The sequence below is a fragment of the Abramis brama genome, assembly GCF_963993115.1.
Source record: "Abramis brama genome assembly, chromosome: 5".
Taxonomy (NCBI): Eukaryota; Metazoa; Chordata; class Actinopteri; order Cypriniformes; family Leuciscidae; genus Abramis; species Abramis brama.
In genome coordinates, this window is record NC_139967.1 from 9,512,781 (window position 1) to 9,754,419 (window position 241,639).

Consider the following 241,639-nt stretch of genomic DNA (forward strand, 5'->3'; position numbering starts at 1 on the left):
ACTAAGCAGTAACCATGATGCTACCAGAAGAGAATGTAGGGATGAAGTGATGGCTAGGTAGTTCAATCTGCTACCGGAGGGGTGGAAGGGCTCTATGGGAGACGCTAATTAAGGATATTTATAGATCTAAAGGGGAAGCAACAAATAGCAGTTTGATGAGAACTAACAGTTCCAAGTCCTGCTTAGCCTCTGACAGGCAAAGAGATTTTATTGAACTGATTGTTAATAGTGTTGTAGAAACTATTAAAGTGTTGAGGTGTCTATATAGAGGTTGTGAAGGTGTCTAAGTGCTTGTTAACTTTATTTCCTGGATTCAGAATGAACGAGTGCACAGGGGACCTTGCTTTAATGGGCCCAGTGCAGCCAACTCACCCTTATTAATCTCAGTGCCTACTGTAGAGGTGTACTGCTGACTGCACAATTACATTTGCTCAACACTTTATTGTTTTGTTCAGGTTCTATTTAATATTCTGAATATTGGAGTCTGTCCCTGGTGTGCAATATAATTTAAAAAAATAAATAATAGAATATTATTTCACTATTTCACTGCCATTTCAAACTTCAGTATTAAGATGCTTGTTATTTTAAACCACAGTATGGCCTGAGCAATATCTGTAATACACAGCTACACTAATAATCCATCCAGCATGGCTTCAAATACAGTGGCCCTGACAGGTTCAGGCTGTTTTTTTAAATTGTCTTGTTACCACTGGAGACCAAACGGACAACATTAGGCTGCTGTCGCACTGCAAGACTTTATGTTGAAGACTGCTGTATATATATATATATATATATAAATAAATAAATCTAAACTACTGTTCAAAAGTTTGGGGTTGGTAAGATGTTTTTGTTGGTAAGATGTTTTTTTTAAATCTCTTATGCTGACTAAGGCTGCATTTATTTGATCAAAAACACAGTAAAATAGTAATATTGTGAAATAAAATGACAATTTAAAATAACTTTTTTTCCTTTTAAATATATTTTAAAATGTAATTTATACCTGTGGTGTCAAAGCTGAATTTTCAGCATCATTACTCCGGTCTTAAGTGTCACATGATCCCTCAGAATCCCCCATCATTCTAATATGCTGATTTAGTGCTCAAAAACATTTCTTATTATTATCAATGTTGAAAACAGTTAATCATTTTTTATATATATTAAAGTAATATTTTTGTGGAAATACACACTTTCTTTGATGAATAGAAAGTTTAAAAGGACAGCATTTATTTGAAATAGAAAACGTTTGTAAAATTGTAAATGTCTTTCCTGTCACTTTTGATCAATTTAATGCATCATTGCTATATAAATATTCATTTTATTCTGTGTACCTATATAATTCATTATTATTTTGATGGACTGACGAATCATCTTCTTTCAAACAAAAACAAAGAGATTTCATCGCAGACAGGAACCACTGACCCGTGGAGTCTACAGTTCAGTCAGAGGGAGCTGTGCTGGGGATGTGTTGGAGTCACTTCACCTGAAACCAAAGAAACTCATCATGAATTATCTGGGACATGAAGAGAAGGTAGCACGGTTTATGTAAGACATCACAAGCATAGGCTAATAAGTCTGTGGAATGTGAAAAAGTTAAAGGCACACAAATAGGACCATTAAAAATAAATAAATAATAGGCCTAAGTCAATACTTCATCAATCCTTCTTCCAAAACGTGATTTTGTCTTACCCCGATTCACTAGGGAAGCCTATTATAATAAGTATATTTTAGACTTGACGGGATGGTTTTCGCGGGAAATTGGAGAATTGCGCACATATGTCACTCGAGTGTCTCGTTGTATCTGTATAAGGAACAGTTGCTCCGCTCTGCACGCTAAATCTCGAACTTCCGGAGAATCACCGTTTAAAATAAATAAATAAATAAATAACGCCGAACAGAGGAGAGTCAGTATTTTTTTGCTGGCAACAGGAACGCGACAGCTCATTTGGCTTGGCTTTTCGGAGATGGTGAGAACTGAGCTGAGGGGTTTGAAACGCGTTAAAAAGTGATGCGGAGATGGCGTTGTTATCACTCAACAACAGGCGAGTAGGCTAATGTATTTTATTGCACAGATAAATTGCCATATGCAGCCTAGCTGTGTAACAGTTCGCTGTAAAGTATCTATTTTGAAAAGTCATTTAATTATGGTTGTTGTGCTGGAATTTATTTTCAAGGAAGTACCATATATATTAATGGGTAAGCAGCTACTGTTACATCTTGAGCTATCAGCTTAGCTTGTGTTACATGTATGATCTGTGTTTCCCCCCTTCATTGTGTTTTTGGTGTTCCATGATTGTTCTAATTAGTCATGTCTATCACCTGTGCATTGTCAATCACCTCATTAGTTATCTTGTTAGTCCCTGCATTTATACCTTGTGTTCTCCTTCAGTCTTTGTCCGTCATTGTAAGTGTGGCAAATCATATCAACATTGTAATATTCATTACCAAGCCAAACACTCCAAGAGTTGTCATGACAGAACTTGGGCTACTTTTTGTTGAGTCAGTTCAACAGGTTTTTATTTTATTTTATTTTTTTAGCTTTTTAAAAAGAAAAACTTTACTACCTTTCTTTTAAACTCTGATGTGATTAGTGTGGACTTTTTCTCCCATGGCACACGGTCCAAGCTCCATAGGAGCATACACATCTGTCTTGATCCTTGGCCTAAAGTACTCCAATTACTCTTAATGGACATGGAAACAGAGCAAATTAATGACACTGACAGCATCACCTGTGATAAGGGCATCACCCTTTCCCACTTCCCTTCTCTTGCGTTGAGACCGACTGTTCCATAGAGTCTCGTGGCTATAAAGAGTGAAGGATGCTCTTTAGTCTTGCTGAGGAGTTCAGCACGGCTCTGTGTTTCTCCCAGTGGCTTTACATAATAGACGCAGATGTAATGAATGAGACACAGAGCCTGTAGTTTGAAACACAATTACTCATGAGAAGTGGGCCAGAGCAGTGCCATCTCTTCCTATAACTACATGCCTTAAATAGTAAAGTAAAACGCGCTGATCTACAGAGAGCCTAATGCATCATGGGAATGTACAATGTCGAATAAGTGCCAGAGCTGTGAGCTTTGCATTTATTATCATTACGTGTTTAAGCATGTCCAGGCAGGTTCCTTTTAAGTGTTCTCCTGTATTCAGTGATGTGAATTGTTATTAGATAGCATGGCAACAGTAATGCAAGGAATGCTGTTATCCGATTATAAGTAGTGCTGCTGCTGTCCTGATATTTGCACCATGCGTTTTTAAACAACTCCAGCAGTGCTCTTAAACCATTCTTCCAGATGGTCTGTTTAACATTCTAGTTGCGTAATCGGTAGTTGTACGCATTCCTTTTTGCGATGAAACAGAGTAGCGTGAGGCTTCTCCAAGGATAGACTAAACAAATGTCCTTTGTGCTCCTGTGGTGTGCTTTTATTTGCCACCTGTGTGCTCATTTTTTAAAAGCAATGAAGCGAACATATGCACGTTTGTATCTGCTAACGGAGTATTTTGATGTATTCTAGAGGGAGTATTATAAGATGCTGTTGTTTTTTTAAAGCATAAAGTTAAAGTATTCCTCCTAAGCTGCAGTGTACAAGCTAATTAAACTACAGTAAAGCTACCCTTTTGAAAAAGAAGCTAAGGAGACAGTGTCGTTATAAATGTTGTTTATGTGGCATAAAACAATAAGGATCTAAATTATTGTAACAGCATTTAACTGATACACTAAATACAGATAATACAACAAAAACTATTTACAAATTATACTAATTTATAAAGCTGAGTCAAAGCATGAAATCAGTATCAACTAAATCTATGCAGTGTATAGGTGGCGTAGAAGCTGCATCTGAAGTGACATTTAGGTATATTTACACAAACTGTTTAAAGGTGAACTAAGTAACTTTTTTACCTTAACTGAACAGCTTCGGAGTCACTGGAATGGTTATATTACTTATTTCGGGTTGAATGGTGGTCGTTTCGCACCCCCCTGGTGCCCGTGAGCGGAAAATCCGCACTTGCAACTTTGAGCCGGCGGGCCGCCGGCCGCCGCGTCAGGAAGTATCGTGTGATATCAGGTCTCGCGATGTAACGAATTGCTTTACGGCCAAAAGAAATCTGCTAAAATGCTGTCATCATTGCGCTCCCTCACGCTGTTCGAACCCGAATGAAGAAGACGTTTTAAAGAATGTCCCATCTGCTTTGATGTCGTTGATCTACTAGCCTCTGGTGTCTGAGAATCGCCAACAAGTTTTTACAACAGTGTTGTCAAATATCTATTCCGAAGCTGTAGGGGGAGCTCTAGAAAGAAACCTGCGAGCAAAAAGCGAGCATACAGCGAAGAAATCCCGAAATTACTGAGCCCTGCTTTAATGCAGCTCTTAAGTGGCATGCTTTTTTTAATATAGAAATATGAAATGATTAATAAAAATCGAAATGATGTTTAAATGTGAAACTAAACCACCAGTAGGTGGCAGCACTATCTTTGTAATTGAGTAATTGATTCAATCGATGTTTTCAAAAATGGCTGATTCATTCAGTAACGAAACAAGTGACCGGCTGCATCCGAAATCACATACTCTCTTGAATAGGTACTTATTTTGAATAAATAATTCTTCGCAACCACAAAAAAACGCATGTTCTATATAGAATGAATGAATAAGTTGGTCATCCAGGTACTTTTTGTTTACTCTTTTATGAATACTGTGAATTTGGACATACTTTTTTTGTCACATTCAGTTTTTAACGTACTAAATAGTAGAGAAGTATGTGATTTCGGATGTAGTCTTGGGTCATTGAATCATTGACTCACTCGATTAATTTCAGTCAAGTAATGAAATACTGCTGTGTTTTGCTCAGAGATGTGCATCAGTTATGCACTGGAACTATTTTCGTCGGCGAAATAGAGCAAAAATGCCAATATTGTGTCTAAAATGTAAATCGCTTATATTAACTTCTTGTGTATTAAACTATTGTATAAAATCTAAATCAAATTTGGAATCGTGCTGATATTTGGTGAAAACGGCTCTATTGCTTATGTGATATTGCATAACTTTATCATATGTTATAAATATAAAAAACAAGACCTCATGAAGTGGCATTTTTTGCCCCCACATTGCTAATCATTTCATTAATTAAAAGTCCCGTTAATTTCCGACCCTTAATTCTGATAATCAAATTTTATCTCACAGACTGCAAAGAAGCAACAGCAACTCATCTTAACCTGTCACCTTGTAAACATAAATACACACAAAACATAATGTCTCTGAAGTGTAGTCTGTCACACACAACTTTTTCTGAACTCCTCTGATGACTAAAGGCAAGCAATGCTAAACTTAAAGGTATAGCGGAGGATTTTCCCGAATTTTAGAAAAGAACTGCCCTCTCCACTTTTTGAAAAAATACACATGCGCAACACTCTACCTGCTCCCGAGAGGGAACACCTATTAAATGTGTGCACGACACGAGAGAGCATGCACGAGCCTAGTTCTCCTCGTGCACGCTCTGTTTACAAGTTGCAAGATCGCTAATCATAGCATTAACTTTTACTAGCAGTGATTTTAAATGGATTTCTCCAAATAGCATGCCAAACTTTACCTGTCGAGTAGAAACTTCGCGACTGAGGCATCAGTGGGAAGCCCAACCTGTGCTTTTAGCGCACGCCAGCGTGTGAAATATTCTCCCAAAAACACTCTGGTCTTGTTTCTTTCTTCAGAGGCCTTTCTCTTCTTGTCATTCAATTCGTAGACACTTTTTCTCTTGCGACCCTCAGACATTTTGAAAAAACCCGGTGAGAACGGCGAGCTTCAATGAATGGCTGAAACCGTAGCTCACTCATAGACAGCTCGTCACCACACATAATACACCTGAAAGTGCGCATGCGCAGAAAGGACGAGCACGTACGACGGCCTTACGTAAACATATCACCAGAATGATTGACAATTAGGAGGACCAATAGTCTTGATGATCCACCCGGAAAAAGAAAATCCTCCGCTATACCTTTAACCATTGCGCAGTGTAGATGCATCTTTGGAGTTCTGATTGAACTATTCATGAACTTCGATTGGGTCACTTGTGGCACGTCCAAATATTTTATAATCAGTCACATGCAAATGCGACTGAAATGGTCGCACTGTAGAGCCATCGTTTATTTGATCAATGAATCGTTCAAAATCGTACAAAATAATTCAACTGAATCAAAATGATCAACAATAGAGAAACATGACCTTGTATGTAATACTTTATAAAAGATATATATATATATATATATATTTATATTTATAGCTATAGCTGGAATAGTGTCTCAGCTGGAGACCTGGGGCCTCATGTACAAAGACTTGCGTTGAATTCATACTAAAACATTGCGTACGGACAAAGCTGTGCGTACGCACAAAAAAACCCAGATGTATGAATCTCTGCGTACGAAGGATCCCACGCATATTCTCTTTGTACATCCCAGTTAACGTAAAATTGAGCGCACATGCACGAGCACAATGCCCCACCCAGTCTCCTCCCTTAATTAAATTAATTTAAATATGGTAATGAGTCCACTTTGGCAAAAGAAAGCAGTAAGAAAATGGCGGCAAGAAACAAAACTTTACAGAAAGTGAATTGGAGGTGCTACTATCGGAGGTAGAAACGAAAAAAAATAAAATTATTTGGAACTTTAACTTTAATTCCTTTAAAAAATTCCTTTTAATTCCGGAATTAATAACAAAAGGAAAAAATATGAGTGGGAGAGTTTGGCTGATGCTGTCAATGCGGTGGGATCTGAAAGTCGCACTGTAGAGACTGAGTACAGTTGAGATTTGATTTTTCACACAAAAATAGACACTGAAAAGAAGTGAATTTCCACATGACACGCCACATGACATTTCATTAGCTTGTAGACTAAGATATTATCAATCGATAATACCCTAGTTTATATTTTCCACAATTAGCTCATAAAAATAAGGTGCTTTTTGTCTCAACTTTGTCTCAACTGTACCAATATGTGGTACAGTTGAGACAGTGCATGGTACAGTTGAGACACCCATTTCTAATGATGTGAAGGTAACTAACCATTCATTGTAAATATAAAAAATAAAGACAAATAAAGAAAATAACAATTGGGCAGCATTTTTGTTTATTCATCCATTTATATTCATTCATTTTATTTAAATTAGCACTGGTTAAAATGTATAAAGCAGGAACAAGATATGTAACAATATTTATTAATAATACACAGTTTAAATATCACAAATATCAAATTTTATTTTCATTTGCGTCCTATGCTGGCTTATTACGACGTTTAACCTGTTATCATAACGCTGAACAACTAAACAGTGTGTTTCCTAATAGAACTCTATCGGGGGTACAGTATGTGTCTCAACTATCCCCCGCTGGCCACCTCGCACATTTCTCTAGATTTTGCAATGACACAATACCATGAAATATGCCAGTTTTTAGGGCACAGAATAACGTTTGTGGTGATACCAGTTACGTTTAACAGTCACATAAGGATAATAAGCTATTCATTGTGGAGAGTGCATGGTGAAGTGAACGTCATATCTTAGAAAAAAAAACTTTTCCCGATATCTTCGGATCGGAGATGCGTCCGTTGTTCAAATTTCCCACGGTCAAAGAGGACACTAATACGCACGTGCACAGCAAAAATCACAACTTGTGCTTGCTGCGAATGCAAGTTATTTAAGGTGTCTCAACTGTACACATGTCTCAACTGTACACAGTCTACCCTAAATGACCTTAAAAAGAAATGGTCTGATATAAAGGTGGACATTAAACCAAAGCTGTCATTGCCATAGACTAAGGGTTGTATCAATTTGCATATGCTTTTATATGTTCTTACTTAATTGCATAATTGATAGAATATTTCCATAAGGCTCGTGTGACAATATATGTCATTTATTTTATAAATTGCAAATTAATAGCAATGCTTCCCACAGGTGGTGGTGCGATAGACTTGTAGAACCATTCGTTGTGTAATGTTTGCAACTTCACTTCATTGCCTGTAAGAGTCGCCAACGGACAAAAACAATGAGAAATGTACGTACGCCAGACATGAAATTGGCGTGGAGGAACGCACATTCTCGCGTTAATTTCACTGTTAGTACATACGACCGTGAGCGTGAAAGCTGGCGTACGCAAAGTTTTTGTGCGTACGCAAGATTGATACATGAGGCCCCTGGTCCTTGTCGTGGTCCATAATCCGTCCTTGATCCGTCGTCTCTTTCAGAAGTTAAGACAGCTCGAGAGGTCTCTCAAGTGGTTAGGTCCATAAAACCTGCGACCCACCTTTGTTGTGTATTAAACATCAAATAGGCCTATTTTCTGATTAGTTATGATTGTGCAGCCCTCTGGCTTTCAGGGTGGACAGGCAAATTATTTGTTGCTGGACTTCTCTCAGAGTCTCATTGGTTTAAAATCCAGCTCCTCAAAGCTATAGATTAAACATCAAATGCATTCTATATGGCATTCATTTTGTCAACATAATCCATCCTTGATTATGGTCCTATTGAACATATTGTGTTGTTTTTAGTAACCAAGCATAGTCAATGTGAAGTCGATTTGCTCTTTAAGGTAACAGTTCCTTAAACTGTGTTTAAATGCAGCTCATATGTTGTGGCTTTAGGCCCAGTAGGGGTAGAGCAGTGTGCCGTCAGTGGAGGCAGAGCTCTCTGGCATGTCTGGCTCAGACACAAGCAGATTTACTGCAAATGAGATCATCTATCAGCAGGGGAGAGGGAGGATGTGGACAAGGGCATGGAGGACATGTGTGAGGGAGCGGCCGGAGCAGAGACCTCTGTCTCCTTTTCTACCTCTATTCCAGAATTAAGAGATAATATAGATAGCATGTGATAGGGTAAAAGAGACTGAGAGCACCATGGCACAGTATTCTCTGGGGTCCAAAATTCTGCGACAACAGTCAAAATCTAGGATTTAAACCCAGCTAACAGGGAATCCGGCTAACATTCTGTCTAGGTTCTCTCAAAATTATGAACAAACATTCTCCCTGTAACATTAATCGTTCATTCAAAGTTATATGGTCTTTTCTCTCAACATGTTAGCACAAAAACGTAACTTTTTTCCCCTGAAATGTTTTGTAAGATGTTAAGTCACCTTTATTTATATAGCGCTTCATACAATACAGATTGTTTCAAAGCGATAAACTGTGATAAACAGAAAAATAACAATTCAATGATGCAAAGCAAACAGTATTCAACTCTGCTGTAAAGCAGCTCTGAAAAGACAATAATAGACATTATTCAGTTGAAATCATTTCAAAAACTCTGTAAAGTTCAATTGAGCTATAAAGCAGGTCTGCAGAACACATTCATTTCATCATCCAGCTAAGTTGAGTTCAGTGCAGTCAAATCAATAATATTGCTGAATATTAAGTGTCCCCAACTAAGCAACCCAGAGGCGACATTTAACATTTAGATGTTCATTTAACGGGTTTTAAATGCTACTACTTCTTCAGAGAACATTAAAAAATGAACGCTCCCATAATGTTTGCAAAATTATAACATGGAATGTTCCCTTAATCTTCACATGTAAGAGAAAACCAAGAGAAAACGCTTTTAAAATATGTAATAATCTGGAAGTTAATAGGAATGTGTGTGTATAATATATATATATATATATATATATATATATATATATTATTTTTTTTTATTTTTTTTTTATTTTTACAATAAAACATTGACATAAATAAAGAAAAAATTATGTAAAATTCAGCACTGTTTCTAGAATACTAAAATTCTGAATTTTTTATGGTTGGAAAATTGCACAACAGCCCCACTGCATGCGTCATGAGCAAACTGTATATCTCTGACAAAGCCTGAGATAATTGTCTTAGAACTTCATTATTACTAAGTGAGGAAAAACTTCAAGCACTTTGCCTGTAATTAACTTTCTTGTGTCGTAATGTCACATCTTTGGATTTTGTGGGCTGTATTTTAATTCTCATTCCTATGCAGCTGTGCTGGCTGTGAAATCCTGAAATGACTTGTGTTTTTCTACTAAGCACCAAAGGAGGAGATCTCTGAAGCTGATGACAATCTCGTTCACGAAACCCCTCCACATTCTTCACAGGAAAACGAGGTGTGAGGCTTTATCAGCAATACTCTCACACATACCCAATGATTATATCTGCACACACTGTCCTCTTTCTGCAGCTGAGTGAAAAATATGAGACTGCACACAGCATAGGTGCAAACAAACGTGTTAATTAAAATCAGCTGATTTGCTGTGCGAATATAGGTGCAAGTTCGATGTGGAATGTCACAATCTGAGAATTGTGCCCATCCAGTCAATTCACTTCAAGGAGTCATATTAGAGCACTTGCCCTCATTTTAGGGTTGCTTGCCTATTTTGCATTCATGAGCTGCTGCTTAAATATTTGTATTTTATAAGGGCTAAACAACAAGGATGGCCAAAGACAGTTTTGGCTGCATCAGTACATCTTACAATGATTATGGGTTTGCATTAAGCATTATATATATACATTATATATATTTTATATTATATATTGAACATAGTCGTGGTCAGAATAATTGGCACCCTTGGTAAATATGAGCCAAGAATTTGCATTGTTTATCCTTTTGATCTTTCATTCATTTCACCTTTCATTTAAGTAAAAGGTCCTAACAATTCATTTATTAAAGTGGGGGAATAAAGTTTAAAATGTTACACAACTCATCATTGAAGAACTTTATGATAAATATGTATTTTCATTAGTGTATTTGTTTGTCTATAACTGAATATGTTATAAAATCAATAGAGAACACACTCTGTAATTGTGATGAAAGCATTTAGTTTTAATAAATTCATTACCAGGGAAGAAAATCAGCTTATCAGAATGATTTCTGAAGGATCGTGTGACACTGAAGACTGGGAATGGCTACTGGAAATTCAGTTTTGACATCACAGGAATAAATTGCATTTTAAAATATATTAAAATAGAAAACAGTTATTTTAAATTGGAATAATTGTTCTCAACATTACTGTTTTACTGTAATATTTTATTAAATAATCACACCCTTTTTGAGCATGAGAAAAAAAAACATTTAAAAAAATCTTACAGACCCCAACTTTTTTTTTTTTTTTTTTTTGTGGTAGACCAGTGATAATATTGGCTAGTCTATAAAAAAAATGACATAACAATCTATAACATAACGATATATCTATAAACAATTGAACAATTTATAAACAATCTCATTGTTTTTTTCCCCCCTAGAAATTAGTACCAAAGTATCCTTGGTTACGGAAAAGAGAGGACACGGTTCTTCGAAAACATTTATGCGGCACAAGGTTAGGATTCCTACTGTGCACTAATTATTGTTTATGTCTGCATCAATATGCTAGTGCAGTTTAGCTCTAAAAAGCAGCATTCACAGATGCTCTAGTGAAGCACTGCCAAATCACTTGATTGCTTACTGTATATAATAAATATGTATGTTTTCATAAAATATGATTATGCCTTTTTAGATCTGTTTAATAACTTTACAAATCCCCAAATAGCATACATACAGCATTTCTTATATAATAATAGTAATTAAAGGCCCACTGAAGTGCCTTGAAATGCGCAGCGTTATTCAGTGTTGGAGTCATTTCCACTGACACAGGAAGACTGGGCGGGACATATCGAACTGCTCCTCCCCTTTTTCAAATAGCCAATAGCATTTCATCTACAGTCAAACCAAAATTTATTCAGACACCTTGCTATCCTAACTTACATACTGTAAATGAGCTATGGTGCCTGCACCCACTAGTAAAAAAAATAAAACCGGAGCAAACTGTGTGCGCGCTGCGGCGGTTTGCGTGACATTTTATTCGTCTCAATGAAAAACATATTTAAACTGTCTAAATTGTTCCCTATCCCCTATATAGTGCACTATGTGTCATTCACCATTTAGAAAATAGTAATTGTGTGAACAAGTGACTGATTGCAGCCGCAGCTTCAGCGTCTATTTATAGCGTAAGGGGCGGGATGCTTCAGATTCTAGAGAGCATTTGATTGGACAGAAATCTGTTTTGGCCATACTAAAAGACAACAAACGTTCAAAATTTCATGTGGACTTTAAGACGCTGTTATTATAGAAAGCCATGGGTTGCAGGGGGGAAACAGTGTAAAAGTAGCCCAATTCTGTGGGAAACCGCAGACTTGGCAACACTGAGCCATTGTGAAAACATGGCACACTAGGCATTTATGTGTATTCAAAGAACAATATAATTTTTTTTTCTATAGGCAATAATGGTGGAAATGTTCAATAGCTTATACAGAAATCCTAATATACAGTGATCAGTTAATCAAACAAAACATTTTGACGGAGGCTTTAAAATTAAGCACAAAAAGAACACAAAAGTCTATAGATAATGAAATTCTGAAGTCATAATGCCATTACTTGCATTTTAGTATAATGTTTGAGTTCATTTATCTGACAACACCAGCACATCTGTGATTAATTTTAAATTCATATGTAACCAGTAATTTCAGTGCTAAACTGTGTGTTCTTGCAGCAAAACCTATTATTATCCGTTCTTCCTCTCCACCCCACTCTCAGCATGTTATGCGTCTTGCCCTGCGGCTACGGTTTCAAACCTGGCAGACATCACCAATGGCATTTTGTTTGTGGGGGAATTTAACACAGTCTCACCACAGGCAAGAGAGCTGTGTGTGTCTCCCTCACTCTCTTCCTCACTTCCTTTTTTCTGTGCGTCACAAAATGGTTGACATTTATGGCAGACACGACCGTAGCCAAGCGTGTTGAAATATTCATGCTCATTCTCATGAAGACTGGCATTTTTGAAAGGAAAAATGCAATTATTGTGGCCGGATTCAGTGAAACAGTCTCAAGACGATGAGGTCACCGCTGTTGTGTATATCAAGGGATTTTGTTCAATATTGCTTTAGTTATTTTGTTATTTTTACTTTTAACCTTGATGATATGTAGCTGATGTACTAATTTTGAAAAAGTTTTAAAGTTCTCATTGTTAATAGAGATCTGCAAAATAATATGTATTTTTTGTAGGCCAAACCAGACCTTAGCATCACCCTGGTTTCCTCAACCCCCCAAAAAATATTTTGATTTTTTTTTTTTTTTTTTTTTTGGCTTATGGATTATTGTAGAAAATAAGCTCTGTGTCCAACAAAAGTTTAGGATTCTTGCACATTTGTTCATCAGGATAATCTGCACAAATTAATGCAAAAACTCAGTCAAAAAACCCATTGACTTTAGGACGATGGAACTGTAAGTGCTAAAAACTATTTCTGGGTATTTGGCCTACAAAAATATGTCATCCTTGCAGCACTCTATATATCTGCTATATAATCTTTTATGAGTTCTCAGCTATGCTTTTGAGCACACTATTGAGATTTTGAGGAAAGATGACATTACTAGGGTCTTTTTTTCTGACAGTCAGAAGACTTAAGAATAATGTGTATTTGCTCTCCATTTAATCACATTATTATCTAGAGAACGAGGCATTAAAGAGATCTCATTTGTGATTTGTTTTTTCATACAGGATATTAAATGAGCCTCACAATATCTTTTAAACTCATTCAAAATTATTATTAAAATAAATTTCTATCATGACAACTCTCAGAAGAGTTTAGCATGGTGATGGATGTTGCAGAACAAGTACAGAGATTTGCTACTTTCATTACATACACAGACACTCTGCTGTGAGCAAGTAAGACATGCTGCTGCTGTACATTAGCATGTGAAATGATCCATAGCAGATCTAAACGGGTGGAGCTGGGGAAGGTGGAGGGTTTCAGAGGAACTTTGAAACTGTTACAGCAAAACACTGACCAACTATGTTGAGCAGCTAGCTCATTGGCTGCAGATGCAACAGGAACCAATTAGCTTGTGCCGTGTAGTTAATTATGTACATTTTAAAGGACCCATCATGTGTAATAATTATATGCAGGGTGAATTCAGTAAAATTGGGCCTACAGGAAAGTGGATTTGTTTTGGGGATAAAATCATTGACTTTTGATTTCTGATATTGTTATCATTTTGTCACAACAAATACTAAAAGGAGTAAATTTTTGCCATTGACTTGAATTTCTAATTTAATTCACTTGAATTCACCCTAATTTTTAACCCACAGCTGTATAACTGCCGTAGATGTCAGATGAAGTTGTATGTTTTTTAAGCATGATAGCATCAGCTAACAAAAATAATGTTCTAAGAATGTTCACAAAACGTTTAAAAAGTTTTTTTGTAATGTTCCTCTGAATGTTTAAAATATTTTAAAACAATTATATATAAAAAAAACATATGTTTTTTGTGGTTTTGCGAACGTTAAGGGACGTTCCATTTAATCATTTTTCAAACATTATGGGAACATTTCAGAATGTTAACATTTAAAATGAACAAATATAACATTTAAAAGAACATTAGATGAACGTCCAACTAAAACCTTTTTCCATAAATGATGTATAAATGTTTTTTTTTTTTTTTTTTTTGAGAACGTTAACTTTAAAAGCACATTCTGTTAACATTACTGGTAGGATGTTTGTTCATAACTTTGAGATAACCATTCCAGAATGTTATCCAAAGTTCTGAGAATGTTTCGGTTAGCTGGGATGCAATTGCACTTTAGTACATCTGTCATTTTTCCTCTCCACACCCCCTAACCCAAACACGGCTGTTTTGTCAGGTGGTGTGATGTTGCGGCAACATCCTCTTCAGAATGGAAATCCAACCGGAGGAAAATGCGGGCTGCTCGTCCGTTTACTCGTCTACATATCATTGATCTCAACACCTCCTGAACTACTACCAGGGTAAAAACACTCGGCACCCCTTTCTTATACTCTCTATTCTGCTGGGGGGTTTCTTCTTTACAAAAGTTTACAGAAATTCTTATTTTGATTTAGCATTTTTTTATATATAATTATTTAAGATATCCTTTTCTCTAAATGGCAAAAACAAACTGTGATTAGTCACTTGTCATGCCAGTCAGGTGGTCTCTTCCTGTTCAGATTAAGCTGCTTGAGTATGACTTCATGCCATAATTCAACAATCTGGCTACATGTGATTAAAGCATTCCTGATAACTTTGTAGTGTCACATTTCCACGCATATGATTGGAATACTAACACATCATGTCAGATAAACTCCCTGACATTAAAATTTTGTTCACACAAACATTTAAATGAATTAAACTAGAAGGAAAACAGGAAAATAATGCCTTTCTCTGCTGGAGAGTTTTCACCGTGAGGGTCTCGGCTTCCAGAAAAACAAAATTCATTCAACCGTAAGTGTCACCCAGCAGGATAGAGCGATTTCCCTCTGACTAGAAGGATCTAATGCAACAAAATGAAAAGAAAAAATAAACATGGCTCATTTACACTGTCTCTTGATGGAATATAATGTCATGCTGGAATCAAAGTACATCTTCGATGCATCATTACTCCTTTGATAAGCTATTTGCATTTTCTGCCTGCACTTGAAAAACATTTTTGCTTTTGATGGGGACATGGTGGTTATACTGTCGTTACCTCAAGCGGCCTGTAAGAGGTTTACGCTACTGGATCTGAAGGCTGTCCATATCATTCATACGCACTGCATGATTTACCAAGCAGGTGCTTTGCTAGTACATGCCATTTGATTTTATACTTTGTTATCAAGTTTGACACTGATATCATCTTTAATGTATCTAAAAGTGTCCAGATACGTTTTTTTTTGGTGCCCTGTACTTCACGCACACACTTCTTGTCCGTATCTGCTGGACGGAAACAGTGATGCTACAGCAATGATATACCATATGGAAGTATTTCTCAAGGTTATTTTGAAAGTAGACCAAGTGTGGTTGTATTATGTAACAGCTATAAAAATGATCGTTGGCAACTTCCCTAAGTGCCTGGTCATTTGCTTGAATATGGCAGATATAGCAATCCCGTTTCATCACCTTTGTGTCTTTTAAGACAGATATTTAACCCACATGTCACATTGTGGCTAGGCTAACTAAACCGTACAGGTTGCGTGATGTCAAGAAGCTTGTTAGTAACAGTGAGTAGGTGGATGTCATTCATCAGAGGCCCGATTAAACATCTTAACCTTGAAGTTTGAACAGAAAGCAGAGAGCAAAGCGATGCCTCTACTTCATGTTGAACAGAAAGTGAGAGGAATTAATTTATACATGGAGATGGCCTTGAGATGTTAGCTTGTAACAAATGAGCCAAAGCACAGTCAGGGTATCTCTCTCTCTCTCTCTCTCTCTCTCTCTCTCTCTCTCTCTCTCTCTCTCTCTCTCTCTCTCTCTCTCTCTCTCTCTCTCTCTCTCTCTCTCTCTCTCTCTCTCTCTCTTTCTTACTCTTGTTTCTTATTTTATATCAGATTTTTTTCTTTCAACAGGAGATTGAACACCCAATCAATTAACATTAGATTTGATTCTCACAGTTTCCACAGACAATGCCACCATAGTGTCTATAGGTGTGTTCACACAGGAGATACAAAAAGTAAAAGAAATGTTTCTCATCAAAAACTCTGTCGATACCATAAAGGAGTCCTCACAAAAGCAACCGACTCACATATATATATAACACACAGACAGACAGACAGACAGATAGATAGATTGCTTTATTGCTGGATGAAAGATTTGCTAGACAGCCTCAGTCTGCTGCTGTTTTTCTGTCAAGAGGGCTTTCAAGATATACAAAGCTTTTGATTCTGTATTGATTATGTGTTTTAAAAAAAATATGAAAACAAAACTGTCAGAAAGGCTCTCTGTGGAATAGCATGTTTTAGGTCTTATGTTGTACATCAACTTGTAAACTAAGCAATTATACAGGATTTCAAAGCTGCTGACACAAGGTTACATGTTGTGCCCTGCAGTTTAATTTGCATACTGGGGGTGGTTTTTATTTATTTATTTTTACTTTATAAAGCGAGTGTTTGTGTCAGTTGTGCTGTTTGAATTGGCTGCTGGAGGCACTGACTCTGGAACGTTCTGGGAGATTTGAACCTGTTACTTCCTGTTGGGATACCCTCTGCTCATTATTAGTTTATCCGTTTCAGCTGTTTCTTGTTTCATTTGATCATCACCCTGTCTATTTAAATGCCTTTTTCCTAGCCTGGGAAAACCCAGACAACTTCCGGCAAATTCAGATTTGCTCGAGAAGTAGTCTGGCAAAGAGCTCATTCAAGCCTATTTCCATGCCGTCGAAATCGCGGCACCAATCAGAAACGTTGAGGCGGGCTTTACACAATGTAGATCGCTCTGATTGGTTTTAGGTCTATCCAATTGCGCCCAGAGGCATTTGAGCGACGTCCGTTCAACTTTTAAATGCATTATATTCAAATTGCAAACACATGAGGACAGTCTCCATAAAAGACCCACTGGCAGATGAACGTGCTACTACATTTCTCTCCGAAACGGTAGGAAATTAAATTAGATTTAATAGAGGATTTTAACTGTGACAAGATGATTGACAGGGCAGTTTAAGTGACAGGATGCGACAGATCCGTCCGAAAAATATGACGAAGTAGTATGTCCTAAAGCTTGCCTACTTTTTTGCTACACATTCAAAAGTAAATACCTTTTCTTCACAAAAAGAGTAGGCTACATACTTTTATGGCGTAGTGTAACTTAGGCAAATTGGGACGCAGCATATCGCTTTACACAATGACGATGACGATCACTCTGATTGGTTTTAGGTCTATCCAACTGCGCCCAGAGGCATTTGAGCGACGTCCGTTGGTGACGCCCCTTTGGAAATGATTTGTCTATGGAGCTTTGCCAGACCATAACTCAGTTACTACTGAGAATGGTCTGGTTTTAACCAGGCTACCTTTTTCCTTCATTCAGTATGAAGTCTGATGATTGTTTGTTTTGGTTCACACTCTCTTGTCAGCATTTTGAGCAAGTTCCTGGTTTCTTTATATTTTCCTGAGTTTTGGATTCCCGTCTGCCTCAGTGGATTGTATTTGTGTTCGGACTGATTACATGTGCTTGACCCTCTGCCTGGTATGGACTATGACCTTGGATTATATTTGTTAAAAACCTGCGTTTGGATTCTCACTCTGTCTGCTGAAAGCTGTCTCATCACCACAACCAAATCATTACAACTTGTTTATCCATATAGCATTAAAAAAAAGATCATGTTAAAATGTGAATATGAAATATTATACATCAGGCTTTTAAGTAATGTTTATTTGTACATCTCTCATTTATCATAGTACTGCATTGTATTACATGTTTTGCCACTTCCAAAAAAAAAAATAATAATAATAATAAAACCATTAAATATCATCTTTGTAAGTCATATTATTGGGAGATATTGAGTGACGCCTAATATTGGTATGCATGTAAGTAGTCTGCTTACATTACAAGCTATCAGAATTTCATCTTACTTTTTGCCCATATAAATATCAACAACTGCACAAAATTACATATTCTTGATTAGTTTTGGCCTTTTCCTTGAGTGTGAGCTCCATATTCTCCTATCATACTGCATGAGCCATAATAGCCTGAGGTATTAAATATGATACTCAACAAAAACACATATGCAAACTTTTTTGGTTTGTTTAAAGGGTCAATAAACTGTTCCATTAAAAAAAAATCTGACTATTATTTCATATATCAGGCTTTACATAGTTCAAATTGAAAGGTGTAAAAAGAAAAGAAAGGTGGTTCTTGGACTGGCAAGACCAGATTTGGGTCTTAGAGTTAGGATTTGGCCCAGATCTGGGCCTTGAAGGGTCTTGTATTGATCTGGGATCTGAAACTATGAAACAGGAGGAGACGACTTCTAACTTTCTCTCATTAACTTAAAGGTATATTGTAAAGCACAACGTTCCTGTAGTTCTGATTCCTGATTGAATCAAAATTGAATAACGGAATTGTTTATTTATAACTGGTTACAAGTTACTAATCCTCAATACATTCACGTAGCAGCAAGTGATTGACCGAAGCCGTCACAAGACAGAAAAACCCAAGACAAAATGAAGCGAATAGAGTTTTAAAAATTAAACAAATTAAAATGTGCTCTTTCATAATTAAACAGGCTAATATTGCTCTCATTGTGTTGGTGAAATTCTTACATCAATGCTGAATGACAGAATTCAGGGTAGAATAACAAACTAGATCTTTCTGAGTGTGTCAAAGAATCATTGAGTAATTTTGAATAGTTTATGAGTAGCACATCACGCACAGTATTGCCAAGTCTGCGGCTTTCCCGCGGAATTTGGCTACTTTTAACTTTTAAGAATTTTTTTTCCAACGGGTTGATTTCCACCCCCGTAAGTACGATTTGGGTGCTCCAACACTGCCAAACCAGATGTACAAATTTAGTGTAGAATTTGGCCGCCCAATGGAGAAAATCACATTGGGCAATTTTTGGGCTACTTTTGATTGAGGTACTTTTCATGCACAGATCAGGCAACCATGACTACACATGACAGTTCTAACAATGAACTCAGAACATCCTTTTTACCTGGTCTGCCTGGAATCTGATGTGCTTGGCATGTTAAAGCAGCCTATGTGGACGTGTGGACAAAAATATTTTGGTCTGTAGGTCATCATAAATAATAATATATATTTCCATTAAAGTTCAAAAAGTAGAATGTTATTTTGGGGATTCAGATGCAGTTGTTCTGTTCAGGCAAACTGATTTAGTTGATTTGTCATTTAACAGCTATGTTTTTATCCTTAGTATCCTCCAGAATGCTTTCTACATTGACATCCCCACTGGAAAATCCTGGAACAAAAGTTATCTGCCTTGCTTAAGGGCACAACTGTGTTCTAGTACTTGAACTGCCTGTTCTAGGTTTGAACCGGCAATCTTAAAATTACTAGCCTAGAGCATTTCATACTAGGCCACCCGTGGCCTTTTGTGAGGATTTTTGTGTGTCGAGACATTCCAATATAAAATATAATCCAATATAATTTGATTAAAAAAGGTTAGAGAGAAAACTAAAGCACCATGGTATAACAATACTACGCATGTTATCAAGAGAGAAACTCGTAATTTAGAGCGTAAATGGAAACAAACTAATTTAGAGGTCTTTAGAATCGCGTGGAAAGACAGTATGTCACGTTATAAAAAGGCCCTAAAAGCGGCCAGGGCTGAGCACCTCCGCAAACTAATAGAAAATAACCAAAATAATCCAAGGTTTTTATTTAACTCCGTGGCTAGACTAACAAATAAACAGACGTCACCTGAGCAAAATATTCCGTTACAGTTTAGCAGTAATGTTTTTATGGATTTCTTCACTGAGAAAATAGAAAGCATCAGAAACACAATTGTAAATGTACAATCTTCAATCGCGCCTTATAATTCAGCCTCAATTATTGCCCCTCAAGAAAAACTACAGCGCTTTACAACTATAGGACAGGAAGAGCTAAATAAACTTATCATTGCATCTAAACCAACAACATGTTTATTAGATCCTATACCAACTAAACTACTGAAATAAGTGTTACCTGTAGTGGAAGAGCCTCTTCTCAATATTATTAACTCGTCTTTATCTTTAGGTCATGTTCCAAGAATATTCAAGTTGGCAGTTATAAAACCTCTTATTAAGAAACCACAATTAGATCATAATAATCTAGCAAATTACAGACCCATTTCAAATCTACCATTTATGTCTAAAATACTAGAAAAAGTTGTGTCCGCTCAATTGTGCTCTTTCTTGCAAGAAAATGATATCTATGAAAAATTTCAGTCAGGATTCAGACCGCATCATAGCACTGAAACTGCGCTCGTTAAAATTACAAATGATTTACTTCTAGCTTCTGACCAAGGCTGTATCTCAATACTAGTTTTACTCGATCTTAGTGCTGCGTTTGACACTATAGATCACACAATACTCTTAGATAGACTACAAAACTACACTGGTGTTCATGGACAGGCATTAAGCTGGTTTAGATCGTACTTATCAGACCGCTACCATTTTGTCTGTTTAAATGGGGAAAAATCGAAGATAACGTCAGTAAACTATGGAGTGCCGTAAGGATCTGTGTTAGGCCCTCTGCTATTCTCAATATATATGCTGCCACTTGGTAATATTATAAGAAAACATGGAATTAATTTCCACTGTTATGCTGATGACACTCAATTATATATTTCATCACGACCAGATGAAAACAATAAATTATCTAAATTAGTGTGTAAAAGATATAAAATACTGCTATTAAATTCAGATAAAACGGAGGTATTACTTATTGGTAAAAAAAACTGCCCACAAAACCTCTTACAATACAACTTTACTTTAGAAGGATGTCCTGTTACTTTATCCACTACAGTAAAAGACCTGGGTGTTATATTAGACCGCAACTTGTCTTTTGAAAATCATATTTCATATGTTACAAGAACAGCCTTTTTCCACCTTAGAAACATTGCTAAGCTACGTAATATGCTATCAGTTTCTGATGCAGAAAAGTTAGTTCATGCATTCATGACCTCAAGACTAGATTACTGTAATGCTTTATTAGCTGGTTGTCCTGCATCCTCAATAAACAAGCTACAGTTAGTCCAAAATGCAGCTGCTAGAGTTCTTACTAGGTCAAGGAAATATGATCATATAACACCAATTCTATCATCTCTACATTGGTTACCTATAAAGTTCCGTATCAATTACAAAGTATTACTAATGACCTATAAACCACTAAATGGTTTAGCTCCTGGGTATTTAACGGAACTTCTATCGCCCTATAATCCATCGCACTCTTTAAGATCACTAAATTTGAGGCTTCTGGTCATTCCTAGGATATCTAAGTCCACTAAAGGAGGGAGGGAATTTTCATATTTAGCTCCTAAACTGTGGAATGGCCTTCCTGATATTGTTCGAGGCTCAGACTCGCTGTCCCAGTTTAAAACTAGATTAAAGACGCATTTCTTTAGCCAAGCATTCACATAATACTTACCTTTTATACTACAGTTGAATCAGATTGAATGCATTATTGTTATGAACAGCAGCTACGCTAATTATTTCCCATCTGCTTTTCTGTTGTTATCTCGGGACGCTAGTCCCGAGGTAAATACAGATTGTCTGCTCCAGTTTATATCCAGCCTCCCATGGAAACTACAGATGCCCCAACACCCGTGCAGAGACGACTCGACGCCTGTGAAGAGACGACTCGACGCTGGCGATATGTTTATGCCCTAAATGAATGCATGATTAATTAACTAACTGTATTTTTCTATGTACATTTCTGAAATGCACTTTCTGTAAAGCTGCTTTGAAACAATATGTATTGTGAAAAGCGCTATACAAATAAATTTGAATTGAATTGAATTGAATAAATGATAGACAGTTTTTGATTCTAGTTTTTGGTCAGTGGTCATTTTTTCAGTTGTGTGTGAGAAAACATACACTAATAAAGTGATATAGCTTCAAGCCCAATAGTCAACAAAACTCAATAAAAGTGTAATTTAACTACTTGTGCACCAAGTTGAAACAGATGTTTTGAAGATGCATTGCAATGCGTCCAATATTATTTATTGTTGATAATTAAAGGATGAATTAAATTGATTGTGACAGCAAAGTGTTACAAAAGATTTCTATTTCAAATAAATGCTGTTCTTTTTAACTTTGTTCTGAAAAAAAAAGTATCAGTTTCCACAAAAAATTTAAGCAGCATGACTGTTTTCAACATTTATAATAATGAGAAATGTTTATTGAGCACCAAATCAGCATATTAGAATGATTTCTGAAGGATCATGTGACTCTGAAAACTGGAGTAATGCTGAAAATTCAGCTTTGCATCACAGGAATACATTACATCTAAAATGTCAAAATAGAACACTGTTATTTTAAATTTTATAAAAAAAAATTCTTATCAAATAAATGCAGCCTTGGTTTGCATTTAAAAAAAAAAAAATTCTTTCAAAAATATTACAATAATTGGTACCACTTTTACAATGAGGTTCCATAGGTTAACATTAGTTAATGCACTGACTGTCATAACTTACTATGATCAATGCATTTGTTACTGAATGTATTAATCTTTGTTAACATTAATTAATAAAAAATACATCTATACAACTATACACTGTTAGTTCATGTTAGTTTAGGTCTATTAAATAATATTAACAGATACAACTTTTGATTTTAATAATGCATCAATGTTGAAATCAACATTAACTGAGATTAATAAATGCTTTTCATTGTTAGTTCATGTTAACTAATGTAGTTAACTATGTTAACAAATGGAAACTTATTGTAAAGTGTTACCAAAAAATCTTACCGACCCCAAACGTTTGGATGGTAGTATGGGATTTCATAAATAGTAGTGCAATTTTGAAAAGGTAGAATTCCACTCTTTAGTGTTCTGCAAATTAGCACTGTGCGCCTGACCTTTTTTTCTGTATTTTAGGAAGGTGTAACCTCTTCTAGAGTGCTTGCTGGTTGGGTTTAATTGGTTTCATGTGCATGTAGTGATTGTGAAACTGTCTGTTCATGCATAAAATTGAGTTTAATAGCTTAGAAATGTATCGCATGTGCGTCTTTTTTAAAGTGACATTGATTCTGGAAAATGGCAGATGGTCTGTGTATAACGTATTGTAGTGTAAGTAGAGTGTGTGTGTGTGTGTGTGTGTGTGTGTGTGTGTGTGTGTGTGTGTGAACTGAACCACACTAATACAGACAACCAGACTGTGTCCCCTGAAGTCATGACCTAATTCAGCGATGGGCAACTTGGGCCCTGGAGGGCCACTGTCCCGCAGAGTTTAGTTCCAACCCTAATCGAACACCTGAACAAGCTAATCAATGTCCTCAGGATTACTAGAAAGATGCAGGCAAGTGAGTTTTTATCAGGGTTGGAGCTAAACTCTGCAGGACCATAGTTACCCATGCCTGACCTAATTAGATTTACACCAATTTTTTACCTTCATAATTTTAAATGATATTTGAAGATGCAAGCATGTTAGAAATAGGGTTCGGATTCATATAGGCACTTCATAGTTTTTGTGGCCACCTGACTCCAGCTATGTTGTCATCTTAAATATTTATCAATTCCAATTTTGTTATCTAATATCACACTTAATATTGTTACTTACATTATATATATGTGGTTTTATGCACTATTGATCAATATATATATATATATATATATATATATATATATATATATATATATAAACTGTTATTCAGCAAGGATGCATTAAAAGTTACAGTCAAGATTTATCTTTACTAATCTTTTACCTAAAATTATCACGTTTACACAAAAATATTAAGCTTCAAGCCCGATAGTCTACAAGACTATTTAAGAGCGTAATTTTCCACCAAGATGAAACAGACATTTTGAAAAGGATGCATTGCAATCCGTGCTATACTATATTTATCAATATTTATTAAAGGATGCATTCAATTAATCAAAAGTGACAGCAAAAACATTTAAAATGTTACAAAAAAATCTATTTCAAATCAGTTCTGTTCTTTTTAACTTTGTCCTGAAAAAAGATATCAGTTTCCACAAAAATATTATGCAACACAACCATTTTCAACACTGATAATAATAAGAAATGTTTCTTGAGCAGCAAATCAGCATATTAGAATGATTTCTGAAGGATCGTGTGAACAATCCTCAATAAAGCAGCCCCTCCTAACTTTACTTTTATGAGTGTCCGCAGAGCTGTTAAGAGAGGTGGGGGTCTAGCTGCTCTTTTTAAAGATATCTATCAATGTAAGCAAATATCATTTGGGAATTACCCTTCTTTCGAATATCTGGGTATTGTATTAAAAGGTGCTCCACGCATTTTACTTATTATTTACAGGCCTCCAAAATACTCTCCAGCCTTTGCTGAGGACTTTACATAACTGTTATCAACAATTACCTCAGAGTTTGACTGTTTTGCCATTGCTGGAGAGTTTAACATCCACATAGACAGTGCAGAAAACAATATGGCAAAAGAAATCAATACTGTTTTAAAAACTTTTGACTTGATCTGACTCAGCATGTACATGGACCCACACACAATCGCGGACACACTCTAGATTTACTTGTCAGTAAGGGTCTAAACATTTCACTGATTGTTATTAAGGATGTAGCACTGTCTGATCATTTCTGTATTTTCTTTGATATATTGATCTCTCCTGCCACTGAAGCTAGATCTGTGTCTGTCAAGAAGAGATGCTTAAACGAGAACACTAGTGTACTATTTATGAAGGCTATATCCTTAACACCAAGCATATCTGCATACTCTGTTGATTTTCTCCTTGATTCTTTTAACTCAAAAGTTAAAAGTGTAATTGATGATATTGCTCCTGTGAAAGTCAGGAAGAAGAGTGGCAGACAAAAAGCACCTTGGAGAAACTCAACAGCAGTGCAAAATATGAAAAGACAATGCAGAAAAGCAGAGCGCATGTGGCGGAAGACAAAACTTGTAGTCCATTATAACATCTACAAAGACAGCCTTCATGCTTTCAATATGGAACTAGGCAAAGCTAGACAGACTTTCTTCTCAAATATTATAAACAGCAATTTAAACAACACACGCACTCTTTTTGCTACTGTAGAGAGACTGACAAACCCTCCAAGCCAGATTCCCAGTGAAATGCTCTCAGACAACAAGTGCAGTGAGTTTGCTTCTTTCTTCTCTGAGAAAATCAATAATATCAGAAAGGTGATCAGCACATCCTTGAGTTGCACTGAGGTCAGACAGATCAGACCACCTGAGAAAGTAGTTACTATGTCTGATTTCAAAGAAATTGATGGCAAAATTTTGGAAGAAACCGTACAGCACCTTTAAACATCAACCTGCGCTCTTGACACACTTCCCACATCTTTTTTCAAAAGTGTGTTAAACAGTTTAGAAGCAGATCTTCTAGAAGTGGTAAATGCCTCACTTCACTTCTCTCTGGGAGTTTTCCAAACTCCCTGAAAACTGCAGTTGTCAAGCCCCTCCTGAAAAAGAGCAATATGGATAAGACCATATTAAGCAACTATAGGCCGATCTCAAATCTTCCTTTCATAGGCAAGATCATTGAAAAAGTTGTCTTCAATCAGCTGAACAAATTCTTATGCTCGAATGGATACTTTGACAATTTTCAATCTGGTTTCCGACCGCACCACAGCACAGAGACAGCGCTCATAAAGATAATACGATATTCGCTTAAATACTGATACAGGCAAATTATCAGTGCTGGTATTACTCAACCTCAGTGCTGCATTTGACACTGTCGATCATAACATACTTCTTGACAGGCTGGAAAACTGGATGGGGCTTTCTGGGATGGTCCTAAAATGGTTCAGGTCATACTTAGATGGGAGAGGTTATTATGTGAGTATAGGAGATCATAAGTCTGAGTGGACATCCATGACATGCGGAGTCCCTCAAGGCTCAATTCTTGCGCCACTCCTGTTCAACCTGTATATGCTCCCAATGAGCCAAATAATGAGAAAGAACCAAATTGCTTACCACAGCTATGCAGACGACACACAGCTCTACTTAGCCCTATCGCCTAATGACTACACCCCCATTGATTCCCTGTGCCAATGCATTGACGAAGTCAACAGTTGGATGTGTCAAAACTTTCTTCAGTTAAACAAAGACAAAACTGAAGTCATTGCGTTTGGAAACAAAGATGAAGTTCTCAAGGTGAACGCATACCTTCACTCTAGGGGTCAAACAACTAAACATCAAGTCAGGAATCTTGGTGTGACACTAGAGTCAGACCTTAGTTTCAGTAGTCATGTCAAAGCAATAGCTAAATCAGCATACTATCATCTGAAAAATATTGCAAGAATTAGATGCTTTGTTTCCAGACAAGACTTAGAGAAACTTGTGCATGCTTTCATCACCAGCAGGGTGGATTATTGTAATGGACTCCTCACTGGCCTTCCCAAAAAGACCATAAGACAGTTGCAGCTCATACAGAACGCTGCCGCCAGGATTCTGAGCAGAACCAGAAAATATGAACATATCACACCAGTCCTCAGGTCTTTACACTGGCTCCCAGTTAAATTTAGGATTGATTTTAAAGTATTATTACTGGTATATAAATCATTCAGTGGCCTAGGACCTCAATATATTGCAGATATGCTCACTGAATATAAACCCAACAGATAACTCAGATCACTAGGATCATATCAGCTAGAAATACCAAGGGTTCACTCTAAGCATGGCGAGTCTGCTTTTAGCTACTATGCCAGCCGCAGCTGGAACCAGCTTCCAGAAGAGATCAGATGTGCTCCTACTGTGGTCACTTTCAAATCCAGACTCAAAACACATCTGTTTAACTATGCATTTACTGAATGAGCACTGTGCCGCTGTTCGTCCGACTGTTTGTACTGTACTGTATTTTATTTTATTTTTCTAAACTGTTTTAATTATTCTTATTTCTTTTTATTAATGTAATTTCTTCTATGTAAAGCACTTTGAATTGCCATTGTGTATGAAATGTGCTATATAAATAAACTTGCCTTGCCTTGCCTTGCCTTGCTGAAGACTGGAGTAATGACCGCTGAAAATTCAGCTTTACAATCACAGGAATAAATACATTTTAACATATATTCAAATAAAAAACAGTTATTTAAAAGTGTAATATTCCACAATATAACCGTATTTTTGATCAAATAAATGCAGCTTTGGTGAGCATTAAAAAAATCTTTCAGACGCAAACTTTTGAACTGTAGTGTACATTAAAATATAGCTGCCTTTTTAGGGTTAGGGGTTTGTTTAAATCACTAAGCTCAACTTTGATCAATAGTACTAGAGATAATAGCCTTAGCCATCACACCTAATGAGAGCTTACAAGAACAACATCAACAAACTGGAACAACAAGGATCAGAGTTAATGGAGAAATGATGAAGCCCTCGAATTTAGGTGGTGTTTAAGAGAGAGATACGGAGGAAAAAAAGAGAGATAGAGAATTTAATCCTTCATCTCCTGGAGCTACAGGTTGGTGCTAGTGAAGGATGAGGAGAGGGAGGCCAAGACAAATGGAAAAAGAAGGAGAGAAATTGTAAGAAGCGTCTCCCAGAAGAGCCTGGAGGGGCTCCTACCATCCCAGAATCCAATTTCCAATAAAGTGAAGCTTTATGGGAAAACGGTACAGCATGGCAGAGAGCAGATATTACAAAAAATAATGAAACTTTATCAGCCGCCGTTAAAACCCAAGCCGAGAGGAGAGGGAGCTTGAGATGTGCGCGCTTGTTTTGCTCCATCCTTCTATTTCTTTCCGTCCTCTCAAGGTGACATACGATTCTGATAATACTCCAGGTTTGGTGAGCGCATTATGAAGAGATCACGCAAATAATTAATATGTCAAGAAATTTTGTGCGTCTCTTTATCTGTCTCTGTCTGTCCTTCTCTCTCTCTCTCCGTATCTCTCAGGGACCCTGGAAGGAGCAGAGCCACGATAAAGAGGCTGAATAAGGAAAAGGCAATAGAAGCCAAGTGGGAGCAGTTTATCGCCCCGCCAAAGGTTTTCTCCTCCAAATAGCTCTTTCTCGCTGGAATTGTTAAGTTCCTCTGGCTCCACTGGAGCTCTATGAAGCGATGTGTTCTCCTCAAGCACACCAGTGGGTTTTAGACAAGTGTGCCACATTAGTTGCTTTCTGGAAGACACAGTAAAAACTGTAGGCAACAATTATTTAGGGTGGCTTAATGGCTGAAGATCTGAGCTGGTAATCAAGTGGTGAGCTATGAGCCATCGCCATTGTGGCCACTGATCAAGAAACTTTGGTTGTGTTTGTGATGGGATACTAGCATGCTGCATGATATACACTCTATACTAATAATGCAAAATAGTGTGTGGAAAAAGTTAATATTGAAACATTTAAAAAAGTAGTATTCTACATTTTATCAAGTCACATTTATTCATATTGCACTTTATACAATAGACACTTCACATAGAAATATTAATAGTCTTAATGTTGTAAATATATACATTCTTTTGGATTTCTTTTTTTTTTCTTTCTTTTACTTTTATCATTACAGTAGAGTAAAAAGGGTTTGTTTGCCCAAAAATGAAAATTCTGTCATTAATGACTCACCCTCATGTTGTCCCAATCCTGTAATACATTCGTTCATCTTCGAAACACAAATGAAGATCTTTCTGATGAAATCTGAGAGCTCTCTGACACTCCGTTGACATCTACGCAACTACTTTTGACACTTAAAAAAGTTCATAAAGATATCATAAAACTAATCCATATTAATTGAGCGGTTTAGTCCAAAGTTTCTGAAGAGACTTTAGAATTTAGGCTTTTATTCACATATAAACATTCATCAACTCGCACAACAGGTAAACAGAAGCCCAATCATGTTTGCTTGATATGCTTGAAGTGCTTGAGGCATTCTTGTGTGTTACGCAGCACGTTTGAGCTTCCGCAAGAGCTTTCTGCTCGCGTGTCAAGCAGGTTATGCTCGGATTAATGTTTATGTGTGAATAAAAGCCTAAATTCAATCTGTTCATTCTATTAAGTGATCGAGTCTCTTCAGAAAATTTGGACTAAACCGCTAAATTCACATGGATTCATTTTACGATCTCTTTATGAACTTTTTGAAGCGTCAAAGTGGTAGTTGCGTAGCTGTCAATGGTGGGACAGAAAGCTCTCAGATTTCATCAAAAATATGTTCATTTGTCATATCTTCACATGAGTGTGGCGCTTCATTTTGACGCTTCAAAATGAGAGATTTTTCACTATTGGGTGAACTAACCCTTTAAAAATAAAAATAAAAAAAAATTACATAATCCTGAAAATGACTTAACTTTCTTTAAGAAAAAAAAATCTCTTGATTTTGGTCTTAAATGTCGACTCGACATGTTTTCATGAGATTAATTTTTTCCCTCCATCCCTTTCCTACAGGCACGGCATCTCACATCCAGGCCATTACATATTTCTTCAGGGAGTCATCTGACCTGGAAGACCTCCACTCTTAGTGTGATTTCCTCCTCAGTACCGGGGTCATCAGTGGCTAGCTTGTCTTTGACAGCGGCTCCAGAGCGCACCTGTGATCAGCCTGTTTACACCAAGGGAATCGAGACTCTGAGCGTACAAGAATCCGATTCTGATTCTTCATCATCAGAATGTAGGTCACAATGGTCAACCTTCATGCATGAATCTTTCTGATTTACGTGAGCTCTTCATAGTTCCGTGATGTTTTAAGCAGCTAAGGCATACAAGAAGATGTCAAAGTTTGACTGTTTTATAGGACTATTTGGGATGTTTTCAAAATCATTACAGTGCCACAATCTATGAAATGCTGTTGACTGACACAGACAATTTTGAGTTTGTAGAAACCTATAATGGAAGTCTAGCTATCAAGTGGACATGCATCACAAGTAAATTGATTAAACTTTTTGAAAAGTATGCCCACAACATTTACATAGCATAACATTTCATACATTTAACTGAGTCTAGTTATAATGACTTTATCTTATAAAATGGATAGTTTGGGCTTAAATTCTGATTCAGCTATTTATACAATACCCATCTTCAAGTCTACCATTCAAAAGTTTAGGGTCAGTAAGATCCTTTTTGTTTTGTCATTGTCAGTTTTATTAATGACAGTTAATTTATGATTGTCAGTTCTGACAGATTGAGAACAGGAAGAAAGATAGGATTTGATTAAGTTGACAAGCTCTATTAAAAAATGAAATTATTTAAATTTTTCATGAGAGACTTTTTATTTTTAAAACATAAAAAAATTCATGTCCGTTTTACAGTGTAATTATAAGTACTGAGTAATAGTAATTGACTACATTTACTTACTATATAAGGTTAGGGTTGGGAATAGGTTGGTTTAGGGCTAGTTGCAAGTAATTATGCATAATTTATAGTTATTACTACAGTAACTACATGTAACAAGGACACTGTAAAATAAAGGGTTACCAAGAAATCGTACTGACCCTTAAAATTTTTAATGGCAGTGTGTAACCAGAGAGAAGTCGTTCCACCTCAAAAGTATTATTCAGACAAATATACAACAAAAGTAGTCGTTTTAAATTTTAAAAACATGTAAGTGCTTTAACCAAAATACAGTTATCACATTTTGCGTTTAACCCTCAGCTTGCTCCATAGGCTGCCATTGTTAGTGCAAAACACCTAGGGACAAATCTAGATACTATTCTGAAGCAATTTACAACACGACACAGCTGCTGTGAAATTGATACAGATAAACACACTCATTGATTCACAGCCTGAGTGACTTTCACTGGTGTCTGGTTCTTGATGGGTGGAGCACAAAACGAGAGCTATCTGTTTTCCATCTCACTGCCAACTGAACTGTCACTTGTCTTGCTCACACAATCACATGTAGCACATTGTCATGGCAACAGTGCATGCCATCATCATCATCACCATGCACTTCAGTGCTGTGCTGTTTGGTTCACAAGACAAAGAAAGACTAAACAAAATCCATCAGATTTGGATTTTAGGTTTGACATGGGCACTTTTAGGAAAGCTCTTTGGTGTGGATGATAGCTTCATTTCTATACCATGTGATTCTTCGATAGTTTGTGAGTGCAAATATTTCTCTCCTCTCTGTGCTCTCCTTCCCTGGGTTTTAAAATGCTTGTGTCTGCTATGCCCCAGATGCTGTTTTTGCTCCCGTAGCGGTTTGGGCCCCACCGTGCGACAGGGGATGAACGCACACTATAGGTGTCCTCTATTTTTGCCTGAAGACTCTGTAGACCCCACAGAGTAGATCAGAGAGAAGTACTGAGCCCCGATGAAAGCTTAAGCTCTGCGAAACTGCCCTTTGTTTTCTCACAGTCTTTACTGTTTATTTCGTTCCCTATAAAAGGACTCAAAAGGCCTAATAAAGCCTCTTTCGGCCGTGCCAATTAATCGAGCCTGAGACTAATCCAAAACGATTTAAGAGTGAAATCCAAGAGCTGGACTCTGAAGATATCCCTCTTTACTGAAGTTTTATTGTTACCGGTTTAATTGGTTTTGGGATAAAACCTGCTGTATGAGAATGTATTTGAGAATAATCAGTGATGGGAAGAATCAGTGTGAGCAGTCATTATTTATTATGCAAGCTTATATAGACATGATTAATCTCCCAATTTAATAAGTCTATATATTATTAATAGATAATAAATCCTGAGTACTGAAAATGACATATTTATGGTTTGTATTTATGAGGCATGAAACCAGCCAATTTATTCAAGAGTTATGTCTTTTTTCATCTGTCTCCAACAGCATCCTAGTTTATTTTATGTAATGAAAATATTCATTTTTACTCAAGATTTATATGTTTTGTCTAAGTTAATGAAGTGTTGTATTTGAGGGAGATTATATTTTCATGGTGATAAATCTATTTGAATGCTTATTAAATGAATATAGAGACTGAATGAAGGTTAATTTCTGCTGTCATCTTCTGTTTACATAGAGGCGGGTCATTATTTTAGTGTGTGAAATATCAATCGCCCAGCAGAGGGCGTGCTTGGATCATTTACACACCGATGCCCCTTCTAGTTAAAAAATGAAATGTGTGTATATATATATAGATGTATATGGCAATGGATGTATATGGCAATGGTACATAACAATTGTCATGACTGGAATATTGTTTTGCCTCTTTGAAAAACTTGTATTTATGATGTAAATTGTGTTTATATGTGTGTGTTTCAGATCTCCAGAAGTTCCTTCAAGAATTGTGGAGTGTTTTTAAACCCAGCTGTGATTCTGATACCCAACTCACCTCCGCTTCAGACTGGTGAACTAGCACAGCAGACAACTATTATTATACTATATTATGGGGCACCAGTCACATGTAATTTGTTTTAAAAAATATATATATATTTATATATATAATTTATAAAATGTTAATTTGGTGACACTTTACATTAGGGTCCAATTCTCACTATTATGACTTTTGCCTCCTAATTACTGCTTATTAATAGTCAGTAAGGTAGTTGATAAGTTTAGGTAGTGGGTTAGAATAAGTGATGTAGAATATGGTCATGCAGAATAAGGCATTAAAATGTGCTTTATAATTACTAATAAACAGCCAATATCCTCCTAGTAATATGCATGCTAATAAGCATATAGTTAATAGTGAGAGCTGGACCCTAAACTAAACCGTTAATTTAATAATAACATAAAATTGATTGCAGTCATCTGTAGTTGCATGTAATGGCTGATGTCTGTAGTTTTATCATATCATCTGATCGGCATGTGAGAATGTGATGAATGTGATGACCCCTGATTGCTGTGATGCGTTTATTGTGGGATTTCATGTGACCGATTGTCTCCATTATGAAACAGCAATACAGTCAAAGTCCACCCTGAGGCCAAGCAAAACACAGATGGAGAGAAGACAGAGTCTCAGAGAGTGATGAGGTTTGTTTGCTGTTCCCAGAACTCCTATGCTATGAATTATGATATTCATATGACCGTTGGCAACACAATAAATTACCAAAAATGATCAGGCCATTTTAATGTCACATAATCCTTCAGAAATCATTATAATACACAACAGATTATATTTTGTCACAAATTAATACCCCACAGTAATCATAAAAGCTGCAGATCTGTTGATGTTTAAAGCTTACATATTAACTTCTTTGTATAATGTAATTTTTTTTTCTGTAATGTTGCTCATTTGTTCCAAACAAGGTCTTGCTCTGTGACTCATCCACATATAGTACAGCTGTGGGCCTTTTGCATTGACCTTTCATACACTCCACCTACTAATATGCTATAGATAACAGACACAGTTTGTGCGATGTAAACCACACATATCAGTGTGCAAGAGTCTTCCTCCTTCATCTCCTGTCTAAACTGTTGTGCAAAAGTGTGCAGATATAAGATTGTAAGATTGTAAAATCCTTAATTGTCTTACAATAAAACTTATTTGACAAAAAAAAAGTGTGCAGACAGTGTGCAAGTGTCGTCGCAGCTGAAACTGCTCCATAGATTTACTGTAACTGTCCAATCCTCATGCTGTCTTGCCCTCCGATGCACCACTGAACATCCCTCACATGTGTACTGCCCATGCAAAGGCACCTTTGTTGTGTACAGAATGATATTACTATTATATTTCATATAATTTCCTTTGTTTTATTAGTTCCCCTGTGAGAGGAAGCTCTGCCACTACTCAACTCATCCACCAGAAGAAAGCCATGATGGATGGGATAAAGGCATCTTTTGTGGACAAAGCAGAAGAGTTAAACCTTAATTTATCTGATGCTCTGGACCACTGTGCCAAGTAAGTTATTTTTTCATGGGGAACCACACCGGTCGGTGAAAGTGCAATCTTTGTTTTATGATTGTTTCTTTAACTGTATAACACACTTTTATATAGTTTTCAAACTGAAACTAAAGTTAAAAAAATGACAGAAAAATGGTAACATCTAAATAAAGTCATGTAAAAATTATTACTCCACATCACTGAATCAAACCTTAATACATTAATTTATACCAACAAAAATAATTATATTAATTAAAAACTTTAATTTACTTTTTACAGTAGTTTATTTAATTCGTCTTCTAAAATGTTCAATAATGGATGTAGATACAATACATATAATTTAATGCCTAAATATACCTGTTACATACAAGTTAAATAAGACTAAAACCATAAAAAAAATTTTTTTACTTAAACAATAAAATAAATGTTTACTGAAATAAAATAAAACATATATTAAAAAAACATACTTATTTCATTTCATCTTGTTGTCAAAACAACATTTCTCATTTAATTTAGCTTTAACTAACATGAACTAACAATGAGCAATACATTTGTTACAGTATTTATTAATCTTTGTTAATGTTAGTTAATAAAAATCCAGCTGTTCATTGATTGTTCATGTTAGTTCACAGTGCATTAACTAATGTTAGCAAGTACAACATTTGATTTTAACAATGTATTAGCAAATGTTGAAATTAACATTAACTAAGATTAATAAATGCTGTAGAAGTATTGTTCATTCTTAGTTTAAAGTAGTTAACTAATGGAAGCTCATTGTAAAGTGTTACCATGATTTTAATAAAAACCAACCCCTAGTAGGCTACTATGTGCCTGTAGTCGAAAAAATTTACAGAAAGTTTAAAGAGCAAGAAAACGAATCCGTCTCGAAGACTGCATATCCAACCACAACAAAACAAGGAAAATTGTTATCTCAGCTATAACAACTTATACCATGGTCTGGGTGAGTACTCGATTCTGATTGGCTGCAGGGTGTCCATTAAAAAGTGATAATGTACACCTAGGAAAGGCGTCCCGTCAATTTGCCTGATGACAGTTCTAAATGATTGCGCTGGCTCAAACTCACTGATCAACTGCTGCGGTCGGGTCGCTGTGGCCACGTTGCTTGGCAACGCCTGTATACGGGAGATATTAAATAGTGCGCTCGACTTAATAAATAAAAACCCTCACGATTTTTACTCAAAAACACATTCAAGTATTATTAATTGATTAAATATTTCTTTCTTTCGTAAGTGACCATGGTATAAGCGGGTTAATGCCCTTCGAGGTGTCCATTGTCAGGTATTAATGGACTTCGGCGGAGGACGGTTCACGCCTCGCCGTCGTCCATTAATACCTGATAATGGACACCTCGTCGGGCATTAACCCTTACATAATATATGTAAACATTTCTCCTTTTTGTCCCATTTTTTTAAGAGATGGGATTTTGGGGTCCAGAGATACCGGCCTCTCTGTAATATGGTGTGCGGTGGATGAATCCCTTCTGCTGTAACCTCCATAACCTCAGTGGCCTCTCCAAGAGCACAAGACTCAAGACAGCACCGAGGATCCATACAGCACTCAGTGGTGCGTGTGTGTTCAGTGAATGTTTAATGGTCTGCATCACTGGCAATCCTTTAGAGAACACGGATGCAAAACCACTTAATGTGCTGGTGTGTGTGTGTGTGTGTGTGTGTGCTCAATGTTAACGTGAATGACCCTACAGGATGCTTGCAGGTGCAAGAGTGTGTGTATGCATTCAACATTGCTGTTTACAATAACATTACACCAACAGTCCATGTGCGTGTGTGTGTGTGTCTACTGAAGGATCTCAGCGTTGCTCAGTAATCTGGCCCCCGTCAAACACTCGGACAGGAGGGTGGCACGTTTGCTGGAGAAGCTGAGTGGATTTACAGAAAGCCACACGCTGAGACTTCACCCACACAACTTCCTGAGGATCTTAAACTCACTCCAGCTGTGGGAGCTCTGCTGCCTGGATCTATGTGTGGCTATAGAGGTACAAGACAGCTGACTTAGTTACTGAGCACTTTTAAAGTCACCATGAAATCAAAATTTATAATTCTTTTATATAGATATATATTGCATTATTTATTATATATGATTTATCCTTGCACATCATTTTTACCTCCCTCTTGCAATGACTTTTCTTCTCTGATGTGTTTACTGCCATGAGGGCGGGACAACCTGTCGCTCACATGACATTCCATTAACCTTTAAATTACACAAATTGAAATTGCGAATTGAAAATACGGCCAATGGAAACACGTCAATTTCGCAAAAACTCCCATTTATCGCAAAAAATTTTTTACGCTCGCATGAGTTGGTTTTTCAGGCAATTTGAAAAATAAATATTTCGCAAAACTGCAATGGAAAGTTTTTGCGCATTTACAGGTCACCTGACGTAGATGACGCGGTACGTTTGGACAGAATACGAGACAGAGTTCTTTATTAAATTCATAAAAGATAAAAGAATTACAGGAATACTGGATTCTAAACCTCAAAGAAATGCCACAATCAAGACTTCGAAGCAGATATGAGGGAGAAACACCCAGAAACACCTCATGCTGTATGTGCCGCTCTCAAGTATAAGGGTCTTGCCTTGCCATTAATGCTTGGAAAACACGCCTATGTCTCCTTTGATTAATAATAATGGCCAGTGCAGTGGCAGGGATATACATAAACCTAATGTCCGTTGCCATGATTTTTTAAATGACTTATCGCGAGAGGAAAAAATTAAGTCATCAGTTAATGGAAATGCCGTCATTTCGCAATAGTTTTTTGTCGACATTTAGAAAAAAATCGCAAAAGTTTTGCGCAAATCTGTAATGGAAACGCACCTACAGTAATAGCAAAACACAACCATCCAATCAATTCCCAATGGACAAAATCAAGTCCTGCCTTGGATATACATCACAATATGAAAGAAAAGACTAATCACAACTTTCAAGCAATCTGTTTCATGCTGACTTTAAATGTGATTATGCTACATTTTACTGTCACTCAATTTTCACTTTAGAGAAACAATTCGGTCAATACAATGGTTACAACATATCTGGGTCGTTTGCAGTCTATAGTGGGCCAAAACATATATACACACTTAAGACACACTTATAAATGTATGAATGTCTACATCAGATAACAAAATATCTTTGTAATAATATCTTTATTAATAAAATTAATACTTTTATTCAGCATTTGTGACAGAAAAGCCATAGAAAATACAACAAAAGATTTCTATTTCAAATGAATGCTGTTCTTTTTAACTCACCTTTTCAATCCTGAATCCTGGGAAAAGAATGCGTCACAAAAATGTTTCCACAAAAATATTAAGCAGCAAAACTGTTTTAAACATCGATGAAATCAGCGTATTAGAAGGATTTCTGAAGGATCGTGTGACACTGAAGACTGGAGTAATGGCTGCACAGAAATACATTTCACTTTAAAATAGAAAACTGTAATAATGTTTAACAATAGTACCGTTTACTGTATCGTTGATTAAATGAACGCAGCCTTGGTGAGCATTAGAGACTTCTTTCAAAAACATTATACATTATACAAACTTTTAAATGGTGGTGTATATTAACAGATATACTGTTCAAAAAATTAATTGTCTTGCATCTAATTAATGCTTTCAGTTATGCTTTAATATATCAACATAGACCGGTATAAGTTTAAGCTCCTATACGTAAATTCTTGCCACAAGAGTTTATTACATAAAGAGTAGAAGGAGCTAATGAACTGTCAGCTGCAGTTATCTAGTCTTTCAGTGCAGTAGTCTCTTACTCTGACAGATTAACTGCATTTTCATCAGCAAGACTTTCTTTCAGATCAGCATGGCACTTCATTAGGCCTTTTAGATTGTGTGCTAATGATCTTGTCAAGGATAAATACATCAAATCATTTTTTATGAGGTCTTATCACCAGCTTGCTTCAAAATATTAAGCCGTCTTTAGCACACAAACCTCTTTTAGTTTCTGCTTCACTGCGATTTTGCCCCCTACCAATAGCAACGACTTACCCGGTTATTATGACCATTTTCTTGAAGTTTTTCTGCATAATTTAAAGAGATACTTCACCCAAAAATCCTGTCAATATTTACTCACCTTCATGTCACTGTTATTTTATTTTTTATTTTTTATTATTTGTATGGGCAACTTTTTTGTTCAGGTTTAAAGCAACATAAATGTGACAGAATTGTCATTTTATTTCTTTATTTACTCATTCTTTTAAAGTTAAACTAACACATTGTGGACAGTTGGCTGATTTTCCTTTAATCTAATGTGTGCATAATCATTTGAGTTTTAGATTTCAGGTTTCTCAGCTTCCCTAGCTATTCCTATACTTTAATTGTGACTGCCAAAATGTTGCTGACCTCAGATCAAGTCCGGACAGGACGCCGGTAACAACCAGCAATTTGGGCCGTATAATGACAGATTATCCAGTGTGTAATAAGCTATTGTCAGGAACTGGGAGGTTCGGGTGCTAGAGGCTGGTAATTATGAGAAGTACTCTTTTATCTTTCTCCCTGTATGTATCTCTTTCTCCTTGTTATTTGCAGATAGTGAGGCAGAATGTGGTAAAGATGCCCATGGCTACACAACCGAGTCAGCCAATCACAGACCACCAAGAGCACTACATGCAACCTGGAATCGACTTGTTTGCATTTTTTAAAAGCAATCAAGTGATCCCAGTAATATGTCACCCCCAAAATAAGATAGAAATATGAAATATTATAATATAATATTATAATATAGAAATACACCATATGTATATATATGTGTGTGTGTGTGAGAGAGAGATATACATAAAATATAAGAATTGATATATAATTAGTATCTAAAATATAATAATTAATAATTATATATATATATATATATATATATATATATATATATATATATATATATATAATAAATAATTAAATGAATTTTGCATTAACTTTATTTTCATCATTCATTTTATTTAACTCATTTGAAAATACTTTTAAAAGTGCTCTTAATAATTACATTTATTAATAATTAATACATTTAAATTATTAAATTGTTTTAATTTAATAAGTAGATTCTTATTACTGTAATGCAGTTATCATACTGCATGGAAAAGATGATACGAAAGATAATACAACAAATTCTGCCATGATGTATGAATATTTAATTACTCAAATAATTACTGTAATTTATAGTTTATGAGATTTTTAGCATTGCAGTGTCAGGAATTTGAAACTGAATTGTCAAGGGAAAAATGTCACAATGCAAATCTTAGTGACACAAAAAAATATATATATATTTTTTTTCGTTTTTTTTTTTGGGGGAGGGGGGGGGCATAATATGACATGTATGAATATGAACATGTCATAATATGGGGGGAATAATATGACATGTTCTTGACAGCCTTTGTGAACTTTGCACCAGTTTTTTCTATTCATTTATATCAGCGTCTTTGTGCTCAGTTTTCATGTTCTATCCCTTTTCTGTTTGTTCCAAAGCACATTTGGTTTATGTCTCATGGGGTAATACATTTTCTGAGTAATTTTAGGAAGAACTGTTTTTACTGCCTCTACTGTCACCCATGTGTTTCTTTCTTTCAGTCGAATCAGTCGGGCAGCACAAATTCCCCTCTTGTCTATACACTCAATACACTGGGTTCAGGTTGTTTAAGAATGTTTAAGAGTGTGTGTGTGTGTGTGTGTGTGTGTGTGTGTGTGCGTGTGCGTGCGCGCATTCTCCCTGGCATAAAGACATAATTTGTCAAATAAACTGTCCCTGATAAAATATTATGACCTGTGCGTGTGCCCTTTAAAATAAGCAGAATTTCAGGTGTAAAGCAGAATTTCTTATCCACCATGATAAGCTGTTCTATTTTTTCCCCTCAGTGGGAGAAACTCTGGGGTCAAAGTTCAGCCAGGAGGCCCATGGGTAAGTGCTGTTTTCCAGACATTTCTAGAATGCCTCAGCGTCTGTGTCCGGGACACATTTCCGCCTCTTTCAGAGTTCTTTCTGGGGATTGCATTATACTTTTCCCTGTAAACAGAAACACTGGCTGTTGCAATATTTTATATGTTCAAAAGGAATGCGGCAATTTAGCCACATTAGTTGCATATGTAGACATGCGTTCCCTTGGTTGTTTGTCTTTGTGAGTGTGCCGAGAAGTGAGGCATGTTCTTGCGCTTCACCACAGTCTCATTTCTTTCAAATGAAAATTCAATATTTACCCTTCAGTTACCAGCAGCAGCTCTAATGTACACTGAACGGAAAGTTGACCATCAGTCATGTGACACAATGAACTTTAAACTTTGTAATTCTATTTAATTTCTTATTCTTGATCTAAAAATAAATATGGTCTAAATAAATTCTACTTCAAATAAATGCTGTTCTTTTAAACGGTCTATTTCTGTATCACGGTTTACACACACACGCACACACACACACACACACAAAAAAAGCAACAACTATTTTCAACATTGTTAACAACAAGAATGTTTCTCGAGCACCAAATCAGCATATTAGAATGATTTTTCAGGACTAAATTACATTTTCAAATATTTTCAAATAGAAAACAGTTGCTTTAAAAATGGAATAATATTTCACAATATTACTGTTTTTACTGTATTTTTGATTAAATAAATGCCGCCTTGATGAGCATAATAAACTTTTTTCAAAAACATAGAGGGCAAATTTTTAGTGTGGCCAATTTTAGGAACCCACTTTTTAAATGATTAAAAACAAAACAAAGATTTTAGGAATTCCAATACGTTATTGGAAAAGCCTGTCAGGCAACATTCCTGCAAAAATCGTTGTGACATCCTGATGGTCTCGACCTTTCTGATGGTGTCGTGTGTCGCAGCCGTGATGTAAATACGACATCAGTGAGATCACTGTGACCCTCGAGGCAGACCTCACGACCTGCTACTGCTATTGAATTGAAATTGCTTTGCTTAACCTGAAGTGACTGTGTATATAGTCATACATTAACACATTCAAATAGACATTTTATGGTCATCAGCTTCTAGAATATGACTTCAAAGTCCATTTAGTCTCAAACAATCCTACGCAGGATATAATTTTCCATGAGTTCAGTGACTGTGTTGTTCTAGTCTGCACAATACCACGCACTAACCGCAGTGAGTAGTCAAGTCAAGAGCACAGGAAGCGAACATTTTCTGTGTAAAAGCATAAAATAGGACATGTTTTGTTTCAGTCTGAATGTTTGTGGTTTTGCGAGGGTCAATGATGATCATTCGGTTTCTGCACACCTTTATTTCAAACTGACAAGTTAGTCTGTTTGTGTGTTCCTGGTAGATTTAAGGAAGTTCATTCATTCATGCCCCAGCTAGAAAACCTGGTTTTTAATCTTTACAGGAAAAGAACATTGTGTAATAATTCTTCCTACTTCCTTTAGTTTTCTAGTGCTGCAATCTAACAAGGCAACTTTGACTTACTTCTTAAAAGGTGAATAAATGTGATTGTGCCCTATAATTCTGTGTGTGAATTAAGATTATAGAGCTTTTGAATAATATTTGATTTAGATCAAGTGTTGTTCCTTACCTTTTATTTGTTTCACTTTCACTACAAACTGCATTGTATGGTATCAAAATACATATAGATGTTAGAACAATAGCAAGATAAATCTTATTTCAGTGTCTTGTCCAGGGTTGCCAGGTCATATACTGTAGGTGACAAAAACAATAGCCAACTAAAAATAGCTCAAACCAGGCCTATGATCAATATAACACTTACAATGCTATAACAATACAACGCATTCATGCATTTTAAAATGTCCTTTCATATGTAGGTCTTCTTTATGTAATGTGAGCAGTATTAAATATTTTCCTTTAAATAAAATGCAAATATTAAGTCAATGCAATTGTTTTAAATATAAATTAGAATTTTTTAGAAGCCATTACAGTCTTTAAAATCATTCTAATGTGCTGATTTGGGGCTCAGGTAATATTTCTTATTATTATTAATGTTGATAACAGTTGTGCTGCTTAATATTTTTGTGGAGACCGTGATACTTTTTTCAGGATTCTTTGATAAATAGAAAGTTCTAAAGATTGGTATTTAAAGTATATTGTACATGTAACATTATAAATACCTTTACTGTATTTTTTGACCAATTTAATGTATCTTTGTGTGTGTGTGTGTGTGTGTGTGTGTGTGTGTGTGTGTGTGTGTGTGTGTGTGTGTGTGTGTGTGTGTGTTGCCTGGTGACTACTACAGCCTGTTGGTGTGTGGACTTTCACCTCCTCTGAAGGGTTATACATGGTGTTCATATAATAATGCTTTTGAACATGTATTCTTGTCTTTATTAGTCATTCTAGCTGTTTAATAACATTAGCAAAGGTCAAAATCATGGAAACTCGATTATTAAAATTGCATAGCTTGCCATTGTTGTCTCAGCATGATGCAATCCCATGTACATAGGGATTAGGGGACGTAGTGGTTGATTGCTGTGCGGCTATAAATGTGTGATTTGATGATACGAGTTGTCATGTTCAGGAAATGAAACCATGGCAACAGCAGAATGTGGTTTAATCAGTCTTTTTACCTTTATCCGACAGCTTGCTGCCTCAACTGTGAAATGGAAGGTATAATAGTTAAAGGTCTTATAGTAGCTAAAGGTTACCGGTTCAATCCCAACAGGGATCAAGATCGACACTCATGCAGTGTGGAATACAGCCCTGGGTTGCTCCTGAGAGACTATTCTGTGTTAATTGTGGAGCAGCATTTGTAGAATCCATTGTGACACTCTAGCAAACAAACATTCATTTTTACAGAAATATTATATCATATTAATTATATTATATTATATATATAATTATAACATACTTATAAATATAACAATTAGAATGTTTTACCAGTGGCCTTATAACTTTACAGTGCTCTTAACATTGTAAAATAGACAAGGACGGTGTGAAAACTACAACGATATACTAAAAAACAGAAACGTTTTTTCTTTATTTTTCTTCGCGTACAGACGACAACGTTGTCAAAACGATCCCCGTTCACACGGATCTGCTATGACGACGACAAAAAACGCTGTATTCTGGCCAGTAGTTGGCGATGTCATTTTGTAATGACGTTACCATTTTCAAAAATCATGGAAACAATAACGGCACTTTGAAACCCGTTTTCAAAAGCCTGCATTTTCAGGCCCCCAAAAAGCCGTTGTTGTGTTAATAAACAGCCAAAATAAATAAAAAGGTTTTAGTGGATAATTGTGTCGTGTAAATGGCCCCTAAAACAGGAGTTCTTAACTCTGGCCCTCGAGGTCCACTTTCCTTCAAAGTTTTGCACAACCACAACCTTCAAACACACCTGCACAAGCTAATCAAGGTCTTCAGGATGTTCTAGAAAGTTATAAACAGGTGAGTCTCATCAAGATTGGAGCTAAACTCTGTAGGAAAGTGACCTCGAGGGCCAGAGTTTAGAACCCCTGCGCTAAATAGTGTAGAAAGATCAGTCACATGACATAGATGGCTCAGGTTGGATCAAAAATATTTCCAGAACTAACTGCACTTGAATTCAAGATGGCAGCATTTAGGTCACGTGCTCTGGAGTTAATTTCATGTGCCAGTTGAGAAACTGCCATTGAGGTGAATGGGAATGCTAAAGATTAGCTTTTACCAGATATTTACCAGGTAATTCCTTGGGCCTAAAGTTGCTTTGGAGGTTTTTTTTAAAGTTTCTCCTAAACAAGTAAGGTTGTAATAGCTGGTAAGGTTTGTTATTTGTTTTCTTGTGGGTTTTATAATGGCAATGTTGCATTACTTTGCTAAGACAGTCTGAACAGACACTTTTAACGGTTATTGTAGTCTTTGTTTCTGAGCACACACAAAGCACAAGTTAAGAAATATAGAAAATTAGTGTAGTTTTCAATGAATGGAGAGTGATACAAAGCTGTCTTGTCTCGGTTATGGTTCCTGTTTTGGTAATCTTGTTGGTCATGCAGACGTGGATGGTGTTGACACCCTCCCCCCTTAACTCGCACTTACTCATATATGCCTCAGCACCACACACACACACATACTAATTTTACACCAGGACTGTTTTAAGAAACAGACACTTGTGGACATAGTAGACGGGCAGTTTTCCCAGTACAGCTAGAGGTATTTAAGTGGAGAAAAATATGAAAATAAAAATGTAAAATATGTTTATCCTGACGAAACACTTGACAATAAAGCTAACACTCTTTAGGGCCTGGTTTCACAGACAAGGCTTAGGCCTTAGTTCAATTAGGACACTTAAGTAGCTTTTATAAATGTCCCTTATAAAAACACATTACTGGTTTGAAACTTGAGACAAAACGATGGCACTGATATCTTAATATATGCCAGTGCAAGTTCTTTTTAGTTAAAGCAGCTCAAACATGCATTTTAGTCTGTGAAACCGGCCATAGGCCTCCTGTATAAGTGGAGATTTTGTGTAAATAATTGAATTTACACATAGAAAAAAACTATGGATTCAGAATATCTTGTGATGCAAGAAGGAAAATCAATACAAAGGAAGGTTTTTTTTTTGGATCATTGTAAGCTTGTATTTCTGGTCTTGGTGACAAATCGAGTCGGCGTGAAACCAGGCGCAACAAGCACACCTGTACAGGAAAGACTGGCAGTTAGTCTCTCGGTATTGCTTCCATTTTTCGCTTTACATGAACTGATATGTCATGTGATTTGGCGGTTATTCTGCCATGAGCTCAAATGAGCTTAATTATATTGGTAAAAGTGTATCATGATATCAAGATAATACGTGTAATGCCACTGATTGATTCTTTTGGTTCAATCTATATGCTTTTATGAAGTTCGGTGTGTGTTGTTTCGGTAAATACAATTCTGTCTTTAAGAGATGAAAACACTCTTTCGCATGAAAACACTCACAAACTCTGAACGTTCTTCAAAGACTTGAGAACTTAATCTCTGTGAAAGCTGTTGCCCTGTTTGACCTTCTGCATCACATGTCTATTCTCATCCCTCTCTGAGCTGAAAAAATATTCAGCATAAATGCTTCTTCACAGCTGACTTTGATCCGTAATACATCCCAGCATGGTTTCTCCTTCTGATTTGATGCATGTTTCTGTGCCGAGACATAAATTTGCATTTGAATTGACGTCAGGTAATATGTAAATTTTGGATACAATACTTTTCTAAGATGTCAGTCTTTCAATTTTCATCTGGCAGACAATAAAATTGTCAATAGAAGGAGGGGCTTGGCGCAGTACGAAACCCCCTGCATATGAACTAAAAAACACCCAGAATTCCCAGTCAACCACCCTCAACACCCTAGCATTGTGGTGGAGGGTTTTTCATGAGCAAGCAAAAAAGAATATTGAAAAATCTAATGTGGTAGTTTGTTATTTTTATGTTTTAATTTCCCATGTTTAAAGTCAGATGTGGATAGTCCCTGAAACTGAGACTGGTGGGGCATTTGTGGGTATTTCCCAGTGTCCCATCAGCTGCTGGCATTCTTATAACTTCTGTAACTGTGGCTGTAAGATGAGAGTTACTGTAGGATTTATCTCAATCACCCGAGGTGATGATAGTGTCATTTTAAGACCTTGAATAACATTCTAATTTGAGCCTGTGCTTTAGTATTGGCTTATAAGTATATTTTGAGAATTAACGATGATGTTACAAGTCTGACCAAAGATTTTGTTAATCCATAGTCAGTAATGTTAGCATATGTAGGCCTATCCATGTGGTATATCTTGCTTCTACGATATCCATTTTAGCTCACATGAAACAAAAAACCACAATCCACGCCTTCCGCTCTTCTGCGCTGTCATGAAAGTAACTTTGCAATATCAAACGACATGAATTTTCTCACCTCAACTTCACCCGATGTGACTTACAGGATGAGACGAGATGCACCACAATGTGGTATTACAAATACGACGGAAGTGTATGAAGGAAGATTTCTTCTTCAAAAAAGATGTTTGGTGAAAATGTTGTGTTTGAAAGAGAACCATCACACACCTGCGTTAAAGTTTTTTCATTGTACACTACCGTTCAACACTTTGGGCTTAGTAAAATAAAAAAAACTTTTATTCAGCATTAAGTTGATCAAAAGTTACTGTAAAGTTATTTATAATTCTACAAGAGATTATTATTTCAAATAAATGCTGTTCTTATGACCTTTTCTGTCATCAAAGAATCCTGAAAAAATGTATCATGGTTTCCACAAGCAGCAGAACTGTTTTCAGCTTTGATAAGAAATGTTTCTTCATCACCAAATCAGCTTATTCAGTTGTTTTCTAAAGGATCATGTGGCATTGAAGACTGGAGTAATGATGTTGAAAATTCAGCTTTGCCATCTCAGGAACTAATGACATTTTAAAATATATTAAAATAAGTTGTTTTAACTTGCAACAATATTTCACAGTATTACTGTTTTCATGTATTTTTAATCAAATGAATGCAGCCTTGGCAAAGTGTCAACTTGCAATATCTTTAAAAGTGTAGTGTCGCCTGGAATTTAAGCTCCTTAGGGGTTTTGGAGATCTGTCCTCCTCCCCACCCTACTCTGAGAAACCAAGCTTATTGAATTAGCCTGGGGATAAAAAGGTGTAAACCATCCTACACCACCCTTTTGTCACAATACATTGCATTACATCCCAGTTGGCCCACTTTTGACTGAAACAGAAACTCCGATAACATTTCAACAGATATATATAAAAACTTTTTGCAAAAAGAATGAAACTTCTATTGCCAGCGTTAACATGCCTCTGTGAGTAATCAGATTAAAAAGCAGTTTTGACATGATTGGTGTTGTGTAATCGTTTAGATTTGAAGCCTATCTTATCACCTCTTGTTTTAGGAAAGTACAGAAAGCAGATGGCAAAGTCCCAAGGGCAACTTGACATGCTACTGGAACCAAAAATACTCACCATTTGCACAAGCACTCTACGTGTACATACGGATACATTCAGGGTAAAGAGAGTTAATGGTGATTTTCCAGTTTAGAGAACATACACATATTTACCACTAAATTTGATGATTGTCACTTGGTTAGGGAAATAATTCACCCCACAATCTTAGTGAAGCAATTGAAAAAAAAAAAAAAAAAAGATCACCTAAACATTTTATTACCGGTAGTCATCATTGTCCTCATGTTGTTCCAAACCTGTATGACTTTGATACTAAAACAAGATGCAATTAAAAATACAAATTACAATAATGGAGATATTTTAAAGAATGTCGGTAATCAAACAGTTGACGGTAGCCATTGACTTCCATAGTAGGATGAATACCAACAGATGAATGGAACTCATACAGGTTTGGAACAACTTGAGGGGGAGTAAATGACAAATTCGATTTTTGGGTGAACTATCCCTTTAAAGTCAATGAGGTCCAGTGTAGTTTAAGACCCCGTTTAATGAAAAAAAAAATATATCATCTGTGTTCTGCAGAAGACAAAATAGGTTTGGAACAACATGAATTTAAAAAAAAAAAAAATATCGGGTGAACTATCCCTTTAAAGGGAGCTAAAAAGGTATGGAACAGGAAGTAGATAAGAGCTCTGGCACGTTCAAATTCCAAAAGTCAGACAACCAAGCATGTTATGCAATGCAAATTTTTTTTAATGCATTATGATTGAGGAGAGCATTTACAATAAAATAAGTTGTACATTAAGCATTTGAGATGGATTGCATTACAGAACTCTAGAAAAGAGAGATACACAAATAAATAGATCACTTTTTAAAACGATTAGTACCCATCCCCTTCCCCGACAAAAATACTGAGTTGCGTTTGAACTGTACATAGTGTCGCGGCAAATCTTGCACACAAATAGACCTGCCGTATTAGTCTTAAAGCAATACCTTTGGTCTAAATCGCAAGAGGGGTTATACGCTACGCTACTGTCGTACTATCGTTATGAAGCACATGGCAATCACTTACAATAAAAGAGCAAAGGCAGGCGTATTGGATATTGTATGCAACTTTCAGACACTAATCAGTTGGGGAAAGAGTTCGGTTGCAAACATGTCATCCCAAGAGCCCTCAGAGCAGAGAGGGGATGAAATGTTGCTGAAGGGGGAGGGAGATCTCTCGTATCCAGAGTCACTGTACGCGTCCGTCAGACACGAAGCCTTCTCGTAGCCGCTGAAGGAAGAGGCGTCGGAGAGGAAATCGTCAACCACGTCTGGATTCTGATCCGTCTCAGGGATGACCACTTCCTCTGGTTCGTCTTTAACAGACACCGTTTGGACTTCCAACTCGATTTCTTCATCGACCTCAGAGAAGACGATGGAATCCTCATTTTTGACTTCACAAATGCTCTCCTCGCTCACCACCTCAGCGGGTTTGGTGTAGATGTGGTCGAAGTGGATCAGTTCATTAAGGGCTTCCAGCTTAACTGGTGCGGGCCCCAAAGTCGTAGGTGGGGAGGCAGGTATTTGCTCTCCTGCACCCCCAACCAGCTCAAGCTCCTGCTGGGCTTGCTGTGCTTCTGTGAGATCTGTCTTGAGGAAGAGCTCTGGGTCAAGGATGTCCAGAATACCAAGCAAGAGATCAGACTGCAGGAGACATTTAAATTCCAAGTTAGCTTTTGTCGGCACAGTAAAGAGTCATTAGTGAGAAGAAATGGTCACGGCCAATGAGATTTGCTTGCAGTGTACACTGAAACTGCAGGATATTTACCTCAGTGTCTGCAGGGCCAGGGCTGAGAGTATCCATGGTGAAGTCTTCAGATTTGGGGACTGCTGGGCCTGCACCTGCTGCGGAGGCACACGTAGCCTGAGTACTGCGGACTCAGAAGACCCGGTCACCAAACCCAAATCGCTCACTGCGGACTCTAGTACCTGAACCTAAAAGAGAATGAGAGGCGTTAAGTGGGAAGTGGAAACAAAAACAATACTTTACAGCTCTGTTAACCATCCGTTTAGCAACTACCAATAGTATGACAAACCCAGTTTGATTGATGGTCTTTTTACCTGCTCTTTTTCTTCCAAGGTATCCAACCCCAGTCTCTGTCTCAACTCCTCATTCTCACAGATCAGATCGCTCGTCTTCTCTAGCAACAGCCTGTTCTCGACATGGAGCTTCTGATTCTGTGGAAAACATGTCAAAATTAAATCTTAATTCTGAGCAACAAAAGAAAAAACTAAAAAAAAAATAGTCTGCTTTGCACATTAGATGGAACTAAAAAAAAAAAAAAAAAATGATAAGGGTCAGCCAAAGTACCTCGAGCTCCAACTCCAAAACTTGCTGCTCCAACTCCCCCATTTTGGCCTTTTTTCTGTCTCTTGCTGTCTGTGCAGCAACTCTGTTCTTCAGTTTCCTAAAAATAAAATTGTACCGGTTTAACACACATTTTTGGCTAAACGATAAATATAAGATTTATCTGAGACATGACATTTTTTTAATGAATTATACACTTCTGTTTATTCAATTTATATTTATACATTCCTATAACTACTTTATATAAAACAAACTAAACATTTCCTTTTTATTGAGCAACCCATTTTGGCAGGTCAGACAGTGGTGAGGAAATGGCGCATGCGCGGTCATGTTCCTGCCACGCAGGCAAGATGTGGATATATTGAATCAGAGGGGGAGGGACTGACCGGCAAAACCCACTAATCTTGGCTGGGACTCAAAATCTTCCATGGAAGTGTCAAATTGGTCCATTTTTAGCAATTCAATAAGTTTACATATTAGAACGTCAATATATGAAGTACATGAACCTAAATATGGGCACTCTGTTGAATTATTTTGGTTTAACCCGCTTTCAAACCAACTAAATTAAAGGCTGATGAAAATAAATCCCAGCTCGACTCACCTTCGAAGTTGTTTTTCCTCTGGACTCAGATGTGTGAGTCTCTGCCTTTTTCGCAGTGGTTGTCCAGAGATGGTGGAGTCGGAGTCTGAAGAGGCTTGGCTCGGTATCATGACAGATATTGAACGGCTGTATCCGCCCTGTGTCGAAGCGCTCTGTTTCCCCGATATCAGAAGGACTTTGTGGGCTCCGCCGGTCCCTGCTGTAACTACGACCATGTTGTATGATTTTCTGGATTAGGATCTGTGTAAAGACCCCTTTCTGTATTGTTTAGGGGTGGGGGGAAAATGTCCAAAAAAAATCGTCTTTATTTCCCGTATTAACTTCTCCCTTCGATCTCGTAACATTGAAGAAATGGAAACGCTCGCGTTCTTTTTCTACCGTCGTGGTGCGCTGCGATTGGCTGCCTGGACCACTGACGTATTTGGACGTCAGTATTTCCTTGGGTTTAAATAGCTGACGCAAGTTTCATGTTTACGGCGTTTAGTTTTCATACTAATGCCATTAAATTGCATATGGATTTTTTTTAACAAAGTATCTTCAGACGTGAACACTCTCCTGTTTTTTTTTACTTTTATTTGCAGAATGTGTATTTCGATCTAATTGCAAATAAATTCAACAAAAATGTGATGAAGCCTAAAAGGACTAAAGCCATGTTCATTATTTTTATAGAAAAAATAAAAAGCATTATGTTGAGTTGCTTCTTGGTTTAAAAAACAGCAAAACGAACTAGATTTTTATGTGAAACTTTCCAGTTATAAAATCTCACACCCTTAATTTTTCATTTTCCTTTTTTTCAACTCAAATTGTTGTATTTTGCTTGTTGACATTTAAAGCTAATTCAGTTGATGAAATTCATGTGTTCATGCAAATTGCAATGCTTCTGAAACTATTGTTATTGTAAGAAAAGTACAACATTGAATAAGTTGAATATATTACATGGTGATTGCATCAGAAAATCTATTTTTTAATCCCCTCAGTTCATTAGGAAACAAGATCAAGTGATTAAGATCCTGTTCAGCTTTGTTATGAATGCCTGTTCATTTTAATGGTTAAATTAGCTGTATTTGGAACAGGCTCATTTGCAAACATTTACTTGAATGAAGACGTAGGTCTAGCGTCAAAGGAACAGCTGAACAAAGGAGACACTTCTGAGGGGGCTTTCATGTCCTAAAAATCCTTTCTGAGAGTGAGAGTGGAGGCAAAGTTTGGACAGCATAAATTTGCATGAAGTCTATGTTTGGGGAAATACTTTTGCATGTTACTCTGATAATTGGATCTCTAGTAAAGATTTTAGAGTTAAGTTATAGAGTCATCCATTAACATGATATATATCTATCTGTTTATGTTGATTGTATGGGAGGTTTCATCACATGGTTTCAGGATTTTTATCATTTGAAATGTAGAAGTAGGCTACATTTGGAATAGTCAAAATTTTGTATGATCTACAGGTGGTCCCCCGTATAAGCATCCTGTAACGGTACAGGAATTGTGTATTAAAGGTGTAGCTGTGAGCTACAGTTGAATGAGAAGTCTGTCACCTCAACTTCTATGTTGGTTTGTGTGGGGAGCAAACAGCGGCTGTTTGCTTTACACACTACTATAGCCGTTCAATCAACATCGTAAATCTAGATGTAGAATATGCTAAATTCATTGGGATGTGGAGGGTAGCAGGCCACTATAAGAGAAGTTAGTTATATAACTTAAAGGAATAGTTCGCTTAAAAATGAAAATGCTGTCATCATTTACTCACCCTCAAGTTGTTTCAAACCTGTATGAAAATGAATTCAGGAAGATATTTTGAAGAATGTCAGTAACCAAACAGTTGATGGACCTCTTTGACTTCCATAGTAGGAAAAAAAAAATACTATGGAAGTCAATGGGGTCCATCAATTCTTCAAAATATCTTCTTTTATGTTCAGCCGAAGAAAGAAATTCATACAGGTTTGAAACAACTTAAGGGTAAATGATGACAACATTTTCATTTTTAAGTGAACTATTCCTTTAAGAAAAGCCACTCAGACTGACATTTTACTTCTAAAGCAATCTGACACAAATATTTTTAAAATATGATATAAACGAATATTTCACCCAAAACTGAAAATTCTGTCTTCATTCACTCACCCCCATGTCGTTCCAAACCTGTATGGCTTTCTTTTTTTCTGTGGAACTTAAAAGACGATAGTGTGAGAAATGTCTCAGTGGGATTTTTGGTCAGTGGTAACCAAAACTTGCATTTAGGTTTAGAATGACATAAGGGTGAGTAAATGCTGAGAGAATTTCCATTTTTGGATGGAATAATCCTGTAAGTGTTCATAAACATCCAAATGCATTTACATATTGAATACACATTCCTTCCCTTTTTCTGAGAACACAGTTTTAATATTTAGTTTATGATGTAACATGCCTGTAATACCTGTTTGTAGAGTACTGGACTGTGAGGGGAACTGAAACCTCAACTTTTGGATTTAGTTACTTTTTAGCAGATGTTTCTCCCACTGAAGCTGTTTATACACCAATCGGAGGGACAGCCCCCCTATAAGTGCCCTGCTCAAGGACACTTACGCTGACAGGGCAGAACGGTGGTCACTGTACATTTTGTACTAAGCTTGTTTGGGATTCATATATGAGAGAAACATTTTTACTGTTCATATATAGCTGTTCTTTTGCTGGATCTTTTCTTGTCCCTTTAAAAAGTACCAAGAGCGACACAATAAGTCATTTCTCCCTGCATTTCACCTGAAAAACGTCAAGGGGAGTCCCCGAAGTGCACTGGTTTTCTCTCTCACTAAGCTAATGCATTAGTAGCTATTAGTTTCTGGGTTACTTCCTGTGAAACAGGAACTATGTTTGAGCAGAGACTGTTTTTGGATGAAGAAGAAAAAATATGTGAGTTGGCAAACTGACTATAGAGGATGATGAAACTTACCAGCAATTCCCGTTATAAGTGACTCTTGACAAAGTTGTTGTGACATTCTTCTACAAACTTTGCCAATACATTGTAGGTTAAACTGACTGTTAAAATATCTGGTGGGTTAAACCGACTGTTAAAAGTGCATTGTAGAGTCATTGGTGCTAACAGAATTAGCTTTTTTAGCATTAGAATTTATTCAGAGAAGCACTTGTGTACTTGACTGCAGATGGAAATCTAAAAATACTACAGCACTCAAACTCCAACCCGATCTTGTGAGAAAACATAACATAACATACAAATTCTTATTAATTAGCCACAAATTTGTCAGAATGTGTCAGTCTCTCACAAATTTCAGCTATAGTTGCCAAATCAACATTTCTCATTTTCGTTTATAGTTCAAGTTGAAGTACTGAAAAATGTAAACTAAATAAATTAAAAACTAAAGTTAATAAAAGTATATAGCCATATATATATTTTTAAAATAATAAAAATGGCAAAAACACACAAAAAGTTACATTTTAACTAAAATCTAAAACAAAATCTAATTCAAAATATTAACAAAACCTGAAATAGCATTTCAATGATACCAAAATAACACTGCTATGTGTCATGCATCTGTTTACCCTAATGAATGAATAGAGCTATTCAACTCTAGTACAATGATCACATTGCTACATGACAGAGCTTTATTTATTTTTAAGCTTAAATAGTAAAGCTATTCAAAACGAAATTGTTTCTGAATGCTGTTAAATTGTGCAAGATTTCATTAGTACATAGCGTGTACTGAATCAAGTCTGGGTAAAGGGTCAGATGGAGCACAGACGATAGTAATGCAACTCATATACTATGCATAATTTAGTGTTTGTTGCTGATGTTGTCTTGCATGATCACTTGTTGATCAGTTAATGCTGCAGAATCAACAGTGACACTTCAGTTAGGGTGGGAACGTCTGTGACAATTTACCTATTGTTGTGTGCGTTGTGTAGGGATAATGGGGCGTTGAAGGGTCACACCCGTTCACACACACACACACACACACACACACACACACACACACACACACACACACACACACACACACACACATCTGGTTTACTCCCAAGGTTTAGACGATGTTTACCCAATCCTAGATCACGCTCCCCTGTGTGTATCCACACCGCCTGCTGCTTTCCCATCCATTTCAGTCAGAGAATACTGGCAAACCTGAATTAATATGACTCCTGAGCACTGGTTTCTTTAAAGTTTGGGTCTTAACAGTCACTTTTTTATTTCAATGCTTACTGAATAAAAGTATTAATTTATTGAAAAAAAAAAAAATTTTAACGGTAGTGTTTATCATAATACAAGTGTTACGAACATCTTTGCACTCTTACACGTCTCAGTGAAGCAACAATTGTGTAACCAATTGCGAAACCTCAAAGGTTACACTGCCATGGATATTATCTCTGATCAAACGGTCTGGAGTAGTAGTGGATGTCTTTTTAATGTTTTATCTGGCCACAAGATTATCAGCATTTGCATGCGTTTTAAATACTGGAAATAGATGAAATCTTTTTTGAAGAACGCTAAACCTTTGTGTTGTCTGAACATAAATAGGCCTTTATAGCCAGATTATGTTACCTTGACACTGACTATTCAAAAACAGTTGTAAACTAATAGCTTTCAAATCTATATTATTAGACAGTGTTGGGGATAACACGTTACAAGTAACACAAGTTACGTAATCAGATTACATTTTTCAAGTAACTAGTAAAGTAACGCATTACTTTTAAATTTACAACAAATTATCTGAGTTACTTTTTCAAATAACCAACACTTTTTTCCCATTTATTGATTGAGAGAAATCGGGAGTAAGTGCAGAAGTGTGCGCTGTGTTAACATGATGGCTATTGTAGTTCTAGACTAAATGTGAGCAGGCATTTTCTCATCTCACTTACACAAATTCAGTATTCCTCAAAATGAATAAGACCAGTGAAATACAAACTCAGAATGTTACGCTAACTTGCAATGATTAAATGTTAAATTACACAAACATACTTTATGTATTTAATCTCACTTTATTAGATTAGATGTATTATGTCTTTGCTGCTGACCTTCGATGATCCAATTCAACCAAACTAATAAGAGGATTATTTATTTCACTTTTGGTGTGAAAGGGACTTTACATTTGCTAGAAATATAACTTTTTTGTTATTAAAAAAACAACCAGCCCGGGTGAGAAAAAGTAACGTGATGCATTACTTTCCATAAAAAGTAACCAAATAGTGCAATTAGCTACTTTTGGGGGGAGTAATGCAATATTGTAACACATTACTTTAAAAAGTAACACATTAGATAACCTGCAAATTAACTAATAAAAAACGGTTACAAGGAAAAAGAGAACAGTTTATTGAACCTTTAAACAAAATCTAAAAACAAAATCCAAAAAAGTGCATATGTGCTTTTTGAGTATCATATTTTTTGAGCTCATATATTAAGACATAGGAGAATATGGACCTCATACTTTAGGAAGAAAAAACTCAAGGCCCAAACTGAGCAAAAATATGCAACTTGGTGCAGTTGCTGATATTTATATTGCTAAAAGTAAGATGAAATTCTGATAGCTTGTAATGAAAATCAATGGGATCTTTATTTTATGAGGACATCCATGCTGCACGTATTTAAAGTCAGTTTTGTTTTGCATATCAGTATCGTCTAAGCTAACAGACATGGACTAAAGCCATGAGATGAGGAATGTATGAATGAAAAGAGATAAAGCTATATTTATGGATGGAAAGTAGCCTAAACATTTGTATTACATGGATTACAAGAACACTCAAGCATGTAACTGATTATTATCATCATGAGTGAAGGTGTCCCTTGATCCATAAAAATTTGTTGTGTAAATTGACCTAAATTTCACGAGTGGGATCTTGCTTATTGTCAGCGTGTCGTGGTGTCTCTGCCAGACTGTTGTTAGCAGAATAAGCGGTGTTTTGTTAGTGGAATAGCTGACAGTGCGTGCTCTTTGTTGCTCAGCACCCCCTTAGCGTTCCCCTCACTCTGTCTGCCTGTAAAAACAACAACAACAACTACATGCCCCAAACAACAACTCCCACTTTCACCCACAGGCCTCGCAAGAGTCTTTTCTGAGAGGGGGATGTGAATGCAAATAGGGACACGGTTACATGTTTCTGCGACTGTACCGTTTAACTGCCCTGTGCTTGTGCTCTTCTGTTCATTAGCTGTCTTTGCTTTTGCCAAACGTGAAGTGTTTGTTCACTCTGATTCACTGAAGCTTCATGGTCAACAGGTTAAGGGTGTTTTTCCCTCTGAAGCACCTCCTGGTGGAAAATAAGAGATCACAGACCCAGAGGTAGCAGCACACACACACACACACACACACACACACACACACACATATATATATATATATATATATACACATTGTTGGTTCTCTCTTGTTTTTGCATGTGTTCATAATTTCTTTCTATGACAGGCTGGCCAAAAATGATGTCTGTTCAATTTGTCATGTTTCCATTTCCAAAACTGCCATTTCAGTTAAGTCAAGTCAAGTCACATTTATTTATATAGCACTTTTTACAATACAGATTGTTTCAAAGCAGATTTACAGAGATAACAGGAAGATAATGCAAAAAAGTTTGTTTCCAGAAGAAAATAGCGTCACAGTCCAGCTTAAGTAAGTTCAGTGATGTTTCATTTTTGTTTTAAAAAAGTTATTAATTTAGTTCATTTATATATATATAGCCGCTCTGGAGTAAACCGTGATGTCATCGTCCAGCTCAGTTCAGTTCTTGTATAATAGTGTCAATGCAGGCAGATCAATATTATTGTTGAATATTAAATTAAATGTTATATTCAATGTCCCCAACTAAGCAAGCCAAGCCATTGCAACAAAGGTGGAAAAAAGGCGACAGTGGCAAGGAACCAAAACTCCATCAGGGCAGAATGGAGAAAAAAACTCTGTCGGGGGGCCAGTTCTCCTCTGGCCAATGAACTAACAGTGTATGATTATGATTCAGGCAGCATTATAGGTCAGAAGTCAGATTGATTTGGAACAATCAGAATATTATCCAGTTCCATCTGGTTGAAGATCGGAGTCACGCTGGTATGGAGACGGGATTGTTGAGGATCAGTGTCAATCATGCGTTGTGGTCGTGTCTAGGCACAGGTCCTCTATCTGGTCTGGATACGGCCCAGATCCGGCTGACTACATCATGCGTTGTGGTCGTGTCTAGGTGCAGGTCCTCTATCTGGTCTGGATACGGCCCAGATCCGGCTGACTACATCATGCGTTGTGGTCGTGTCTAGGTGTAGGTCCTCTATCTGGTCTGGATACGGCCCAGATCCGGCTGACTACATCATGCGTTGTGGTCGTGTCTAGGCGCAGGTCCTCTATCTGGTCTGGATACGGCCCGGATCCGACTGACTACATCATGCGTTGTGGTCGTGTCTAGGCGCAGGTCCTCTATCTGGTCTGGATACGGCCCGGATCCGGCTGACTACATCATGCGTTGTGGTCGTGTCTAGGCGCAGGTCCTCTATCTGGTCTGGATACGGCCCGGATCCGGCTGACTACATCATGCGTTGTGGTCGTGTCTATAGCGCAGGTCCTCTATCTGGTCTGGATACGGCCCAGATCCGGCTGACTACATCATGCGTTGTGGTCGTGTCTAGGCGCAGGTCCTCTATTTGGTCTGGATACGGCCTGGATCCGGCTGACTACATCATGCGCTGTGGTCGTGTCTAGGCGCAGGTCCACCATCTGATCTGGATACGACCTGGATCCAGTTGATTACAGTAAACCTTGGAATAAGCAGAAAGACTAACATTAGCGTAGATGCCATTCTTCTTATGATGTAACGAGTACATCGTGTGTTATAGGAAGTGTTGACCTAATTTATGCAGCCTAATAATAATAATTTAACTGATTTGAATAATAGGAATGTGTAATTTTCTATGTGTATGCCAGGTTAAAGAGATGTGTTTTTTGTCTAGATTTAAACTGACAGTGTGTCTGCTTCCCGGACTATGTTAGGAAGACTGTTCCAGAGTTTAGGTGCTAAATAGGAAAAGGATATACTGCCTGCAGTCGATTTTGATATTCTAGGTATTATCAAGTGGCCAGAGTTTTGAGATCGCAATAGATGTGAAGGACTATTAATGCGTTAAGAGCTCGCTCAAGTACTGGGGAGCTAAACCATTTAGTTCTTTGTAAGTAATCAGCAATATTTTAAAATTTATATGTTTAAAAATAAGTCATAGTTATGAGACAAAATCCATAATTTATTAGATAAAGTCAAAATTATGAAATAAAAAATATGGTTTCCAAATATGAGCCACTCTCAGCACACTCTGCGTGAGATTTTCCAGGGCGACGAGAACGTATTTGTACATTGCTGTCATCTGGTGGAGAATATAGGAAGCACACATTTCTTTGTGAGAGAGTTTTACAGTAGTGGCTAAAAGTGATGTCCGGCCTCTTCAGCCTTTATTGAAATATTATTTATTATTTGTTAACGATTTGTTAATCATATTATGTAGTTTGGAGTTAGATTTGTTATAACGCAATGAAACATGCCAAATTTTTGTCAAGGCTGTCATTAGAAATTATGAAAACATGCAAAAAGAAGAGAGCACCAACAGAACATTAATAATGTAAATGTAGTTTGTCTGTTTACTGTTTTTATAATATATTTTGCATATTCTTTTTATTATATATATATATTTTTACTAAATTAAATTAAGCTAAATTTGTCAATAGGTCTATTCCTCTAACTTAAATTATAAATATATAACATAAATATAAATTTACTAATGCAAAAATCATCTCAGGGCTAGACATGCATGATTAAAAGGTTATAATGTCCAAACGCAGCGTGAAATTAAGAAAGAGACATAAGCAACCTTTAAACATAATTAAAATCCAATTTTGCTCTCCAAAAAACCAACAAGAACAAATCATTTGAAGTTTTGTGTATTTCATGAGCTTGTCACTATGATGACAATGCTTTTGGAGACGCTTCAAAGAGACGAGCGTGGCATTTTATTGTGTGGACTTGTTCTCTGGAGATGCTGGTCAAGGTTGTTAAAACAAAGAGGTTCAAATTAAAATGTGCTCAATTCATGGATGAACTTGCCAAGACATCATGTGGTAACAAGCTTAGTTTCCATTCGCTCTGTTCTGAAGTTAAAAAGGAATTTTAAAAAGATGAGGGTGGGGGTTTGTGTGTAGGTGAGAGAGGTGGAAGAAAAAATGAAAAGAAGCAGGAACCACAATCATGTCAGCCATCTGATCTGAAGTCATTTCCTGATTGATATGTTGTCTCTAAAAGCACAGAGAGTGGTCCGTTTCTCTCTCTCTCTTTCACTCTCAGAGATACAATATGAAAGGCGTTACATTAAATATTGGGAACACTTTTAAAGGAATAGTCCACCTAAAAATGAAAATCTGATATAATTTGAAACCTGTATGACATTCTTCTTTGAAACACATCAGAAGATATTTTGAAAAAAATGTCTGTGTGTGTGTGTGTGTGTGTGTGTGTGTGTGTGTGTGTGTGTGTGTCCATACAATGAAATTCAGTGGGGTTCAGTGCTATTTGATTATTATGGATTATTATTGTTTATTAGGCAAAAACAGTTGACAAATTCTTAAAATGTGCTATTTTCTTGAGTAAAACATAAATACATCAGGATGTTATTTGTGTAAAATAAAAAAACGATAGCCATAGATTTTATATATATATATACAGCGGGGGAAATAAGTATTGAACACGTCATCATTTTTCTCAGTAAATATATTTCCAAAGGTGCTACTGACATGAAATTTTCACCAGATGTTAGTAACAACCCAAGTAAGCCATACATACAAAGAAACAAATAAAAATAAGTTCAGAAATTAAGTTATGTGTAATAATGTGAAATGACACAGGGAAAAAGTATTGAACACATGAAGAAAGGGAGGCGCAAAAAGGCATGGAAAGCCAAGACAACTGCTGAAAACTTACAGTAATTAAAAAGCAATCCAGCCCCCTGTCAGTGGAAATTAATAACAGCTGGTTCAGTCCCAACGGATGGCCTACAAAAAGGTCTCATTGCCAAGGTGTCACACAAGACACATCTCATGATGGGTAAAAGCAAAGAGCTGTCTCAAGACCTTCGCAACCTAATTGTTGCAAAACATAATGATGGCATTGGTTATAGGCGCCATTCTAAGCTTCTGAATGGTCCAGTGAGCACTTTTGGGGCCATAATACGGAAGTGGAAAGAATAATCAGAAGAGTTGTCCAAGAGCCAACACCAAGTTGTATGGTGTTTTTAGGGTAATGTGCACAACTCTTCTGATTATTCTTTTCACTCCTCTATCAGAAATCTTGCGAGGAGCACTGGTCGAGGCAAATTTATGGTGAAATGATTGTCTTTCCACTTCCGTATTATGGCCCCAAAAGTGCTCACTGGACCATTCAGAAGCTTAGAATGGAGCCTATAACCAATGCCATCATTATGTTTTGCAACAATTAGGTTGCGAAGGTCTTGAGACAGCTCTTCGCTTTTACCCATCATGAGATGTGTCTTGTGTGACACCTTGGCAATGAGACCTTTTTGTAGGCCATCATTTGGGACTGAACCAGCTGTTATTAATTTCCACTGACAGGGGGCTGGATTGCTTTTTAATTACTGTAAGTTTTCAGCAGTTGTCTTGGCTTTCCATGCCTTTTTGCGCCTCCCTTTCTTCATGTGTTCAATACTTTTTCCCTGTGTCATTTCACATTATTACACATAACTTAATTTCTGAACTTATTTTTGTTTGTTTCTTTGTATGTTTGGCTTACTTGGGTTGTTACCAACATCTGGTGAAAATTTCATGTCAATAGCACCTTTGGAAATATATTTACTGAGAAAAATGATGACGTGTTCAATACTTATTTCCCCCGCTGTATATATATATATATATTTATATATATATATATATATATATATATATATATACATACATGCATACATACATACATATATATATATAGCCATATATTATTTATATATAATTAATTATTCACAAATAACATCCTCATTTCTACTTTTACTCACCAAATTCCCTCACAACATTATGAAAAAATAACAGATTCTGAGGCTTGTTCGCTTAAATGACACTTATTCATTATATTCATGAATATTTTCATATTCAGCTGTTCCTCACTTTAGAATTGAAGCACTTGCTAAATGAATAAATGTATATGACCGTGAAGATCTGAAGTCTGAAGAAGAACTCTTTCTCACTCTTTCTTCTCCACTTCAAAGTTCTCATGCACTTGCACTTTCATGTTGATCATGAAAACATGTTGGTCACAGAAAGAACTTAAAAGATCACAAAACTTCTGTCTTTGATCCACACAAACTCTTTCTTCTCTCTATATTTCTCTATGGGTTTGCAGTTTGTAGTTCTGCCCTGAGCGTGCGGATCGAGACGTGATTTGAGATCCTTTACAGAGCAATCTACATTTGAAGGCACCCTTCCCCTATAGGAAAATCCATCTTCACATCAAACTCTTTCTTTACTGTCTTGGCTGTACCATAAAACAGACTTTCTCTGACTTTTTAAAGTTTTTCACTCTGAGACTCAGTGATGTGATTCTAAAGTGCACTTTATGGACTTGCATAATCTTATTTTTTTATTTTTTTACAGAATGTTGCAGTGTTTATTATAAATGATTTACCTGTGGACATCATTATTTTTTTTTAATTCATATGTCCTTGTAATCTTTAATTAAAAATGTTAACATAAAAATGTTTTTTTTTTTCACTGTTTAAACAAAGAAAATGATTAGACATCCATTATTTTATCTCAGAAATACATGTAGTGAGCACTGAGACAGCCTCATTTCGACCATGTTTACAATGAATGTGTGTCATCAGCATAAAAATAAGAAAAAGAGTTTGCAAAAGCTGGCCAAGAGGGAATAAATAAAGAGTAAAAAGTAATGGTCCTAAAATTGAGCCCTGGGATGCCAGTAGAAACTGTCAGATATTAGACCTGTGTTCCCCTAAAGCAACTAACTGTCAGTGTCTGGTCAAATAAGATTTAAACGGTGCTAGAAATACCAAATCAAGGTGATTAAGTAAAAGATTATAAGTAACTTTAACCAGGGCCGTATCAGGTAAAAGAAAAGACTATAGCAACTTCCGTTTCATGCCAACTTTAATTTACAGAAACTTTATTGTATAGAATTGGGTGATGCACTTTAAACCTGCAAATACTATCAATGTATTTACAAAATTTGTCATGATGCTTATATTGCAAAGTCATTCAAATTATATATTTTTTTATACACAGAGTCATATACATTACATTTTCCTTCTGAATGTGGGAGAGACAATGAAACATTTATTATATATAATTTAATACACACATCATGAAGAGAGCAGATGTCATTTCGAGGGGGGAGGTTAACGTTTTTGATTCAAATATTTGTAATTAATATTTAATTTTTTTTTTTAATTTAAACAACAATTCTTTTTTTAAATTATGTTTAATAATAATAATTTTTCACCAAAATTAGTTTAGAAAGCATCGTGGAGATCTAAAAATTAACCCACCTGTAATAACTCCCCCTGTAGAGGGTTTATCCCCTGTTTTATTCGTGTATTTATGAAACTTGGACAAAGTCCTGCTATTCGAACTAGAAAAAAATATGATATATGCAACTGAACAGATAATAAACAGAACATCTAAAAATAATAAATATATTGATTAAAACAAAAACAGAGCATCCATACACATTCATGTATTTAAAACATAATCGAGTGGTGCAGTGTTACAGAACAACTGTGTGACTTCTGTTGAAAGCTCTTGTCCTGTGAGAGTTTTATCTGAGAGGAGGGGCCAAAGATCAAAGCAGAGTGATTTTCAACACACACACACACACTCTCTCTCTCTCTCTCTCTCTCTCTCTCTCTCTCTCTCTCTCTCTCTCTCTCTCTCTCTCTCTCTCTCTCTCTCTCTCTCTCTCTCTTCTTCCTACATGTTCTCATCCTTCTCTCCAACACAATGCCAGTTGGGTTACTAAAAATACCAGAGGAGCCATTTTGCATGTGCGCAATCCTCACAATGCTCTGGGAACCGTGCTCATAAATCAGACGTCCCCGGTGAATCGTGCCTTTGATGGGGCCCTGCTGACGTTATCCTCTAATGAAGAAAAGAGATGACGAGGAGGCCCTAATTTTGTGTCTGTAACTCACAACACTGGAGTGTATTATTACATAAAGCAATTAAGAGGCCCCTGGACACCCACAGATGGAAATGTTTTCTCCCACTGACTGACTCCAGGAGATAGGGAGGATGTTATAGTCGGACGATGTTTTTATGCGTGAGATGATGTCAGCGCTTTGTGTTTTGATTCACTCCCTACAAGTGTGCATGCTTTTATTCATCAATAAGCCTTGTTAAAAGGCACTAATAGTGAATCATTTTTACAAAATTCACACAAATTCTCAAGAAGTGCACCTATATTAAGGGAAATACAGAAAAAGTTGGTTTTATCAAAGAAATTAACAGGCAATAATTAATTTGTGTTCACAATTCATGAGGTATCTATTGCTCCCAAACATCTGCCTCACAACACACACACTTCCAAGAGAGTGTATAGCAAAACCTCGCTCACATGGCTTTAGTTATCAGATCCACAGGTGATCAGCCAGTGGCAACAAGAATAAAATATGCCTTTTTTCACCAACACCACCAGAGGGCAGAGTTGAATTGAATTATCTGCATGAGGGGACTTTCAGAACCATTTCCATCCTCTCTCTTTCTCTTTTATACACACTACACATAAACAATTACGAATGGAGAAGTGCTGTAACTGCTTGTGGTTTGTATGGTGTATACAACATGCCAAAAACAATTACAGAATTTCTTCATTTGTAATTGGTTGTGCACGGCATTTCAGCTTGAATATTTCTTGATATTCGTAAGCTAACATTAGAGGGCTGAGGCAAAACTAACAGATTTTTATTTTTGCAATTACACATTAATTGACTTGGAAGTTTTTACCCTCTCTGAATCATTTATGTTTGCTATTTCACATGCATGTCATGGATAGATTATTTTGACTGAAAATTCATCAAAAAACTATGAATTATTACGTGTTTAAAACTATAATGATCTAAACAAGAAGTGAAATAATCATAAAACATTTCAACATTTATTGTGTAATTTTTTTTTGGCAAAAAAAAATAAATAGTAATAACTTTTTATTAATTTCCAAAACTAATGATAAGAAAACTTTTTTCAAAAGACAAAAATACCCTGTGATGCATGTATACATTTTTAAAAAAAGAGTAAAGAATATTTTAAAAATTAAAAAATCTAAGAATCCTAAAAAAAAATGTATCATGCTTTCCACCAAAAAAATAAATAAATTAATTAAACAGCAAGAAAATGCAGGAAATGTTTCTTGAGCAGCAAATCAGTATTAGTGTCAATATCAGAATGATTTCTGAAGAGTCATGTGACACTGAAGACTGATGATGCTGAAAATTTACAGGAATAAATTGCATTGTAAAATATATTTAAATATATGTTATTTTAATACTATTTTACTGTATTACTGTTTTTACTGTATTTCTTTCTGTTCTTACTTTTTATAAAAATCTTAAAAAATCTTGCTGACCCCAAACTTTTGAATGGTTGTGTATACACTGCATGTTGGACATTGTTACAAATATGCAACAATTTCTGTGAGTGTGAAAAGTGTTATATGAGAGTTAACTGATTTTTTTTTTGAAAAGTGCCCATAGCTGAAGAAATACTCTTTACACTAGTTTAATGAAAAAAAGTGATAAACTTAGACATGAAAACAAGCTGTTGTCTTCTTTTTGTGTCTTTTTAAACGTTTGATCAGTCACATGACCTACATCATTTCTTCCAGCTTTGTAAATCCTTTATTTTTTAAGTAATCATCTGTATTTTGCTTTTATTTTTGACAGCAAACACGTCTCTTTTTTTGTTGTCCAGAACAATAGCAGTGTTCTGCTTATCAGAGGATTTTTGCCGTTTATATTTCTCCCTCAGGACATGGATCAATGAAAACAGAAGAGGTTCTTTGTTTATCAACCCTTGAGGGCCTGCATACAATTTCCCATGGAAATGACACTGCAGGGGGAGACAGTAAACATGCCATTTTTATGATCGTTTAACATTACAGGCACTTAAACACTGAACTGAGGCAACTTTTGTTTAACTTACGGCACCTTTTACACTTTTCGGTCAGTCATTATTCTCTTGTCTCGTCTCCTAACAGATACAACAGTCTGTTAACAGATGTTGATACTCCACCCTGCCCGCAAAAATGAGTTTCTAAGCACGTCTTTGACTAAAATGATGCAATGTTATTATGATGAACAAGACACTGTGCATGCAAACCATGAAGCTTGGAGGACCGGAGAGTGAAAAAAGAAAACTAAGATGGCAATTTTCCTCATATGTGGTAGTTTTATAGATCACAGCTGAGGGTCTTCTTCAAAAACAGATGGAGTGCCGTTCTCCCCCTCGTCCACAGCTTCAGTGACATCATCAGCTGAGAGTCGATCTGCGAATAATTGTCATGCTGTAGGCAAACCAGCCTTTTTAGCATTCTGCAAGCTCTTTTGGGTTTTCCTGTGTTGAATCAGAACATATGTTGGCCATTTTGGGATCCGTTGTTTCTTCCTGATACATTCCTGACCTTGAGGAGCCGTGCAGTTGGTTTTCATAAAGCGAGTGTCTTCAAAAAGACTCTTGGGGTATTATTGCATGCAAATCTGAATTCATAATCTTTGATTGTCTGAATGATGTTTACATTGGTTGAGCAAGCACAGTACAATTCAATAAAGAAAACTTTGACTTGAAAAATGACAACAAAAAATGGCGAATAAACATGCATTATTTATCAGAGAGGTAGGCCTAAGAATGGTGTGTGTGTTTGAAAAAATATAACTTCTGAACACTAATATAATGTGTTTGAGCCTTTATTCGAATATAAAAATGCAACTTTTTACTACCCAAGCCGAGTAAAGACTTCAAAAGACACCTCAAGTTTACCCTGGTTTTTTTTTTTGCAACATAAAGAGGCTTAAACATGATTACATACTTAAAAATAAAAACAGTGTTTTATTTTATCCTTGTTAAATGGTCATCTTGCCCAAGTTTACTTTCCAAATGCATACTTAACCAAGGCACGCTCTGTAAAATAAACATATTTTCAATGTAAGCTTGAGCTTCCTCTGATTAAATGCGTCCAGTTGAAAGTCATTACAAACGAGGGCCCTTTGCTGTCAGTCCAGGTCAAATCTTTTCATACTTCAAAGGTTCTTCTTTTATTTTTGAAGAGTTGAACGCAAAGGGTCTTTGATTTAGTCTCATTCCTCATGTGAATCAAAGGCGAGATCAAACCCTTTAACTTGTTTTAACGTTTGGGGTAATTTGGCTATAATCAAAAAGTCCTGCACAAAAAAATTCTGTTGAGATTGACTTGTTTTATTGGTTTCCTTGATCCCAATGCTTTGAGTGTAAAAATACTAGAAGTTAGGCTAACCTTATTTTATGTTCATCTGATCTCATTAAAAAACAAAAACATTTGACAGATATATTATCATAATATTTTTAACCTTTATTTAACCTTTCTGTTGTCTCCGAAATCTCCCCTATACAATATGAGGATTCACTATTCCCTGCATTAGTCCACCAATATAGTTCACTTGACTGAGTGAATGAAAACGAGTGAGTATTGAGAAGGGCTGCCACTTTTGCGTAGTTTGTGCTTGCTGTTTAATAATCGTTCGAAACTTAGCAAACTGGCAGCTCTAGTAGTGAGATGAAAAGATTGATCTTGAACTCTGTCATGGAAACTATGTATAAACCTTAATTAAACAATGTAATAATCAATTAAAAAGGAAAAACTTGTACATTACGCAGTAGCCACATTGGTTTGGAAAATGGATGGATTATTCAGCTGTGGGCGCCATCTTCTGGTCAGATGCGGGAATTTATTTGGCGCGCGACTCTCACAGTGCATTATGGGTATTCTCTAGAGTGTCCATCGGATGTACACTCGATATTGCGGTGCATTATGGGATTGAATTCGTGCACTCGATAATGTCCACTATGGTTTCGGGCACCACTATAAGGGCCATTCTACAGAATTGGTGCAAAACACATTTAAAAAGAATTTAAGTATTCAAATTTTAGATGTTTACAAAGATCCTTCTATTATCGATTGAATCCCACAATAATATTTAAAATATCAGTAAGCTTAATATATATAAAATCATCATTTATTGGGTACTTTCAATTGGGAGGGGGCTGTCCCGAACACTAACCCCTAAATTTCAACTTGTGAAAATTATATTGTAATGTTTATTTTTTATTTTTTCCATTTTTTTTTAAATATATTTATATTTTTGATTTCTTTTAAAAAGTGAACATTTATTTTATATTTTATTTTTAAATCATGAAACTTTAAGTAAAAAAAAAAAATGTGTCCCGCATTTTTCATGTCACTACCGAAACAGTGTGTGTTTTAGTCCATTGGCTGAGACTGATTTTAACCACACCCCTACATTTTTGATCAGGAAATATTCCTGTGTCCCTCTCTCTCATAGCCTCTCTTTCATTGTAGATAGGTACCATCATGTTGAGGGAAATGTGTTCAAAAGTCTGAAAATCTGTGTGTAACTTTAAAGGAACGTCACTACCAAACCTTTTTTCTGCAATTAAGCAAACTTTTTTGGGTGTTATTCCATAAAATTTAGTTTTTATGTGTGTAAAACTGTTCAGAACTGTGCTTGGTAACCTTGTGCTGGTTATTATCTTTGAGCTGGCTCAAAAGTATCTAAAATTTGTCACTACCGAAACAGTCACTACCAAAACGTGGCGACGTTTCGGTTGTGACATCATGTTTTTTTGAGTGTTATTCGATAGAATTTTTTTTGTGTGTGTATGTACAACTTTTCAGAACTGTGCTAGTTAATCATGTGCTGATTAGCATCTTTGAGTTAGGCTCAAAATAATTGTCACTACCGAAACAGTCATAACCGAAACGTCATCATTGTTTTGGTAGTGACAAAAGGGAACACATAATCATTTATTTGGGGGAAATAAACAAACATTTTGTACAAATCATTAGTATCTTAGTATGTTTTAGTAGTGTTTTAGTATGCGAGTTAAAATTCTGTAATGTGATGTGGTGGCTACCAAAACATTACTGTCACTAGCGAAAATGTGCCGTCACGACTGAAACATGCATGTTTTGTCTAAAATAAAGTATATTGAATAATCAACTAACTAAGATGTTATCATATTGTTTGGTTCTATGTATATTCAAACTAATGAATCCTTAACTTTTAAATCAGTATGATTAACTTAATGCCTTTTACAAAGAAAGATTGGATTCAAAATACAACAAATCTTTTAAATTACACTTGAAATATTGTTAACATTTTAATTATTATTGATTTACCTGTGAAAACTTTTTTTTTAAAATAGCAAAAAATATATTTACAAGGTAGATGTAAACAAAATATTAATAGGTCAATATAAGCCTTCTTATTAAATTATTTATTATTGTGTTTCGGTAGTGACAAATTTGGGGAGAGGAAAAATATTCCAAAACTTTCTGAAAATACAATATGATAATTAACTGCACAATTACTAGAAATGTGTACCTTGGATATTATACAGTTTGCATACATACAAAATTTGTAAAAAAAAAATTTTTAAAAAAAGACACATTTTTTTCAAGAGGTTTCCAGCTCTGACTTTGAACCAATTTTGTAGAATGGCCCATAAATGTCTGTCCCCTCAAATAGTGCCCTATTTAAGGGTATAGGGGGCGGTTTTGGACACAGCCCTAGACTTTAAATTCTTCATGATGGATGGAAGTTGCGATTGTCTTTTCTTTCCTAATGTGACTTATATATGAATAAAACGTCTTCTCGAACAAGAAAAAATGTAGATGCCCTCATGCCAGTAAACACGTCATCAGAGAAGAGATGTTGCTGCAAAAGTTAGGGTTATTTTGATGAAAGGTTATGAAAGCACATGAATAAAAAAAAATAAAGAAAAAATTATAATAAATGCTGCAATATTCTATTTTTTTTCCGTTAATTTTGATTTCATGGTGACTTTAAAGGTGTTTTAAAACTAATAGCTTTCAAATTCTCTCAGAAAGACAGGCGAGAATAGGCCTACTTGAAAAACTTTACACAATAATATATATATGTGTAAAGTGCATCAGAAAGTCCACTTACTATAGAGACAACGGGTAAAATTAACACTTGATAATTTTGAGAAGATTTAGTTATTTTTAAGGTAGCCCACCCAAAGTTCAACAAGTTCCCTCACAGTCGGCTAATTACAACTAAGGGAAACGTTTGCCAATCTTCCAGCTAAAGTAATAAAACTGTTCTGTGACTATAATATGTTATATACGAAAGGACAATCCCAGCAATTAACTTCAAAGCTATTACTACATGCACATTTCTGCGTATGAATCATCCAAACAGTGTCGCTCCTCCTTAACGATTCAATGCGGAGAGGAGCAGGGGAGTGGAATTGACGTTAACGAATCGGTTGTTTTGAACGAGTCTTTTAAAAGAACGAATCTTTTTCACTTCGATGCAACTAATTTTTAGTTTTTTTAAAGTTTCTCCCTTTTGAAACATACGTATTTTGCTCATAATAAGAATGATGCATGTGTAAAAATGACCTGGCTACACAACTATAATGAAGTAACTTTACCGAAAGTTGCAGAATTGTTGTTATTTTTTAGAAGCTTGACAGACACTATGCGCAGCAGCTGACAAATATACATATCTGCTTAGGTGTTGCTTATGGGGAAAGGCTTATTATCTTTAAATAGCTACTGTTTATGGTGTCTCCTCTGGATTTGTAGAGATGCAAATTAAAGAATAATAAGAAAAATATAACTTAAGCTAACAAAATATGTTCTAAGAACGTAATTCCCATTATGATGGGATTAAGAAAACGTTATGTTCAAAACGTCAAGTTTATTAAATGTTTTAAAAATTATATAGGCCTACCATTTTATCATTCTGCAAATATTATGGGAAAGTTACTTTTGAATGTTCTCTGAACATTCTGAAACAACTAGTAACATTTAAAATGTTAAACAAACATCCAACAAAAACATTTCAGGAAAAGAAAGTTCCACGAACAATGTAGCCTTTATGAATAGCCTATCGTTTTTGTGCTTTTGTGAGAACATTATTAACAGATAACTCTGAACAAGCATACGTTACTTGAAGGATGTTTGTTCATAATAACTTTGAGAAACCTAGCCAGTACGTTAGCCAAAGTTCTGAGAAAGTTCCCTGTTAGCTGGGAAATAACCGGTTCCTGAACGAATCTTTTAAATGAGCTGATTCAAAAGAATCGAGTCACTTGGATGAATCATAAACTCCACCACTAGAATAGAGAGGGTCAGGAAGATCGGTGGGTGGGGTTAACCCTTTGTGGAAAAAAAAATTAAGGAATCACGTGTTCCCAGATCAAAGGAGATCCGCTTTGTACAGAGAGCGCGAGCAGCAGCCAGCGAGGCATAAGCGAGCGCGCGAGCAATGCGATAGTGCGGGCAGCAATGGTGAAATCAGCCACGACATTCTTTCCCAGGACAAACTTTTATTTTTAATGATCGCTATTATCATTTCGCACCATCCATTGCGTTTTTTCTTTTCTTTTTTTGGTGTCGTTTGTATTTTGGGAGGGAGCTTTCCCCTCTCAAATTTGATTCTGAAGCAACACTTTTTTGAAGACCCTTGGAAATTATGTTCCGATCGGCGCTGATCCAACCGGCAAGATGATGATTTTACCGAGGAGTGGGTTCGGTCGTGGTGGTGATACGGTGGTCTTGGTGTTGTTTTGGGTCTTGGGAAGCGTCGTAGCCAAGGATACTGCCTTTGTGGAAGTTGTGCTTTTTGAGTCGAGCTCAAATGGTGATTATACCACTTACACGACAGGTCTGCAAGGGCGCTTCTCCAGAGCCGGAGCCACTATCAGCGCAGAGGGCGAGATCGTGCAAGTACGTTTCCGTCTCTATCGGTGCACTTGCATGGGAATTTTACCCTCTAACAACTTCGTTTCTGTGCGGTGCATTCGCTCTCCGCAACTTTGTTTTTCTCTTTCTTTTCAAGGGGGTGTGGGGTTGCACTTCACTACGCGAGGATGGTACAAGACCAGAGAACTATGCGGTCGCAAAATGGCCTCTTGTCTTGCAAAACATGAAAACGTACTTGCAAAAAAGTTACTTTGATGCATAGCTTGCATTAATTGTGTAGTATACTGCAGAAACGGACTAGGGACGTGCAGGAACACATGTGGCTAACTTTGTAGCGCAGATGACAGTAGTAAACATATGTCAGAGGTTATCAATTTTAATAACAGCATTTCCTAGATCTTTTTGCAGTGTTACAATGACAAGTGTCAATGCTGATTCATAGTAACAGGATTCCCACAGTCAATGAATACCTGGAAAGATGAAAGGATTATAAATATAGGATCATGAAAAAATATATATTTTCTCCTCATGCTCACCTCTGAAATATGCTTTATGAGCCTACAATGGCGTTAAAATCAAAAAAAGTTCCAGGACTCTCCCATAACTTTTATTCATTTCCACAGTTAATTTTATTATAGATTTGATTTCCTGTTGAAATCAGTCCATGCGTTTTAAGACCGGCAAGATGACTTGAGATTATTATTATTACATAATTATATGATTTAAATATGTCCATGACACCTGCCATATAAATGTCCTTTGTTTGAAGTTCATTGAAGGCTGTGAGAAATCATCTCCGTAATGCTGTCCAGAACACCGCTCTACTAAAATAATATCTCCACAGGGATCTGTGCTATTTGATAAATTGTTTATGAACCATCACACCTCTGTGTGATTTATCCTTCATATTGCATGCAAGCAGTTTTGAATTCTCTAGGGAAAGTTTTGCAATCCTTCTAAAGAGCGCCCATTTTCATGATTTGTTGAAAGTTTGTAATTCTTCCCTCTCGTCTTGTGAAAACAGAGAACAGGCATCAAAGAGCGAGAAGTTATTGAATGTCACGCCAAGAGGAATAATTAGTCCCTTAAACACTTGCTTAGAGTTTAACACTGTTGGCAGAAGTGCACTGTGGGAAGTTATGGTGACTGTGCCTGTAATGTGAACACTGAAAGAAGATGCAATGATCAAAGCGAATGCCTGATGCTTTATGCTGCATCTCCTCATGCATGCAGCACACTGTAAATGCTTTACCTTTTAGAATGATGCGAAGAAATCTGGTTTGGAATGAAACCAATGCACAAGCATAAACTCTAGCTGCATGCAATAGTTCATCTTTCACAAGCTCCTACTATTTCTGTGCTTTCCTTTACATTCCTCCTTGTGGTTTTAGTGAAGAAATATGAAAAATACAGGCTTTTTTACATCCAGGTCTACTGTGTCCGTCCCACATCATTCGCTACTATGTGTTTACAGTTGTGTACTTAGTAATGTTAGAATGTTCGCATGTATAGGATTAGTGAGTATCACATTTTTCAAAATGGCAAGTGGTGATCATCATTTTTCAGTGATGGCAGAGGAGATTGCTTTCTCTGTAGTGGGGTGAAATGAGAGATTTAGTGGTTTAGATATTTAGACTGGCCATACATCCATTTAGCACAGGCCGTTTGGCTCTATCTTTAAACCCTGCTGAGATGCCGGACCTCAGCTTTACGTTGAGAAGCCTTTGAGGTTTGCCATGTTTTCAGACATAGTTAAACATCGCTTTTATCACAGAGGCCAAGTTGGGATTCCTATTGGGATAGTGTTCGTAATATATTCTAACGCTGTAATCATTGTGCGCACAATGTTTTAGATCTTCTCCTTTACTGTTTGTTCTCTCTCATTTTCCAAAATGCTATGCCATGTATCGTTCACAATTTTCTTCTTGGCAATGCCATAATTTCATGTCAACTTCTCAGCAATGTCATAATTTCATGTGGCTTTGAATGGTGTTCATGCGAGAGATGTTTTTTGCTCTAATGATAGTTTTGCTGTGAAGCTGATTGAATAAGAACCATATGAAGATATGTTTGAGATCTGATGCAAATGTTTGACTTCTGACTTATGTTTGACAATATAGTTGCGTAATTCATTTTGAATGAAAAAAAAAAGTTCAGTTGCACCAAAGGCACGATCACACCAAGAACGATATCATTCAGTTTATTCTAAGTGTGCTGCAGGTTTGTCGTCTGCTGCTTTAAATGCTCGAGCATTCTGATTGGCTGTTCATCAGCTGGAAAAAACTCTTTCTTAAAGTGATTCCAACGATATCATCTTCGCTATAGTTATCGTCATTGGAGTGAGCGGGCCTTTATGCTTGTTCTGCATTCTTGTTCATACATTTTCTTGTGCCTAATTGCTTTTAAGCATGTTAAAAGTTTTCCTGCAAACCACAGATGCTGGTCTCAATTTCCGTTTATTGCATTTTAACCTCTAGGATTGGTGCGCTGGCGGCTTAATTATAAAGAAGGGTTGTTGTTGGGCGTTGAGAATCCAATTAAGTCAATAAGTGAGGGTTTTAGACTGTAGGACATACATTTCAAGCACTTTAAGAAAACTAGCCCTAAGCCCTGGTACATCCTTGTCAGTTTTCCCTTGAGTGAAAAGGAGAGCCTGGAGTACCAAAGCTGGGCCAAAGCAAACAAATTAACTCAATTTGCTACATACTCTACCTTATGGGGCAGGAAGCAAAGTGACTTCTTGGCTAATACACCAATGAACCGATGTTCTCCTTGGCTAGAACCTCAATTGCCTCAATTTTGTCTTCTCATAGCATGAAAATCAGTGTCTTTTTAAATAATTCTTACATACTGTAGTTGTGGCTTTTCTCTTGGAAAGGTCTTGCTGATGGTGTTTTGAATATAGTGTTACGTTCCTACAGCCGGTTCCAGGGCCTTGTCTCCAGTATAGAGACTTGCTAGCTGTTGGTTTTTACATGTATTGATCACAGGAATATTATTGGTTTAGTTTTTAGTGTTTTTTTTTTGTTTTGTTTTTGTCGAAGACTGAAAGGTTAAAAATATTTAAGCTGAAATGCTGTTACATCCAATGTTTGGTCTGTGATGATTTTGCCAATCCTTTAGCTGACATGGTGGTTATCAGTCTAATATACTTTATTTTGCTTTGTTATACCTTGAATTTTACTCTGTTAAACAGAACTTTCAAATGTTTAAGCAGGTTAAAATGACAAATAATCTCGTGATTTTTTTTTTTTTAATGTGTGGATGTTTTATAAAATTGTGTGTATTATACCTTTAACATTATATATGCATCTTGGTGAGTCTGTGTTTCACCTTTTGTTTTAAAAATGACTAATAATATTGATTGTAATGCTGAATAGTATTCTGAAAAATATAAGTTATAATAGGAAGATTTTTTTTTTAAAAATACATTAATACTTTTATTCAAAAAGGATACATTACATTGGTCAAAAGTGACTGTAAAGACGTTTCTAATGTTACAGAATATTTCTATTTAAAATAAATTACATTTTGCTTTATATTGTTCATCAAATAATCCTGGAAAATATATCACAGTTTTCACAATAATATTAAGCAGCACATCCGTTTTCAACATTGATGGCAATAAATGTTTCTTGAGCAGCAAATCAGCATATTCGAAAAATTTCTAAAGGATCATGTGACACTGAAGACTGGAAAAATGATGCTAAAATTTATCTTTGCCATCATATGAATTAGTTAAATTTTAAAATATATTAAATTAGAAAGCGGTTATTTTAAATTGTATCAACATTTACATTGTTACAATTTGTACTGTATTTTTGATCAAATAAATGCAGCCTTGGTGGGCATAAGAGACTTACAAAAACATTAAATATCTTACCAACCTCAAAGTGTATATTTTAGTATAATAATGGATATCAATAATATAATATTTTGAAAAATAATAACAATAATTTAATGCAATTATGAAATGCTATTTCTACTTTGATGGGATTAAAATAAATAAATAATTGGAAACCTGTTAAAATAGTTGCACCTGTCTTTAATTTTTCAGGGAGATAATGTCTGTCACACCAACTGTTCTCAGTGTGCCACCAGACTAGTTTAGATTTATCTCATCTACCATCATAACTCAGTGCATCATTGTTTGTAGTTCATGACCGTTAGTGCTGAAATTCCCTTGAATAAACAGAAGTGAAATGAAGTGGTCTGTGTGAACGCTGGTAGTACAGGCGATGACATGTTAAAATGATGCCCTCTCTCCATTCTCTCAGGCAGAACTGTAGTGTCATATCTATACATGACTGACCTAAAATACCTTGATGGATGACTCGCCTTATCACCTCCTGCAGCAGAGCTAGAACCGTGCTGGTGGTTTTTAGACACTGTTCTTATTGAGAACTGGATGTGGGAAAGTAAAATGGTACTCCCTCTTTTAACCTTGTTCTCACCTGTTTGTTGCGGCTGATAACTGTGGGAGTGAAATCTATATGTGTTGGAAAATGACTCATTGTTTATATATGAGTGGAATGTTTGCAGTTGGCATATGAGTTTTGAGTTTTGATTGTCTCGTTTTTTTGTTGTTGTACTACAATGCTTTCAAATGCTTAGCGCACCTGACTTTCATTTTTGGGATTCTGAGGGACACTGAACCATGGAAGTGACCATATGAAAGTCAAGCTATTATTTTCAAATGAACTGATTTGAGTTCACAAAATTGGTCTGAATGATTTGTTTTTGAATTAGTCAGATCTGAGAGGCTGCTCACTGCAGAGCCATGGGTGGAGCGTGAAGTTCAGCTCCCCCTCTTTGGATTTAATTTGGGCGTAACCACACCCTAACCCTTCCCATAACGCTATACCTCCACCGATTAGAGGTGGAGCTGGACTAGGTCAAGCTCAATACCTGATGTCCAGAGAGGTGGAGCTGGACTAGGTCAAGCTCAATACCTGACATCCAGAGAGGTGGAGCTGGACTAGGTCAAGCTCAATACCTGACATCCAGAGAGGTGGAGCTGGACTAGGTCAAGCTCAATACCTGACGTCCAGAGAGGTGGAGCTGGACTAGGTCAAGCTCAATACCTGACGTCCAGAGAGGTGGAGCTGGACTAGGTCAAGCTCAATACCTGACATCCAGAGAGGTGGAGCTGGACTAGGTCAAGCTCAATACCTGATGTCCGGAGAGGTGGAGCTGGACTAGGTCGAGCTCAATACCTGAAGTCCAGAGAGGTGGAGCTGGACTAGGTCAATCTCAATACCTGACGTCCAGAGAGGTGGAGCTGGACTAGGTCAATCTCAATACCTGACGTCCAGAGAGGTGGAGCTGGACTAGGTCAAGCTCAATACCTGATGTCCAGAGAGGTGGAGCTTGACGTCAGTTGGCTCTGCAGTGAGCACCACTTGTCTCGAGTTGACTCCGTAATCACAGAGGCTAAAGGGATAGTTCACCCAAAAATGAAAATCATTGTATGACGACGCTCTTTCTTTCTTTGGAGCACACACAAAGAATTTTTTGTTTATATAATGACAGTCAATGAAAGTCCAGTGTTTTGGACCCAAATATTTTTCAAAATATTATCTTTTATGTTTACCGCAGAAGAAAGAAACTCATATAGGTTTGGATTGGGATGACGTAAGGGTAAATGATGACAGAATTTTCATTTTTGACTGAACTTGTGAACTATCCCTTTAACAGACCACTTGAGGTTAAGATTGTCATTGAGCAGCAACTACTACTATTCCTTTAATAGACCGTAAGGCTACTTTCCTTATTTGCTATGTTGAACATTTGAGGTCTGGGTTAATTCCTAGATGCATAAACCACAATTTAGTACTTTGTTTTTTCGTTTTATCTTACAAAATCAGTTAAAGTCAGCCCACGTTCTGTGGTGTGATTGATACAGTGTCTTTCCTCAAAGCTTGCTGTAGTTTTGCGCTTAAATTAGGCCCATAATGAGAGCTTGGTTTGGCCTAAGGAGTCTGCATGCTTTTCCCACAGACTGAAACCATGGGAGTCCAGAACGGCCCTTCACAAGACAGTGGGTACCCGAAAACACGGGGCCCCTCCCTGTCCACAGCAACAGTAGCAATATTCAACAACCGTGGGTTTAAAAGGTTAAAAGTGCTGCACGACTACTTTTCCATTTATTGGTTTTGTGGTGGCAGCTGTATTTTAAGACGTATCTGCTCAAACCACTAACCCGTCGGCCTTTCATAGCCTTGCCAAAGTAATTTGAGGTTGTTTTTTTCTCCCTCTGTCAGAGTAGAAAAGATTAAACTGTTTTTGTCTCCTTCTTTCTTCCTTGACCACTGTCTGCCTCACTCTGATGCGCTTGAAAAAAATGTTTATTGTTTGTTTTCTTAAAGCACAAATAGTTTAGGCAGAAATAAATAGAAAATTCAAACCGTCGGCTCTATTTTACCCGGCGCAGAATTAATCCTGTTCTTGCTTCCTGCAAAGGCTCGAGTGATAGCTCCGCTCTTTCTCCTTGAAACCCCTATTGATTTGCCAATCAAAGCTCATTTACAAGGACTGGATGTTCACTTGAGAGGCAAGTGCAGTCCTGATGGTGATTGACAACACAGATTGATTAGCTTATCACAGCTGATCATCCCAGTTGCTATGGTTACACCTCAAGAATCTCAGTTCCGACAGTTGAAATGTGGGGCTTTTTGGAGGACAGACTCTGAATTAGGGGTGGGCGATATTAGCCTGGTTAAAACCAGACCATTCTCAGTAGTAACTGAGTTATGGTCTGTCAAAGCTTAATTAATAACTCATTTCCAAAGGGGCGTCACCAACGGACGTCGATCAAATGCCTCTGGGCGCAATTGGATAGACCTAAAACCAATCAGAGCGATCGTCATCGTGTAAAGCCATATGCTGCGTCCCAATTCGCCTAAGTTACACTACGCCATAAAAGTATGTACTCTTTTTGTGAAGAAAAGGTATTTACTTTTGAATGTGTAGCAAAAAAGTAGGCAAGCTTTGGGACATACTGCTTCGTCATCTTTATCGGACGGATCTGTCGCGTGCATCCTGTCACGTAAACTGCCCTGTCAATCATCTTGTCACAGTTAAAATCCTCTATTAAATCGAATTTAATTTCCTACCGTTTCGGAGAGAAATGTAGTAGCACGTTCATCTGCCAGTGGGTCTTTCATGGAGACTGTCCTCATGTGTTTGCAATTTGAATATAATAATGCATTTAAAAGTTGGTGCGCTTCACCAACGGACGTCGCTCAAATGCCTCTGGGTGCAATTGGATAGACCTAAAACCAATCAGAGCGATCATTATTGTGTAAAGCCCGCCCCAACGTTTCTGATTGGTGCCGCGATTTCGACGGATTAGAAGTGGGCTTGAATGAGCTCTTTGCCAGACTACTTGCAGAGCAAATCTAAATTTGCCAGAAGTTGTCTGGGTTCTCCCAGGCTAGGGCGATATGGCAAAAATATCATATCACGATAAAGTGTTTAACCATCGAGGCTTTAAAACGCATGCAAATAGTAAACTTTCGAGATTGTGAATAACTGCAATGTCACGTGAGCGTGACCCTACCTTTGCGTTAACATGTGATGTGAATGTTCACTGTAAAAATGATATGATCAGTAAGTTATGACAACAAATGTTTTTACATTGATTTAACTCATCAAAATAAGTTAAGCAGTTTTCAACTTTTTGTTTGTTGTAATTTATACAAAATTCAACTCATTTATGTCAGTTTAATGTGATTTAAGTTGAAATGACTTGAATATCTAAGTTGATTGTACTTAAAAATTTAAGTCAGCAACTTTTGAGATGGAGGCGCCAGAACTGCAACTGATAGAATGCACTGAAACACAATACTACGTTACTTCTTCAAAAGCAGATCTGGGAGACATTTGAACCATTCATGATCAAAAATCGTGTTATCGCACACCCCTACTCTGAATCCAATAAATACGCTAATTTTGATATTGACTGACACAATCGTATAAGGCTAATGTGCTTATATTCACTTCATTTGGTCTCTACTTCTGCAAAAGCAGCAGAGGGTTATGAAATGACAATGCTCTTGGGGCACACAGGGGCTCAGGCATGCTTTGTTGTTGTTCAGGAATGTGCTGACGAACGGCTGAAGTCCAAAACGCAGACCCATTGTTTCCTTCAAGCTCTGGTTTTCAGTCTTTCCCTCTTTCAGTGTCAGACTGTCTCCCTGTCTGTCGTACTTATCTCTGTCTGTCACGCCATTAGACACTCTGTCATGCCCTGACTCTCTATGGTACTTGCCTTCTATTATTCCTTTGTCTTTCTCTCTGTTTTTGCCCTTCTGCTTAACCAGTTAGCATAGACTTGAAGGTTTTCCTCAGCACTTGTTCATATGTTTCCTTTTCCTCTTCGCTCTCCAGGGACTCTTTCACATCATGGAGACGAGGGGTCTCAGAAAAGGGTTCGAGTTATTGTCAAGTCTTAGACTTCAAGTCTCGAATCATGTCCAAGTTGTAATGAAAGACAGTTGATGGTCAGATTTGATTTGAGACTTCAATAATCCACAATATGACTCAAAGCATGCAACTTAAGAAGACTGGATTATAATAATTTCCATCATAACCTAGACTTGACTTGAGACTTGAAATCTTCAATGAAAACTTGAATCAAGTCTAGGTCATGATGGAAAACAGTTGACATGTTGACATGGAAAACATGTTAAGTTTTAACATGATCGATTTACCAGCTATTGTTTTGTTCTTGGACAGTTGCTGGACACATTAAGATGGTTAAAATGTTCTGAAAAATGAATGACAGAATAATGGATAAATGTACATTAGACTGCACAAGATGTGAATTATTGTTGATTTTGTAGAATAATTGCATGATGGTCGTCTTTTCTGATAATATTTGAGCAAATTAACAATAATTATTATTATTTTTCATTCATTTTTACATGACGTAGGTATGTGACTTTTTTTTTTTTTTTTGATAAATGCTGTTGTTCTTTTGAACTTTCTATTCGTCAACTTTCTATTCACTTTTGTCCACTTTGGTTGCTTTAAAGTGCTTTGTAAATAAAGTTTGATTGATTGATTTAAAGAAGGTGACACTGAGGCCCCGTCCACACTACTGCGTTTTCGTTTAAAAACGGAGACCTTTTGCTACGTTTGCACCTCCCGTCCACACTAAAACGGCAAAAACGGAGACCCAAAACGGAGAAGTTTAGAAACGCTGCCGACCCGTTTTTCGTTTTGAATCTCCGGAGGGCGTTTTATTCTGGACGGGTCAAAACGGAGGACTTTAGAAACGATGACGTAGTAGAGGCTCACGCTCGGCTCTATGATTGGGTGTCATCAGTCATGGCGTACATCTTTGCTAGCAGCTGTTGTGCAAGTAAATTCTGCATTTTACAATGCTATAACTGCCTACATGCGCCGGAGGCAAGCTATTATTCGAGCGATCTGTGACAATTCCCGTGTGCAGCGGCGGTATCGACCGTACATGGAGCGTCGGTTTTGGGTTAACCCGGGAAGAACCAGTGCATGGTGGGATAATTTTATCAATGAATTTGTGTTTACACCGGCACACGCATGCCCAGTGTTGGTGAATGGTCACGTGATCCGCGTTTTCAGTCGTTTTAATGTGGACGGAGATCAATTCTAATACGCAGCTAAAACGCTGGTGTGGACGGAGATCGTATTCGTTTTAATTCTCCGTTTTTAAACGAAAACGCAGTAGTGTGGACGGGGCCTGAAGAATAAAGGCTGCTGAAAATTCAGCTCAGATTCAAAATAGAAAAGTTCATTGAAGTTGTAAAAATATTTCACAATATTTTTGATCAAATAAATGCAGCCTAGGTTACCATAAGATACCTCTTTCAAAAATTAAAATAATTGTACCTGTTACTGACCCCAAACGTTCAATATGATACCTTAATAATTTTTTTCTAATTTTGGGGTCAGTTGGCAGACTGCTTTTGAGCAATAACAGAAATGTCATGAGCTTCATGCACCAACAGGATATAACAGAATTTATGTCTGTTTGCCTTAAAGAGGCTACATGCGATTTTCTGAAATTTAAACTCGCGACTGACACCTGTGGCCAAAAAACGGAACTGCTCTTCCTTTCTGCTCGCTCTCGTACGTGCACACTTCACAAGTCATCCGCTGCAAAGAAGTCAACATTATGTTTACAGAGGTAAGAACAGTCAAATACATATATTGTTTGAGAAACTAAGTTTGTTTGCTGACTAGCGGTGGTGGCAGAGTGATCTGAAACGTTTAACATGAACGCGCTTGACGTCACATCCGCAGACAGCGCGCGAAAAATCCGACCCGACAGAAAATAGCAAAAATAGGATACAGGCTTATAGGTGCACCCACTGTGAGCTGACAAGGTGTCAGTATGCTCATCAGGAGATGTTTGAGTCATAAATGGTCAAATAAAAAGGCTATTGTTATGTTTATTTTGTGGAAAAAGTTGCATGTAGCCTCTTTAAGGTTTTGTCTTTTATTGGTTTATAGCACATTTTGAAATGTTGTCATCCTAATTACCTTGTGTTGCTAATTGTTTTTTGATAGTCCTCACGGGTAGGTTCTGGTTGAAGAAGACTATTCTTATGTTGTGTTATCAGCCAAACAACTGCAGCAAAATCCAAGCTTTCGCACTAGTATTGTAATATTTACCAAGTCATGAAATCCTCGAGTCTGAAGACCACATCTCTACTTATCATTTATGCTGCTTTCTTGTTTTGTTCTAGAACACTGGGTTCAAAGTATACAGCAGTGCACACCAGCAGAGAATTACATACGCTGGAAGATTTACACACAAATATCTAAATAAACACTTACTCGTTTCCACCATTTGCAATAAGGTTTTTTTGTGTTAACATAAAATAGCAATGAACGATACTTTACAGCATTTATTAATATTATTATATGATATATACTGTATATACAAACAGTGCTATATATATATAAAAATTAAATTAATTATCATTCATTCAGATACTGGCATTATATCGCGCTTATTTCTTGGTTGTGTGCAAAGTTCACTGCATTTGTATGTTGTGAACTTGCTGTAAGGCGTCTAAAGGAAAACCCAACTGATTTGGGGAAGCAGAGATAAGTTCTGCTCTGAATTACGTGTTGTAACTCAGTTAGCTTATGAAGGCACTTATTTGTGTCTTTGTTAAATTAAGAAAGTCCTCTCTCCCTGATGGATCATCATTTTTCGCTTGTTCCTTTGTTCACTCCACATGGCTTCTGTATAATTGCTCCCCTGTTGTTTCCCATGGTCACCAGGTGTTCATTTTGTCATAGACGAATGGATGCACACGTCTCATTCAAGGTGTTGATTCTCTTCGGCTTCTGAAATAGACTACAATGCCTGACAACTGTCTCCTGGCTCCCTTTTAATGAGATACTCGCGGTCCCTTCGGTATAGCGGCTTCCAGCTTTGAAAGATTAGGTTGTCTGGTCCAAGCGGCAGAGTTGTCTTTTTGGTTAATGTTTTCAACTGGCCTGTACTGTATAACAGAAGTAGATTTATCTAAACTTGACACTATATATATATATATATTTTTTTTTTAGTTTTTTTGTGTGTTTTTTTTATTCTTGAAAATATTTGTACTTTTTCATTTGACATATTTTATACATATTTTATACATTTATATGATTGTGTAATCTTATATATAAATTATAAAATATTATATTTTTTATAATATATTATATATTTTTTTTGTGTCAGTTCCTAGTTGTTATTAATACACTAGGTGTCCATACATATTAAAACAGACAGTCTCTAGCTTTTTAAGTTGTATTTGTATGTTGGTAATCTCAGGAAAGAAAAAAAAAAAACATTTTGGTTGTTCTTCCTCCAGGCAGTTCCATGTTGAGTTGAGATGACTTTCAACACCTTGTCTATTTATGTGGTATTTTTCACACAGTTTTCTCTGGATTTACTGCCTGCGCGGAGGCCCTTCCCTCTCCTTTTACCTCTTACACATAACCAGTCAGACCTGAGAGAGAGAGGTGGCTTTGGAATCTGGTTCTGGGTTGAGCACAAATGTGCCGCCTGAGCTGATAGGATCGGCCGGCTGGGAGGCCACTGAGCACGCTCAGATCAAAGGCCCCCGGCGGGCTCTTCAAAGGGCTGGCTGAGCAATGCCTGACTGATAAAGCTGCACCACAAACGGCTGGTGATGTAATCACAGGCCTGCAGCGAAATCCACCCCTGCACAAATAAAGGTGGAGGTGTTCGTTGGACAAGTTGGGTAAAGAACAAATGCTTGATGTTTAATTTTGGGCATAAGGACTTTTGGGGTTCTCATTTTATGATTTAAACACAATGTATGATTAAGTCCTGTTTCTCTCCCTATGTTTTGTTTTTGTCATAGCTGCCTCTCTTTTTATCTTCTGCACACACGCACGCATCACATTGCACAGTGGAATTGATTAAAGTTTTAAACCGACTGAAGACACTTGAGTGTGGGGTTTTTAATCAGATTCGGTTAATCCATTGGGCGTTCCTAAAGTACACAACAGGTGGAACAGAGTTGACTCTGTGCTTTGTAAAGTTTATACAGTAACAGCATTGTGTGTGTGCGCGTGTTCATCTATGTGCATGCATGCTCTTTGAAGTATGCGCAAGAAAAACGGTGGTGCTCTAACAGACGGCCTTATAATTTATTGACAGCTCCTGTGACTAAACACACACTATCACAAGAATGGGTTTTCTGTGTAGTAGTAGTAGTAGTAGTAAGTGTGTTTTTAGACTTCACTAAGAAAACATCTTGACTGTTGGGTTGTGTTTGAAGTCTTACTGGCAGTAAGTGTAATCACTAACTTGTGCGTGTGTGTGTGTATAAAAATAGGATATTGTTCATAAATTTGGGGTCGGCAAGAATTTAATACTTTTTGTGCTCTTATGCTCACCAATTTATTTGAACAGAAATACTGTAAAACTGTAATATTTTAGTCACATGATCCTTCAGAAATCATTCTAATATGCTGATTTGGTGCTCAGGAAACATCTCTTCTTATAATTATTAACAATGTTGAAAACAGTTTTTGCTTCAGATTGTTGTGGAGTCCGTAATTATATTTTTTTCATGATTCTTTGATTAAATGGAAATTTTAACAGCATTTATTTGAAAGATTTTTTTTTTGTAATTATTATAAATGTCATATTGTCTCTTTTGATAAATTGAATGTGTTTTTTCTTCATAAAAGTATTAATTAAAAAAAAGTAAATCTTATTGATCCAGACTTTTATATGGTAGTTAATTTTCAGGTACTATGTAACTAGTATCTCAGTGGTTTGACTTGTTTCACTTGTCTAAATTCACTTGAATTCATTTACATTTTTTTTTTTATATATATATTTTTTTAGATAAAGTAGGTTTATAATATCTCGAGTTAACAATAAATGTATTGATTATTGGCCATATCATGAAAATATTTATCGGTCAGAATTTCAATATTGGTGCAGTCCTAAAAATGTATTTTAGTTTTTGTGAACACACAAATGTGCACTTTTGTATTCTGATTCCTGGACTTTTAGCTGATTAAAGGTGTGATGACTATGGTCTTGAAACTGCTAGTAATAGTTCAAATGTAGAGCTTGAGCATCTCTTTTTAATAGAGGTTGATTTCATGAACATGGATTACGGTGGAATTAGTATAGCTACATGTGTGTGGGTCAAACCTCAAACAGGTTTATTCAGAAACTTTCAAACACAATCGCTCAGTGTGTAGCTGGTATGAATGGAGCTAGCGTTTCAACCCAAAGGGGCTTACAGGACTCTGAATGCTTTAGAGATCTGCTGTTTGTTGATACAACAGTTTCTAAAGGTTATAAAAATCCCTCTCTCACTGTTTCCTTTGGTGCCTGTGACAGAGTGTATGTATTTAACACTCTTTACAGCTTATTTTGGCAGGATTTGATCCCCTATATTTTATTTATTTATTGTTCTGTGCTCCATATGGGAGGTGGGATTTCGGGAGAATCTAAGGTACACGTTTATTCTCTTGATAGACCTCAAGATCCCGATGGTCCAGACCACACATGAGGCATCAGCATTCAGTGGAATAATACAAAATGAAGACTCCAGTCAGGATAGGAACATGACATTGACCTTGAGAGGGTTTACACTTGGTAGGGTGGAATTAGATTTTGTATAAAAGTGATTTGGTTTAATTTGGTCAATTTCATGCCCCTTTTCTGCAGAATTGTAGTTTTTTAATCTGTGTGGTAGTGCTAATATGTCTGAGATATGTAGCCTAAATTTAGTATAGTTGGAGTTTCTGGAGATGACAATCCTTATTGTTAATAACAAATAATTAACTTCCCCTCCCCCCACAATGACAGCTTCTAATGATGTGCAATTAGCAAACAACAACGATCCAATCAATTCCTGATGGACAAAATCAAGTTCCACTCTTCATTTTTCTTGTTCGAGGAGCAGTTTTACATGTATATATGTCATAATAGAGAAAAGACCATCACAATTTCCATTTTATGCCGACTTAAAGCATCAGTGACATGCTTCTTGCTCCATAAAAGGGTGCTCCGATCAGGATTTTTGGGGCTGATCACCGATTATCGATCACTGGAAGCAGTATTGACCGATATCAATCACTGATACCAATAATAGCTTAGAGTTTAACGAATATACCATTCCAGTGAAATAAAAATAAAAATAATAACAAACAGTAATCAATTGCAATCCTACTAAATAGCAGTGAGTGTATTTTTATTTTATTTTATTTGACTTTTGTTGTTTGATTAACATTAATGACACAGACAGCAGGAATATTAGGCTGGAGTCACTTTAAGACTGAATGCGTGGATCCAATAAACAGTTACACATGCTACTTATTTCCCAACTGTGTGTGTTCACTTAAGACATAACCAACGGTGCTTAAGCAAATACTCACCAAGCTGGGCATTTTGTCACATTTCTTTGTGTATTTAACAGTCCGTTTAGGCGGACGCCGTTCCGCTAACCGGAAGCTCAAAGTTCACTTTGCTTGTCTTGGAGCGTGTGCACAGAAAGCCACTTGAGGAACAGTATCACTTTCGCGGCTTAATACAGTTTTAATCACTTTTTATTATCGAGCACGTCCTGCAGTTTAGCAAAAGTATACTGTATTTTATGACAATCGCTGATCTAGCTGATTTGGACGTTAATTTGGGGCTTTTAGGGAGGAACGAAAGCACTGAAATAGCACTGCTCTAGTTTCTTGCTGTCCTTGCGATCTCTCCGCAAAGACATTGCAAATTTGTTGTCCTTTTCAGACACCTGGTAGAACTGCCAGACTGGTGAATGTAGTGAAGCAATTTTAGCTGCGCATAGAAATATTGTCTCGCGAGTTTTGCGTCATTTGATCGGCTTTATAGAGACCACAGATCAAACTGTATAAAGCTATTATGTCCTATAACGATCCGCGCCTGATCAATCGAAACACCCTTATTGCTCCAGATGTTTGCTCTATATGTTTGGAAACATTAGGTTTTTTTTTTTAATGTGTCATAGTTTTTCCATTGTATCATTATCCATACTTGTCTATGCATCTTTCTCCACGTGCTTGATTTGACATGTTATACTGTATATATTTAAATGGTTATTTTAGTTAAATATTTGCACATTATTCTTTTATGTATCTGTGCCGCTTCTCTTGCCAGCTGTGTAACGTAATATTATTCTTTAAATGCCTAACTCATTCAGAATGAACACGCAAACATTGTTTTAGCATGCTTATTTGGATATTTATTGTAATATCCATTATTTGGATATTTATTGTATTTCTTATAGCAAATATTATGTTGCTGCTTTGAGGTTGGCCTTGGGATATTTAACATTGGTATCTCGTTTTTGTCTCTAGCTCTTCTAACTGAATGTAGAATGTGACTTCTAAGGGACAAGTCTTTGCTTGAATAAATTGGATTATTAGAGGGTAGAAGGTTGTAGTGACCCAGTTTCACCACCATAGTGAATTTTCCTACTTAATTTATGACTTTATTGCAGATTCAGGTTACCTCGATGTCCTTTTAGAGTTGACTTCGGGAGAAAATCTCTGGGGCTACGTTACAGCTGGCCTTTCTTTTTACCTCATGTTAGCTTGTTAGTCTTAATTGAGCCTATTTGGGTTGTTTGAGGTTGTAGCTAAAGCTTTGGTTCCTGGATAGCTGTTGATTGAAGTAAACTGAAAATATAAAAATAAAATGCTAATTCAATGTATTAATAAAACCTATAACAGTACATAAATAATACTAGAATAACTTTGATTGTGATGTACATGGGTGTAATGGATTGTAATGTAAAAAAGAGTGTTGGTTGTTGATTAGATTTTTAGATTTGTGGCATTGATAGACAATATAAAAAATTACCCACTGCAGAATCAACACCGGTTTTCATGTCAGATAAACATTTTCATGTGTCTTTATTTCTTTGTTTGCATTGCTTTGTCTGTCACCGCTGCATAGTCTTCTATCTCTGTGTTTTTCTCTGCATCTTTTGCTGTCCCTCTGATTTGTCAGCTTGGCATCCAACTCGATGTGTTCTTCATGACAGCTTGTATTTCCTCTTATCAACCCTCCTGTTATCATAGCGTGGCACACAGGCCCAAGAGAGGCCTGCTCTGATGCTATCACCAGCTGCAGAGCGAGCCACCGAACCATCAGCACATCAAAGCGGTTGAGAGGGCCACTCTTGCCAACGAGAGAGCTCACAGGATGGGCCAGAGCGAATGGTATGTGCCCCTCTTGGCATGCCGGAGATGAGCCTCTGATAAGCTGAATTGCGAGAGAGGGGGAAGAGGTTGAATTTGTATGCTTTAGATCATAGACATGGCATAGCTGTTTTGCTTTTGGAATTCTAGTACTTTAACATCCACTCATACATTCTTTTATATGGAAGCTTTTTTTCCACCACAGAATAATGCCACATTTTTTATCTCACAATTCTGACTTTTTTTCCCCCCTTGCAGTTCTAAGATTATATATCACAATTCTGACTTTTCCTGCAAATCTGTTTTTTTTCTTTTTTTTCTGAATTTTGAGAACGAAACTCAGAATTGTGAGATACAAATTCAGTTACCTTTTTTTACTTTATTACTTAGTGGAAACAAAATAAAAAACAGAATTGCAAGATGAAAACTCAGAATTTTGAGAAAAAAGTAAAAATTGTGAGATGGAAACCCAGTATTCTGAGGGGAAAAAAGGTCAGAATTGCGAGACGTAAACTCAGAATTCTGGGTTTACATCTCGCAATTCAGACTTTCGTCCATATTTTATTCATGAAAGCATGTGTAGCCAATTATAAACCCTGAGGGACAATACAAGCTGAAATTGTCCATCTGTCTGTCACTTTCGCATGTAAAAAAAGGTCAGAATTGCGAGACATAAACTCAGAATTCTGAGGGGAAAATTCAAAATTGCAAGATGTAAACCAAGAATTTAGAGAGGAAAAAAAGTCCAAATGGCAAGTTGTAAACGGAATTCTAAGAAAAAAAGTAGAATCGCAAGATGTTAACTCAGAATCCTGAGGAAAGTCAAAATTGCAAGATGTAAACTCTGAATTCTGTGGGGAAAAAATCAATTGAGAGATGTAAACCCAGAATTATGAGGGGAAAAAAGTCAGAATTACGAGATGTAAAATTGTAATTCCGAGTTTATATACAAACTTGCGAGGAAAAAAAACCCCAACCCTTTTTATTTTGTTGGAAATAAGCTTTAGAATCAGCCACATATCCCAAATAAAACTTAGCAAGGACCTGGTGGAGTACCACCTATCCCAGGGGAAATGTGCGGAGAGTAGGTAAGATAGAAGACGAAAAGCGCATAAGCCACTAAGCCGATATCGGTAGAGAATATCAGGATGCCTGAGATGCCGAGGATGGTTGCTTCTCACTTCTTTCTTTGTGTGAGTATGAACAGAGTCTTCTGTACAGACGCTGATAGAGACGTGAGGCCGGGGAGGAAAATGAGCTCATTGGGTGTATGTAAGGGATCAGGGATGATGGTAGCGACTACAATAGGTAGTCTGTTCTTTGTGTAGCTGTCTGCGTTATTATTTTCACACTTCAAGTATGGCTGTGTGAAGCATCAGGTAAACTGCACTAATAACAAACACAGTAGGTCATGTGATTACAGGTAATGAATATCTTTGTATTTTTATGGGCATCTTCAAAAGGTCAAAGGTGTAAAGAGTATTGTAAGTTACCATTTACTGGTTTCCATCCACCTTTTTATGGACTGTTTTGAGATATTGCATAAAGTATGCAATATCTTGCTTGTGATTGCACATTTTTGATGCACAGAAATTGCAATAGTCACACCAGTTTTGATGTGAAACTAGGGATTTGAGTCATGTGACTGAAAAATTTGCTCACATGATTTCCTGCTAACCCACCCAATTTGACAGTCTGACGCTTGAAACACACTAGCAAACATGGATTCTGAATGTTTTGTCTGCATTATTATTATTTTTTTGCCGTTCCCCCAGGATATTTTGCATTTGTGCACAAAACTTTTTTTTGCATTTGCTCGCAAAAGTTTTGTGATTTGAAATAATATGGGCGGAATTTTTTTAATTAAATTTAAATAACATTTTTTTTATATTAAGGGAAACACAATACTTTTGCAAGAGAACGCAAAGAATTTAAATTAAAAAAAAAAATTCTCCCATCTCATATTTCCAATCACCAGGTCCATGCTTTTGCGATTGTTTGATTTTTTCACATAAATTCTCAGTTTGGATGGAAACATTGTTATTGTTGAGATGGAGCTGATATCAGAACTTGTCACATTATATTTTAGACCTAGTACTTACCTAGTTTGGTAGGCTATAATGTATTTGGTGTGCTTGCATACCTTATCTACCAAGATTACCTTGTCAACCAGCTTCATTAGTTAGTTAGTCTTGCTAGTGAGCTGCATTAGTTATTGCTTGTGCAAAATATCGCCAGCTTGGAATTTCATTGAAATGCAGTAAGAACAGCTAACTGTTCTTACAGCATTTTGTTAAACCACATCATTGTTAAATTATGAGGTATGTTGGTAGAACATCACTGACACTAACAAGAAAACTGTTCTGTCTTCCTATGAGCTCCCATGCTGCATTGCTCACCTAGGCAAGTGCTGGGGGTTAAACACAAACATCTGTCAGATATGATTATCATCAAGGCTGGGGTAGATGGTGAGATGTCAAAAGGTATATGCGAAAGTGACAGACAGATGGATGATTTCAGCTTGTGTTGTCCTTCAGGGTTTATAATTGGCTACACATGCTTTCATGAATAAAATATGGACGAAACAATGGCCAATGTGAACATTTAGGCCTAGTGGTTCATGATTTCTTCTGGATGACTTTGTAAGATGTTGTATGTGGTTAAGCTTATAGATCAAGTCTGTTAGCATAGCAGATTTTTTTTCTTTAACTGTTTAGAGAAAATCATTTGTAATTGCTGTATGTTTTTCCATCAGGTATTAGGCTATTTTGAGGAGATGTTAGTAATTTTCTTTAGAGTGAATATCCTGCATGCGACAATGAACAAGTGATTTCCGAATTATGAACACCTGACTCTTATGAACCGGTTGTTTTAAAGAGTCAGTCAGAAAGATGCATGCAAGTGTTCTCTTGAATCTTTTTGATTGACTTGTTTGAATCAGACTCACTCACCCGTTGAATCGTACTGAATAATTTTTTGTTGGTCTGATTAAATATTTAAATATGTATTTTTTCCCAAAAATATTATTGGTCATTGTTCAACATAGTGAGGTCTGATTATAATGTGGAATCATTTGTAAGGCCAATGTTGTTTGAGAGGAAAACTGTAAGGTTGGTGACATAATCAAGTTCTCCCATACCTTCTTGCTCTACAAGCAAATCATTATCAAGAACCAGATCAAAAGAACGATTTGTCCACAAATGGGACATAATTGCTTTCAACCTGCAAGTCCAGAGAATGAGTAGCTCATTACAATGAGTAAATTGGCTTTAAAGTTGAAAAACCCATTTTCCGGCCATATCACCTTCAGAGGTAGTTGACCATTAGCCCACCTTTAGAAAACGGCCCCCTCTGATCCTTCCTGCGTTTAGTGTGTGTATGTATGCGAACATTGTTGAGAAGATTGATGTTTAACTCTTGAGCATTTGAAGCGCTTCTCTTCCCCAGACCTCTCGGTGCTCTCTGTGTTTGCCAAGCAGACATACTTGGCTTACCTTTGGCAGAGGGTTCTGTAGCATTCTGGATCCGAACAAAGCACTGTTTGTGTAGCCTGCTCTTTTTGCTGCTATTCAAATGTTTGGTGGAATTCAGTGGACCGACCGTGTCCAGCCCACTGCTAACCCCAGAAGAACTTCTACAGTCCTTGAGAATAATAGGCCAGTTTCGTGAAGGAACTCTGGTGGTTCAGAATTGTGAATTGTATCTGGTTTGGGTTTATGTTGACCTTTCTTGTTTGTGGTCCATTTGTAGACTTCTTGGTGTCTTTTCATCTTTTCAGTATGCCCACAAACTCTTGAATTTAAGCTCCCCTTTTCTTTTAGGCACTGCATTTACATGCACTTTAAAGGTTCAATTTCAGTCAGACTAAAGCAATCATTTTCTTTTAAAATGGCATTTAAACACTTTAGCCAATTGGTGTCCAGGGGTGTTTAGGTCCAACCCCAGTTAAACGCACCTGAACCAGCTAATCAAGGTCTTACTGGGCATACTAGAATCTTCCAGGTAGATGTGTTGAGGCAAGTCGGAGCCGAACTCTGCAGGACAGTGGCCCTCCAAGACTGAGTTTGGACACCCCTGCTTTAGTCTGACTAAAATCATACAAGTCTGTTTTTTTGAAGTCAGATTAACATAATGCAATTGTATTTAATCAGAAATGAATAAATAGTAGTGACCTGTAAACCTTTTTTGGAGGGAACATCTTGACACAAGGTAAAAATGATCAATGATTTGTTTAATTTTATCCCAAAAATAGTACAAATATATAATAAAAATACTTTATTCATATCCGTTTATTCCACAGAGCAGTACGTGTTCTGGATAGTTGTGATAGTTGTTAGATTACGTCACAACCAGCCTTATAGTCATATACTGCGCAGCTGCACAAATTGAAATATTTGAATGCATCTGAAGCTCCACTTAGAATTTGGTCCACATTTTCTCCTAAGCAGTGAAAAAATCTGCTTTACATCTGTATGATTTTGTGTGTGTGTGTTTGTAGTGTTTGTAACCAAGCTGTGCTCATTGCTTGAAGTATGTTTGCGGTGTGTGTTCAAGTGTAAGTGTATTTGTTATTGTGGTGTGCGCTTCCCGTAAGCTTTGTTTACTCACCTCACCCATGTGAGTGGATGCACATGTGGTAAAGCTCCACTTCGTGGATTCATGTTCATCTCCAGAACACAGTCTGGATCAAACTGCTGCCATCTTGTTTTAAGTGCTGCCTTATTGTACAGTTGTACTGTAAAATAAAATTATTATTATTAGTAGTAGTAAATACTCATTTTTTTTTTTTTTTATTACAATGGTAAAAGTAATAGAGTGGTATGATTTTTATTAAAATAGTAATTTAATTTTTTTTTTTTATTTAATGATAATAATAATTGTATGGTGCTTGTTTGTTGAGTTTTTGGCCAGATTGCGCAACCCTACAAACAAGCACTATATACATATTTTTATTTATTTATTTATAAAACATTTTTTTATCACATAAAATGCTACTTGATTTATTTCCCCTCCCAAATAGTCTTTTGTATGCTGTGGTGTTACAGTGCTAGTTTTCAGAGCTTATCCTTGATTTACTGATTTAAAAGCTGCACTTAACATTACCTAGTGTTTTGTACCTTTCAGAGCTCTGTATCCATCTTTTTTTTCCACAGATAATTTAATGTATGATAATTTAACATTTTTGGCATGCTAGCTGAAGCTAAAGCCAAAAATCTCAAAATTGCCAATAATCTTAGTGTTCAGCTGATGTTAGGAGAAAAATAAGTGAGAAAAGTGGTTTCAATTTCTTCCTTTTTTTTCTTTTTTTTTCTTTTTTTTTAACCATGTGCTTCTCTGTCCGTTCTTTCCTCTCCCTCTCGCTCCTTCCGTCCCTCACCCTTTTTGATCTTTCTTTTCATGCCTTCCTCCTTATTCATTTGTGATCTGCTCTGGCCAGCTGTTTTTCCAGTCCTCTGCTCTTTTGTTCTCTGTGACCTCCGGGGGCTCAGTAAGGGCTCACCTCACTCAGTCCTGCCCAGCGGCGAGTGTCTTGATCTGGACATAGTTTCTGCTGCGAGCCCCTCTCTCCCAGGCAACCGCTGTCTTTGTGTTCTACCCCTCGCTGTTTGCCTTGGGTCGGTTTCTCGTCCCTGGGCCTCATTTGTTTTCTCTGTCCCGCTCAACCTCACTGCTGGTCTCTCTATCAGTTTGTGTCTTTCTTTGACTCGTCATTGGTCTCACACCCCCCTCTTTTCTCTGTGGGGATGGTCCCTGTTTGATCACTGTAGGGGGTGACTCAGGGCCCCGGGGGCTTTTGATATGGTCACTTTTGGCACTGGCCACTCCATCCGGCGTCCACTGAAATGACTGGCCTTGGGTGTTGTAGAGGGCTTTGATATTTTTTTTATATTTTCTGGACTGGTTGGAAAGGATGGGATCCTCTGTTGTTGCCCCCCCTCCAGTCCTTTGATGGATGCTGGCCCTGTGAATAGAGGCTTGTGTTGGAACAGATTTAGCTTGTTGCTGCAAATAGCTGCCGCTGCAGCTTTGTTCAAAGGGTGGAAGGCGACTCTAAAAGAGATACAAAAGATCAGTATTAGTTCAAGAAGCAACCAAAAACTTCCAAAACTTTAGAATCTGTGTAGTTCTGTCCTAAGGGCTGCATGATTTGGATAAAAAAGATCTAATAGTTTTTTTTTTTTAAATTACATTTTGGAATGTTTTTTCCCCCTTTTTTTTTTTTTGTAGGGCTGCACAATTTGTACAAAAATTGTGATTTATGTATCAGTATGACTAATATATTTGTTTTATTATTATTATTATTATTATTATTATTATTATTATTGTTATTATTATTATTACTATTATTGTGGTTGTTGCTTTTGTTGTATTATTATTATTATTATTATTATTATTATTATTATTATTATTATTATTATTATTGGTAGCTATTGTTAGTCATGTAGATATACTTGATATTGATCAAAGTTGATAAATAATATTTTTTTCTTAAATAAAACTATTTTATAATGAAATATTACTATATTATTTAACATTTTATTTTATATTTGTATTTAGTAGTAGTAGTAATAGTTACAAAAATTGTATTACAGCAAAAATATTATTATTACAGTACAAATGTTAAATTGCAATACAAATATTTATAGGAATATAAATATTAATGTCTTCATTACTTCATTTTCAATTGGTAAACCATTGAGCTTTTAAATCACAGGGAGCCCTTAAAATTTCTCTTTTGTTGACAGCAGCTTTTGCGAAGATGTTTGGCACATGTTGCGTTCCCGAATGCACAACATAAGTGACCCAAACTGAGAGCAGATTTTACTTTTTAATGGAGCAGCATTTACTGCGAACCAAGCCACTCTGAGACACTTAAAAACATAGGATCATGAGCTGCTCGCATGTAAAGAACACAATGCTGTGCTTTACTCTGAAATACGTAGCACATATTTTAGGGCTGACCGATATATTGTTTTAGCATCGATATTACAGTGTGCATATCCGCAATAGTCACATCGCATGATGTGCAATATCAAGTATAAGTATTGTAGTTAATCTGTAGGGACCAGGCACCACGAATCGAAACGCACGTGATTCTCTGATTAATTGCAAACTTTAACCTTCATGGAGCGAAAGTTTATCATTTGCACTTGTTTTAGGTCCTGTCAGTTTAAACATTCAAGCCATTTTAAACCATTCGAGCACAAGAAGATGCGAAAGAGAAGTCAATTCGGACCTTGTGCGCTGTTTTCTGTTCACACACATGGAGCACGTGAACACTGAATTCTGTTCTCTTCCGAGAACGGACACATACATGCAAAATTATGTCAAAAATTATGTCAAAATGCCCATCTTAGTGAGTATCCTCATAAACACAGTCGCTTATGGCTTACGCGAACGCAAACGAATGAGAATTCAAATGGATGCGTATCATTATATTGGATCCGTGCTTTCGGTCTTAAAGTGACAGCAGCCTAATATTCCTGCTGCTGCCTGTCATTAGTCTTAATTAAAAAACAAAATACAAAGAGAAGATCACTTTTGTAGCTTTAACAAAGATTAATTATATTTAATTAATACAGTATACAGTTATTTTACATTTGATTATTGAATTTCTGTAACCTACTCTTAGACTTGCCTGAAAAACATAAATCATTGTTTATTTCATTTGTATCTTTGTTCTATTGTATTTCTTAATCAAGATTTGGTGAAAATGTAGACTGGAATGGCGACTTGGACTTTGCCTAACCTATTCTATGGCGGAAGGGAGTTGCAGTCTATTAAAAAGTGAGTCAAAGAAAAAATCTCTCTATTCGCCCTAAGGTGAAATCTTATATTTGACATAAGCTCACAGGGACTTAGAGGTCCGCACTGTGCGAGTACTCCGGCTGGGTGTGATTCCGAAGCAATGACTCTTTCCTAATTAAAAAGCGTAACGTGAGTCGTTGAGATGGCTGATTAAATTCGTGCAGGGATTAGGTCTGGCTGTGCAGCTGATCTCCCCGAGCGAAGGGTTTTGATGTGGGCCGCCGCATACGTGGAGGAGGGACCAGGGCCTGCCAGGTCAACGGCCAGAGATCAAAGCCATACCATTCATCCCATTCCTCAACAATGTTTCCATAATGCTGCCTAAGAGAGAGCGGGGGTCTGACTGCCTGGGCAGCTGTAGCACATAATGGAGGGATCGGGATTCGTTGGCACTCAGTGGAAAAGATGTTTAGATGTTTATTTGTTTGAATGGTTCTGATTCATGTCTCGTTTGCCCGGTGTTTGATATGGGTTTTATTTGACTTAAGAGGTCCCGTCATGAGCAGGCCTTTTGCAGACTTTTTCCACATTTTCTGCTGTGATTTTTGGGGAAGGTATTTGGAATTTGGATTGGACTTAAACATGTAACGTGTGTTTAACAGAGCTGTCTATTTTAACTGTTTCTGATCATAGCAGTCCGATATTGACTAAGGATGTGCTTAGATTGGCCGGTATTAGATATACATTACCAATCAAAATTAGTTTGTTTTTGTTTTGTTTTTTGGGAAAGAAATGAATACAAAAGTGACAGTGGCATTTATCATTTTGCAAAAGATTTCGGTTTTAAATAAATGCTGTACTTTCAAACTTTCCATTCATCAAAGAATCATGAAATAAGTCACAGTTTCCACAGGTCTATTAACAAGCACAAATGTTTTCAATATTTATATTGGTAAGAAATGTTTCTTGAGCAGCAAATCAGCATTTTTAGAATGATTTCTGAAGGATCATGTGACACTGATGACTGGAGTAATAATGCTGAAAATTCAGCTTTGACATCACAGTAAAAAATTACATTTTAAAATATATAACAATAGAAAATTGTTTATTTAAATTGTAATAATATGACTGTTTTTGCTGTATTTTTTATCATATAAATGCAGCCTCTTTATAATAATAAAAAATAAATAAATAAATAAAAATAAAAAGAACTTGCTAAACTTAAAAATCTTACATACCCTGAAATTTTTGACAGTTTTGTATTGGCAATATTGTATATTGGCATCATCTGGCACCCACTCAATCTTTAAAATTAGAGCCCGACCGATATATCGGCGGGCCGATATTATCGGCCGATATTAGGCATTTTCCTAACTATCGGTATCGGCATTTATAATGGCCGATAAATTAATATTTAAAAAAATGCAGCGTGCAGTGATTTATGTAAGGATGGCGCTGCCAATAAAGCACCTAAAAGCTGTCACAAAGAACAGGCAAAAGTGGCAAAAAAATAACGGCCGCGTCCATGTAGACACAGTGTTAAAGCTCATTCTGCTACGTTACAACATCAAGCAATATTCCAATAATTTATGTAATTATAACACTTTATATAGGGCCATTTTGCATTAAGAGTAGCCAGATGGACACGCGAGACGCGACATGTTCAGAATTAATACACTTTTAGTAAACTACAGAACAGCGCGAGCGGGAAGCGGCGCACCTCACAGGCAGAGAACGCGTCCGAGAATGGACACTGCATTAGTGATATAAAACGCACACACACAGGTCTGTTAAATTAAGCAATACTTTTAAGGTAGTCTAATATTTTTCTGACTAACAAAATTACTGACACAGTAAAGGGTAGATTTAAATAAAGAAAAACGAAATTTAAATAAAGAAAACGAAATTTAAATAAAGAAATTAAACGAAATTTAAATAAAGAAAAACGAAATTTAAATAAAGAAATTAAACGAAATTTAAATAAAGAAAAACGAAATTTAAATAAAGAAAAACGAAATTTAAATAAAGAAAAACGAAATTTAAATAAAGAAAAACGAAATTTAAATAAAGAAAAACGAAATTTAAATAAAGAAAAACGAAATTAAGTTAAATTAAAAAACGAGATTAATTTAGATTGATAATAACGGGTAAAAAGGCTAATACATTTTGTTTCTATTATTCCATTTTCCACAATGTCAGAGCAACACAGCTTAACCCAAAACACAAGCTCAGACATGCACTTCGTCCATACAAACTCCGCTGTTCTGCGCTCTAGCCAGAGAACACTCCCGTTGCTGGAACACTTGCGCGTCGGTTCTATTTCTAGCTTGCATGCGTTTTCCGCGTGGCTCGAGCCGCGCCTGAGAGACGCGTCTCACGCAGGCAGTGTGCAAACTCCAACCTGTTAACATGGGAGCCGAAATAAAAACGGCCATGCCACGCAGTCAGTGTGTCGCCGGCCTTATTCAAGCGCGAATGAGAACCGTTTCGCGGGGGATCCCAGATGTGAAAAAAAAAAAAAAACGAATGTCAAATTTTCAAATCGAATACCAACCCACCGAACGAATATTCTAATATTCGGGTCCAGCCCTATAGCCTAGTTTCACGTTTAGTACATTTTGCTTACAACTTATTTAAAATAGTATAAAACTACTGTACATATGTAATTATAAACGTTTTCATTATGATATTATTAATTTTACTTTACTAAAAAGATCTGAGTTCTTCCTCCACTGGTAGATATTAGAGAAATTAAGATTAAAAATAGAAGATAAGGTTTTGTCAGTGACACTTTTGATATATTTATTGATACAAGTTATGTTTTAAATAACGTGACTAAATTAAAAGACAAAGTCCTTAGTGAAGATTATGCAACAGTATTTAGAATATAATATAATATAAAATGCAATGCAAACTAGCTTGGTTACAGCTCAAATTCTCATTATATTATTCACCCTGCCTCCATTACATATCTTTGTCACACAAGTGTTTGATCAACACATTTGCGTGATCATTGCAAAACGTTTATATATTTATTCTGTTTATACTGTGTATTCTATATACAGTACCCATCAAAAGTTTGTACACACCAATTGGAAAGTGTGTCCAAACTTACTGTACTATAATACACATAAATAATATTGCTACTGTATTATAATATACACATAAATAATATCGGCCGATATATCGGTATCTGGCTTTTTTTTTATCGGTATCGGCATCGGCGCCCAAAAATCCATATCGGTCGGGCTCTATTTAAAATACTAATAATTTACTAGTCTTCAGCAAATCTCATAAAAATTTCATAAAAATTCACTTTATCATTTAAAAACATTTATTTTTTTTATTTAGATTTTATCAGTCTGCATTCATGTTTTTCTTTGGCAACATTATATGTTGTTCTTTTGTGAATTAACAAAATGGAAATTTTTGATGTTATATTTTGATATGCTTGTGGCTTAATTTCAAATTGCGCAAGTTTGCATGGACCAAGGAGAGAACCTTTATTTATTTATTTATTTGGCACAAATGTTAAGCCACCAGCAACCAAATGAATGTCAATTTAGGTCATTTTCTGGTTTCACAAAAGCACAGGCCTCTGAATCCGTGAGGCAGAAAAAAAAACTGATGTAATGGGTTTAAAAAACTCTCCAAGGGGAGTCAAACCTCCTCACCACCCCCAACACTTCTCCCTTAACCACACTAGATCCCTCCATCAGCAACATCCAAATATGGATGTGTTGAATATTTCATTGGTGGTTCTTCTCCTTTGCCATCTCGGATCGGATGCTAATGCCACTCTGAGAGAGAGAGAGAGAGAGAGAGAGAGAGAGCCCATAAGATAGCTGGTGAAGTGGAAACATTTGGGGGGAGTGAAGTTTCTGATTCAGTGGTTTGGTGGTGTTTGGTATGGGGGAGGGAAGACGAGTGAAAAAGATGTGGGGAGGAGAATGAAGAGAAATCCCAGCCTTGGCACTTGCACATGGTTCTCACTCCTTTTTTGTTCTCCCAGCAGTGCAGGTTTCTTTTGTAGTGAACGCAACGCCTCCAGATTCCTTATAGTCAAGTATCAAAGACATGCATGGGTAGGATGGGTGTGAGCAAACCAGTGAACTCAACACAGACTGTTGAGTTCAGCCCCACTGAGTCGGAGTTAATCTCTTAGATGTTTTTTTTCCTCCACAAATCTCTCTTCTCATGGAGAAATATTGGTGTAACTGTATTAGCCTGCATAGAGAGACTTGTCCAACCTGATCTCTATATACTCCCTTACATGAGTAATTTAATAGATTGAGGGCATTTTAGACTTCCTCCCAGTGGGAAAGCTCTGTGGAATATCATTTATTTGCCTTTAACCTGTATTGATGAACTGTATTGAAAATGACTGTATTGATGACCAAATGATGCAGTGATTATTAAAATCTGCATTTTTTTTCCCCCTCCTGTAGAATGAGAGCGTATCTCTTTCTTAGCCGCTTTGTTCCTTTCCACCCATGGCATTGATACAACAATTCTTGTTTTGATGTGCTTCCAAATAGCTTCCGGTTCTGCTGTGTATGGCGTCCAAAATTTTCCCTTAAGGAATATACCAGAGGCCTTGGCTGTTCCTAAATTCTACCTGCCTTTCCATGTCCTGCTCTCATAACGCCAGGAAATGGCTTGGCCTTTTTTCTTTTTAACACTTGTTTCCTCTGGAATATCATCAAGCCATGCTCCCTTTAAGTTTTCAGGAAAGGAGCTACATGCAGGGAGAGGAAGAGGAAAAAATTCATCAGAACTAACAGGGCTTCTTCAGTCAAAGACAGCTAAAACTCAAAAGGAGGGATGCACAGATATTACACTTTTAGACAATACTGCTAAGCCAAGTAATTGTTTTCATGTATAGCCGATAATCAAATTTCATACAATTTTAACAATAAAATGCTACAAACTAAAATCGATTCAATTCTCAGTTAATGCAACATTAAATAACAATAATACAATTTGTTCATTTAGGTAAATGTTAACTTATAAATATTCAAATACATTCTTAATGTAAATGTGAAAGGAGAAATTGGCGTACGATGAAATATCCAATAGTGACCATGTGTCACTGAAGACTGGAGCAATGACTGTTGACAATTCAGTTAATTTTTTTCTAGCACAGGAATATATTACATTTTAAAATATATTAAAATAAAAAGTTATTATAAGTATTATACGTAGTACAAGCGTATGGAGCATGTCAGAAAAACTTTACTTGAGTAAACTAAAAAGTTTACTGACTGGCATTTGTTGTGTTGCATATTTGTTGTCCGGTGCAGACAGCATGACTGATTGCAATGGGATCTTTTTGCTTTTGTCGCATCGTGTCGCGCTGCTCGTGCCTGGTGTCAATGTGCGAGAAGTCACTGGTATCGGTAGTCAGTGCTCTGGAGTCTTATGGAAATTCAAGAAACTGTAAAACAGACTGAAGTCTGCATGTCATGCCTCATTAACTGATTATTGCCTTATGTCCTCGCATACTTTAAATGCAAGCATAATGAAATTGGGCGTGACCTTCAATTTAATCCACATGTGGCCTTGAATCTCTCCATCCAGCCATCTCTTCAGTCCAGTCCCACGTGTATAATCAGACCATAGGCTTTGACCTGGAAATGAAGTGTTTTCTTCTATAAGGCAACCTCCTTAAGAAAACAAATCTAAGGCAACAGAAACCTGATCTAACCTATAGTGGCATAGTGAAGGGGGGGGGGGGGGGGTGAGTTGGCAAGAACAACAGTCTGTGGAGGTGCAGAATACACATTCTGGTTGTACAGTGTGCAATTTTCCATAGCCGCACATTCTTGAGTCCTATCATTCAACCAGCATTTATCTCTGTAACTTGAGAGCGAGTCCAGAGGCTAGAGTAAGCTTTGAAGGATCTTCCAGTGATTGGATGAGGCAGTCTCCACCCCCTTTTCAGTGACTGGCCCATGTTGGGGTTGTTCTTTTGATTGACAGGTGGTGTTGACACAGGGGTTGCTTGTTGCGATTCTCTGGTTGACGGTGGGCTGAATTACCTCAGCCAGTTGCATTGCAGCTGAGCCAAATGTTATGTGTGTGTAGAGGGGTGGAGGGTGATGCTTGCGGTCGAGTTATGTATGTGTGAGCTTGTCAGGGAATGGGTGGATATTTTGACTGGTTTGTCTCTTGGGAACCATGTTTTTGCTTTCTTTGAAAACAGGTCGCGCAAGAGCTCATCTGTTTTCCAGTGAATTTGCATCGGTCCTGTCATAATTGCATAGGGAATGTAATGCACTGCCATCTACTTATAAGTTTGTTCATTGTTTAAAGGGGTAACTCACCTAAAAAGGAAAACTGTCATCATTTACATGTCGTTTCAAACCTGTATGTGGAACACAAAAGACAATATTATGAAAAGCCAACTAGCTCTGAGGTGAATAACAACATACAGCAAAAAAATATTAGAAAATCGGACAAAAATACACTGTGTACTCAACTGCTTTAGTGAGGGAAGGAATGAAGCGTTGCGAACAAAAACAATAAAATATAAAACTATTCATTTAAATTTGTTGACTATATTTATAGAAACAATATAATTTAAGTTTAATACAAAATATGCATTTATATTAAAAGTATTTTGAGAGTCAGTGGAGACTCGATTGTCATTAGCGGTGCTTCATGGGAGAATAGTTAAATAACCTTCATAAACCTTTAAAGACAACCTCGGAACTATAAGGTTGTCTTTAAAGGTTTATAAGTTGTAAAAAAAAAAAAAATCTATTTCCCTATCTATTGTTTTTACTTTTGGAACCTGACTGTTGCACTCTATATCTTCATTGTGTCCTGCAGAAGAAAGAAGCAAATACTAGTTTGGAACAACTTGAGGGTGAGTAAATGATAACAGATTTAACATTTTTGGTTGAATTATCCCATTAGAAACCAAGTTTAAGCCTTTATAGATCTTGGCTATGCATCAAAATTCCCTGCTCATTTTGAGGCATCCATGCCGTTGATCTCATAAGTCATTACTGTGGTGGGTTGTGGAAGAGATAGTTGGAGATGGTCTATATGGTAGTGACCTTTAAAGAGAGAGCTCTCTGGATCAGCCCAGTCATCTCCAGCTTTACTTTCCCTCTTTCAAGAGCCGACCCAATGTCTCAGCACTCGTTTAAGTGGTAAGACGTTAAGGTCAGTGTGGTATGTGTGTGAAAGAGAGGGCGTGTGTATAAATAGAATTGTCCAGACTGTATGTACGCATCAGTTAAAGGCATAGTTTTTTGTTTTCCACACAAACAAGCACTTGATAAGCACAAGTACTCATTCTTCTGGAATGTTTGACTGACAACAAGACACTAGAAACTTGTTTCATAATGCACGTAAAACCTAAGAGCTATGGAAATATGATTAGTGAGTCTACTCATTCTGGGAAGGATCAGCTCGAGTCTGGCCTGATGTTACTGTGCCAGTGGAAATATGGAGGTGTATTACTTGCTTTTATAGTGACACAGTTTTCTCATTTATTATTTATGTTCTTAGCAGATGTTTGTACCAAAAGGACTTTGAAGAAACGGTGTGTGTTGTTTCTGGGACTGTTACTACAGATGCACAATATATTGGTGCAATATCAACTCGTGTAGAGTTCATACTGTACATTATAATGTTGTGATGCCTAAATTTACTTGAAGCATTTAAAATGATTGATTTTAGTTTTTATTGTTTAACTTTTAATTTTAGACAAAATAATATAGAATTTTAATAATGACGATTTAGTGGCCAAAACATGAAAATTATAATCAGGCTATAATATTTTAGAATATTTTAGAATTCAGAATTTCAAATTCACTTGAAGCTTTCAAAATTATTGATTTTATTTTTTTACAGTTAAAGATTTTAGAATTCATAATTTCATAGTCTGTAATTTTCAGTCAACTCTTTGTTTTCAAAGGCACAACTTGTCTTTGATCAACCGCGTTCTGGATTTAAAACATTTCATTACGGTATTGAAGTTCTTAACATTTGGCCTCTTTCTTTGGTGACCTCCTTGTTTCTTTTTGCTCAACCAATCCACCCACCCCTGCCACTCTCTCACCCATTTTTTTCTCTATGAAATATTTTTTGCAATGAGTGGGCCAGTGCCGTGCCATTGGTGGTGGCAGCAGCCTTTCCTTGGCGCGAGAGCCCTCGTCTGTTCCAGCGCTCTAATCGCATTCCAGCAGGCCGGGCAGCGGCTTGCTCCGCATTCCACAACTCTGGGGGCTTTCCAAGAGCCCTGTGCAGGCATTCCTCTTTGCCGGGACCTTCAAAGCGAGGGAGGGACTTCAAAGGCATCGGTGAGGCTAGGTGTTGATGACTACAATCCTCCCGGGTACAGATTTACCCGCCTCCTGAACTTCAAGAGCAGTTGTGGTAGTATTCTGGCGTGCACTTGCCTTCCTTGCCCATAAATCATGTCACGTTAACCCTCGGCGTATGCTGGATTTTTTTTTTTTTTTGCACGTAGAGGTTGGAGCATGACAGGCAGAAGTGTGAATGTTGTCATGAGGTTTTCTTACTCTCCCTGATGTGGCACTTCAGATTGAATAGTTTAAAGTGGCTGTGAACTGATAAAGTTGTTGCATGGTGAAAAAACCCCTGCAATTTCAAAAATTGATGTTTTAATTGTTTATAGTACAATTGTTTATTTCATTATAATTTAATATTGATTTACATTTATGCATTTGGGAGACTCATTTATCCACTTGTTCAAATTTTTAGAGTCAGTGAGGATACATTAAATTGATCAAAAGTGACTGTAGAGACTAGGGATGTGCATAAAGCCTAATTCTGATTTTGTGAAAAACACGGAAAATTAATAAAGCATTCTATGGAGCCCCTAAAGGGACACGATTAGGTTTGCCGCGGTAGTCGGTTACATTACAGTACATCATGATTTCACTTATGTAAAGATATTAAAGAGAGATGACTGAAAGGACGATGTCGGAGGATTTGGTGCGCAACAGATCCTGAGCGTCGTTGATAAATATCTTGTAAAATGTGTGGCCATTTGGGGCGCTCCCTACACACAGAGTACGTGTAATCGCAATATGGAAAGCGAAAGGAAAAAGCGAGCGCGCATTCAAAAGCGATATTAATACCCCGCATATTGATAGCGGCTATTTTTCCTGTATTTTGATAAAATAAATACATGAGAGACTTGACCTTGACTTTGCTAGTGTCGTACTCTGTTATTGCTTTGATTGAACTTGTATAGAATTTTAAACATCATGAACTACTAACGGCATAGCTTTACTAAGCCCTGAAAATTGTTAAATTTTCTGAATTCGATATTGTTAACTATTTGCATGATTGGATTTAAGTCCAACTTATGTTTGCTGCATCCAAAATGGCATACTCTCTTGAGAAGGTACTTATTTTAAATAAACACTTATTTGCGACTGCTAAAAAAGTATGTTCTATATAGTATTAACTATGAATGCGTGTAGTACTTAATCCAAATGTACTATATTCGCCATGTTGTCATTATCATGTGACCTACCACCATCAGTTACGTTGCTTCACTGCCATTCACAAATCCTTTTCCGTGGCCTCATGGGATAGTAAAGTGTCCATCGTATGCACACTTCAGAATCTCGCTGGAAGAAGATACTTCTTTATAGAAGGGAAGTATGCCATTTCAGATGCAGCCATTGTCTTTTCTCATGATCATCATGTTCCTATTCAACTGTAGTTTTCATTTTGTTTATTGAGTAATAGTCATCTCCATAAGAGAGATCTTTCTCACACCATTGATGGTTTCAATCTCTACTCACAGTCTTATAATAGACTCACCAGTCACTTCCCCTCTGCTAAAGCTGTCCTCCCTGGTGGCTTGATGCATATTTTAGTATTTACACGATATTAAGTGTTCGCTCCAGTCTGAACTGGACCATTTGTTTGCTTATGTCGTCGCCAGGGGGACAGTGTGTGAATGGTTTTCAGTGAGATGGCATAAGAGGTCTCAAGACTCTTCTGGTGTTCCTGTGGCTCAAACATGCTGGTAACGCTAAGGTCATGGGTTTGATTCCCGAGAAATGCCTAAACTAATCAAATTTGTACCTGGTTAAAAAGTTGCTGCCAAATGCTTGAAGCGTGTGCAGATGTCTTGGTTGTAAAGATAATCAAAGCAAATTGTCCTCGAATTGTCCACCAATGCACAACCTGTTCTCTAAACCTTGAACAAATCTGAGATGCTTGTGGTTGGTGCTTCATGATGTCATCTACTTTCCAGTGTGTGCTTTACTTCTTGGGTACGTACATGGTTTCTGGGCAAGAGTTGTTGGAGTCTTTGTTGGCCAGAGGTGACTTTTGCAACTGTCGTTCCATCGTTTTTGTCTAGACGACAAAGGAGAGGAAGTCGCCTCCTTTGAAAAAGGGCCCAGTCTCCCTTTATGAGATAATATTACACCGTCAGAGCAGGCCCCACCTGCAAGGCTTCTCCAGCTGCCACACTGTAACTCTATCTGCGCTCTCTTCAAGGCTGCGATCCCCTTTGAAGTTATTTCCAGTGCTTGGGAAATGAGAAGACACAAGCAATCAGAGCGGCAAGCTCCTCCTCTTCTCTCCCTCTATCTCTCTTTTTAAATATATTTAAATAGGTTTTGATTTCTGCATGCTCTAACTTCAGATATTTCCAAGTTTTTTTGCAATTGCATTTTTTTTTTTTTTTTTGCTTTGCTTTTTGAGTTCCTTCCATTTTAATAAATTTTGTTTTGATTATTGCTTCTTTTGCAGATTAGAAACGCGTTGCTATCGGAGTGCGATATTATGAATGTCCGACAACTTTATGGCTGTGGGATGAAAGCGAAGAGGGAGAAGGCGAAAGATAAATAGTCCAGGGCAAGTAGAGGAGAAGCTGTAGGCATCTGTCCCATTCATGTATTTCACACTCTTCCGATAGACAAACCAGAATAGTGTTGGAGTCTGTGAGCACATCCTCTGTTTGGATAGTAGGTGGGAGTTCAGACGACCAGCGCCAAAAGGAAACTGGCCGGGTTGCCTTGTGTACCCAATGCAAAGCTCTTCCCGCTATGTGTGGGCATTTGATTACAAGACGGCCTTCCAGTTTTATAGATGAGGAAATGTTAGAGATATGTAACAGCTGAGAGGGACCAACGGCTACAGCAGGGATCCACGTAGGGTTAAAGAGAAAATGACCTCCCGGTCTACACCAAAGGACACGGCTGCGCAACTGATGGACAGCGTTAAGCTACGTTGCTAACGTGAAATGCTTTCCATCCCTTTTCTCTCATAGTGCAAAAACAAGTCCTCTGTGGATGAAGTTGTTTGGCTTGCAAACAGTGTTCATTAACACACAATTTTTTGTTTTAGTGATAGTTTTTGTCATTGGATGGCAATAAGCAATTTAGTCAATATTTCGTCATGACATATTTATTCACTTGAAACCTATATTCAATTTTAAATATTAATTTACTATGGCAGATTAGGCTATTTTTAATTAATATAATTTATATTACATTTAATATAATACATATAATTCATATAAAAATATTAAATTAATATAATTTTTTAGTTATTCATCGTTTGTGTTTCATTGCGTTCAACACTATAGAAAGACTATTCCCAACTTGACTTGGAAATTCTGACTGTAGCAGCGTAGCTCACTTTTGCATTTGTATCATTCTGAGCAGATGCATGTTTTAAAATTGTTTGTTGCGTATAGATGTGATGTATGAATATGATGTGTTAGGATTTATTAATCCGCTTTTAATTTTCTGTTTCCCGACATTGACTGTGACTGGACTATATGAAACAAAAAAAAAATTCTAGATTTTTCCAAAACATTCTTGTGGTGTTTGTTGACCAAATGTTTAAAAAAAACAACTGGACTACAAGTCGACTAACCTCTCACGTCTGTGTGTAAAGAATGTTTCTGGCCTAAAAGGACTAGATTTTTCTTCAACGTTCAATACGTTTTTTTTTTTTTCTCCTACCATGATCTGATAGTTGGTAAACAACTTTTTTTGCGAGTTAAACTGTGTCAGCTGCTTCTAGTACTTGGAAACATGGTTTATTATTGATCACTATGTCTTCTAAACCCTGTATATCAGAAGTATCCCACTCTATCTCTGTCAACTGCCAAAATACAAACCGAGAGGGAAGCCAGCAAACGTCCGAGGCTCCTGTGCACATGGCGTTTGCTAGCTCAGCTCGGCACTGAGAACTCCCAGCACTCTTGCTTGTTTGAAAGGCTCTTGGCCTTGTTTGAAAAGCTGCCCTGAGAGCCACGGCTGAGGACAGAGTTTCTCTAAGTGGCTGTGGGCCCGGGAAGAGGGGGGGGTTCTGAAGCCCGCTTGTGGCTTTGATCAAATATTCCCCCACCTCTCCTGGCAGGATGGTCTGTTATTCCAGGAACTATTCCACACTCCCGCGGCAGGGGGTGGGGGCTGGGTGACGGGCACAGGGTCAGAACTGGGAAAGGGGGGGGGGGAGGTTGGTGAGACCAGCGACATGAGAAAGGAGAGAAATTGCCCCTTGCAGAAGGAAATATTTTTTTCCACGAAACTTTCTCAGCTTGAAGTCCATGGACTTGTGGCCTTGTTGGGGTGAATGATATATGTGTTCCGTGTCAGATTATAGTTGCGGTTAAGTAGGTTTGTTAGTTTTATACTCACTAATCAGAGGACATAAATTAGCTATGAAAAATCTTGGTATCGGGTTACATGCAGTTGAAGCCAGTGAGAGTGGTTGTAGTGTGGGTTATGGAGTTGAGTTTGATAGCAGAGCGTACCCTCGGGCTAGCTGGGCTTTTTGATTGTTGTGGGTGAAATTGATACTGGCCTTGACCTAAATGCCATGCCTGTGGCTGCGACTCATCTGTTCTGTGTTCTCTACTACTGGACCACAGCCACGATCCATGAACGCTTGCTCTGTGTACCAACACGTTTAGGTCAGCTTTGCTGATAAGAAGGGGTGTGTTTTTAAAATGTTTAGGCTACTATCTGCTGGTTTGATTTTAGACCAGCTCTGTTTAGTGTCCTTGAGTCTTGCATCCTTTAAGTCAACTGTCTTTTTTATTTAAATGCATTTGGTCATTTATCATCTCATTGAATCAGTTTTGCTTATGTAATGTGGGATTGCATCTCAGCAATGGCTCCTGGCTTCTCCATTCACATGGATTTCAGAAGATGAAAACTGTATTTACTTGATCATTTTTATTTGAATTACAGCAGTTAAATAAATAAGTGTCTCTACCAATCACTAAATTGTCCGAAATGAGTACCTTCTAGGGCTGCACGATATTTAGTTTTAGCATCGATATTGCAGTGCGATAGTCACATCACAGGATGTGCGATGTCAAGTCGGGATCATAGTTGATCCGTACAGACCAGGCACCACGGTTCGAAACGCATGTGATTCTCAAATTAAATACCAAGTTCTGGAATGAAATTCTAGATGGTGCAGGCTGATAGGTCCTAAACTCGTTTGGTAGTGATTGCATCGTCATCTACATTGATTGGTTGCCGTTGCATCAGCTGCCAATGAGCTGCGGCTCAACAGCAGTCTGCAGTGTGCTTTCAGAAACCTTCCACCTGTATAGATCTGCTATGGGGGGTTATTTCATGAATGTTACATGTGCAGCAGCAGCATGTCTTGCATGCTCACAGCAAACTCTGTGAATGTGTTGGCAGAGCAAGACACTGTACTTGCTCTTCAGCAGCAGCGTAGCAGATCCATTCCACCAAGACCAAATAGATAACATTGCCATATCCATTACCATTACCATGCAAATCTCTCAGAAAGTTTTCATGACAGAATTGCAATTCATTGCATGAAAGTGAAAGTTCATAATTGTGTTTTAGGTCCTGTCAGTTTAAACATTCTAGCGATTTTAAACCATTCTAGCACAAGAAGACTACCCTGGAAATCCAGAGTTCTCGCGAGAGCACAAGTTGAATTTGCTCAGTGAGTTACTCTGGCGTCGAGTAATGATGCTCATTAAATATGCCCTTGTATCCGAGCTGCACCAATCACATCGGGTTATCTGATATAGGCGGGCCAGAGGCGAGCTAAACGGATGACGACAGCGCTGTGACGTCAAAGTCATTAATAAACATTGCAAGATGGCTATGGATGAACACCATTTGTTTGAAACGGCTTTGGCCGCTACAATGAACGAGTTAGACTTGGCTTTTTATCTAAAAGAGGAACTGAAGACGGCGCTTGAATCGTCCCTTTGCAAGAAGGGTGTTTTTGCTGTTTTGCCGACCGGATACGGCAAGAGTCCAATCTACCAGTTAGCTCCGCTGGTAGCTAAGCGTATGGGGCTTGTTGTGATTGGTCGTAGTGTTATCCAATTGCGTGCAGTGAGATTTTCAAATGCATGCTTGGGGCCGCCCCTCGAGCTGGCCGATTTTCATTAGTCGATGCCAGACCATTAATCTTTCAGATTTAGGTCTGGATTTCCAGGCTACAAGAAGACCTGAAAAACATGAAAAACAAGCACTGTTTATATCATTTGTATCTTTGTTCTATTGTATTTGTGGCTTCACATTATTATAGCCTATATAGCAAAAGACTGATCTTGGGATTTTAAGAAACAATATTTAAATTGTTCAATTTTTCAAATGAAGATTGTGATTAGAAGAAAAATCCATTTTACCCAGCCCTACTATTTGGTGCAATGAAAGATACCAAGTGTGGTCTAAAATATTTTTATGAGTTTTAGTTGAGTTTAAGCTGGCCCCCACTGTTTTGGCCCCAGGCAGATGCGCGCACACATACTGCTTTCTTTCAATTGCAGGACTCTCTGAAGCCCCCAATAGTTTTATCAAACGCAGTCAACACATCAGAGAAAAACCCTAAAAATGAAGGTGCAATAGAAACTCTGCTACCTGGACTGATTCTACTGAGGAGGTTGAAACACTTGATGATCAAAGCACCAGTGAATTGAGCGCCTGACAAAGTTTGTGTGTGGTGTGAGTGGCATTTTGATTTTCTTTGAGATGGGAAAGGCCTAAACTGGCTATTCTGTTCCGATCCCCTCACCAACGGCAAATCAGGTCAACCCTCATTCGAAGGCGTGGAGGGAAAAAAACGGTTTGTGTTTGTTCATCTATCCATTTGCTGTTTTCAAACACGGTTTTGAGAAATATTGCAAAGTGTTAGTATTACTATTATTAAGCAGGGCATGCTTTTCTTCGCACATATCATCCCTTTATAATTATCATCATCAGTTAGTGCAAGCGAAAGACAAACAAACAAATAAAGGGGGGAGAAAAGCGTCACGTTGGCAGCCCTCCATATTCCATGTATAGAGAGATAACTTGCATGGCTAGCTCCATTGAGAATCACTTACGCCATTGCAGCACTTTATGTACTGCACCAATCTGACCTTTTTTTTTATTCTGCTCATGCTTAAGGTGGAACTGGGTATGAGAAGTTTGGCTGCCTGTTGTTATGGTGATTTCATTGAGAGTATTGCCCATGAAAGGAGATACACATGTGAACGGCTGTACAGGAGACGGATAGATGAGAGGCACTGAGGGTGGCGGAGCTGAACAATGGACACCTCTTTTGGTGGTAAAAGAAGAGATGGATGGGTGCAGCGCAGAATGATGGACAGAAAAAGGAGAGGGAGAGATGGGGGACCCTGGTTTGGAGAAAAGTGTACAACTGGGCATTCACCCAGTCGTGGGGGCCAACTGGGGAAATTTGTTGGGGCGAACTGGAGGGAAATGCTGGTACTTGTGTGTTAACACGAGTATTGGTTCATGCGTGTTGAAAAATGGGAGTGCAGTTACACAAACAACCATCAGTTAGGTAGTTGCTTGGGAAGGAATCTCAGTGCTTACCAGAAAAGTAGTCTAAACTACAGGAGAAATTAAGAAAGAATTCAGTAAATGTGTTTGCAGAAAACAAGCCATGCCCTGCAGCCTTTTTTTTTGTTTTTTTGTTGTTGCCATATTTGTGGTTGCCATCATTAACTTCTCCTGACAAGCCACTTTTGCAAAACTGCAATTAAATCCAATGAACAATCCTCATTGAAATGCAAGGTTCTCAAGGAATTAAAGGAATGCTTTGCTTGTAGATGGTCACTGATTAGAAAAGGCATCATTTAACCACCGTATCTTAACATAATCTTGAATTTTTGGATGAGGAATTAGTTTATCAGTGTCACCTTACAGTGCTACTTTAATGTGTCGCCAGTCTAATAAGATAAAATGCCACAACATCAATAAACTTAAATGCAAATGTGGAATCCAAGGCCTCTTGGGAGCTGATGTGGCTTTTGATCCCAGAGTTAAGATGATAATCATCCTTTTCAGAGTGTTAATCCAATTTGTTCATTTTTGCCCAGAAGCTCTCAGCTATGGGTAGAGAACAGGTCACTAAGGTCAAAGCAGATGAATCAGTTGTTGTCATGGAGTTTTAATGAGGTTTACCATCAGTTTTACCTTTGAATGCAAGGCCAGCAGAGCTTAAGCTATCATTCATTTAATAAAAAAATCCAGCAACCTGTCGTAAAATGGTCGTCTACTGAAGCTAATGGCACTAATAAAGTAATAAATCGCCATCCTCAAACAATGCCTGGCCTCATTCAGCAGTTATGTAATTGCTATATAATACTTAACCTAGTTTTCTCATTTTAGGAGAGTTTTATCTCCTTGAAGATTTTCATTTGATAAACATCCATGTTGTAAATTTTCATCACATCAAAAGCGCTAAATTTCACACTTGCTACAAATTAAAGATGGGATTTGAGCCAAGAGGAGAGAATCTGCAAGACATCTAAACTGTCCGCTATTTTGAATGGTTTGGTGCACATCTAATGACTTTAATGATCATGTCTGCTCCACTCATACCTTTTAAAGTTTCCACACCTTCACTGGCTTGTGGGTGTGACGTGGCACGTCAATATTGGGCAGTTTATAAAGGAAGTGAAGTTATGGCGCAATAACATGGTCTGGTTAATGCTTATCACTTAAAGGTGCACCTTTGCATTGCAATATTAAACTTCTCTTTAATTTTATTTAAAAAATGCATTTGACTTAACCTTTCTCAAAGCTTAAAGACATTTTTCTTTCATCTCTTCTTCTTTCAGTCAGTCTTTGTAAAAAGCTGAAATCTGTTTAGTTGGGAATGGGAGAGTATGTGGCCAGAATTTTATTTTGGATAAAATCTGGAAGGATATATTGAAGAAGATTCTTTTTGTCTTGCAGATGCACCCTTTGGGCCTGTGTAACAACAACGATGAAGAGGACTTGTACGAATACGGCTGGGTTGGAGTGGTCAAACTGGAGCAGCCCGAGTTGGACCCCAGCTGTCTTACTGTACTGGGCAAGGTAAGGACACTGCTCAAGGTTTACTCTCAGTAGATTTGTTCAAAGTTCTGTTCATAAATGTCTCCAGTTTCTAGGCATTTAAATACTATTGTAAATACTATACTAATATATTGATATTTCCCTAAATGAGGCAAATAGACAAGTCAAGTCACCTTTATTTCTATAGCACTTTGTACAATGCAGATTGTTTCAAATCAACTTTACAGTGATAACATGAAACTCATGCATTTCATTTAAATTAGTCCATTTCATCTATAAAGCAGTTCTGCAAAAAATGATGTCAACGTCCAGCTCAGTTCAGTTCTCATACAGCAGCGTCAGTACAGTCAGATCACAGATATTTTTGAATATTAAGTTTCCCCAACTAAGTAAGCCAGAGGCGACAGAATGGAGAAAAAACCTTGGGAGAAATCAGGCTCAGTCGGAAGACCAGTTCTCCTCTGGCCAACGAACGAACACGGTATCATTATGATTCAGGCTGCATCACGTCAGAGTTAGAATAGTATCTTTCCATCATTTTTTGTGCAGATTTTCATGTTCTATTGTCTGCTGGCAATTTGTGCCAAACCAGACTGCTGTAACTCCACTTGGTGTTATACAGTTTTGCAGGAACTGTTGAATGGTTGTGTTGTTTAAGACTGATATACTACCCAGACAGTGTCACCTGATTTTTATTTTTTTATTTTATTTTTTTTTTAACCGCTGTGATGTCACATGGTAGAATACTTTCAGTGTGGTGCTGGCTTCCATGGGTTGCTCTTTAGACACAATGAACAAATCCAGACGCAGATGAAGCGTTTCCTAATTGGCTGAGCTTTCTGCAGTCTCAAGACACCAGTATCTATTTGCATGTTTGATCTTTTTATGTGGAAATTTGAGGATTTCCACACATTAATTCTCAGCAGGACGCTCATGCTGCAAAACAGCTAAATATTTTCCCATGCCTTGTGCTGGAATGGGCTTAACGTTACACATAATACATTCTCCCTTTTGAATTCTCATTGAGATGTTCTTTAATAATAAGCATATTAATTTAAGTTTTTGCTGTTTTCTTGGCATATGGGAATTGCGTTGAATCTGCGATTTTTTTTTTTTTTTGATGATTTTGCTGTCTTAACCCTGTAATGCCTGACAAATGAATAAAAAATCAATAATGTCATAGTAAGATTATATTTAAATGCTTGGTTTTATGATCAAAGCTATGTATTTTTTTATAAAGCAATGCAATACAATGATGATTGAGAGATACAATCAACATTCCTCTAAAGCCTAAACTTTTTACAAATATAAAAATAAAATAAATGGTTGGGCATAGGAAAACCTACATTTCTTCAGTCCAGTAAGTGTTCATCTTGAAATATCACTAACAACATAAATGTTATTCTTGCATTTACTTTCTAAATGTCATTAAATATATCACAGCAAATATACACATGTACTACAACCTGAAGGGGGGGTGTTTTTAGAATTATACTAAAAGGCCTTTTACTTGCTAAAAAAGAATTAACTATTAATCAGATGACAAAAGGCATGTAGAAGATTGTGTACAACAGGTTTTTTCAGCAAAAAGTTTTGGTCATATTGATAATTTATAGGCCCTAGAAAGTTGCATATCCACAGTAGTCTTTATAGGGTTAAGACAGATTTAGTTCTCTTAAATTGTGTTATGTCAGTATACACATTTTTCTTGTTGCTTTAATGAGACAACATTTGCCAAGGAACATAAATAAAGTGCGCAAACAATTCTTTGTTCTGTGATGCACACCTGCATCAGTTAAGATTTCAGCTTATCATAAAACCAACACAAAAATAGCACTTGAAAAATAAATTTCGAATATCAACGGATATGATTTCCGGAAAGTTCACGTTAGGTGAACGGGGGTAAACACATTCCATCTCTTTTTCTTTCATAATAATAGGATAGAAAAACATCCTCCCCTTCTTTTGTGCCAGTGCTATAATTAGAGAGTTGGCTGTCGTAATCGGGCCTCTGATACAGGCCCGCGCTCAGCTGGGGTTCTCATTCTAGTCCAAGCATCAGTGTCTGTCCAGTCTCACCAGTGTCCTCTTGACCCGCTTGTGCCAGTCTGTCCCTGCTGTGCCACCTCTGCCCTTATTTTTGTTTTTCTTTTCCTTTCGCTGTCTCTTTTATCTTTCCTCTGTTGTCTGAAATGTGCACTACCCCTTTATAAGTTTCGGGTCAGTGATGATTTTTGAAAAGAATTTCATTTAATTCAGCAAGGATGCATTTAACATTTCATTTCATTATTTAGAAATGCATTTGTTTTTGTTTTATTTTGGTTATTTTTAATGACTGAATCATCCTTGCTTGTTTCCCAGTCTATGTAAATGCAAATTTTCATGGACATTGAGCCATGCAGTTTTGAGAGTCTGTCACTCTGGTTTGTGTGTGTAGTGTTGTAATGGGTTAGTTCACCCAAATAATGAAAATTCTGTCATTTACGGTTCCAAACCTGTATGAATAACTTTGTTTTGTGGAAGACCAAACAGTTTCAGTTCCCATTGACTTGCATTGTATGAACAAAAAATATGATGGAAGTCAATAGGAACTGAAACGGTTTGGTTGTCGGCATTCTCCAACATATTTTTGGTTTTCCAAAGAAATAAATGAATTCAAGTTTGGAACAACATGAGTAAATAAATAAAAGTGTATGCTGGTTTGAAACCCTGAATGATAGCATTACAATTTTTTTACTTAAAGCAACAAAAATCTGTTCTGATCAACAACACAATGTAACGTGCAGTGGGTCGCGTGAATGGTTTGTCTTTGCTTTAAAGATGCGAGTGGCTCAGGTTTGTCACACCCTGCCCTCTGTGTATATTTGAAAAAAGGTCATGTGGGCTTCTCCAATTTGTGTAAGGTCTTGACGGAGCTACCCCACTGACATGTATATGTACACAGTTTCTTCCTTCATTTCCTGTCTCTGTCCGCAGAGAGCCATCGCTCTGCTCACCTCCCACCTCTCCAGCTTCCTCTCTTGTTCCTGCTCATTCTTTTGTTCTGTTGCACCATTCTTTCTGACCTATACTAGTCTCATCGATTTGTGGATCTTCTCATCGGGAATCCTCAGGAAACTAGTTTGAAGTGTTTATGGATTATTATTACATGTCTGACCTGGAGTCTAATTCCTTGCACTGATTCTCTCAGTAGCCAATAAGAAGCCTGTTTTGAACTGCAAGGATGTGATGTCATGAGGGAACACATGATACCTTAAAGGCTCAGGTACTTAATTTTCCTCGCATTCGCACCTAAACAGTCAAAATAGCCTACGCACAAAAATGTCAACATGCTGTTTTGGTAAGTATCCTTGCAAACGCAGTCGGTTATGTCTGAAGTGAATGTAAACAGGTGAGAAAGAAAACGCATGCGTAACAACTAGTATATTGGATCCGTTCATTCTCAAAGTGACAGCAGCCCAGTATTAATGCATTAGTCTGTGTTATTAATGTTAATCAAACAACAAAAGACAAAAATCAAAAGCACTCGCTGCTCTTGAATGAATAACTTTTGTAGCTTTAATAAGGATTAATCTATATTTAATGTATATGCTGTGTTATTTTACATTTAATTACTTTGTTCAGTTTCTGTTGTAGGCTATTATCTGAATACTACTGTTAGGACATCTTCATGAAAAACTTCAAGCACTTTTTATTGCATTTGTATTTTTGTTAGATTCGTCCATTTTGTTTGTAATTAGTTTCTTTATTCCTTATTGTTTTGCTGACTGTTTACTTCTGTCTTCTGTAACTGTTTTGAAGACCTTTTTCTTAGCTACATTAGTTAACCTAGTATTAGATTGAAGTAGCCTATCGATGATTGTGAAATTTTAGTGATAACTAAAATTACTCATCCTGAAATAAGACTTTGATCATATCGCCCACCAATAATCATGTTAAATAATCATGATTTCCATATTGACCTCAAGAATCAGCCTCAAGATCTGCCATTGCACGCAAAGTTTAGAACAAGAACTAAAAAAAAATGATGGAGAAAGGATATGCTGCTTTGTTTACTCTTTTGTATCACTCTTTACACACTTTTCTTCGGCTACTGCACAGTACATCACAGCTGAAGTATGCTTTGAGCTTAAGTGAGCTCTGTTTTTTTAGCCATATTTGTTTGTAAGGCAGAAAATATTAGTGAGGAAGACTGTTTTATAATCCTTATTTTTAGGGATGGGCATTTTTTAAAAATATTGTATTTGAATATTTGGCCTCATAAAAACAAAACAAATATTTGAATATGACATGTTCATCCATTTGATCAAAAGTAATTCCATTTTTTAAGGTTATTTAGTAAAATTGCGCCTAGAGGAAGACGGCATTCTGTGATCAAATTCAATCAACTTGTTTACACGCTCCACATCGCCACCCAATGTATTTTAGTTTGTGTGCTTAGGATTTTACTGCACTTACAGCCAGCAAAGCAACGTGTAGCAAAATTATAATAGTATTTTTATTTTTCGAATAATAATTACGGATCGGATATTCGACTATTAGTGCTCACCCCTACTTATTTTTTAATTACAAATTGAATTGCCTTTGAACCAGCACCCCCCCCACCCCCCAAGTTTTAGGAAGAAATTAATGACAAATGTTCTTACAATTGTATAATAATGTACCAATTTAACTCCATAGTTCTCCATCTGTGGCTTAGCTTTTATTCCTCAGAACTTTTTTTTATCTTCAAGTGCAGTGAAACTTGTCTCCTATTTGTGTATCTTACACAGATCTTGTTGTTTCTCCTGTGGTGAATATACTTCATACATTCCCAGCAGGTTCCTTCTCTTTCGAAGGCAGTCTTGATCTGTTTGTTGGTCTCTCTCTTTTTTCTCTCTCTCTTTTTTGTCTCCTTGCCAGCGTGATATCCTTCTTTCCCAAACAGTGCTCTGCTCTGACACATGCAAAATCGGCCTAGGGGTTCTATCCTTTCATCTCCCCACTGCACACTGAGTCTTCCCGTTCCCATTGCATCAGTCCACATGGCTGTGTGTGTGTGTGGGTGTGAGAAACAAGTCCAAATAGTATCTGTTTTTCTCTGATTTAAGTTCTTTAACTTGGTAGAAGTGGACATGTATCATGGTATGGTAAAACATGATATTCTTTGAACTTTGAAGTGCCTGAACATATAACATGACTAACATCTTATGCTCAGCAAGGCTGCAGTAAAAACTACAGTAAAAACAGTAATATTGTGAAATATCCTATTACTATTACTCCTGTTTTCAGTGTCGTATGATCTTTTACAAATCACTCCAATATGCTGATTTGGTGCTCTTTGAGAACAAAAAACCCAATGCTCAAAAAACATTGTATTTTCATTATCATTTATTATTATCAGTGTTGAAAACAGTTGTGCTACTTATTTTTGTTACACATTTGCCTTTCATTTGTGAAAGTGTCTAAGGGAAAGTGATTGAATCAGCTTCCAGGTGTCCACACATATGTGCATTTTCCTTGTACATCACCATTTGATGAACTCCTCTTTGATGAGCTGGAACATTGCTTTTTATGTGGCGTAATTGCTCTAGAAAGGAAGCTAAATCCTGACGCAGGCCGGAGGCGGCTTGAAGCACCTCCACCCACCTGCTGCTTGACTGCACGGCGCTCGAGTCACTTCGATTAAAAACCAGAGGGAGATGAAGCTGCAGCACTAGAGCAAAGATTTTGATGCAGAAATGTATTGATTTTGAAGCTAAAACTTTGTCTTTTTTCTTAGGATGTCGGAATCAGTGTTATTTTAGTATCATTTATATACTGTTATAGCATTTATTAATATTTTGAATTAGCTTTTAATTATTTTCAATTTTAATTTTATTTTACGTTTTAGTAATGTTTTGTGCTTTATCCTTTTTTATATTTATATATATATAGCTTTAATATTACATATTATAGCATTTATTAATATTTAAATTCTTATTTTTTTTATTTTTTTTAATTTTTTTTGCTTTTGTAATTTTTATTAGTTTGTTTTTTAAAATTTCTATATTTTCATTTATTTTTATTTCAGTTTTTTTAAAGTATTTTTTAAATTTCCATTTATTTTCATCTAATATTTATATTTTATTATTATTTTATTATTTTCAGTTATCACAAATTATTTTTAGTTGTAAGTTTTAGTTTTAGTTAAAGAGAAAAAAACACTGGTAGAAAGAAATGTTAATGGGATAGTTCACCCAAAAATCATTTACTCTCCCTCAAGTTGTTCTTTCTTCTGCTGAACACAAAATAAGATACTTTTAAGAATATGGATTACCAAACAGTTTCGACCCCATTGACCTCCAAAGTATGAAAAAAAAAAAATGGGGCCCATCAACTGTTTGGTTACTTTCTTCAAAATATCTTCCTTTGTGTTCAGCAGAAGAAAGAAATTCATACAGGTTTGGAACAACTTGAGGGTGAGTAAATGATGAAAGAATTTTAGATTTTTAGGTGAACTTTCCCTTTAATGTACATCTTTTGATTGTGACGTATTGGGTTTTAATGTAAACTCCACATTTAGTTTTCATTATTAACATGCACACTCACACACAGACCATCCAGAAGTAGCAGGAACGGGTGGGGCGAGGGGGGACGGTTGGCGTTTTTGAAGCGCACAGTGCTGATGGGGCCCTAGCTCTGGGGTTTCTCTTTTATGTTTGTGTATGCCTCAACTTGCTGATATTATCTCACTGGGTTTTCCTTTGCTTGGTGTCAAAGGTTCTCTCCCAGTGGGCGGAGCCTCTTCCGATTGGCCGGCAGGTTTCTGTCCCTCCACAAGTATGAAATCATGGCTTTGGAACCCACTGAGTGAGTTGCCATGGCCACTGGGAAGCTCCCTGTGTCATGTGTTTCAAAGTGAACCGAGGCCTGGCAGAATTACCCAGCCTTCAATGGGAGGCAAAATGACCATTATTAGACTTCACAGTCCTGGCCCTCTATTTAAAGAGAGAAGAAAAGAAACCCGGGGAGCTTAAGACAAGAGCTCGAGGAAAAGCGAAAGGAGGGGAACGAGAGTGCGCAAGAGAGGGAGACGGATAAGCCGCCAGAGAAAATGTCATGGTGGTATCTCAGTTCAAAGAGCTCCCCCAGGAAGTATTTTGTTTTAGTGTTTACAAGAGAATGAAAATCAAAGACTTCGCAAATCACCTGTGGATTTTTCCAGGCTGCCCTTCCAAAAAGAATGGAGCCGAATATGCGAGACACGTCACTTTAGGTTGTTGCGGCGAACAGAGCGTGTAATGTTGTGTCTGCCAGATGCGGTAATAGTATGTGTGTGTTTCTCTTTGAACACTGTGCCATGCTGGGATGGGCCGGGCCACTTGGCGGGCTTTTTTTTCCGCTTTTTCTTTCATGGATTAAGTTCCATCCCAAGTTTTAAGACTCTTTTATACTCCGGAGGGGGGTTGTATCTGTGTGTGTGCGTGCCTATGTGTGTGTGAGGAGGGCTTGTGTAAGGGGGTCAGCTGTGAGTGACTTGGAGGGCTACAGAAAGAGAGAAGGGAGAAGAAAGCTTTAGCACACCTGCTAATTGAGAGGAAGTTGAGGACTTGACGGAGGGGGGCGAGGGAAAAGAGGATAGAAAAAGATGCAGAAAAAAACAGAGTAGATGTTTTTTGTGTGGCTTGAAATCAAAATTGACCTCATTTACTTTTAATACATTTTCATGATTAACTCCTTTACATTTATACATTCAGCAGATAGTTGGTCAGCATTTGTTTTGCCAGAGATTCGAACTGACTTTGGTGTTGCTAGACCCTTGTTCTAAAAGTTGAGCTCCCCCCTGTCCATTTTCTTTCTAGTTTCTTTCTTGTTCTTCTTGTTTCTTGTTTCACTCAGAAATAATTTTCATTACAGAAGTAAAATGGGTTATAAAGACCTTTACTTGATTAAGAACTAAAGGGATACTGTCCAATTAAAAACAAAAAGGAAAGATCAGTTACTCACCCTCATGTTGTTCCAAACCCATAAGACTTATTCAAACTTGAAACACAAATTAAGATATTTTTAAGTGAAAAGATATTTCTGTTTCTCCATTGAAAGTCCGTTCCACCAAAACTTCAAAAAGTTCATAAAGAGATCATAAACGAGATCCATATGAATCAAACTATTTAATTTAAGGGTCTGTTCACACTTGGCATGTTTGGTCTGATTAAAGCGAACCCTGGTGCGTTTGCTCTCTTAGTGCTGTTCATTTGAACGTGTGAACGCTGCCATCCAAACCCTGGTGCGCACCAAACAAGTGGAACATAGTTAAACCAAAAACAAACAAAAAATACTTTTTCATGTTGTTCCTAACATGTATGACTTACTTTCTTCAGTGGAGCTTCAGTTATTTTGAAGCATGTTTCCTACAATGAAGGTCAGTGGTGTCCAAAACATCACTGAATCTCATTTAATTATATTGAGAAAAAACACATTGTTTTTAAAATTTAATCTTTTGCATTTCACAGAAAATAAATGAGAAAGTAAATGATGGGTGAACTATCCTTGTAACTTTGTCTCAGATGTTTCTCCTAAAATTCCTGAGGAGAAATAAAACAGAAGCTAATTGCTGTCATAAAAATACAGAGCTATAAAAATGAATGTGGACAGCATAACTCGGGACAATTTGGTCTTGGAAGAATTTGATGAGGAATAGTTTTGCAGAACCTTGCAGACTTTTGTAGCTTTGCAAATTTGAGCGTGGTGGTTTGTGAGACAGATCTCTTCTGAAACTCTAGACGAGACGTGTGAGATTACTAGGGCCTCTGGGAATCTCTGCACTAGCCTTAAGTCTCCATTTGCACTCCATTTAATCTCATTGCCATCTAGGAGAAACAATTGAGATGTTAAACAGATCTCATGTGCGATTTGTCTTTCCTGTGGCAGGGGGGAACTGGAGGTAGGAAACTGAGAACGGGACTGGCTAACACACCTGGTAGCCTCAGGTGCACGAAGCCACCGGCTTGTGTGTCAGGTAAAGATACGCTTGTTAAAGTGTGAGACGTGTGAGCGCAGGGAGGGATTGTGGGTGGTTGAATTACAGCTCTCTGGAGTAGAAGAGACAATAGAGCAAGAGGGAGAGTTCTTCTCCTGTTTCCTACTCTCAGAACAGCCTTGAGAAAGATGAATGAATGAGAGGCAGAGGTGGAAAAAACGGAATGAACGTGTGAGAGGAAGCGAGGAGTTTCCATCAGATTTCTTCATTCATTGAAAGAGAGACACCTCGTTTTTTGTACTTGTATCAAAGTGCTGCCCCTCTGCTTGAAATCCTTGAAGTCTTCTGGTAAATCCCCCCGCTGCAAGGGTTAATCTAAGTGCTGGAAAGCCGTTGTGGTCTTGTATAGGCCGAGTCTAAACCTGCTGTTCTGTTTGCCTGAGGAGAAACGCAGCTCACCAAATGCAGATCCCATTACAAAGACGCAGACGCACACACAAAGTGTCTCCCTCGCACACACAGACACACACACACACACACACACACACACTCACACTCTCATGAAGCTTAGCTCAAATATACCCCACACACAGAGAGCCACTTCAAGGGAAGGTTAGATTAGAGAGGTATGAAGGCAGAGAGCTCATGCTCCTTTAATTAAAGTCATTCGCATTCAGCTGTCCTCATTCACCGCAGTGCACAAGCAGCTCTGATCTGACGACTCCACGCTGGCTCGCACTCTTCAATCAGAGACCAAAAACAGTTGCATTTCGTTTAATGAATAATTTAACACATTGTTAATTATATGTATATAGTATTGCCTACTTGCAATTATATTTTTATATATATATATATATATTTATATATATATATACACACACACACACACACACACACACACACACACACACACACACACACATATACATATGTATATATATATACGTATGTATGTGTATATGTATATATATATGTATATATATGTATATATATATATATGTATATATATATATATGTGTATATATATATATATATATATATATATATATATATATATATATATATATATATATATATATATATATATATATATATATATATATATATATATGCATACATACACACACACACACACACACACACATATACATATGTATATATATATACGTATGTATGTGTATATGTATATATATATGTATATATATGTATATATATATATATGTATATATATATATATGTATATATATATATATATATATATATATATATATATATATATATATATATATATATATATATATATATATATATGCATACATACACACACACACACACACACAGTATGTATTTGTATGTATGTAAATGTACATATGCCACTTATTGGCATAAAATATTCAGAGGGTCTCAATGATGACATTGTTGGTTTAGCAGATAATGACTTTATTTCTCTGTAAAAATCAAATAATAATAAGCCATAAGCAAAATAGTATTCTAGCACAATCTAGAGTTACCATGCTAACTTATTAAGGAGGTTATGTGTGAATGTATTTGGTTCTTTTTAATATTGTCAGACATCTTAGTCATGACTTTTGTTTGGGTTCTGTGGTAATTCATTTGTGTGTAATTTTATTTAAGTGGAATGACTGTATAATGCATCAGTCCGAGTATGTAGGCAGGTTTTTAGCATTGCTCCGCTGGTTGTAAAGATCGTGTAGATGCTGACTTCTGTGGGATGCCACATTTTTAAACTCTCTGTGACCCTGGGCAGCCCTTTGTTTCTGATTGTCTTAAGACCGTGTCAGCAGAGCGTCTCCCCGCAGTGTTAACTTTATTAAAGATAACTTATGCGTGTGTTTGTTTGCCTCGTGCTGTGGTACCCTTATTAAATCTAAACTCGCCTGGATTGAGTTATCATTGACAGGGAATCCACAGCACACTTACTTAATAATGACTTCTTTGATGAAAGCTCTGAATGCTCCACTGTACTGAGCAAGAGCGTTTCACATCCATTTAAAAGAAAGTTTCTGAATGGTGTACGTGACATTGTTGAGCCTCTCAGAAATGCAATTAGCTTCACTTTTCCCCTGTACAGCTACAAGGACAGGCTATGCTGGCAAAACCGCGATGAGCGATTTTCAAACGCTACTCTTTCTTGTTTTACGGTATGTGTTTGATGTCAGCTCCTCTTTACAGGCTCTTTAAAGTCAACGTGAAATCAAAACGGACCTTTTTGTTAACGATTTTGTGGTCTTATTGTGAATGATTTATAATCTCACATATTATTACAAATTATAATAATGATTAAATATATCGGCACAATATTTATTGTTCATACAATCAACATTGGTTGGATGGTTAACCAATAGCCAAATAGTTACTAGGCATTGTTTTAGTAAACTATCATTCAATCTGGCTGAATTCAATTTTTTCCCAGTTTTTTATAATTCAATCAGTTCAATCAATGGATAGAAAAAAAAAAAAAACATTGTACATTGTTTCTTGGTGACTCTCTTGTTGACTCAGATTACGGAAGTACAATTGGTTAGAAACAGTAATTCACGTTGACTTTAAACTTGACTTAAAATGTTTTCTTTCAAAACTGCAACATACCTCACATACCAATTTGGTATTGAGAGGAGATCGAAAAGACAGGATTGTTTACTTTTCCTGTGCATGGTTAAGACTGGAAAACCGGTATAAAAACAAAACATACACCCAAATAGAGAGCGAGAGGAAAGCAAAAAAATGAGGGGGAAATTTAATTAGCGGTTGTCCATCCTGAGGCGCAGGGTTTGCAGTCACCAGAGTTAGCGGGAAGCCGATGGGCTTTAAATTAGTGGCTGCGTTTTTTTTTTTTGACTGATCGTTGAGTGCAGGGAAAGGAAAGAGGAGGGGGAGCCTTGAGAATGATAAATGGAGAAGAGGGCAATTTTATGACCCCTCAGGAAGTTGCTGGCATAGCTGGGAACCAAAGCTGGAGTTCATTCTATTAATGATGAAATAATGAACAGGGATTCTCCCACAGAATGTCAGATGACATCACCAGCCTCCCCGTCATTGTTTCTCGTCATTGAGGCGCCGCTGACAGATCAAGTGGGTATCATCTGGAGAGGAACATTTAGTTCTTCCAAATCAACACCATTTGATTCAATACAATCAACATGTAGCTGTTGAATGAGAAGAAATTCACATCCACAAGAGCTAATATGCTAGTCAGATGGAGTTTTAGATGCAGGAAAAGATTGTTTAAAACCAATTCAATGGACTAGTAAGTATAGAATGCTAAGTCTGTTTGTTATCTGAATGTGAATGCAAAGTATGACAATTAGCTGAGCCATTGGCACAACGTATCCCAAAGCATTCGGCACACTTAACCATACAGCTACCATTTTTTTGGGGAAAATGCTTCTACCTTGGTGGATGTATCTATCTGTCTGTCTGTCTGTCTGTTTGTCAATCTAAATTTGGGCCCTTATAAATATATTGTCATGTTTATATTTAGAAATATACTATATTTATACTGTAAATGTTATGTCCATTTGTGAGTTGCAGGAAAAATGGAACACCAGTCTTTCTGTCCTGTGAGTTATTCTTTGGCTGCACAGTTGCAGGGCCTTGTATTTGCCTCGTGACAGAGTCAGTCCCTTTGCTAGGTGCCCCACACACACACACATAAGCACATGCAAGTGTATTTTCTGGTTATGCAACAGGAGCTGGAAGTGATGAGAGATTTCGTTAGGGGAGGGAAAGTGAAAGGATGACTTGAAAGAAAAAAGGTTGATGGTATGGTGATTTGAAGAAATCAATGCATTTCGCTGGAAGACAATTAATTAGGATTTATTTTTGAATTGATGTATTCCAGTGTGTCAAACTAGCCGTAAATGAAATGAATGGCAGCTTTATTCACCTGAACTAGCGTGCGCATTTTATAAGCAGCACACCCCTAAAGTTGGCTAATTAACAGGTGAATGTTCCCTCTGTGAAACAACTTCATAAAACATTGTTAATTAGCTGTAAAAAGCATTATGTCATTATAAGGTTATTTTGAAGTTATTTAGCCTAATCTATACCACTTACCTGAACCTAGCCTTATCTTTTCAGTCCTTCAAACAGTTTTTGCTTCCAGTATGAAACTGAACTCAGAACAGGTCTGAACAAGAAGCTGACCTGTAGTCCAGGGTCTTCTGGTGCCTTCCCTCAAATTATCCTATATTAGTTCTGCACTACTTAACAGGGGCCTCCAATGAGACTGGCATCTCAGTTAGGTCGCTGCGTCCACAGACCGGGCCAAAATCAAGACCTGTTTTTCAGTAAATAACCATTGACTATGTGAAGGCATGTTATTAAGACCCATTTACCTCTTATCTTTAGAGAGAATGCTCTACTCTAAATGTCAATTTAGAGTAAAGGCAAGCTTTAGATCAAACTTTAGTGACTGGTCTTAGAGGTCTCTCTCTCCATCTGTTTGCAGTTGTTCAGTTTAAATAGTTCAGTGACTTTTTCAGTGATAATCAACGGTGCTTGTGAATAAAATGTTTTTTAGGGTGTGCAATCTGTGCATACATTTAATTCCATATAGAAAATTCTTATTTGCTGATCTTTTAAAGGCACACTATGCAGTTTCCGTTTTTGTCAAACAGCGACCCCTAGAGTCGCTGTGGAGTACTTGTATTTAACATTACTGTCGTAAATACCAGTCACGCAAAGTCGTCTCTGCACTCTTCCGACCACGCTTTCTTCGTTTTCTTCATCGACTCTGCCATGATTCACATCTGAAATGCGTGCTAGTGTCTTCCATAGAGGCCGCTTCATATGTTGTTGATGTATGTGACGCAAGTCGAGATTCTCGTGAGATTTAGTGGGGTGCCACCTCTCAAACCTGCACCCTAACCCTAACCGCACCCTAACCCTAACCCCCCATCGCTTTGCTATCGGGATGATTCGCCCTACCATCGAAATGACCATTCGTTCTACCATTCGTTTACCATCGAAATGACTTCAAAGCCGTTATATTAAAGTACAAATCTTGCAGTGTGCCTTTAAGATGTGCATGTTGACACTTAGTACAGTTGCATATGGTCCAGTTCACAATAGTTCACCGTTTCCTCTAATAAATTAAGCAGAATTTCAGAGTTTCTTGAGCAGCAAATCAGCATATTAGAATGATTTCTGAAGGATCATGTGACACTGAAGACCGGAGTAATGAATATAAAATAGTTATTTTAAATGGTAATACCATTTCACAATATTACTAGACTTTTGATCAAATAAATGCAGCCTTGAGAGAATTAAATACTTGAATAGTAGTGCATGTTTCTAACTTTAATGAACTGTTAGTGTAAATGAATGAATGGGAAAACCTAAATTATTATTAAGTCAAATCTAAAACTGAAAACAGAGCTATTTTTCTGTCCAAATGCCTTTTGTTTGTTTCGAACAATTTTATATGTACTTCCAGGCAGAGCTGCTGAGACAAAGGAAGTTTAATTTAACACTAGGTCTGTACTGTGATTTGTGTTACTACATGACTTTTACAAGCTTCATAAACATTTTTCACCCATAAAAATAGTTTAAAATGGTAACACGCTGTACTCATGGTTGCTATAAAATGTAGCTGTTATTGCTTAATGGACTATTTTGTCCATAAAACAAATATTAAACCATAAGTGTAAGTGTGTGTTCTAGTTAAGGGTTCTTCCTGCTTGTTGGCAGCAAGTTTTGTGTGGCACATTTATGCAGCCTCTAAGAAATACGTTTTGGTGCGATATGGAGAATGTGTTACCGTTTACCACGGTAACAAAAATACAAGTAAATTGTTACTTTTTTTTTTTTTTTTAACACATGTAATGATAATTCCATGGTATTCTCTACAGTACTTTGGAGTAATATATTATCGAACAATTTAGTGATCGATCTGAATGCAATACCATGAGATAACTACTTTAACACATTATTACTACAGTACTTTTTGCAGTGGTGTAAAATGTAATTTTAGTAATTTTACTCCTTAACTACTGTATAATTATTGTATATAATTTCAGTAAGTTGTAGTGATATTAAAATGTAATACTTGATTTTAAAATACTTGAAAAATATTTTTATGTAGATTTTTATGTATGATGTTTAACATTCCACAAAAGATTCTTTATGGTGGAAAAAGTTTATTCCAATGTTTTTCACACTAAGAAAATAGTTCTTCTATGGCATCACTGTGAAAACCTCCTTTTGAAACCTTTATTTTTTTGCAACTTGGTAGTTTTTATTTGTAAGGAAAGTAACCTTATGTAGTCAATAACGCATTTTGTGGGTGTTTTTATTTAGTCTTCCTAACATTTTTAGGTAAATTCTATGTAAAAATTCTTCTTTTTCCTCTTTGCTTTTCAACCAGTGCACTGACACAAGTCAACAGCAGAAATATAACCTTAAAAAATGACAGCATAAGAGCAGCTGTAGCCTGTGTCTATTTAGCGTTAAGTGCTGTGGTTCTAGTAAGGACCTCAGTGTAAACTTAAGCTAAGTGTGTTGTTTGGATTTTCGTGTTAAGTGTAGCTCAGGCAAACCCAAGTAGTGAAGAGACTGTGAGAAACCAAGTAGGTACAGTTTTGTACTTTGCTGACTTGGATGCTTATTTTATTTTCCCTTTCTTTCCCTTCAAGAATCTAGGACTTGCCTAAGTAATGTCTTGGCACTTTCACAGAAAATATAGGGTGATCATTTTATTTTTATTTTTTAAAGTTTTTTGTAAGTAAACTCTAAATGAGGAAAGTATGCCTTTATCTTTGAGGAATCCCAACGGCCAGAAGGCAACCTGAAATTACAGCGTAATGGCAGAGCTTTGCTTTCTGAGGACTTAATTACTTTAATTATAGCAATGCAGAGAGTGTGTAGGATTGCTTAAATATAAAAAGGGGCGAGGAGGAGAAAGCGAGACGAAAAAATGCATAAAATCGGAGAGATGATTGCTTCAAAGGTCTATAAATTGATTGTAGCCCACCTGGATATCACAGTCACTATTGCACCGGTTGACGTAGTGCTTTCTAGCAATCATAAGTTCATTGCGATTTTGCAGTCAATATTACATTTATTTTTTACTACAGCAAAGGTACAGTTATAGTACCTTCTTAGGGCTCTATGATTTCTGCAATGCTGAAAATGCGGATGGAATCGTGGAATCCAGTCATAATGTCTGGTCAGTTAATTCTAATGAATGAATTGTTTGTTTGGATGGTTCCATGCAAAGGATTCACTTATTTCAGGCACAAATCCTTGCGCAGTATTTTAAATCTTCTCGATTATAACAAATTACTTGCATGCATTTAGTGTAAATGTATCCGTTCAATATTCTGGAACACGAAAATGTTATCCTAACTGACATTTTTCATTCCACGGTTCCCATGGAAATTCGTAAATTGTGCTGTCTAATGTTTTCATATTGATTATTTGTCGATTAGTAGTCTAATGCGCGAGAAAAAATACTGTATGACTCTGGTTATCAAATTGTAAATTATGTTATCAGATAGTTTTATATTTAAAAAGATTTTGTATCCCCCTTAGCTTTAATGTAGTTAGCTATTTTTTGTAAGTAGATTATTGTGTAGCTAGGTTAGGGTTAGGGTTAGGGTGTTTTGTGTAGTTTTGTGTAGCTAACTAATTCAAAAGAGTAGCTACAATTTCAAAGTAGATTCCTCAACACTGCTGGTGGCCATTGTTTGCAGGACACCTGAACAAGGGGTGTGTGTGTGTGTGTGTGTGTGTGTGTGTGTGTGTGTGTGTGTGTGTGTGTGCGTGTGTGTGTGTGTGTGTGTGTGTGAGGTTGTGCGGTGGTCTTTGCTTTGTCTTAAGAAGCTTTTCTTGCTGTCGTTAGGCAAGTTGTTACATTGCAGCGCTTGCTCAAAGTAGATTCCATGTCTCTTTCTTCTGGCCTGTTCCACCAGTCTCTCTCTCTCTCTCTCTCTCTCTCTCTCTCTCTCTCTCTCTCTCTCTCTCTCTCTCTCTCTCTCTCTCGTTCTTTGTCAACCACCCCTCTCTCCAACCCTTCATTTTACTCCTAAAGATCTTTTATCAAGCCACTATTAATAATTAACTGAAATTGCCATCTTCAAAAGAGCCGAAACACAGCTGAACCGTTCGAAGCACATTGATGTGGAGCAAACAAGGTAGAGCGAGAGAGTTCAGTCTGTTTCCGCATTCCTCTGGATCAGTCAATCAGCTAAACGGTAGTATGAATCTAAACGTTGACAAGACATAGCCTAAACAGTCATTAACTTCCACTTCGTTTTCATCTCTCGAGGTGTTCCCTCATCCAGCGTCAAATGAATTCCTTTGGATTCTCTCATGTCTTTCTCATTACAATGTTTACTGAGCATATTCACTTTTAAATGAAAATGACAGGTCTTATCAAAGACCGTAAGTTATTTCTGGGAATAATAAAATGTTGCACAATTGAATTAAGACTATTGTGTGGCTTATCTCTTAAAGGGGTCATCGGATGCCCATTTTCCACAAGTTGGTATGATTCTTTAGGGCGTTCATGTAAAGTTTGTAATATACTTCGGTTAAAATTCCTCCTTTTTAACTTTTTACCTCCTCAAAAACAGTTTTGTTCACAGTGGCCTGTTTCAGTGCATGTCTCTTTAAATGATAATGAGCAACTGCGAATGGCGAATGGGGGTGTCGAATGGCTGAGGGCAGAAATATGCTAATACGGGACAGTCCGTCAGTGGTCGTGGGCGGAGCATGAGCATTATGACATCATAGTGCTCAGAAAATCCAAAGGGCCTGATCATTGAGTGTTTAGACTTTTTGAGGATTAAAAAAAGAGTGAATGGATTTTTTTCATTGTATGGTGGTTTTGTCCACACACTGCAAAGACACATTTATATGCAAACACCATATAAAAGTGAATTTTGCATCCGATGACCCCTTTAAAATGCCTTTTCTGCCAATTATGATATTTTTTTTTAAGCTCTCCTGAATTTGCTTGCTTTATCCAAAATTATGGGGAGATGGGAGAATGGGGTCATTGTGCAAAATGTTTGCTTTTTCCTTTCATTTTAGATTTGAGTTTGGTAATATTGCTGCATAACCTCTCACCCAACCCTTCCGTGCTGTACGACTGCAGTCCCATGAGTTTTCTCTGGGTTGTTTTTGTTCTCTTGCACGTTCTTGCTCAAGCTTTAACAGAAGTCAGAATGGGATTCGGTTTCACTGTGATTTTCCTGTGGGATTCAGTGAGTCTCGTGTTGAAATGTGTATTTGATAATGAATGTTGGCACCAACATTTTTAACAATTTTCCAATGTTTTATTCTATTTGGACTTGTAAGGTACTATTTATCAAGAAGATCAGCTAACCACATCACCAGACCCATCATTGTGTGGTAGACATCAAAATACAAAATGACATGGTTAATATGTCAACTTCCATCCATCTATCCATTTATATATCCATCTATCTATCCAATGTACCGTTTGATGTTAATGAACGTGTATTTGAATTACTGATGTCTTTAGCTACTAAATCCCGACCTAAACCAGCTTTCTCATTCGGGTCTTTTACGTGAGACTTCCAGCAAAATCACTTTGACGTAAATGAACAGTGAATTGCGGATACATGTATTGTTTGTTGAACAGTCACTGGCAATGTCTCTACCACACACACACACACAAACACAAACACACACTCACAGACATGCATAAGCACACAGGCAGTGTGTGGAGAGGCCATGCTTTCTCTCATAGTACCCAGAATGCCTTGGGCTTGGAAAAGTGCCATCCCTTTGCTACTCTGATAACAGAGTTATAGAGCTGCACATTGTCGCTTTGATCTCTTTATTTTACTTTTACTTTTCTTTTTTTTTCTTTTTCCAGTCTGTTCTTTTCTCTTTTGCATGAGTGGAGTTGGAACATACCCAGCCGTCAGTGTAAACAAAATGCGATTCCGGGTATGTGATGTTGATCATCTATTAAAATAATAAAACAATGAACATCAAGATGGCAATAAAATGGTGAACAAATGAAGCAATGAAAGCACAACTAAATGCATTGATCAAAGCTTTGAACTGTAGTTCTGTACAGAAAGCCACTGTAACCATCACAAAGTACTTGTTCTCCACACCGAGTCATGTGAGCCCTCTAGCTGAAGTGTAAGAGCGACCTCTATTGGCTGGGAGAGAAACAGGTAGAACGTTTAACGTGGTGTGGAAATATTTACTTAAGGCTCAAAAAAAGTCACATTACTGCAGTGTGTCTTTAAAATGGGCTGCTTTTAAATGAATCCAAATCTTTTAAATGAAGAAAAACTTTGATGTGGAGCCTACTGTTGCTCCCACTTCAAACATTTGGGGTTTGCGGTCTTACGGTTTCTTGTATTTTGAATTGTTGTCTTTTCCTATAAATGCAGTAATTACCAGTGTTGTTATAGTTAACTAAAATGAAAACTAAAACTATTAAAAGTAATCAGTAATTTAAATAAAATCTAAATATTAGTTTAGCAAGTAACTTTTGAATAAAAAATAAATGTAATAGAAATGTAAAAAAAAAAATGACAAAAGCACATTATAAAATGAAACTGAAACTTAAACTAAAATCAAAAACTGAACATATAAAAATAAAAGCTAAGATCAATTATTAATAAATACTAGTGTAAAATAACACTGGTAATTTGCAGTGCTTTATTCTTTTTCCACTGTTTACTTTTTCCACTGTTTACATTGTCAGTTTTAGATGAGATTTCGGCCCTTCAAGTGTAGAAGAATAATTTTTGTTTGTTTGTCACCGTCCTCACAGGCGAAGAGAGCCGTTCAGAGAGGGGCCACAGCTGTCATCTTTGACGTCTCTGAAAATCCAGATGCCATCGACCAGGTGAGTGTCTATAACATCAGTGATGTGCTGAATGTCAACCTAATTTGATCTTTATCAGCAATACATCCAGTTTTAATATTAGCATTTTCTAGAGTAACACCTGTCCATTACATGCATAATGTATGAAAAACATACATTTTTAATTGGATCCATTATTATAAATGGATGTATAATGAGACTATATATTTAGTTAGTTATAACAAGTTTTTGTAGATAATTTCAGCCTTCAGAGCCGTTTATACGACACATTTTCAACTAAAAATGGACAACTTTTTATTCGTTTTGGCCGTTCGTTTACACAACTGCGTTTTGGGGACCTGAAAACACAAACCTTTGAAAACAGGTTTCAAAGTGTAAGTAAAATTAAACCGTTATCATCTCCGTGTAAACATCAAAAACGCAAATTTGCATATTTTTTTGTTCAGTCTAAATGCGCATAGAGTTCCTTTACAAAGTGACATCGCCAACTACTGGTTCGGCAGCATAATACAGCGTTTTTTGTCATTTTCGTGGATCCGTGATTTTTAGTACATCAGTGTCGCGTAAACGTATCCTTTGTAGTGCTATACATAGGGTATATATATTTTTTTCATTTATTAATTTTTCTACTTTATACTTAAATCAAGGTTGAAGGTTTAAAACCTCACATTCTGAACTTCAAAACTCACATTTAGTGTTTAAAGATGTCATCGGTTTGTAATGTGGTTTATTAATGAAATTGCCTTCAATTGGTGGTTGTGTCCCAATTTGCATACTTACACTACATACTAAATTACACTCATTAATAGTTTGTAATCAGTAAGATTTTTTTTTTACATTTTATTTATAAATCAGTACATAATTGTATAAGTTGGGCATGTTTGGCACACTGTTTACAACTTCCAGTCTAATTCTAGTACCACATTCTGTTTAGGACTGAATCGGATGGGATGTATTGGTATTTTCTTTAAGAAATGCAAATGTAGTTAAAGATATTCAGTGGTAATTGAAAGAAGCGTGTTGTCCACTACCACTTTATTTCCATTTACTTAATGGAATCACTACCGTGGTGCAGCACCTATTCTCAGCACTGTCTGTGGAAAAGGCTGATCTGCGGAAGTCCTTTTCTTTGTCTCTGCTTTTGAGAGAGCAAGGGTCTTTTTTTCCACTCCCCTCTCTTTCACTGTGGTATTTTTCTCTTCCAAACCAGGCCCAGACTTGCTTTTTTTCCCCTCTGCTTCGTTCAGTTGTAAACGGTGTACAGACGAGATAAAAGAGCTTCTGTGTAGACCACATGAAAAGAGTCAGCGCTGTACATTCCAGTGCCAGCACCTCTGTCCAGACTCATTCGGCTTCCTCGGTTGCACAGATTACAGTTTAAAGCCTCAAGGCTTTGGGGAGGACGAGGAGAGTTTTAATCACGGGGCGAAGCATTAAGGGAAAAGCTTTCATCATCACCTGCTAGATCCTACCCTAGTTCCCTACCCCAGATCCTAACCTAGTTCTGTCCTTATTCATTTCTCTTTCTCTTTCTCTTTCTCTTTCTCTCTCTCCCTCTCTCTCTCTCTCTCTCTCTCTCTCTCTCTCTCTCTCTCTCTCTTTTCTCCCCCAGTAAGCATATGTACATTGCCAAAGACGTCTGTGATACCTCAACTGAAAAATGTATGCTATAACTTTAAGTGATCTAATTTTTGTCTGATGGGTTACTAAATGTGTTCAAAAAGTGCGACAGGTTTTGCTTTTGTTGTAAACAATCTTTAGTAAATATCTTTAGAAAACCGATTCCAGGAAAAAAATCATAAACGTCCCAATTTCTGTTAAATGTTATTCTATTCCATGTGACAAACACCTTAGAAGTGTATTGCAGATAAGCGAATGCTGTAAATCGTCAAGATAAAAATGCACAAACCGCAAAGACGTCTCTACGATGTACGTGTGCTGTTAGAGCCTGTATTTCTATCGTGTTGTAATGTGTAAACATAGAGAATGCGTTGTTTGAAACGGGAGGATTTCCCTGAGTCTGTGCATCTTTTCTTGAATGAAAACCCAACAGACCTGAAAAATAAGAGGGGGAAAAGAACGCTTAAATGACTATCTTTCAACTTCCCATATTTCACATGAGAGACATGACGACAGAGGGAGAAATAGAGGCTTAAATATCCCTGGTATTTCCCTCAGGTTTTTCAAATTACAGACTGGAGCTGTAGTCTGAGGGAGCTACAAGGCTAAATTGAGCATCCACATTTGCAACATGCAATTGGTTTACTGCTACTTTCCCCTTCTATAGAAAAAAAAGGCCAACCACAGTTTCCACGTCTGGACTCTATAGGTTGCTTTTTCACATGGGTGTATGTTGTCGGGGAGAGCTTTTCCCTGGCAACCGACTGCATGTAGATTGGGCAGATTGAATAATGATTGGAAACGTTATTCATTAAAATAATTACATGTATTTTTCTAAGTGCATCTTCAGATGTAAAGCCATAGCAGTATAATGGGTTTTTTGCTGCTTTTGAGAGTTTTTACTCAAAATAACTGTATCGTTTATTTGTTAAGTGGTCTGGCATGAGAGCTTGAAATCTCTCTCTCAAGTTCTTAATGTCTTTTTTCTCATTATTTTCTCTAGTTGAACCAGGTTTCAGAGGACCCCTTAAAGAGGCCGGTGGTCTATGTCAAAGGAGCCGATGCTGTTAAACTGATGAACATAGTCAATAAGCAAAAAGTTGCACGAGCCAGAATCCAACATCGACCACCAAGGGTGAGAGTTGACACTTGAATTGCATGCAATAAAATATATTAGTATGTTAGTTATAGTTGGAACTTTATGGGCCACAAGAACGTTTATCTACAACCCCATTTCCAGAAAAGATGGGACATTTTGTAAAATGCAATAAAATTCACAATCTGTGATAATCTGTCTCTTGAACCTTTTTTTTTAACTGACAAAAGTACAAAGAAAAGTTTTCCAATTTTTTCACTGACCAACATAATTGTATTTTGTAAATATAAACAAATTTTGATATTGATTGCTGCAACACACTACAAAAAAGTTGAGACAGATGCGGGTGATAAAGGTTAGATTATACAGACATTATAAAGGTTAGATTATACAACTCTTTTGAAACAGTCCACAATGAGTTGGTGAATTGGTAATAGGTGTTATCGGGGAATTACATACCGCTGGATGGTGCGATTGACCAATCAGAATGAAGTATTCCGTGTAATAAAACTGTCTAAAAATGAATCTCCTTTAAAGTACACCCTCTAGGGCAGGTTGTGTTTGGCTGTTGCGTTATCACATGAGTTTCCCACAAAGAAAGCTGTATTTTAAAAAGTTTGTAATTATTTTTTGTATGTAATCTTTTTTGCGTACACCTTATCTGTAAAATGTTCTGACATGTTCCTGTTGTCTACAACAGCCCACAGAGTATTTTGACATGGGAATCTTCCTGGCGTTCTTCGTTGTGGTGTCTCTGGTCTGCCTCATCCTCCTCATCAAGATAAAGCTCAAGCAAAGACGCAGCCAGGTGAGGCTCCATAACGCAGTTTGATGCATATTTGATTACACTGTAACAATTCAATTTGAGGTCTAAATTTTGACCTCATCGTCTCATGCAATATGATTCATTCACAGAAGGTGTCTTGTTTCATGTCAATGTACAATTTAAAGAAGTTTGTTTCTTGCCATTCCTGACATGCCTTCTGTACATGATTGTTTCCCCACCTGTCAGAGTTCCATGAACCGGATGGCTATTCAGGCCCTGGAAAAGATGGAAACACGCAAGTTCAAGGCTAAGGTCAAGGGTCAACGTGAGGCCAGCTGTGGAGCATCAGACTCCGTGAGCAGTAGTTCCACATCAGACTGTGCCATATGCCTTGAGAAATACATCGATGGCGAGGTAAATATCTTCACAAATGTTCAAAAGCTTGTAGGAAATAAAAACTGGCCAAATTTCCTCACTTTGTCAGTTCTCTAATATCTATTCCAAAACCAAATTACAGGCTAACAGATTAAAGGAATATGCCAAACCACTATTGCATGACCCTGGAAAATTAGTCATGCTTTCAAGTTTATTTATTTTGGTTGATTTGGTTTATTCGGCAATGGACCTTTTTGAGGTTTTTGATAATGTTGTCTTAAACATCCATGTTTTGGCCTCCCTGTGCTTCTTTTGTCTCAAAATATATGAAGACTAACGCTGGTGACATTTTTTTATTCGCCTTTGTGGTTATGTGTCATGCTAAAAAAAAAAGCACACAACAAAGAAATCAAGTCGTCTTAGATGCACAGAGGAAGTGGCGATATAAAAGGCTCAATGGCATCAAAGGGTTTGTCTGTGATGATTAAGAAAAGCAACAAAAGCGGGGCGGAAAGGCAGAGGGAGGGGGGATGAGTCATGCTTGGGGACAGAGAATGACTTCTGTGGGTGAGATCTGTGAAGTTAGGCTTTCGGTCTGAAGGCACAGGAGTGCATCTCTTCGAAAGGGATTGAGAATGTTAGCATCTTGAGCACTGACATGCTGTGTAACGGTGGCGCCATCTACAGTTCACATGCACAATGTGGTATTTTTGCATCTAAAGCAGGGGTGTCAGATTCTGCTTTTGGAGGGCCACCTTCCTGTTAAGTTTAGTTCCAGCCCTAATTAAACACACCTGAACCAGCTAATCAAGGTCTTCCAGATTGCTAGAAACTTTCTGGCTAGTGTGTTGGTGCAGGTTAAAGTTAAATTCTCCAGGGGTGCTTCTCATTTCTTATTTGTGCATCCTCGTTTCATTTCCACACGTCTTAGCTCCTCTCCCTTAGGATGCGAGGGAAGGATACACCTGTGTATATCCTCGCTCATGACTCCTCAGGAATCTTCCTCACTCCTCATTCCTCTCCTCCTCGCGGTGCAATTAGAGAATTGAGATGTCCTTCAAAATGGCTGAGTTCGATCAGTTTCCCAGGTCACGGGCTAGAGGACGGAGGAGCGAAGAAATGAGGAAGTATCAATTTGAGTATTGAGAAGCACCTCAGGACATTGGCCCTCCAGACGCAGAATTGGACACCCCTGATCTAAAGCAGCTCTGTGACTTGGTAAAAGCATAAAATTGGGGCCCATGGTTATCTGTTTTTTGGGGTTTGCGAATATTGCATTTCAGGAAGCTTCAAAATGTCATTGCAATAACTGGAAGGCCCACAAAAATGTTAAGACAGACCTGTTGACCTCACAAATCTTCTCCTCCACACTTGCAGGAGTTGAGGGTTATCCCTTGTGCACACCGATTTCACAAGAAATGTGTGGACCCTTGGCTACTTCAGCACCACACTTGTCCACACTGCAGGCACAACATTATTGGTGAGCATCAGAAACCGGCGAATAAACTTGTCAAATATGTCTAAATAATGATTCAGTTAATTTTTTAACTGTGCATTTTTATTTTCTACCAGAACAAAAAAAGGGAAACCCAGGTGCCGTTTGCCTGGATCCAGGAAACCCAGTCCACAGCCGCCAGCAGAGAGTTGTCCTCCCTGTTCATTATCCAGGAAGAGTGCACAGAGCCGGGCAAGTGACGGCCTACCCTACACGGACCAGCATGGACCCCCATGGCAACCCCATCACTGTTTTAACAGTGGACCAGCACCCTGAGCAGGGCCTCTATCCTTCGCAATCTTCCTTTATTCGGGGTTACCCTGCCCTCCATTTGGACCGCACACTAAACCCGCACCATTGCGGCATGGAGCATCGCGGCCCTGCTTACCCACAAACCCATACATTCAAACGGCCCAAATTCCATGGACGCAACTTTTCTCGTGCTGCCTGCTTTTCCCAGTACGAGACCATGTACCAGCACTACTATTTTCAGGGCTTGACCTTTCCACAACCTGAAGGTCAGCCTGGTAATGGACTACACAAAGGTCACAGTCGACCCTTCCAGCCAGGACTTTTGTATCCTACTGTGGTGCACATGGCACCGGCTTCCTCTTCTCGTTTGGGTGACTCCGGAAGCACCTCAGGACTTAGTTGTTACCACGGGCACCGCTCCGTGTGTAGCGGTTACCTTGCGGACTGTCCTGGAAGTGACAGCAGCAGCAGTTCGGGTCAGTGCCACTGCTCCTCAAGTGACTCCATGTTGGATTGTACGGAAGTCAGCAACCAGGGCGTGTATGGAAGCTGTTCGACGTTCCGGAGCTCGCTAAGCAGTGATTATGATCCCTACGTGTACCGAAGTAAGAGTCCGTGTCGGGGATCGGCTGGGGAGGCTGGGACGCTGTTTTCTGCCGCCCCTCCAGCTGATGACATTTCGGCCCCAGTATCAGGGATGATGGACTGCCTACAACCTCCAGTTGGAGTGTGTTACAGTTCTGGGGACCAGTTGTCTAACTGCAGCCTGGAGCCCAATTGTAGTAACCACTCTTCATTGGAAACCAGGGAACTTACTAGCACTACCTCAGCCGGGCCCCTAGAGGGCTCTGTGGCAGAAAGGAGCCACAGCTCTGTGAAGCCTTGTGGAGAGCAAGGGGTAGCTTGCAACTGCTGTTTTGAGGTACCTAAATTACACTTAGAACGTAAAGGCAAGGAAGGAGAAGACCGAGGACGCTGCAGATGGGCCGCAGAGTCTCAGGCGGTCGCTTCCCCACAGAACTTTTATAGCGTTAGCACAGAGCAGCTACCGTCTCCAGATCATGTTAGCTATGACGGACTGCCGTGCTGCTTTTACACAGAGATGACTGTACACAGAGGAAGTGCTAGTAATTACGCTGAAGATTGTTCAGTTAACGTACAGTACACCCAGACAGACAGTGACGGATGCATGGGTCAGGGTTGCTGTGAGCTATCACAGCGAATACCCATAATTCCTGAGGATACAGACTGTGAATTAGGCTTGGGTCCAGAACCACAAACATGTTTGCTCCCTCCTAGACTTAACCTAGAGAGGGAAGAGAGGACTTCTGAGGAGAATTGTGACTTGTTTTTCACCTCAGGACAATGTAGAGGTCAAGTTTATCAGCAGCCTCAGGATGAAGAGGCGACAGCACTGTTTTCCTCACAGTGTACTGGCGTGTCTGAAACACAAGGGGGTGGCAAAGCATCTTATGATAGATCAGGGCTCTGATAGGAGACCCCAAAACAGCACAGGCTCTTGAAAATCAATAAATGTTAAACTTTTAAATAGTTGTGTTGTCAAAACTCTGGAGTGTACTTATCAGAAATGGTTTGCTTTTCAAATTAAGATTTTACAATTGTACTTTTTTTTTCTTTCAGTGTTGATCTTGTTCATTCCTGTGGCCTTCAGAATCTGTCACATCAACACAATGGTTATAGAAGGCAAAAGTACAAAGCTAAATAACAGCTATATTTGAATTTCACATACTTCCTCATGCAACACAAACTCAGAAATGTGAGTCATACAGAGCATCATTATATGAATGCTTTCTTGATTGGACTAGGACCAGGGATTATGTCTAAATGTATATGACTAACTTTTACGTTTTTATGACAATTTAGATTATGCCTAAGTTCCATGTTATTAGCGCTAAGATAATTTGAATGCTCTTTTTACATTCAGAATTGCATGCGAGCAGTAAGAAGTCATACAGCATGTACGTACATCTCAGTAAACTAAATGATTTCATTTAGAGAAATAAAAACCAAAATGGAACACTTCATGTGGAGGGAGTGCACATCAGGTGCTTGGGGTCATTTCTCACCGACAACTTAGCTAGGTGTAAATCGGACTTGAATATGTACATCTCCCTCTTTCTCTTCCTCTCTCAGGGCCTTTGTCTTTTTAGTACAGAAACAGACCATTTTAAAAATAAAAGTTCCTCTTTTTTTTTTTTTTTTTTTTTTATACTTGTCAATGGAGACTACTGAGCTACATGTATATCACACCAAAGTTTAGTTTGTCTCCAGGGTACAGTCAAAACACCACTGGTTGAATTAGAACCTGACTACTCTATAGGGTTAGAGGTGTAGGATCTCTAGTGTTTGACCCCTAAGTTGCTCTTTTTTTTTAAGCTAGCAGTTTGTCAGAAAGACGCCAAAGTATAATGGTTTAAAGAGATTGGAATGCAGTGGTATATATATATTTATATGTATCAAAAACCGCATAATTACCTTTAATAACTACACATTGCACTCATGCTTTACACATACACCATCATATCATCATGCCTTTCTGTTTTTACAGAGTATTTTATACTGTTTCTATGAAATGTACCCATACAGCTTACACAGGCGGTCATTTTAAAATAACTTTATTTATACATAGACTAAAACAGTGCCGTAACATGAGAATCTACTCTTGCCTTGCATAGAAATATGTACTGCAAATATAGCATTTTTTCTGGGTACTTGAGTCACTATTTAATATTTCGTATTGTTTGTAGCACTTAAGATTGTATAAAAGAAAATGTGTACAAAAATTAATATTTTTTAATTTTTTTAAAGATATAATTATTTTCTCCATTATCATTTTACAAATGTTAAAGGTTAGAGTTTGATCTGTGTATATTTCTGTATCTGTGTAGCAGCACATTTCATAAATGGAAATATGTTCTCTGAATATTTATTGACTAATATATTTATCTTTTAAGCCATGTCTTATGTTCAGAGTGTCTGTGAGGTTCTTTTCTTTTTTCTTGAGATCACTAATAAGAGACTTTGTAAATACATGGTAATTGCACACAAGACGATTAAATATTCTCTGACCAAAAACTGATTTTAAAATTTTAGTACAGTTTTGTAACAAAGTGTACAAAGATCTTTAAAAAATATATGGTTTTATTAAAGTAAAAACACAATTGACTGTTTCATTTTCGCCAAGCACAACACATCACAGGGAAGTTGTTCATGTTAAGGACCAGTTCCACTAATACAAAAGTGTGTGGATTTGATTGAGTCGAGAAGTAGAACTCACACAGCATTATATGAATGATGGGTAATTCATTGGGAGTGTTCATTACTAAACTTACATTGTGCAATGGGATAAAATAAAACATTGTCTTTTTTGTTTTATTAGGTCAGCATGTGCAACACATTGTCCAGCTTGTACAAATAAAAATAGTGCTCACATTCCATCAGCTTTAACAATTTAAATATCTCAGGAAAACATTTCACTCAAACTTTAAAGAACATTTTAATCTCTTCCATTTTCACTTCAAAGGGTGAACTGTGTTTCAATATACCAACAGCATAAATACATGAACACAGGACTTTCCATGCGGAGTTTCCTAAGAGCCTGTTGCACAAGTGTTTGATTTTACTGTCGTCCCATTGTTTGTAGAACTGCACTCTTTCTTGTCAGAGTTCATTTGGAGAGAAAGCTATACTCATGACAGGCACTCAGAGCTTGAATCCTGAATGAATGGCAACGATTCCTCCTGTCAGGTTAAAATACTGGACACACAAGAAGCCAGCATCCTCAATCATTTCCTTGAATGTTTCCTGTGGAAGACATATAGTATGATAAAGGTGTCTCACAACGTATTCTATAATTCGTTTTCACACAAATACTAAAATGCTTCATTTCACTCTTTGCTTAGATTACCATAGTTCAAATGTTATTTACAATATTGTAATACTTTTGAGTTTTCAGGATATTTTAGCATTGAAAAGCTGCAAAAATAAAACAAAGGATGTGCCCGAAGGATAAATCTGAATTTGGATAGTTAATAGCGCACGCGCGCATTCAAAAGCAATTTCAATACACCACATATTGATAGCTGCTTCCTGATGCCCACAAATTATATACAATATAATTAACCAACCATATAATTGTGAAAACATTGAAATCATTTTTTCCCTCCCTTCTCATATTTTTTTTCCCATCACCATGTCCCTTTAGGGGCTCCGTAGAATGCCTAATTTCCCAACATAGTATTCGGCTTCAGGTACCCCTAGCATGGTCAAAATTTCAGTGTGGCTTTCACAAAGAAAAATAATGAAATCTTGAAGAAAAATCAAATTAAAAATGATCCCTTAAATTTCAAGACCCAACACGGTTTTATTTTAGGCAAAATGAAGATAGACATTTGGATCAAAGCTACAAGGAAATTATTGCACTTGCACGAAAAGTCTTCTAAACACTTATTGTGCCATGTCTCTTATGCCTATCAAATAGTTGTATCACTAAGGAATGTGGATTTTGTTTTTTGTTACCTGGTCTGGGAACTTTCGGATGCTTTCCACCAAATATTGATATGATTTCCAGTCTCCAGCGATCACTTCACCCAACACAGGGATCATCTGAAAACTATATGCATCATACAGCCTGCAAAAAATAAATAAATCATGGAGCATGAATAAATCTTTTTTTTTTTTTAAAGTACATAAGTTATTACAAAAAAGTGATAAATGATTATAATATTTTTTAGTATAGCACAATATACAATACATATTATTTTAAAGTGTGTTTTTAAAGAATAGTGCCTGACAAATCAAAGACTGTGTTAATGACTGGCAAAAGAGCCCTAAAAAGACATGGTGATGGAAAAAAGCATTTACTTATTTTTCCTCCATCACCATGTCCCTTTAGGTGCCCCGTAAAAATAAACGTCAACTGAAAATATAAAAAACTTTTTTTATAGCTCATTTTATTTCAGCTAGTTTCCCAGGCGACATTTCTCATTTTCATTCAGTTCAACTTGTACAAAAATAACTAAAATGCACAAAAATAAATTAATACGGAAATAAAAATGAATAAAAACAATATAGACATATAAACAAAAACAAAACAAAATTACTAAAAATGAATTCTATAATAGTGATACTAAAATAACAGTGTTTCAATGACCTTGCGAGAAGAGGGTTGGTCACTTTGCTGAATTCTAGACACATGAAGCGTCCACCTGGCTTAAGGACGCGCAAAGCCTCTTGTAGAGCCTGCAAACAGAGACGTCATCTTAAAGAAAATCATAATAATAACTAGCCTACAGAATGATCAAAGACCTCATACACTCCCATTCTTCAAATCTGGAAATGAATAAATGATAACAACATGAAATGCAGTATGTTTTATATTAGATAGCAAGACACACAGATCATAAGTAGTACAGCAATATGGACAACAATTTGAAGTTAAACGGCTTTCAAGACTGTTATTTATTTCAGTGTCTATTTTTAAACTGTTCAGCAATCTGATGTGAAGTGTGAAGTCTTTACTTGCTCTATGTGGGTGACATTTCTGATGCCGAAGGCAATAGTGTATATGTCAAACTGATCGTCATCGAACGGAAGCTCTTCTGCATCGCCTGCGACCCATGACAGACCTGCAAGCATGTGACAATGAAATCAACCTTTATATTTCACTCCAAAACATGCATGATCATGTCTTTGGTTGCAGATGATCATACCTGTATTGATTCCTGCTTTCTCAGCCTTTTGTTTTCCAACTTTGAGCATTTCTTTATTGATGTCACACACCACGGCCCGTGACTGTGGAGGCCCTGCATCGTCGGACACATAATGTTCAGTGATGTCCTGCCACGATGGTGTCTGACGGGATTTTGCTCTTAGCCGCTGCTGACGATCATACATTGAGTGCGTGTACTCCAGGAAGCGGAAAGAGATGTCACCTACAGCAGAATAGCACATTTCTGAATTTGTACGAACATCTAGGGCAGGGGTTTTCAATCTTTTCAGTGCCATGGACCCGAAAATATGATCATCCCAATCCTAAAATTTAAAAGGCAGCTATATATTTTCATGTGTAAGGACCCAATTTATTCAGTGAAAAATCATTATTATGTGTAAAAATGTAAAATATAATTTGGAAAACAATTAGATTCTACTGTGTTACATTACATTTCTTTTCTAATCATTTATTTATTTTAATTTATCACATTTTTTATTTTAATTATCTATTTTTTACACTGTTTTTCTCTCAACTTTTCCATGGTCCAAATGTATGTTTTTGAAACCTTTTTGCTTTAAAGGAGCTGTATGTAAGAAATGTATTTCAATTAATCATAAAATGGCCCTGATATGTCACTAGACATTAAGAAATCATGTTCATTTCAAATACTTATATCACTGACAACAGTAGTCCGGCCAGGATATTGTCATTTAAAAAGTGAAGTTGCAGCCCTCAACTGATGTTGATGTTGTCATCTTGTGTTTTGGCCTGAAGCGCCACCCTCCACCTATCTACCAATCACGAAGTCAGTAGTGTTTCGGCATCCGGGTTGCCAGCTCTGCTCTAGTTACCACAGCTACGTAGCAGCCTACGTTCCTGCTGGATCCTGCAGCCTATCTGGCAACCTCGAGTCAGGGGGGAGGGGGAGGGGATACACCGCTCTACAGTAATTTGAAAGTAATTGCAGTACCAGTTTTGGCCACAATCTTACATACGGCTCCTTTAAATACTTTGGTCAGTTCAGGAATAATTTATGCAATTTTATATTATTTATATGAAAGAATTAAAAGAGCGGTTTCATGTCCATCCTTGTATTGTTCAACTTGTCGAGGCTGATATGGGATCTAGAAAATAATTAGTAATGAGTAATGCAATATTTTTTAGAGAGTAATTAGTACAGTAATCTAATTACACTGTTGAAGATGTAATTAGTAGCTAGTAATGAATTACTCTTTCAGAGTAACTTACCCAACACTGATGTTCAAGAAGCACATTAAAAGACAATTAATATTTAAAAGACACTTTATATTCAGTAATATTATCAATTTTATTGCATTGACAGTATTGAATGAGAACAAAACTTGAACACTGTTATTGCACTGAATTAAATCAACACTGAACTGACTTAAGCTGAATAACGACACTATTGCCTTCTGTTTATAACTGAATAAGGCTTGTTTCATAATTTGACGAACTTTGCACTAAACTGAATCAACATTTAAAGCTGCAGTCCGTAGTTTTTCCTCTTTGTCGCCATTTCTGTTCGAAATCTGCAATTGCAGTTATTCGCGGAATTATCAACTTTACGTGGGTTGTGCCCCGGCACGGCACAGCACGGATGAATTAATGTTTTGAGGAGAATGTGCGGCTGTCAGTCACCGCGCCGGTGTGGATACTGTCATTCGCAATCACGGATTCTACTTTTTGGAAATATGACTAACATAAGAATTTTCACCGGAAAATATCATCTGAACAAGTAAGTAACATCCACTTTTGTTCTGACCAACTAAAGGAAAAAAACATTGCAGTAAATCACGGCGATTAAATCTAACCATCGCTTATCATATCACGTCAAACCGTGCAAATTATACTTTGTTCTCAAATTGTTAATGCTAACAACATCTGCATTGCGTGACTACATTTAATGTCATTCCGATATTTATCCTTGTTTTCGCATGGGCCCGGTTACAGTCTCTTTTTTTCTGTAGCGACTCCGAAGTCCGAAGTCTTTCGCATTTTACAACGGGTGAATCTCCAGTTGTCACTGGTGATTGTTGTTTGAACCTTTCTGGATCTGCCATCAAATTTATACGTTTAATTATATCAAGTGCTGTGAGAAAAGGCTATAAATCTCCACCTCCAACTTCCTCACACGCAATATAGCCTACTAGACGAGACATCTTCTTTATATGTACAGATGTGATGTAATGACGCAAAGACATGCTCGAATTTCCCGCAGAAATCCACCAGTACCACTGGAATTAAAAACATTATTACAAGCTTACCATCTTAAATCGAGCTAAGGCAAGCAGATACTTTTGAACACAGGCTGGTTATGTACTTGCTCAATTTATTTTGGATAATTTTTAACCCAAAAAGGTTACGGACTGCAGCTTTAACTGAGTAATGACACTACTATCTTCTGTAGAACTGTTTTATAGTTCATTTCATAAATAAAGAACTTTGCAACATTCATGCTACTATTGAACTAAATTGAGCTGAATAATGACACTAGTGTCTTTTTAGAGCTGCTTTTCAGCTGAAATTGTATTCGTTTAATAATTTAAGAACTTGGCAGCATTAATGCTGTTATTTTCTTGTTTATTACTGTGAAGCTGCTTTAAAACGATCTGTATAGTATAAAGCTCTAGATAAATAAAATTAAAATGAATGAAATGAAATAACGAACAAGTGATAGTTTTGATTAACCTGTGCCACCAGCCGTGTCCAGTAGCCGCAGCCCCGGCTGAGGGTTCATAATGTGCAGCAGTGTGTCTTTCCACAATCTGTGGATTCCCAAACTCATGGCGTCATTCATCACGTCATACTTCTCGGCCACACTTTCAAACACCTTATACACTGACAGTTGAAAAACAACGAGAGAAATGGAAATGTCATGCATGCCTAGTGGAAAGGTTCTAGCACACACTATCTAATATCAAAAACTCAATTTAAACACGTTTAATTAGGCATAGACAACTAATCATACTAATGAACATACATAAACAACCTATACCAAATATGAAGGCAGATACAGTTGCCAGTAGATAGTTTCCATATACTTGTACAGAACAACTAAAAAAGCCAGTTTAATTTTGTTTAGGTATGTGACATTTAGGTAGCAGGACACATAAACGTATCATGTAATGTTGTCATATATTCTCTTTTGAGTAACGTTAGTCAAACAGTCCTAATAAGCTGATGTGTGTAAACTCACCTTTCTCTGCTTTCTCCTCCTCTGGGACTGTTTGGAATCCAAAGTGCGTACTTCTGCCCTCTGTGCTATCGCTATATCCTCGACACCCTGTGATCCCAGCACGACAGCATAAATGTTTGATTCGACACCGTGAAACATGATGAATATTTCGCGTAGAATAGGAGAAAAATCTAAGTGCCCTGATGGAGGCCGCCATGTTTCTCTCAAGTTCAGTTGCGCAAGCACTGCGTCATAAACCCGTAGCGCGACGAGTTGTAGTTCCGGCGGATCTTTGTTGGACTACAAACATGTAGATATTTGATCTCCACCTGCTACAGATCAAATATTCAGTAAATATTAACAGTAGTAAAAACTATGGTGCTTGACAGCCGGCCTTGACTTGCATAAAAAAATAGACCCCAAGTTAATGACGTCTTGATTAACTTTTGTTATTACCCTCTTTTAAAACATATTGGAAATTTAAAGCCCATACATGTGTGAGCCATACGAATGAGCCAAATTTATTTTTAATGTACGTGTGAAAGCTTGTTCTGTGGGGACAGGTTTATTCACAATTATCAAAATTATAATAAAAAGATCATTTTACTTTATGAAATACGAATAATATGTATGTAGGCTTATATATATTTTTGTCGTGTAGACAAAAGCATTTTCTAACTGTTTAATCTTGTCACACAAACGAGTTGGTGAATCTTTAAAAATGTATTTAGGCTAATAATTTCTAAAATATTTTATAGAAAGATTTATTAGGCAGAAAGATTTATTGATAGATAGTTCTGGATTTCTAGTTTTATTTTTTGATAAATTTTACTTTTTATTATTGTGTATATTCTTTAATTATGTCCCTTGATGTAGGCCTAATTACTATTCTTTTTCATTGTATCACAGCTAACTGGAAAATGTTTATGCTTTGGCAATTCAAGTAAAGACACATTACCAGATTAAACAAAAACAAAAAATCTAACAGAGATGTGTGTATTTCATTGTTTTTCTTCTAACACCGCTAAAACTCCACGAAATGTCATGTCATCTAAACATTTGTTGTTTGAATTAATGCAACTGCTATTCATAAGGGAAAGACATGACAATAAAGTATGTGTTAAGTAACCCACACCAGTAGAGGGCACTATAGGATTCATAGTCATGCTTGTTGAATACGCAGTGCTTCTGACTGAGTGGATTTCATTATCTGTGGTATTTAACGAGTAAAGGCTGATTGTGTTTATTGGCAATCAACAAATCACCATGAATTTAATAGATGCATTAGCTGTGAGTGCATCATTTATTCAGATCAGTAAAAAAAACTCATTGATACATTGTATTTATTTTGTGATTTATGTTTGTGTTGCATTGTAATACTCTGAATGTGTTCACCTCACATACCATGAACATCTGCAGGTGGGCAGCCACACACACACACACACACACACACACAGGGGAAATGGCTTACACATGGGGCCTGTAATACAGGCTTTGTTTGTGCATCCACTCTACGTCTGGTAGTCATTTTATCTGATAAGCATTTAAGCAACGCAGAAAACATCAGAGCTGAATTTCTTCCTTCCTTCACTTTTTTTTCTCTTCAGCAGATGTTGTTTGGAGGTCTAGTTTTCAACTACATGCTTGTTTGCATATTTCCCCCTTTGTCATGTCTGTTTTAATAAAACGCTGTGATTGTGCATGAAACTTTGGTCATCTTACAAGCAAATTATGGAGTCTCCCGAAGGATCTAATTTGCATTGTAAATTCCCTCTCTCTCGCTCTCTTCTTACCTCTATGTAAATTATTGCATGACATCATTAAAAAAAATAGCATTAGTGACAACTCCTGATGTATACAAAGCAAACACGACAGGCATAAGAAACATGCATATTTATTTTCGCACTCAGGACACATTAAATAAAAACTACAAAGGTAACATACAAAAGATAGATTATATCCCATTTTACATCCAAAATAACAATAATTTATGGTATAAATTAAAATTCTCACTATTTTATTTACAATTCCATGAAAACAACATCTTTTTTTATTATCCCTGGAAGCACCCTTTCCCAAAATTGTAGGGATTCCTATCTTGGTTTCTCAGAAGGAAGGCCCAGTGGCATTGTGATAAACCACAGAAGGATATGACACTTTTTTTCCACTGCTAAAAGTGTTACGGCGTTCTGCCTTGCAATCTAAATGGACGCCTGGTTTCTGCATTATTCATCAGCCTTTCCAGATGAATATGACCTTGTTGGATTTAACCTGTCACTTTGGGTTTGTCTCTTTCTCTGTGACCGGTGACACTTTAGTATGCATGGGCAGCCTCAGGCACTGCAGAGCTAAGGTTATGACGAAGTATGCATTAATTAACAGACAAGTGCAGACAAACACACTTATATTGAGGTAAAGTGAGATCTTTGCACTTGAATTGGGTGGGTGGCTTGCTTAGCTGAGGTCTTGTTACAGATTTGTTTTCTTATACAAGGTATTGGTTTTCAAAAGATGCAAGTTGTGATATAATCATAGTTTTAAAAAGGTTGCCCCTAAAACATTACACAAGATAAGTACTTCGGTAATAAAGTGCAAAATGTAGTGATTTTGTTAATTCGTTTTTGTTGGTACAGCATTAGTGACATACCCACAAAAAATGCAATGCTGCTCCCCCATGTGTCAGATAATATACTGAATGTTCTCAAAGGGATTTATAAATGAAGGGCCTTTACAATATCACTAAAACTTACATTAAGTACTACTCATCATAGCACTAAGTACAAAACGGTTGACCTGTGACTGATGGCTGTGCAAGTGCTGTAAACCGCAAGCTAAATGTCATGATGACAAAACAGGATAGTTTACTCAAAAATGAAATTTCTCTTTTTTGTCCATACATTGAAAGTCATTTGAGAACACTGGGCCTCATTCATGAAATTCATGAATTCATCATCAATCTCAACTTTGATAGTTAAACAATCATTTGTAAAAAGGGACGCACATACATACACATTTGAATTAAAATGAATTATTACATGTAAGTGTTAAGCTTGCAGACAAGTACTATTGGTGTGATCTATAATAATAAAAAAGAAAATGGATTACACAACCACTTTCAATAATTTGTGTTTTATATATTACGCTTATTTCCACATTTAACTAATGTTAACATCTGAATGTTTTACGCACCACGTACGTGTGGTTGGGAGGAGGTGTACGTTTTTTCCATACCAACTAACATAAATAAAAAAAAAAGGAACACTTTCGCTTTAGGAACAAATTTGCACAAAAGATTTTTCATGAATGAGGACCAATGCTGTTTTGGATCCCACCGACTTGGACAAAAACAATTGAAACATTCACTGAAAATATCTTCTTTTGTGTTCTAAGAACGTTATACATGTTGACAGAATTTTCACTTTTGGGTGAACCAGCCCTTTAACCGGTTTGCGCGTTCCTTTGCAATCCTCGCAGCTAGCAGTGCAGTGATCCGCATGGTTTTTGGCTGGCTGGAAAAGTGCTTCAGAATGTGAGAGCTCAAGTTGTGGTAAAGGGGGAGAAAGAGCAAATTGTTTTGGAAGAATTTCACCACAGCCTCTATTGGGGAGTGAAATGAAAGGGGATGATGTTCGATTGTTCCCACATAGAATTACACAATGTTCATCACAATGCTTCTCTTGCTCAAGTCGAAAACCTGACAAGAATAATATGCCCCAATGACACCCACAGGACTACATTTATCTTGAGAATCCCCAAGAAGAAAAAAACACTCCCTTAGTGCCTATTCTCATTTGCAATTCAATGCTCCAAAGGATCAATGTTTTTACATCATCGAGACATTATGACAGCTTTAAAGACAGACAAGAGTTTTTTTTCAGTCCTGAAGGCACTTAAAGGCAATGCAGAAAGATCAAAACCCAACACAAACGATGAGAGACGAAAGCGAGGTCCATAGGGATGTCTGAACTACAGCTCGTTTTGAACATTGCCCAACTTGTAGCAATTTCAGGCTTTGGTTCTCCGCAGTCCATCTCGCCTATTCTCTCTCTCTCTCTCTCTCTCTCGACTTTTTTGTTGTTCACTTTGAGTCTGAATTGCTCTCGACATGATTGTGACATCAATCCTCCGCCGGTTCAGCCAGCTCTCTTACATCTGAAGAAAGGAGTTCTGTGCTCCTCAACAACAGGTGACCTACATTAGAGGTTAAAGAGTGAATGAAGCAGAATCGTATCTCTCGTCCAGAGGGGCTCCGTGGATTTTTTCTTTTTTTTTTCTTTTTTGGTTATATAAGTGGTTTTGTCTTTCAGTGTGCTCCACATTGGAGTCTCACGCTTTCTTTAATGCAGACGCTTATCGGTTCATCACTTCTGTGAAAGCAGAGAAAGAAACAGCTGGGCCACTTTTCCATTTTTCGCCATTGGTCATTTGTTCGTTTTGGTCTGTGGCAACAGAAACATTCCAGCACTCCTTTGCTAATCAAATCGCTTGGTTTATATGTGCACCTGTCACATAATTTGTTGAGATGCAAATTGAGAGTAAGCGCATTGGCCAGCTCATTTTGCACAGTTTATTTGTTTCTTACCAACAACCGATTGGCACGTTTAGACTGGGCCCTGCGCTGGTCATTTGAAGTGAAGTAGGGATCGGTCGGATCCCTTTTCAACGCCCAGCAGCAGAAGACCAGCATTGCGTACAGTGTGTGCATCTTTTAGGGGGCTAAAGCAGCCGTAGAGGTCAGAGGCGTTGAGGTTAGTTTCCCACGAGAGGGCTGAGGTCTCCATGGTGGTTCTTGAGTTTCTTCTTAAACAGAGAGATGGTGGAAGGTCTGTAGAAGATGATCCAGGGTTCAGACGTAGTGCTCTGCGCACACGAATCTGACCCGCTGATTGACGGGATGGATGGGGATCTGAGAGGGGGCGACAAACACAAAAAGACGATTGATTCACATCACACTTTTATGTGCTGCAATATGCCTGGTAAAAACCAAATGACATGCAAATTGTACAGGCGAACATCCATTATGAGCAAAATAGACTCTATAAATCTGACAACAGTGCAGTGATAAACCTGCACAACTTCCTTGTACCTGCAATAAAACCTTCTATAAGCTAGTCAATTTCATCACAATTCTTCATCTCATGCTTAATAATGGCATTTCAAATCGAAAAACTTTATAAAATATATTTAGTTTGTAGCATTTGTACTTACTTTACAGTAAGATGCAGGAGCAGCTTAGCTACCATGGCTATGACTGTTAGCGTTAGCAGAGCAGCTAATGCGTAGATGGTCCACACTGTAAAACATGACATGTTTATTAGTGACAGACAGTAAAACTAATGCAGCCTCATAATTACAGTTGTACTAAAAGGGAAGGCTATCACTAGTGAAAACTCAAGTACTAGTAAAAAGAGTGGCTAGCTTTAGAAATGTAAAGCACAGAGCTAACAGCTCAAATTTGAAAGCTAACAATAAAATAAAAAACATGATAACCATTTCGCCAGCTCCAACATTACAGTATGATACAGTAAAATCAGAATGTATTAATGTCGGATCTCCCAAGGAAGCTTTCACAGTCTTTTTGTTAAATGTATCTTTTAACAGTCGTGGCTAATGTTACCACAGTATATTACAGTAACACTAAATGTAGTTATAAATATTCAATATGCCCCTTATGGAAAAACCACATTAATTTCATGTGTTCAACATGTGTTTCACAGGGTAATTTACATGGGATTCACACAAACATGAAGCACACATTTACCATGTGCAAAACACGTTTCCCATGTGGTTTTTCTGTAAGGGTATATTTATTGATGGCTTTCCTGGAAATTTTGTGAAGCAACATATTAATATTGTGATGATTTTAATGCACTTTATACATGGCCAGTAGCTTCCCTAAAGACTGTGTTATTAGACTAGTTTTGTTATCTTTAATATGTTTAAAACGCCTCGGTTACGACTGTAACCTCGGTTCCCTGAAGAGGGAACGAGCGTTGCGTCGAGTTTGACGCTATGGGAACGCTTTGCGTGATGACGTCTTGAAGCACATGTAAAATCAGTCCAATGGTGTGGCGGAACGTCAGAGGCGGGTGACGTCACGTACCAGGAAGCTATAAAAGCCGGCCCGAAACAGAAAACGAAAGCTTCGTAAAGTCTGAAGTCGTGTTGACAGGCATGAAGGAGATATGGCAAGGTGACGCAACGCTCGTTCCCTCTTCAGGGAACCGAGGTTACAGTCGTAACCGAGGCGTTCCCTTTCAAGGGAACTCGCGTTGCGTCGAGTTTGACGCTATGGGAACGTCTATACCAACGCCTCCATAGCTACAAATGTCTGTCCTGTGTGAAATCTGGTGAGCAGCACTAGGAAGACAAAACATGAGACCCTGGAGCAGAGTCTAGATCCAGAGAGTAGAACCTGACGAAAGTGTGCGGTGAGGACCAGCCTGCCGCATCACAAACGTCCTGTAACGAAACTCCTGATATAAGGGCCTTAGAGGCCGCCATACTCCTCGTAGAGTGCGACCGGACAGCCTACAGGAGAAGGCTGTCCAGCCGCCTCATAAGCAAGTGAGATAGTCTCAACCACCCACTGCTCATCCTTTGCTTAGACACTGGACCTCCCTTGTTAGGGGAGCAAATGTCACTTTTACGCCACAGGGCAGCTCTGTGGACATACGCGTCTAACGCCCGAACAGGGCAAAGCAAATTAATCGCCTCCTGGTCCGATTTCGAAAGGGAGGAGGACCTCCAAGTGCCACGAGGGAAACGAGATACCAAAGGGGTCTTTCCCCACAGACATTCCACCCAAAGGACTGTGGTAAGCACCTACGGCCGCCACATAAACCTTTAAAGTGGACGGGGTCAGACCTGCAGTGAACCGGTCCTGCAGAAACTCCAGAACTGTACCAATTGGGCAGTTGACTGGATCCAACCGACGGTCACTACACAAAGAGGTGAATACTCTCCAGTTCAGGGCATAAAGTTTCCTCGTGGAGGGAGCTCTGGACTGTAGAATGGTCTCAACAACCTCAGTTGAGAGACCTGACTCTATGAGCTGGGCCCCCTCAGAGGCCAAGCCCACAGGTTCCACAGTTCTGGTCGGGGGTGAAAAATCGAGCCCCCTGCTTGGGACAGAAGGTCCCTCCTGACGGGTAGCTCCAGAGGAGGCCCGTCGAGGAGGGACACAAGATCGGGAAACCATACTCTGCCCGGCCAGCGCGGGGCTATAAGAAGCAGGCAAACCCGGTCCCTGCGAACTCTTTCTAGAACTCCCGGGAGCAGAGCAACTGGGGGAAAGGCGTACAGACGTAGCCTCGGCCACGTCTGTACCATAGCATCCAGTCCCAGAGGAGCTGGATGCGTGAGGGAGAACCAAAGTGGACAGTGAGACGTCTCTCGAGACGCAAACAGATCCACTTATAATTTCCATATCAGCTCCACCACCTCGGGGGTGGAGCCACCATTCCCCGGGCCTCGGCCCCTGTCTCGACAGAGTGTCTGCTCCTATATTCTGGACCCCGGGGATGTAGGCTGCCTTGAGTGACAGCAACTTCCCCTGGGACCACAAGAGGATATGGCGTGCCAGCGCAAACCCCCTTGATATAGGCGACTACCGACGTGTTGTCCGTATGTACTACACATGGTGTCCCCTGAGACCTGTGATAAAGCTCCTCAGAGCCCGGAAGACAGCTAACATCTCTAGGCTATAGAATGCCAGGAACGATGATGGTCTTCCCACAGACCTTGAGATGAGCGACCCTCAGGATCGCTCCCCAACCCGTGAGGGAAGCATCCGTCGTTAGCAGTTTGCGACGACAAGGAGCTCCCAGCACTGGGCCCTGGGACAGGAACCAAGGTTTCTTCCACATAACCAAGGCACGTAGGCATCACCGCGTGACCTTGATTGTGCGAAATGGGTTGCCCCTCGGGGAAAAACCCTCTGGTCCTGAGCCACCACTGCAGGGGCCTCATGTGCAGCAGTCCAAAAGGTATCCCGTTGGAAGCTGCTGCCATGAGACCCAACAGTCTCTGGAACTGTTTGACAGTGAGTAGCTGGCCTAGCTTTACACTTCTCACAGCTGCCAGGATCGAAGCGTGGCGATGACAGGCGCGCCTGCATCGACACTGAATCCCAAACCACGCCTAAAAAAGTGGTCCTCTAAAATAGAGAAGCACACTCTTCTTGGCGTTCAGCCGTAACCCCAACTCTTTCATATGGGCGAGAACAACATCTCGATGTTGAACCGCCATCTAATGCGACTGAGCTAAAATCAACCAATCGTCGATGTAGTTCGTGATGCGAATACCCCGGAGGCGCAGAGGCGCCAGAGCTGCATCCACGCATTTGGTGAAAGTGCGGGGTGATAAAGCCAGGCCGAATGGAAGAACTCGATATTGGTATGCTTTGCCCCCGAAAGCAAACCTCAGGAACTTCCAATGACACGGACGGATGGAAATATGCGTCCTTGAGGTCTATCGTGACAAACCAGTCCTCGGACTAATCTGTGGCACGATTGTCTCAATGTTAACATTTTGAACTTGAGCTGCATGACAACTCGAAGACCTAAAATGGGACGCAATCCCCCGTCCTACTTTGGAACTATGAAGTACCGGCTGTAAAACCCGGTTTCCCTGTTGGAGGGAGGTACATATTCTATGGCCCCTTTCTCTAACAGAGTGTTTACTTCCTGTTCCATAACCAGAACCTGCTCGGGGCCCACCATTGTGGGCAGGACCCCCATAAACCGCGGTGGGCGTTACCAGAATTGTATCTAATACCCTTTTTCCACGGTCTGCAGGACCCAACGAGAAACATTTGACAGTAGCTTCCACGCTGTCAAAGATTCTACTAGAGGTACCAGTCTCTCGGATTTTGTTGCTGTTGAGTAGTCGGTTCGTCGCCCTGTAACGGCGCACCGGCAGGGAACGACCAAACAGACTGCTCTAGCACCCTCCTCAGAGGGGGCGGGCATCCCGAGGCCACTACGTTTCCGGGTGGACCTTGAGATATGTGCTCGCCGGAGACCGCTGCGCCCTGTAACACCGGAGGCGGCAGGGTTGGCAGAACGGTCCCCTGAGGGCACCGAAGAGAGACGGCACCGTATTTTTCTCCTGCTGTTGAGCAGTCGGTTCGTCGCCCTGTAACGGCGCACCGGCAGGGAACGACCAAACAGACTGCTCTAGCACCCTCCTCAGAGGAGGCGGGCATCCCGAGGCCACTACGTTTCCGGGTGGACCTTGAGATATGTGCTCGCCGGAGACCGCTGCGCCCTGTAACGCCGGAGGCGGCAGGGTTGGCAGAACGGTCCCCTGAGGGCACCGAAGAGAGACGGGCACCGTGAAAAGAGGTGTTAACCGCTCTGCTTCGGGGGGACTACCCTCATTTGTCCTGAGCCCTCAGACATCAGGACTTTTTCCCAGCAGCCTTCTTGGCGGTAATAACGGTCCGCAGATCCGTTTTACCCCTCGAAGACTGCTGGGTTTGAGAGCGCCCTCCGTGTCCCCGAGATTTTTGTGGGGGAGCACGGGAGGAAACGCTCTGTTTCTGAGTGGCGCGGTGCTCAGCGCTCTTTTTAGAGGAGTGAGGCTGCTCCCGCTCAGCAGCCTCATAGAAAGAACGGCGGGGGAGAAGTTTCTGAAGTGCAGCTGCCTGTTTTGAAGCTTCTTGTGACTTCGCTACAGCACTATTAACTGCGTCTCCAAATAACCCTTGCGTGGATACTGGTGCATCTAAAAGAACATGTTTTTCTTTGTCCTTTATGTTACTTAAGTTGAGCCACAGATGCCTCTCAGTGGCCACCAGGGCTGCCATAGAGCGGCCGATGGATTTAGCCGTCTCCTTGGTGGCCCTGAGAGACAAATCCGTGGCTCTACGCAGTTCAGACACCGTATCAGCACTAATACCCCCGCCCTCCTCAAAATCACCCAATAACTCAGCCTGGTAAGCCTGCATTATGGACATTGTATGTAAACACGCTGCAGCTTGACCGGCGGCGGCATAAGCTTTATGAACCAGGGAAGAAGTAACTTTTACTGGCTTGGATGGAAGTGCAGGAGCCTTCAGAGAAGATGCCGTTGCTGGAGAGAGATAGCTCGCGAGCGTCTCTTCCACCTTCGGCATCTCCCCATAACCATGCTCTTTATAATTGTGAATGGATGAATAGTGTGATGTTTGTGCAGTATACACTCGATATGACACTGGTTTCGCCCACGATCTCGACACCTCGGTGTGGAGATCGGGGAAAAACGGCAGGCTCCTGCGCTGGGGCTGCGCACGAGATGGCAGGAAGCGTTCGTCGAGCTTACTTTTCGAACGAACGTCCTGCCTATCTTCTGGCCACTCAATAGACAGTCTGTCAACAGCTCTAGTAATGACATCGAGCAGTTCCTCAAACGCATGAGACTGAGGTGGCGAATCCTCAGACTCAGCTACAATACTCACAACATCCAACTCCTCAGAGCTGGATAGTTGCAGTACTGGTACCTCTATCGGGGGGGAAGAAACCGCAGCGCGTGCTTCCACACCCTGATAAGAGGCACTGGATCTATCAGACGGATGCTGAGATAAGGCAGAGCCCGTCTCAACATCCACTGATAAATCCATCTGTGAACCCCAGGTCTGAGATCGACGCCGTGCCTCGGCAGCGGCGGGACCCGAGCCCTGGGGAGCGTGGTCGGGATTGAACCGAGCCAAGCGGGATCGGAGCGTACGCAATGGAAGCGCACAGCAATGCACACAGTCACCACCCTCGAGTGCTGACTGGGCATGCTCCTCTCCCAAACAAACAACACAAAGAGTGTGTGTGTCACCTCCCGTTAAATAACGCGGGCAGGGATGGACACACACTCTAAACTGCTGCTCGCTCGCCATACTGAATATATATATATATGATATAGACAGACAACACCAAATATACAGACAGATTTCACACAGAGCGCAACTGAAGACTCAGAAAGCTTTCGTTTTCTGTTTCGGGCCGGCTTTTATAGCTTCCTGGTACGTGACGTCACCCGCCTCTGACGTTCCGCCACACCATTGGACTGATTTTACATGTGCTTCAAGACGTCATCACGCAAAGCGTTCCCATAGCGTCAAACTCGACGCAACGCGAGTTCCCTTGAAAGGGAAGCATTTCTGATTTATACTTCAAAAGCAAAAATGTTTTCAGAAGTTGTGGCATATACACTTCAAAAAATATTTAATCCAATAAATTCTACTGTTGAAAAGCTTGATATCAGTAAGATTTTTTATAAGTCTTTTATGTTCACAATTTATTTGATTAAAAATACAGTAAAACAGAAATATTGTGAAATATTATTACGATTTAAAATGACTGTTTTCTGTTTGAATATATTTTAAAATGTAATTTATTCCTGTGATGTCAAAGCTGAATTTTCAGCATCATTACTCCAGTCTTCAGTGTCACATGATCCTTCAGAAATCATTATAATATTTGTAGAAATCATTGTCTTATTTTTTTAACAAATTAGTTTATTAAATAAATGTCCAATATACTTGCAAACAAATTACTGAGCAAATACATAAATATCAAGATATATATTGAATCTGAAAAGTAAAGGGATATCATTTTTAGGCATTTGGGCAGAAAGTATAGTTACCATGGTAAACTGTAGTAAGGGTAAGGTGATAAATCCCCTGTTTGTTTTTTTTTGTTGTTTTTTTTGTTTTGTTTTTTGTTTAATACAGTATGCAACTAAATTGTTACGTAATCTCACCAGGCTATCAGGCTATATTTTTTTATATTTAGTATAAAAAAGTGAGGAAAGTAGCAGGTCTGAAGCAAAAAGAAGAGAACTGGACACATACTGGTGCTGTGGCCTGTGGTCCGGCCCGGTCCAGGCCACTGACCTGGCATGTTTGCAGGACTTGATGTGATTACATGTGATTGATGTGAGTACAGGAGCGAGGATTTTCCACTCTGACTGGTATTTGATTTTGCTGTAGTGCTTCCCGTACCAGGCCGCACTGTACTGGTGTCCTCTTCATCACCATCGTCATCCTCTTCCACAGGTCTGACTCCTTGATTGCTTAAAGCTGTGGGGAGTTCATATGTGGTAATCAGCCAATGAAACACAAACAGAACCCAAAAATTCCTTGTTAAGATATGCTGATCATCTGATTAAAATTCATAACGTTTCTATTTACGTCCCCCCGGACATCACGGAGAGAGATTTCAAAGCTCTTTCAAAAAAACATCACGTCTCTCATTCAGCGTTGTAGACGCAGATATAAACGCAGTATGTGGTGTTTGAATCAAACTCTGCCTGCGGGGGAAAAGGGCTCTGTGAATAGTGAAAGCCAATTTGCTTCTTGACCTTTTCTTTCAGAAAAACCTTTTTCCATTTCATACTTCCCACTCCCTTTTATTCTTCCTCAGATTGTGGTTATTGAACTCTGCTTCCCAAAACAACACAACAGAAAGTGACAGCGTGTCTGAAAATTGTATAGATATGACAAAAAAGCATCCAGAGAGTGCTGCTTACACATATTTGTCTTCTATTTTTTTCTTTTTATATTACTATTTTAAACTCATAGAAACAGCAGAGTGTGTTTAGTAACATCATATGATGCATGATTTTAGAGTTATGTTGTTTTTAGTTTGTGTCTCTTAGCTTTGAGTAGAGGCTTTAATTGTCGTCAAATACAACTAATCAAAAGTTTGACTCAGTAAGGTTTTTTTTAAATGTTTTTTATTTTATTTTATTTTTTTAAATGTTTTTTATTTTATTTTTATATTTTATTTAAGTCTCTAATGCTCACTAAAGCTGCATTTATTTGATCAAAAACACAGTAAAAGCAGTAATATTGAGAAAAATTCTTTAAAATCAGTTGTAAATGCAAAAAATAGAATATATGTGTGTGGTTTTTTAACAATATATTAAAATAAAATATATTTAATATATTTAAAAATGTAATTTATTCCTGTGACGTCAAAGCTGAATTTTCAGCATATTTTTTCCAGTCTTCAGAGTCACATGATCCTTCAGAAATATATAGAAATATGCTGATGTACAGCTCAAGAAACATTACTTACTATTATCACTATTGAAAACATTTGTGCTAGTTGTGGAAACTGATATATTTTGTAAAAAAAAATTGTAGAAAGTGAAATATAAATCTTTTGTAACATTATAAATGTCTTTACTGTTATTTTTGATCAATTTAATGTATTTGCCGAAAAGAAGTATTTATAAAAAGGTAACACTTTACAATAAGGATCATTTGTTAACATTAGTTAATGTATTAACTAACATGAACTAACAATGAGCAACACCTTTATTACAGTATTTATTAATCTTTGTTAATGTTAGTTAATAAAAGCACAGTCGTTCATTGTTTGTTCATGTTAGTTCACAGTGCATTAACTAATGTTAACAAATACAACATTTGATTTTAATAATGTATTATTAAATGTTGAAATTAACATTAACTAAAAATAATAAATTCTGTAGAAGTATTGTTCATTCTTAGTTCATGTTAACTAAGGAAACCTTATTGTAAAGCGTTACCGATGAAAAAGACAAAAAGTTAAAAGAAAAGTTAAAAAAATCTTACTAACTCCAAACTTTTAGAATATATATATATATATATATATATATATATGTAGATTTCGATTTCACACACTTTTTTTGTAACATTTGCAGTGATATGACCATATATAAAAGTGGACAGTCAAATGTTTCCAAATATAAATCAAAAGAAATCCTCACCGTGATAAAGAACAGAAAATCCCTGTGCCTCATTTGTCCTATCTGAGAAAAAATACAAAATGACAAAGTCTGCAGTGACGTTCACGATGTCCCGCGGTGGATTGCGGCCATCGAATCGCGCCACCACCCGATTGGAGTTTCCATCCAACAGTTCCACCATATCAGTCTGGTCCACGATATTGAAGAAAGTAAAGTTGAACAGAAGGACAGAAGCACCTGGAACCTGGAAGAGCAACATGACAAAGATAAGACAGCTGTCAGTATGCCAGATACATATTATGTGTTTTGGCTCTAGCAGGCTCTCTCTCCATTAGGAAATTAAAAGATTATACCTGAATGGTCCAGTAGCAGACCCTGCCAGGTCTGTATTTGTCTGGGAAGTCAGGAGAGTAGATTACTGCAGAGGGCGATGTGTAGTTTCCTCCACAAGCGCCTACTTTTGCTATAGGAGCAAAGTGACAGCTTCAGTTTTTTCCTTAACTTGCTAGTCCTTTGCACAGGTAATTAGACTATGTAAACTTACTGTCGAAGACTATGACACGTCCGTCGCCTCCACATGGCTGGGTGTGGTCTCCAAAACACACATGGTTACACTCTGTGCTCGGAGCATCACCGTGACGATGATAATCAAGGTCGTTGCCACAGAAACAAGCATAGCCGGATTCCATACCGGCGAGCTGAAAAAAAGGATTCACAAATTATCATAATTCTCTCATGACTGGACAATCCAAGCGTGCAGGCAATCAGAAAAAGTAAGCAAAATACAATATATATTATTGATTTCATCCCACACAAGCAGATGCACATGATTACAACTTGGACAATTTTTTTTTTTTGCTGAGTCATTAACTGTGGAAAGATTGACTAAAATCACAATTGTATAGAAAAGGTCATGTACGTAATTTTAAGTATATTTTAAGTATGTATATATATATATATATATATATATATATATATATATATTTATATAATTGGGTAGCAATATTGGATGTACTACTATACTGTACATTTGTAGCCTACTATATATATTATTATTATTATTATATATATATTTTTTTAATGTATTTATATATATATAAATTTAGCTAGCATACATTTAAACTTTATGCTAAATAAAATTTCTGGTTCTGATTTTGGGATGAAAAGTGACCTATACTTGTTTGTAGATTCCTCCATAAAGAGGTAACGTGTTTTATAGAAAATACATAATTTTAGCTATAAAATCTGACTGGACAAGCCACATTCATTGCTTTTGTGAAGGAACCAATATATGTACACATGACCACACATGATTCTATATTAATGTGCTTTCTATTGTATGCATGTCCCATAGTGAAATTGGTACCTTGTATCTTTGGTTGCGGCAGAAGCTGATGCAGTTCTGAATGGTGAGTTTGTTGGAGGTCTGGTAGCCTCCGGATAGAGGTGTTGGATCGCCGCTGTCCTTAAAACAGCCCAGATTACCAGGCACTGAAAGAGAAAGAGACAAAAAATGCAAACATATTCAAAAAAACACTGGAAAACATGACATGGCCATATTAGAGCCTTATGCCCATGTAGAAATTTAGAAACATCAGCCGCTATTAAATGCAATAACAGACACACTTGCAAATCATTAACTTCCTTCTGCCGGTAAATCGTCTGGAAGCGTGTCTTAAAGACTGAGGTGTTTTATGAACTATGATTAAAACAGCACGCATGGCCCAAACAGTGTGAGAACGAAGAGTGTCGTATGTGACTAAACCTCATCCTAAGGGAATGCACAGATGGATTCTGGGGGGTTTGTTAATTATAAACTGAATGAGATCTCAGGGTGAGAGAACACAGAGGTCAGAAAGAAAAAGAGAGACAGAGAGAAAATGTCTGAAAGTCCATGTCGGTGCCATTAAGTGTGTGTGCTATTATCTACATGAAACAACTAGAAATCAACTCGCCAACCCACTGAAGACCATCTTAAACCAGCGAGTTCAGTTTAGGCCATTTTTGGTCTTTTTTTTTTTTTTTTTTGGCATGGAAAGACTTGGGGCTGGGAGTGCAAGGAGAGCAACTAGGGCAAAATATTATCACATTGTTTTTTTCCATTTCATGCATTATCGATATTTATCATGATATTCATATACCATTAATGGGAAAGGAAATGCTTTCCACATAGGCTATTTGTCAGACCTTGAGAATAAATGTAAACTTGTTTGTTCTAGGCACAGACTAGTCAACTTTAATGCCCTGCCATGACGCTTTAAACTTGATGTCGACTATAGTCACTGGTCATGGCCTATAGAGGGCGCAACAGGATAAGAAATCTTTGAAGTTTCCAACAGTTAAAATGACTAATGAAAGCAGCTCTGGAGATGAAGTTCATGTGTTCATGTCCTCATATATTGAGACGGCAGATGCTTAAAACACCATGAGCGTCACCTGTGTGAGTTTGTTATCAGACAAAAAAAAAAGTGCTGCTCATTCACAGAGACGCGTGGAAAAATAACATATTAGTGACATGCACTGACTGGCTGATGATGCGTTTATTTCTGCTGCATGATAGGCTGTTAGATTAATCCATATCCAGAGCTTATTATCGTCATCGATGTAAATTTCATCGCAGTCTCAATGTGATATTGTTTATCGCCCATCCCTTATAGCAACCAGCCATAAAAACCTAGCAACTTCATAGCAATGCGCTAAAACCATTCAGAGCACCCAGCAACCATACAGAGGAATTCAGCACACACATAAAGTTACATGCCTTTTAAGCAAGAAATGAATGGATGATTGGGATTTGTTTGTGTGAACATAAGTGTATCTGTTCTATCTGAAGAGTTTTAAAGAACCATTTAGATGACAGAGTAGGTTAAATAGTGAAAGGTTTGATTGCAGACTGGTGATAAGGATTAAAAAATACCCTCTCAGACACTCCAGAACTCTTCAAGAACACATCTCAGCACAAGTCCGCACTTGCACAGGCCTTGTTCCGCTCGCTGGATACAATGAAAAGATTTGTTTTCAAAGGGATACACGTTGGGGCTAACTCAGGCCACACACACACACACACACACACACACACACACACACACACACACACACACACACACACACATTCTGTTTCTCTGTATCTGTGTGAAAGTGTTATAGTGTGAAATATTTCATGCTGTTTGATGAACAGTGAAATTACAGCAGGAAAAGTCTGATAATGAAGTTTATGCAGTCAGTCAAAACACACACAGATTAACTACTACAACAGATCATGATCAGATCACGCGCATGACGTCACCGTTTTCACAAGTTTTTGTAGTTTACACGGAGACGATAACGGTATCGTTTTCAAAAGTTTCAAAAGTTTAATGTACTGATTAATGCCATTGTGACATCATTAATGCAATTATGACATATGCCATGACCGTTTCTTTTTTGCATCGTAGTTTTCTTAAACGGTCTGGGTCGATTGTGGAGGGAGTATTAAACATCTAATATGTTCTATTTGACGGATTGTGTCGCGTAATACAAAATTTGCCCTTTCAATGAAGATTAATTAAGCTCTTATTTCATAAGAGAAAATCGGTTTTCCTTTGTATGCAAATATAATATTCAAAATGACCATAACATAAATGTTAGCTAAAGACTAAGTAGAGTTGAACAGACAAAGACTGTGCAAACCCTACAACTTTCATGCTTGTCTAAACACAGACATGTACAATATAATCCACAGTCTGTTCTTCTTATTAATCAGAGTGTAAAAAACCACCACAAACTGCAGTGCAGCGTGTTCCTCCCCCTCATAAATCTGGAACAATATCCACATGAGCGGTGTTGAGTCAAACACGGGCCTGTTCTAGTGGACTGGATCTGAAGATGATCCATCGCTGCCAGCAAAAAATTTCTGGGTGGAAATTAAATGGAAGACTGCATGTAATTATGATCGTTAGATAGAGGACAAAAGCCTTAATTACACTGATATGCTTTTACAGAGAACAGAAACTCATTTTTCACTCTCGGATGCCTAGAGAAGAGGGGGGAAAAGAGAGTATTTCTCTTGGCCGTTCCTTTGCCACTTCAATGGCAATAGCTCTGAACTTGAAAGCAGGGCATTCTGCTCTCCAGGGCTCATGCAAGATTAAAGACCGCAGGTCTTCTGCTTCTGACAGAGTGATTGTACTTTACCATCAATTTATCTGTCCTTTACCTCTCATCACGCACTGGGTTTGCTTCCCCCTGCACAAAAAAGGACTCATCTCTTTCACCAACACAGCTGCTGTTTTAGGCAACGCCATGTTTTTTTAGTTAACTTACCTCAGAAAACTTCAAAAGAGAGCTGCATAACGTACCTCATGCAGTTAAGATGTGCTGAACATGGGCAACAACTGCAAATATCCATGCTTTAAAAGTAATACAATCGACTTCAAAGTGTAGAGTGGAATTTGAAGATTTTATAAGGCGCTTGGCTGGCGAACGCAATGGCATTACGTGTGCTAATGTGCCTCGTTTAGACTGGCTCGCATCCAGATACGGCTTTCAGGAAACACACACTTTCACAATGGAAAGATGCAACGCATGCACACACACACACACACGTCTATTTTTTACAGGCCTGCATCTGCATCTCAACATGGAAAGAACTGGAGTCTTAAATTAAACGCAGTTGGGAATGTGGCTGGTTCCACTGCTGAAATACATAAAATTATTAAATGCCTCACAAAAACACAGTGATATTTGATACTAAGCAGGCCCATGATGAAATATCTATTCAGTGTTTTTTTTTAAAGATTGCTGGTTTGATTGGCGTTAGGGGCAGCCAAGGAACTCTGATGACATTTACAAGTGTGCCCTTGAGCAAGAGACATTAGTTAGTTCACAGTAAATCACTTTAGAGGAAAACTATCTGCTAATGACAAAAGAAAGAAGAAAACTCGCTTCACCCTGATGTACAGCTTACAGGCATAGATTGTAACAGTTTGAAAAACATGTCAGATTATGATCTCATTCTAAAAATGGTAGTGACCTTTTCATATTGCAAGTAGAGCTGTAAAGCTAATACTAATTTTGTGTGATTAATTATTTAAAAATGCAATAAAATGTATTTTTCCTATGTAAATTCTCTAATAAGGGATTTTCAGATTATTGGAGAAACTGAAGTGCAGCCTTTATGTTTTTGCGAGCGCAGAGTCAGCATAGACCCAGCTGCTTCCCAAACTAACAAGGAACGTGTGGCAAGCAGGACAGGACAGGTGTCACCTGCATGCCACACCGGTCTCGAGTATCTCACAGAGGAGCTCCGGATTGATAAAAGGAGGAGCGACGACAGTGGAGGATGAGAGAGGACCAGGCCTGGACTATTTATGTTATGTTTATATGTGGTGGCAGTCGTCCCTGAGGGGCTGTCGCTTTTATTTTCATATTAAAGTGTTTAAACGTTCGTCGGTCCTGCCTCCTTCTTCCCTTATCAACAAACCTCATTACAGAACGTTCTCAGAACTTTGGCTAAAGTTCCGGCAAGGGTCTCTCAAAGTTACAAACAAACCTTCTTCCAGTAACATTAATACTGTAGAATGTTAGTTCAAAGTTATCTGTTTTTTAATAATGTTCTCAAAACATCAGCACAAAAATGTTATTTATACATCACTCATGGAATGTTTTTTTAGTTGGACGTTGATCTAACTTTTTTTTAAATGTTACTACTTGTTCCGGAACGTTCAGAGAACATTCACAAGACTCAAAGTTAGCTAGATGTTAGTCTCAGCCTCAGACGTCGCGCACACAAAATTGGAAACACCTCAGAAGTTTCGAAGTTGTCTTCTGATTGGTTGAATTCTACAGGATTTCTGGGAGATGTGTGAGACTTGTTCTTTAATGATCCGCCTGGAAACAAAGATGCTGTGACGGCAAGCCCCCTCATGGAAAAAGGAAGCCATCATGTTTACAACTGTGACAATGAGCACTCTTAATAAGACTCTTTAAAATAAATCCTAAAAAAAAGAGTTTTACACACAGGTTATTGTAGGGACATCAACGTTACATTTTCACGCCCATAAACATGACGCGGAGCAAAACAAACTGATTGGTTGCTTTACATGTCAGTCAGACGGCCTGTGGGCGGTCCTTGGCCAATAAAAGCTGCGATGGAGTCCAGACCTTCTGCTGTCAGTCTGAAGGTCTGGCTACTCGAGACCAGCTAGATGCAGATCAAGGTGCAAGATATGATGCAACAGCTGAAGAAGACAATGTGTATCATCTATGAATTAACATAATTTGCTTAATAATGATTAATAAGCATATCTTCGCCACCACGCTGAAATGTTACAAAAAAAGCAAATGGGGTCAATTTTGATTTCATTTTGATAAAGTGTGGTTATTGTTAACTGAAACTATTAAAAATTGTTTTCGTAAATTGAAATAATGTTGAAATAAAATATTAATATTAGATGAAAATCTTAAACTTAAAAAATGACAAATGACTGAAATAAAATAAGTTTACTAAAAAGTACTAAAATTTAAATAAAAATAAATAAAAAGCTAAATAGAAGCTGTCAAAAAAATAATATGACAAAAGCACACAAAATTACTTATTAATATAAATTTAATAAATTTAATAAATATTATTTAATATAATAGCATCTAAATAATACACTCAAATTGAAAATATTAATTGAAATGAGTAAATGTTCAAAAAAAAGGCTTAAAGGTTTTTGAGTGTACTAAAACAACACTTATGTTGATTTAAATGGCCCAATATCTCAGAAATGTTGAAGTAGCCAGCCTGTACTCCTTTGTAACCATGTGTAGCATGTACTTGTACAGTGCATGTACGATAACTTTTCCAATTTCAACCCCAATCCTTAATCACAAGGCCACCCATGAATTATCCCCAGTAACCCTCTTCTGAAGAGTGACAGTTCCACTCTCATCTTCAAAAACTCTACAGCGATAGTAAATACCACCGTTATTCCATTAAGCTCACTAAACCCGCCGATATAGTTCAGAGCAGAAACGATGGTATCAGGCCTTATATTGCACATCATATCTCAGCTGTGGGGAGTCATCCGTGCTTTTCACAATTCAGATTTTCATTATTGCAGGGCTTGATGGGGGTGACGCAAGAGTGAAAGACGTGTCACAAGTCCGCTGAAGCAGAGAGGCGGACATAATAGCATTCAAAAGGAGAGAGAGAGAGAGAGAGAGAGAGAGAGAGAGAGAGAAAGAGAGAGAGAGAGAGAGAGAGAGAGAGAGAGAGACTGACAAAAGGAAGAAGGAAAGAAACACCCAGATAACAAACACAACAACATCAAACACTGCAGATCTTGGCAAATGCATTTGGCAGAAACAGCGGATAAGCGTGTCTGAGAGGGCCTCTCTCTTTCCCTCTTTCATTCTCTCTCTCTGTGTGTTATTAAAATAAGGTAATTACAGACATAAATTCAGATGACATCTGTGGTGCGTTTTTTCTTCTTTCTTTTTGCAGAGGATTGTGGGTGTTTCTTTTTTCCAAAATACATTCATAAGTTTCTGTGCCACACCCTGCAGACTCTGCCAGGAACACTTTTAGTTGAGAGCCGAGATACACTTGAGGAAGTGAAATAATAAAAAGACGTTTTGTTATTGCTAATAAGACAGTCTGTCTTTCTGAATGTTTAAAGGGATAGTTCATCCAAAAATGTAAATTCTGTCATCATTTATTCACCATGTTGTTCAAAACCTGTATGACTCTAGGTCTTCCACAGAAATTTGAATAATGCGCTGCTCGCTCTTTTTCATGTAGTAACAATGAATAGTATCATAAATGTTATGACTTTTATGATACGTTTATGGTAGGGTACTTTATACACTACCATTCAGAAATGATTTTTTTTTCTTTGAAAGAAATGAATAGGCCTACTTTTATTCTGCTAGGATGGTTTAAAATGACCAAAAGTGACAGCAATGACATTTAAAATGTTACAAAAATTTACTGTCACAAATAAATGCTGATCTTTTGAACTTCATATTCATCAAATAATCCAGAAAAAATATATATCACAGTTTCAAATAAATAAATATATAAAAATCTGGAGGTTCATGTGACACTGAAGACTGGAGTAATGCCATCACAGGAGTGAATTACATTTTAAAATAGAAAAAAATAGAAAACAGTTCAATAATTCACAATATTACTGTTTTACAGTATTTTTGATAAATGCTGCCTTGGTCTGCAATAAGAAACCTCTATCTAAAAAATAAATAAATAAACATTACAGACCCAAAACTTATTATATTCCAAATCTGATTGATTAATATATCATTTAGACCAGTTTTGTGAACTGATTCTTTAAAACGAATTTAAATCAGATGTATGATTCACTCATTAATCGGACATCACTACTTCTCCTGGTATATACAGTAAATCAAGACTTACAGTTTCAATCTGCTCATCATACAAAGCTCATATGTTTGCAGAGTACTTTTATGAGACTTTCAATGGGCTTCTGCATCCATTTTGAAGCTCCAGCTCCAGTTACAATTCAATACATGGAAAAGAGTGATCAGTACAACCAAACAAACAATCTGATTTTGTGTTGCACAGTTTGTAAAGTGAGTAAACAGATTCTATTGTGGTTTATGGATAGTGCACTCTGAAATCATTAATGTGAAAGTAAAATAAAAAGCTAAAAATGGGCCACAACAAATAAATTAATACAATACACTAATAAAAATGATGATAAGATCTCAAACAGAGAGAAGTATATAGCGTGTGTGATTTATCTTTTTCCACAGGCATCTTATTGTGAGAGCAAGGGTGCCAGAGCTCACAGCGTGTTACCTTTCTGAAATAATAAAGAAAACTATATTAACAGTCTAATTTTGTGAAGTCCACATACACAAACCCACATAGAACCACCTCCCACCACATCAACAGGTTTATTCCACAGACGTAGCCTATTCCTCTAGATGTGCAACACAAATTCATCTACGGTCTTGTCAACACCTAGGGCTCTCAAGGGCCGCTCACACTGACAGCAATTTTATTAGTGGAGGTCATTTAGTTGCTGTATTGTTGGTAGGAGTAGGCGTTCCTTTTGCTTGATGCTTTAATGTTACTGGTGGGCTGACAGTATCAATGCATTAATCAAAATCTCTTAGAATGCCCAATTTTTCTTTATTATGCTCGTGCATGTGGGCAGATACAAATCATATAGAACAGTGAAACTGCTCACAATAACAAGAACTTCTAGCACATTTCATCAAACTAGTGGTTTGTTAGTGGGAGTTTAACTAGTGGTTGACTTAACTGTTGTTTTTTTTACTCTTTCCCCGCCATTGACAGAATGTCCGTCATTTGTGAGACAACGCTTCCTAGCCATTGACGGAATTTTCCAGCTCTCTGTGTTTTAAGCTATTACACATCTTCTGAAAGAGTACTGAATCTCCTGATTAAAACACATGCGAAGAAGAAGCTGAAACAAGTGATAGCATATATGTAAGCAGATGCATATGTAAAATAACGGGATCATCAACATTAAACATCATTTAAATCAAAACTTTTACTGAATTAAATGTTTTGGGGGTGTTGATGGACTCGATCTACTCCATGTACTGTATGTTTTGATCATCGTTCTGAATCCGATCTGGATGTAGACTTTGACAAAAATGTGATTTTCTCAGCTTTTTGCTCAAAATGTTGCTTTTTTTATGAAACCCACATTCAAGTGTTGATAAAAGAAAGTAAGCATGAAGCTATTATTGTTTAAAAGTAGAGGGTCTGTTCTTTCTTTTGATAGATTGCATGTTCAGATATTCATACAACAAAATATAATTTTTTTGTGGTGGTGGTGGCTGGCAACTTTTTTTTTAAAACGCTCGTGGGGAAAGAGTTAATAGCCAATGTTGATACTGATATTTAGGGAGCTGGATGCTTGATGACAGAAATAAAATAATAGTGGCCATTAAATACACCAAAAATACAACAACAAAAAATCAAAAGAGTCAAAAGAGATAAATAAAAATAATTAAATTATATTAAAAACATAACATAAAATGAATTTACGTAAAAGTATTTTGTAAATGAAACATTTATTTAAAATTATTATTTCCAAATTATTTCACATTTCCGCTTTCTGTCTGTATGAACAGCAATTCAGGGACACGCAGTGCAGTTTGGGCAGAGGAGGGTTTTTAACCTCTAGCAATTATCTAGTTTTAGTGCTGCACTTCACAGTTTGGTGTAAAACACCTATAAAATGACTATATTAAGCATCTGGGGTTTGGTGATTTGTTGGTAAATCATTCAAGAGCCCTCATCCTCTTTCCTGCTTTTAGATCTGCATGTCTGTCATTAATTCAGATACACTTATCCAGCCCAGAATACATGTGTTTTGGTTTAACTTTTTTTTGTACAGTTACAACAGCTGGATCTGCTTCAGAGTGAAATTAATTTGTTGATGTTGTGGATCATTCCACAAAAAACAGACTATTAATATGCTTTCATTTTCTGCTCGGGGGAATTTGACAGTGTAGCTTTGTTTATGAGGCAGGCGTTTCTGACTGAGTTTCTGTTTGCGTTATGCCGCATTTTACCCATGACCCTTGTATCTATCATACATTTAGCAGCTGAGATTTACACTGGGAGAGAGAAAAAGTGAGAATCAAAGGAACAAGTCAACGGGGTCGTTCCAAACATCTTGAGTATAAATCTTCGGTTGGAGTACAACATGCAAGGAACACAAACAATACCATCGACCCTTTAACAGGGGACTGCTGCGCAACTTCACGGCATACTTTCCCATGTCGTGCATCTGCAAGGTGGTGAGCACATTGCATTAGTCGTGCCAGAGGCCGTATTATGACACAATTGAGGCAGAGATCAATGCTTTTCACTGCCATGCCCTTCAGGGAGTGACTGCATGCTTAATTAAAGATTGAAGGAGGCGTTCTCAATAGAAACAGAATAATTAAAGTGTTTTCAGAGGCTGGAGGAGTGAAACAACAGGAATGAACAGTGAAAAAAGCTGTATAGATCTCATCTCTCAACCCCCGCTGCACCTGCCCTGGGTCATGAGGTACGGCGGCCCTAAGAATTTAGAGAGACTGTTGAGTGGGGAAAAAGAACAGCAATTTGTCCTTATACTTTGTTTTGTTAATGAAGATATTGTATCAAGAACAATATTGAAGAGATGTCTATTTGATGTGCGTGTTTACATCTGGAAGATGTATTTTTTGTTTGCTCATCTGCAATACGTCTATAGGACGTTTCCTGTCAGATGTCAAATAGACGTTTAGAATATGTCTTTAAGATGTTTCTGATTTAGGATGTATGTAAAACTGACATCTTAAAGACGTCTATCAGATGTTAGTAAACAGCAGATGCTTTACAGATGAAGTGATCTTTAACAAACGTCTTGCAGACATACTTGTGCAATCTTCAACTGTCTACTTAGCCAGTCATGAGATTAATTACATCATGATTGAAAGCATGGAATTCATAAAATCATATAGCTGCATGATTAATCGTATAAAGGTCTTGATTTCGATTTAAACACCCAATCGATCTTCCTTTGACAACAGCGAACGTTCAGATCTGCGTTGGTGTTGCTGCTGACCCAGAGAGAGCAGTTGCCATGTAAACAATGTATTCTGATTCCCGAAAAATGAATCTTATGAGTCAGTTCCCTTCAGAATCAAACATATAAAGCTATTGTGTTGTTTATTGTAAGGCTTGTGAGTTTTGAATCAGAGTAGTTACTGAATGGTTGTTCATAGGACAACTAGTTAAAGAGTTTTGGAAGTAGCATTTTATAAAAATGACCAAATTAACAAATATATCAAAAAAGTGTACAAATACTACTGTATACATTTTTTCTTCAAAATATTTTTTCTTTAAAAGTACAAAAAATAAAAAATAGAATAATTAATGGAATTGGAATTGAAAAGGAATCAAACCCAGAATGATTCACTTCCTTAAATTACTATTAGATTTGATTCTCAAGCCTATCTGTCAGTGTAAATGTGGCACTGAGACCAATCTTCTCATCTGTTATTGCAGGAGGTTAAAGAGCAAATCCAAACATCACCCTGAGCCAACCATCACACACACCCACACACACACACCTCTGACTGAAAACTGAGCATGACCATTGATTAAAAAGACAAAAAATGCACCTTTAACAGATAATGTTGTTGTTCGCTTTAAGAAAACAACCTATTTGTGAGGAATGCAGCTGGTCCTCTTATGACTCACACTTGACTGTTAACCATCCCAATTATTTGGCACTAAACCTCCATGCTGAATATCCACATACTATAAATGTGAAAGTAAACATGATAACTGTCCAAAGTTAATCTGCACATTGAGTGATTCGAATCAGTGCTGACAGTATATAAATAAACATCAAGTCCCTCAGTTACATACAGGAAGGCTTTTCTACATACCTTTCCTAGATATTATAAACTAATACTTAATTATGTGTGTGTGCGGGTTGGTAAAAAGACAAAAAGTCTGCAGGTTAACATGATAAGATATCTAAAACAGGTTATTGTTATTCAGAGAACAAAAAAAACCCACCAAAACAGAACAAACAAAGGAGAAAATCTACCTCTCTCTACGTGCTGCAAAGAGAAGTGTCATTTTGCACATGACAGCGTGCCTAATGGAGATTGGGGCAAATTCTGTTCTTTCATCCCACATAACAAATAGGGAAACAGCCTCGGGTGCATGTACGCGTGTCGATTGTGATACTACAATTGCGCCGACTGCTTTCTGATTTTACAGCATAACGACTGCCTGGAGCTAAAAAGTCCAACAAATCACCTTGCTTTCATTGGCAAACATTGTGGGCATCGTGGCTTTAGGGCACCACCCAGGACCCAAGACCTATCTAATGATATCCAAGCCGAAACAGGAGCATGCGGAGGACTGTACTTGATATGGGCGATGCCCTGAGAGCTGACGGGAATCTGGGACATGAAAAAAAAACCCAGATGGGTTACAAGCCGGTACACACAAACACATTTACGGTAAACCAGACTCAAACCAGTGAGCCTAACAGAGAAGACTGTGACAAAAGCTGTCCTAAATTTGCCTGCCGTCCAAGACATTAGTTGGGTGGGCATTGTTAGCTCCACTCAAGCACAGAGATACTGGGCATCCAGACAGATTAATGTGTGTATGGCACTTTTGGGAAATGGGTCAGCGAGTGCAGTTGTACTGGACAGTGAATACGGAGATGGAGGAAAATTAAAGCTTAAGTCACGCATCACAACCCTGAGATGGGCTATAAAATACTGAGAAGCAGGCCTTAACAAACCAGCACAGAACCAGGAGTGGATGTGATTGAAGGGGAAAAACAACAATCCTGACTAGATTTTAACAAAATACTGAATACTGAATACTGAATTGAACTGAATATACTTTCCTCCTATAGCCACACTTTTCTTTGCATCAATTTAAATATAGAATATAACTTTGGAGCTGCAGATTCCCCAAAACATGGTACATTAAGCTTGAATTGAATTAGAATTAGAATTAAAAAATTAGAATTAAAAAATTTGATTTTTTTTCTAATTAATTGAGCTAAATTAACATGCTAAATTGACCGCCTTAATTTACACATTTACTTGTCATGATTGATATGGCTGTAGAATCACACAAATGTAATGGAAGTGAACTTCAGACTGAGCTCTAACTACTGAGATTGTTTCCTGGTGTTTGTCACAGCTGTTAAGTTTTGTATTCATGCCCATCCTGTGATACTGTGTGTCAGCTCTTGTTTATGGGGTGTGATTAGTGAGAAGAAACTGAGGAGCTGGGGATATCAGATTACTCACACACACACACCCACATTCTCTTTCTCTGCCAGTACAGTAGAAAACACACTTAGTGGGATTATACAAATCTGACTGACAGAAAAATGAGTTTGCACTCGTACGCACATGCACACACATACATGCCCTCGAGCACAGAAAGACTTATTCACTAATACCAAGAAAGAAAGAAAGTCTGCACTGATTATGAAATTATACTGAATACAGATACATCAATAATTAATCTAATCACCCTATAGCTTTGAGGTAAACACATACTTTCAACACACAGATGCTCTTGTACACTCTCTGGATGGAAAATGCAAAAACGTCAAGTGATGACAAGCACCGCAATCGTATCTGTGCATGCTGGGACAGTGTGATTTCTGATGGAACAATTAGAGTCCTTCCCAAAAATGTGGTTTTGCATATCAGTTTTATAATCCAGATGATGGGAACTTAAAGTTTTTTGGCCAGGTTCCTGCTTTAACTTGTGCTCATTGTTGATTCAATGTCATTTTCCTCACTTTAAACACTTACTTTGGCAGGTCGGAATATCACAGTATTTCCAGTAGATTCCGTCCTCAAGATCTGCGATGTAACACCATGGCCGGACATCTCCATCTGGGTTCCTGTGCGAGAAAGAGACTAGTTTACAACTGCAAACTACTTGAACCAAATTAGTTCAACAACAGTCAAGTTCCTCTTTTGAAAAATTAGGCTAGTTATAGCTACAGTAGAATCTACTACAGAAACAAGCTGTAATTTCAGTGAGTCTTTCTGCAGGTATCATCGTTACACCAGTAGGTGGCGACCAATGACTTGTCTTTATGAGTGAATCACTGAATCATTTATTCAAGTGATTTGTTTGAAAACTGATTCTGAATTGTCCCAATTCAGAGGCTGCATCCTTCGAAGGGCGAATTTGAAGGCCGATTGTGTCACCACGGCGCGACGAAGGCCGTCCAAATTCGATTGCTCCTTCAAATGCGGCCTCCAATTGCGTCCTTCGTTTCCCGTGAAATAAAGGATACAACAGATGGATACAACTTTGAGGCCTTGCTTACCCCAGAACTGATTGCGTGCCAGTGACGACAGGATGTTTTTGGAGAGAATTTGCCGAATTCCACTTTTAAACGTAAGTACTGGGTTTCAACTTACTCAAATATCTAATGATACAAATGTAAAAAAAAAAAAACAACTTTAGAGCAGTTCAAATATTGACATATTACTAAGATGCATATAGTATATATTATATATACAGTAGGGATGTGCCGGTATCAAATTTTCATGCTGTGATTAATTGATTGAGCTTTTATCACGGTATACGGTATTATCACGATATTTTAATTGCTCAAGAGAAACGAATGGATTGGGAGGGGATGTAGAAAAAAACAACAACTTGCATCACAATAGGTGTAATTGTGATTGTCAAAACATTTGGTAACTAAACAGAATTTTACACAATTTTCACGATTTCAATTCAATTCTTGGGATTTGATTTCAATCTTGATTCAATATTGACTCTTTGGATAAATATTAGGTAGGCTACAGTAGATAGCCTACATTTTAATTTTTCTCAAGAAAAAATATATCTCACATAATGTTGTAAACATACAGAGAGCCCTGTCAGCTGGTATTATTAAAGGTTAAAAATTAACAAATTAAATTAAATAATATAATTTGGTTTTCATTATAATAACAATTATGACACAAGTAAAAATATAATACAAATGTAATATAGTGCATATATTTAGCAAAATACTCCTCTCTATAGCTATTTTTTCTAGTCAACTAACGTGTTGGTCATTAAATGGCTTTCCTGAGGTAAATGTAACGTTCTGTGACATAATTGTTCACCTGCAGTTTTATTGACCTCTTTTCGTGGTTGAAAAACACTGATTGATCGATATTATGTATGAGGCATATATACCTTTCGGTAAGTTGTACTGTATCTTTAAATAAAAAGTAACAGATGATCGGTTTACTTGAACTGAGGCACTACAGCGATCGGTCACGTCACATTTACAAGCGCCAAAACGGTATTTATTGTCTGAATTTCGTTATAAAATGGACAGAACCTGAGAGCTGAGAATTTTTTTCATATCAAAAGTAACCTGCTCTGTCTAACGTTAGTCTGTCTCCGTGTCCTCTTTGCTCCGTGATTTTTCTCTGCGTGAGAAAATGGATGTGTGGCGCGAGAGCGTGTGAAAAGTGTACGTTAAATTGCGTGAGTCTCATGCTGAAGTTGGCAGCCCTGCTTTTAGAAGGGGGATAAATCCTTTATTTTACTGTCTATGGATAAATCGTCGGCAGCGTTCCTCCTTCCGCCATGCTTCTTCTCCATGTGAGGATTATTTACATTAGTGCACACTGCGCCGCATGCACACAGGGCTTCTACATGTGGGGATTGTTTACATCAGAGTGCGCACGTGTTTCGCGCAGCATATGCAGTGTTTGTTTAAGCGGTTGATGGAAAATAAGCTAATGCGCGTTCTATAAATATAAATTCTGATCTATTATTTTTCACGGTATTTTGAAGTGCCCGCGATAACAATATCGTGCATATTCATTACCGCGATTTATCGCATTACCGAATACCGGCACATCCCTAATATACAGTAGTTTATACTCTTTACTATATAAAGAAATGGACCATGGTGAACATACCTGTTTTGTTTTCAGACAGTTTAATAACTTTCAAAAAAGTCAGGAAGTTTCAAGAACACAATTCAGTGATGATTCAAATGAATCAGTGAATTGTTAATAAACCAGATAATTAAAATAAACAGTCTGAATGAACCACAATGATTCGGACTATCCAATCTGAGAAAGAGAGAACTTTCAGCACGTTTAGGACATAATATAAATATAAATAGTGAGCTACACTAACGTTCAAAAATCTTATATTTCTTATGTTCAACAAGGCTGCATTAATCTGACGAACATTACAGTAAAACACAGTAATATTGTGAAATATTCATACAATTAAAACATTTCCAGCAGCTGTTACTCTTTAAAACTCTAGTCTTTAGTGTCACTCTGATTTGTGCTCAGGAAACAATTCTTATCAATGTTGAAAACTGCTTAATATTAGCTTAATATTAGCTTAATATAAAGGTTCTTTGATGAACAGAAAGCTCAAAAGAACAGCATTTATTTGAAATAGATTTTTTTTTTAATGAAAATGTAAGTCTTTACTGTCAATTTTAATCAATGAAATGCATCGTTGCTACTGACTCCAAATTTATGAATGGTAGTGTAACTTGAAAACAGCTGAGAAATTGTCACGCCATACTGAAAAATGTTAATTTAGTAGCATCACTGCTTTTAGTTAGTTACTGCACGTAATTTAGTTCAAGCGTAGCTGTCACTAAAGAGAAAAGCCTTTTCATGGGTTGTCAGTCAGACAGAAACACCCTCTACAGCGGGAACCTATGTGCTTCATTGAGCCTCTTTCTCTCCCCCTGCCCTGTCCATCCAAGCATGTCCACCTCCAGGTCGGCGTCTACGCGAGGGCTTTGTTCCTTTCCAGACAGTGACCTGCGGAGTTCTCCGGCTTTGTCTGCTTCAAAACCCCTTTAAGCTCTCCGGTGTGTACTTTAAACCTTGATGCCCAAACCCCAAAAAGCCTTCAAAACAGAGTATTGATTACAACCGCACAGCTAGACGAGGCAGTAACCGAACATTCATCATAAAACAGCCCGGCTGAATCCCCCTTCACGCGCGCTACGGGTGCCAGCGCCGTCAGAAATAACGATAATTGCGAGAAAAGCTATTCTTCTTGTCTTTAAGGAGCTACAATGCAACATCTCGAGCTCGACCCCGAGGCGACAGCTATCTGATTTCAGCCATTGTGCGGTGGAATCAAAAGGGCGTGCCACGGTCTTTTCTTCCCCTATCAAAAACACTTTCCAGCTTCTCTTCTTTTCTCTTTACAACAGGAAAGTGTATTGAGTGAAGCGTCTTTTCATGTGCTTTCTTTTTTGTGTCCGAGGGAAACTTAACCTCAGGTTGGAGTCAGTTAAACATCTCCCATTTTTCCCTGCTCCTTTTTTTTCTTTTCTGTTGAGGAGAATGAGATCTGGCCTGCTAACAAACCAAAGTCTGGCTTTGGAGCGGTGTATGTATTTCGACCATCAAATTCGACAAACCCCTTCAGCCTGATGGGATTTTCATTATGACTCAGTCAAGTATAATGGATTTTTGCATAGTTTTTTTTTTTAATAATGTATTCTCTTCTTCAGGAAAGACACCTGTTTGGAGTTGAAGACTTGAGGGCAATTGAGGTTCAATGGAGGAGATTAGATTATAAGAGGAATCTTTCCCGCTGGCAGACACACATAAACATACTCGTACACCGTGCCAGGTTTCTATATGGCTTTATCTGATCCAGTCTGCCTCTGGGGTCACATGGGGAGTACTTAAAGGAATAGTGCACCCAAAACTGAAAATTCTGTCATCATTTAGTCACCATCATGTTGTTCCAAACCCACATAACATTTGATCTTCTGTGGAACTCAAAAGGTGACATTTTGAAGAATAGCTTTGTACACTCTCTTTAATGAAAGTGAATGAGAACTGGGGCCAGCCAAGCTACGAAATGACAAAAAGCACCATAAAAGTGGCTGATACAACTTTAATTTAATTCAAAATGTAATTGTTCAACGGTAACAGTACTCCTTCTCATGAACGTCCTTCACATGAATTTTTGCCAAGAAACAATCTCCAAAAATGTGATCAAAATGTTCTTTAAAACTGAACTTTTCAATGATTTGTTCATGAATTTAACTGTTCTGGTTCTTGAGTTCAACTCAGTAACTCAAAGAAGTGTTGGCAACTGTTCACTGGAGGGGAAGATTATGAGTAATTAACTTAAATTCTGATCGCAGAATACAACATTTGACTGGCTGAACAGTATTCAAGTTTCAAAGAGGACTCAAAATTACCAAGCAAGTATAATAAACTAATCCTTAAATTCATCTATCTGTTTAACCTCTAATCACTCCCCTCCTTCCCTAAAGGGTGAGAGAAAAGCACAGCCACAGAGAATGTTGGGGTGAAGTCCCATACCAGATATAATAGGTGGCTTTGATCACCAAACGCGGGCCTGTTTGCCCTCAGGACTCGAAATGCGTGGACGTGTGTGTGCGCATGTGTGTGTGCAAAAGTGTACTTTATGATGCTAAGTGTGTGTCCGGTTAAGCCTGCAGGGTCAAGTCCCTTCAGAAAATGAGTATAGAATCTCAGGGCCTTTCATGTGTTACCGTAACGATGGGATCATCATCTGTCTGGGCTGGTTAATGGGATGGGGAATTACCCCTGCCTTTAGAGATTTATAAACTTTAGAACTGCCCCAAGGAAACAACCATTACCAATGAGTTCTCTTTTTGTGATCACTCTTCATATTGTGATTTAATGTAAATACACAATTTTGTATGTTTATACTGTATACGGAGTCAAATAAATTCCAAGACTACAGTGAAAATCAGGGATTCGAAATATAAAATCTGGAAAAATAAATAAAAATAAACAACAAAATATTATGATGTAAATGAGGCAGAAATTCTGCACTATTTCTAGGTCTGTAATCAAATTTGTGACACTGATCAAGTCTCTGTACAGATGGTCAGATGTTCTTGCTTCCATTGAAGCACAACATGCTCTTTAGAACAGCACAAAATAGGGAAAAATTTATTTAAAAAAAAAAAAGTACTCAATTTGTCATTCTGAAAATTGGTACAGTAAATACAAAGTTCTGTCATGAAACTCTAGAGGGTGCAGGCTGATAGTTCCTCAACTCAATTTGCTTGCAATCACATCATTCTCTATAGGCCACAGCTGATATAGATCTGCTATGGGTAATTCATGTACTGTATGCAACATTGTACAGCAGCAGCAGCATGTCTAACTGGCTCACAACAACATGTCATGTGTATGTATTGAACCATCACTGAACTTACTTAAAATGGAACCTATGAACCTATTTTCTTCTAGATCTGCTGTACAGCAGAAACAAATTTTGTTCCATTATTTCCTGTTATCACTGTAAATCTGCTTTGAAACAATCTGTATTGTAAAAAGCACTATATAAATGAAGGTGACTTGACTATTGGCAGCAGCAAATAAATTGTTTCTTGTGGACAGTAATATGGAGAGCAAACAGTCTCCTGCTATCTCTCAGATATTTTCCATGAGCAAAATTCCCTAGAAAAGCATGTTTCTCCTCTAGTGTTTCAAAATAGATCTCAACAATGTCTCAAACTTTGCTGAGATTTGCCAAGATAGCTGCATTCAAAGTCTGCAATCAATATGGACTAAATTAACTTTCTCATTAAAATCTTCTAAGACCAAATTATGCCATATGAGTTATGGCAACCAAACAGATAGTTATTATTTTGAATAATATTGGTAACCAAAGAGGTTTGGTGACCACTGACGTCTATTTTATGGACCAAAAAAACACTGAGACATTTCTCAAAATATATTCTTTTATGTTCTACAGAAGAAAGAAAGTCATACAGGTTTGGAATGATGTGAGAGTGAACAAATTATGATCGAATTTTCATTTTTGGGTGAACCATCCCTTCAATTTTACAGTTCCATACTCTTACTAGAAACACCTGAGACAAAGTTCAGCATTACTGGCCATATGAACTGAGAGAAAACCAGCTGTTCTTGTCTGGCCTGCGTTCAAAAGATTTTCTTTAATAACTTCTTTCTATTCAATATAATCATAAAATTTATGATAAACTTTAAAAATTCTGGCATAGGGCTATTCATAAAAAATATATAAAAAAAACACACAAAAAAACTGGGATTCTTTAACAACAAAAGCGTGTGAGATCTATAGTAAGGAAAGGCTGAAAATAGCTTACGCCAACCTCAGCCACACTATTAGTCCTCCGCAGCCAACCAGTATCCAAAGCAAATATGAGCAAGGGAAATTTGCCCAATATGCTCAGAGCTGTGCTTGGTCAACATGGCAAACATATGCTACAGCAGGAATGAAACTCAAGTATGAGCCTGTACAAGTGCTGACACTTCTAAATCAAATAAAAATGACAAAACAGGCAAATAGACAATCATGTACTTTTTTAATGTAGCTAACATAGTTGTTTTATGCGGCTTTAAATTGGGACCGAGTTAGGACTTGTTCAACAAACAGTAATAATTTGAGATGAACGTCCAACACTTTTGAGAGACTGTTTGGTTGTCAGAATCTATTGTATCTACAGTATATCACACATAGACACTCTTGCGGCATTACGTGTCGATTCAACCACAACAATTCAAGCCTGCCTCACTGAACTGACACCTGAAAGTGGATAACAAACCATTCAATTTCACAGTCAAGTAAACAACAGTGTAAACAGAAAATGCTTAACGATTGCTTGCTCTTTTGCTTAAGCTAAACTCTTGACAGATTGAGGATGGAAAATTAAACATTAAAGTTTCTCTGGGAAATAATATACAAAGCAGCAAAAAATAACCGGCCTATAATACTATTGATACCATTGATTTACACTGAATACAGAGAAAATATCATTATTGACAACATTGAATACTTTGATTTATACAATGTATATTTACTATATTTATGTAACACAGTATTTACATGGTACTTTAAAGAATACCATGGTACATGTCCAAAAAGTCAGGGCAATGGTCCCACAATTGTAAAGCACAGTCCCACTTTCCCAACTTTTAACAACAGTTGCATGCTGTAATGAAGGGACGTTTGGTATTTATTATATATGTCTACTATGATTATTTTGAATGGGTCATTGAGGGAGTCAGTTGTGAACTCAGTAACGGTTCTGAATGAGTCACTGCGAGAGTCTGATTCCAAACGCTAATTCACGAGCGACTTTGAACCTATTTTTGTAAATCTTTTTGACCGACCAGTTCATAACAGTCATTTGTTATTGAATCGACCAACACAATTCACACTGTTTTCGTTTCTCTGTGTTATGTGATGAAACAGCATTCGGATGGATACAGTTTTCCTGACTAGATTTCAAATTATTGAAGCACATTTTGATATTATATTGTATTTGCAACCATTCTGGTCGCAGTCCGGAGCCCATACCACATGTTTTGGTGCTAACAAGTGCATAAATGGTATATATACACATTCTTTTTCTATAAATGGGATTTACCTTAAAACCCTGATTAAACAATGCTATTTGTGTACTATTAAAGTTAAGTGCCGTTTATGATTGCTCTTTCTGTAAGGAGGTGTAGAAACAGGTGAACAGGTCTGAGAGGAAGCTGATGAGTTGTAGACCTTTCCGTCTAAATCTCCAACATTCATTGCTCCTTTTATTCACAATTAATGTAACGTTTCCTCTCTGCCCCATCTCTAAATGTTTTCATAGCTATTTTACAGCACACAATAAAGATGAAATGTGAGGGATATTAGGACTTGGCACCTCCATTTCTCTCTCTCTGGCTCTCTCAACATACCAAGACTGCAGTTCTTTCTTTCAAGTCAAATGGCGTGTAGACAAGCTAACAAAGAGATGCAAAAAGTTTATGACATCATTAAAGAAACACACACACTTGCTGCTTTGCAGAAGCATTCCTCTCTTACAAGTAATTGAAACTATGAAAACATTCACTACACAAATAACAGTTGTCATATCTTTAAAGACATACACCTGTCTCATTTTCCCTGACTCTTTTTAAAGCTTAAAAAATCTACTCAGCCAGCCAGACAGACAGACAGAGATAGATAGATAGATAGATAGATAGATAGATAGATAGATAGATAGATAGATAGATAGATTGATAGATTGATAGATGGATAGATGGATAGATGGATGGATGGATGGATGGATGGATGGATGGATGGATAGATGGATAGATAGATAGATAGATAGATAGATAGATAGATAGATAGATAGATAGATAGATAGATAGATAGATAGATAGGTCTCCCGTGATGTAGCCAGTTCGGCAAGATCTTGTGAAGTCAAAAACCTAAAGTCTGTTATGACACAAAGGCATTCCTACATACAGCCAGCAGACATAACGCCATGCAACCGTGTGCCTAAAATCAACACTGGTGTTCCTGACGGTGATCTCCCCCTTTTCACTTAATCTCTGTCTGCCGTTCAGAATCCGGCTTTCACTTCCCATATCATACAGTCTGCTGGACCTGCACGCACACACATATACAGAGTAACCCCAGCACCCATCCTCATGGTTGAAATAGCAATAAGCAGGCTGTTTTAAAGGGAATGTTCATAAAAATGAAAAATCTGTCATCTGTCATCAGGCTGTGACATTTCTCCAGCCTGGCCAAACTTGTTATGTTGGTCTGTTGTACAGCTGGTTTTTTTAACTCTAGCTTAAAACAGCTAAGCAAACGGCAAATAAGGCTGGTTTAAATGTTTTGTCTAACTCCAAATAATCAAAGTACCATAACAATGGCCTATATAAGCCATATTCCAAGTCATACAATAGCTATATGTAATACAAATTTAAGTTCTTCCCGGATTCAACTGTAATTGGCCTTATTGTTCATGCTACACATGGAAATAAATCTGTTAATTTTGCTAAATAACCTGTCTTGTGTTTAGCTTAAAAATGAAACAGGATTCAAATAAGTAGACAATGTCATGATTTTCATTTATGGGTGAACTATCTCTAAGTATTTAAAACAGCCATCTCTCCTCTACTTCCTTGTGTTTTCAATTACTATCGTCAGTCCAAGGAATGACATAACAGCTGAGGAAACTGCGAGAACTCTAACTCCAACAGATCTGGCTATTCAGCCAGACAAAAAAAAGGGAATTTCTATCAAATTGACACTTTATAAACAGACTAAGGTTGGAATATTGTGTTCCACGTGTGCCTGAACCAAATGCTTCAGCATATTGTAATCTATTACCAATTTGTTTATTACAGGCCTATGACAGTAACGTTTTGTTTCTTGCATGGTGGGTTAGCATGTGCATCTAGATTCTAGAACAAATGTGAAGCTGAAGGGAGAAAGAGGCTATCGGTCATCCGTGCTGTCGCTCTGCTGCGTTTGTTTTCTGTACAGAGGGATTTGAGGCGACTTTGCAAATGTAAACTCTTCAAGCCCTGCTGAGTCCACATAATGGAACGAAAAAAATAAAATAAACCTACACTCATGGACCACAGTCAAACACTGCAGTGTGACTTTCTGAGCAACAATATGAGCGCAAATGCTTCCTTCCAACAACATGAAACAAATTTAGAATCATTTAGTATTATTGGACTAAATTTTTTTTTAAGATGCTTATAGATGTAAATACGGTTCATGGTCATAGACAGAGAGACTTTCAATGAATAAAACATATGAAATGTTGAGGACATAAAGTGTGAATGTTTTAGAGTGAGGAGACAACACTTACACTCTGACACTGAAGAATGTGTCAATAACATTCTTACACCACATTGCCAAAATCACACAATGTCCCTCTTGGTTATTTTCTCTTAAAAATGCATTCTTCTATTTAAAGGAACAGTCCACAATTAATAAGTCAGAATCTTATTCCCAATACAAGCATTCTCAATGCATTAAGAATAAAGTACCAGAAAGTAACAAGGTTTTATTATGTTTCTTGTACATTGCACTGTACCATAGTAAACCATTGTATTCTTTGAAGAACTTTGGGTAACACTTTAGAATAATGGTCCGTAGTTAACAAGTAGCTATGCAGGAAGTAATAGGTAGTACTGCATTAACACCGAACTTAACACTATTAACTAATATGGAAGCAATATTAACTAAGCAGTAAGTAATATCTAAATTAGTACAAAGGTAGTTCCTTGGTAGGTATTTGATTATTACTAAAGAAATGTATCCTCACTGAGAACTACTTGTGAACTAAGAAAGAATAACCAATTAATTACTAATCAAAGTTAGCATGTTTTTCACTTTAAAATAATGGGCCACATCACTAGTAGTTCCTGCGGGATAACAAGGTAACGCTTGAGTAATTAGTGAGGAGTTAGCATGTTTTTCACAAGTAATACAAGTTATTTAATTTTATATTTAACACATACTGTACAGGCACTAGTAATATTCTAACAAACATTGTAATCTGGAAGATGTGGTTTTGCGATTATCACAACATAAATGCAGCCAATTTCTTCATTAAGGATGCAAATTGTTTTTGCCAAGAGAACATCAATGTTTATATTCATAATATCCTAAAGAGAAGTCCTCCTCTGGCGGCTACTGTAACATAAAGGTAGGTCTTTGGAGTCTGAGACATTGAACTGACACTCAATAGAGCTCATAATAGTGAACTAATCCAATCATGAGTGTCAGCATCACTTCCTAATTATTTAAAATTTTAAACAAATTATCATTATTAGTATTATTCTATGTTTAAGTTTGAAATAAACAGAGAACATGCGTCCATCCTTTGGCAAGAGTAGTAGTCACAATCTCAACCTGTAGCTAATGTATTTGGGGGAATATAATATTCATAAACTGGTTTCCACTAAGAACCCATTTGAGGTACAAGCTTCTGAAATGTTATGACCATGTTAAGAGTAAAAAAAAAAAACCCCACAATTGTTCACTTTTTAGACATGTTACTTTTGTGATTAGTAATTAATTGGTTATTCTTTCTTAGTTCACAAGTAGTTCTCAGTGAGGATACATTTCTTTAGTAATAATCAAATACCTACCAAGGAACTACCTTTGTACTAAATTAGATATTACTTACTGCTTAGTTAATATTGCTTCCATATTAGTTAATAGTATTAAGTTTGGTGTTAATGCAGTACTACCTATTACTTCCTGCATAGCTACTTGTTAACTACGGACCATTATTCTAAAGTGTTACCGAACTTTGGAGTAACATGTAAACACCACAGCATATGAGTACTTTTTGTAAAGGTAAGCATCTGCAAATTTATATTCATCATGCAACTCTACAGATATTGTAAATTCTACAGAGCATCCCGATTATTTTGCTAAGTACGACCATGTCTGACCTGCAGAAGTTGTGGGGTCCAAGGCCTCCGTCTCCATTGGGGTATTTGAGGGTGTTGTATGGATGTTGGAAAGTCTCGTTCCAGAAAAGGCACGGCCTCCCCCCTTGCAGGCTGGTCTGGTTCTGTCGGCCTCTATAGTCCTCTCCATTTGCTGTATAACACTCTAAGAGACAAAATAGGAAATATTCTTTTAATCCAAATGTTCTACAGAAATTAGATGTAAACACAACACATTTTATCCAGATTGTGGGTAGCTAGTACAAAAATATTCATACATTATTTGATGGAGATTCCCTATTAAATTATGATGACTTTTTAGAAACAAAACATTTAGTATTTTGGCAGAAATTGTGAGGAATATGGGGAGTCACACTCAAACTGTTGTAGTAATTTGTTATTGCATCTTTTAGCATGCAAGTCTGCTGTCCCAGGATGAGTCATATCACTGCAGGGAAGTGGTGATGTGAATAATTCTAACGGAAGAAATTAATCAATTATGATTCAGGTTTACGATTGTATTCATGCGGTGTGACCTGTCTGCAAACTAATTCCATAAGCGTGCATGACAATTCTGTTATTTACCCTTCTGTGAACCTCTAACAAAGGCTAAACTGTAAAAAGGAACAAAAAATTCTGGAACGCAACCATATGGACCAAACCTCCCCGCTATTTCATCAACCAAAAACAACAGAGACGCAGGACTTTTGCACAGTCAAAATAAACAAGAGGGTAACTATTCCATCAAAGGGTATCTGTTGGTATTTCTAAGCTCTAGACTTCAAAGCATCTAATTTGGACTGAGTTCTGGTTTGAATGAGGAAGCTGGTATGTGGCGAGAGCGTGGATTTAAACCCTGGCTTTCATATGTGAGCTAACTCATAATCTGATAACATCTCCATTCTGATCCGCTCTCCAAGATCTACAAAAGCCAAGAAAATGAAAACGTGCAAGAATAGCATCCCATGAATGAATATTAATAATAATAAGTAACAAAGTAATTTCCATTGCTATGTGGCAATAATTGTCTGGGTGGTTGTTTACTGGGTCAAAAGTGCTCAAATTCTGGTCCCTAGATATTCTATGGTTATTTTTTCCCACTCATTTAATACGTACATATGTACGAATATTCATAAGTGAGTAAAGTATTGCAGACATTTCCAGCATATTGGAGCACAGTAAAGATTTGGGGATAATTAGCCTCTGATTTTCAAGCATGGATGTCCCACTGATGTGGGTGGAGCCCTTCCTTCAGGGGATGAGTAGGGCATCATGCACCAAATCAAAAAACCACACAACCTCCCTGAACAAATTTCCTGAATGGCATTAATCAAATGCAATTAACATACCTCAGGCAGCACTGCCTAAAATGAGAGCTCACTGATAATCATTTTGATTTGTGTGAGGCTTGCTTGCCTCAAAAAAGGGCAAATGCTTTCCGGTGGCTGGCTCTGAAAAAAGCACATTTGAGCAAACGGACATAGGGTGCAGCTACATATGTGGTAGGACATTTGCACTGTTGCTCACACAACTGAAACAGTTGTATCCAATCATAAAATACAGCCGTAAAAGCCGCAGAACACTTGGATAGTGTCCAGGCAGCGCTGTGGAAGTCATGCTCGCTGGAATCAAGAAGAAAGAAAATCAGGCCTCATTAAAATGTGAAATCACAGGTTTTGCTTTTTGGGTGTCATGTAGATTTTAATTAAAGTCATGCAGGTGGCAAGACACAGAAACAACCCCTGCTGGGACAGGAATACTGTTGAGTTTTTGGAATTACGATGACCATGTTTTAAAAATAATTATTTACTCAACTTACTCATGTTGTTCCAAACATGCATGACTTTTTCGATAGATAGATAGATAGATAGATAGATAGATAGATAGATAGAAAGATAGATAGATAGATAGATAGATAGATAGATAGATAGATAGATAGATGATAGATAGATAGATAGATAGATAGATAGATAGATAGATAGATAGATAGATAGATAGATAGATAGATAGATAGATAGATAGATCCTTCTTCAAAATCGTGCTGATAATAAAGGTTGTGGTTAAAGTTTATGACAACATTCATCCAAAAACACTCGCAGTGACAGACTTAGGCAGCAGATTAACATTCATAAAGCATGCCAATAAATAATGTGTGACTGGACCATTATGTTAGGGGTCGATCGATGGCTTCTGCTGTCGCATAGAGCTCAGAGTTTACGGCGCATTGGAGAGTCAGATCTCCCAGAGCAATCATGATTTCCTCTTTGTAATCTTGGACCAAGTTACTGCCAGCCAAACCATGCATTACTAATGGGATGGACGTCCTTCATACCCACTCTCCGCACAGCACAGGACTCATTATTCCTATTTATACTACGTAATGCTCACCTACAAAAGGCAAAAGTCACCCGAAGAGCAACTTTGCTGCTCCTTTGATGGGAAAAAAACATCTACTACTGCATATCGCATTGGTGTTGGGTTACGAGTCGGCAGACATCTTGCTGCTGTGGCTAACCTCGGCAAAAAAGGTTTCCAGACAGGATGGCTGAAATAAGAAGGACCCGGGGAAGGATAGCAATTAGCAGCAACTTAACTTGATGTGGTCGGCAGGCATCGTTAAGTTGCGGCAGTGTAGGGAAGCAGCGAGTTGACTGGGAAGAACCAGATAAGAAGGTTCATCATCGAGATGAATGGGTAGTCAAAACCCAGTGTGGGTTGTCGAGCGGCATTCAAAGAAACACCATTTCTGGAAAAAAACTAGACTATTTGCACTTGTAGGTTCCTGAGGATGAGCTTTCACACTTCTTTTAGTTGTAATAATATAACCTCCAACCATTTCTCACTCTGTCACCAAGTTTCCCCCTGTATCGCCATGTGATGCCTTTGTTGTGGTCGGATCACAGGCCTTGATGGGAAACAGAGTCTTGGCCACATGAAAGAAAGGAATGGAAAAAAAAAAAACCTATAAAATGCAAGTTCATCAACAGAAAAAGAAGCTCGGTTCAGGAGGAAGGGAGGAACCGCCCCACAGAACCAGAAACAAGAGGGTCTTAAAAAAAACGGACAGAAGTGGATTATTTGCAAAGACTTACATGCCCTGTTATTATATGTGCAAGGATTCATTGCTAATTGCTTCCATATTGAGTTTGCAGATGCGCTCATCTTTGTAAAGGACAGAGAGAGACTTTGTAGCACTGTGAACAGAAAATTAAACAAAGGCAGAAATAAATGACACTAAATTTGATGTGTTTTTGTCAACCAAAGGCACTAGGATTCAACAGGGACACAATTCTCAATAAAATTCAGGAGTAAAGCAGAGGAATAATTTAATAAAATGTCACTTCTCTGTCATTAAAGAAGGCATGTCACACGGTAAGATCTCAGTTGTTAAAAACAGACACACGCCGGGAGTTTTACATCATTAATCGATGACTTTAAGCCCCATTTATGCGGGATGTAAATGGAAGGTAGTGTACAAAAACAATCTCTAGTGTTAATTATGATCATGGTTTTTCTTAAAAAAGAACGCTGGGAAAAAAAGACGTGTGTGTGGAGCAAGTGGTGGTTTTGTTGTTGTCTCACTAGTTGCGTCATCAGGTTCTGCGCTCCTATTGGTTTTTGATTTGACAGTTAGTCGTAGGAGAAGTCACACTGCATGACTGTGCCCCAAAACTTCTGACACTGCCAGAATTTCGTCAGAGGTAAAATTTGATCGCAATGTTCATTAAGAATAGTACAGTGTGAACCCGGCTTACGATGCAGAATCATTTTGGAAATCTTTCTGTGGTTGTTTGCATATTAAAACCCCAAGGGCCAGATTTACTAACAGCTTGCTCCAGCGCAAACCATTTTTTGGCATTAAAAAACAACTGTCAGGATTTACTAAAGACACGCAGTGTAAAATTAGTGCTGAAAAGGCGTGGACACAGTTATTTTTGTGGCTGACATTATTGCATATGCATTTGTAGGAGCTTCCCTTTCAGGTGCAAAATTCATGGGAGGAGAGTATTTAAATGAATCACGCAAGGTGATTTACTAAAGTTTGCGCTCGTCAGTTTACCGGTGTTTGCGTCATTATTTACCGCCCAAAAAAAGCATGTCTTAAACCAGACGCTAACTGGTAGATTGCGTTGGTTATTATGGAAATTATCTGACTGTGTTCTTTAATTTGAGCGTCGTCAGTAGATCACACGCAGAACTTTCCACTACCAACGGCGCTGTTTTGGAATTGCGCTCTCACGCTAATTTGCCCTGTTTAGTAAATCTGGCCCTGAATCTTGCAGGTAGGCTCTATGTCTTGATGACTAATGCACTGGGAGGGAGGTGAGGTAATTCAACAAGACACTGTGCTTCCTCTGGGTCTCGTTCTGCGTCACACTGAATGGAGTGAGGAGACAATGGCAGAGTCTAAAACAATTTCCCACTTCAACTAGCTTTAGCCAGCCACGGGCTCAGCTGAGAACGTGGCAGGCCTATGAGACAAGCAGCGAAAATGATTATGTATAAAAGTGACAGTGCCAAACCATCAGCTCATCCGAAACACTCACCAAGTCTATCTGCTTCAGGGGGTGCGCTTTCAAAACAATCAGACAACAATTGGACAAACTTCAACTGCAACACCACTTTAGGTCTTGCTGCAGAAGCCTCTGTATTATCAAAAGCAGTTCCCATTAAGAGGACATGATTTCAAGAGATGTATGGGTCATGTTGCATCGCTGCTGACATGTCCCCACCAAGGTGGCCTAATAAAGTGCTTCTCAAATGGTGGGTCATGACCTAAAAATGGGTCACAGGAGTGTTCTGACAGGACTGTGGAAAAAAACAACAATGCTTAATGCAAATGATAAACTGCAACTGATCATGTAATCATGCATAGTTGTGATAAAATAAATAGGTTTTTAGTATTTTGGCACAAATGTATCTGCACTTGTAGCTATAGCCAAACTAGACACATGCCAACAAGGGTATTTGCATGCATCCAGTCTAGTGGTTGACCAATATATTGCCATGGCTGATATTTACATTTTATTTTTGTTTTTTTTATCTGGTCTTTAGTTAGATATTAAGATATTATTAATTATTATGTATTTAAACATCTTTATTTGTGAAAGATACTATAATAGGAAGTATCTAAAGTATATATCTGTTTATTTTATGCATTTGTTTTTATTCATTATGCATTGAATTTTTATGTTTAAATTCAAATTGGTTAATTTTAAAATGATATATATAAACAGGGCTTGACATTAACTTTTTTGCTCACCAGCCACTGTTGCTGATAAATATAAATTTAATTGCAGAAATGCAATCCTATATGTTATTTACTATCCTTATATTAAATAGTGCAATATCATATAGGCCTATATCGGCTTTATATCAGACATCAGCATTGGCCATCAAAAAAATCAATATCAGGCGACCTAATCCAGACTACTTCAAATAGGTTCAATTGCAAGTATAAACATGGTTATTTGATTACCACAGTATGTTTTGTACAGTATAAGATTGTAGTTCTGAAGCAAACCCATTCCAGAACCACTGGTGAACTACTTTTACCTGAAGCTAATATATCTTCTTAACTCAGTTTAAGAAAAGTATCACCTATCTGAGTAGTTTCTATTAAAAAAATAAAAAACAAACTTCAGAAGGAGATACTGTAAAATCAGTAGGAGCTCATCATCTCAGAGGAGCTCATCAATATTAACCTGACTGAACCTTCTCTATCCTCTCCAAGACTCACTTATGCAGAGCACATTATTCAATCTTGTTTCCTTTAATGGGAAAAATAAGCAGTGTGTGCTTCCATGTGCCGCCTTTGAAGGGTATAAATAGAATGAGAAACGCCTTAAGGCAGCCAACAGGTAATTCTACTTGTTGCAATTTACCTGGAAGGTGAGAATAAATTTAAAGTCTTCAATAGAGATGGGAAATGCATACTATTGGTTTAAAAGGATAGTTCACCACAAAATAAATCACCCTAAAGTCATTCAATTTGTTCAAAACCACAAATCTCTGAAACTGTCCAAGTCGCTCTTTTCCAAGGAGGCAAAATCATATGAACTTTTATGATATGTTTATCAAATTGTATGGCAAACAGTGTTTCTATCACAGAAAAGAAATGACATGAGGGTGAGTAAATAATGACAAAATGTTCATTTCTGGAGGAACTGTTCCTTTAATGTAACATCATCAACCACCACAGGAGTTTCAACGGAAAGAATAAGTTAAATGGATGTATATGAGCTGGCTCTGGGTGATGAATAATAAAGTTCTTGAATGAGCAGTCACAGAGGTTTAGCTGGAGGGCTGGCCAACACACACAAGTGCCTGACACTGTGAAATTGTTATTTCATGCATAGACATCCTCTCTTGCAGTGGGAATCCTCCAACGCTACATCTGGCCTCACAGAGTCCAGCTGGATGAAAACTGTGACAGAATCCACAAGGCTTTGCTGTCATCTTTCATCTTCACATTCCGAAAGGGGAAAGAAAGCTTCATGAGCTGCGACGTGAAAGTGGGACCACAAGAGGTTAAATAAATAGAAGTGGGAACGGCAGACTAACTTAGCACACGCCACTGACACCACCTCAAACCGACCCTGACAGGAAAGTAAACAAATGGGAATAACGCAGATGAAAGGAGAGCAAAAGTCTCTTACAAAAATTTTTTATTGTGGCTGTACCATGGGACAGTGATGAAATCACATAATACAATGGTGATTTCATACAGTATATACAATAGTCATAAATGATTATCATTTTCATATAATGTACCATGGTATTTACAAAGTACATTGGCACCAAGTTTTAACTCAAGTGTTATATAATGTGAAGCTGTTTTTGTACTGATAACAGGCTTATTATGTATTTGTTATGAACTTTTTTTGTTTGATTCCATTAAGTTCCAATTAAAAATAGAAAATAATCAAATCAAATGAGAGTACCTTTAATTTACAAATTATTTAAATAACTGCAATAGCAACAACAACAAAAAGACCAGATGTTTATTAAATATATACAAATATTTTTTGGTTGAATGTTTTCAAAACTATACTGTGAACACTACACTATCGTTCAAAGGCCAGTAATATTTTTATATTAAGAAATTAATACTTTTATTCAGCAAGGATGCATAAAATTGCTCAAAAGTGATAATAAAAACATTTATAATGTTGCTAGATTTTTTTTTTCTTTTACTTTTTTAGCACAATTTACACAAAAATATTAAGCAGCACAATTGTTTTCAGCATTGATTATAATAAGAAATATCTCTTGGGCACCAAATAAGCATATGATAATGTTTTCTAAAGGATCATGTGACACTGCATGGAGACTGGAGTAATGATGCTGAAAATTCAGCTTTGCCATCACAGGAATTTACATTTCACAATATTACTGTTTTTAATGTATTTTTGATCAAATAAATGTAGCCTAGATTAGCAAAAATCATCCCACCCATCCCAAACTTTTGAAAGGTCAAAAACATGTTACGCCAAGGTACTGTAGTAGGCCTATATCAAAATATACCACAGTATTATCATGCTTCGAAAACGTAGTAATGCCATGGTATTCTTCTGTAAAAGGTGTGATAAGAATAGTTGATTTTAGGTCTAAAAGCTCGAAAGTGGATTTGTTTGAGTCAGATACGTCTGAATTGATAAAGCACAAGTCAAGGTAACACAAAAGAGAAAGAAACAGAACTAAACAAACAAAGAGCCTATAAAAAAGCCAGATAGTGGAAGAAAAAAAGGAATGGTCAAATTGCCGTTGTTCTCTCCTCAAGTGCCCCAATTTTCCCTACAAACTGAGTCGAGCTTGTGAGGTAACAGCCGGTTTAATTTACATTTCCTTTTGTTATGGAGGGGGTCACAAAGCCAAGACTCGTAAAATTAACAGCAAAACAAAGAGATAGCGCCCACGCTAGGTTCAAGTTCACTTTCCAAAACAGCTCAAGCCAGCCTTTGAAGTGCAACCCTAACTGCCAGATGAACCTGCATATAAACACACAACGGGAACCTGAGACATGTGTGGGTTGTGTAAGCGCGTACTAATGTACACTGTACTAATGTACACTGCAGAGCTAAAATATGCAGTCTAACTTGTCAGCTTTATCAAAGGTTGTAGATAGTTGCGGTCCAAACGTCCTGACACTGGAGTTGAATTCCCTTGTATACTTGCTCAGTATCTGCATATATCAACATGAACAGGATTTTCAAAGCTGTGATAATAAACACAATAGTGCACTCTCTCTAACGGCAAAGTGAGCGGCAGCATGTGGGTGTATTCTTATTGTATAAAAGCATGCTTGAGTGAAACAACTCCTACGAAAGCTAGCATACAGAGACCACTGATACAGACAATGTGGCAGTGAAAACATGCATGAATTAGCTTCTTCCCACAGCATTCTTCCCTTTTCAGCATCATCTTCTGTTCTGTCTCTGCCTCTTGTTCTCCCCATCCATTCACGGCAGGAGTGAAAGAAAGGGAGCGGTTTTAAGCTGTAGACTGCCGTCATGTTGTGGGATTTGAGAGGACACTAGAGCTCATTGTTCCCACAGGATCTCATCATGCTTGTGTCATTTGCACCCTCTCTCTTACATCAAGACCTCTCAACGGATATCCGCCTACAGATCCTTGATTATTTTAAGCGCTACCTACCCATTAAAAACCCCTTCGTCTGGAGTTCAAGGACGCAATCTGGAAAGAAAGGAAACTGCTAGAATAATCACTTCTGGTAAACTGAATTTGAAGGACTGACTATACTTTCTACTGCAGTGAATCTAGATTTCATTTCGAGCCTTGAAGGGTCATATCATAACTTTTTTAATACAAGTTCCATTGTTACGCCAGTAGGTGGTGGCAATTGACTGAAATAGAATAGTTTGTTCAACCAAACTGATTATTTCATTTACGGATGAAACAAGTGACCGTCTTTATGAGTGAATCACTGAATCATTCACTCATTTAAGACTCTCGGGCTGTGTCCGAAATCGCCCGCTATACCCTCATTCACTATTCCCTACATTACTCCACTAATATAGTTCACTCGAGGGAGTGAATGAAAACGAGTGATGCATTTGCATAGTTTGTGCTTGCTGTTTAATAACTATTTGTAACTTGGCAAACTGGCAGCTCCAGTAGTAAGATGAAAATATGTATCTTGAACTCTGTCATGGAAACTATGTAAACCTTAATTAAACAATTTAATAATCAATTAAAAGGAATTTATACCTGTGTGATATTACGCTGTACCCACATTGGACCAGCGGTTTGCAAAATGGATGGATGATTCAGCTAGCGCCATCTTCTGGTCAGATGCAGGAATTCATTTGGCGCGCGACTCTCACAGTGTCTATTCTCTAGCCGTTGAGTGTACATCGGATGTACGCTCATTTTTGCGGTCTATTGTGAGATTGAAAGAGTGCACTCGATAACGTCCACTCTGGTTTCGGACACCACAACAAAATGTCTGTCCCCTCAAATAGTGCCCTATTTAAGGGTATAGGGGGCGATTCCGGACACAGCCACAGTCCTCTCTGCTAATAATCACACACCTGTAAACGCTACAGACATGTGCTAACATTGCATATCATTGTTTATTCCCCCACAGTTGGGTTGTTAGGAAAAGTCTCAGATCCTACAGGTTTGCTGTCAGATCCAATATAGTTTGCACTGGGAAGTTTTGTATTTTAAAATAAAATTAAATAAAATGAAATTGAATGAATTAACAACACAGGTTCGTTGGAAAAACGTAGCTCTACATTTTAGAAAAACTCCAAAAACATGAAATGAACACCAGTGGTAGTAAACACCAACAACTTTTGTTCCTTTTCACACAAATTATGATTACAGGGAGATTATCACTTAATAAAGATTTATTTTGTGTTCCTTGCACAATACTATGTTATGAACCCAAAAACACTTTTACCATAGTGCATGATTTTGCACATTTCACCAGCTCGATATGCATGACTTTTCTGATGTGGTAAACAACAACCAACGTAATAAAACTGGACATTTCAGTTTGAAAGTGTGGTGAAGCTTGCAAGAAGCATGTGTGTAATCACTGGGACTTTTTTCCACCGAGCCTGGGTTGGTAATTAGAGTAATTACTTAAATTTACAGTATGTTTACATAGTATATTGACATCATATATTTGAAAAAAAGTTCAAAGAAAAAATGGGATTTTTCATGATATGACCCCTTTAAGAGTGAAGCACAGGCTACATTCTCCTACTCTGCACAACATTACAACACCCAGATGGCCCTAAAAACATTTAGAGTGTGATTTACAATGGGGTAAAGCATATGTTTAAGCTGTTAGCAAGAGAGAAAACAACGGAGCGATCAATAATCAGTGCTGTCAGCTATAGATTCTGTTCTATGATTTAATAAATATTAGGGTTATCAGCCAATGTTCCCTCACTGTGTTATCCTATAAAACCTGCCAGATGTTTCTATGGATAACTGGGTTACAGGATCATGGTTTTATGTGCAATTCAAATCAGGACTGTTTCTGTCAAATCAGAATTGGTTGGAGAAATGAGAAATGATTATGTTACCACATCTCTTCTCTGATGGGAGTTCAGTTGAATTTTAGAAATCCAAGTTGACTTTCGTACAAGCTTTGGGTTTGGCCAGAACAGAGGAAAGTTGGATCAAAGTTTGGATCCACTTGCCTGTAACACCTCAAAGATCTGTGTTGCATATTATTACACGTGCACACACAAACTCACACCTGTTTCGGATCGCCCTGTTTTCGCTCAGGTTTATTGGTATTGCAAGAATGTTAATTATATGTGGTTTTAGGCAGGCAGACATGTGTCGGGTGCATTGAAGGGCATGTGTGTGCAACGGTAGACCCTCTGATACTGAGAAACAGTGATTACAGGCCACACCACAGCACAGTTTCTGTCTCATATTACTTTAGGCCAAACAACCCCAATTCAGAACAGAAATACTGGAGAACAGCACTGTTTTTGGCAACTGTCTTCAATGGAGCTCTCTCCTTTGGGAGGAACATGTACATATAATCAATAGTTAAATCAATCAAGGGTATATAAACAGACGTATACTTCATTCCTTCTCAAAGCTCTGCACTGTTGCCCAAGAGAATTGAGCTCAAGTCAATTCTCAAGAATTACAAGGAGCAGGCCACAACTGTCAATCTTTCTAAACCCCTAATACACATATACTCTTACAAAAACACTGTGAAATAACCATGGTACAGTAATGGTATTTTTTCCTTAACGTTGATACAAACTATTGCACTGAATGATTATCATCTTTTACCATGGTATTAACATGCCACTCCAAGGTACTGCAAATAATATGATAAAACTCCCCCGAAAAACAAGAAACAACATTGGAAATGTGCATGTGCATAAAAGCAGTGCATTACAATTGTACCATGTATAAAACAAAACACATATTGTAATACCATGGTACACTTATGAGTATTAGGAATGTACAAAAATGACATTTTTAAAATTGGCTAGTTGGTGGGATCAGACAGGTTTCTTAGGAAGTGTTCACAAAATACACTTTCTTGCATTCATTCTCAATGGAACAGAATGCAAAGGTCTAGTTTTAACTTGATCCACAAAAACATATTTGAAATCTGAATTAACTTAGAGCCACAACATCTCAGCAGAGATTGCATCTCAGCAAAGAATTTGTTTGGATCCACATGCTAACACATCCTCTGAGAAGCTGTGTCCCCAAATTCATCCACTTTAAATCTAGATAACAACTAGTTGACCGTCCCAACCCAACTTTAATTAGTACTATTAGTCTCAGTTTATAACGAACATAGATGTTTTTCAAACTCTGTCCAGGATTCCATTCTTTAATTTTGATAATTAGACATAATAAACACGCGAGAGAACATTACAAAGAGTTTTTAAACATAAAAGAGATTTGTACATGATGACAGCATCTGAGAATGAGGTTTTTAGGCACTGTTGTTACAGCAACATTTTCAATGTGTTTCTGAACATAATTATGTAATATGAAAACAAAAGGTGGAGACAAAAAACCTTAGAACATTAGAAGGATTAAACAAATAAAATGCAAAATAAGATAAATGTAAATTCATTTCTTCCTTGATAGCACTGCCTGCAGTGAACCAAACATGAATGCCAAACCTATATAGTATTTTAACTGCTCCACTGAAGCTCCAATTAAACATGGGACGAGGAGGTTTGGGGAGAAATACTTAATTTAATTTTATTCCACTTTAATTTTCAAAAAAGTCTGAAAATCGCTCCGAGCCATGTGTTTTCATTAAAACTAATTACACTGAATGTAGTGTGGGACCTGTTCACTCCATAAAAAGGAAGATGAGTGGTTGCCACACACACGGCAGGTACAGACATTGCCCAAAAAACTCAATAATCTCACGCCTTTTCGCCTTTTCCCTTAGGAGAGAATCAGCGCATGCATGCGTGTTGCTCAAACATCCACCATCTGTGGCCAATATTTCGTGCAAGTTGTAAAGTAAGAGCTTGCCTCTAAGAGCTGTTTTGAGAGCAATTATGAGGTTATATCTACTAAGCAGATGCTTTTATCCAAAAAGTTAAGGATTAAAACAATAAATTATAAACAAAACTAGATTTGTACATGATCTAAATAAAATATGAGTGGTACTTGCCAATGCAAAGCTTTCCACAAGGTTGTAAGGGTGTTGCTATGAGGTTGCTATAGGGTTCTGAGTGTTTGAGTGGTTTTCTTGGGTGTTCAGGGTGGTTGCAACATAATTACTTAAGGGCTCAAGTCAAAAGAGTTCAAACCACAAATGTCTATGATATTCTGGTTTGTATGCATGGATCAGGTCCCTCCTTCAATGTAAGTAGGAGAGATTTTTCATCCACAAATTGCAAGCTTTATCAAAATATAATAGGAAGTTTAAAAAATAATAATAATTACACACAATAGGAATATCCTACATCTGTAAATGTAGAGATTTTGAAAAAAGAATTATATTTTGAAAGGTTAACAAACATCAAATAATAGGTTTAACTAAACTAAAGGAAAAAAAATCTGTCATTAATTACTCACCCTCATGTCATTCCAAACCAGTAGAAGTTTTCATCTTCGGAACACAAATTAATATCTTTTTAATAAAATCTGAGAGCTTTCTGTCCCTCCATTGACAGTTCATACAACTACCACTTTGATGCTTCAAAAAGGTTATAAAGAGATCATAAACCGATATGAATCAAGTGTTTTGTCCAAATTTTCTGAAGAGACACGATCGCTTTATATGATGAACAGATTTAATTTAAACTTTTATTCACATAAACATTAATCAACTCACACATCAGTTGTGATAAACGGAAGCTCAAGCATGTTCGCTTGACGAGCGAGAACCAATGAGGTTAATTCTCATGTTACGCAGAACGTTTTAGCTTCCACAAGAACCAATGAGGTTTGTTCTCGTGAGTCAAGCAAGTACAGTTGAGCTTCTGTTTACATTTACTGATCAATATGTATATGTGAATAAAAGTCTAAATTCAATCTGTTCATCATATAAAGCGACTGTGTTTCTTCTGAAAATTTGGAATAAACCGATCAATTCAGATTAGTTTTACAATCTCTTTATGAACTTTTTGAAGCGTCAAAGTGGTAGTTGCATAGACTGTCAATGGAGGCACAGATTTCATTACACATCTTTATTTGTGTTCCAAGGATGAACAAAAGTCTTGTGGGTTTGGAATGGCATGAGGGTGAGTAAATGATGACAGAATTAAAATTGTTGGGAGAACTAACCCTTTAAACATTAACCATTTGTCATATAGATAGCTGTTTGGGAACCCCTGCTATAAAACACTCATTCAACTTTTGAAATCCTTGCAGACAAGTCAGCATTGTTCACATCACTTTAACATTTTTTCCTCTCCTTTCTTTTTTGTTGGATATTGATATTGGTATCCTTCTGTTACCTCATATCAGGTCGGCTTCCTCGACAATCCCTCGCTAAAGAAACACCATATGAAACGCGCCTTTCATAATCTGAAACCAAAAAAAAAAAAAGAAGCAACACAAGACAGACAATCATCAACATCTCCTTGCTTTCTCCAACTGCCTGACAGTAAATCCCGCTTCAGTTCAACTGCTCAAAGATACTGGGGAAAAAAACAAAAGAGCAGAGAAACAGATGGAATAGCGAGAGAGAGAGAGGCGTGAGAAAGAAAGTCCAGGGCATCCCTGTTGTCCTCCATGAGAACGGGATCAGTTTCATGGATCCATTGAGAAGTTGGAGATCCAGTTACATGGCACTAAGAGTGACCTGCTCAAATCGGACCTGAGGAAGCACTCTATGGGTCCGCTACTGAATAGGCCTCATTCATCCCTATTAATACACAGAAAAGAGTCTACGCCAGCATTGAGTTAAGATAGCCAGCCATTGAACCCTGTTGATTTCAAAAACTCACAGGAAACCAGTAAAAGAAACCAACAAGATTGACGGAGTTAAAATAAGTAATCGAAAAGGCCACAAACTGAAGCCTTAAAGGGAAGGTTCACCCAAACATCATTTATTTATGTCATTCCAAACCTGTAGGATTTTCTTTCTTCTGTAGAACACAAAAGAAGATGATTTGTCAATTAGTCAATTTGAGTACTGAATTGTTTTTGACAATATAATGAAAGTCAATGGGGTCCAAAACAACAGTAGACCTCATTCATTTTCACTGTATGAACATTTGTTTTAGTTTTTCTTTTCTGTTTCACAGAAGAAGGAAAGTCATACAACTTTGGGTGAGTAAATGATGACAGAATTATTATTTTTAGGTGAACCATCCATTTGAATCACAAAGTTTATGGGCTCTTTTCAAGTTAAATGACTTTGACTAAATGAAACACAGTTGAAAGTTTCAGAGAGGAATAAAATAGTTTAAATCTCATTTAATTGCAAGTTAGCTTGAACTGCAAAACACAAAGTCATTTCATCCCTACCACAAGTATCTAACCCTCCACAATAGTCTTCCTGTTGTTCCATGTCACAGTTTCCCGCGAAAAGAAAAGGGAAGGTGACAATTTGCTTCTTTGCCACAAAAGTCTTTCTGGGCTTCCGAGCAAGTGTATTTGGGGAAGGACGGTTTTATTTTCTGCCTTGTTCTTCTTCCTTTAGAGCTCTCTGGCCGGTGGCGGAGAACCAAAGTCAATGTTCGCATAAAAGTGAGGGAGTTCACAGGACAGGTCACATCCCTCTCCGTGGCAATTCAATATCCTACTATTATGATATTGGTCATGGCTTTTGAAATCATAGCTGTACAAAACACCACATAAGTACATGTTTGCTTGTTTGAAAAGGTTCAGATTTGGTCTTCAGAGATGTGGGAACGTTAGAGGACTTCCTTCAGATAATGGGCAGTTTCTACAAAGTACAATTGGTAGCATCTCCTCAGTGTGTTTGCCGAACATCTGCTGACTTTACCACCATTTAAGAAGCCCTAGTGAATAAACTGCAGTACTGGCGCATTTGAAAGGTTTTCGGCTCCATTACATGGCCGGACAAAGATAAAAAGCCTCTCGAAGACTTTCAAAGAACCTTCTAATCTCATTATCCCATAGAGTGAACTGAAACAACCCATTACAAAAAAAACGCTGTTACTTTCAGACGAGGATTTGCTTGGATCAGCAATGTAGATAACTACACTCATGGCCTTGAGCGTCCAGACAGATGCATTTGCATGCTGGTGGCACAATTGTTTGTTTTAGCTTTGTTTGTTTTTTTGCAAAGCGCCGCAACAATTTTAGATGCTGCATTTTAATTTAGCCCAAACAAACCAATGGTAGTTTGGAAAACAGTCATTATCTTAAACAATTTTCATATGCTTTTTTGCATTTTTCCTAGAGCACTTTCCAGGCACTCCCTATATGCAAATGGGCTCTGCTACAGCTTCGATTATAAACCAATTTTTTTCTTCTGTGAGAGAGAGAGAGAGAGAGAGAGAGAGAGAGAGAGAGAGAGAGAGAGAGAGAGAGAGAGAGAGAGAGAGAGAGTTCACATGTTCTAATTTGTTACACTGTTTATTTAAATTTAAGTTATGTTATAATATTTTCTTCTATTATTTTGTGTGTTTATGTTTTTATTATTATTCTATGTATTCCAAGCTTTGGCGATATTGTATTATTTATTGTCATGCCAACAAAGCAATTTTGAATTTGAATTTGAGAGAGAGAGAGGAAAAGTGTGAGAAAAATCCAATTGAATATGACAAGCTCTGTCTGCAGGCATTTGCAAATGTCAGAGTGAAAAGAAGCTTGTGAAGCTTGCACAAGCGTAACATTTGTCAGATCAAAATCACAGAGATGCGTGTAAAAGGGAGGACAGTGAAAGCAGAAGGAGGTAGAGAGAGCTGGCTACAGATGTAATGAAGGGAAACACTCCTCTTATGTGGCAGATCCTGAATTTTGTGGCAGATCCTAAAGATGTGATACATGTTTGGTAGCTTCAGCTTCTATTAGTGTCGGTTACAGTGATGGCATGAAAAGAAAGTGTGGCTACAAGCTTTATAGCATTTCTGTGAATATAAATATGTTTCAAAACAATCCACAGATGGTTTGATGGTATATTAAAGCAATAAACCACAAGAGGCAGTGTGTTTAGTGAGTTTACCCCTTAAAAATCACTAAATCAGACTTTTATAAAATGGTAGCAACAGAAATATCATTTAAAAAAATGTTTTTAATGATTTAATGAATAAACATTTTAATTGATTTTACAATTAAATATAATTAATTACAGAAACCATTCTTTTCATTTATATAAAAATATATATCTTTTAATATATAAATGCAATGACAATTTGCTTAAATATTAAATGATATTAAATTTTGATATCACAAAAATGATTATATATTACATTTAATAACTATAGTAATTTAAACAAAATTATATAATAAATGATATTTAATTATGTCACTGAAAAATGGTTAATAATTAAATATAATTTAATATATAAAATAAATGAAAAATGATTTATATATTATATGATATTTAATTATTATATCACTGAGAGAAATGGTTAATAATTAAATATTTAATATATAAAAAAAATTCATTGATTGATATTATATATTAAAATGATATTTTATTATTAATAATAATTTATTATTATAAGTACAATGTAAAAACATGTATGTACACAATAAGTCCATTGTATCAAATTATTAACTTCAATGTAAGTACATAAAGCCACTTAATATAAAGTGGGACCTATATATCTGTACTGTATAAAGTAATGTAAATAAATATATAAATAAATAAAGGTGATAATATCAATGAAAAATGCTTTATTAAATTATGTTTAATTATTATATCCCTAAAAAAAATTTATGTATTAAATGATAATTAATTATATTAATCAGTGGGAAAAAAAAGGCTTATATATTAAATTCATAGTTATACCAGCATTTTTCAGTGATTTAATAATGAATCTAATCATGAATAGAGAGGCACACATCCACAGACACTTCCTGACATGGGTACAAATGCCTGACAGCTTAATGTTCCGCTGTCTTCCACTGCTCCTTTGAATTAGACAGGGCTGATGTGACAAACCTAACCGAGGTGTCGCTCTCTTTCTCTTTCTCCCCCACTGCCACTCTTTACACAGCTATCATTCCTGTCAGGTTTTATCAGCTCATTCAAAGGAGGACAGGAGTTACTCACTTTTCCACTCGGTTTTATCGCACTGCGGGCACTGAGCAATCACACCCTGACAGCTGGATCCTGGACAGGTGACGAGTGATAGTATGGATTAAACAAGTGTAAGCCTTTCAAATTTAAACAGGAACATGACACGTCTCACAGAAAAACAATCGGAAACATACGTTCCATGTTTCTCAATGCACTGTCATGTAAAATCATCAACGGCAAACGTACAGTACGGTTGTTCCTCGAGGACCCGTCTTCTCTTATTTATTTACCTCTCTAAATCATAATCTTGATTATTTTTTGGATTCATTGTGCCATGATATCATTGTCCTGTGCCTCCAGAACAATTAGTCACATGGTGGCACCAAAAGACAAAACAAAAACAACAAAAAAACAGTGAGAAGCAACACATCGACCAAAAACATTTGTCTGCATGTATCTATAGATGAACAATTTTAAAATATCCAAAATGTAAGAGATTAATTGGTTACGAAAGAGGTGCTTCGATGGCTCAGTGAGATGAAATTTAGACAGGAGATGAATTTAGCGTAATTTCAGTGAAATTCCACTGGCAAAAAAGTCCATTGTTTATTGTCAGTAGTTTAGTGATGTATGAAGTACAGCTCACATAGAAGTCACTTCCAAACCCAGCAGCTTTTTGCTGATCAGTGCGGTGAATACGCGTGACAAACTTGAACATGAGTGAAATCTGTGTGGCGAAATCTTTCGCTCTCAAGATTCCACATTGTGTGGATTCCTATTGAAATGACTGGATTTGACTCATGAAAACTGAAAGCTGAACAACATAACTATGTTATTGCATCATTAAAGAGGGTTTTAACATGCTAACAATCCAATAGTTACTGTTAGCATGCCAAAACACAGCACACATACACTGTCAGACCCTCTCAGAGACGTTTTTACATTTATCGCCTCAGGCAAATGTTGTTCTTGTGTGTCAGTCTCAGGTGTCGCCAGAATGTGTCTGTGAAGTTTCAGCTCAAAACACCCCACAGATAATTTATTATACCATGTTGTAAATGCCCATTTTTGAGTGGAAAGAAAATCATGCTGTTTTCATGCATGTATCTTTAAATGCAAATGAGCTGCTGCCTCCAATACTCTGTTTAGAGCGTGTGCCTCCAATACTCTGAAAAACATCTGTTTGGTTTTGATTATCATCTCTATCGCGATCAAGCTCACGTGACATTGCAGTTCTTCATCATCATGGAAGTTTATTATCTACATGCGTTTTAAAGCCATATCAGTCTAAATTTCTGATCCGAGCTGGAAGCCAGACGGATTCTCTTTCACGTCTTATTGCGCTTAAACTGTCAAATGCACACAAGGTTATGTAAAGTTTACAGTTTACATAAACAGTCAGTTATGCTTGTGAACATAAACAGCAGGGAAAGAAATCAAGTGTATATTAGATCTGTGTATTAAAGTGAAAGCGGCGTAATATACAGTACCTACTGCTATGTATGCTGTTAATATGAATCAAACAACAAAAGAAAAAAAATAACTCACTGCTCTTGATTGAAAAACTTTAGTAGCTTTAATAAGAACAAATTTCTTACTTAAATGCTGCTGTTAAATGCTCTGCCGAAGAATTAACATGGCGGTCTGTGTACAGTTTACTGAAGGCGGGGTCTATGCTAATAGGGCGGAGTCTGTCAGCAGTCGTGGGCAGGACCTAAGCATTTGTGACATCACATGGCTAGAATATGCAAATGGCTTGTTCTGAGACACTGCTTATGATTTATGGAGATTACAAAAAGAGGAGTGGGTGGATTTTTACCATTATAGGGTGGTTGTGTAAACACACACTGCCAACACACATTTATGTTCAAACACCATGTAAAAGTAAATTTAGCAAAATAGGTCCCCTTTAAAGTACTACCGCTCAAAAAAATCACTAATCAATCTCACTAACTGACTGACGACTAGTCGATCATCCTGACTCATACCTACTTGACAGTAGATAGATATAGTTGACCTTTTGACCTGCACCGGCTCCACAGAACACCAATCAGAGGTCAACAGGAAGTCGTGAGCGGATGGCATGGGCTGTTACATCCTGAGCCAAAATAAATGGCCTCAGACAGAAAAAGGCAGCATGGGAGGCGGTTGAGGTATTCTCTCTCTCGCCAACTTTATACAAGCACATTCCAAATTCATGTTTATAAATATGGATATTTTTCTGAACTAGGCATCTGACATATCTCAGCATGTTGGATACCGTGATGGTGGTTAAGCAGATCTCAATCTCTCTCCCGCTGTCTGTCTCTCTCCCCTCTCACTGACCTTTGCATACTTCTGAGAAAATAACAGTGTTGGATATAGCTTCAGCAAAACAAAAAATATGCTGTGCATAGTAAAATGAAAAATAAAAAAATAACAATGCTGAGTCGAGACGAGTTTTGCCCTTTGCTCTAAATGCAAATGTTAAACTAACTAAAAGGGTGGTAGCGAAGTCATCAACAACTAGAGAAAGCAATAATTAAAAACACATTCAGTAGGCTTGTGTTTATTGTCTACAGAAAACATGTAGATTAAATCATAGCCTAAGATAAAACAATTTTTAACGGCCTTTAAAAGGAATGATTTGCAGATGTCACATTAGCTAGGAGGTGAACTGGTTTGAACACGCATTAGGTACAGAACAGGAGCTTCTAACTATCCCTAGGTCAACTAAGGCTTGACCTTTGACCCATGGTGTAACATCAAACAAAAGAGAGACAGACATAGATGACCATCATAAACCTCTCGTATACTCCCACATACCATTAGCTTAAGGGTTGTGGTTCAGTATTAACCTTGTCTCTAATAAAATGCTCGGAAAAGACAATATAGATTCATTTGGAAGTTTGATTCATTTCTGAAGCAAACAAATCAATCAAATCTTTCAGTGAATCAACTGAATCAAACAACGATTTATCACACAAACATGTTCACAGAATCCAGTCTTCAGTGTCGCACGTTCCTTCAGAAATCATTCTAATCTCTGATTTGCTGTTCAAGAATCATTTCTTATTATTATCAGTGTTGAAAACAGTTGTGCTGCTACATATTTTTTGTCAAAAAAACATTCTTTTCATTGTTCTCTAATATTAATTCCAAACTGCTCGGATAATCTCTTGGTAGAACTGGGTGAGAAGTGTTTGAGTTCATTTAGCCTCTTTAGGCACCTCTCGTCCCAGCCGAACTTGGCGTTCGGGTATTGTCATTAACACACGACGTGTTGCCTGCTTATTTTCTGCTGTTTCCCGTAGAAACAGAGTCAGAAACAGGGATTGACAGAACCGACCACAGGCTGTGTCTCTGTCCAGAGGAGCAACGCGGCCTGTATACTGTGTCACTCTTGGATACAGAGGCATCTTTGTGTTCCATGTTTCTCAGTGGTTGGTTCTGGATCGGATCAGCTGGGTGGGTAATTACAGCCTGTTGTGTGTAAATGTGAGGATATGCTGGCAGGAAATGGGTGGAAGGATTTCTGGGAAATGTATGGGAGCAAAGGAATGCCAGTGCCCTCTGAAACGACAGCCTCTGATGTGGGTATTTCTGTTGCTAAATTAGAAGAAGCACTCTCAGCTAACCACCTCTGCACCACAGATACAGAAAGATATGGGAGTGGGCACACGGTCCAGTGGTTCGGCATTATGAGGGTCCCTGTATTGACTCAAAATCATTATCACTTTATTTATACATCAGAAATCTGCACAAATCTGCCTTCTAGTGGAACACCAGCCACTAGGAAAAACAAATCTCTATAGTTTCTCCTAGTGTTCTTCAACTTTTGAGATTTCTCTCCTGAATGTTTCAAACTGCACTCTTTCCAAAAGCCAGCAAGCAACAGTCAAAGATCTCAAATATTTCTCATCTTATCTGAGCAATGCTATCCACACTAAACTGATAGCGTTGTTCTTTAATTAAATGTCTCATTTGTTTGGTGTTATCGCTCTTATTTTTTGCCATGTTTTACAGTGAAAGATATATTTACTTGAGAAGCAAGACTGCACGAGATGTTTCAATTTTAATATTTTATTTTTTATGTTTTTTTTATTATTTTATTTTATAATTTTTTCTCATTGTATTCTATTTTATGCAAAGTTATAAGTAAAACAAAAAATATAATTTAAGTTTATTTGTCTTGGTCCACTGGCAAATAAAATATCACTTTTATACAAATAAACTTTATACTTAAAACAATAAAAAATGCTAATGCTTAAAAACAATACACATTCCTAATGTTGTAAGACAAATAAACTTAATTTTATTTTATTATTTAATTTCAAGAACAATTATAAGAAAAACAAAAAATATATAATTTAAGTTTATTTGTCTTAGTCCATTGGCAAATAGTTTTTCTTATTTTGAGCATAAATCTATGCTTAAAACAATGAAAAATGCCAATGAGGTAAGACAAAAAAAATGTAATAAACCTAAACTTAATTCAAAATATATTCCCTTAAAACACTCAATATCTCATGAAATTTTGCGTCTCAAGTAAATGTATTTTGTTTTAACAATATTTAGAAAACTAAACAAAAATATGTATTAAGAAAATTGATTTCACAGTATGACACAAAGTTGGTAAAGCCAAAAAAAAAAAAAAAGAGCAGAATATTGTATGAACTTCTGGTGTACTCGACAAGACACAATTTGAAATGCTTTCACACAAACATACAAACATATGCATTAACGTAAACATGCCATGACAAGCAAGTTTCACTGGAAAAACTAGCCAAGGCTTCAAAATAACAGCATTGACAGCATTTGATGTGGATGACCAAGAACAAACAAAAGAAAAACAAAAAGAAAAAAGAAAACCTGTAATCCCTAAAAAAATAAACCATCCATTTACAGTCTTTAAATAATAGTCATGAACTCCAGTGGGTCAATGCAGCAGTGCTTTCTAAACAAGTACACATAAAAAGAAAAAGAAAGAAAAAAGGAAGTGGTTGAAGGGACAAAGAAAAAGCACAAAAGTTCCAAAAGTCCCACATTTCCGACCACCTGGCTACTGTTTCCCTCCCAAACCATACTTCACTGTCAGAGCGACTCTGAGTGAAGACACTAGACAAAGCACAGGAGCTGCAACTACACTTGTGTTAGTAGCAAATCAGCAGTAGGGGGCGTGTCCACTCATGATGGGGGACAAGAAAAGAGTGAGCAAGAGGGAGATCTGAAGAAAGACTGTAGAAAGAGAGATGGCTGATAAGACATTAGAAAAGAGAAAAGCTCAGAGGAATATCAGTGGGAAAAGAAGGGTTATGACCAGGCAAGAGCTATAGGACCCAAACAGCCCTGGCAAGAAAAAGAGGAGGAGAACAAGAGAGAAAGACAAAGATGGAGGGAAAATAAAGATAGAGGAGAGAGGTAGTCAGCAATGGCAGGAGAGAAAGATGATTCCAGAACCGATGAAGGATCTGTTAAGAAGACGCTAATGCAATATGGCAACAAATCCTCCTTTAACACTTTCAGCAACGGCAGCATATCGTGGGTTTAGCACGCTTTAACTGACTGACAGTGATGTAGTTGACTGGTTGAGATTTCCTGTAACAGATGACAGTTTGGAGAAAATATAAACCAGTATTTTGATGTTGGATCTTTGCTCAACACAACTGGCAAACTGAAGAAACATCTGAGGTTGCGTTCTGGAATTCCCAATCTTTTCGGCTATACGTTTGCAAGATTAGATGAAATCTAGTCAAAGAGTGAACTAAGTGTCTGTAGATGAAATGCTGATTCAGTTGATCACACACACTCAAGAACAAAAATGACTTTAAACGGTGCTGATTCTAAGTAGAGATCTCATTTCAGATAACATGTTAATTTCTCATGATTGGTCAGGACCAATAAGCCACATGGTGCTTGCGTCGACTTTTGAACGAGATGAAAGACGAAACAATCACGACAGACAAGGCATGACATGGATTTAATAACTCAAGCTACATTGTTGTTGATGCTTTGAAGTCTTCGGTTTGCCCTTCAGCCATAACCATTCCATTCATTTTCACAATCAGCACATTTGCTACGCTTTGCATAGAAAAACACAGCAAACAAGCATCACCAAGTTCACATTTAACAGCAAAAATATGAGGGAAATATGCATCTGTCATTTTTAGCTCACTTACTGCATTCCAGTCAACAACATCTTTTAACTAAACCCAAATCCACTTTACATGAGCGCCTGTCTGGACACAGATGCTTCTTCTCAAAGTCCCTGAATAAAACTCTATTCGTTTAAAAGTGCAATAGGTGATCTGGGAAATGCTAACTTTAGCCTGCTAGCATTGAAAGCATACGATCCCTGCAAATCGCCGTCCAAAGCCAAGCCTCCTCCAAAACACATGAACGTGCACAGACCAGAAGCGAGAGGTCCAGAGACAACGTTATTGGATTACATAATGTGTCATTCACCATTCACAACTTTACAGTACAGTGAGTAACAGTAGCTACTACAATAACAAACCTAAACAACTGTTTGCTCCATTCTCGCTCTGTCTGAGCAGCGTATACGTGAACTCGCTGATGACATATGACGTCTGCGTGAACAATTGACTTACTGGGAACACATGCTTTCATTTCATTCAGACCGAATGCAATGATTGAATGAACATTTTGTGGTCCTATGCCTTGCACAGATGATATAAATTTATAAAAATACATTTAGACAGCTTAACATAGTGATTGCTATCAGGATATGAGGAGACTTTAAACCAGCATAACAAAAAAATGTTTCTGTAGAGAATCACCTATTGCACCTTTAATACATATATTTGTCTGAGGAAATACAGACTTGGTCTCTGGCCTGGTCAAGGTGCAGGTACAACCTGCTCATATCTCTTAGATATGTTTAAAAGCAAAGGAGCAGAAGCTTTAAATTCATGCAATATCAAGAAAAAGGCACAACAATAATGCATTTCCCTATGTTAAAGGTGCAGTAAGCGATTTCTGAGAAACGCTGTTGAAACTGGATCGGACCCAGCACCACAACACACTTGTGTTAGTAGCCAATCAGCAGTAGGGGGCGTGTCCACTCATGATGGGGGACGAGAAAAGAGTGAGCAAGAGGGAGATCTGAAGAAAGACTGTAGAAAGAGAGATGGCTGATAAGACATTAGAAAGGAGAAAAGCTCAGAGGAATATCAGTGGGAAAAGAAGGGTTATGATCAGGCAAGAGCTTTAGGACCCGCGTTAATTAGAGCTGCCCGATCAATCATTAAAAGATTGCAATCTCATTTCAAACACCCATGCGATCTCATTTCAAATCTGTGTTTGCGCTGCTCCGGATCCAGAGAAAGCAGTTATCATGTATGGGTAAAAGACAAATTCACAAACAGTCTTTTCAACCACACAGTTTCTAGGGCTGTCAAAAGATTAATCGCGATTAATCGCATCCAAAATAAAAGTTTGTGTTTACATAATATATGTGTGTGTACTGTGTATAATTATTTTGTATATATAAATATACACACTTGCATGTATATATTTAAGAAATATTTACATACATATACTGTATATATTTATATTAATTTATAATAATTTATATTTTATATATAAATAACACATTTTTCTTAAATATATACATGCATGTGTGTGTATTTATATATACAAACTTAATTATACACAGTACACACACATATATTATTTAAACACAAACTTTTATTATGGATGCGATTAATCGCGATTAATCTTTTGACAGCCCTAACAGTTTCACAGTAGTGTTACAAATATTCATATTATCACAGAAGTACTGGGATAAAAGTTTATAGTTCATATATAAACACTGTCTACGGTACTGATCAAAATAGAGCAAATCACCTTTTGAAAGTAACATGGCGCTTCAAATAACGATTGTGTCGATTACATTGTTACACCACCAGGTTCAAAAATGTTTTTGGTACTGAATCATTCATTCAAGAGATTTGTTCAAAAACGCTAATTCATTCAGTAATGAAACAAGAAGTATTTATGAGGGAGTCATTGAATCATTCATTCAAACCGGGTTTTTTTTCATTCAGATTATTTTTTAAAAATCAATAAACCGCAAAATTGACCTTTTTGGCATAACCTCTATTAAGTGTTATTTTGTTTAGAATCGCAATCTTTCGTTGAATCCAGAACCAATATATGCTGTTGTTGTAATGTTAGCTATAGTAACAGGACTGTTTTGAGTGTCATTGTCTGTCTGGAGCTGATGTGATGCTCATGTGATGCTTTTTTGTTCTTCCTTGTCGTTCATCATCTTCACTTTATTTTTCACGAAGCATTATTTTGCTTCACTTCAGCTATGATAAAGAGACATTTAGTCTACCATTGCATGTATTTTGGAATCGAGTTGATTCCAAATATCAACAGTTTCTTAGAAATTGCTTACAGCACCTTTAATGAAAAAACACAGATGACATACACTTTCTTTCAAATGTCTAACATAATTAAAAATGCAAAGTGTTTCATCATTCACAAGTATAAATACATCCAATCACACAGACAAGCGCAACAAAATGTCTCTTCACTCATCAGATATCAATAACCTAAGAGCCTAACACATGCAATGACTTGTGAGTTGTGACACCCTAAAACCACTTCAATAAAGCAAATGCATGCACTAATTAATTCATGCAATAAATCTTGCTAGCTGCAAATAATCATATTCACAAATTGGAGGCAAAGTGTACAAATCGTCTCACTGATGTTGAATGATTTTCATTATATTTTATATGGAAACACAAGGATTGCAATGAGCCATCAAGTCATTTCAGTAAATGATTTTTTACTGCAACACATTAAAACCTCTGGGTGGATGGACATGTTACTGCATGCCTTATTAATTATTACAGCACTAATTAGCCATAAACCTGTAAAAATTAGTCATAAACCATGTCACATGTCACAAAATGGTAGAAAAACTTTTAAAGAGGAATAAGTCAAGTAATTATCATGAATAGGTTCTGGAAGGCAGCTTTAAATACATTGCTAATGCATAGGTATAGAGGACATGTGCTTACGCATTGCTCAGATTGCCTAACCTGTCATTTGAATCAAAGACTATAATTAAAAAAAAATAATTAAAAGAGAGCGTAGGGGATTTGGTTCTGAGACTTGAAACACAACACAAATTACAGCTTACAATGTTAGCGAAGCAATGCGACAACCTAGAGCACTCCCATTATAATCAATGCAAATGTCTTTAAACTAAGTTTCATCTATGCAACTACATTCAAAGTTCATTTTGGTATTTATTTTTTTTCGCTTTTTGGAGAAAAAGTTGGGTATACCTTGGACTTGCTAACACAACAAGTTAGCTAACAGTCAATTAACAAATTTATAACAATAAAAAAGAAAGTGATCCTTTCAAATAATAACCTGCTTGATAATGACCCCTAATAATCAAATTTTATATCTGATTTTTATTAAACTAGGAAATAGAACATTTCCCTAAAATTGTTTTTGTGTCTTGTCACACACATGAACTTTGATTGGTCGACTGGCTGCTGACGTCACTTCCACCCTGGAAGACGTCACACTTTCTTTGCTGTTTATCTGGGGTGTGAGATGCTTGCTTTGTGTAGTCATTGCTAAACATTTATGGATTACCATTTCTTTAGGGTTTTGCATAGAGACAATTCATTGATGGTTGTCTGATGCTGAAGATTGATTTATGATACAATTAAATGTCTCAAGTTCACCTACTTGAAATACGGGACAAAAGATTTTGACTGTTTCTAAATGAAAATAATGTTTTTGAGCTTTCAACTACTACATATCATATGAAAAGAACATGATCTGCTCATTAAGAACAAGTAGATTAAGTTGTTTGAGAGAAAAACTAAAAGACATCCAATACATCCAGTATTGAACATCAATGGCAGATCAGTAAATCTGTCAATAAGAGCAGGTTGGTTTTTTGTACTCCCAAGAGCAGTTTAATTAGACAATGATGACACAAAGAGATCCCTTACAGATATTTACAATGGTAACAATAGCTTCCGCCAAAATGCCATAGTTACTGTGGTTATTGTTAGTAAAATAAAACTGTGGTAACTTGTGGTAATCAGTCACCATTCTGTTGTCACATAACATATTGAAAGCATCTTACTTTCTTTGAATGAGATCCCATATTAGAATTTTGCAGTAACAACAGTCACTGTCAAAACTGGTATTGTGGTGGAAACTATGGTTTACCATGATTTCATATCTGTCCTGAAAAATACATTAAAGCATGCAAACATATAATGTTTGTATAATTATATTATACGTATAATGTACGTATATGTAAACGTATAATGTCACATAATAAGGCATATTAAGAGCTCTTGTATATACTAAGATTGCAAAGAAAAAAATCTCATATACAAAATCTTTTTAGTGTTGAAAGGTAAATTTGCCAGGATGTCTCTATTTATAAAGAATTATTTTTAAAAAAGTTTTAACATTTAACTTAATTTAAAAAAAGGAATATATTAAAATACATTGCACATATACATATACACACACATACATACAGGGGATTTTTTTTTTTTTCAAGTCATTACATCACAGTCATTACCATTGGACACAATATTAACTACTCTCACCATGTCCATCACTTGATGGTTCTTTATACCAAGATATGCAATAACTTTATCACACACCATGAAACATAGTTTGAATAAGTTTCATTTTTCAAGACTTAAAAAGTGTCTCTAATTGAAGAATCATCAAAATGCAAAACAGCGAAGCTTAGTCTGCGCGATCAAATAGTGTTTTTTGAGATGATTTAGTGCTGAATGGATTGTGTGATTCATACGGCTGAACCACAGGCAAGACGAGGCAAGAACATTGACAGAACGCGCTGCACGCCGGCGCTCATCTCGAGACTGGAGTCGGGGACAATGCGGGCTCAACGCAGTGCACGACTGTAAGAAACATCTCATAAAAGACCTACTACAACCACCCGAATGCACAAAGTTACAAGTCATAAGAGTTGAGGACTAACCCGTATCGAACTGGTCTGAAGTTGACGCGCTGAGGCAGGCAGCAAGGAGCACAGCTGCGATTCTCCACGAATCCATCGCTCTTCTGTAGTAGGCTATAAGAGATCTGAACACCTTCTCTCCCTCTCTTCTCGCAGGTGAAGTGTTTTGAGTCCAGTCAGGTCAGTGGAGCTGAAGCAGTGAGCAGCTGAATGTCACAGAATCTCGCTGCGCGTCCGCGTTAAGAGCGTATGAACTTTAAGGCAGATCAGCGCTGCCCCCAGACACATACACAGACACACACACACACGCACACACACACACAAGACAGATAGCAGAAAAAGTAGGGATCCTATTTCAAATCATGTGACAGGAAATCGGGGCAATAGATTCAACCTGCCCCATGCATGGGGGCATATACCTGTTGCGCGCTGTGGGATGGCTGGAAATCCAATAGCTGTGAGCGAGACGGACAACACAGAGTTAAGAAAAGAATCCCTGAAGACTTTTAAATCGGTGATGATTCCGATAGATAGATAGATAGATAGATAGATAGATAGATAGATAGATAGATAGATAGATAGATAGATAGATAGATAGATAGATAGATAACCAAAAAAGTGTTACCATAACAAAAATTTAAATGAATACATGAACAATTAAACAACTAAGAAATTAAATAGGCTTAGGGTTTGTAAGCTTTTGTTTGGTTCACAAGTTCGTTTTTTGTTACAACACTATAAAAAATTGCTGCCTTACATTTTTAAGTAGGCTACAATCAAATTAAACTGACTAAAACAATTTAGTTGAGTCTTGTATAATTGCTTAACTTATTTTGATGAGTTAAAGTAATGGAAAAACATATGTTGTCATAACTTATTGATCTTTTTTTTTTTTTACAGTGAATGCTTATGTTGAGTTATTATTTGCACTATGTATACTGTAAAAAATGACATGATCAATAAGGTATGACAACATGTTTTTACGTTACTTTAACTCATCAAAATAAGTTAAGCAATTTTACACTTTTTTATGTTATACAAGATTCAACTTTTTAAGTCAGTTTAATTTAATTTAAGTTGAAATGGTTTAAAAAATCCAAGTTGAGTGTACTTAAAAATTTAAGGCAGCAACTTTTGTTTTTTTACAGTGTTTACATAAACATGAGGAATATAACTTAAATGTCAATTTAAAGCCTGTCAGCCTTCTGTGGTAAATAATGACACTGCTCACTGGAACATAAACCTCATTTCAATGTCATACATTCCAGCCAATAAAACAAGCAGCATCAGTTGTGCAGAATGTCTCTCTCTAGTGGGAGAACGCATGAATGGAGGATCCATTAGCAGTGCAGGGCATGAAGGGGACAGCAGCCATAACAGGCTTCTTCAGTGACTTCATCCACCGCTGAAATTAAAACGAACTCACCCAAAACCCCAAACGGCTCGGTAAAAATAACACTCGCTGCCTGCTGCCTTTTTTAAAGTTTGAAATGACTCGGTTGGGTATGAAAGTGACCATAACGGAGTGAATCATCAGCAGGATGTTAGGCACACTGTAATACAGAGCTGGCTTGGAAATGACTTAATTTGTCTACACATGATATGTAAGGCTTGTTTCAGTAAACTTAAAAAAAACCAAAACCCAAAAGACACCAAACCAACATAATTAGATTTGTCTTCTGCACCAGCAATTACTTATACTATTAGGACCATTACATCAACCTAGTCAATACACACACATAAAAGAGCATGTGACTACATCACAATTAGATGGTCGAGTCCTAACAAGTTCCTCAGGTGTATTCCGGGTTGTTAGATGTGTCAGTGTCTTCAGCCTTTGTCTGATGTTTGTTAGTGTATAATAATTATATGCATTTAAGAGAGAACGGACACACTCCCTGTCCCTATAAAAGGAGACCTACATGATCTCATCTTTTCTAATGTCAAAAAAGCTGAGAATATACATTGCAGTCATTAACAAAATCTTGGAAACAAGGCAAAATGTATATATTAGGGATCATTTATTTTCATGTAACTTCAAGTGTTTAGAGTTAATTTACTTAACATATAACATTTTATAAATAGTATAAACAGTATGTATATGTGTTACCTTATAAGTAAATTAACTGTAAACCCTTAAAGTAATCCGTAATACACACATTTTGCCTTTTTATGAATATTGAACATTTAGGGGTGTGAAATAATCTTAATATTGGACATGCTTTATAGTTTTGTCTTAATTTTCAACAACAAAAGACCTGAGATTTAAGTAGCTAATGCACTCTTTCTAACTTGTTAGAGCATGTTAAAAGTAGTTTCAGGGTTCACTGGAAAGTCCAGGATTATATCATTATACTTGCTTCTTTAGAGCTTGTATATATGGTTTACACATTCCCCAAGATCTATACAGATTTCCGTGTTAGGGTGGATATTGAAACCGAGGAACAGGGCCAACAGCCAAGGTATCCTCCGCAAGGCTGTGTCTCTCCTTGATTTCACTCCTAATCTTTTTATCACTGTCAGTGCAATTATTCCCACTTCACTTTGCCTGTTTTAATTTGATTTATTAAGCAAAATACATGCATGATGTGCCTACCTACAGCAACCATCTTGTTTGCTCCTGTTTCTGTGAGCCACTGCTGATTAGATTATTATACTATAGAACGAAATATAGATAGATATACAGACAGACAGACAGACAGATAGACAGATAGACAGATAGATAGATTGGGGGAAACATGCTTAATAACTTGACATATGATCACTTACTCATATAGACATTCTATCCCTCTTCTCAGTTTATTTGAAGTTGCGTCTTCTCCCTCCAGCAACAAATATATACATAGGTATGTATTCTTTACCCTTGGGGTTTTAAAGTCTTTGCATTCTCAAAGGAAAGATGAAAGTGGTGTTCTTAACCATTCAACCTGGAAAGAGCACCTCACACACACATACACACTCATCCATCTCCATGTGTTGCTTTGAGCTCTTTAATTAAAGCACAATGTCACCCAGAGGAATGGTTTGTTTTTTACTACCTCTCATCTTTAAGACCTTTGAGCTGAACAGAACACCCACATAAACTATTCACACCTGCTTGGGATGTGCTTCATCTCTGATCCTCCTCCTCCTCCTCGTTTTAAAAACCTGGAAGAGGAAGAACACCTTTTCACCTGCGGCACAGAAATGAAAACCAACAGTCAAGTCTTGGTCCGATCTGAAGTCTTGCTGAAACAGCAGCTTGTCGATTTCTGTGATGAGATTCCAGTTGGCCGCAGTGCTTTGCTGCTTGTGTCAGTCATGTAGCGTAATTAATAGAAGCATGAGTTTTGTGTAAGTTAATAAACTGAAGTTATACATGAAAAGCAGAGCTATATATAGTTTGCCAGGGCCCATTTGTTATAGGCCACAGCACAAAAAACTATACTAGACTTTGCCAGTTGTGTTGAGCCTAATTACAGGGTGATTGTTACTCCAACAGTATTGGTGTGACTGAGAAACCACAGAGGTTTGTTGGTGGAACAATCTCTTGCTTTGGAGTTTGGACTAACTACATTTAAAACAAGGCAAAAATGACCTTGGAGTATGAGGTGAGGAAGTATGAGGAAAACACCACCACACATTAAAAAACTAGACTTACTGTTCAAAAGTTTCAGGTCAGTAAGATTATATAAGTATATGAGGACGAGGAGGATTGAACCTGAGGAACCTGATGATCAGGTCGTGCCTTCCCACAGACTTACCATCTACTGCATCTTGATGTGCGGCGGTAGCCTCAACATACACTTGCAGGGTGGAGGGAGAGAGCCTTCGGGAGGGAGGAAAGCACGGCCCTGATGGGGCATTTCCTGGGGTCTACTGGTTCCACTTCAAAGCGTAGACGTGCCTCATAGAGGGCGCCCTCGCCGAAGTGATGGTGTCAACTACCGCTGGGGGTGGGTCACCTAAGTCCGGGTGCCATATGGTGCCCCATCTCTAAGAAATGTGCGACATGCGACAGAAACGTAGACCAGCATAGCGTAGGCCGCAATGCTGTCCATCCGGACCAGTACGTGCTTACCTCGTAGCGGCGTTTTGAAGCGGCTCAGCACAAGCCATACTGTTAGCAACTTGAGGCAGTTGATGTGCCAATGCAGTCGGGGTCCCGTCCAAACACCCGAGACCACTCATGCCCGTTGTACGTGGCACCCCAGTCGGTGGTGGAGGCATTCGTGGAGACAGAATGCCTGGACACTTGCTCTAAGGAAACGCAAGGGCATAAGGCTAGGCGACAGGCGGGGTTGATCTCAGGCGAGTTCCCAATTCATCAGCTCCGTTCTGACGTAACATTGATGTGACTGAAAGGGAACGTGATTCTTTCACCGATATACACTCACTTTGAAGATCTTCTTGTTCTTTGCTTTGAAGTAAAAAGAGGTTAGAAATACCTTTGCGGAAATACACTGTTAATGAAACAATCCGATGCCGTCCACGCTGCTAAGAGCGACGTTTAGATGAATATGTAAATAAGTGCTGGGCGCTTTCCTCTCAAAACAGCACGCAACTAAATAAACACAACAAAAACGACAGCGGTGAAAAAACAGCAGCTGAGAAAGCATCTGATCATAGCGATTTGGATATGTTTGTACAAGCTCTGCAATTCACCAGCATCATGTCGACAGATGAGGTCATTAAAATGATACTTATGATAGTTTGATTATAAAGTATATTTGGTATTCAGATGTGGTATGCGAGACTATGGTTAGAATTAATCCCTTTTTTTGCATTACATATTGACAACGCAGTACAGAATAGCTCTTTCGTCTTTATCCTGAACATTGTATAGGCTAAGCATTCTTTTTATGTGTCATTGAACGGAAAAGAGGTCATGGGAGGCCTAAACCTCACATCCTTTGATTTTCCCGGCAAAAGCGACCCCTTCACATAAAAATTAGTCTACAGGTTTTCATAGACAACTTAGGGAATCAGGGAAGGTCTTGTTACAAGCTGTTCACACATTGACAATAAAAATGCAATTAATACATTACAATTTATTCATATTAGCCCCTTTATCATAGAAAAACAGTTATTTTATATTTTAATAATATTTCACAATCAGTTTTAAGGGTATTTTGACCAAATAAATGCAGCCTTGGTGAGCATAAGGTACTTCTTTCAGAAACATTACAACAAAACATACTGACCCCAATCTTTTGAATGGTAGTGTGCATAAAAGTCATAATTAAAGACTAAGAGCTGATGTGTTCCAGTGTGAGCACCAGGTGCTGATGCCGATAGTTTATATGCAGCATTTGCAGTGTTTTTCAAACATATTGCATTTTAACAATATACCTTTTCTGATCCTGACACTTGTAGCAGGTGCGTTTCGGTTCCTGGTAATTTCATATATCAACTTCAGATCCACTAGCATCCCTCATAAAGGACAGGAATAAGCCATCTGGAGTATATCTGGAACTGTCACTGTTGGGATGTTTTCAACTGTGAGGCGGCATAAGGACAGCCAGTCTCACTTTCTTTTGTTTACTTGGAATAGTTCACCAAAAATGTTTTCATTCTGTCAGCTTTTACTCACCTTCATACCAAACCTATATTACTTACTTTATTTTGTGAAACACAAAAGAAAAAGTTATGAAGGATATTCATGCTTCTCTTTTCCATACAGTGAAGGAGGATGGGAACTAAGAAATGTCAAGCACCAAAAGGACAAAAAAGCACAATTAAACATTATAAAATGAGTTTTTCTGGCTAGTGCACTATAATCAATATCTTCTAAAGTCATGCAATATCTTGACGGAAGGAACAGACTGAAATTTAGGTTGTAATTCATAAATACTTCATAATTTTTGTGCACGGAAGAAAAAGCCATGCAGGTACTGAAAAAAAAGGGGGGGGGGGGGGTTGAATGAAAAAATTTAATTTTTTGAGTGAACTGTCCATTTAAATATGGAAAACATTCTCTAATGAATTTTGTTATGGCACAGGGATGCATTATTGCAGTGCTTGAGGGAGGAAGAACTCGAAACATGATGCTATTTTGTGTGTTTCTCTGTTTACAGTAATGTAAAGTGAGAAGTGAAGAACAGATGCTTTAGGGCATCTGATTTATGTTTAATTCAGTTAATGCTGAAAGAGGAGGTAACAATGGGTGACTTATGGTACTTAATAATATACTCTAATATACTTCTGCCAGGAAGCAATGAAGATATTTTTGAGCTTGTAAGATTTACATCCTATTATTATTTAAATGTGTAATATTTAGGTGAAGCAACCTCCATGTTAATGTATTTAGTCCTGTGTTGTGACATAATTTAAAGAGATTTTAGACATTAATCAGTAGCCTATAAAATAAGCAAACACTTTATTAACGGTACATGCAGGGATGCAGCATGTGAGAGTGGAAGTAGTTTTTAAAATATCTTAATACTCTGAAAATATCCTGCTATGTGACATTTAAAATGACAACCTCACATTGTATTATACTTCATATAATACATACAAATTACTACCAGTCAAAAGACTTTTTTCAAAGCTGAATTTCAAGCAGTCTTCAGTGTCATATGGTCCTTCAGAAATAATTTAAATATGCTGATGTATTGCCCAAAAAAACGTTGGGGTAAATTTTTGTTTAAAAAAATCCTATTTATTTTTTTACTATACTATTTATAAAAAATATACTATTTTATTGTTTTATTCAGCAAGGACGCATTAAAGTGAGCAAAAGTGACAGTACAATTATAATATAAAGACAATTATAATGTTACAAAAGATTTCTATTGTAAATAAAAGCTTTGCATAATGTCTATTCAAACATTGATAATAAAAAAAGACCAGTCATTAATAATTGAGCACCAATACTAATTGTTAATTAGCACCAAATCAGCATTTTAGAATGATTTCTGATTTGTGATCTTGTGATACTGAAGACTGGAGTAAACTCTACAAATTTAGCTTTGCAATCACAGGGATGAATTACATTTTAATAATAATGTATTCATATTTCACAATATTACTGTTTTTACTGTATTTTTGATCGAATAAATGCCGCCTTAGTGAGCATGATACTTTTTTCAAAAATATATTTAAAAAAAAGGTCAATATTCGAAGCTTTCGACCAGTAGTGTATATAGAATATTTCTAAATTAAAAAATCATCACAAAACAATAAGTTTCACCACGGGACCATTAAAATGAACCAGTGAAATCAGTTGACTCAAAGTGGTGAAAAACCTAAAAAATGACCAATTTTCATCATGTGAAAAATACATTTTCCCTCATAAAATACATCTATTTGAACCTAAAATGATGTTGGAAAAAATGTCAATTTGTCAACTACCCATACTTCAAGAAAATTGAGATAGATCTCTGATTACAGTGTATCATTCATCCATTATTTCAGCCCGTTCTCATCCCAAGGCGTCATATACTGACGCTTTTGACATTTCGTCTACATCCAACGCACATGGCACCCTTTAGCGTCAATATGAGACGCAGATAGATATGGGCCAGAAGGCGCCTCCTAGCGGTCTAACCCTAACCCTACCCCAGACCTAAACCTACCCATAACCGAACAAAGCTCTAAATGTCAAAAGCGTCAGTATAATGACGCCCTAGGATGAGAATGCGTTGATTATTTTTACAGAGTAAAAAACCAAAGCTCAATAAACATCTCAGTCAGAGTCAGTAGAATATAAGACCCCTGTCAGACTGAGACATGCAGAGATGGCAAGGAGAAGAGAAGTCGATAAAGAGAAGATGGGGAAAACAGAATGAGAAAGCATATAGGTAAAGTATGAAGTCAGTGTGTCCGTTCCACATGACATCACTAAGAACATTCTCATTGTTACTATAGCAATGCTTGTAGAAACACAGAAGCAACAGTGACAGAAGATAAACATGATCACATTATTCATTTTATACTTTATTTTTCTTCAATTTTAACACTGTTTAATAATCTAATAGTTTATTTTGTCCACTCAATGTGATTGTCAATATTAGATATTGCAAATAATAATAATATAATGACAACACAGCCATATTCATAAAGCTGATGATATTTCTAATTAAAATTTCTAATTACACAAACCAAAATCATAATTGGTTCTATACTGCTTTAACAATACTGTATTTGAATCGATATGCCAACAATGCTTTTAACTTTAGAGTAAAGGGAGAAAAGACTTTTCCAGTAGCCAACAGTAAACTACAGTGTGTGTGTGTGGTAATTTCGTTTTTGCTAACTTATCTGTTGACTGTTGAATATGTAATATTTAATATTCTCTACTACTATCACAGATCGTTTTTCCCCTATCTACAATATAAAGAAAGTCATATATCATTTTATGAGACACGTGTTTGATTAATAGCTGAGATGGAGAAGGGGGAAACCCTTTTCTCTCTCTCTCTCTTTTAACTTGCTTTTGGCAGATCAACCCTATTCAGCCCAGACCATTACACTTAATCATCCGTGCTGGGTCAAAGTCATTATCTGTAATGGCAGGGACAAAGCTCTCCCAGATTTGGGGGGATTCTGGGATGGATTTAGATTCTCCTTTAAAGAGAGAGCGGTTCCAGCCACATCAGTCGCGTAAATCAACTTTCATGTGCAAACGCCTGTACATCTCTGCCCATCTTAACCAGACTCACTGGGTTTGATTAAGACTTTTTAAGATATGGTTCATTTTTAATGTTTTTAAATAAGAAGAGAGGCACGTAAAAAGCGAGAGATGAAAGGTTGTGCATCTGGTTGCCTGAGCATGTCTGAGTTTTAAAGTGCAACCTGTAGGGACTGAACTCAGATGGAACAATCTAAAAGCTTTTTGAAAAAACAACGCTGTTTAAGTTGGCAGGATGATGCAGTCACAAAGCTACATATTCATGGTGGTACACGAGGGATGGAAGAAATATGATAGGTCTTAATTGAATTAAGACACCAGAGAATACATGTTGTCTTCAAGCTTGGTTGACAAAGAGAAATGAGGAGGGAAGGAAAGAAATAAAAAGAACAGACTCCCGTCTGCGAGCATTTGCATGCCCTGAAACGATGAATCTAGGGGGAAAAATAAACAACTGGAATATGATCTTTGAGACAACGTCCATGGGTAAAAAGAAGTAAATATACAAAACACCTTGAGCGGACATACTTGCTGCAAATGCAAATTCCATAGTTTCCATATCTTCACAACCAGCAGATGTTTTGTTGAGCTGGCACGTCTCTGCAGCTGCCAGTTCTTAGAGCTTTACCTCAAAACGGTGGCAGATTGATGGGAACTCTAATGGTTTCCGTTGTAATGGAAAGGGGGAATACATCTGCAAGGGAGGAGTGAGTGCGTTTTTTTCTCTGTTCCCTCTTTCTGTGGTGTAGTAAAGCGAGGTACAGGCCTTTCCTGTGGCCTCCGCAGAATGACGCTGAACGTTAAAAACAGAAGTGACTCAGGAGATGATGAAAAACATACTGTACTGTCTGCCCACTCCAGAAGTTCTGGAAAGTTATAATGAGGATGGAGATGAAATGTCTGACTGAGGTCAATAGTCTATGCTTTATCTCATTTCTGATTAGAAATGAAAACTTTGAAGCCTTTTGTTCTAGTTCAATTTGCCTCGAGGCTTTTTTAAACTAAAAATGGAAAACTCTTTATTCGTTATGGCCGTTCGTTTACATGACAACAGCGTTTTGGGGGCTTGAGAACACAAACTTTTGAAAACGTGTTTCTAAATGCAACTTTTTGAAAACTATGTGGTCTCCATGTAGCCTAAACTACAAATAGGCCTACATATATATTTTTTTTTGTGTGAAAATGACTACGTTATCGATGTCTTCAGTCTATAGCCGCAGGGTGTTTCTATACAAAGTGACATCGCCACCTATTGGCCTGGCAGCATAATAAAGTGTTTTCAATTTTAATCAATGGGGATCGTCTGTAAGCGAAAAACGGTAAAACATTTCCATTTTAGTAGGCTACATCGTTGTGGTGTAGTGATTATCTTCTACTATAGTGTGCAGCTTTAGGAGGCAAGCTAAAAATATTAAAGGAATAGGCTAGTAGGCTACACCCAAAAAAGTCCCATCACCGCACAAAAGAGTTCCACTAAACTTTACATATTCATATTTATGTTCATCCAAACACTTGCATTGTTTTTGTTATAGAAATAAGCAAAACACTCTTCACAACAGAGGAAAAACAAGACACGTTTTCTGGTCTGCGGTGACTCATATAACACGCTCTGCGATCATGTCTATGGACTGGAGCAGACAGTGTGTGTGTGCTGCGGTGGTTCCGTGACACTAACGTGAAACCAGACTTCATTTGCCCCAAAGGAAAGCATATTAACACTGTCTGAATAGTTCCCTATCCCCTATATAGTGCACTATGTACCAAACACCATGTAGAAAATAGTGAATGTGTGAACAAGTGACCGATGTCAGCCGCCACTTCAGCGTTTATTTATAATGTAAGGTGAGGGATGCATTGGATTCTAGAGAGGATTTCATTGGACAGAAAATAAAATGAGAAGTCAAAATCATTGATACATATTGAGAGACATTTATACAGTGAGGAAAATAAGTATTTGAACACCCTGCTATTTTGCAAGTTCTCCCACTTAGAAATCATGGAGGGGTCTGAAATTGTCATCGTAGGTGAATGTCCACTGTGAGAGAAATAATCTAAAAAAAAAAAATCCAGAAATCACAATGTATGATTTTTTAACTATTTATTTGTATGATACAGCTGCAAATAAGTATTTGAACACCTGAGAAAATCAATGTTAATATTTGGTACAGTAGCCTTTGTTTGCAATTACAGAGGTCAAACGTTTCCTGTAGTTTTTCACCAGGTTTGCACACACTGCAGGAGGGATTTTGGCCCACTCCTCCACACAGATCTTCTCTAGATCAGTCAGGTTTCTGGGCTGTCGCTGAGGAACACAGAGTTTGAGCTCCCTCCAAAGATTCTCTATTGGGTTTAGGTCTGGAGACTGGCTAGGCCACGCCAGAACCTTGATATGCTTCTTACAGAGCCACTCCTTGGTTATCCTGGCTGTGTGCTTGGGGTCATTGTCATGTTGGAAGACCCAGTCTCGACCCATCTTCAATGCTCTAACTGAGGGAAGGAGGTTGTTCCCCAAAATCTCGCAATACATGGCCCTGGTCATCCTCTCCTTAATACAGTGCAGTCGCCCTGTCCCATGTGCAGAAAAACACCCCCAAAGCATGATGCTACCACCCCCATGCTTCACAGTAGGGATGGTGTTCTTGGGATGGTACTCATCATTCTTCTTCCTCCAAACACGTTTAGTGGAACTATGACCAAAAAGTTATATTTTGGTCTCATCTGACCACATGACTTTCTCCCATGACTCCTCTGGATCATCCAAATGGTCATTGGCAAACTTAAGACGGGCCTTGACATGTGCTGGTTTAAGCAGGGGAACCTTCCGTGCCATGCATGATTTCAAACCATGACGTCTTAGTGTATTACCAACAGTAACCTTGGAAACGGTGGTCCCAGCTCTTTTCAGGTCATTGACCAGCTCCTCCCGTGTAGTTCTGGACTGATTTCTCACCTTTCTTAGGATCATTGAGACCCCACGAGGTGAGATCTTGCATGGAGCCCAGTCCGAGGGAGATTGACAGTCATGTTTAGCTTCTTCCATTTTCTAATGATTGCTCCAACAGTGGACCTTTTTTCACCAAGCTGCTTGGTAATTTCCCCGTTGCCCTTTCCAGCCTTGTGGAGGTGTACAATTTTGTCTCTAGTGTCTTTGGACAGCTCTTTGGTCTTGGCCATGTTAGTAGTTGGATTCTTACTGATTGTATGGGGTGGACAGGTGTCTTTATGCAGCTAACGACCTCAAACAGGTGCATCTAATTTAGGATAATAAATGGAGTGGAGGTGGACGTTTTAAAGGCAGACTAACAGGTCTTTGAGGGTCAGAATTCTAGCTGATAGACAGGTGTTCAAATACTTATTTGCAGCTGTATCATACAAATAAATAGTTAAAAAATCATACATTGTGATTTCTGGATTTTTTTTTCTTAGATTATGTCTCTCACAGTGGACATGCACCTACGATGACAATTTCAGACCCCTCCATGATTTCCAAGTGGGAGAACTTGCAAAATAGCAGGGTGTTCAAATACTTATTTTCCTCACTGTATCTTCTAAATGCGAATTTTGTCATTGTTTTGTAGCACACTATCTTATAGATAACAATAAGGCTAACATATTCACACTAAAAGCAATTTAAATTTTGATTACATGGGGACTTTAGAAACAATAGAAACTGATGTGCATCGGACAGAACTTTATAAATTTTACAGAAGTTTAAAGTCCGCGTGAACCGGAAGTTGCAAACGACTTTTCTCCAGTGTTGTGACGTATTTCCCAGTGAAACGGAATATTGAACAGAGGGCAGGGTTTTACTCTAGTGCTCCTCCTCTCCATCTCTGCTCATAACAGACTATCGGTTTGAGGGGAGTGGTTAAGCGTTTCCCAACCCAAGCCGTCAAACCTACATCATCAGAGAAGGAACGCCATTCCAGACCGGAAGTAACTTTTCAGACTTTGATTAAAGATTACGACGGCAAACAATTTTTTTTCTGTGTATTAACTTGCACGGATTAATTTTTCACCACAAGACTAGTAATATGCGCTAACAAAGTAAATAGGGTCAATTTTGATTTCAGTTGGACTTTAAGTAGAAGTTTACCAATGTCACCATTCTTGAAAACCAAGTTCAAGTAGATGTCTTGGAGGTAGCATTATGGAAGTGCTGTCACAGCATCATGGCAACCCTGGCAAGCTCTAAGCACACCATGCATGATGGCCTTTATTTTATACCAAGCTCAGTCTAAACAAAAACCAATGCAGATTCATTTTGTAGAATCAGTACAAAAGACTCAATGATTCTCCAGCAAGACAAAGCTGTACAATTCAAGTGGAGCTTTTTTCAACAACAACAACAACAACAAAAAGTTGTAAATAAAACATATTGGAGTACTTTTTACAAGAAAATACTATTTCAGTCTTTCAACTTTAAAATATCACTTCTAGTTCAATATGCCATTTCTTTGTAATTATTTGTGAAATCTATTAGCACTTTCTGAGTAAATCCTGCACCAAAATATTTTCAGTTTGTCTTCAGTCAGATTGCTCAACTCTTGACCGAGTTGATTCTGGGAATCCTTAACTTTCCAGCTGAGTTGAGGTGTCTGAATATCTGCCTATCTGAGAAGCTGATGGATTATAAGGGTGACAAGCTGACAAGAGCTTAATGAACATTTACAACTGCACAAAAGTGTCAGACAAACATAAGATGTGCTAAATCCCACTGTTTAACAGGATAAAAGGGTAATGTAATGAGAAATTTGGGCTTTGAAAGTAAACAGGTCAGAACAAATCAGAGAGATTTACCTGCATTTCACTTCAGTTAAACTAATCAAGCTAAATAAACGCGAGCACTTGAAAGCTTTTACAAAAGAACGTATTCATCTCATTTGGAGTCTGAATAACCCTAAGTGGGTCCTGCTCCACTTCATCTCCTTCCCAAGGCAGACTAACACATGAAAAGATCTGAAATTAGAACAAAGTAAGATTAAACGTCTTCTGTCCTTATCTGTGAAGACCACCGTGGTGTGGAGCTCCACAACGGTGGTGCGTTTCTTCGTTTTAAAGTAACGTCTGCAACCGAATGTTTGGCAAAAGACACAATGAACATCTGCAAGTGGGAAAGAGTGCTAGTTCATATCACATACACAGTGGAAACACTTCTTGTCAAGTGGTCCAGATCACTTTAATTGGGGTGAGCAGCGGCCGCACATGCTGACCATCTATCGCTCAGAGTCATCAGGGCATGAGCCGTACGTTCCTCCTGTTTCCCATTCTCTTCCATGCGTTTGTTTTCTGAAGGAAAATTTACTCCAGTCAAAGCACTGTGTGGCTAGAACATGGATAGGTTTTCTGTAGAAGTTTGCCCTTGTACACGGATCCAGCTTTCCTTATGCCAGTGCTTTTTTGCGGTTTGTGTGTAAAATGAGACCAGATGAACAAATAAAAATAAACTACACAAAAATGAACAAATAAAACTGAATTTTATTTCAAAATCAGACTGATTTGAAATGTAAATGCAGACTAGCAAAAAGATGTTCAAGACAAGTCCAGCAAACTCACACATAAGCTTTGTTCCAAAACCTAGTGAGCTGCCTCGCTTTCTTAGGCCTTCTAAGACAGCATCCTAACCGTCATGGGATCTTATTATAAGGCCCAGGTGGAATATGCAGACTTGAGGTAAAATGTGTTAAATTGATCTTAGACTACAACATGCTGTTGGTAGCTGGAAGCATTTCCAAAATTAGCCAAAATATTAAATATATAAACATGCAAGGGGTGAGATACATGTAGAATAAGCAGCAGATATATATGTAAATATATTTCAAAATAAACAAAAACATAGCAAAATATATGGCCAATATAGATTTTAAATATATGTACATAAATATATATATTTTTTTTATTGCCATTTTTCTATTTTTTTTTTTAATTGTTCAGCTTTGCAATTACAGGAATACATTAATAAAATGTTTAAATATGTAAAAATAGAAAACTGTTCTTTTAAATTCTAATAATATTTCAAAACTGTACTGTATTTTGATCAAATATGGTTTCTTGGTATGTCATGTTTAAGATTCTTTTTAGGATTTGAAACATTTTAAGATTATTTTTTAAGATTTGAAAAATATTTACTAAATATATTTAAATATATTACAGCAGTACTGTTTACGATATATTAAGCATATATCTAAAATATATCTTTGCCAGAAAAAATATATTTTGTGCCATATGGGGATTTTTTTTTTTTTCCACTGAACAAAATATTCTGGTATTGTACTAACTGTGATGCTGCCTGTGATGAAATTTACAGTCTTTGTGTCAAAAGCAATTCTAATGCATTAAAATGGGCAGCTCAATAAGTTTTAGAACAGAGCTATTGTTCACGTGGTGGAGTCTCCCAAATGTGGTTCATAGCCAGAAAACACAATTCTAGAGATAACTTAAGGCATCAAACAGAGGTACAAGTCAACGCTTACAGACCAGATGGATAGGAGGACATTACACTGATCAGATAATCTGATTTTTTACAATGTTTGCAGACATATCAGTCAAGAAAGAAACTAAACTACTATCCATGGGCAAAAATTATTGTTAAAACAGAATATTACATTAGAAACATAAGATTTATACATAATCTAATACTGAAAATAAAATATTTTTACAAATGTTTAAGGATGTACACTTGATGAACATCACAGATGTGATGCATGCTGCTGATAATTCACCCTGTCGCCCTGTTGTTTCATCGCCTCTCTGAAAAAAGAAAATTAAGACAGTATAATAGTCATTAATATGTACAAACTATCATCAAACATCATAATGGCATAATTATACATCAGAAACACATGAAGAAACAAGCATTAAAATTGCATGCTTGCACACACACATATATACACACACACAGGTCTCCTCCCTTTGGCTACCCACAGGTGTACAGAAAATCCTGGCTCTTTGAATCTGTCCGAACCATTATGATCAGAAACACCCCAAAGGCTTTTTCTTTATGGCATTCCAAGAGCTCATTAAGACTATCATCTTTTTCTTGTATATAAATCACAGGCCTAACAGAACCAGTTTGAAAGAAGATCATTCTCTCAGTCAGAATGTACACACTAGAATATACGTTTATAGCTTTAGAGCAAACACAAATGAACTTAAAAAATTATGAATCTTTTAACTAAACTTAAAACACTGCCAAGAACCACAGAAGAACAAATTTACCCATTTAGGCCCTGTTTACATCTGGTATTTAGAAGCGTTTTCGTCAATCCGATCACAAGTGGACAACACCAAATAAATGGGGTCTAAAACATTCTTTCGACCACTTCCGTAGGGAGTGGAAAACGCATTAGAGCGTATTTCGTTTGTAGTGTAAACGCTCATGTGGTCGAATGTGTTCGAACAGCCACAAAAGACTGACCTACTCTCCGAGTACTGACCTAATGCGTAAACATTATGGGAAGCGCTAGCCAGACAGGATTTAAACTATGTTGGCTGAAGAAGACCCAAGTTTGGTTTTAAGACGAAAAACATACCAAGCACAATGTTCTCTCACCATTCCTGATATCTAACACTCACTCACCACGTTCGCAGTGGCCTTGCGTCTATCGGAGAAGAAATGGCAGCTGCTGATCTCCATGTGTTTTTCGGCCATCTCCTTTCACGTTCATATGTAAATTGTGCGAGCTTATTTCATCCATTAGATCAAAAGATCTGAAAAAGCCTATAAATGTACCCTCCCCTTGAAGAACTCAGGACAGTGGTTTAAGGTGGACAAAAGAGACGGATTATAATGGGAATTGTGTCTCCCTCATCCACTTATGATCCGATCGACCAAAACGCATCTTAATACCAGGTGTAAACAGCACCTTATAACTATTCGTTTTTCAAAAGAATTGTTTCTAAGTAAAGAGAAGCTCAGGTTTTTCGTACAGTAGCTCAGGTATTTCGTTTTTTATTTTTTGTAGCTCAGGTTTTTAGCGTGAATTTGGCACCACTATAAACTCCACTCAAACTAATTTCCTTAAATGTTTATAAGCCTCATACACTCCATGAGCCTTTATAATTATAAGATACAGTAAATCTTCAGTGGGTAAAAGTGTTTACTGATAACCATCTCTCCTGTGCGGGCCCCTGTTCTTACTTTGATGTGTGATAGGACCAGAATGAGGAACCATAATAGCACATTAGAGGGTGTGTGTGTGTGTGTGTGTGTGTGTCAGTGTTAATGACTTTGCAGTGGGAGGGAGAAAGGCCTGTTGAGGCCTGCTGGGAAATCCAATCGCTGGAAAGTACCAGGTAGTCTGAGGCAGGTAAGCACGTAACACACACACACACGTGCATGCACAGATGAAAGAGGGAACAAAAGAGACACACTGATGCCGACACAGATACATATGTGGCGACATAAAGACAGACATATACACCACAAACGCACACACATTCAATCACAGTATACACATTTACACAAAGAGGGAACATAAGTGGAAGTAACAGACAAATTTACAATTATTTTTTTTACAATTTAGTTATCTATGGTCGGACTAAAAGGCTGGAAGACAAAAGAACAGATCCCAAAAATAATTTTCTTCATCAATCAAAAATTTTGCTTTTAGGTAAAAATATCTTAATCTTGGACCCTCTTAAAATATCTTAATCTTGGATTCACTTTATATTAAGTGTCTTTAACTACTACTGTACTAATTAAATAAATATTTGATGCAGTGCAGTGTTTCCCACAGGATTTTGTGAAACTGTGGAGGGTGGACCTCAGTCTCTCTAGGGGTTTCTGGGCGCATTTACAAAAAGAACATTTTGTAAATGTTTACGCTAAATTCATCAATCTAGTTTTTTAAGAGCTCCAACCCATATTCAGTGTGCAAATTTAACATAGAAAAAAGTATGTGCATTGACCTGAACTGTAAAGGGGACTCAACTTTTTAGTTGTGATATTGTGTCTGTCTACATTGCACTACATAATAATAATAATAATAATAATATTCATACGACAGTAATAGCCATATATTGTAAAACAAATGCACTGAAAAATAAAATAAACTTTCATAATTAGTTTTGCCCTATTTAAAAGAGATAAACACGTGAGCTTTTATTTTGATGAAAACAGCAGTCAAGCTTTTATTTTGGCGGAAAACAAGTTTACAAACGCGTCTCATTACAAATCTAGTGAAATGCTGTAATCTTCAACTATGCAAATGTGAAAATAATGTTACGTTCCCAAAAGCACGCTAAACTCAGCTCATGCACAGATGGAGTTCACTGCATTCATTCACTGTGAAATGAGACGCGAGCTGATTACGTGTTGATCGAGTGAGCGAAGTGCGCACTTCTATTTGCGCAGCGCAAAAGATAGTCTTTTGTGATTTGATAAGGACACAAAGCCTTATCACGCTTTCAATTTTAGTTTGTTTGACAGCAATGATTCAAAACATGCCATTAAAGACCTTTTATGTTATTGTGAGAAGTTTAAATATATTTTCGGACCATCACAGTCCACAGTAATGAATGGGAAACACTGAAATATTTTTGTGGCACAAAAATATATTTGTGGCGGGCCGCCACAAATAAATTAATGTATGGGAAACACTGCAGTGATACAATTGTGTACATCCATGCTTTATATTTTATAAATACCTGCATGTAATTACATAATTAATTTCTGTAGACACAAGTAGATAGTAGTTTAGATAAAGACACTTAATATAAAGAGGGACCTTAATCTTAATCCATCCTTAAAAATAAAATAAATAAATAAATAAATAAATATATATATATATATATATATATTTACTTTTTTCTTTTTTATTGTATAAATCTATTGAAATATGATAAAGTTGATTTTAAAAGGTTTTCTAATGGGATAAGTAAAATAAACTTAAGATATATTCTCAGAAAACAGTTCTTATTTTATATATATTTATGCTTCTTCATCTTCATCTTGTTTTAAGAATGTTTAAATATTTGTTCCAGAAAACAAGAAAACTCTTTTTACTCCTTTGTGTGTCTATTAGATAAAAGTATACAGACTTCTGGATTTTGGTTTAAAATGTTTTTCTAGTATAACAAAACCTATAACACAAACAAACTTTTAATTCTTGTTGTTGTTGTTGTATATTTTTTATATTATTGTCCATTCCATATTGTATTTGTATTGTCCATTACATATTTTATTTGTATTGTCCATTACATATTTGTATATTTTTATATTTTATTTATGTCAACTGTATGTTTTGTTTACGTGTAGCACCTCTTGACCAAAGCAAATTCCTTGTATGTATAAAACACTACTTGGCAATAAAGTTACGTCTGACTTCTGAACAGTTGCACTGTTCCAAAACCTATAAATTCATCTACCTAGAAAGCACAGACACCCTATCAACAAATTATAATTTTTTTGAAGATAGCTCTTCTGCAGAATAAGACGTTTATAAAACGAATAAAAACAACTGAGTTTTTATACGTGACTGTATAACATATTTTATGTTATTTACGCAACACTGTGACAAACTCTACTGGAATCAATTGTGAGTTGTGAAGAGTGATGTTAGCGTGGGAACTCACTAGGTTTTGAAGCAGAGCTATTTTGTCTTGGGTGAAGAGTTGACATATTTGAAAGCTTATTTAAAGTCTACTAGCATGACGACAGAAAAAATAGAATTAGTAATGTGCCTGTAACACATATACCTGCATATAAGGAGAGAAAGAGAGGCCCTGCTTACCTGTATAACCACAAATATAGGGGTCTGTGACTGTGGCGTCACACCCTTGAGTTTTATCAGAGTATCTGTAAGGAAATAGAGCAGTGGTACATCCCTCTCTCTCTCACTACAGGTGTGCACCTTTGACTCCGGCACTCTCTGATTACCTTCCCCCACAGGATGAAAGAGGGATGGGTTTTATGAGGGGCAGGTGAGACATATTACCCCCCATGGCTGAAACTCTAGACATGATCTAACTGAAAGCTAGAGGCTTCACAACCGGGCGAAAGAGGAGAAAGGATGGGGGAAAATTACTAGAGTGGGGGGCAGAGAGGAAGAGAGGCCGTTGAAAGCTTATTTGAAGTGTACTAGCATGACGACAGAAAAACTAGAATTAGTAATGTGCCTGTAACACATATACCTGCATATAAGGAGATATATATATATATATATATATATATATATATATATATATATATATATATATAGTCTGAATATGGGTAGTGTGAATGAAATTCGGATGTAATACTGGCCTACCAGTGTCTGTTATGTCACTTCACTGCATTCACAACTCTCCTCCCAAGGTTTCATGGGATAGTAAAGTGTCCATCAAATGCGAACTCCAGAATCTTGCCAGTAGGTCATGGGTGTATTTTGGACATACTACTCTTTTGACGCCCTGTTTTCCGCATTCTATATAGTATTGAACGAGCATTCCTTAAAACAGCTTATACTACGGGGCTGCTAAATGCTTGAATCTAATTGGTTGACGAACGTTCTAAGGTCAGTACAAGGTCGATACACAGTAGTTCCAGGCAGGTCTTGACCGCATTACAGTTCCATATCACTCGCCAAATGATTTCAGTCATTTCAAACGGTCCTTACAGACTACAACAGCAAAATAACCAAAACCCACAATGACACTGGACCAAGAAAATACATTAAACAATAGGATAAAAACGACAAATTATTTTCATGTTTTTGACACAAAGTCTCGTTTTATTATACGGAAAGCACATACTCTCTTGCTCCCTCTCTTTCTCCACTCAAACGCACACACATACAGTACAGTCACACACTCGCACAGAAACAGGTTGTCAGCGCTGCTCTGACGATTTTTTACCAGTAAAATAGTTTACCTACTTAAAAGCTACACAACATTTCTCACTAGTGAGGTAATAACAGTGCTGTTCTTGAAGCAGATCAACTTACTAGTAAACTTAGTAGAAACGCTGCTGCCGAACATTGTTGAGAGAAGAATACACTCAGGTAATTCACATAGGCTTAATTTCTCTCTCTCTCTCTCTCTCTCTCTCTAATAACTGCATTAATAATTGCATTAGTCTGCTATCAGTGGCTGAAGCCTCCGTTACTAGCTCTAAAATTACATTTTGGAATTAGCAACAGAGGTGTGGGATGAGATGCGTAAGAAATTAGTCCTACACACAAGAGTGTTTTAAGGACAAAAACCTGACAAAAGTCTTGAAATACATCATCTGAACAATGTTTTGAGGTGTGGTAACTGTAGTATAAGTGGAATAACTGACTCCAGTCTGTCAAATTATTATAAAATAATAAATGCACACCTGAAAAAGTCGCATCGTGGGCGCATAACCACCTCAGGTGTCAATTATTCCTTAAATAATTTCAACTAATATTTAACATATTTAAACCAAACAAATGAACTTGAAAAGAAACACATTTGGACTCACTTCTTCTGTTTCTTCGTGTACACAACAATTGCTATCACCATGACAACCACCGACAACACCGCACCAACACTCCCCAGGACAATGGCCAACGTATTATCTGTAAAGAAAAATATCATTACACATTTGTTAGTAATTAATAATAAAACATTGTGGTTATAAATTTGAAGAAGAAAAAGATGGCAGTGCTTCACTAACAAAACAGTACCAAAAAGTAACACCATGGCTTTTCGGACAATAGCAATATGTATTTTTTGGTATGCGTGAATTTAAGTACCTTGGAGTACTAATACTTCCACAGTACTTTTTTGTAGGGGTTAAATAGGACTAAATGTGAACATGATTCTGCTTATTTTAACAGTGGAACAGTCGAGCATTGTGGAAATATGTAATTATGAATATTACAAACAATTAAAACTATTATTTCTGCAGGACTTTGTTTGCTAAGCTGAAATGATGTCTAGGCTATGCCCTGTACAATATTAGTGTGCAACATTACACTACATTTGCATTCAGTACATTTCATTTATTTTTGCAGACACTTATCCAAAGTAACTGGAATACTACAACTCTAATACTGCAGCTACATGCAGTGTCTAAACCTGCTTTGCATTTCATCCAGTTGAGTGTTCTTCTGTTGATAAAGTTCAATAATCAGTGAAGCTTTCCAATGCAAATTAAACTGTGTTCTTTATTAGAACCACAAACAGCCTTTAGTCTCAGGTTAAATTCCTGACATGTCAAGCATGGCTGAAGACATGTTTGGTTAAAACAATTTGAGCATTTTATCCAGGTTCATTTGGCATGTTGTTCCGACACTGGAGATGACTACTAATGATTGAAAACACACACACACACACACACACACACACACACACACACACACACACACACACACACACACACACACACACACACAAACAGGCGCACATATCTTTGTGGGGACTCTCCATAGACGTAATGGTTTTTATACAGTACAAACTGTATATTCTGTCCCCTTACACTAACCCTACCCCTAAACCTACCCATCACAGAAAACTTTCTGCATTTTTACATTTTCAAAAAAATATCATTTAGTATGTTTATTAACCCATTTCCCTCATGGGGACCGCTGGCTGGTCCCCACAATGGAGGTGATCTCAGGTTTTACTATCCTTGTGGGGCCATTTGGTTCCCACAATGTAATATAAACAAAAACACACACACACACACACACACACACACACACACACACACACACACACACACACACACACACACACACACACACACACACACACACACACACACACACACAACACACACACAAACACACACACACACACACACACACACACGTCCTGATATGTCCTTCTTGAAGTTTCCCATTAATATTTCCCATTTTTGGGGCATAACTCTTTCTGCCAAATGACCACAGGATAAATGTGTTTGTATGCAAAAGAACATAGGTTGGTCAGAGCCAACCTATGTATTATTATGTATTATCAGATGTATTTTTTTTTTTTTTTTTACTTTTCTAGGACTGATGACTTAGAAAAATAATTGTACAGTATCATGCATACACTAACAGATCTAATATATCTAATAGACTGGTAGATCTACTACTATTACATTGTTTAAAAAAAATATTAAGCAGCATGACTGTTTTCAACTAATAATAAATGTTTCTTTAGCAGCAAATCAGCATATTAGAATGATTTCTGAAGGATCATGTGACACTGAAGACTGGATTAATGATGCTGAAAATTCAGCTTTGCCATCATATTTTAAAATATATTCAAATAGAAAATAGAAATATTTTAAATTGTGATATCTTTTTTTACAAATAAATGCAGCCTGGGTGAACATAAGAGCCTTCTTTTAAAATCGAACTGGTCCCAAACTTTTGAACAACAGTGTATCTGTTAGATGTGTACCTGTAATCACAAAATATGTGATAAGTTTCAGATAAATGTAGAACAAACTCCTTTTAATAATAATAGTATGAGCAATAATAATGATGTTTGTCCTTACAAGCACAACTAATTATACTCTGCATTTAAAACGTACAGCTGCCGCTGGCTCTTTAATGTCTACAGCACTGTCTTTGCTGCATTGACTGCTTTTCTAGCCCCCTTCAAACGCACTAGAGGGCTGCAGGTGAATTGGACCGATGCTGATGACACATTCCCTTGGGAACAAGAAAAAGAGCAAGTTAGCGGCTAAACTCGCACTGTCAGTTTTATTCTGCATCATATTCCTCCTCCTCTTTCTGCTGCTGAGTTCAATCTGTCACAACGCATTTTCACTGGCGGCTGTGTCTGTCATTCTGTATGCCCCCTCCCGGCGTGCCGTTCCGTGTCCTTGTGGGCCTGTGACTGTCTCACTGGGTTGTGCACTCATACGTGAGTGTCCTCTATAAATATATATCTCTCTCTGCTCTTGGAACTTGGAGAAATTATTTCTTTTTCACTTTCACTGCTCTCCCTAATCGACTTCTTTCCTTCCCTGTAGCGACCCTTCCTCCCATCTTGTGCCTCTTGACGTATAGAGAGTTATGACCAGTGTAATTTGACAAAGCGGTACAGCATCAGTGCCATATGTTGAGACTCGGGACATCTGCAGTACAGTGACGCACATTTATATACACACAGTCCAGATGCGGTCGGACCCAACAAAACAGTGATATTAATTACAGCTGCTACATCCAATCAATAAAGTTGTTAATCAAAATGACAATAATAAACAAATTTAATTACAGATTAGTCAAGTCTATCAAGGAACAATGCAATCCTATGGAGAAAAAAAAACACTAAATAAAAGATTATGGTTATAATGTGAGCATTTTTCAAAATAATTCAAAGTGCCTGCATGCATGTCAATCAAGTGGAGTGCATCAAAAACAATATTTTGGGAAAAAAAATACTATATACACACACATTACTGGTCAAAAGTTTGGAATCAGTAATTTTTTTAACGTGTTAATGTCACCAAGGCTGCATTTTTTAAATAAAAAAATACAGTTAAACAGTAATATTATAAAATATCATTACAATATAAAGTATTTTCTATTTGAATATATTTTAAAATATAATTTATTCTTGGGATGTCAAAGCAAAATTTTCAGCATCATTACTCCAATCTTCAGTGTCACATGTTCCTTCAGAAATCATTCTAATTTGCTGATTTTCTGCTCAAGAAACATTTCTTATTATTATCAATGTATTTTCAATGAAAAGATTTATTGCTGTTTAATACTTTATGATTGAGTAAATACTGGTTATCGCAATAATTAGTTAGTTGCAGCCCGACACAAAACCACACGATTGTCCTTTTGGTTAACCTGCCCTTTTCACTTCCTTCATTTCACCCTCACTTTCCTGCTTTTTTCTCCTCTGAATTTGAACTGTACTGGAACGCATGCAAATAACCAACTGTTGAGGGTTATTTGCTGGGGGTTCAGAGCGCTGTAATGGGAAGTCAATTACAGGACGGGGCAGCTCTTTGATCCCAGCGCCGCTGACATGCTTGACAGGGATGTGGGCTAGGATGTCAACCTTTATCAGCCAGAACAAAAGAAAGAGAAGGAGAGAGCGAGAGAGGGAAAGTAGAGGAACAGATAAGCAGGAAAAGATCACTGAGACCCCACATTGTCATGGAACATGGGAATAAACAGAGGTTTAGTGGGACTATCAATTCAAGTGAAGGTGGAGTCCTGACCCCCTCGATCACCAAGACACCATGACACATGTCAGCTCTTAAGAGCGCCAGCCTGGGATGGCCGACCTTCAAAACAAAGATAATGACTACAGACGTGCTCAAGAGCAACAGATACGACCATATCATAGGAATGAAAAGATGTAGTGTATGTGTGTGGAGTGGGGTTATCTGTAGGTCGTGCTTTCACGTTAACTAGAGCGGATCTGTCTGAATCCTTTTTGACAACTTAAAAATGACTTTTATACATAAAAACACCCACCAAACTGTCAGTAGCTGATAATACACGCTCACACTTGGAGAAAAGAACTTCATCTTCATCTGCTCTGAGTTTGGGTTGCTTATAATGCGCATTCAGGAACGCAACATGCTGCAACCATCTTTCCACATATGTAATGACAAGCTCTTATAAACAGGCTGCTGTCAACAAAAGAGAAGCTTTACGAGCACTCTGTGGTTTTCTGACAAATTAAAAGTTGGATGGTCTTAAATTTGAAAATGAGATTAAGACAGTTGTACTGTAAAATAAAATACAATTATTATATTATTTTTCTTAAAGCTGCAGTCCGTAGTTTTTCCTCTTTGTCGCCATCTCTGTTCGAAATCTGCAATTGCAGTTATTCGCGGAATTATCAACTTTACGTGGGTTGTGCCCCGGCACGGCACAGCACGGATGAATTAATGTTTTGAGGAGAATGTGCGGCTGTCAGTCACCGCGCCGGTGTGGATACTGTCATTCGCAATCACAGGTTCTACTTTTTGGAAGTATGACCAACATAAGAATTTTCACCGGAAAATATCGTCTGAACAAGTAAGTAACATCCACTTTTGTTCTGACCAACTAAGGGAAAAAAAGCATTGCAGTAAATCACGCCGATTAAATCTAACGATCGCTTATCATATCACGTCAAACCGTGCAAATTATACTTTGTTCTCAAATTGTTAATGCTAACAACATCTGCATTGCGTGACTACATTTAATGTCATTCCGATATTTATCCTTGTTTTCGCATGGTCCCGGTTACAGTCTCTTTTTTTCTGTAGCGACTCCGAAGTCAACGGGTGAATCTCCAGTTGTCACTGGTGATTGTTGTTTGAACCTTTCTGGATTGCCATCAAATTGATAGTTTTAAGTATATCAAGTTTATTTTATATCAAGTGCTGTGAGGAAAAGGCTATAAATTTCCACCTCCAACATCCTCACACGCAATATAGCCTACTAGCCGAGACATCTTCTTTATATGTACAGATGTGACATAATGACGCAAAGACATGCTCGAATTTCCAGTGGAAATCCACCAGTACCACTGGAATTAAAAACATTATTACAAGCTTACCATCTTAAATCGAGCTAAGGCAAGCAGATACTTTTGAACACAGGCTGGTTATGTACTTGCTCCAAAAATTATTTTGGATAATTTTTAACCCAAAAAAGTTACGGACTGCAGCTTTAAATACCTTTTTAATAAATAATAATAAAAAATTATTTAACAGTTAAATATTACAATAGTAATATTTCTTATTCATTTTTTTATTTAGTAAAAAATAACAACAACAATAATAATCATTATTATTTTGTAGTCATACTGATATATAATCAACATTTTTGGCCAAATTAGAAGCTTTTATTTAAAATAAAAAATTGTAAACACACACACACACACACACACACACACACACAATTAGAATGTCTAAAGTGGACCATAAAGAGAGACAGGTAGTATAGGGAGAGATGGGAAAGAGAAAGGGAAAGACAGGAAAAGAGGGAGAACAAAACGGGTACAACTGAAGAAGAGACAGGTAAGGAGAGAGATAAATGGAAATAGAAGAGATAGAGGTGGGCTGTCAGAGAAGTCAGAGCAGAGAAAAGAGACGGTTAAAGAGGAGAAAAAG

The 241,639-nt window shown here is 37.3% G+C and overlaps 5 protein-coding genes across 9 annotated transcripts in view; 1 reads left to right on the forward strand and 4 right to left on the reverse strand.

Annotated features, from left to right (window-relative positions):
- Positions 1 to 47,656: 47,656 nt before the first annotated feature.
- On the reverse strand, positions 47,657 to 50,280 carry xbp1 (X-box binding protein 1). Its single transcript, XM_084114244.1, has 5 exons — positions 49,879 to 50,280; positions 49,281 to 49,377; positions 49,031 to 49,147; positions 48,738 to 48,904; positions 47,657 to 48,613 (listed from the first exon to the last, which is right to left on the reverse strand). Exons 1-5 carry the CDS (start codon positions 50,091 to 50,093, stop codon positions 48,427 to 48,429), a joined length of 783 nt encoding a protein of 260 aa, XP_083970370.1. The 5' UTR covers positions 50,094 to 50,280; the 3' UTR covers positions 47,657 to 48,426.
- Positions 50,281 to 70,341: 20,061 nt separating this feature from the next.
- Positions 70,342 to 141,168, forward strand: znrf3 (zinc and ring finger 3). Of its 3 annotated transcripts, XM_084115591.1 has the most exons (9): positions 84,955 to 84,970; positions 95,250 to 95,334; positions 112,500 to 112,622; positions 132,329 to 132,403; positions 135,006 to 135,137; positions 135,799 to 135,906; positions 136,111 to 136,278; positions 137,617 to 137,719; positions 137,812 to 141,168. In XM_084115591.1, the coding sequence occupies exons 3-9, from the start codon at positions 112,500 to 112,502 to the stop codon at positions 139,476 to 139,478; spliced, it is 2,376 nt and encodes a 791-aa protein (XP_083971717.1). In that variant the 5' UTR covers positions 84,955 to 84,970; positions 95,250 to 95,334; the 3' UTR covers positions 139,479 to 141,168. The 3 variants fall into 3 exon arrangements, with proteins under 3 accessions (XP_083971716.1, XP_083971717.1, XP_083971718.1); XM_084115590.1 differs by lacking the exons at positions 84,955 to 84,970; positions 95,250 to 95,334 and adding an exon at positions 70,342 to 70,863; XM_084115592.1 differs by lacking the exons at positions 84,955 to 84,970; positions 95,250 to 95,334 and adding an exon at positions 103,476 to 103,610.
- Positions 141,131 to 147,159, reverse strand: coq5 (coenzyme Q5, methyltransferase). Its single transcript, XM_084115593.1, has 7 exons — positions 146,938 to 147,159; positions 146,430 to 146,579; positions 143,719 to 143,940; positions 143,528 to 143,634; positions 143,160 to 143,248; positions 142,526 to 142,637; positions 141,131 to 141,811 (listed from the first exon to the last, which is right to left on the reverse strand). Exons 1-7 carry the CDS (start codon positions 147,131 to 147,133, stop codon positions 141,710 to 141,712), a joined length of 978 nt encoding a protein of 325 aa, XP_083971719.1. The 5' UTR covers positions 147,134 to 147,159; the 3' UTR covers positions 141,131 to 141,709.
- Positions 147,160 to 148,795: 1,636 nt separating this feature from the next.
- Positions 148,796 to 215,474, reverse strand: kremen1 (kringle containing transmembrane protein 1). Of its 3 annotated transcripts, XM_084115677.1 has the most exons (11): positions 215,438 to 215,474; positions 215,040 to 215,290; positions 186,391 to 186,553; positions 174,946 to 175,037; positions 161,993 to 162,117; positions 161,171 to 161,324; positions 160,980 to 161,089; positions 160,648 to 160,870; positions 158,744 to 158,971; positions 152,125 to 152,209; positions 148,796 to 151,822 (listed from the first exon to the last, which is right to left on the reverse strand). In XM_084115677.1, exons 2-11 carry the CDS (start codon positions 215,113 to 215,115, stop codon positions 151,666 to 151,668), a joined length of 1,413 nt encoding a protein of 470 aa, XP_083971803.1. In that variant the 5' UTR covers positions 215,116 to 215,290; positions 215,438 to 215,474; the 3' UTR covers positions 148,796 to 151,665. The 3 variants fall into 3 exon arrangements, with proteins under 3 accessions (XP_083971803.1, XP_083971804.1, XP_083971805.1); XM_084115678.1 differs by lacking the exon at positions 215,438 to 215,474 and having other exon boundaries at positions 148,803 to 151,822; positions 158,786 to 158,971; positions 215,040 to 215,340; XM_084115679.1 differs by lacking the exon at positions 215,438 to 215,474 and having other exon boundaries at positions 148,803 to 151,822; positions 158,894 to 158,971; positions 215,040 to 215,324.
- Positions 215,475 to 229,874: 14,400 nt separating this feature from the next.
- Positions 229,875 to 241,639, reverse strand: part of susd2 (sushi domain containing 2) — a 30,844-nt gene continuing 19,079 nt past the window's right edge. Inside the window, exons 14-15 of the mRNA XM_084114115.1 lie at positions 236,054 to 236,150; positions 229,875 to 230,379 (exon numbers count right to left, since the gene is read on the reverse strand). Coding sequence (XP_083970241.1) covers positions 230,319 to 230,379; positions 236,054 to 236,150 — 158 coding nt within the window. The 3' untranslated portion in view covers positions 229,875 to 230,318. The remainder of the gene's footprint in view (positions 230,380 to 236,053; positions 236,151 to 241,639) is intronic.

Bases quoted from the DNA above. Each gene is read 5' to 3' on its own strand.
- xbp1 (XM_084114244.1), bottom strand. From the start codon at position 50,093: ATGGTCGTAGTTACAGCAGGGACCGGCGGAGCCCACAAAGTCCTTCTG. The intron at 49,148-49,280 runs GTACTTTGGCTG...TGTTTTCCACAG, and splicing joins TTTTGGAGTTGGAGCTCGAG to AATCAGAAGCTCCATGTCGA. The intron at 48,905-49,030 runs GTAAAAAGACCA...ATTCTCTTTTAG, and splicing joins CCTTGGAAGAAAAAGAGCAG to GTTCAGGTACTAGAGTCCGC.
- znrf3 (XM_084115590.1), top strand. From the start codon at position 70,642: ATGATGATTTTACCGAGGAGTGGGTTCGGTCGTGGTGGTGATACGGTG. The intron at 112,623-132,328 runs GTAAGGACACTG...CCGTCCTCACAG, and splicing joins GTCTTACTGTACTGGGCAAG to GCGAAGAGAGCCGTTCAGAG. The intron at 135,138-135,798 runs GTGAGAGTTGAC...TGTCTACAACAG, and splicing joins TCCAACATCGACCACCAAGG to CCCACAGAGTATTTTGACAT.
- coq5 (XM_084115593.1), bottom strand. From the start codon at position 147,133: ATGGCGGCCTCCATCAGGGCACTTAGATTTTTCTCCTATTCTACGCGA. The intron at 143,635-143,718 runs GTATGATCATCT...ACATGCTTGCAG, and splicing joins GAAAGCAGGAATCAATACAG to GTCTGTCATGGGTCGCAGGC. The intron at 141,812-142,525 runs GTAACAAAAAAC...TGTCTTCCACAG, and splicing joins TCCGAAAGTTCCCAGACCAG to GAAACATTCAAGGAAATGAT.
- kremen1 (XM_084115677.1), bottom strand. From the start codon at position 215,115: ATGGATTCGTGGAGAATCGCAGCTGTGCTCCTTGCTGCCTGCCTCAGC. The intron at 186,554-215,039 runs GTTAGTCCTCAA...TTTGTCTCTTAG, and splicing joins TTCAGACCAGTTCGATACGG to AGTGTTATACAGCAAATGGA. The intron at 175,038-186,390 runs GTCAGACATGGT...TTTCTCGCACAG, and splicing joins GGACCCCACAACTTCTGCAG to GAACCCAGATGGAGATGTCC.